The 288,358-nt window shown below is 38.4% G+C and overlaps 9 protein-coding genes and 1 long non-coding RNA gene across 15 annotated transcripts; 2 read left to right on the top strand and 8 right to left on the bottom strand.

Annotated features, from left to right (window-relative positions):
- Positions 1–16,139: 16,139 nt before the first annotated feature.
- On the bottom strand, positions 16,140–28,609 carry galr2b (galanin receptor 2b). The gene is made up of 3 exons (XM_084743974.1): positions 28,494–28,609; positions 23,354–23,736; positions 16,140–17,191 (listed from the first exon to the last, which is right to left on the bottom strand). The coding sequence occupies exons 2-3, from the start codon at positions 23,725–23,727 to the stop codon at positions 16,429–16,431; spliced, it is 1,137 nt and encodes a 378-aa protein (XP_084600100.1). The 5' UTR covers positions 23,728–23,736; positions 28,494–28,609; the 3' UTR covers positions 16,140–16,428.
- Positions 28,610–47,897: 19,288 nt separating this feature from the next.
- Positions 47,898–53,793, bottom strand: zfand2a (zinc finger, AN1-type domain 2A). 3 transcript variants are annotated; one of them, XM_084744947.1, is made up of 10 exons: positions 53,608–53,792; positions 51,818–51,912; positions 51,626–51,720; positions 51,149–51,280; positions 50,913–51,064; positions 50,698–50,829; positions 50,502–50,577; positions 50,327–50,403; positions 48,349–48,483; positions 47,898–48,209 (listed from the first exon to the last, which is right to left on the bottom strand). In XM_084744947.1, exons 2-9 carry the CDS (start codon positions 51,870–51,872, stop codon positions 48,372–48,374), a joined length of 831 nt encoding a protein of 276 aa, XP_084601073.1. In that variant the 5' UTR covers positions 51,873–51,912; positions 53,608–53,792; the 3' UTR covers positions 47,898–48,209; positions 48,349–48,371. The 3 variants fall into 3 exon arrangements, with proteins under 3 accessions (XP_084601073.1, XP_084601072.1, XP_084601074.1); XM_084744946.1 differs by having other exon boundaries at positions 48,399–48,483; XM_084744948.1 differs by lacking the exons at positions 47,898–48,209; positions 48,349–48,483 and adding an exon at positions 49,634–50,187 and having other exon boundaries at positions 53,608–53,793.
- Positions 53,794–64,568: 10,775 nt separating this feature from the next.
- On the top strand, positions 64,569–70,882 carry uncx (UNC homeobox). Its single transcript, XM_084744861.1, has 3 exons — positions 64,569–67,838; positions 68,364–68,539; positions 69,443–70,882. Exons 1-3 carry the CDS (start codon positions 67,580–67,582, stop codon positions 70,490–70,492), a joined length of 1,485 nt encoding a protein of 494 aa, XP_084600987.1. The 5' UTR covers positions 64,569–67,579; the 3' UTR covers positions 70,493–70,882.
- Positions 67,663–157,476, bottom strand: LOC146309285 (uncharacterized). Its single transcript, XR_014772485.1, has 6 exons — positions 157,428–157,476; positions 132,940–133,024; positions 85,465–85,661; positions 85,291–85,359; positions 83,639–83,728; positions 67,663–67,797 (listed from the first exon to the last, which is right to left on the bottom strand). It is a non-coding gene; the product is annotated as an uncharacterized LOC146309285 (long non-coding RNA).
- Positions 157,477–164,603: 7,127 nt separating this feature from the next.
- Positions 164,604–178,406, bottom strand: micall2a (mical-like 2a). The gene is made up of 17 exons (XM_084744921.1): positions 178,071–178,406; positions 176,789–176,837; positions 174,801–174,942; positions 174,468–174,634; positions 174,069–174,199; positions 173,473–173,982; positions 172,585–172,769; positions 171,375–171,432; positions 170,654–170,883; positions 169,825–169,932; positions 169,585–169,649; positions 169,278–169,401; positions 165,684–165,786; positions 165,213–165,286; positions 165,023–165,137; positions 164,839–164,885; positions 164,604–164,744 (listed from the first exon to the last, which is right to left on the bottom strand). Exons 1-17 carry the CDS (start codon positions 178,211–178,213, stop codon positions 164,665–164,667), a joined length of 2,331 nt encoding a protein of 776 aa, XP_084601047.1. The 5' UTR covers positions 178,214–178,406; the 3' UTR covers positions 164,604–164,664.
- Positions 178,407–182,471: 4,065 nt separating this feature from the next.
- On the bottom strand, positions 182,472–186,557 carry LOC146309283 (visual system homeobox 2). The gene is made up of 3 exons (XM_084744491.1): positions 185,570–186,557; positions 185,108–185,265; positions 182,472–183,250 (listed from the first exon to the last, which is right to left on the bottom strand). The coding sequence occupies exons 1-3, from the start codon at positions 185,802–185,804 to the stop codon at positions 182,828–182,830; spliced, it is 816 nt and encodes a 271-aa protein (XP_084600617.1). The 5' UTR covers positions 185,805–186,557; the 3' UTR covers positions 182,472–182,827.
- An 8,537-nt stretch (positions 186,558–195,094) lies between these two features.
- On the bottom strand, positions 195,095–215,982 carry ints1 (integrator complex subunit 1). Of its 4 annotated transcripts, none has more exons than XM_084743928.1 (47): positions 215,862–215,982; positions 214,832–215,122; positions 214,558–214,754; positions 214,076–214,213; positions 213,830–213,989; positions 213,623–213,728; positions 213,270–213,456; positions 212,491–212,636; positions 212,263–212,404; positions 211,936–212,112; positions 211,733–211,841; positions 211,077–211,197; positions 210,903–210,980; positions 210,662–210,819; positions 210,312–210,408; positions 210,138–210,229; positions 209,991–210,051; positions 209,706–209,903; positions 208,461–208,590; positions 207,892–208,071; positions 207,540–207,689; positions 207,273–207,452; positions 207,061–207,174; positions 206,509–206,676; positions 205,813–205,924; positions 205,573–205,731; positions 205,337–205,483; positions 205,134–205,232; positions 204,753–204,877; positions 204,285–204,539; positions 204,023–204,182; positions 203,805–203,936; positions 202,429–202,597; positions 201,742–201,868; positions 201,515–201,630; positions 201,329–201,416; positions 200,968–201,218; positions 199,344–199,473; positions 198,301–198,434; positions 197,992–198,184; positions 197,740–197,864; positions 197,307–197,416; positions 196,698–196,811; positions 196,540–196,610; positions 196,351–196,442; positions 196,071–196,180; positions 195,095–195,869 (listed from the first exon to the last, which is right to left on the bottom strand). In XM_084743928.1, exons 1-47 carry the CDS (start codon positions 215,914–215,916, stop codon positions 195,757–195,759), a joined length of 6,567 nt encoding a protein of 2,188 aa, XP_084600054.1. In that variant the 5' UTR covers positions 215,917–215,982; the 3' UTR covers positions 195,095–195,756. The 4 variants fall into 4 exon arrangements, with proteins under 4 accessions (XP_084600054.1, XP_084600055.1, XP_084600056.1 ...); XM_084743929.1 differs by having other exon boundaries at positions 201,742–201,865; XM_084743930.1 differs by having other exon boundaries at positions 207,070–207,174.
- Positions 215,983–224,466: 8,484 nt separating this feature from the next.
- On the top strand, positions 224,467–234,849 carry mafk (MAF bZIP transcription factor K). Its single transcript, XM_084744746.1, has 3 exons — positions 224,467–224,730; positions 232,210–232,288; positions 232,369–234,849. The coding sequence occupies exons 2-3, from the start codon at positions 232,244–232,246 to the stop codon at positions 232,804–232,806; spliced, it is 483 nt and encodes a 160-aa protein (XP_084600872.1). The 5' UTR covers positions 224,467–224,730; positions 232,210–232,243; the 3' UTR covers positions 232,807–234,849.
- Positions 234,850–239,012: 4,163 nt separating this feature from the next.
- Positions 239,013–262,739, bottom strand: tmem184a (transmembrane protein 184a). The gene is made up of 9 exons (XM_084744096.1): positions 262,319–262,739; positions 261,756–261,977; positions 255,220–255,385; positions 254,221–254,311; positions 250,594–250,669; positions 246,191–246,282; positions 244,125–244,294; positions 243,842–244,039; positions 239,013–241,216 (listed from the first exon to the last, which is right to left on the bottom strand). Exons 2-9 carry the CDS (start codon positions 261,975–261,977, stop codon positions 240,987–240,989), a joined length of 1,245 nt encoding a protein of 414 aa, XP_084600222.1. The 5' UTR covers positions 262,319–262,739; the 3' UTR covers positions 239,013–240,986.
- A 1,826-nt stretch (positions 262,740–264,565) lies between these two features.
- On the bottom strand, positions 264,566–268,044 carry psmg3 (proteasome (prosome, macropain) assembly chaperone 3). Its single transcript, XM_084745185.1, has 3 exons — positions 268,031–268,044; positions 266,285–266,513; positions 264,566–265,227 (listed from the first exon to the last, which is right to left on the bottom strand). Exons 2-3 carry the CDS (start codon positions 266,501–266,503, stop codon positions 265,075–265,077), a joined length of 372 nt encoding a protein of 123 aa, XP_084601311.1. The 5' UTR covers positions 266,504–266,513; positions 268,031–268,044; the 3' UTR covers positions 264,566–265,074.
- Positions 268,045–288,358: the final 20,314 nt, after the last annotated feature.

Here is a 288,358-nt window from a genome sequence, read left to right as displayed (position 1 = left end):
GTATGTATGCATGGTCATATGTATGACCATATGTATGTATGTATGTGTGTATGTATGTATGGTCATAAGAATGTATGCATGGTCATATGTATGTATGGTCATATGTATGTATGTATGTATGAATGTATGTATGTATGTATGTATGGTCATATGTATGCATGTATGGTCATAAGTATGTATGTATGTATGTATGAATGTATGTATGTATGTATGTATGGTCATATGTATGTATGCATGGTCATATGTATGTATGGTCATATGTATGTATGTATGTATGTATGTATATATGCTCGTATGTATGTATGTATGTATGTATGTATGTATGTATATATGTATGTATGTATGCTCATATGTATGTATGTATGTATGTATGTATGTATGCATGGTCATATGTATGACCATATGTATGTATGTATGAGTGTATGTATGTATGGTCATATGAATGTATGCATGGTCATATGTATGTATGTATGTATGTATGGTCATATGTATGCATGTATGGTCATAAGTATGTATGTATGTATGTATGTATGTAGGTATATATGTATGTATGTATGCTCATATGTATGTATGTATGTATGTATGCTCATATGTATGTATGTATGCATGCATGGTCACATGTATGTATGTATGTATGTATTTATGTATGTATGCATGTATGGTCACATGTATGTATGTATGTATGAATGTATGTATGGTCATATCCCTCTATGGTACACATTATGATGCCAGTGAGGGAAATGTCTTTTTATGTCTCAAAATAGACTAAATAAACATAATCTGAAGAAATTTTAATTTTATTTTTATTTTTATTTTTGGAAGTTTTTGGGGTTCGTTGCCTGTAGGCAACATTGTACCATAATGGTGCATAAGTGAAAAAGAATGTTCCTTTTCCAATTTGAACATTGTTTATTTCATAAACATATGCAAAAATATTCAATAACATCAAGAAGTCACAATTCATTTTAAATTTTAAATTAAAAAGAATTATAAAAAGAATTTATATATATATATGCATGTATATATGTATGTATGGCCATATATATGTATGTATGTATGTATGTATGTATGTGTGTATGTGTGTATGGTCATATGTATGTATGTATGCTCATATGTATGTATGCATGGTCATATGTATGTATGTATACTCATATGTATGTATGCATGGTCATATGTATGTATGTATTCTCATATGTATGTATGTATGTATGTATGTATGTATGTATGGTCATATGTATGTATGTATATATGCTCATATGTATGTATGTATGTATGTATGGTCAGATGTATGTATGTATGCATGGTCATATGTATGTATGTATGTATGTATGTATGCATGGTCATATGTATGACCATATGTATGTATGTATGTGTATATGTATGTATGGTCATATGAATGTATGCATGGTCATATGTATGTATGGTCATATGTATGCATGTATGGTCATAAGTATGTATGTATGTATGTATGTATGTATGTATGTATGGTCATATGTATGTATGTATATATACTCATATGTATGTATGTATGTATGTATGTATGTATGCATGGTCATATGTATGACCATATGTATGTATGTATGTGTATATGTATGTATGGTCATATGAATGTATGCATGGTCATATGTATGTATGGTCATATGTATGCATGTATGGTCATAAGTATGTATGTATGTATGTATGTATGTATGTATGTATGTATGGTCATATGTATGTATGTATATATACTCATATGTATGTATGGTCATATGTATGTATGTATGTATGTATGTATGTATGGTCACATGTATGTATGTATGCATGGTCATATGTATGTATGTATGTATGTATGTATGCATGGTCATATATATGACCATATGTATGTATGTATGTGTATATGTATGTATGGTCATATGAATGTATGCATGGTCATATGTATGTATGGTCATGTATGTATGCATGTATGTATGGTCATATGTATGTATGTTTGTATGCATGGTCATATGTTTGGCCATATGTATGAATGTATGCTCATATGTATGTATGCTCATTTCAATCAGGAGAGACTAAGAGTAAAAGAGAAATGGTTTATTGGAACATGCATGATATATGAAACATGAACAGTCTTTGGCGGTTAGACCCCAATGAGGTGAAACAATATGTATATATAAATGAGGGTGATGAAGCTGTAGTGAAGAGAACGAATGACGATGAGGTGCAAAGCAGAGACTGGTGAGGTGAAGTGGCTCTGGACTCCTGCTGCCTGGACCTGAAGGCTGGAGGAGAGGGCGTCAGGGAGGATCGAGGTAAACATCTTCTGCTACCTGGGTCCAGTGACTGGAGGAGGGTCGCGCGACTGACTGAATGACAACTGATGGCGCAAAGACAGAGGCGATTTAAAGATTTGGCAGCAGCAAATTGACTGGCTATCGCGACCGTGGCAAAATCTGAATGGATGCTAAAGACGAAGGTGAACGCCCACAAACAGCTGATTAGAGGGAATAGGAGGAGAGAGGCGGAGTAAAGGAAAGTTGTGAATGAAGGCAGCGTAATAGAAGGTCTTCCTGATTGAACTTACGCTGAGCTACATATGTATGTACGTATGTATGTATGTATGCTCATATGTATGTATGCTCATATGTATGTATGTATGTATGGTCATATATATGTATGTATGTATGTATGTATGTATGTATGGTCATATGTATGTATGTATGTATGTATGTATGTATGTATGCTCATATGTATGTATGCATGGTCATATGTATGTATGTATGCTCATATGTATGTATGTATGTAAGTATGTATGTATGTATGTATGCATGGTCATATGAATGACCATATGTATGTATGTATGTGTGTATGTATGTATGGTCATATGAATGTATGCATGGTCACATGTATGTATGTATGTATGTATGGTCATATGTATGCATGTATGGTCATAAGTATGTATGTATGTATGTATGGTCATATGTATGTATGTATGTATGTATGTATATATGTATGTATGTATGCTCATATGTATGTATGTATGTATGTATGTATATATGTATGTATGTATGCTCATATGTATGTATGTATGTATGTATGTATGCTCATATGTATGTATGTATGCATGGATGGTCACATGTATGTATGTATGTATGTATGTATGCATGTATGGTCATATGTATGTATGTATGTATGTATGTATGTATGTATGGTCATATCCCTCTATGGTACACATTATGATGCCAGTGAGGGAAATGTGTTTTTATGTCTCACAATAGACTAAATAAACATAATCTGAAGAAATTTAATTTTAATTTTTATTTTTATTTTTGGAAGTTTTTGGGGTTCGTTGCCTGTAGGCAACATTGTACCATAATGGTGCATAAGTGAAAAAGAATGTTCCTTTTCCAATTTGAACATTGTTTATTTCATAAACATATGCAAAAATATTCAATAACATCAAGAAGTCACAATTCATTTTAAATTTTAAATTAAAAAGAATTATAAAAAGAATTTATATATATATATGCATGTATATATGTATGTATGGTCATATATATGTATGTATGTATGTATGTATGTATGTATGTGTGTATGGTCATATGTATGTATGTATGCTCATATGTATGTATGCATGGTCATATGTATGTATGTATACTCATATGTATGTATGCATGGTCATATGTATGTATGTATTCTCATATGTATGTATGTATGTATGTATGGTCATATGTATGTATGTATATATGCTCATATGTATGTATGTATGTATGTATGGTCACATGTATGTATGTATGCATGGTCATATGTATGTATGTATGTATGTATGTATGCATGGTCAAATGTATGACCATATGTATGTATGTATGTGTATATGTATGTATGGTCATATGAATGTATGCATGGTCATATGTATGTATGGTCATATGTATGCATGTATGGTCATAAGTATGTATGTATGTATGTATGTATGTATGCTCATATGTATATATGTTTGTATGCATGGTCATATGTTTGGCCATATGTATGAATGTATGCTCATATGTATGTATGCTCATATGTATGTACGTATGTATGTATGTATGTATGCTCATATGTATGTATGTATGTATGTATGCTCATATGTATGTATGTATGTATTTATGCTCATATGTATGTATGTATGTATGTATGTATGCATGTATGGTCATATGTATGTATGTATGCATGCTCATATGTATGTATGTATGTATGTATGTATGTCTGTATGCTCATATGTATGTATGTATGCATGGTCACATGTATGTATGTATGTATGTATGTATGTATGGTCATATCCCTCTATGGTACACATTATGATGCCAGTGAGGGAAATGTGTTTTTATGTCTCAAAATACACTAAATAAACATAATCTGAAGAAATTTTATTTTTATTTTTATTTTTGGAAGTTTTTGGGGTTCGTTGCCTGTAGGCAACATTGTACCATAATAGTGCATAAGTGAAAAAGAACGTTCCTTTTCCAATTTGAACATTGTTTATTTCATAAACATATGGAAAAATATTCAATAACATGAAAAAGTCACAATTCATTTTAAATTTTAAATTTAAAAGAATTATAAAAAAGAATTTATATATATATGTATGTATGTATGTATGTATGTATGTATGTATGTATGGTCATATATATGTATGTATGTATGTATGTATGTATGCTCATATGTATGTATGTATGTATGTATGTATGCTCATATGTATGTATGCATGGTCATATGTATGTATGTATGCTCATATGTATGTATGCATGGTCATAGATATGTATGTATTCTCATATGTATGTATGTATGTATGTATGCATGTATGTATGTATGGTTATATGTATGACCATATGTATGTATGTATGTGTGTATGTATGTATGGTCATATGAATGTATGCATGGTCATATGTATGTATGGTCATATGTATGTATGTATGTATGTATGTATGTATGGTCATATGTATGCATGTATGGTCATAAGTATGTATGTATGTATGTATGTATGTATGTATGTATGGTCATATGTATGTATGTATGTATGTATGTATGTATGTATGGTCATATGTATGTATGTATGTATGTATGTATGTATGTATGTATGTATGGTAATACGTATGTATGTATGCTCATATGTATGTATGTATGCTCATATGTATGTATGCATGGTCATATGTAAGTATGTATGCTCATATGTATGTATGCATGGTCATATGTATGTATGTATTCTCATATGTATGTATGTATGTATGTATGGTCATATGTATATATGTATATATGCTCATATGTATGTATGCTCATATGTTTGTATGTATGTATGTATGGTCACATGTATGTATGTATGCATGGTCATATGTATGTATGTATGTATGTATGCATGTATGCTCATATGTATGTATTTATGTATGTATGCATGGTCATATGTATGACCATATGTATGTATGTATGTGTGTATGTATGTATGGTCATATGAATGTATGCATGGTCATATATATGTATGTATGTATGGTCATATGTATGCATGTATGGTCATAAGTATGTATGTATGTATGTATGTATGGTCATATGTATGTATGTATGCATGGTCATATGTATGTATTTATGTATGTATGGTCATATGTATGTACGTATGTATGTATGTATGCTCATATGTATGTATGCTCATATGTATGTATGTATGTATTTATGCTAATATGTATGTATGTATGTATGTATGCTCATATGTATGTATGTATGTATGCTCATATGTATGTATGTATGGTCATAAGTATGTATGTATGTATGTACGTACGTATGTATGTATGTATGTATGGTCATATGTATGTATGCATGGTCATATGTATGTATGTATGTATGTATAGTCATATGTATGCATGTATGGTCATAAGTATGTATGTATGTATGTACGTATGTATGTATGTATGCATGTATGCCCATATGTATGTATGTATGTATGTATGCTCATATGTATGTATGTGTATGTATGTATGTACGGTCATATGTATGTATGTATGTATGTATGCTCATATGTATGTATGTGTATGTATGTATGTACGGTCATATGTATGTATGTATGTATGTATGTATGTATGTATGTATGGTCATATCCCTCTATGGTACACATTATGATGCTAGTGAGGGAAATGTGTTTTTATGTCTCAAAATAGACTAAATAAACATAATCTGAAGAAATTTTATTTTTATTTTTATTTTTATTTTTGGAAGTTTTTGGGGTTCGTTGCCTGTAGGCAACATTGTACCATAATGGTGCGTAAGTGAAAAAGAATGTTCCTTTTCCAATTTGAACATTGTTTATTTCATAAACACATGCAAAAATATTCAATAACATCAAGAAGTCACAATTCATTTTAAATTTTAAATTAAAAAGAATTATAAAAAGAATTTATATATATATGTATGTATGTATGTATGTATGGTCATATGTATGTATGTATGCTCATATGTATGTATGCATAGTCATATGTATGTATGTATGCTCATATGTATGTATGCATGGTCATATGTATGTATGTATTCTCATATGTATGTATATATGCTCATATGTATGTATGCTCATATGTATGTATGTATGGTCATATGAATGTATGTATGGTCATATGTATGTATGGTCATATGTATGTATGTATGTATGTATGTATGTATGGTCATATGTATGCATGTATGGTCATAAGTATCTATGTATGTATGTATGTATGTATGCTCATATGTATGTATGTATGTATGTATGCATGGTCATATGTATGTATGGTCACATGTATGTATGTATGTATGTATGTATGTATGTATGTATGTATGTATGTATGGTCATATGTATGTATGTTTGTATGCATGGTCATATGTTTGGCCATATGTATGAATGTATGATCATATGTATGTATGCTCATATGTATGTATGTATGTATGTATTTATGCTCATATGTATGTATGTATCTATGCTCATATGTATGTATGTATGTATGCTCATATGTATGTATGTATGTATGTATGTATGTATGTATGTATGCATGTATGGTCATATGTATGTATGTATGTATTTATGTATGTATGTATGTATGTATGGTCATATCCCTCTATGGTACACATTATGATGCCAGTGAGGGAAATGTGTTTTTATGTCTCAAAATACACTAAATAAACATAATCTGAAGAAATTTTATTTTTATTTTTATTTTTGGAAGTTTTTGGGGTTCGTTGCCTGTAGGCAACATTGTACCATAATAGTGCATAAGTGAAAAAGAACGTTCCTTTTCCAATTTGAACATTGTTTATTTCATAAACACATGGAAAAATATTCAATAACATGAAGAAGTCACAATTCATTTTAAATTTTAAATTTAAAAGAATTATAAAAATAATTTATATATATATGTATGTATGTATGTATGTGTGGTCATATATATGTATGTATGTATGTATGTATTAATGGTCATATGTATGTATGTATGTATGTATGCTCATATGTATGTATGCATGGTCATATGTATGTATGTATGCTCATATGTATGTTTGCATGGTCATAGATATGTATGTATTCTCATATGTATGTATGTATGTATGTATGTATGCATGTATGTATGTATGGTCATATGTATGATCATATGTATGTATGTATGTGTGTATGTATGTATGGTCATATGAATGTATGCATGGTCATATGTATGTATGGTCATATGTATGTATGTATGTATGTATGTATGGTCATATGTATGCATGTATGGTCATAAGTATGTATGTATGTATGTATGTATGTATGGTCATATGTATGTATGTATGTATGTATGTATGTATGTATGTATGGTAATACGTATGTATGTATGCTCATATGTATATATGCATGGTCATATGTAAGTATGTATGCTCATATGTATGTATGCATGGTCATATGTATGTATGTATTCTAATATGTATGTATGTATGTATGGTCATATGTATGTATGTATATATGCTCATATGTATGTATGCATGGTCATATGTATGTATGTATTCTCATATGTATGTATGTATGTATGGTCATATGTATGTATGTATATATGCTCATATGTATGTATGCTCATATGTATGTATGTATGTATGTATGGTCACATGTATGTATGTATGCATGGTCATATGTATGTATGTATGTATGCATGTATGCTCATATGTATGTATATATGTATGTATGCATGGTCATATGTATGACCATATGTATGTATGTATGTGTGTATACATGTATGGTCATATGAATGTATGCATGGTCATATGTATGTATGTATGTATGGTCATATGTATGTATGTATATATGCTCATATGTATGTATGCTCATATGTATGTATGTATGTATGTATGGTCACATGTATGTATGTATGCATGGTCATATGTATGTATGTATGTATGCATGTATGCTCATATGTATGTATGTATGTATGGTCATATGTATGTATGTATGCATGGTCATATGTATGTATTTATGTATGTATGGTCATATGTATGTATGTTTGTATGCATGGTCATATGTTTGGCCATATGTATGTATGCTCATATGTATGTACTTATGTATGTATGTATGTATTTATGCTAATATGTATGTATGTATGTATGTATGCTCATATGTATGTATGTATGTATGTACGTATGTATGTATGTATGCATGTATGGTCATATGTATGTATGCATGGTCATATGTATGTATGTATGTATGTATGTATGTATGTATGTATGGTCATATGTATGCATGTATGGTCATAAGTATGTATGTATGTATGTACGTATGTATGTATGTATGTATGCATGTATGGCCATATGTATGTATGTATGTATGTATTTGCATTTTAAATTTTAAATTAAAAGAATTTAAAAAGTTTCTTGGCTATTATTATATTATAAGATTTGAAGAAAACTCTAAAATTTCATTCATGTCAAGTGGTTGTGTCTAGATGGTAACTGCAAACCTCCGAAAGATCTCCCAATCTTCTTCTAACTGGAGCCAAGTTTTTGTTTTCAGGATGTTAAAAGATGTTGCTGGGGTACCTGTAAAAACAACACATATTCAATGTTAATGTTAGCAAAATGCTAACTATGAAGCTAGCTAATCTACATCAGTCTTTGGCTGGCTCATTAGCTACCCTTTTCCTAACATTAGCTAACTTTATCTGATTTTATATGTCGCTTTTACAGGAAAAGGAGAAAGTGGAACTAGAACACATCGGCTACCAAGGGTAAATATTCCAAGCCAGCAGTTCCCAAACTTTATCGGGCGAGCAGGCACCACCTCCCCACAATCACTATGAGTCATTAACAGTGACTCGAGAATCAACTGATAACAAAGGATTCAAAAATTTAATTTGAAGGAAATAAAGTTCAGCATGATAGCATCAGCAAACACCTTTCTTTATTTCCCTTATATATTTCATATTCATTCAGCTTTCACTCTTTATTTCTCCCCTGTTCATCAGTGCCTCCTCTGAGCTGAGCAGATTTTTCCTTTGACTAAGAAAACCGAAATGAAAGTGAATGTAAAAAATAATATTTTCTCACTTCGATGCTGACAGACAGGCCGCTGCTCTCAGCTCCCGGCTTTTCACACTTGAGTCACATGCGCGCCTTTTTTCAACTCTACACTATTTTTAAACTTAGAGATACAACAGTTGTGTTGATGCTGTGAACCCGTCTAGACTTACTTTTTGTCCCCCATGGAATATGGATCAGGAATCAGTACGGGAACTGGATTGATTAGCAGAATTGGTATCAGTAACATCAACTCCCTTTGATTCACTCCTCCCAACAGTCTGTTTTTTTGTCTTTGTATGGCATCAACGGCCGTCTGTAAAGCAGCATCTACAGAACTCCTGCCTGTCAAACAGCTTCTTATATTGACTAATTTCAAACCCTAATTACGACAGCACGACTGTAACCTTAAGCAACCTTGAAGAGTAATTGCAAGGTGGTTTCCAGAGCAACCGCAGCACCAACACAGACCCTGTCAAGGTTGTCAGTGACGTAAGTATGAATTTCTTACAATCACTTCCAACCTGGCAGGCCTGATGTCCGCAGCAACATCACAGAAGGCATTAACGAAAAAGAAAGAACACCCACTCTAACCGCGCTTTGCAGATAAGCATTTAGCTTTAAGTGTAAGATGTGTGTTTTGGTAAAAGCTTTGATGCCTCAGCGGTAGAACATCCAGCTTCTCTGATAATTTAGATGTTGTTGGTGTGAGTCAGTGCATCTCTTTATATCATCTGGTGTCTGAACGCTGGAAGGTCAAAGAGATCATAATCACTGAAAAATAACATTGAGATTATGAATCACGGTCCTTCAAAATTTGGTCATGAATTAACCATTACAATATAAGTAGTTTAAGTTACCATTATTTCATAATCACACAAGAAAAAAAAAACACCTGATCTTACAAACTGAACATTAAACACGCTTACATCACCAGCAGTTTTTCTGAAGTAAGTAAATGTATTTATATAGCACTTTTCTAGAGGTGCATCAAAATAAAAGACAAAACAAAAGGAATACAATAGAGACACAATAAGAAGAAAGAAACAAAATATTCAAAGGAAAGCTGCTTTTTAAAGTTTTTGTCCATAGCATTTACAAGTTTAGAAGCCCTGACTTCAAAGGCACTTCAGCGAAAAAAAGAGCTTGTTGCTTTCATATAAAAATCATAAAAAGTACAAACTGTCTCAGACGTTTCAAACTGTATTACTGTATTTCTCTTCCGACTTAAACATCGAAAGTGGAGAACAGGCTGCTCATAAAGAGGGAAAACACAGACGTATGAAATTAAACGATGTGGTGATTGCCCTTAATGTTGCGAGAACTGCAAGAGCGTTTCGGAAAATAATTGAAAAAACACTTTAACTCATTAACTGATTCATTAACCACTAAAAAAAGTGTCTAATTATTCGTGAAGAGACATAATCACAGAATAATTGTCTTGACATCATTAATCATCATCTTTCAAAATCTGATCATAATTAACTTGTAATGATGACAATAATTTTGGATTACATGTATCTTTTTAAGACCCTGTTATTTTATAATTACACACACAGAAACACCTGATATTTCTGGCGGAGCATCAAACACTGTTAGATCACCGGCAGTTTTCTGTAGTAAGTACATTTATGGAAATAGCACCTTTCTCCATGGGATCCACGAGTTTAGGAGCCCTGACATCAAAAACACTTCAACAAGAAAAACAAAACATTAGTTTTTTCTCTTCCATGCAAGAATCAAAATAGAAATATCTTCAAATGACCCGGCGATGCATCGAGATTCAAACTGTATTACAACGTTTCTTTACTGACGTCAGACCAGGATAACAGCCTGCTCATAAAGAGCAGAATTGCAAAGGTATGAAATTAACAGATGTGGTGATTGCTCTTAATGTTCTGCAAAATCTGCAAGAGTGGCCTCTTGAACAGCTCGCTAGAGGCCATTAGTCTGTTGACGCTTTTAAGAAGGTCCTTCAGACCAACTTTTACTCTCCGGCTTTTAATCGTTCTTATTTATTTTGGGGACCTCTTTTAAGGTTTTAAAGTCTATTTTATTCTTTTCTTATTTGCACGATTTCTGTTACGCACATGTCCTTATGCGTACATGTAGGGGTCTTTATATGACTTTTGTGAAGCACTTTGGTGGAAAACCTGTTTACTTTTAAAAGTGCTACATAAAAGAAATAAACTTGAAACTTGAAACTGCAAGACTGTTTGAGAAAATAATTTAAAAAACACTAAATGTCACTGACTCATTAATTAAACATTAAAAAAGTGTCTAATCATTCCAGTGCTTCACTCCAGACTCCTCAGGCGTGTGGACACATTGATGGCAAAGTGTGAAACACATGAATACATGCTGCCTCCCACCTAAAAAACATCCTTTAGTTTACCATCACACTAATGAATAAGACTCATTCGAGGTGCAACTTTCCAAGTAGAGCAATACATTAGTGCAGAGTCCCCTTCTCTGGTCTTTCATTAAGGACTGTAAAGCTGCTACATCTTATAATAGATGTCTTAATTGTTATGGGCCACCATGCGCCTCTGATGTACTCACCACTTACAGATCTGTCAGATCTCTCAGGTAATCTAGTCTGTGAGTAAGGCTTGTGTATGTATGGATTGTCTGTAGGTTGGTTATTGTCCATGTGTTTGTGCAACACCTCGGCTTATTGATTATTTTCCTTCTGCCTTTCTGTGCAGACAGAAATCCATTATTAAAGAACATCTTAGTCGTTCTTTGTTTCAATATCATTATGTAATGTCAATTTAGCTCTGCTTCTATTATGACAACAGAAGTTTAATTTATTCATTAGCGTCTTCTTTTAAGTACGACATGAGCCTGAGCTGCCTCTGGCTCTGCTCTCACCTCAGAGAGAGGCGGTGATCTCTGGGGGATCTGCTCTGTTGTGCTGCGCTCGTTAATATCATCTCTTACTTCTGCAACAGAAAACAGCAGTGAGCAGCCTAAGGCAGCGAGCAAACAATGAATGCAGTATGAAATACATTTCCTGTCATATACTGTCTTTTCTGGAACATAGGTGGAACATGGTCCTGACTTTTCAGAGTTCAGAACAAGCCCCCCCAAGTTCAGCACAGCAGATTTTGGAATGATGATAAGACAGTCAATATATATAAAATTATATATGCCACCTATTATAGATCTTCTCGTGCGTGGGCTGTGTGACCGCTCCCCAAGTAAAACACCACCAGTCTTTACTGGGAATATGCTATATGGTGAACCAATTAAAACCAAATGAAGCAGCAGGGCTAAGGATCACTGCTGTCTTAAACATGTTATATCGCTGCTTTCTTTGCTTGGAGCAAATGCTATGCAGTGCTGGTCAGCAATAGATAAACATCAGTGAATCTCCACTGTGGTTAATCAATAAAGACATATCTTATCTTATCTTGTCTTGTCTTGTCTTGTCTTGTCTTATCTTATCTTATCTTATTTGTGCATGGATATAAGGTCAAAGGATTTCTTCACTAAAATAATTTTACTTTTATTTGTCCAGGTTTGGGAAATTCTCTGACCCTCCCCTGACAAGTAGGTGATGGTAATTCCATGCGGCAGCAACAGTTTTGTAAAATTATATTATAAAATAAGGCTTTTGGGAGAATGGAACAAAATCCCAAATTAAATTAAATGTACTCTTACATTGAATGGTTTTAAAAAAAACAACTGAGATATATAAGAGACACATAACATATTAACATATCATTTTAGTACAGTATGCACAGACAATCAAACAGAAATCTACATATGAGTGCAGAATCTGTAGGCAAGGGACAAGATTTCGGTATCTGAAGCATCCTGTTTTCTGTTTGTCTGTGCCGTCTGATTCTGAATAGTATTAACCAGTCATATTTTGTGTAGACTTTAGGTTGTACGCAGACAAAACGTGTGGAATACATTGACGGAAACACAATCTCAGCGTGTAGCTTTTTATTAGCTTTTTATAAAGAATTATCATATGCAAACACAAACCTGTCATATTGAAGAGGTCATCTCTAGACCCTAACACTAAGGTCATAAATTGGGGTTGTTAAGGTTAACAGCCTTGAGATTCATTGTCTAGTCGCACTAATAAGCATGGAGAAGATTTGGGAGTGGTGCTTAAAAAAACATAGACAGTCGGCAGGAAACATGAAACAAACAGTGGTCTCCAGATGTTTTGTTGACCCATTCACCCCACCTTTGTTGCTCTGATTTCCTCCTCAGAGGGCTTTCTCAGTTGAATATGTAAATGTGTTGTTTAGGATTGTCTACCTTGATGTCATAGATATTTAGATAGATAAAGAAACCTTTGTTCTTTTGGTCTAAAGCTTTAGTGCTATGCTATAAAGGTCAACATGAGATCTAAAGCATTAGGTAAATATCCGAAGCACTGAGCAAGCTGAAAATATTCAGTGAGGTAATTGGTTTTATGTTTGCTGAAATAAGCTCGACAGCACAAGCAATATTACTTTAATGAGCATGGCGAGTCCATCTCATTTCATGTGTCCTCTGGTGTCATTTATTTTATTTCTATTCACTCAGTTCATTTAGGCATATGCTGAATTGAATAAAACCTCCACTAAAATCTCACAGCAGAAAATATTTTATTTGGTCATTTACAGTGTTCTAAAACATTCTGATAAATATCTATTTAAATATATATATATATGTATGTTCTTAAAATCTACAGGATGTTACAGTTGAAAACTTGACATGATGAAACAGAACAAACAGACTGAAGTTTATGATGTAGATGAAAAGGGAAAAAAATCACAGTAGACACACTGGACAAAAATTGGTCAGTGCAAAGGAGAAAGTCCTGTTTGAAAATTATTCTCTGGAAAGGAAAATTGCATCTTACACAATCTGAACAGAGCACAGCTAAGAGGCAAGAAGATTGTTCTTTTTTACAGCTCTGAGGTAGGACACGAGCTTACAGCGTGACACAGAGAGAGAGATGCTGAGCATCTGCTGTCATTTGAAGGAGGAAACGAAACAAACCATGTATATGACGATAATCATTTCACAGCTTTTAGAAATTACACAAAATACACACATTTTAAAATACACAACGCGCAAATGCTTAAGTGCACTCAATGATAAACATATTAATTTAAATATAGAATATTTTACACCAAAGCGAAACATGCCATGAATACAATCATTGCAAAATACAAGAAAAACTCATCTTGACACCTGATTCTTGAGCTTCTTACACCAGATTCCAATACAAAATTTGAGATTTTAAATGCAGGTATGAAATGGAAATATAACAATAATAATATAATTTAATTTTTAAATGCTCTAACATATAATTCAAATATACCAGTAATTACAGTTATATCTTGACAAGACAGAACAGCATCTGCATGCAAGATACAAAAGAAACAGATCAAATCCTGGTCCACTTGGATAAACTACAACCTCAAAGGACCAGTGTGTAGGATTTAGTGGCATCTAGTGGTGAGCTTGCATTTTGCAAGCATCTTGCCTCTCCCTCCCCTTCCAAACATGTAGGAGAAACTACGGTAGCAACAAAACTCACAAAACGTGATTTTACTTCTCTAGTTGTTGTGTGTAGTGGTGTGTCCATTCTGGGCTTCTGTAGAAACATGGCACTGGAACATAGCCTCACAGTGTTTTGATCATGAAAACATACTTATGAATATTCTATTTAATTTTTGCCAATAGATGCCCCTAAATCTTACACACTGGACCTTTAATAATAGACTCACACTTTTAAAACTGGACTTTGAAGATTACACTTGTGATTATCTGATGAAAAAACCACGTAAGAGATTTAAGCAGCAACATGTTATTGGAGATACTGCAGTGTTGTGTCGACTTCACATTGGTGGATGTGAAGAAATGCTTTTCCTTCAGACTTTACGACCCTCAACCTGCATCAGGTGCTGAGTGGTGCTAACTTACATGAAACCCCAACACAGTGGTCAATCCTTGAACATCTTTGGGCATTTGAAACACTTTTGGCTTTTGAAAAGGGAAAAGGTAAAACATACTGTAACATTATGAGACACATTCTGTGCTGCTCCTAAAAAGTGCTGGAATTATGTAGATTCTCTAATACTGAAAAAAGTTAAATAAATACCAAAGTGCAGGCCATGGTTAAGGCAAATGGTGGAAACAGGAAATACTGAGTATTTTTCACTTTATTTAACACAAACCCTTCTGACTGAGCATATAGATAGTGTCTGAGTGTCTAGATAGTTTGGTGTGAGTTGCAGAGTTTTGCAGATATCGGCTGCAGAGGTGTCTGCCTTCTCTCCAGTCTAATGGGACTAAACGGCACTCATCTTGTGGTGCTCAAAGCACTAAAAAATACATCTGAAAAATTCAAAACCATTGTCTTTTTACAAAAACAAAAACCCAAGACCCAAGATAATCCACATACCTTGTTGTGAGCAGTTTCATATAAGAAATACTCCCTTCTTGCAGTAGAATCTATGTGAACAACCTAAGAATCTATCGATTTTCAACATGAAACTGCTCACGACAAGGTGTGCGGATTATCTTGAGTCACTGGGTCGTGATTTTTGGAAAGAGACAGCGGTTTTGATGTCTTTTTGTTGATGCATTTTCTTGGTGCTTTGAGCACCACAAGCTCAGTGTCATTTTTACTGGAGAGAAGGCAGACATCTCTACAGCCTGTATCTCCAAAACGTGCACCGCAAAAATTAGATGGATAAATAGCACTACAGGCCAGGGGAAAATTTTGACTTTGGGGTAAACTGTCCCTTTAGTGCTCTGTATTTATTTGTGTAATTATATTTTTTGCATGAATCCTTTTGACTCCTCTCCTGTTTGCCACCAAAAGTGTGAAAATCATGATGAGAAATTTGCACATTTTGTTAAATATTAGCTGCAATGTCTTTCACATAAGGCAATCTGTACTCAGCAAAGCTGAATCACTTGTCAAGTCTGCCGCTGAAAGGGCAAATTTAGTGTCACTGTGGCTTCTCTTGGCTCTGCAATCGGCCTGTTAATCATCTCACATTCATTCTGTCGTATGTTCTCCTCGTTCATCTGTGACACCTCGGTGGAGCCTGCTTCAAAACCAGGCACAGTGTTGGCCACATGAACAACATGAACCTTATTCCTCCCATTTTTACTGAGAATGCAGCTGAACACTTTCTTGAAGCCCTTGCGAAAGTGCTTGGACACCAGAGCATACACGATGGGGTTGACGCAGGAGTTGGCGTAGGCCATACAGTGAGAGAGAAGCCTGAAGGCATACGTGGTCTGATTGAAGGGGAAGTCTCCGTACAGGTAGCACAAGATCACCACATGGTATGGCAGCCAGCATATGCAGAACAGCACAGTGACAATGATGATCATTTTAGTGACTTTACGTTTGGCCCTCTTGGATTCCGACATGCCGTCCAGAGGGTCGACGGCTGTCCACAGGTACTTGATGGTTCGAGTGTAAGAGAGACTCACAATCAGCACGGGGATGACATAGCCAAACAGGAAGGTGCAGGTGTCCAGCACCTTCCGGTTCTGCTCCTCCCAGCCGGGGATGCACACAGTGCTGTTGGCGTAATCAATCAAGTCGTAGTAGCTGAGATAAGGACCCGCAAAGACCAGGGAAAGACCCCAGATGATCACCATGGCAACTACTGCGTTACACGGGGTCCGTAGCTCTCTGGAGCGCAGTGGGTAACGAATGGCCAGATACCTACAAAGAGACAAATGAGTACACTCACATGTGAGCCAAATCATATAAACATGATAATTAGTGGTCATGCTGAGCCACTGTGGTTCAGTATGATGATTATAGGCTGACAGAGTGTCACTCTCCTGCTATTTCACCATTAAAAGCAAACTGAAAATAAACTTCTGAACTAAAATCTAGATTTACATAATGTTTTAAATATAACTATAAAGTGAAATTATTCATTAGCCAGTGGCTGCTATTTAATCTGCTGCAGCAGATTTTTTTTTTGACTGGTGGAGGGAAAGAGCTGCTACAAAGTCCTTTAAAACCTCAAGAATCTGAACAGCAAGAGTTTGTGTAAATCATAAGATTAGATGAGATGAGATTAGATTAGATTAGATAACATAAAATAAGATGAGAGAATCAGATGTCATGCAATTAGATGAGATGAGATGAGATGATATCAGATAAAATGTGATAAAATAATAATAATAAAATAAAATGAGGTGAGAGAATGAGATGAGATTAGATGACATAAGATTAGATGATAGATTAGATGCAATAAAAGGAGATCTGATGAGATGAAATTAGATTAGATGAGATTATGAGGAGACATGAGATGTGATAATCCCTTATTATTTGCTTTATCACCGTAGCAAAAGAGTTTAACACAACACCAGAAGCATCAGCAGCTGAATTTACATGATTGCACAGAGGTCTGACTGGTTTACATGCCATATATACTACATACTTTTCTTGCACTTCTATGTACTTTTGCATATCTTTTTTTTTCTGTTTGCACATATGTTATTTATGGCTTATGTTGTTTTCTTATTGTGTTCATTTGTTGTCTGATGTCGCTGCAGGACGTTCAGAATAAGAATTTTATAGTACTGTGTGACAGACTGCTTTCTGTACATATGGCAATAAAGTCTGAAGTATTTGAAGCATTTATACATGGATATTGCAGTGAGTCTGTCTGTTAGAGTGTTTATGATCTACTAGGAGTGAAGTTGGTTGTAAAGTCTGACAGCAGCAGGATGGAAGGACCTGCAGTACTTTTCTTTCACACACTGCGGGTGAAGCTGATGAAAAGCTGAATCGCTGATTAAAATTATTCCAGGGGGTAAATATTAGCATATTAGATAAGCTTGTTTTGTTTTACTTCAGTTTGTGTTTTCAGTTAATTATTGAGTTGCTTTAAAACTCAACCAATAAAATGCTAACCACGACTGACTGAGAGATTTGAGATAAATGAAGCTGAGACTAAATGTTGAAAGTTAAATCCAGAATAAATCGTCACAACACACATCTCAGTTGTGGGTTACAATTAAACTTATACTGGTGTCAAAGATTCACCATGCGTGTTGCTGTCACATGCAGAGAGCGCTGCTGCTCAGGTGAAGATGAAATGATTTTGTTAACTTCACCTAAAATTTAATCAACCAAGGATGCTGCCACCTCCACATTCACTGTTAAGAGCATTGTGGCTCACACTGCAGGCTCTGTGTTGGATGATACTATTATTTAACATGGTTATTTGTGGGCTTTATTGAATAAAGGAGAAATGTGGCAAGCTGGCTGCAACATCCACAGAGAGGCTTTGTAGGGGTTTCAATAGGGTCTGATCTTGTATGTATTGCAAAGCCATGACAATAGCACAGAACATGCTGTGCTGTTGATGTTGGCTAGCAGGTAGGCGATAAAGGCGCAAATCCCACCACACATCATGTGGTATCATGAAAAAAGAGCTTAATATTTTTCATGGCTCAGGTCTCTTTGAATAGTCTGATACTAAACTGCTTTTCACATATGATTGCTGAAAACGTCTGCCTCCTAATCACCTGCTTTGTTTGTGTTTTAACACATACTTGCTATATTCAACATCCTGCTTTATGAGCTAATATACTCTGAGGGTGTACTTGAGGTATTGCAGCCTCTCTTGCCAAAAGCAGGGATTCTTGGTAAAGCTGCAAAACCATGTCCTCCCCGTCTACATCACAGGACACTTCACCCGGCTCTCCAGAATCAGAAGAAGCAGCCCCTTTGGTCTTTGAAACCTCACTGAAATGGGGCTTAAGACACTTATGTTGCACATCAAAGGAAAATGCAGAACCTGCTTGTCACATATGGAAGCTCAGTGGCTTGGACAACAGACATTACACGTGTGCTTGGCTGAAATTGTCTGATTTAGTAAAGAACACTGGAGGGTCTGTCGAGGCCTGACAAGATTGTTGTGTTTTTGTTCAGATTCTAAATTATGTTTTGCCAGAGCGGAGATGGATTAAAATGCAGAAAAGTAGTCTCCGAATCTGTTGAGTGAAACACAAAATCACCACACTGAGTGAAATGAGCCATGACTGAATTTCCTGCTTCACAAAGTACCGGCTCAGTACAGATGCTGTTCCAGAATTTTCTTTCTAAATGTCTGGAGATGTAACATTGATCATATCGGACTGTTGCCAAATTTATGAACTGATACTACAGCCTCGACATATGCACAGTGAAAAATATCATTTAAAAAACGTCAAATGAATTAAAGTAAATACTTTTATTCAGTGTTGTCATATGTAAATTTATCTTATCAACCAATTTTTCACAGACAGTTCCTTGGAGCCCACCAGGAGGAATTGAGAGACTAAAATGACATAAGAAAGCAACATAGTGTGCAATATTCTCCTGACCCCTGTGGGTATGTAGACAAAAAATACACTGTCTTTTAGTTCAGAGTCTTAGCTGTACAGTGTATTAATTTGTAAAAAAAAATAAAAATATGCCACAACATAAAATCTGACAAGATAAGATAATATAGATGATAAGATGATGAGAAGCAACAATTCCCAAATGTCTTGCTTTGTATGGAATCCATTTTGGATGTTTTCTCTGGCTTAAAATCAAAGTAAACGTGTGGGTAGCGTACCGCAGCAGCCTGAGACTTTGGATCAAACTGCTGTGTGAGTGTGTGTGTGCTGCTGCTCATTCAGGCCGAACTGTGATTTAATTCCTGCTGGGGATTCCTGGTCTAAAGTGTAACTATAAGCTGCTGCCTTCTCTCACTTTGTTACACAGGAACCGAGGAGGAAAACAGCAGAAATTCATTAACCTCCCAACTCAGATGTTCCTGCTCTTTTCTAGAGGGGCCAGGAAGCGTCTGGCTAGCGGGCTGAAAAATCTATTGAATCCTCTAAAGAGTAAACACAGCCAGTGTGAGCAGAGGGTGTCTGCTGCAGAGGGCAGCTGCGCACTGACGGTCCATATTGACTGAGATGACAATGTTTCCCAACAGCTATAATGATGGCTCAGGCAAGAGTTTACTCTGTGGGTGATATCATTTAAAGCCAGGGATAATGTGTGATTCTCTCATAAGATTTTCAGCTACAGATTCAGCATCTCTGGAGGGTCTAATGGTTCTTTGATTAACAGTGGTGCTGCACATGATGTGACCTAAGTTGTTTTTTTTTAATGAGAAAAATACATTTGTGATGAATTAACTGCACCTTATTGTGACACTGTGATAAACGTAGTAAATACAAGAATTCATAGCATGAACAAAGTGTGACCTTGAATACATTATTTTATGCATTGATAATTGATGTTGTCTAAGAAAATTCATACTAATTAGTAAATGTAAATATGATTCCCATCCCTGAGAATAGTTGCAAGGTTACACATTATGATAGAGGTAGAAAACATGTACTAACATAATGCATCATTTATTGGCTCATGATGATTAAGTGCAGGTTTTATCACAAATTCCTTTTTCTCGCCATTAGGAAAAGTAGGAACTAATGGTGGCCTAATTCATCATGATATACTGAGTATTGACTAATCACATACAGTAAATTGTAGTGACTACATTTTCAGACAAAGTCACAGTAGAAGAAAAAAAAGAAGCAGGAGGATATTTTTATTTAGATAATTGTATTTTTGACATTATATTTTGTGGCTATGATGGCGACACTACTACTTTTTACTACTTTTTAACACTACTACTTTTGTCCACAGGGGCCTCCAAAATCAACAAAATATGAAAGTTCATTGTAGTAGCTTTAAGAACATGTTTTCTGCAGAAGACAACCTCTATAGTGATTCTATAAAAACCTATGGGTTACATCACAGACACTCCATACACTGTATATTATACAGTGTATGGTTTTCTGTCCTTATTATAAAGTGTTGTCCTTGCGATACGTAGCAGCATCTGCATTGTATTTAAAGGTGTACTCAGTACATAATTTCTTTGAATTCCCAGATTCATAGCCTTGAAAATCTTCCCTTGAATTAATAATATGAGCCCTTGAATTATTGAATTTCTTCTTTTTCACCTCAGTTGTGGAGCAACATGCCTGCACCAGAGCAATGAAAGAGAGTTTTTTCTGAACTGCATGACATTTCATCAAAGAATAGAAAAACTCTGTTCTCTTGTAAATATGTTTGGATTTTAGAGATAATACAGTTTGATTATTAGTGCCAAAGTTCAATCCATATTAAATTTGTAATAAAAAAAACACATTAAATGAGTGTCAAGAAGGAATAAACTTTAATTTGACTGTACAATGCAACATTTATTAAAAGAAAAAATAAATAATACGAGGATGGGAATTAGGCTATGGATCCAATAACGGTTAAACAAGCTTGGTACCCAGTGGAAGGAAACTGTGGGTACTCAGTGGAAGAAAATGTTGCTAGGGGACCTGTAAAAACCACATATACCTGTTGTTGGCAAAACGCTAGCTAGCTACCTGGCTAATCTTCATCAGTTGTTTGCTAATAGTTATCTAACATTTTGCTCAACTGTTACAGGAGCACAGAGCAAAAAGGGGCAGGACTTAGGGAAGGTCAACTAATCAGTTCAAGAATATTAAAGGCATATCATGTAGGATTTTCCCAAAATAACAAGGCTCATAAAAATAATCCCTCTTAATCACCACTTCTGACCCACTCGAAGTGAGCGGTGGCGTCTGTATCTGCAGAGGTCCTGTCCTCTGTCTGTAGTATGCGTGTGCTTGAATGCGAGCTGTCATAATTAGTGCACAAAAACGTGCTTTTTATGTAACATTACTTTTGACGATGTTTAGAAAGTCATGGAGAACCTGTGCAGTTCTCAGCTGCTCCAGTAAGTGTTAACTTCATCTTTGGAAATAAAAAAGGAATACAAAATACACAAGCTTTTACTTCATGAAGAGCACCCTTGACTAAAACCGCTCACTCTACATAGATTCCCTGGGCATACAGATCAACATATTTGCCTGCAGGCAACAACAGACACGGTGTCTTGAAGGGAACCTCAGACCATGTAAGATCTTGCAAGACTTTCCCTTATGAACAAGATCAGTGGACAAAGAGAGTGACAGACACTATGATGTGGCACAGCAGTGATGAATGCCTTTCTGCAGTATGGCGGCACCGTTAGATGGCGGAACGCACAAAGCGGTCAATGGATTTGTCTGTACTTTCTCATTTTCTCAGTATTTTGCTGTGTTCAGGACTTTTGTAGGCGTCAACCTTTGAGCAGTGGTCTGCAGCCCCCACACCACTGTGTGTCTGTTTGACACACAGCTTCAGCTGCATTCACACAAAATCTGGACACCAGAACCTCTGCAGGATTGTGCAGAGGCGTGGACGTTTTTATCTGTGCTGTAGGACATAACTCCTGTGAAACAATCAGCAAATAACATTTAATTTCTCTGATTAATAGTTTGTTTCTAATATCGGTGCCTCTCTAATTAACTTTATTGTTCATTAAACCAGGATGGAGGGGCAAACTTTGAATCACTGCAATTCCTGCATATTCTACCTTTAATCATCAAAGGTTCTGACAATCAATTAATATCTGGTTCCAACTTCTCAAATATGAAAATGTTCATCTTTTTTTTTTTTTTTTGTTAATTGAATAGTCTTGGGGTTTTGGATGTTGGTCAAGCAAAACAAGCGATGCAATAAAGCAACAACCTTTAGCAACAAGAAGCAAAGGGCTTTGTGGGAAATGTGGTCTTTGAAAAGCAGTGCTAATAACACTAACAATCATCCCCCTCTTCTCTTATTTTATCACAATAATTATTTCAAGGTCATTAGATGTTTTGAATGCAACACTAGGACCCGGTGTGTGGGTGAAGATTAGCAACTGGTTTGTTGTGTAATAGGCTGCATTGTGTTTATCTGCATGCGTGATGATGAACTTACCTGTCAACAGAGACGGCAGCGAGCGTGAAGCTGCTGGCGTACATGGTGAGGTTGATGAAGAAGTGGACCACTTTGCACATAAAGGAGCCGAATACCCAGCCCTCCAGAGAGTAGATGGTGGCTTGGAAAGGGACGCAGAAGATGATGAAGAAGAAGTCAGCCACACTCAGGTTGAGTATGAACAGATTGGTGGTGTTGTACCCGACCTGCCCGCTCCGCAGAAGCACGGCGAGCACCAGGCTGTTGCCGATGGTGCCCAGCAGGAATATGAGGGAGAAGACCACCGACACGATCACACTGGTGGGGTTCAGCTGGTAGCTTTCAGACACATTTGCCTGGCCTCCCAGCTTGCTAAAATCCTCAAAGTCAGACATTTTGCAAGTCTGAAACAAGAGAAGAGAGAAGATGGACATGTCAAGAAAATTATCCCAGGGCTTTTCGCTCTTTTATGTCTCTGGGGGTGGACGTCTTATAGGGCGAATTCTGTATTTTTCATCTGGGACCCAATTTTCCCATGTTTTTGTTTATAAGTGACTCCTGGGGACAACAGTTTCTGAAATTGGTCCACTACTGAGCGAGACCGCTGAGCTGTCGGCTGCAATGTAACCCCTATGGACAATTGGTAAATGTCAAAGCATGTCCACTAAAAGTGCTTGCTTTTGGCACTGACAGGCTCAGATTGTTTTTCTGTGTCTGATAACATGATGAAAGAATTCCTACAGAGAGAGACCTTTCTGTTGAAAAGAAAGATTTTTTTGTTTAACCAGAAACAGTAATTTTATCATTGTGAAACATCCTTCATTCAAACTTTAAAGAAACAAAATAAAACACACAAAAACAAAAAAAATATCTTGGTTTCTTTCCACTGTTCCAAAAACCACCAAGTTAGATGTGAAAATGGAGGTGCGGAGAGAAGTGAGAGGGAAGTCAGTCAACAGAAAAGATGGAGGCAGAGGGGGCACAGCGTGTTGAATCCGAAGAATCATCTGTATCAATGAATGAAGGGTTTATTTCAACCACCGAGTTGGTGATTGGTGGAACAATGGAAAGGTGAACCAGGGTGGGTTTGGTGAGTTTTATTTTGTTTCTGTTGAGTTTGAATTACTATTTTTGTAAATAGAGGTGGTAGTTTTGGTGACAGCGATAAAGTTTTCTGGTTAAACAAAATGTATCTTACTCTTTAAAAAAAAACGTCTGTCACTGAAGGGAGCCTTTCCAGACAATGACAATCTCAGCCTGTCAGCAGCAAAAACAAGCACTTATAGTGGACATATCTTGACATTTTGCCCCCAAGGATTAAATTGCAGCCTGTTATATGGCTGACAGCTGCGACTGTCTCAGCTGGACCACTTTCAGTTAGTTCCATTAATCACTTAGGCACAAAAATATGGAGTCTAGGTTTAAAAATACCCAAGTTAACCCAGTCCAGTATCATCTACTTCGCTTAAAGACAGGGCACATGCACTGATGGTCAGTACTCAATATCTGAGTCTGCATGTTTTACCATGATGTCAAAGCAGAAAAAATAGTTCTTTTCAGGTTGGACAGGGTAATGTTAGGCTTTCTTAACTACACAACATTTGGATTATGGACCATTTGCAACAGTGCCACACATGGAAGAAGGCCTTACTGAAACAAAAGGATATTAAATGGCAATATAAGAGGAAACACCACAACGGTATTTAGTATTTTAGTGACAACTGACAAAATTTTTAAAAGATTTTTCCCCTAAAAAGCTTTGCTGTTGAGGCTTTCCGGGGGTCTTCCATGTCAGTCAAGGGGTCTCAAACCTCCCAGGACTCCCTGTATTTTGCATCACGACAAAGGAGCTCACTCAGAGGGGGTTTAGTGGCGAGTTAGTCTTTGCAACTTTTGAAATTATACTAAAAAAGTTGACAAGCCTGCACGCACCAGAACATTTCTTCATCCAATTAATCCTTGTTTGAGTCATGCCACAAAATAAATAAGACAAGAATGAGAGGCTGTTTTTAATTAGCTGGTGATGTTCTGTCAGATGTGTCCAGGGAATAGGGAAAGGCTGCAGTGCAGTATATTTCTAGATTTGGGTTTTAATATGAATGGAAATGTTGAAATGAAATGGTGATGCTGAATAAATCTTTTTTGAAAGGTTTACTGTCAGTCACTCAGTGAGAAAAGAGGGTAAACTTTAAAGTGAAATTTTAATGCTTGGCTGGTTTTTATTCTTGTAACACACTGCAGCGATTTGTTGGCTTCAAAGATGAACTACAAGGTTTTCAGGTAAGTGTTCAGAGTCAGGTGCAGCAGGTGACTCAGATCCTCTCCTCTCTAATCCAGGGAATCGCCTTAAACCCAGAGCTGTCGTCTGTATAGATTCAAGACCAGAAGCAATTTGATTTCAAAACACATCATCTATTCATGATGAACTGTGGTGAATCTCTGTCCATTTCTGAACAATAATAAAGCCAGAGTAGAGCTTCTGACGTGTTGCACTTCTGCAAAGTGGCTTCTCCAGTGACGCCAGCATGCGCTCTCAGGCTTTTTTTGTGTGTGAAATTATTACTAAATGGCGAGTGGCTTAAAATTGGAGCTTGAAAGTAAAGAGGGTCTCTAAATGGTGAAGTATGAGTCACCGTGAAGAGAGACACACACAAGCCTGATGTCTCCAGATGTTAAATTTGATCCCATCTATCCGTTGAAGACTTCTCTTCCAGATGAAGTGTTGACCTATACTGAATGAGCAGCTGAGACTGCAAACCATGCGTGTTTCGTTTTAACTCTTGCTGTGATTTGACAACAGTACCGCATAATCCAGTGCATCAGTGTGTTGTTTGTTAAAGGCAGAATCAGAAGGATTTGTCCAAGCTGTTCATAAATGCATCAGAAAGATACCAGGATGTCAAATACCAATGTTTGGGGTTGGTAAAGCGTCCTGAGCAAAACAGAAAAATGAGAAAAAAAGGAAATATAGATAGAGGGCAGGGTCTCTGCGGGCACAGACATCATCATCTAGTTTGTCATATGATTGAAAGAGATTTTGTTTATGAGTCTATATATTGTTTTTAAAAGCAAGTGTTAGATCCTTATTGTTTAACCAGAAACAGCCTATTTATCACTCATTTACAGAAACATTAATTTTTTTATACCCTCAAGAATTGGTTGATGTCTGGAATTGAACATTTTGTAGTGCGTAAATGCAATTTTCAGGTAACAGGTTTGTTCAATTGGATTGGATTGGACATTAAGACAGATCGAAATGATAAGTGCATTTGCCCAGCCTTCAAAATATTATTTCTCAGGATTTGAACCAGTGCATTCATGAGGGTTTAAAGAGCGGGCCTTCTTCTGTATAACTGAAGTGCCTTGGTACTCCAGAGGCTTTGGAGTACTACAGGTAATGATCAGCACCTGGATGCAGATGCACCATATTTAGTTCAAGTGTATATTTATTAGCTCTTCATGCAGATTTAAGAGGAAATTTTCATCTTTCTGCCATGCAGACTTCAAAGCACCTAAATGGGCAGTCTTCTGTAGTGAAAAAAAATTATGCTATATCACCCTCCAACATGCATATAGAAATGGCAGTTTTGTATAACCGTTTGAAGAGAAAACAGGGTTCAGCATCATAGATTTCATCGAATTATGTTATCTTTCTGATTACCACCACATGGTCTGTGTTATGCTGGCAAAGTGCAGCAATGAAAGTGACAGAAAAACAGGAAACAACCCACATACTTGGTAACACCATGCTCTGCCTCACTCAGGCTACAACCATCACAGGAAAAAAGAGAGAAAAGAAGAAGCATAAACGATTTTTCATGGGCTCACCCTAAAACAAGAAAGTGGCTTAATCTGAACTGAACAGACGAAGCAAGAATGAAGGTCACTAATTATCCCACCTAATGTAAGAGACTCGCATTTTATATGAAACCCGCATGATTAATTAAGTCTCCATATCTATGGCAGGACAAGTGGGATCATTTATAAAATTCATGGAGCTGAAATGATAAGCAGCACTGAGAAGCTCAGACTGAAACAAAGCGACTTGAAGATGCACAGATTAGATTTTAATTTGGCAGATGTCTCACCGGACATGATGAAACAATCAGTCGCAGTTCTATTGTCATTTCATGTAGAGCAAAACCACAGGGAAATAAATCTGCAAATATACACCATTAAAAACTATATAAGTCATCTTCAGGCTTTTTTGCTTCCGTTCCTCAAATCTCAGCATCTTAAAATGAATTATTAAACATTATTAAACTTTCAACATCCTTTGAGGAGAAACTGCTGGCAGTTTATCTGCATAATCAGAATCGTGACTGAGAGCGAAATGAAGAACTGATCACAGGCAAATGACACTCTAAAGTGGAGATAGTGGAGGAATATATTCTTATTAACCTGATAAAGAGGCAGGGTTATATTAGCATCAGCTGCTTCATGCTGCAGAGGAATTTTCCTCCCAGCTCTATGTCCATCCCTGACTTTAGCAGCCTCTCTCATTGTGCGGCTGATTCCCTTTTCTTCCAGCTAGGGAAGACAATCTGGACTGATATTAAATTTCTGACTGCAGTCAGAAAGCAGGGCAAAGACTTCAGCCAGCACAGAACATGTTCAAGAATCTCAGGGGGGATCAGAGAAAAAAGGGATGGACATACAGGAGCTTTATGAGCTGGTAATAGAGCGTGTGGGACCTGACAGGTTGAGGAATTTGCAGACTTTGACTGAGCTCAACCTGACCGATGTGAGGGTACAATTTAGAAACGAAACAATGAGTAATGAGAACAGCAGAGCCAGAGGGAATAAGGAGGAGGAGGAGAGGAAGGAGAAGGGTGATGTGGATGAAGGGAAAACATCTTAATTTGACAGGAGAGTCTCCAGCATAAAGAAAAGAATGGATTACATTAGCACATTTTGCACCTTTATCAATAAACAACATACAATTGCATTAAATCCTCCTCTGGCAGGTGTTATGGTGAGATTACCAACCAAACTTTAGATATCAGACAAGCAGCTTTAAAATTTCTGCATCCCGTAATCAAATTATGAAAAATAAAATGCTAATTTTGCACCAGAAATTTGAACTGCAAATGTTCTATAGATCCTTTCAAACATTTCTATTTCCATAATCAGCATGCAGATGCAGTGGGATAAAACCTACCAGGCTGGTGATGGGTGGGTGGGCAGTTGTAGTAACAGTATCCAAAGCTTCAGCGCTCAGCTCAGATTAAGAGCAACAACACGGCCAGCAGACGTGCTCTGGTAAGATGCTCATACTCTTTATACTGAAGCCTCTGTTCTCCCAGTGTACATCGCTATCTCCCTGTGTTGCTGCTATCTTACTCTCTCTCTCTCCGCCTCCCCCCCCACCCCTCCATCCCCTCCTCCACCCCAACCCCTCTCCCCCCAGTGAGGACTCCTCCTCCACATTCACTTTAATGTTCACACTTCACTGCAGAAAAGGATTGCAGGGCGAAGGTATGGAAGGGAGGCTGCAGCGCCTGGCAATGTCTTCACAATCAGTGCATAATCAGGAGGTTCCCCCGACAAATAACCTTTGAGCAACACTGATTGTCCCTCCGAAGAATCTGCATATGCACTTAAATCTTTTTAAATGAGACAGAAGCCTTTGCATTTGCATTCATCTTTAACATGGTTTATTGTGTAGTGAGTGTCTAAAAGAGAGCACGACTCAATTTAGACAATTAATTCAAGAGGGAAAAATAATACTGTCTATACAGATAATGTTAGAGGTGGGTAATATTAGTTCAGTGTCGGCTTTTCAAAATTAAAGCAGGCGGCTGACATCACTGTGGGTGCCTGGGACTTCAATATGATTGTCTCTTTAATAGTCTCTGTGTCCCAGAGGAGAAAATACTCAATCACTGGAAATTATTTTGCCTAAAAATTAGTACTGACCATACATACTGTTTCCAAACAAATGCCTTTATTTTCTTATAACCACCTAACTATCTTTTAGGACCAGATAAATCACTTCAGGGATTTGATGTATGTGTTAAAATTAATTTTCATATTTACCTGTTAGATATCAACGGTATACTGTGCTGGTTCGGGTGGCAAACATTGTGCTTTGGGTCATGTGAAAGGACCATCTTTATTTACCATAGTGTCAGTAACATGGCTATAACTGACTTGCGGTGCTCAAAGCATCAAAAAATACCTTTCAGGATAATCCACAGAAATTGTGAGCAGTTTAATGGAGGAGCTATTTTCTCTCTATGAAACTATACCTGCCAACTATATCACTAAATAGCTAAGTGGTTGTCAAGGATATCATTCAAATCTGTGTAAAGGAAATTCAGAGATTTTTCTGAACACATTATATACGTTAAAAGACAGAAAACATGAGAAATATAGAATACTGAATTGTGGAGTTAGACTGTGGAGCTGTTTTTCATTATTTCAGCGTTCAGGATTTTTTGGGTGGACCTGAAATATGGCTCAATGATACACTGGAGCTGTAACTCCCCTAACACTATATCGGCCTGACGGCATTAGCATTTAGCATTAGCAGTGCGAGTGATGAGAAGACCGGTTTCGTTCATCCGCCACAAGCAAATTGACTCAGAAATTTGTCCTACACACGCGAGTTGAATGCATGCATGTGTTCCCATCTCCTAATGCATTCATCTAATTAAGTCATGAGTCAAGCATCACACTCAATTAACATCCTCAGCTATGGCTAAATTGCCTGATTAGCAGGTGATATAGAGAGGTGAAGCCACTCCCCTTCTGTTGTGCTCCATGGGACCATAATTCAGACAAAAATATGAATGGTTGCCTAAAGCGAGAAACAAATTATTTATTCACCTTAATCCCTGTTTATTACAGTAAATATATTACAGATTTCTCCTATAAATAAACCGATAAATAAATAAAGTATTATCAAACATAATCTTTACTAGACATGCAGTAAAAAGCACTGTGTATTGACTAATTCAATCTGATGTAGTGTCTTATATTGAATAATGTACAAATAGAATTCACTCCCTTGACAAAAGCGTCTTGTCTATCTTTGTTGTCATTTGTATTTTTTCTTATTGAGGAAGAATAGCTGCCATGACACAGCCACTAATAACATATCAACAAATGATAAAAAAAATACCAGATAGTGAAATCACAGTATGTAAACACAGAGGTAAGTGAAAATGTTATAGGAGTCCGTCATTTAAGAGTGAAAAGGGGCTGAAAATGACTCATGCAACAGAGAATAGGCAGCAGGCAGGGCCCATGTCTAATTTTGTGCTATGAATCATCTAGTCATTACCATCTGCTAAAATAAAAAAAAAGCCTCTCAATGACAAATTTCTACAACAGTTTGTGTATTTGATATTTTAAACAGTACAAAGTAGCTTTTTAATGTTATTTATCACACACATTTGGAGATTTAGCCTTTTATTTGAATAACAGTAATATGAATGTGTGGATGTGTGCTTGTCACGCCCCCAGCTGCTCTTTTTAACCCAATCATTCCATCAAACTGTCAAGTGTGCATATGTCACCAGCCGGTTGCTGTTACTTATAAAGGATCTACGTGCAGGAGAGACGAGGTCCTCCTCCAGTTACGGTGAGGTCTTAATGACTTGGTGCTGAGCTCCACTTGTTAAGGGAAGGGTTGGAGTTGCACTGTCATTCACTTCATTTATTTTCAGTCGTAAAACCCAGATGAGTCATTTAAGTCTCCAGTGTGAGCAGAAAATATTTGGCAAACTCACCAGGGTCGGGCGTGGGCTACCTTTCACTTGGCTCACGATCCATTCGTGAGTCTTCAATCAAGTAACATTCAGATGCAACCTCACAACCTTCAGTCTGGCACGTATCTGCCTCCTCCTATTTTGAAGACGAAGCTTTGACAAGCTGTCTGAGCTGCTATCAGCTACCATCCATCAACAAACTGCAGGACAGCGGGTCAGACAAAACAGCAGGATGGAGCATCATGTCCACACAGCAGCCACCTGTGGAAAACAGAGACATGCTTTTTCATCCATTACTTTACGTTACTGTGATTTATACTGCTACCCGTATGTCATTTATTATTTCCCTTACAGGTTTTCCAATTTTTTTCATCCTATAATATGACAGTGACATGGCAAATCTGAAATTCATCTCACTGTTAAAGCCCATAAACAAAGGCCATGAAATACTGACATGAATTGTGTGCATCATCTCCTCAGTGCACATTCGTGTGTTGCGTCAGACAGTTAACACTGAATAACAAAGTTATCCGGGTGATTCCATTTGGGATAAAATCCAATCCTTCCACTGGTTCCTCATGCAACAGGACCACCCCGGTTTAAAACAAAGGGTGAGAAATTTGGCCCACCTCAGTTTGGCCAACGATGGATTCTGGCCTCAGCGTACGACGAATTAACATTCAGAAATACCTCTGGGTGTTGTTTCATGTGAACGTTTCCATGGCGACCACAGATGGATCACTTTGAAAGGACGGCGAAAAACACGGGATTGATTTCCACCCAGAACACAAAGAGTAGCGTGACATTTTAGTCTACACAGAAATGCAGAAAAAAAAAATAGTGAATTATTAACAGGGAGCTTCAGGCAAAGAGAGAAAGAAATATTTCTTCTGCCAACTTAAACGTCAAACATTTCCCAGTAGAATTCAACATAAAGATGGCAGACATTCTTTCACTGATTGCCAGCAGCAGGTTAATTAAATAAAACAGATCAATCTGGACTCAAACTAATGAATCCAGACATATAACAACACTCATTAGTTGTTTGTCTCCACTTAACATCTTTTTAACTTTAAGAAAGAGCATGTGTTAAGATAGCATCCCTCTATGCCTCAGTTTTTACAAAGCTTTTATTCCTGATCCATTGTCTTCAGAGAGGCTCTATCAGAGTGCAGAATATTCTGCAGTGCACCAGCGACATGCCGGTGACACGGTTTCTGAGATGATGAAAGCAGAGTGAGATGAAACTGTTGTGCATGTGTGAATAACAGCCTCGGTGTGGACGGGCAATCAAAGGGCTCCTGTATTAAAAGTGTGACAAAAATACTGATAGAATCATTAACTTCCGAGATTCAGCGGCTCTAAGAGAATGACATACTCTCAGCTCAATTACTTTGACCAGACCTGCCTTGTTAATTAGTCGTCTGCTGAGGTGTAAACACAAGCACTCGATATTGGTGTTTTACAGTAGAAATCAATTACACTGTGAGTGAATGCTTTGTATGCTGCATGTGATCTTGCTTTATTGGTCCCCTCTCGATGCAGAAGTTTAATCACGGCGATAGCCTCGGTGGAAATGAGAGGTGTATTTGAGGTGAGGCGTTAAGCTCACATTGGCTCATGATCGCTGGAGCATTTACATTAGCTGGAACCTGCTGTGCAAAGACCGGAGTGAGATAAAAAAAAAAGAAGAGCTGACACTCTGTGCTGATGGAACAATCGTGGTGGAAGATGTACTCAGATCTTTTAGTTGAAGTACTGAAAATATTTATTCATTATTAGCTCAGCATCTAACATCTATGATGAAATTTCAGTTAAGGAAATTCAAAATCAAATGTCCTATGCTGTCAACAAAAAACATGCTGCTATTCCTCTGATGGTCTTTGATTAGTTAGCAAAACATTTACAAGGTCATACCTGCCATCATAACTCACAACTCATTACCCTACATGTTTTGAAACTTTTTTTATTTTTAAAAAGTTTTAATATCTGACTTCCTCCTCTCTTTCACCTCTTGCTCTCTCATGGTTATCAGCTGTGAATAGCTGCATCTTTATGGCAGATTGCAAGCGTTGCTTTTAAGCTTTCATACTGCCATCGCCTGCTTCACCAGAGGCATTTTTGCATCTTTGAGTTGTGTTAGTGGTTCGTCTCTGCTCCTTACATATTTTTATTGGAGGGGACAAATGCACATGCTCTCAATACTGAGGGGGACGTGTCCCCTGCGTCTGCCCTGAAATCTACACCTGTGGACCTGGCCAAGATAGTTTACAGCAAAAACATAAAGTTACAGACAGAAACACAAAAGGATGATGAACAAGCATTGAGAACTCACATTACAAAAAGAAATTTCATGGAGTCTGTTGCGTAACAAAACACTGATATCATAAGGAATCTGTCTGTTTTTAAATCCAGAATGAAAGAGCATTCTGGATTTAAAAGCATTTAATGAGATTAGCTCTGCGTTTCAAGGCATTCTGCAACATATTCTCTGCTGTGGGTGCACAATACACATAAAGCCTTTTTCCTAATAAAGTCCTGAAACACAACCAGTTGTCAAATCAAGTCAATTTTAGCCCAGTATCACAAATCACAATTTATCTCAGGGAGCTTCACAATCTACACAGTGTGCGACACACCCTGTTAGACCCTCAAAAAAAAAAAAAAAAAAAAAAAAAACTTTTAACAGGGAGAAAAAAGGAAGAAACCTCAGGGAGAGATCCTAACTCCCAGGATGGACAGAGTACTGTTGTACAGTACGTCCTGTACCACACTTGTCTGGATGATGAAGACACAAGACACAAGAGACACAAGAGCTGCCTCATATACAAAGGTGTACCGATGTAAGAGCCTCTGGGTGGCCAGAGCAGGCCATCCTACTTGGGAGTAGATCTCACAGTGGTGAGTCAGAGCTCAGTTTATAATGAACCTCAAGGATGCAGGGTAAGCTGTAGCAACCGTGTGAAAACAGTGAGCAGAGGTATGCACATACGAAAGATCACCACCAAAAGCATCAAAGTTTCGTTGTACTTTTCTTTTCTGTCTTGACATTGATCAGTTTGTGTCTTAGCAGCCAGTATGGCTACAACAACACTAATTAAACAAACAACAAAGCAGGTAATTAATACTGGATGTTCAGTATACGTGGGAGTGAGTCACTCACCTCTGGCCTGGGAAAAGGCGTATTGACCAGTTTGTCCACAGCGATGCCAGCAAAGACTGAAGGAGTTTACCAGGTGCATAATCTTCTGCAGCATCACTCTGACTCAGACCGAATGTGATGTTGTGTCTGCAAAAGTCAATAAAACATAACTATAAGTCACTGTAGTCCTGCTCCATTATTTCTGAAAATGAACCACTTTCAATGACTTGCCAAAGAAAAAGAAAGAAGAGGCGCGTGAGTCACACACATTTGTGTAAAACCAAGGTTTGAATAACTTACTGCTTTCACACACATTCATTCAAATTGTGTGGGAAGCCTTCAAGGCTGCTTGCAGTGGTTGAATCACTACTCACCCATTCCATATGAATTAGATAATTCTACAAAGACTAATTACGAGTCACAGTAAATTTTTTGATCTGTCATATGTCCATCATGGATTTTGACCAAAGTAGTCTGAGAACTAGGAGCTGATAGCACACTTCATAAAAGCAAATGTCTGTGGGAAACATCTGAGAATAGGAAGAAAGGAGGCAAAATGCTTGCAGCTGAAGTATTGTGAAGTAAATATTCAGTGACTAAGATATCAGTGCTTCATAACAGATCATTAATGCTATCCTTCAGGTGTTCCCTGCACTGGATTAAGCTGTTTTTCAGATAAAGACGTGGTAAAAAATGTCTCACAAATAATACGGCTCCAGGAGGAGATGACTAGAGCACACACTCCTGCAAATTTTTGTGCTGACCTCCCTGCTGACTAAGTCATTAAATTATAATGATATAATACAGCAACAGTCAGTGCCAGAAGAGCATATCGAATTAAGAAATGATGTTTCAGACGTGTAAGAAATGTAACTGAGATCCAGAATGAAAAAGGGTTCAGTGTTTAGATATGTATTTTAATATTCAATATTTCAATATTAAAAATCAATCCGGGAATGGTACATTTTCATTGACTGTCATTGTTTCTCATTGGATGAATGCTGGAAATAAAAAGAAGACAAACTCCATCATTTGTCATTTTTTAAAAAAAGATAAAGAAATACTTTAGTTCATTAAGAAGTTATAGCGGGTAAATTTGGATGAATGCTTCATTAAGAAGCCATTCTTGCTATTTAAGACACATGCTGCGCTTTATTGCCATGCTATTTTCGGAGGGATGAAGAAATTGTTTTTACATGAGAAGAAGCAAGTGAAATGTCTCAAAAGCCGGGCTATTGGATGGATTGCCATGAAACTTGGCGCTCACATTAATCCTCCCTCCGGATGAACTGCAACCACTTTAACAATCCCCTGATTTTCCATCTAGTGCCATGTTCACATCAAATTTTTAATGTGTCCAGTATTTTGGTTTATGACCATATTTTTGCAAAGCTAATGACATTCCCATCAGCCTTTAGTGTTTGGTGCAAAATAGTGTTGGCAAGGTGAACTGATAGCATTCCCATACTACCATAGTATTTAGTATGCCAGAAAAAAGATTTAGCATGTATATACATAGCATGTCAAATGTAGCATGTCAAAAAATACCACGATGACCTACTGCATCTGATTCCATTTTGCAGTATGCAAGCCAGCATGCTTCTCTGGCTTTTCTGACCCACAATCCTTTGTGATGAATGTGTTAGCAAGAGGGTCAAAGTACAAGGCGCAGTGCTGTGAGGAAATGGTATGTCCTTACTGAGTGCATACTGCATGCAAAAGTATGTACTTTGTAGGGGCAGCTGCAGAACATACTTAAAGTAAAAACGAAAAAGTGTGATTTGGAATGCAATCATGACAAACATTAAACATCGGCATGTTAGCATTTAGCTCAAAGCAACACAAAACTGCTAGCCTGCCCGTATTCATTAAGTCTTGTTATAAAAGTTTATGGTTTAAATTACCTATTAATGTGAAAGCTAAACTAAAAAGGAGGGTTTTCATTAAGTGAGCATGGTGTTGGAGCAAATTTCTCATTAGTCGGCGGTAATATTCTGTTTTATGTCTTAGGTGTACAGTCACTGAAAGCTGTTTGAGGAGCTTTGCAGCCAGCTCTGGTCCTGTGAGTCAGAGGAGTGTCTGATGAGAAATGAAATCTAAAGCAAAACACTGATTCAGCCTCATTAGCAGACTCATCGCAGCAGAAAAATAAGGTTTGATTGCAGATTGGAAATACTATTTACAGTATTGCATTGTAAAATGCCACCACAGGTCAGTCCAGGTCCCAGCTACCTACTGTATATCATTATCCCCCGGTTGTCATAGAAACCAATGCAGATGATGTCGTGTCTGCACTTAGTGTTGACTACGACAAATTTGTCTAAGGGTGTGCTTCCACTGGGGCTTTTTTTTCAGTGTCCTTTTTTTAGTTGCAAAAAACATAGACGCATGTGAGGCTGAGCAGAGCCTCTGTAGACAGACGTCTCCTTCAAAGAGCTGTTTGCATTTCTCTGCAGCTCCTGAATGTGCCTGCTGAAGATGACAACATATCAGCTTTTCAGTATGTATGTAGTGCCACACTTTATCTTTTTAAAACTGGTAGTTCAGAGAAATTAGATGATATGGTCGCATTTTATTTTACAGTACAATAATAAGTTGTATTTTGTATCGAATTAGACAAAAACTAGAGATAAAGTGTTTTTTATCAGACAGTATTAGATCCTTATTAGACTTTATTCTAGAGCAGTTTGGCACACAGTACAACAGAACTGCACTGGAAAGTAAAGTGCAATCATGTATCTGCTACTTCCCCGTTTAAAAACAATATATAGAGGTTGATAATGTAATTTGATCATAGGCATCAGTCTGTGCTATTTTGCAAGTTGTATGGGACCAGTCAAAGACGGTGTGTAAGTTGCAGATAAACAACATATTATTTGTAGTTTTCATCTAATTTGATGCAAAATATGATTTGTTACATCTTATTAGTGTACTGATAGCTGTGTGGTGTCTAATTAGGATATAGTTGTTTGTTTAGTGTCTAATAAAGAAAATGTATTTCTACTTTTTGTCTAAGGTGATACAAAGTACAGCTTGTAACGTCTGTAAAATGAGGTGCGATGGATGATATCAAGCCACACTGAGCTCAATCTTTGGCAGTCAGCCTGAGCACTGGAGAAGGAAAATTGCCACCATCGACCTGATTTAAGGACAGCAGATTATAGTGGGCAGAGAAACTGTATGAGTATTTTGTCTCCTCAATTTAAAAAAAAAACACAAATTACCAGTTTTTATGACTTATCCTAGGAGCACACAATTATTAAGCTTGATGCAGGAAGCCATTCATGAACAAATTTCCTCCTTTTTCTCAATTTTTTCACAATTTTTCCTACGTTTTTAGTACCAATTGATTTCTATGATTCACCAGTGTTTTCTTTTTTTGTCTTCTCTTCGGTGCCAGCAGCAGTGTTACTGCTGATTAAATATTTCAAGTAAAAGCTTTCCCTTTACGCTCTGATCAGCTGGTAACAAATAGCAAAAATCTTCTGATGTCTTTTCCTTTACCACGATAACAATTATTTGATCAAATAATTTAAAACTGTATTTATTTAATGCTACATCTTACTTCTAACTCCTTTACTCACTCACTTTGGTCACTGTGCCTCTCTCTGCTGATGCACGTTTGGTGCATATTGAGTTTACTTCTCTTAGTTTTTCTATTTATAGAAAATTTAGAGAAAACAAGAGAAATTTCATAGGCTGTTTCCACATGAGGTCCAACAAACAGCCTCACATTCACGTCCACCTTTGTGTTAGCCACACTGAGTCTGATACAGTGACTCCAAAGCCATTATTCTATGGATTTTGCCGAGCCTTTCAAGAGGTCTTTATTAGACAATAGTCGGTAGTGGGCTGTTAAGTCCTGCTGTCAATATGCAATGAATGAGTTTGTTTTGACCCCGATCTATCAAGGCACACAAACAAAGACTGCTCCGCTTCATGGAGAATCCTTCAGCAAACCACACCACTGACTGACATAATTGATCGTCAGGAAAAGGAAGCATTCATTACCCTCAGAAACACCACTTCAACAATAGATGGACAGCACACATGATGTGCTGAAATGATTGCCTCTGCATAATTAAGAAAGTAGATGAAACAAGAACAAACTAAGGAAAGTTAAAGGGAATGGTAAACAGGGTTCTGCGGGATGATCAAACCACCCCCATCATCAGAGAAGAAGCTGTGCGATAGTTAAAATAATGTTCATATTAATTACGATACGGATCGTTTGAAGTTATTTTTGCTGTATAAATTAGATCTTCTCAGCCTCAGGGCTGCTTTCCCCTCACAGCTTTTTCAGACATCTGCAGCTGCCGAGAACATCATGAACCCACAGACGGCTCTGAAAACCAGTGAAGTCTGCCCTTGGACCCAGACAATAGAAGACAATTTTACTCATGCTTGAATTGTATCTATTTACACATGGGATATGTTCCAGCCCAGCACACCACAGCCTCAGCTGTTCACATGAAAGATAATTGGAAATTCGATTCATTATTAAAAGCAGAAACAAACATGTCTGAAGAAATGCTGCTTGCATTATTGCTGAAATTAAATGTTCATGAGTATAATTAGTGAAAAGAGTTGTGTACAGATGCAAGCAAGAATCATGTGATGAGCAGCACAGATGATCAGCAACTTTTCCTACAATTTTACTAGAATTTATCACAATTCCACCTGTAAAAGAGAATGAACAGGTATACAAATATAGCATGCGAAAGATTTAAACCTTTGCACTCAGGTTGCAAAAACACAACAAACAAATGTAGTGAATATCATGTTACATATTGATTTTCAAATATAAAATATGTTATGTTTTTTCTGTAGAGTGTGAATAGCAGCATCTGTTTGTCTCCACTGCGACTGACCACATTTCTGTTCACTAATGAAGGATAGTTAGTTCAGGCATAGCACTGATGTTTGACTTGTGTAGTCCCTCCCTCTCTTGGAATCTAACTTCAGAAAATATGTGATGGTAGTGAAGTGTTTTCTCCAGCGACTCATCGTGCGTTGATTAGCCAGGAGGTAACAGAAGGAGCATACAGATACGGAGGGAGCCTCCTGTCCGTACATGGTGTTCATTTTGTCCTTATTTGTGCGCATTTTCTGAAAGCTTATGAAAAAAGATGGAAGAGAGCAGAAGCTCAGGTAGTCGTAGAGGGCAGTGTAGTGATGCAGTCAATAGTTCAAGTGGTGCACAACCACAGGACACAATGAAGAAGTTCACATGTCGCGATGTATTTACTGGTCGCACAGGCCGCCATGTACACAACACTGCGTGACAGTTCAATTTGCTGCCACAGTTCCTTCCATCACCCAGACTTCCTCCTATGTGGTGTGTTATACTGCTGATTTAACCAAGATTCAATGTTCATGTATGTGCATATTAAGGGAAATTGGGTCTCTCTCAGCAGAATTATCGATGTTTGAATTCACTGAGAGCTCCCACAAAGAACAGTGCCTTTTCAGCCAAAACTAACTTCATGGCCATTTAAGTCAGTTCCTTAGCAGAAGTGTCTCTTACTGACGTTGGCTCCTTTCCTGAAAGCTAATTTTCTTCACTTGAATTCAGCTTTATGGCTGTGATGGTTTGCTGATGAATGATTTGACTGGATGTTTTCCCATGAGCCACTCCAACACACTGCAAGATTTTCTTAAGTGACTACAAGAGGAAATGAAAAGAAAAAAAAAAACACTGTTGATAGAATTTATGATGCATAAAATGAGAAGTTTGTTGGTCATTTAGCCCACTTGATATCTCAATGTACTGTTATGACATCTTGTACAGACATTTATGATACTGACTTTGGCAGTCATTTAACTTTTTCTCTTGCAACACCGGCAGTTTAATCTGTGAAATAGTTCAAACCTAACTGACAGATTGGCATTCATGGATTTCCAGAGTATGTATTATACCCACTAAACATCTGTATGCATTGTCATCGTGTGCAAGTTAGCATGTTGATGTTAGCTTTAAATTCAGACCACTGCTGTGACAAAGTACAGCCGGTAGAGTTGCTTGCTTGCCTGTAGACTCTTCCTCCTGTTTTCTGACGTGTCACCGAGAATCAGTGACTTCATAGCTGTGCATTAACACAACAGTTTCATTTTTGCTCTCTGACACCTACGAGCTGAAATGATTACTGCGGCTGGACAGAGGTCTTAATGCTCGGCTGCACCCTGCATATATGAAGGACATGCTTCACCCTTGGGTGCCACACCACTGCCTCAAGAAATCCATAGTGATGAATCCACTACAGGGCTGAACAGCTGATAAAAAGATAATATGCCACGGTATGTTAAAGCTGTTTCTTTGCAATAATAGAAAACCCACTTCTTTTTATTCTTTAAATATTTCTCTGAACATTACACATGACTTGTTGAAAACAATCAGCTCTGTGATATAAATTTTACCGTGCCCAGAAGAGCACCTCACCCTTGACTGAGCCTGTCTAGTTCCTTATTGATCACGGTGCAGAGTCAGTGCTCCCTGTGTCCTTGGGCTTGTTGAATTATGAATCTGTTGTTGGTGAAATGAGAAGCAGAGATAATTACAAGCTGGAGCGCATAGCCACAGAACAAAAAAAAAAAAGAAAAAAAAAAGAAAAAAAAAGACAATTGAATTGATGTCCATCTGTATCCTCAGACTTGACAAGTAAGAGGAATGAAGAAAGACTACCTCTGACAGATTATCTTGACTTTCAACATTTGATGTTTACAGAGAAAATTCACCACTTTTTTTATGTGGATGTTCAGTCAGCGTTCATGGTAAATGTAGTCAATCGAAGTAATAAATTCCTCAAGCTAAGTTGCAGCAGTTGGCTGCGATGCCTAGAAATGAGAAACCTGCTTTTGTGTTACTATCAGTGTTTAAAAAAGATTACTTAAACTTCTGAGTAGTAAATCTCACACAGTTATCACTCTAAAACGTGCTGTTCATGAACAGTACGCTTGACATGCAACTAGAAATGCCCCAGTCATGTTTTTTGCTGCCAATCTGGGCTGCTTATTGTATATGAGCTATATGATGATACTGAGGACACCTGGGACTATAGGCTACATACATCTGGGTGTAAATAGCCACACTGGCTATTCTAACCTGGGTGCAAATAGCATCTGCCATATACAAATCCTCTTGGGAAACTGTCAGGATTTTAGCTGAGTAGGGTGAAGATGATATCAGTGTTAGCTCCCTTTACTCATCTTTACTCACATCACTTACAAAACAAAACAAAACAAAACAAAGATATCAAATCAATCAGTCCAGTCTCATTGAAATCAAGGCTCATTTACCTGAGCACTATGCACTCTTGTGTGTATACTTCACACAAGAGCTTACACTCAGCTTCTCTGTGTCCTGTACTCTGACCTGCGTTATGCTTGTGCACCACTCATCTGTTCAGTGGCTGAACACACAACAGTGGGAAAATTACACTCAGCCGGAGCGTTTCCTGTCCGGTTTGTCCTGCTTTCATATCCCAATGAGTGTCAAGAATACTTAATGCTACTTAAAATCATCATACCTACTGAGCTTTAGAGCTCTCACTGAGAGGCTCACTGTTTAAATGGCCGTAATTACTATCTTTTTACATTGTGCTCTTATCAGGTTTTCATCCATAATAATATCAAAAGACCTAAATGTCACTATCATTGTTAGAATAAGAGCAGTGAATATTCAAAACTCTAGGTTTGATGATAATGAGAAAACGTCCTCTTGCTTACTGCTGACATATTTACTAAATAACAACATCTCAGTTCATCTGACCTTCATCCGGTATGTGGGCAGCAGCAACACATTTCCATATATATATACACATATATATATTACAAATTGGAGTAGCTTCAATTTTCCAGTCACCCAAACAGAGGACTGCTGAGGTTGATAATGGCCTGAAGATGCTCAGCACATCAGCCAGAAAATAATATGCAAAAGATACAAAAAAAACAAAACACAATGAATCTTAAACATCCATGCAACCTCAAATCCCCCCAAAATCTGAAAAACAGAAAAAGGCATCATAAATATCATCTTACATCTGTCCTCAAAAGACATTAAATAGTCACAAGACATGAATGTTTGGATAAATAAAACAGGCTAAATGTCAATACGTCTGTGAATTATTACACTAACAACCACATAGTTTAAATAGTAAAAATGTATTCTAGGCGACAGGGATAAAACAAATTCAAATTCAAAGATACATACCATTTTTTATTTTGCTAATTTCCTGGGGATTTGAGGTTGCATGGATATTTAGATTTAGATTTATTGTGTTATTTTATATCTTTTGAATGCTACGGTCTGGCTGATGAAGTGCTGAGCAGCTTTAGGAAATTATCAGCCTCAGCAGTCCTCTGATTGGGTGATTGGAAAATTGAGGCAGCTTCCATGTTTGTATATATATGGAAATATGTTGATGCTGCCTACACATGATTATGTTATTACGTGATACGTGCAGTGTGCAAGACTTTTTTTTTTTCATGTCTTCAAGTTGCAATTAGCACCAGACTTTTTTCATTAGGTTGGATAATAAAATGTTCGTACTCAATCAACGATCAAACTAGGATCACTATGAATTAAAAACAATCGAAACATGGCTGTCTCCTCCATTGTTGTTCCAGATTCAAAAAATGTGATAAAACTTTAAATATTCTATTCCTCCTTTTGTTGAGGACACCCTAAAACCTTCTCCAGGGCCCCTGTTAGTCCCTGCACCCAAGTTTGAACATCACAGGCCTGCAGCTTATGGTATTGTAGAGCTGATCAAATAACTGTTTTCTGTTTGCTGCTGATAATATAGCAGTGTATATTGTTGCTACTGTTTGCACATTACCAGATGAAGATGCCTTTTTGTTCTGGAGCTGCTGGGGAAATTATGAAGAACCAGCAGTGCCAAGTCAGCTGGCAGTGAGGACGGTGGCATCAGTGGTGTCAGCTGTGTGTGTGGTTTATGACCTATTTGTGCCAAAGCAGTCGCCCAGGTGCTTGCCAGTGCTGCTGGTGAGCTGGACATCTCAAGTAAAGATGATGCATGCTTGAGCTGATGAGTTATTCCATATTCACTCACCAGCTGGTCCGCTAAAGTGAAATCCTCACATGAACACTCTGCATTAATGAATCTGTTTCACACGTGCACATACATAGAGGTTACGTAGAGTTTTGTTACCATAGCAATCAATTCTGTAAAAACCTACTTATGAAGTAAATTTTTGCTGTTGACGTGGACATTACTTGTTTATTTATGATCTAAACAAACCCCCCCTTACCCACTCCCACCCAGACTTTTCCATTTGCACTGACACAACAGGGACACATTCTGGTCCACTCTCCTGTGTTCCTGCTGTGATGTGAAATGACACTTGTGATACCAGGAAATCGGAGCTGTGTTACAGCTCTGTGTTTTTTTCTCCTCAGCCTTCAGGTCATGAATCTCCAGCTGGGAAACATGTCTCCTCCTTTAACACCAACACCTGTTGCATCCGTGTGATCAATCTTTTTTGACCTTCACACTATACGTAATCAGGATGCATCCAATCCTGACCACAGGAAAGTAGGCTATATGGAAAGCACAAGCAAAACAAGTACAAAAGTGGTCGCTTGGTTGTTACTCTGAGGTGGGATTTTATTTTTTTATAATATTATTGGACAAACATGTTTACCTGTAGCAGGTTTGAGGATGTGTAATGTAATTGCTGCAAGGAAGGGCTGGATTCCAGATATTTCTGCGAATTGCAACAACGCATTTGCTTCTTATTTCTTCAGCTTTTGACAGTTTGCAAAAAGATCTCCCCCCATTTCTTGTTGAATCTATTCGTAGAGTCAATCACACTACAGGTCTTTCCCATTTTAGATGCGTTTAATTCTTCAGTGTTCCATGGTTAAAGGAGGGTTGGTGGTGGGGTCCTTTTCATAAAACTTTAGTTCAACTTTAGGTTAGTTCAAAATAAACATAAAAAAGAGGGGTAGATGAAAAATACAATAGGACGATGTGTAAATGTTTCATAATTAATTATATGCTAATATCAAATCAACTTGATACTTTCAAGGTACAACACCTGACCTTTGCTAAGCACTGCGGTGATAACGGTGGTAGATTTAACACTGAAACTGGGAGTAACTGTTGAAACACGAGGTCTGTGGTTCCTTAGAGAAGTGAACAAAAGCAGCCTCTCATTTCTAGCTGACAACGGTGGATTTTGTCAGCTAAAATAATGACCTGAAAGCAGATTTTATAAGAGTAGCTGGATGATGCAAGCTGGTGCTAACGCGACTTAAGTCAGCTGAGAAGTCTCCAGCTGACATTTTAATGTTTCTATCTGACACATTTTGAAATAAGAACCCTGTGCAAGTGTTTAAAATACAGCATTTGCCCAATTTAACTTGACTTTTGATAAAGTCTTCTATCTGAATACAGTAACAGATAATTCTGTTGGTTTAACTGGTACAGATAAGAGAGATATCTGTGCAGCCAACTACATAACACAGGGTTTTAGAGAATCTGGTCTAAAATTATGTTTCTACAATAAAGCAAGGAAGCCAATAAAGCCAATAAAATCCTTTTTAATTAAAATTACAGACCTTGACTTTTGCAAGCTGATATTTGTAAGAAGAATTACAGCACTTCTAACAAAACACTGCCAGCACATGGTCATATGTTGAATTGGTAACTGTGAAAATATTCACTGGATTCATGGCCACATTTCATGGCCAGCAGCGCTGAATCATTTTCTCCCCACACGCAGAATCACTGCTTTTTATTCAGAAACAGTTTGTCAATTTCTCCTCAAGTGACAAAGCAGGACCCCTTAAAATAGACAGAAATTCCCATGACATGAAGGAGATCATCATTCCCGTCACTGAGTTTAACAAGATACTTGTTAGACTCGCTAAATGGACGCCGTTATGTCACAGGGATCAGGTGAATCAAACTCATGCCTCAGCAAGCTTTGTCACGACCTTGACAAAGATCCTCGGAGACGGGAGGCAACAGAGGCGAAAAGATTCTGTCGTAAACATGTCAGAGGCTGAATGTTTTCTACACCTGGAGAAATGACCTTTTCAACAGTCACACCAAGAATTTCTATTTTTACATGTTTTCTATTTTGGTTTTCTGTCTCTATTGAAGCTTTCCACTTTGGCCTGAACATGGAGGGATGTGTGGAGGATTGGTCTGCTTTCTTGGTAATACTTGCTTAAAAAATATCACGTACTGGGACTAATGTTAAAGTTATACTGACCTCAGTTTTAACAATTTAATTGAATAACTTTGGTAATGTTATGTTATGCAGCCAATTATGAGCAAAATCAGTTTCTCTCCGCATTTCTAACACTATTTGTCATACTGAATGTGGCAGGTTTCTTTGTTTTGATAATTGCGAGGGCTGCAAGGCTTAAAGACTGTACGCCATCAGGGAAAATGTTTGACAGTGTTGTGAAAACATCTTGAAGTAAATTGGTGCTCTTCTCCTTTGTAGCTTAGAAAAGGTGTTCAGTTATAACTCAGCAATGCAGCAGGAGTCACCTCCACAGAATGAATTCACACATTTCACAGGTGTAGACTCGAGTCAGGCTCAAGTCACAAGTTTGATGTTTTCGGACTCCACAAAGTCAAAAACACCAGTGACTCGTTTCTTCTCTTGGACTTGAGCCTTTTGACTTGAAAACACTTGATACCCTCCAACAAGTCCAAAGATTTAAAAAATCTGCCTTTTAAAAAGCATGATTCCACAAATCAATTCATTCCATTTCATTTTCTGAATCATCTAATGTTAGCACTATTCATTTGCAGGAAATCGACATTTAAAGGGATAGTTCACCCAAAAATGAAAATTCTGTCATTATCTGTGCACCCTCATGCAGACTAAAGGTTTAATTTTTTTAGTCCACAAAACACTGTTGGAGTTTCACAGGAAAACAGCATTTCAGAATCTCCAGGGAATAGTGACCAGTTTTTAAATGTACAAAAACAACTGACATAAAAAACAAAACATAAAAGGCCTCCATGCTGCTCATCTGGTGTAATGCCAGTCTCCTAAATATTTTTTTACTGTGTTTTCTATGATCATTTTAACTTATGTAAAGTGTCTTTGAATATCCTCAATCAATATAGCATAATCCTAAATTATATATGTACAAATTCATGTACAAGGAGCTCAGCAAAAATGAAGTTTGCAAAATGGGTCAAAAATGACAGACAAGGAAGATAAAGGCAGTGCTCTTATCTGGGATATTTTGGTTTCATTTTTGGAGAATTCTTCTTTTATTTATGTCGGTGGTCCCACCTTAGAGACATTGTACATAAAGGGTATGAAGATGAGCTTCAAATCTGATGTAAAGCTTTCAGTACTTTAAGCAGTTAGAGAAAATTGCTTTCCTCATGAATATGCAAATGTATGCAGCAAGATGCTACAACTGATCAGATCTAATGCACAATTATCTTCAATTGTAACACTTTTACTGAACAGTATGCAGAATACTGAAGAACCAAATGCCACGTCACAATATCAGTGAGGAATACATACATATAATTATATATACAGTATTTACAACACTGGTATGTGATGATAGTAATTAGGTATTTTGTTACACATGCTAACTGCAGCAGGTTGAAGGGAGCTTGTCCAGCAGCTGTACATGCCTCAGTCGTGCTTATTAAATATGATTATGTAAATACCTTTAGTCAGTTTGTCACCATTTCAACTGCTAGAATTGTTGGTCACATCAAACAGCTCAGTGGACCTCAACAATGACATCCTCATTATGCAAATTGAAGCAAAAGCAAAAATATTGCAAAAAAAAAATCCCAGATTTTACATGACAGCTGAATCTCTGTAAGAATTATAAGTAGACAAATAACATGTCTTTTCTCACCAACAGCTGTGCAGTAAACAACAAAGCCTGCTGTCAAGATTAAATATTATCTATGAAGTCTTACTGCCCTCTGCTGTACAAAGTCTGAACGACTCACACTGTAGCAAGTACACTTTGCACAAATCTGTCAGTCTTTGTAAAATCATAGTTAATAAAAAGTTCTTGTTTATATTGTTCTTATTTTGTTGCCTCATTCATATCTTTTTTTTATTTATTGTTTTTTATTGATGCTTCTCTCTACTTTGCTATCTCTGATTGCTGTTGTAATACTCAAAATTTCTCCATTTTGGGGTTAATAAAGGATCGTCTTATCTAAAAACTGTCAGATGCTCTGTACATTTTCTTCTTATGTGAAATATACAGATTTTAAATCTTTCAAGGTTGTTACATCTTAACCCAAGTCTGACAGAAGTCCTGAGTTTGGTGTTTGGAAAACAATTATAATCTTAAATTTCTTGAACACCAGAGTGTATTTAAGACAGGGACATCCAATAGGTGCAATCTTAATTAACAATTTTTCTTCTATCTTCTGACTGTCTGAGGGCACAGCGAGTACCAGTGACTGAAAACATGTGGAAACAAGAAAGAGTTCAAGTGTCTCAGTTTTATGTGGTCATTACCCACAGATTCTATATTTTGCTATAAGAAAAAAATGCTCCATATGTATGAGAAACTGTCTGAATTCTGAGCAGTAAACTGTAACCTGTCTTGCTGAAAAGCTGAATAAATTATTTGATTATCCCACAGCTCTAATGGACTTGCTGATTTGCCCATATAGCAGGTCTCTGTGTTAAGTGCATCTTCAAAACTGAATTAATAAAGCAAAATCCAGGGTGGGTTTTTGAAATAATTTATTCAATATTCATATATGGTAATATAATGGTTTCATCATGATCAGCATATAAAATATGTACAGAGCAAATCATTAGTAAAAATGACAGATCCTGCTGGGAAAGTATGTGCTTATATTGTAGAAGGCGGTAATATCTCAGCAAACTTCCAAGAGTATTTCTTCATTGAACAATCATTGATCCTGGTTATTGATATCCCAGTTGTGCAATTTCTAGTAGATAATTAGCACATCTTGAAGTAAGTGGTGGTCGGAGATTAAGAAAGGCTGCAGTTGGACTGTTTGGAGTCTCTCCCCTAAACAAAGACAAAGTACAGTTAAAAACAACGACATCTATTTCTTATCATAATTAAAAATGTATCAGACTAATTAGTCTTTCATCTTCTGCCAATAAAGAAAGTTCAAAGAGGATAGGTTGCCATGACGACAGTGTACCTCTATTCGGTCCTGTTAGCATGCTACTGACGGCTAAGCTTTCCGGGTACCTGTTGTCTCTGCTGTTGGCGTCTGTATTCTTCTTCACTGGCAGCGAGAGCCTGAGCGAGAGCCAGATCCTCCTGCTCCTGAGGGCTGAGACACAAACAACACCACATCACACTCACACACTTCATGAGAAAAACACAAGCTGACACCTGTGAAACCTGCATTTATTTATAGTGCTTCTGTTGTATATACACTCGATTTAACTGGTGACTGTGTGTGTGTGTATGTGTATATATGTATATAAGAAAAGGGAAGGTGTCAGTGTTCAGTGTAAACATCCAACTACTTCCCACAACTTGAGATTTATGATCAAAAGCACCAGAGGAACTAATGAGTGGAGCTCATGGTGAGATTTTGTCAATCAGCACAACTCACTTATTAGTAGGATGGGTATTGCTGGGGTTTTATTCATGCAATACAACTGGTCAATACTCTTATCAATAACAACTTACATAATTTGATGCAAAAAATAAAGACATTACATGCAAAAATGTGAAGAGATTTAATAGTCTTTTAACTTGTGTAACTGGGGTTAAGGGCTGTTGTTGTCTCCTGAGCAAAGGAGAAGCAGCTTTTCACTATAATGAGAATAACTGGCCTGGTCCACCTTAAAAGTCAATCCTTCTTAAGCTAGCCTGTGTCAAAGTTGTTGCAGGTTCAGAGCTAACCCCCTTCAGCAGCATGCAAGACACAGGAACTTGGTTTGGACTCTTGGGAAGGTGAAGCACTTATTCACCGATAAATAGGCTAAACTGTCCAAAGACTGCACTTTGCTGCCAACTTCACTCTCTCTGTCACTCTCATCTAAACTGGGGGGGGATGCTGGGAAAAAATGGCAGCATGTTGCAGAAAAGTTGTGTAACTTTTAGAGAAATGCAACCCAATCTCTCTTGTTTGATTTTCCAGAACATATTTCACATCTAAGTACAAATAGCTGGATGTTTATTATGTAACTAAATTGTTTCAAAATCCAACTTTTAACATGTATGTTACATTTTGATTAATTCTGCAGATATTTTCTAAAATAATTGCAAAAGCATTATGATGGAGATGTCCAATAATTTTAAGAGTTCACAACTGGTATTCTTTTCCAATGTGGAATCCTGAGCCAACCAGGCTTTATATTATGCCAGACCTTGGAGAACTTACATCTACCCATTGTGACTTTTCAGCCCACACTCGCAGAGGAAGTGGGACAACATTCAAATGTCAAATATACCTGCCAAAAACAAAACGTCATCAAGAACCTCAAGCAAAGTTCAGTTGCCTACCATGGCTCCTAGCAAACAGCCATAAAGTTAAAGCAGTGTGTTTACTTTTCTGATAATTTCACACTGCATAACTCCCTCTGCTTGTATGCTCATTTTTTTTTAGAAATTCTGAATTTTTAATTGTTTAAAACAGAATAGAGGCAAAAGTCTGACAACAAATATTTTCCCCATACACTCTTTATGTTTTCCACACTCATCCAAACCTGAAAATTACTAAAATCAACCTATCACACATCTTTGCTCAGTATATGCTTTATTTTTTATTTTATGTTTAATGATTTACTTATATTTTACTTAAACATCGTTGCTGTTTAATGTTTTGTTGTGCAGCACCTTATAACCTACTAAAGAAAGGTGTTGTACAGGTAAACCAAAGATTATTTTTTGGATTATCTGACAGGTTCGCTTGATGAGCATCACGTTTTCCTTTTCTTCCCTGTTAAAAATCTGTACATCTTGTACTCAACATATTTTACTGATACATTGATCTGATCTTGATAGCCTTGCTGGCATCTGAGCACTGTTTGTTTATTAAGATAGAGAGAAAAACACAAAGTCCCACTCTCAACAGCAGCACACTGACACAAGTGTATTAGGAGTGATGTTGAGCTGATAATAGGATATTTCTGGGATTATGGGTATTGATGACGTTTACTCACCTAAGGGCGGGCTGAACTGTGGGCCTCGAATCAGCCAAAGACATCTCCAGAGCCCTTTGTAAAGCCTGCTCCTCTGTCTGCAATGACAGCACCACAGCAGCACACTCATGTTTACATGCGTCTCACACTGGGGAATCTGTTACCAGGTGATGCCATGTAAAAAAAATGTTCATACCATGCCGGCCTGAAAGGACGCTGATGCTGGTATTACATTCTGTGCTGAAACGGAAGTAGGGATCCGCTGGGTGGAGCTAAGAAAAGGAGAAAAGAAAATATGACAACAAAGGAGTGAATTAATATTTTAAAGATTGATTAGAATAATCTTTTTTTTTAGTACACATTTAAAATCAATGCTGTGTAGAAGTGCTTACCCACTGTTGTGGCTTCTGTTAGTTGTACTCACACCATTAGAAACTGGTCTAGTGTTTCCTGAAGATGAACTAGAACCAGAGGCGGAGGTGGAGGTGGAGGAGGCAGCGTTGGCCCTCATTGCAGCAGCATGTCTAAGACAAAACATAAAATCATTCTTTCCGTCACATTTCTTATACAAGAACATTGTCTGAAAGTATAGTGTGACTGTACCCACCCTGCTTTAGACATAGGTTTCCCATCAGTCTTACAATCATGGTCCAATGGGTGCCGGTGTTTAAGACAGTAATTTAAATGACATTGATCACAGGTCACTCGCATCATTTCCTTCTGCTTGCAGCCTCCTTTAGAACATTTATTTGTGAAAATCTGGAAAGAAGAAAGACAAATAATCTGTTATTGTTGTTTTGAGACTATCTGAATCTAAGTGCAACACCTCAGTTTTATATGAACCTTTCTCTTTCTCTGTGCAGGGTCTGATTTGCAGTCTCGATCAATGTGTTCCCCGACTTTGATGTCCGGCATCTCTCCTCTCTTGATGGGAATGGGGATGTTGCACAGAGGACATACTGGAACCTGGATATCCTACAGGAGAAATAAAATCAGACATATTTAACAAACGCAGCATTACAGACCCTCAAGAGGTTTTAATTCATCATAACATAGAACAAAACCCCCGTGAAGCTTTGGTGACCCCTGCTGGGGGTCCTTGGGACCAGTGCACTAATGCACCATGATGCAGTCAGTAATGATGCACTGCTTTCCTCCAATTTATACCAATAAAATTTTGAGCCAAGTAAACTTCTGAATTACACTGACATGCGTGCACGTTCTTGCATAAAAAGATGAACAACTAAAATGAATATATTTTCATTGACATTTTGGTAAATTAAAGTATGCTCAACACAGTAAGAAACAATTATCATTTACCTTTTTGTAGGATGACATGCATTTGTGATTTGCATAAGTTATGTGATCCTTGCAGAAGATCTCTTGACAGGCGTCACATCTCATAGGAAGAAAATCTGTGATATCAAGAAGAAGTTTTAAATGTCAGGCTCATGTCAGACTTAGCAGGGTAAAACAAGCAGGACACCGTCATTTTTTCCAAACAGTACTGACCTAAACGTTTGCAGGTTTTCTCAGAGCAGTGCTCTCCCAAATCTGGAAACTCCATTGCAGAAATATGTCTACAGCTGTGGTGAAATCTCAACAACCTGGAGGAGGGAAGAAAATATTTTGTGTTTGTGTGTTTTGACATTTTAAATAGGGATGCATGACACAGATTTTTTGCAGCTGATACCAATAACCAGTAATTACTTGCTTGTCATGGCTAACACCAACAAGATAACCGATAATTTCACATTCTTGTACTGTAAAAAGAAGTTCACATAACCTGTATTTTATGCTCACCTAAGGGTAAGAAAGGCTCAGATATAGTGAACAAAGGGGGAAAATTTAGCCTAATATTCCATGGCTCTGACAGAACAAAATGACAAGTTTTACAAGAAAAACAAAGACCAGTTCTGACTCTTCAAATATTCTATTATTGTATATTCTTTTTTCTTGTGAAGTACATCCAAAAACATCACAATTTTATTTACAGAGCATAAGATTAAACCGAATATTCACTGTAGGTGGCTCCATGTGGCCACCAAGTTTTATTGCCATACTGTTAGCCTTTGCCATACAAAGTTCCACAAACGGATCCTTTGCACTAGAAGTCCAGCTCATTTATCATCAGAAACAATGCCTTCAGGAAACACCACATGGCAACTCATGGGGAAAAGTGGAAAACAAGTGTCACATTCCAGGAAGGCCGTTGCATGAAGTTGCAAATTGAAGTTTACATTTAGGCCACCAAAAATTTACTTTGGCCACCAAATTTAGGGGCTTCATGGCCACTGCTTAAAAATATTAATGTCTACCCCTAATAGGTATTACAATGCAAGACAACACTTTGTCACTCACAGTGATGCAGACATCTCAGTTTCAATGAACATGTGACAATGCATCCTTGTTGTGTTCACATATTTGACCAAATTGTCCAAGACTACAACTAACAACATTTTATGTATATTTTTAATTTATTTTAGTTGGACGATAACTACACAAAATCGTTTCTGTTTTTCCTTTCCCATGAAATCGAGTTTTTATTTTGTTTCCAGTAACTCAAATGTTTTCTTACACTTAGTTTTGTTAACTATAATAACCTTTCTGATGAAGATCTAACTGTGTCAACACCGGAATGGGTGGACTCACTGCATGCTAACTGACGGTCACTGAGGCATTATAAGCCAAGTCATCATGACTTTTAAAAATTGTTATAGCATTGTGTCAAAAGCTTATAACAGCACGATTTTGCGTCAGCTCAGAACAGCCACTGGTTTTGGTTTTTAGGAGGTGTCTTGGCCCAGAAATCAGTGGAAAACAAAATGTTAAGAGACCATTAAAAGACACTGCTAAACATAGCTGGCGGTTAGCTACGCCAGCTAACTTAAACGATTAGGTTGGTTACATAACTACAGCTTACATTGGTCACAGTCATATGGCAGACTTACAACTTCCAAACAAATATACGTTTCTTTACATTACTGTGACCAAATCAGGAAATAACGTGTTTTTCAAAACGCCTCGGCTAATACTTATTTATGAATAACATAACTGCTAGTAGCTAGTTGAATTGTCGCTAAGACAACATCAAGTTCTCCATCTAGAAACATTATTTGAAATAAGTGGAAACAAACTGCACTTCCTCCCTCTCTAGACTAGTTATACTCCGTGATTCAACACCGTTATGACTGGCTTTCCTGTCCAGCGTTAATCAAACTGCACTATTAGCTTACTAAGCTAGGCTAACTAGCTAGATGAATCTGAAAACCAAGCTTAGCTTCTGAGTAGTTTTTACTCACCAAATCCCGTTTTCTTGTCGGTCTGTTGTGTTGTAGTAGGAGACAACAATGTTATGTCAAATTATCCCACGTACTTCTAATTTTCCCGTGCCTTTCTACCAGTTTAACCACTGATCCGAGCACCACTGCCTGCTAGCCGCTGAGCTGTCTGTTTTCATCAAGTTTTGATGTGTCACGCACGCTCCTCCCACCAGAAGTACGTCCCCTGACGTCAGGAAAAATCACGTCACTGCAGGTGTGGTTTTTATATGCGGTCTGTGGAAATGACAGGTAAAGTCTGGAGAGATCGATTAACAGCAAAGTCTAGAAAGATCTAGACTTTTTGATGTCTACACATTCTTGTCATTTAATGGACAGTCAGCCTTCACTGTACTGTCATTTTATTATGGGATCAAACTTCAGATTAACTAAATTAATTTAATTTGCCAGATTGGATTCATGGTTTGTGGAGCTGGAGTGGATATATATATATATATATATATATATATATATATATATATATATATATATATATATATATATATGTATATATGTATATATGTATATACATATATATATATATATATATATATATATATATATATATATATATATATATATATATATATATATATAAGGATATGTAAGGGAGGCCAAAAGCTCACAAGGCTTATAATGGATATCCCCAGCTGTAAATTGGAGTAATTTCTGATTATCATGTTGAGTCTAAATATTAAGTTTAAAAACCTAAACTCATTTTACATAAGTCTCACACAGAAGAATATCAAACAGTAAAAGAAGAGAAATGATACAAAACATCACTGAAAAAGTGAAAAGTGAAAAGTTTGTCCCATGTATGTACATGTATTGCGTACACAGTGTTCGATAGGGTATCAGAAACACTGCTGCCACCTTGACTGTTTTATTTTGAAAGGGTTTATTTTGAAGCGCTTTAGTTTTGACAACCTCAGTGAATACGTCATATATCCATAGTCAACACATAATGTTGACCTCTAGTGGTCACAGGCAGGTACTGCAAGAGTCTATTAAATTTGTGGCAAAAAGATGTTATGAATTTCAATATTTTGAAGAGCTCATTATCAGTATGACTGTTATGAATAACAGCAGCAGTGTCCGTGTTGGTAATAACTGTTGTAATAAGTCTTTTGATGACTGCTTTTTGGTGTGCAGGAGAGCCTACGCCTCTGTTTCCAAATCAAAACAAAGATGACAGCCCACCAAGCTGTAGGTCAGGGAACAAACTCACTACTTTGGGAACTGTTTAAAAATGTTTTGTATCACACGGACAAAATATTTTTTTTCAGCCAGATGGAAAAGCCTACTAAGTCACGTCATGCTAAATCTTTTTGAATGACCATCTGGTTTTCAAACATGCTGCTTATGCTAAACGAGGAAAAAAAACTAGGGCTTACTGCTTGTTGCTGAACATCCATGAAAGGTGAGGAAAAAAAGCTTTTACTCCGCACTTAGGAAAAAACTCTTCTTCTGCAGAATAAACATTCAGAATAAATATATAAATAGTTTTATTGTCTATTAGATGTACTACTACTACCGCTACATCTACTACTATTAATGATAATAATAATAATAATAATAATAATAATAATAATAATAATAATAATAATAATAATAATGTTGATCACCTGTTCTCAAATATCTCAGCATTGAATCCAGTAAATGACTTCCATCGTGGACGTCTCTCCTGCATAGCAACAAAATGACACTTCACATCTCTTCAGCATTTTCATTTTAAATGCAGATTACCTTTTTTTTTCCTGACTACAGATACAATCAAGACACTCCACCTGTCATGATTTTTGTTTCCAGCCTGGTCCCATTTACCCTCTCTGCCAGCTGACTGCCCTCTGAAAGATGCTTGTATTTTAATTAACTTAATCACTGTTGCTCATCCTGTCTTGTTGTCCCTCCTGGGTCACAGCGACATAAGACTGATTTCCATACATCATATTATCATTGTCATTCATCATCGCATGGAGTTTTCACAGTTGTCATTGACATGTACTAGTCTGTTGTCATGTGTGTTGATGTGTTGAGTTCAACAGTGTAGAATAAGCGGATCAGCCTCCCCTGCTTTAGTGTTAGTTTGAATGGGTAAAAGACCAGTCTGCAGATCAGAGAGTTGTTATTTTGTACGTCTTTTATGTCCTGAGGTGCAAGGCCATTTAGAGTTTTGTCTACCAATAACAGAATCTTAAAATCAATTCTCATTTTGACAGGGAGTCAGTGCAGAGACATAGGAACAAGTGAAATGTATTGGAACTTTTTGGTTCTGGTTCTGTGCAGCCACACTGTGGATTAACTGTAGTCACTCCACAGCTAGTCTACATGTTATAAATGCACATATTAGTTTCTCAGCATTCAATTTTGATCAGAAGCTCTGTAGTTTTGAGGTGCTTTTAGTTAAGAGGTAAGAGGCTGATCTTGTGAGATGATTTAAAAGGCATTAAAATTTAAATCACAGTCCATGTTTATGCACAAATTTCTTGCTTCAGATTTAATCTCCAGAAACAGAGAACCAAAATAAGCTGCATTGTGTATCTGAACCTTCACATCAAAGAAAGTATTTCTGTTTTGTGTTTGTTCAGTTGTAGAAAGTTATTCGATGCATTAATATGGTCAGTGCACTGAATTATGGAGTGTATAGGATCTAGGTTATCAGGGGATAGGGGTAAGTACGGTTGCAAATCGTCTGCATAATTGTGGCGAGTGGAAGCATGAAACCTTGATATTAAACAGCAATGGGCCAAGAATTAAACTTTGGGGTAATCCGCATATAACAGCCATTTTGTCTGAGACAAAGTCTCCAGTGGACACAAAAAAAAAACTGCCTGTCTTGTGATTAAAACCAGTTAAGAATCAGGTCAGATAGTCCAGTAAAATATCATGGTTGACACAGTCATGGTCATATCAGTGTTTGTAACACATTTTGTAAAGTAGATTTTTTGTTATTATATCCCTTTGGTGAGCAAGAGTGCCTTTTCTCACCTGCAGTGAAAGGCCAGCACAGTGGCTGGTGTCCTGTGTATGATCTCTCATGCACCTCATTAACCTCTGCTGAGGTAAATCAGTGGGTGAGTAAACCGCTTTCATTGGGGCAGCACTCCTCTGTACACATCTACGAGCTGGAGTGGAGGTGGGACTGTGGCAAAACTTATTAGATTGCAGAATAGTGTACATATTTCAAATTTAGTGTACGGGGGGTTTCTATAAATCTTTATCACTGTGGTATTGTTGGACTTCTGATATCAGACTCATGTTGACTATTAATGGGTCGCTAAGCAGCCAGACCCCTTTGTGGTGTCAGTAATTAGTGCTCCCATGGGAGAAGTGGTGGAGATCAAGGGTGGGACACATGATATGTGTGTGAGAACATATGTACCTGAGAGGCAGCTTCCCATCGAGTGGACAGCCAGACAGTAGTTTAACTGCTGAGCTGGCTGCTTAACAGAAGACCTGCTGGCAACCGCAGGCACCTGTGGGCTCCTGCTGCTTCATTCACAGTGTCTTTTCGGAGGTAAATTTTCTCACCTAACCCTGCAATTATTCTTTTTCTCATTATCATTAGCTGGACATTGTGTGAGTGTGGCATTGTGGGAGACATTTTATGCTAGTAGTTAACATTTTGTACCTGCAGTATTATAAGAGAAGTGTAATGAGGGATTGAGGGAATGTCAAGTTCCTTTAAGGGAAGATTTGATGTGAGTTTTCCACCGTCCACTGCAGACAAGGTTATAGATTGAGGAAAGGATTTGACTTGGAGTTGAGTCCGTCCTGGCTGAAATTTCATTTCAGAAATGTCCTCCCTAATCCAAAATGCCCCGATCACTGTTTAGATAGATGTCTGGAGTTCCCCATTTTAGTGTCAGCTGCCTTAGGGAATTTTTTGTTCTCGCTTTAGATAGATTTTAATTTCGTAATGATCCTACAGGAACCCAAGAGTCTCCCCTTCACAGACATGTCCACTTTATGCTAATCTCATGCAGTTTTGGACAAAAACGTGCTTTTTTTTTGTATGCAGTAAATGTGATATTTTCATCTATTCTATTTGAATATCCCTTCACACTGGGGTCCATAAACAGTGTTGTGAATGTAATAAGTTGGGTCTCACTATGAAACTTTGCGACCATGAGTATATTGACAGTAAAGACAATCCTCAAAACAGAAGTGTTTGCCATCTAATCGCCAAAAAATGCAATTCTTACAGAAAGATTCAAAAGAAGAACCGAATCACAGCATGTTTTTTTCTGTGGCTTTCCTCAAGATTTTTGTGTCTTAATGTGGTGTTTTAGAGCCATTTCATTTCATGATCTACATGTTATTTAACATATTTATCAAACATACTAATAATAGCTGGTACACTAAATAACATGAACTTTTAATAAATGTTAACAACTGATATTTTTAACAGTTAACGCTTATTATAGCACAGATTAACTGTTAGTTAATGCATATTATGGTACTATTATTTAACTGTTATTAATGTTTATTACTACACTAACTACTGTCGATTATTTTACCCTGATTGTAAAGTATTACCCATGAATCACTGTGCAAATATGAATGTAGTTCAACTACCAAAATGTAGTTAGTTAACGAGCTACCAGTTTGCAGTAATTACATGTAGTCATCTACTCTCAAATATTTATTTGCACGGCTTCCTACACAAGAGTCATGTCATATGGACTAAGTATGACTTTTGAATGTCGTCTCTTATTTATTTTAAGTTTATCTTAAATACACCGACTACCGGTATCTTTATTTTTTACTTTCTTTTAGGATTGGCCAAGTTGAGGGTTGATTTAAACTTGATAGGAGTCATAATAAATTCAATCTTGTAAGCCTGGAAATATAAGGTTCTCTCTTCAGCAGCTCTGATATAAACTGATCATTGAAGACTCAGTGTGCCAGATAGAAAAATAGTTATGTGCTTTCATCCTTTGAAATATTTAACCCCCAAAGTGTCTTTGAAAAAAGTAATATTCAGCATTCATGAAAATGTGTGTAGCTCAGTTTTATTAAAAAGTGAGATAGAGCCATATAATTCCAATATCACAATCTGACATCAATTATTTAAACTCAAGTCCAATCATCCAATCTTTTGACAATTTACAGAGAATGGTTCTTAAATTATGTTCTTGAATTTGAGTTTGGACTGTTCTCTGAGATGAGTGAGTATAATGGAGTGAAACATTGTTTTAGATGGCACACAGGCTAAATCTCCTGCAAACTGATGGTTTAAAGTGTTGATTTATCAGAGCAGAGAGCTTCTTGGTTTAATGTCGCCCGGCTGAGTGGTGTCTTTGCAGGTTTTACCAGCTGATGGCAGCAGGATTCTTCTATGAGACACTGCTCACTGAGCTGAGGAGGAACTACGAACAGAGATCCCAGAGGATTTACTGACTACGGTTCAAACAGCGTGTGTGTTTGTCTGTGCGTTTTCACGACACGGTGAAAAACTTGAAAGTGGAAATTCTCTTTAATTATTAGATTTAAGATGAAATACACAACATGTCATACACACTCTTAGAAATAAAGGTGCTAACTAGAACCATAAAAGGTTCTTTGGCTTGTCACCGTAGGAGAACCCTCATTGCTTCCTGTTAAAATCTTTTATAAAGAAACTTTTTGTATTCCACTTTTTTTTATCTGGAAGACACTCTGGGGGTTCTACTGAGAACATTTTTATATTCCAGGGGTTTTATCAAGAACACACTCAGAGGGTTCTACCGAGAACCTTTTTATATACCAAGGAATGTATCTGCAACCCACCCAGGGGGTTCTACTGAGAATCTTTTTTTATTCCATGGGATTTATAAAGAACAAACCCACTGAGAACCTGGGTCTCATCTAGCATGCATCCGGTGGGGTTCTACTGAGAACCTTTTTATATTCCGTGGGTTTTATCAAGAACGCACCCAAGAGGCTCTACCAAGAATCTCTTTATATTCCAAGGGTTGAACACAGCCAGAGGGTTCTACCAAGAACCCTTTTATATTATGGTATAAAGGACAAAGAGTTTTTCAATTATTTCAACAATCCTTGAAGAACTTTTTGTTCAAAGAAGGGTTCTTCAGAAGCAAATGGTACAGATTAAAGAACCCTTTTGGAACCCTTATTTCTAAGAGTGCAGTTAAGGTTCTGTAATACTTAACAAATGACCAAAGTGTCCATAGACTAATGAATTACAAGAATATTTAAGTAGGTTAGTCAGAACGTTTTCAGTGTTTCCATTGCTCTCCTGCACGTTCAAACAAAACTATTACGAGTGGATCAGTATAGTAACTGATTTGAATGATATTACTTGAACATATTCCTCCTTTGAGATGTTCAATATAAGGTAAGAGTCTATCATCAGGCAGTTACAGAGAGCATAAATTTCTCCTCTGTGCTGCAACACCTGCCTCATAAGCTGCTAATGCTGCGGCCAGATGGCACTACTCTGAGAACACCTGGCCCTCCACACGCGTCCCTGCAGCTTTCTCCCACGCTGTACACCCAGACCTCTGCTACAGTTGTTGTTGTTAAAGATGCAGTTTCAGATTATCAGTCATAATAACGGAGGATTACAGAATATCTCAGCAGAGCAGCTGACTACCATCTAATGCATCAAGTCTGTCCATTTGTGTTCTTTAACAGAGGAAGGAAGCGTTCTAACAAAAACAGTCCTGCACACTCACAACACGCCACAAAAGTTTTATAATGACGTTTCGACCTCACTTGGACCTTCATCAGGTCAGAACGTGTGAACCTGACAGTTCAATAAATCACATAAACACAAAAACAGTGATAACTAATAACTAAAAATTATTTTTATTTTGCATTATTGCAACCTGTATCCTAACATCCAGACTGATTTCCAGATGAAAAAAGATGCAATAAGACAAAACACAATGTAAAAGACAAAAAAAAAAAAAAAAGATGCAACGTATGAAAAACAAAAAGAAGCAGTTGTAGTTGTGGCCTAGATCCAGAGCTGTAAATCATGTCTCAGATGGCTTTAGTGTGATGTTATTTATTAATTTGTTTTGAATGTAATATCTATATTGTTTGCTGTGCGTGTGAATTGATTTGGTGGAAAATTAGTTTCCTTACCGGGGATTAAATAAAGCTTTCTAATCTAATCTAATCTAATCTTTACATTTTACCCTATTCAATTCTGAATTAAATTAATTATCTGTATGTTCTATTTCATGTGTATTATCAAGGAACCGCAACTCTAATTTTGTTGTACAATTCTGTGTTGTTTAATGATAATAAATATTCTTAAATCGTTGAGTACTTGAAATATTGATATTGATGTATTTGTTCAAAACATTGTGATACTTGTTTTTGTCCACATCACTCAGTCCTAACAGTATGCTATTTTAAAGTGAAAAAAAAAATCTAAATATGTATATTGCAGAGCTCACAAACATCAAGATTTTATTTAGGAGCCATATCACCCAGCCCTATCAACCTGCTCTGTCTGCAGATCTCAACTCAGTGAGTAAGAATATTTTTCTTTTACTCTCACAATGTGATTATAATAATAAAATACATTATTGATTGCTGTGGGGAAACAAAGAGGTCAGAGGTCAGTGACAGAGGTTAGAGGTCAGCTCTTGCCCGAGAACACTTTGGTAAACGTGTGTTGTCCCCCCCCCGCTGCATATTATTGGTCCTGATGTGGTAAACCCCTGAGACATCTGTTCATTATGTTTATGTGTGTGTGTCTGTCAACACACCTGCTTATAACACACTAAAGAGAATAAACAATGGAGAGGGAAAACAGCCACTAGAGGGCACAACAGGTCTTTTTATCCACACTGAAGCAGGTCTTCTGAGATTTTGGTTTGATGACACCCTGACATGAGGTCAAGGAGGCCTAAAGGTCTGTTATTATACTAGTGGGCTCATATTTATGAGATGTGGGCGACTGATTTCTAACAAAATACAGGCAGAAGACGGTAGAGTGCTTGAGTTGAGTGCTTGTGAAACTTCATCAGACTCACAATTATATATTTTTTTGCAGCATGCTTTTCTGTGGGAAAGAATAGTAAAACATAAGCCTCAAGTTTGTTGGACATGCATCTCTAAAGTTCACTTTAAGCTTCAATCTGTCTTTTTTGTGTCAGAACATGTTGTCTTGCTTTGCTGCAGTGTAGTTCTACAGTAAATATCTCTGGGGTTTTTGGTATTTTTTTTTTTTCTTGGTACAGCAGCAGATGGCCGGGCTGCAGAGTACAGTCACCGCTCTCTCTACCAGATCTTTGTAATGTGAGGAAGCAGCGAGGGACTGCTAGCTATCCTGCCATCACTTCCAATTTGGCTACAGCTAAAATAAACTACACAAGCCTTGCAACTAGTTAGAATTTGATGATAATAAATAGATTTCTTTCTCAGGCCTCGTCTCAACTTCATCCCCAGTTTTAATGCTCGGATTAGTCTCCAAAGTTTAGGGATGTAACTCTTGTGAAAGTATTCTTCAGTGGAGGTGCATCACAGTTTAATATAGCTGCATAATGTGCAGACAGAGGGTGACCTGTAGGAGAGTGGAGTTTATTTATTACATATATCTCTCTCTCATGTTGTTGCAGGGAGTTTTGGGCTGTCCAAGACGCTTAAAATCAAGCAAAGCCATCATCTGCAAAGTCTTTCTTATGAACACATACACAGAGTCATACATATGAGCTATAATAGCAGACACCCACAGTGACAGGGAGGCTATATTCACCTATTCATATTTCCACCCATCCAAAACCATTTGGGATTATATGGAGGATGGCTTAAAATTCGGATAGGCTACACTGTTTTTTTTTTTTTTTTTTATTCCTGTAGAGTTGAATTATTAGATTGAAGTTGAATAATAAGCACTGAGTCAAACAGCACACCCTTCATCTGCGGAGCTGTAATTAACGAGGGCAAAATGCAGGCGGTGGCGAAGGAAAAAAATGCAAATTATTCTGCACAAAGGCTCCTCACAAATTGGCGTCACCATTTCTCAAATTATATCATTACTATATTTTGAAAATGTTAATCTGTTGAGCGGATTTCCCGGGGGAGTTGAGTAAATTAGTTCTATTTCCGAGACTGCCTCTCTGCAAAGGCACGGCAGCGACAAGCACCTCTGATTTGCTGATTACAATTAGACTCCCCAGTTTGGGCTCCTTCAAGCATTGATAATTTTCGGCATATTAAGCACGTTTTAGCAAAGGTGATAAGTCAGTTTTAATTGAAATGAAATTATTATTCTAATGGAAGTTTGGTTATTATTATTAGGAGGCACTAGTCATTCTAGCTTCATTTTTAATATATAAATGCTGGGGAGTAAAAAAAGATTTTGAAGGGCATTAGGGTGTCAGGATTGAATGAGGTAATTTGAAGGGAATTACTTTCTCTTCTATCAGAAATGAACTGAATTAAAAGTCCAAATCAATCGCTTTCACTTCTCCATTCTACTTTGACAGCGGCACAATTACAGATAATTAGATGGGAGGAAACTTTTAATTGTGGGATTAGAAGGAGAGAGAATTTGTAGGATCAGAGGAAAATTTCCAGGCAGAGTTTCTTGCTTAAAATCGAATCAAAGGATTTGCGAGCTTAAAATGGCAACCAGCTTTTTTTCTACTGTTTAATTGGAATTGCATCTAGTTCATCCAAATCATCCAAAACAATTAATTTAGATTTAATTCTATAATTATCATCAAATCGAATAATGTGCAACCTAATTTAGATAGTTAAAAATTAACGTGCGTGAAGTTAATTGAGTAATTAAACTCCTAAACTGCCGCCTATTAATTTGCCCGCCTAATTAAAAATGAATTTGATTCTGTGCTGCTAAAGTAAGCATCAGTGTTGGATGGGCGTCTTGATAAGGCCTGTGTCTTATTTTGGGGCTGGGGTGAGTATCATTTGAACACCTTTATTTAGTTGGCACGCCTGTGAAATTCAGTTATCTGGTTATCTGGCGGCAGGTGAGTGAAATCCTCTTAGGAGACTAAACAGCCAAACAGACAAACAACACAAAAAGTTGGCAGCAAAGAGACTTATTTTGGAAGAGAAACGATAAAGTGCCAGTAGAGGTGTTTGAGTTGTATTTGTTTGACCCCCTAAAGAAACTTTAACGGGTAGGTGTGTGAACAGCAAGGCTGCAGGACTGGACTTTTGAACTCTTGATTAAAGTATAAATAAGTGAATAAAGTGAGTGTGGAGGGTTCATGTGTGTGTGTTTGGGGGATTTCCATGTGCTCCATCAGTGCCACTGCTGCTTTTCTGCACATTCATCACTGTAGTGAGTGGACTTAACTTAAGAGCACCACTAAGTGATTATAGTAACGTTTAAAGGTAGAACCAGCAGGATTTGTCCGATCTGTTCGTAAATGCACCGAGATAATTGATTTTTGGACGCCAAATACCGACGTTTTTGGTTGGTAAAGCGTCCTGAGCACAGCAAAATAACGAGGAAATAAGGAAATACATGCAGAGGGCTGCAGGGTCTCTGCAGATACAGACACCACCACACACTTGGGTCATACATGATGACTGAAAGGAATTAGTCTTTTTTCTTTTAAGGAAAATAATGCATATTGTGCCATTGACACCCCTCAATGATAAAATAAACATTTCAGCAATAGCAGAACACAGTAACGTGTGTCTGGCTCTATCAGTATAAAGAGGCCATAAGTCAAAAGCATCATCTCATCACAGATATAATACACCTTCAGTGTGTGTTACAGGTCATATTATCCTCCAGACGTTCTTAAAAATGTATTTAATCTGAGGAAAAGGCTGTTTTATTATCCAAACTGTGCCTGAGGTGAAAGGTTACAACTGAGGTGCAAAAAATGCCACACGTTGGAATATTGAATAGCAGCAAATGTAGGTGTTAAGTTATTTTAGAAATGTTAATAAAGTTACTTTTCTCCATAAGCTATAGGGGATTTTCCTTTATTGTGCACCTATTTGTGTATCACAAAAATAGGAACACGCTGAAGTGTGTGCATCTGTCATGTTTCCTCCTCCACCACTTATTTGTCCTGGAATTTATCTCCTTGGATGGAAACTTAATCAATTAGTCTATAGGCCACGTGCTCTTATTGATTCAGATCAACAATACATGAATGCAGTAAAGACGATGTGTCCAGCTGCAACAAACGACTCACAATTCTCAATGAAAATAAGAAAACATATTTTTTGTATTATTATTTTCTTTGCCTCTGAACAGCTGCCAAAAAGGGCCAGTTATAAAAAAAAAAAAAAAAAAAAAAGGTAACAAGGCAGGGCAGCAGCGCGGCTGAATGCTGGCCTTGTTCGCCTTATTATCGGGTTAATTAAAGCTAGAATCTGACAATGTCACCCGGTTGTAGAAAAACGGATTTAAATGCAATGTCTCTGGAGACTGTGTCAAGGGCTGCCTTTCACTGAGCTCCTGTGTGCGGCCGAGTTGTGGGGACAGCCGTGGCTATATGTGCTTGGAAATGACGAAAAGCAATTATTGAATTTTAGATGTTCAAAAAGAAATGAATGGGGAGGAATTATTCATAAGATCTTGTCCGTGTGCGTTAAAATTAAAGTTAAAATACAAAGAGGGAAACGCTTCAAAGACGAGCCCACTGCTTGGAAAGAAAAAAAAAAGGAAGATGGATAAATAGGCGAGATCATTTCTGAGGAGTTCATTAAAATGTAGGGCTACACATTGAAATACAGAGGGTTGTTATTTGGGCTTGGGGGTCAAGTGACGAGCGGATTATATACTTCCTCATAATAATATTAATTAAACAATTTGCATGCTAATAGGGTAACAATTATCGCAGCTTCTGTTGAGAGATTCAGGTTATTACAACATGCCAATCCGGGTGCCAAGGGTCAGGGAATGAGTGGGGTGCGAAATTTCAACTCTGATTAACATTATGACAGCGCCAGACTTGGGATAAATAAAGTCGAATTAATTATTTGAAAACCTAATGAGCAGATAGGATTTAGGCTAGTCACATATTGAGTGCAAAGGGGTTGCACAAGTGGAGGAGCTTTCCAATTTGGTCTTTCCTGACAGGAGATGTTGTGTGAATGGCTGTTAATGTACATATATATGAGGATGGTATTTTATTCTGTCGTTGTTCTTTTAGTAGTTCCTTTATTTGGTCATATATTTTGTTCATAACACAGCGTTGGTCGTAACTGAAGCTTTCGCCTTGTAACAGTAAAAGATTATAGTTTCACTTTGGTTTTGTGCCTTCAGCTCCCCTTTAAATACAGCCATATTTCAGCAATCACCCTATTTGTTTTACACCCTGCACATGAACCTGCCTGACTGTAAAGGTTTAATGTATTTAAAATGATGATCCATAACTAACATGGGGGTTTATCTGAACTCAGCTTCTCCCAAGGAGAGTGCCCCAAAGAAGGTTGCAGTCAACCCTGGAGAAAAAAAAAAGAATATTTTAATTCAACAATTTTTATTATTTTAGTTTTTGACCATTTTTCACCTTTTTGCTGCCTCCACAAGAGATGTACCCCTATGTAAAGAGTAAAAAATAACAATACTATACAAGAAAGATCAAAATAACAGTGGTCCATAACTAACATGGGGGTCTATCTTAACTTCCCAAAGTGGGGCTGAGGGACAGGACAGTGTCCCACAGTCCAAAGAAGGTGGCAGGCATCCTTGAGGATAGAAAGGAATATTTTAATTCAACATTTTTTATTATTGTAGTTTCTCATCAATTTTCACATGTTTTGCTTCTTGCCCAAGAGATGTACCCATTTAAAAACTACACAAAAAACATCAAAATAATAATGGTTCATAAGGATTAATCTTAACTCAGTTGTTCCCAAAGTGGAGCTCAGGGACAGGGAAGTGTCCCTAAGAAGGTTGGTATCCTTGGAAAAAAGGAATATTTTAATTAAATGTTTTTTTAATTATTATTAATGTAGTTTTTGATCTGCTTCACCTTTTTTGCTAAATCCCTGAAGTGAGATGTGCCTATCTAAAAATACAAAAAATACAACATGACTCACAAAAAAACATAAAAAACACAATGGTTCATAAGGGTTTATCTTAACTTCCCAGAATGGGGCTCAGGAACAGAAATGTGCCCCACAATGCAAAGACGGTTGCAGGCATCCCTGAAAAGGGGAATATTTTAATTCAATCACCTTTCACCTTTTTCGCTGCTCCCTGATCAAGACGTGTTCCCATATCTAATGTACATAAAATAACAACACAAAAAAGATCAAAATAATAATGGTCCATAACTAATACGGGGGTTATCTTAACTCAGTGGTTCCCAAAGAGGGGCTCAGGGACAGAAAAGTGTCCCAAAGAAGGTTGCAGGCGTCCCTGTGAAAAGGTAATATTTTAATTCAACATTTTTTATTATTGTTGATCAGCGTTCACCTTTTTTGCTTCCATCCTAAGAGGCGTGCCAATATCTAACAATGCGAGAAATAAGAATAAAATATCATAATAATAATAATAAACAGATATGGCTTTAACTTGGATAAAATACGATCATTTTTGTTGTCTAATATTCGCCCATTTGCAGGTTCTCCACTGAACAAAAAAGTCCGGGAGCCTCTGGCCTATCCTATCCGCCTGTAGCCCTTTCTTCCCGGGATTCAGAGAGCCCTTCCTCCCGGTGGGTCCCCCGTGTAGTTGCGATGTAGTTCTTATCAAAGCCCTCCTGTCTTGTTGTGACAGCTCTGATATTGTTTATTGAGGTGGATGTCAGCTTTAATTAGCAATCGATACGGGGAGCGTTTGCAGAGCGCGTCTCTGACGTCAGCGTCCATTACCGCTTCTCATTGGGTCTCATATTCCCAGAGCCTGGGCTAATTATTGGGAGGTTCATGTGGATAAAGTACAGCTCATCCCTCCCTTCACATCATGTCCCCTACTCGTTGGCCACACTCACTGCATGCTTTTTAAATTCCCATCACCGGCCTCCAGACGTCGTTTCCTTTTGCCTGCGGGATGATGGACAGCAGGATACTGGATCCACCTCACACCCAGTTCGGAGGCTCTCTCGGCGGGATGGTGGGCTTCCCGTACCATCTGAGCCACCATCACGTTTACGAATTAGCCGGGCATCAACTTCAATCTGCGTCCGCGGTTCCTTTCTCAATAGACGGATTACTTAATGGTTCCTGCACGGCTTCAGTGGGTAATTCCAACCCTCTCTTGTCTTCGGGCTGCGGGATGAATGGAGATAATCAGCACTACAAACTGTCAGGTAAGCCACATTACATACTACAAAATAACCTCTCCTCTAGGCTGGCTGGCTGCACAGAGACAAAAACAGAAAGAAACAAAGAGACAGGATATTGCGATACAAGTTATCCTCTCGGTGGTGTGTTTAAAGGGCAAGACAAACCACACACACACACAGAGACACACACACGCTCACATGAAGGCAGAGGAGTAGCCTATTCTTCGCCTCCCACTTCATTTCCATCACCGAGAGCTGAAGATGCACCGAAGCAAAAACAATGTTCCTGTCAGTCAGTAAACACTAGAGCAAGGAGATGCCTGTGTTAACACGCGGAGGTTTCCTCTTAATTCAGAAAAGGCGACAGATCTGATAGAAGCTGGCTGCATGTGCAAAAATGTGGACTGCAAAATGTCAAATGCAGCTCTAAAGTTTGCAGAATTCTTTGCATGCAAAAAACAGTCTTCTTAGAATTATGTTAAAATGTGGTAATTTAAAAAAAAATATCTATTTATCCATTGTTTACATTTATTCTCATTCTGCTGTCAGACTCGGGGGACCCAGACAAAGATAGCCCTGGTTGCAAGAGACGAAGAACTCGCACAAATTTCACTGGTTGGCAGCTGGAGGAATTAGAAAAGGCTTTTAATGAGAGTCACTATCCCGACGTTTTCATGAGGGAGGCTCTGGCTCTCCGGCTGGACTTGATAGAATCAAGGGTTCAGGTAAATATTTATTTTATTCTTTTAATTTTGTACTTTTACTTGTGATTCATTCATTAAGCCTGTGTGTGTATTTTTTTTTATAAGCCTTTGTTTATTATTCATCCAGGCTCAGCGTGTCATTTTTATGGTCCAAACTGCTGAGAACAAAATGTAGAATGAATATATAATACATACTATAAAACATATCTAGTGATATTTTTTTAAAAAACTTAACAACTACCCAATGCATTGATGTGTGTTGTTTGACATTTCAAGGCTCACGTTAGTCAGATAAATCAATTTTAACTGCACCTTTATTTTGAAAGATAAGCCTTTAATACCGGCTGATATTTTAGCGTTATTTATTTTTTTGACTTCAGTATTTTATCATAAATATTAGCATAGATATATATTTTTTCAAAAATATCTACAATCGTAGATAAACAAAGACCAAAAATATTCAGTGTGTCCTTGATTTCAAAATAAATTATTCAATTAATTAATAGGCTATACAAACTATTTTATTTTAATGTAAGAATATTTTTTGTTGATGAAAACAGCGAGTTAAAGCTAAGTTGAAGAGTAATGGCGGAGTTTACATATAGCATAAAAAATAATTAAGACATACCTGGCCTGCACTTTAAGTATTTTGTAAATGTAAAGCTTCTTTTGTCAGGTATCATCTCAACTTTTTGTTGTCGTGTCTGTTCGCAGATTGTTTTTGTTGTTGTTGTTGTTGTTGTTTTTAAATCAAAGGCCTAATTAAAGGCCTGCACAGGAAACAACACGAGCAAGACGTAACCTTACTATTTGTTTAATTATCATATTGTTGGAACACCGACCATTTCCGGCCTAATTAATTTACCCCTCGCAGTGACAGAAGTGCAAGTTACACATGTTTTTCTCCACTTTCATTCTCTGCAGGTATGGTTTCAGAACCGCAGAGCCAAGTGGAGGAAAAAGGAGAACACAAAGAAAGGTCCAGGTCGACCTGCTCACAACGCCCACCCCACCACCTGCAGCGGGGAGCCCATGGACCCGGAGGAGATCGCCCGGAGAGAGCTGGACCGGCTGGAGAAGAAGAAGCGAAAACAGGAACGACGGCTGCTCAAGTCCCAGAACAAGCTGGTGGCTGGGGATTTATTTCACACCCCGGGATCGGACAGTGACAGCGGGGTGTCGCATGTGACCGACAGTGACCACACCACGGGCACGCCTTTTGACTCTGTGGGGGGAACCCAAACGCAATCGAGCTGCGACCAAACACCTCACCCTCTGCAGACGCAAAACCACAACCAAAGACACTTGGACCAGGACGCTGGCGGATCCGAGCTGGACTCGCCCGACCCAGCCAGCAGCCACCGGTCCAGCCACATGTGCTCCAACAGCAGCAGCAGAGCCTCCGGCGTGCAGAAGCTCAACCCTTTCAGCGTCGAAAGCCTCCTCTCGGACTCCAGACCGAGACGCAACCCCGCGGCCTTACACTCCTCACGGCCTTTGATAGGGAAAGGACACTTCCTGCTCTATCCCATAACACAGCCGCTTGGATTCATTGTTCCTCAAACTGCTCTGAAGACGACGACGACGACGACGACAGCGGCAGCAAACTCTGACTGTGGAGACACCCTGGCGGACAGATCCCTGTCCAGCGTCCGATGCAGGAGCAGCTCGCCGGACTCTGCAGACACCGCAGCGGCCACGCAAAGGGGACAGGTGGGGTCATCAGAGGAAAAGACACGCTCATCATCACCGCACACCGCCGCCTTTCCCAAAAGTACTCAGACCTCTGTTATTTGCAGCGACTCGACTTTCGCCATGCACGAACACAGTCCACAAGTCATTCTTAATAAGCCTGTCGATGCAGACAGAAAAGAGCATTTAGAGAACAAGGACCACCCTGTCAACCCCGAGTCTGCCCTCAGTGACAGTCCTGCAGCAGAGACAAAGACAGACTCTAAAGAAGACTTGGAATAAATCCTTGTTGGGGGGGTAAAAACAAAACAAAACAAAACAAAACAAAAAGAAGAAGCATACTGATATAGCCTCTAAACGACACCTTTCATTAGGCCAAAGCTTAACCAGAAACTTTGCATAGGTTTCCCCACTCTGCTGATATTTTGACAATGGTGTGCTCTCTCTTTCTCTTCCTCTCCATCTCTTTCTATCTCTCTGCGAGTGTGTGTGTGTGTGTGTGTGTGTGAGGAGTCTCTAGATATCCTTTAATGTGTGATGATAATTTGTCAAAAAAAACACAAGACCACGAGACCAACAAAAATCCTCAAGAGCTGTAAAAAAAGGTATTATACTATTTATATATGTAAGTTTTTTTTCTTAAATAAATCTATTGTATACAAGCACCTCAAACCGTGTGAGACCTTAAATAGCAGCACATTACAGTGCAGGACTACAGTACAGTAGGAAGGGCTTTCTTAAGAAATCTCATGTTGTACTTTGTATATTGCCTTAACAAATTTATTCATCTATAAGCCCCCACTGAAATGAGGTTACGAGCCTGAGGCGAAAAGGACCCGCTCGACTCCTGCAGAGTTTTGATATGAAAGTAATTATTTTCCCGGTGGCTACTGCAGGGGGATTCAGTTTATTTTAGCTCAAAGGGGGTTATAATACATTACCGATTTCTAGTGATATGAAATCACATAAACTTCCAAGAATAATAGAATTAGCATGAAAAGGCCTGGGTGTCAAATTGAAATAGGAAAATAATAGCCCCGGCAGCTGGGAGTGTGTGTGTTTGTGCATATTGGATAGGAGATGGGGATTCGTGGGGAGGCATTTTCATGAGCTCCCTTATTTTTTTTCTCATCTTCTTCCTCTTCTTCTCCCTCTCTCTCCACTTTGTCAGGGCCCCTTGTAGCAGGGCTATATTAAGATAGATGTTCGATGATATCCCTCATTGTTCTGTCGCTTTACATTGATGTTTCTGTGTTATCAGCCTATTGATCATGCGTCGGCTGTAATAGGACGGGCTGAGGCAAACGTGCCTATTTACAATAGCAGAACACATTTGTTCTAATAGGGTTGGTGGTCCCCAGGGAAGCCATGCGGGATCTGGGACATCTGCTCCCTTTTGCAATATTAGCGGTGTTGACCACAATATCACGTCGACCCAAAGGAAGAAATGTCGAGGCTGCTTTATGTGGCGTGGAATAGCATTGAAAAAATGTAAGAGAAAACAAAATAATAAAAAAAAACCATGCAGTCCAGCTATAGCTGCTCATACCCTTGTTAAAATCCACAAGCCCTTTAGTGTTCTCTTTGGGTCTTGATTTGCAAATAAATTGAAAATAATCAGAGGGGTGAGCTTTACGTCTGAGCCGGCGCAAATGAATTTCTGAGCCAGTGTCCCTTTCAAAATATTTACATAAATTTCAACCCATGCAGCTGTTTGCTCTAGGAAGCAATGTCTTATTAGGTTGGTGGGGGGCAGGGGCAGACACACAGCCAACATGGCACGCACAGTGAACATGCACAAGATTAGGCCTGCATAGGCTGCGCTTTAGAGGTGTAACCTCTGTGTCTGCATGCTGCTTATAAGTGCTGAGATTACAGAAAGTGCATTGTGGTGTTTTTATTATTTTTTTTTTTAAATCAATTTATTTATCTGATCTTTCATGACATCACTATAACTTTTCGATAACATTGTGGTCACAAGTGAGCTTGCAGGGATCTCCAATTAATTTAAGTTTTGAATGACAATGATAATTTGTTTTATAAAATAAAAAATCCATTATTAAATTAGGAATATTCTGACACAATTCAAGACGTAAAATGATAAATTGAAGGGTCAAGTCTTTAAAAAATAGAAGGTTTATTTCTTCCCTAAATTGTGGGATAACCGGGTCCAATTTGCAATAACCTCAGATTCTTCGGTGTGTATTTTTCCATGCTACTCTTAGGCTATTTGGGACGTATGCCCAGTTCATCCATAATTCATTAGCACACTGAATAGGAGTATCGCTGGCTGCACATTGGTGGCCTTAAGGTGAAATTAGCGATTTGCTTAAGTAGTTAAGCTTTTCTTGCCTGAGAGCTGCACGCTGCATGATTCAAGACAAACTATCAATCGATATGCCCAGGCAGCCTCCAGGAGATGTGTCGTCCATGAATCATACTTTATGAATTCAATTTATACCCGGAGAAATTTTCAATTTGAACGCCGGATCATTATGGGAGAGTGTAAATTGTTTTTGCTCTATTATGCATCGGACGCCATCATTTTTCTTTCTAATTACGGAGGTGTCAGGTCGGGCTGTCATGCAGACGCTGATTTTCAATTTAACTGATCATCATGCATTCATTTTCCCATTTGATAAATCTGCTATCTCGAAGCTTCTCCATGCCCGGAATGCTAAAAGAGAGGCACAGATTGGCAAAGTAATAGGGGCCTGTATGCGGCAATAAGTGCAGATCAGGCAGCTAATTTAGCACCTCCTGGTATTTCCATTTCCATTTCTCATTTCCAACTCTCAAAGGAGGAAAAGCAGCCCAAAGGCAGAAAGCTGGTAGGCTTTTCACTATCGGAGAAAGACAGGGAAAAAAATCTACCAAAACGGCTTGTTTTCAACCACACATTTCCTAAATTAGGATATCAAGCTTAATTAAGGCTAATAGAGTTTTCTCAGTATGTGTTAGTTTTATTTAATAGAAACAAATTTGCACAATTAATTATGGCCATGATATTAAGGGTCTCATTTGCAGCATTCGAGCTGCAGTCGAAATCAGCGTCTTCAGAAATAAGCCTCTCATTTCCAAGCCAAATGACTAACCAAATGTTTTTATACCAGCTTCCATCACACACACACCATATCGGTTTATTCCCCATATTATATCCAAGTAAACTAATTAAGGAGATTAGACATAAACTGATCTATTTTACTGCACAGGAGGACTGAGTGTAAATATTTGCTATATATTATTACTACAGAAATTGCATTATTTTGATTTTTCCAAACATTTTTATAACCCTAACTTCATATAACAGCAAAAAGTAATGTGTTTTTTCGTGGAATTTGAGCTTTTGCATTATTGCTCTACCCACACACCTCATTCACACCAAATGAATGAATTTCCAAATAAGTGTAACAAGGAAGGATTTTGCAAGTTTCATGCTCAAATCAACTGAAATGGACAATCTGTGTTCTCGCCATAAATCCGTCTGTCTGTACAGGCTACTCTTGTGCGCTTTGTGTCGCTGTATGAGATCCTAGAGGCTTGGATAAGAAAGAACCGTGTCACTTTAAAAAGGATCCTCCATAAAATAAAATGGCACTTGACATTTGGCTTCTCCTGCAGCAACTCTGCCATGCCTTTTAGGATTATTTTACATCTACATACTCATTAATGCGCCGGTGGATTTAATCATTCTTATCTTTCCTGTGCATACCTGGGATAAGCCTGAAATTACCATCTGCATTGATTTCTGGACGATCCTTAAAATAATTTTAATTATCTCGGAGTGTTTCGCGAAAAATCCCCCTAATCAAAATTTAGTTAATAACACTTGAACATTCACAGCTCACGTTACTGTGGAATGTTAAACGCAAAACTAGGCGAATTTAAAAGATTCATCGACACTGAACATGTTTACTAAATAAGATTAACTGACAACCTTCTGCACGTTGACATTTTCTGATTCTTTAAAATTTTCCTAAAGGGACTTTTTTAAAATTATTTTCACACAATAACCAAACTCATAAAGTATTATACTATGTTTTACTCATTTGCTGCTTTTCATCATCCACTCTGGATGACACTAAAAAGTGAATTTAAAAGAACATTAAAATGTAACTTTTATTTTGCAGCAAAACACTGCTGCCATCATAAAACATAACTCCTTTCACTAATGGTTGCCATGATCTGTTTGGACTAAATAAATCTCCAAGACTTATGAAAACAATTCAGAACACATAGTGTATTACCAAAAATACATGGCATATAATATAATATGAGTCGATAAAATGAAAATGAAATAAAAGAAAAGCATGCTCTTTTATTATATATTATGTAATGCTGGTCTGCAATTTAATGTGTAAGGTGATTTCTGATTCTTTTATTAGTCTTACTATGCCAATTGTCATGACAATATAATTGTAAGCTTTCTGATAAATATGGTTTTCCAAATTAAATTAAACAAAGAGCACTCCGCACAGTTTGGACAAAAAGACAAAAATATAATGAGGCAACAACTAGAGAGAGCATTAGGTGAAGTTTTAAAGATAAATATTTGCAAAAGGACGAACATCTATCTTTAAAACTCATTTGATAGGCTTACATTCATTATTAGATGATAATATAGTTATATTCACCCAATTCCCGTATTTAAAAAATGTCTTCCTTTCCCCACACGTGGAAAATGATAAACTCTAATGTAAAAGTGAGAACTATACTACTGTAACAACACATGAAAATAATACAAATTAATGTACTGAGCGATGACCAATCAAACAAGCAGAACTGTCTTTTTAGTTTGAAGTTACACAATGCAGAAGAATAAGAAGTGCAATAACATTCATGCAATAATTCACTATTTCCCTCTTCCTTTAAAAAAAAACGTCTTCCTCATTAAATATTGCACATTTCTGCATTACGCCGGCTCCATATTGTCTTGGAATAGCTGAAGGGAAGGATTAGATATTAGACTCCTCTTCACAATAAGAGCACTTGCATCCTTGTATGATGATGTGAGAGGTGACAGGAGTCTTTTCAGAATGGTCACACCTGTTACTATCTGTCTGGCCTCATTATCTAAAGTGGCCTGTATTGTGCTTTTGGATTACAGAACCTAACAATTCACAGGACAAAGAAAATATTAGAAAAAGCCAACGGTGTGTTAAAAAAAAATGTCTTGGCAGTTTAGGGATAAGAGGGTCTTCTTATAAGGCTACTGGCAGACATGCTTGGACATTAATTTCAAAGCAAATGAACAAGTGCTTTCTGACACCTCACTGTCGTCGGTACTTAAACCCGACAGCTTCCTCCTTCCAAAAAGCCACATCGAAGTCATCATGTATCAAAATATTTGAAGTGATATTTGAGCAAGTTTGGCAACTCCTACTGTGACATTCTACTACAATATCCAAAATACTAATACCAATAGACGACCATATAAAAGTACTTCAGTTGTCTCCAAATTTTAAAACCTTTAACGGCATTTGATTTAGATTGTCATGGTGATCAAATCTGGTTCAATTTCTCTAGATGAGGTGTGCATAGTGAGTCGACTCCCAGGTGAGTTTGAAATGTAATAAATAGAAAAACAAACCAAATAAACAAAGCCAATTTAGAATGAATTTCTCTGTGTGTTGAGTAGATAATCATCCTCAGGTTCAGTTGCTATATTCTGCAGAGTGTAGGCTGCATATTTATGGTACAGTTCAGATTTTGTGGAGTGTTTTTTTTTTTTTTTTTTGTATATGAGCTGGTATAATATGATTTTGATGCATGGAGCTGGAGCTTGAAGTCTTATAGCCTGTACTTTGTGAGGCACAGTGACATATGAATGGGATCCATGGCAACTTCTCAGTCTTCTCCTGCAGACAATCAACACAGGTGGTCTTTCTTGGAAAAATCAGTAACATTATTTCTAAAGGTTTATCCAAATTTGATTACAAATTTCACAACAAAATGGCCTTTCTATGAAGCTTTATACTATTTCATGCTATTAACACATCAAATATGTGAATCATAATGTTTTGCATTGATGTATAAACACATATACTCCAAAATATCCAATCCTGCAAGACACTATCTATACATATTGTACAATAGATGTATCTATAAATGCCAATTATCACCTTCTGTGGTGGTTCTATTTATGAAAAAAAATATGGTTTAAACAATTTACAGTGAAATTCTTGGTGTACTTTTGGCTCCAGTCTTGTACATGTGTAGGCTAATTGGCAGACTAATGTGTAGATTAAGTATTTGGATCCTTCAAATATCATTTGGATGCGAATTCAGTCTTTCTGGTGCAAATGCTACATACATTTAAAAAAAAAAAAATTGATCAGACATGCTATGGTCTAGCATCCTTTTCTTAAAACATTAGTATGTCAAAATAGTTACGGGTGTGTGGTTTGCATTGTTTTAACAGCACTACCAGTGAATTAATCAAGTGACCCTTCTCTTAATAAACCAAATTATTCTGCATCAGCAAGAGAAACAAAAAACAGAAACAAAGTGCAGCCCAAAATGCTTTCTTTAAAATCAAATGTTAATTTTGATCATATAAAAATGTTAAATGTCAACATATATTCATGCTAAAAATAACTTAAGAAACAACTCTCATTGTTTTTATTTTTTGTCCAATAATATCTGCTCATGACAAATAAAGCATGATGAAGGTGCCATACTTTAATTGCGTATTGTAAGCCGGTGGATCTCAAACATTTTCACGTCAAGGATCCCTAAATTGGCGCAAATTACACCACAGACCCCCATTTGATGAGATTTTTGCTTTTAGAAGTTTTGTTACAGAAAATAAGGCATCTCTGGTGATTTGGGCAATGATTCTATTTTTGTCACATATCTGTTGTTGTCTGGGTGGTAAATGAGGTTCTAATGTTAAAAAGCTTTTAAATTATTACATAATCATTACTTTTAAAGCATCTGGACTACACTTTGTTTAGTTATAGATAACATTAAGGCTAAATTACAACACTGGCATATGAAAATTATGACTAAATAGTCATGCATTCTGACATTTTGTTACTGAATGGAACTGCACTGAAATTAAATTATTCCCCTTTTTGCTGGAGACCCCTCGGAAGAACCTCAATGACCCACGACCCCAATTTGAGAATTGGTTTGTGGGGCTTATTTGGGGGTACTGAACAAAAAATCCTGAACACAGAAATCGTACACAACAGTTCAACGGTCTAACTTCACAATTCAGTCCTATGTAGACCTCAGACTTGTTTTCAGCAACTATTTTCTAGCATGTATAATGTGCTTCGAAGAAAATTTCCCTCACACACACACACCTTCGGGTTAGGGAGATAATATGGACATGGTTAAATGCTGGGATGGGACACAACAAATGAGATAGCAATGTGTCTCTATAGAAAGTCACCCACATCCCTGGCAATAAGCTGCCACAAGGCATGCATGACATGCTTGGTGAAAGAGCTAGTGGATGAATCACACGGGAACAACTCATGGTGAGATCTAAGACCTGCCAGATCGTGAGGCAGCACATAGTCAACAGACCCTCCATGTGCTGGTGGCTTAGCCAAAGCAGAGTACAAGATGTAGGCGGAGTTAGGCTGTGAATTGGGAGTGGCTTTAACGAGAACATGAAAGCAATCCTTGAACCAAGAGGGTTAGGGTGACACTGAGAGAAAACTCCAGGCAATGACAGCAATCAGCCTTGCTTCTAAAAGGTTTGGTATAGTACGTGATGACCAGTGGCTATGATTAACCAGCTGAGGCAGGAGCTTAGGCCTTTGAAACAGCAGTTCAAGGAGGCACGAGACAAAGTGAGGGGAACTCTACTCTAGAGGACCTTCATTTCATGATGAAAAAGAACCTTTCCAACATTTAGAAGGACATCGCAAGAGGTTTGTAAGAAAGAAGAGCAAGAGAACAGGTTGGAGTGGATTCATGAAGGAGCCATTTAGGTAACAAATATGATACTTTACATGCTCAAGAAAAATCAGTGGTCACTTCCATAACACATACAGTAATGCAGGAAGAAAAGAACCTGCACTTCCTTCATATTCCCTAGACCTATTCAATGAGGACCCGCTGAAAAGATTATCTCTAGAGGGAATTCTTCAGCGCACAAGGATGGAGTTGACAGTGACCATTGGAGCTGATTAGAGATGTTCAGGAAGGTATAAAAGATGATCCACAAATAATATATATTAGTTACCATAGTAAAATTTGGTTTCTAATCATTGATTTCTTCAACTGCTATGTATAGATTGATAGATAGCACATTTGAGAACAGCACTTTTGTTTTCCATCAAAGGAAAGCTAAGACTACCTTTATTCTCTCTCTTGCTTTAGGTGCATATAGTATTATAGTTTTCAGAATAAATAGTCTACCTTTTCAATCCCAAAATCTAACATGCACAAGCAAGATCCTGGTTCCTGGTGATGAGAAGAGAGGTTTTCTGCTACTTGCAGCAGTGGGAAAATTAGTGCAGCCAGGTAACCTCAGTGCTTTAGGTCCCAGTATAGGATTTCATAGTTCAATAAGCCTGTAATTTCTTTGAATCTTTCTTGCTGGATCAATGTGAATCACAACCAGGTTGTATGTAGCTCAGAAGAGGAACCCCGGAGAACATCCTCAGCCATTGCCTGAAAGCTTTGGGGGAGTGAAACTGTCTTTTGTTCAATAACCACATCCCAAAGGTCTGCAGAAGCATCATCCAAGGCAAGACATCGCTGTGATCCAAGGAAGAAGAGGACACAGCTCCAGAGCCGAGTCCCATGTGGACTTCTCAGAACAGCACAAGGCTGGCAGTGGGTTTTTGTTGAATTAGGGGTTGCACAAATTCTGAGAGACCATCATATTGACCACTGCTGGTCAGAAAAGTTTTAAAAGGATCGTTTTTTGAAGAATCTACACAGTTGGTCAAAGTTTAGCAAGTGGTTTCCACGGAAAAGTGCCTTCAGATTGAATGTGATTTTTGTTGGATTCAGTTGATTCTCAAGTGTGTGTGTGGCATCAGGGGGCTTGAAACTTTTTTTTAAAGGTAAACTGCATGAAAGAAACATCAACATGAACAAAAGCAAGAAAACAATCTGAGCGTTAAGGTTGGGCAAAATCACTCAAGGCAGAGGTTCCCAAACTTTTTCATGCCAACTCTTCCAATAAAGCATTAGTTTATGGCTGCCTTCCCCTCTTTTCCAAGATGTCTTTAAACACCTGACATTGACTGTTTTTTCAGCCTCTGCTTGTTCCAAGTAATGCTGAGGTTTAGACCATAATGTATATGGGCTGCATCATACTTGCGAGTTTTACTTTTTTGCAGCCGAGGTCAGCTTGTCTTTTCATTTTCAATAACGTATCAATTTTTGTGAGTTCATACTAAATTTCAGGAGCAGAGCAGCTTTCTGACACTGACAGCTTATGCTGTGATAAATTATGATTTGACTGGCAAGCAGTTAGAAAGATAAACAAATAAGATTTTGATATTTTATATATCATTATAAATTATGTTTGACAATAATTCACATAATGGTAATTCAATTTTATTTTTAAAATCACTTTTTATTGCATTTTGCTGAGGCCCCCTTGGCACGCCCCGGAGGCCCCCCACTTGGAAAATTACTGACCCATGGTGCACTTGCCAGCTTTTTCCAGAAAAAGTTTGTTTAAAGCTGTTGTGAACCTCAATTTAAGATTCAGCATAAATGTTAATATAAATAGTAAGAAATACATTCACAGTTGATGCATCAGCAGTGCAGAATTTATATCCAGAGGAAACTGTCAGAAAGTGAATTTACTATCTTTGGTGCCAATGCAGGAATTAGTCAAGTGCTCTCCATACTTTTGATGCTTCGTGGGTATTTTTCACTAACAACTCCACCTTTAACTTCTTGTAGGTACTAGACCGGGCAATTTGATATAATATGATACATAAATTATTATATTGTACTGCTTTAGAAGTTTTGTTGTGCAAGATAACGCCTATTAAAAAGAACCAAAATGGGATATTGTAGTTTTTGTTTTACATTAGGAGAATTTTGTCTGATGCAAAGTGGAAAAGTGGAACACAGTTCATTGCACCAAACTGATTGTTTTGCATGCGATTTAACATATATTTTCCATGTCATAATATATATCTAAATAAGAACAAATCAATATTGTAGTTTTGTTTCAGATCAGTTAAGATGTTGTTGTCTTTAAGTATTTTATTTATTGTTTTTTGGACCAATAAAGAATCAACATAACAAAAGAGACCCTGCAATTAACACAATAAGGCTTTGGTTATTTGTCTTTGTTCTAAATATAAATACATACATAAACCTTCCCTGGCTGAATCTGTAATTGTGATTAAATTTGTTGTTTCCATGTGTATTAAAAATAAACAAAATATAATTTTGCATCGAATATCACACAGGTATGATATGAATGCTTTAAAACGTATGAAGAGTTAAAGGTGAAAAAGACAAGAATGCATTAATTGGGATACACTCTGTTCATGGCTCAGCATGTACGCCTCATATCTGCATACAGTATCAACACCCAATCCTATTTACTGTTGTATTTTACACTCTTAAAGATGAATATTGAAAAAAATTGAATATTCTGTATACATGGCTGTGTGCACAGGCATATCAATAAAGAAAAAATAATAATACATTTAGCTGGGATCCATGCAAGTGTTAGACCACTTTGTGTATGTAAACACTTGCTTTGGTAGCCGGCATATGTCAATTTAATCTGGGATACTGAGACAATAAACTTCATTTTATCACAATTATTGTTGTTTTTGCGATTAGTGCGAGCTTGGCTTTCACAGTAGTGTTTGAAATATTCTGTTTATGCACATGAACACGGATATTTGCGATCGAGACGAGAAGGTGCATATAAACAGCATTTGCTGAATCGCACCTTAACCGGAATATCAGCTATTATCTGGAATACTGTGTGCATGTAAATGTTGTCATTGGGGGTTTACCGCTTGGTGGTGATTTATATGAAAAAGACAAGCATTTTCCTTCCTTGACTTCCCAGGGAATCTGTGCCCTAGAGGTTAATGAAGTGTGAAGTGTGAAAACTTCCTGAGATGGGATGAGTTAAATAGTGTTCTCAGATGTTAAAGCAACACTGTCCAAATTTATTTGTGTGTGTCAGTTCTTTATAAGTCTTAAATCTGGCAAACATGCCCCATGGGCCATCTTCTACCACTGTTGGGGCTAATGCCATCTTGTGTGTTCCAGTCAGTCCACATAAATGGGTATAATAACAAGATCTAAGTAAGAATTTGATTTGAATTCATGGAATTTACTGACATTTGTCTTACTGTTCAATGGTTATAGTATCACATATATTGAGAAATTTCACAGACAAAGATAACAACCCCCTCTATCTTCATATACTGAATCTGAGCACAAGTTTGTAGTGACTGAGAATGATGAGTGATGAAACTGTCTGCCAGAAGTCAGTCTTAAAATCAAATAAAGCCATTTATCTTTATGGATCCGGTAGCTATAAGCGTAATTAATATGATGTCATGTAAACTGAGCAATTAGAAACTGTCACCATTGCAGTGTCACTTTTTGCCTCGCTTAGGCATGAAAATACATGTGGTCTCATTCTGAGGTAAAGTTAGCAATAATACATATGAAAGTAAAGCTTGGTGACAACCATCTTAGGTGATAGTCACAGCTAGGTTGACACAACAGAACTATTTGGTTAAGTTTAGCAAAACTTGCTAAAAAAATGGATATGAAGTGTTTATTCACCAGTTTACAGCCGCTCGACTCGAGCTAAGATCCTCTACAGTTAAAAGTCACACCTTCAAGCGGGTAGTACTGTTTTAATGGAGGTGAAAATCCCTGATGTGCTGGGCTGATGGACGAGTCAGATCACGACAAGCCAAGTAAAGTTGCAACTGGGCATCACCTGCCGGTCCATTAAGACAGAGTCACATTTTGCATTGCCTATAGGCATCAAAAGCACACGCATTCTCATACAATGTACAATGTAGCACTAAAACAGATGCAGCATCTGGTTAGACTTTCAAAATTAAAAACGGGACACAGAACTTTTACACAGGAAGCTGGGGTTTGGTTCCTGTGTGGAACCAAAAGTTGATAGCTTTAAGGAAGTAGTTATTTTGACCCAAACCATGATTTTTTTTCTTAAACTTAATCAAGTAGTTTTTAGGCCCTAAACCTGACCAAACTGCAAAAATCACCTGAAATGTTTGCTTCATTATGAAAGTCTAATCGGACACCATTTGGTTAGGTTTAAAACGGCTTGGTAAACAGTCAGCATTGACCATTGGAACCCTGGTGCCCTGTGTGCAAATCATGTGTTTTATTCATCCCCTGCCGGTACGGCACATTCACACATGCATGTGCTTTTCACACGTCGGCAAGGCAAAACATGAGGCTGACACCGTATCCTCAAGAGGATCATCAGATCCATTACATGACATATGTAACACTAAACGGTTAAATGTAACGGCTGCTTAAACTCTGTAGAAATCCTGAATTTAAATAAGAAATAAGCGGCAATAATTCTTACTGAATTTGTCAATGTGGTTGACCATTGCATAAATGATTTGCACAATCGTACAGAAATATTTGGATTGGAAAATTCTTTAACCTTTGCCATAACATAGGTTTAAGTAAGTAATGAATTTCACAACTTAACAACAACAACAACAATAATAATAATAATAATAATAATAATAATAATAATAATAATAATAATAATGATAATAATAATAATAATATACTGATAAAATCCTTGGAATGATGTACTTCAACCTAACAATATGACCTCTATAATGGATAGAATATGTGCCTAAGGGAGACTTCACTAATAGACATTTTTGGTTGCAATTAAAAATGGTTCCCATGAAAGGTCTGACATGTCCTCCAAGGCAAGAGTCTCAGACCCGGCTCTTTCCTTTCGTCATTAAAGTGGTATTGCAAATGTTCTTAGCACATCAAGGCCAAGACCTCAGATCTCACTATTACATGCACATTATTTAATCCTTGGGCTCTCTGGTAGTACTGACATGTACAATTTCTGTCATTAACGTGCCTGTAAGCTCAGGGATGGACCAGACTCAGAGATCCACTTGAGGTCCAGTTTTTCATTTAATGGCCCAGGGGAAGTAAGGTTCAACTGGGCCTGAAATGTTACTATAAAAGTGCTCTGTAGAGGAGCATGTTATGGCTCTGTAGCTGGCTCAATCGATCACATTAGGGCTAAGGAAGTGGCGAGATGTGACAGCCCAGAAACATTTCAATACTGACACAGTGTGTCTGAGAGCTTCAAGCACACTTCTGAAAATAAAAAATGCCTTGTATCAGTCCTGTAAATGGGTGTGATTAGTCATAAAGGAGCTTATTGTGCAGAGGCTGGAAGCAAATTAGAGGTGATAGTGGGACAGAATCAATGCTGTTTACCTCTTGGAGGTGTGAGCATATCCATCAGCGGTGCTGAGGATGGCCGAGGATCCCTCCTTCCCAACTCGTTATTGACAGTTTGAGGAGGACCTGAGGAAGGAGCATTTTAAGACATAACATTCATTTCTCTGCTATCGATGAGGAGACAGGGCTTTCAAAATAAGTGATTAAGAAAGGGACGAAATAATTAAAGCACCACCTGCAGGTTCTTAAGCGGGATGCAGGCAGTTTAGAGAAATGCATACATTCACCTTGTCCCTTTCTTTAAAGCCATACAGTGTGATCTATACAGCGTCTTCTCTATAGGCTTACTGTTTACAGGCTTTGATTGTTATTAGAAATATAAAAAACAGAAAATGCTACTAAGGACACTCATTAAACTATGTTATAAAGCCATGTAAAAATTGGTATCGTTTTGTGCCTTGGCACCCCTACAGTTTTAAAGTGAAATTCACTTTTACACCACTGTTATAAATACCCCACCCCTCCACCCCATAGACAGCTGAACAGGTGCTGCTAGTTAACAAGCCGAAGTACAACTTTGCCAACAGAGCCAAACATCAAGCAAGCACAAAAACACAAGACTTAGGAAGCCAGCTAATAGTTCAACAGTAAGAAGGCCAGCTTGGCATCTGTTGTACTGCCTTTCATTTCGTGAAGTGCCGCAAGACTAAAAGCCAGGCTGAACTTTAATCTTGTTCAGCCTCTTGGTCAGACAGTCCCTCTTTTTCTCTTCTTAGCTTCCCCTGTCAATGACCTCTTCTGTCTTTTTGCCTCTGCTATAATCTCAGTACTGAGAGTAAAGAGCTAGCTTCTTATCATAGCTAGCTGATGACCCATAGTTGGTTGTGCTTGGTGTAGTGCCACAAAGTGTTACAAACCTATTGCAAATTATACTGGCTCAACCCAGATTACATAGTGGAAGAAGCATGAAAACAAATAATCACAGACTTATCAACCTGATGGATGACGCATACTTACAACTGCACTCACTAAGTTACAAATTCAATCCCCAACTGCTTCATGCCTCCAGTCTTTCTTGTTGTCGGAGTCTGAGTCCTGTACATCACCGTAGTAGCAGTACTGTTTTCCCAGTCCTCAAATTGGTTTGTCAGCCTCAGAGGCTCTGTCCCAGTCTAACGCTCGCTAGCCGAGCTAACTAGCCAATGGCAGCTACAGCACAGTTAGCAGCAGTGCACCAGTTACAACAGAAACAGTCTGTGTTGCAGCAGTCCCCTAGGCCTAATGGCAACATGCAGCTCCCAAATGGAGTTTGATGTGTTTTTATTTCTTTCTGTGACTAACAAATTAATTAAAAAGTGGTTGATTTAGACTTATTATGACTAACAGTTTAGTCCTCTTTTGCTAAAATTTTAGCAAATTAGATATAGACATTTATTGTTATACAGCACAATGCTTATTGCCAGTAATTTTCAACAGGAACTGTCTACTCTGTCATTCTGTCATTAGTGGGTAAATGTTCCTTAAAGAGACCCCATATTGAATCCCAGCCACCAGACTGTCATTCTTCAGTGGAGGGACAATGATCTTAAAACAGTACTAACTACCACTAACAGCAGTGCACAGATGCTTAAACAGTTGTATGCAAAAGCAACAGTGTGTCTTAATCAGTCTGTCTGTTATAACTGTACCTGTAGCTGTTGAATCACTTGTCTGACCGCGCCACAAATGTGTGTTGGCGATTCCATCATCAGCTGCGACTGGAGAATACACCAAACAAGTCAATCACAGGGAAAGTCACACATTGGGAGGTAGACGACATTAAGGAAATAATAGTATAACTTCCAGCAAAGAGGTGAGCTGACCTAGTTCTAGCAGTAGACTCACAAGCCACACTGTGTCTCAGAGGACTTGCTTCTCCTCCAGAGGAAGGTGACTTTGTCCTTGATGGAAGGCAGTCAGTGGCCTCTCCAGCACAACACAAGTTTTTCCTTCAAACAGGCAGATATGATGCAAGGCCCATGTCGAGGGCAAGGGTTTGAAGATGCTATATAGGAATGATCTGTAAAATTAAACAGGAATATGGTCACTGCTTGTAAAATACGTTATACAGTTCTGTGATTTTCATAAAGTTTCATGACTATGAAAACTAACTCTTGTTGTGCTATTCCTCTTTCAAGCAATTGTCAAATCATAGCTTAGCAACCAGTTTCTCCACATTCGAAATGGGTACATGGACTTTACTAAGAGCGATAGAGTTTGGGTGGTGGTTTCTTTTTTTACCCTCCACAAAACCAACTATATTAAAGCAAAAGTGTAATAAATGGATTACACAGTGTAACAGTAAACAGAACTCCTGCACAGCCAGCCCGGTCTCATTCCCAACTCGTCTAATACCGATGTACTGTCACCGCCCCTTGGCAACTCATACAGACACACACAGTACCTGCTAGCGGCTGAAAGAGACACACTGGGCTTACAAATAAATTCAATGTAGACCCATGGTGGCACCCATGTAGTATAAAGGATGGCTCCATGACAAGAACACAGGACTGAAGCCCAAATGTTATAATAAGTTAAGGTACATGACATGACTCTTGTCTCATTAGTCACGTAGGTGATGAAACATAACGTAACATAACAAAATGTAGCATAATGTAGCATAATATTACGCACTTATTATAAACCAAAACACAGACTTACGCTACACCTACACAAGTATTTTTTTTTCCTAAATCTAACAAACTGCAACAGTGCCACTATGTTAATCATTTTTACCTTGTGCATCAGCATGAGACAGTGTCAGTGCCACAAATGGATTAATATTGGAGTGAACTGACAGCCAAGAGCAGCTCACACAGCCCTAAGGGGTACCTTGTGCGGCTGCTGAGGGGGCGTGACAAAACGTTGCTATTTGACGAGTATGGAAGAGGACGGATTGGCACAGCCAGTGTAAGCGATCAGGTGCTAGTGGGTCACAGGAACATCTTAGGTAAGGTAGCAAAATAAACCGCTGCACACTGAGCTGACTTTACTGTGACTTTATACAGAGCGAACAATGTGTTTTTCCTGTGACTTCTTTAGCTTCACCCAGCTGAGGCTCTTTTGTAGCTTCTAACTGAATCTCTGTGGTTTGAAGTTTAGTTTCTCTCCTGCATCGCTGTTTGCATTTCGGTATCATGTCAAGTTACTCTTATGGATAGAACAATGAAAAGCTTGACAGATGTGGAACAGTAACTTGGGACTGTTAAAGATCAGTCTTGTATAGCCAGACCTATGCAAGCAGCGGTGGTGTGCCTGCAAAATAGTGTTGGGGGAGACTCGTTTTGGTGGGACATTAAAATGACTACATCACTGCAAAAGAAAAGGTGACAGCTGCTAGCTTGTTTTCATTTGTACAACTAGCCTCCCAGGTGCTAATTTGCCATTTTCAGAATGTAGGTTGCAGTCCAGAGGTTGTCGTTGATTCCCAGTGACTTTGGAAATGCAGAGAGCAGATGCTGCAGTGCAGACTGAAACAAGTCGTCTACTGGCAGGTATATATCTGCTGAGTCAGATTATACTAACAGAATTTATGGACAGAATGTGAAGTGGTGTCATTGTTTTTTGGTAACCTCAACCTTACTGAAATGATGGGAGTATTTCTCAGAGAAAATCCATTCTAATTTGACAAATTCATCAGATTAAGCTCTAAAAGGAGTCTTGTCATGTTCCAAGCTATTTTTCAGATTTTCAGTGTTGTTTTATAGTTGAGGTACCTGCTGAGTCTTTTCTAAACAACTGTTTAGAAGCTGAATCACTTGGCAAATGTAATTTCTAAGTATCGTTAAAAGCAGCCTTTTTTTGAAATAATTGAGCAGACAACACACTGACAAAAGCCTGTTCTGTCATAGATCTTATAGCATGTCTGCAAATTCAAGATATCCTCCACTACAAAAGTGCTTTCCCATTAATGAATAGAACATGAGCTGAGGAAATTATTCCTTGAATTCTCTGGGCAGATAATGATTCTCATCTTTATCAGTGGTTTATCTTCTAAGGTCAAGATTAAAGTGAAAAGTGATGTGAACCCCCAGTGTCTCCAATTAAGAAGAGCGAGAGAGAAAGAAGGAGAGAGGGAATGAGAGAGAGCAGAGGTGGACTCTGCTACATTACTCTGCTTTCCGCTCCCTAAAGTATCCCTGAGAAATAGAAAACAACACAATTAAATTATGACACCTGACACCTAGACCTCACATCAGTGTGAATCATAATGGACTAACCGCTGAACGTGAGATCCTGTCAGACGATTAATGTGATCACACACATTAGCACCTCTCTAGCTTGACATTTTTTGATGTTTTTTTCTGTTCTTGATAAAGACCCCAGGATATATATCTATAGAAACAGTTGAAGCTTACAAGTGAAGAAAAACATACATTGTGCTGATATGTCTCCATGTGGTACCTATTAAGTCATTGTCTCAGTACAAGAACATACCCTTAGCAGGTAACCGATGCAGCAAAGCAGCCCTGTCTTCCCACTTCTGCTGTTCAGTCGCTGTTTTCAGACCAGCAAATAAAAACTCCTCTTCATGAGAAGAGTATCAAAGAGCTGAAGCTGCATTTTTCACACAGATTTCCAGTGCTTTCAGTTTTGAATTTTACATTATGCATTGTTTTACAGGAGAAATCTGTCAGAACATTTACTGTAATGAATCATAAAATGACCACATATATGTCATCAGAAATTACGGAAATATACAAAGCTGAAATCCTCTGAAATTACATTCAGGGCTGAAATGTTTTTGTTTGCCTGTTTCACGTTAATTAGAGTTCAAATTAATGCAGACTGTTTGCCAAATGATGTGCCTCTTTATAAGTCGTAAGAAATCATTAATAACCTTTTAGAAGCAGTAGTTGTTTAGTTAATTTGAGCAATATGTTAACGGGGTCTGGGAGGCAGTGACTGAACTCAAAGTGGTCTTTTGTTTTCAGGATAATGGGCTTAGTTTTACACTGACAGACAACTGACAGTTATAAACAGCTCATCAACTTAGAGTGTTGAACTTGTCATCACTTGCTGTTGTCAAAATACAATGTCGAACTCGTCTTGTGCTCCTGCGGTGATCCTGCAGCCTGCCTTAGCCTCCTCCAGTTGCGGGGGGGGGGGGGGGGGGGGGACTCACTTCAACCATAGACTGTATATTAAACATAAATTTCAACCAATTTAATAAACTGTCTATGGCTCAAACTCATTATTTGGACTGCAATACTCATTTTTGGACACACTGTGTTAAACGATCAAACAAGCACATATCTGCCCCCTGTGGTGCCAGTTACCAAAGAATATTACCCCTGACTGTAGTGGGGGTTTTTTCTCCCTCAATCAGGCTGTGGCTGTTAATGATTTTTTTTTCATGTGGGTGAAGGCAAAGAAGGTTACAAAGTTTTGCAAGCAGGGGTGCTACTAGAAATTCTGCCTCTTCTGACAGGCTGTCAGGCTGGACCCCCGTCACCCTGTATCACCTCAACTGTACCCTCCACTTCGGGGTCCTATTAAGAATGTATTTTCATGAGACCCACTACCTGTGGCCCAAATTAAGAGACTTTCATCACCAGTAAAAAATAGCTGCCTGGAGCAGCGCCTCCCTGCCGAGGGGTTGAAGGAGCTCTCAGTCAAGTGATGGAGGGGTGTTGTTACCATGTATATTTTAATGGGTAACCAATCCAGTATAAGCACCCACACTTCACTATATAATTTAATAACTTTTTGGCATAAAACTGTTACTTTCACAGAAAAAGTCTCTCATCTTACCATGACATTTTGCCAAATCACATTTTATTGTATCATTTTGCTGATCGAAATATATCAGATTTTACTATGGTGAAATCAGACCACAAATGTGTGCTTCACAGAGGAGTTCAATCTGATCAAGCTTCAACACGACGTGGTCCTGCATGTCTGTAGCTCGTGCAAGAACAGTGACACCGCCTCAATTGTTGTCCCCATCTGTGGGGGATCACAGTTGTGGCCAGAGGCATTCTGTTTTCAGGTCATCCCATTCTTGTGAAAACGATATCTCAAGAACACCTTGAGGGAATTTCTTCAAAAAGGTCAAAAGTCAAGGTCACTGTGACCTCATGTCCGCCTTGTTCTCGTGAAGGCGATATCTCAGGAGATTTCCTCAAACATGGTACAAATGTTCAATTGGACTCAAGGATGACCTGATTCAATTTTAGGACTCAAAGGTCAAGGTCATTACAACCTCACTAAATACAATGGCCATACACAAATATCTAATAGGATTAAATGATATTTAATGATGAGATATTTTATATGCAAAAAGTTAATGGTCAACTTCACTGTGATATAATGTTCAGCTCTCTATCAGTCCTCTGCACTCCTTTGTAAAAATAAAGTGGAGATACAGTGTTTCTTACTGTAAATTATTTACTGGAATCATGCATATGTAGTGAGAATTTCCATTTTGCCAAAAATACACGCAATACATTTGATTATTCATTCCTTCATTTTTTTTGACTGCTCTGTTTTACACAACCGTTGACAGCTGACTTCTCACTCTTCTTAACCAGTCACTAAGGGCCACAAGCAATCAACTGTTTCAGTTCAAAATCTTGTTTTAGCTCGGGGATCTGTTCATGCTGACAGAACTTTGCATCCTGCAGTTGTGATGGCATTGCAGTAGGTGCTTCACCATCTGTTGCCTGGCTGGGATGTGCATTTCACTCTTCTGGTTTGGTCATAATATCGCATCATACCGTATCATCTAGTTGACCCAAATGAATAGGTTTTCCTATGACGCAATCAGACTAAAATTTGCTTCAAATGTATTTCTGTGAGGAGACACACTGCAGAAATCTTACTACTTAAAATTGTGAGGTACTCCGATTTTGGAAAACTCAAACAGCTATCAGTCAACATGAATCCAGCAGATCCTTCAACAGACCCATCAGGTCAGCAGCATCCCTTTATTCGTCCTCTCACTTTCACCTTTCACCCAGTGCTCGGTCCATTTCCTCTTAAAAAACCTTTCAGCCCTTGCTGCTCTAGAAAAGGTTTTCGGTTAGTGGTTAAAATAACCCAGAATTCACTGGTGCCTGATGTTTACACCTCATGGAATTCACACATACTCACTTCACTAGTCTGTTGGCCCATGGTCCAACTAGTATTTGTCCTTTTATCTCTCTCCTAAAGTGGAGCTTCTGAAAATACATTTTTAGGGAGGTCATACTGCAGGTTTGCTTGCAGTGCAGTCATACTTGTTTTGCAGCATGTTTTTCTTCTTTCCTCCAGGCAAAACTGATCAACCAGCTGAAAACTTGCAAAATTTTGGCTAGTGTTGAAGAAAAGGCTTAAGGAATCAATCATTTATTAAGGCAGAAAAAGATATGTCCAAATTAATGGAAAATTTGTATGACATACTTGCAAATTTTGTAAATTTTGGGTCAATATTTTAAAGCTATAATATGTAACATTTTTGCATTAAAATGTCTAAAAATTCTAGACCCGTGTCATATATTTCTGAGCTGTGCATTTATAATATCCCAAATGTTTCCAGCAATTGTAAAAACCAGAGAAATCCGTAAAATATTCAATGTAGCTCCTAGCTGCTAGTTGCTATAACTTTACAGAGAGTGAGGAAGGAAGCTGGCGAATGTGACTAAACGTAACACAAATAAAATTTACCTGGTCATGTCATATAGCTTTTCATTGTTAGTGGTGAAGACAACAACTCCCATGATCCCATGCTACTTCATGATATCATCAAATCACTGTATGTCTTTTGTTATTGTTTTAATGTTACAGAGACCAGAGACCTCTAGTGGCAAAACTTACATATTATGCATTTAATGAAATAGATAAACAAAGATGGAAGAATCATCCTTGCATTGCCCTTCAGTTTGAGAGTTGCCACTATAAAGCAGGTAAAAAAAAATAGGGTTGTGTGTTACAGATTGAAAGATTATCGATTCAAAGACATGTCTCTACATTTTCAGCATTTTCAATAAATGTTGAACTTTGAGCTACGGTAGTAATTTTTTGTTTCCAAATGAGTAGAAATAATATTTCAGCACTAAAAACACACGCTCACATAACACATTACACCTACACATTATGCCCACATTATAACAGTGGGTGCTTTGTTATCAACATGAGGCTGATTCAAGCAGTAAATCCAAGTAATTCAGTGGCAGCACAAAACAAGTGCAACACATTTAATTGCTGTATGGTATGGTGTCACTATAAGAGACCAGAACAGTTTCTGTTATTTAAATAAAACCCCCTCAAAGATGAAAATATCACGGCAGCTACAGAGAATAAAAAGCAGTAAAGTTCTTGACACAATAGCACTTTATGGTGTTTAACTTTGACACTTGAAATAAATACAGACCAAGCAACTCTCCACTTTGCGATAAGAGAAAAATAACTTTTTAACAAATTATTTCTCTTTGATTTATCCGAGAATTGAAAGAATAGAAAGAGAATAGAAAGATCACCTCTGCAGCAGATAGAGGATACATTACTAATGTAGCTGTAGTGATTAAAAGAAGTTTTTGACTTAGGTAAAAGTAGGAATACCACTCCATAATAATACTCCATCATAAGCACTGCACTCACGTAAAAACACAGAAAAATTATCACCAAAATCACCTCACCAGCAAAACTCAACAACTCTTTGTGCATAACTCATTCCATTAAAAGTACAGGCCAACACATACAGTCATAAAGAGTACAATTAATTGTAAGAGACTAACTTTATTTTTAGATTATAGCTTATGTTTGGATGAACTTTTGTAATGAGTGTTAGAATATACTTGTCAGGTAATTTAGGGAAAAACCTGGAAGATATTGCAGTTGTGCTCCTCTGCTCATTCAATTTGTTGATTTCAATGCAATTAGAAACTGAAATGAAAAAGAGTGATTTCAAAATTAGCCATATTCGGGAATTATCTTGGATTCTGGTCCCATTTATGTGTCGGCCCTGTATGTGGCTACTGTTGCTCTTAGATTTATACTGTAGTCTTCTAAATTTTCTCAAATATAGGACTCCTGACCTCATGTGTCTAAAATCCTCGTTATGGCCCTGGTCCCAGAGGACAGTTTGCAAAATTTGTTCATGTTTCGCCATTGGTATTATTTTCACATTATAACCCTTCATGTCACAAATTGCGCTGAATGACAATACCAGGGATATCACTCTATTTAATGTCCACTGGAGCTGTTTCAGTGACAGAATCAAGTCAGTAAAACGCATCAGTTTAATGTGCTAAAGAGTCTCATTTTATTTTGTACAAACAATAGAAGAGACAAGGCTACGCAGGAAAAGAAAAGCAATCCTTTTGCTCCAGTGGTTCATGGCAGATAGATGATTCCTCCAGGTAGATTTTTTTAGTTCAGCTGAGCTGCATTGATTTGGCAGCATCGGGTGGATGTCACACATGCACTGAACAATGCTCAATGACTTTGCTATCCTATTCCCATTTAAATTGCCTCTACGTTTCCTTTCTGACACCTGTTTAAATCAATGCCTTCCTCTGCAGGTCATGGGCTGAATGTACTAAGGCGCACACCAGCCGCCTCTCAAATCCACTAAAATCAACACAATAATTGAAATATTTTCAAGCTGATTACACCGAAGCCCGGGGCTTGGCTGGTTGCTAAGAGTACGCTCCCTAGTTGCTAGGGGGAGTAAATCATCTTGCATTATTTGATTTTTGTTACTGATATGAAACTGCTAGTCCCTCGATTAAATGTCTCACAGTCAAACACCTAGGGGATGGACAGGAGAGAAAAAATAAAATAGTCACTGCGAACCTGTAAAATAGCATCTCTAACTTCTCTTTTCCGTGGGGCTTCAACACAAATCTATCTGCTTGTTTATGTTTGTTCCTGCTGAAATAAACAAAGCTGCCGTTCGGCTCTCATTGAGGAAAAACAGAAAGGACAGCGGAATATCCTGAAATCCCACATCACACTCAGGTTTGGTAAGATCATGAGTAATCTATTCCTGTCCCTTTTATCAAAACAGATTGCATAGTCCAAACTGTGTTTTATTTATTTATTTATTTTTTAGCAGCAATCTCAGTGCGATTTGGGCAGTAACAGTCTTATAAATAATAGTCAGGCAAATACAACAAGGGAACCATTGACTGAATAATATACTGTCATAGAAGATTTGAAGATAAATCAGCCTGGCTTAAGCAGGCGTTTCTACATGTGTCAAAACTTATGGATCTTACTCAGTATGGTCTGGAATCACATTTAGCTGCAGGGCCAGCCGCTGGCATAAACACTCTATGTGGTTTGTTTAGGGCCACAACTGTTACGGCAGACCACACAATCAGTGTGACTTTCTGTGTTGGTCATTCTGCGGCCACAGAGGCAGAAACTAGACCCGCGTTATATTCACTTGTCTCATAAAAATATAATACATAAGAACAAAATCATAACCCTTAAATAAAATTCATTATTTTTGTGGACTGCAGCTACTGGGGGGTCTTTTTTATTTAAATAAATTCTAATGTTCTTAAATGTATTTTATTTTTCATAATTTATTTTTGTGTTGTGGATGGGTTCAGGGGTCCTCACCTAATATTTAGATGATGGCTTGCTGTTTGGATTAACTTGAATAATAAATGTTACAGCGCTTGTTAGATCATTTGGGGCAAAACCTGAAAAATGCTGCAGTTGCACTCCTCGTGCTCAAATCGGTTGACAGTGAAAGTAATTCCAACCCAGTGAGACACTGAACAAAAAGAGTCATTTCATAGTTAAGACTTATCTTGTGTTGAATTCATCTATGTGTTGGTACTGACACTATTTCCTAATGAATAGGTTTATGCCACAGTCTTCAAAAGTTTCTCAAATGGGCAAGCCCCCCCCCCAAACCCCTGTATTTCTAAAATGCTGGTGACAGCCCTGCCTGGCATTTGGCCTTTTCTACACAAAAGGATAAGCGGCCTCTAAAATGATGAAATCCCAGGCCTGCTCCTCACACTTTATACAGAGTTAAGTTGCTCGATTTAATAACTCTATGTGTAGCTATGGTAACACAAGTTAGCTAGTAAGCAAATAGTAAAAAAAAAAAAAAAAAGCTTGTTGTAATAAAAAAGCTAAAATAAATAATAAAATTATTACTTTCTCACCAGCTTCCCAGGTTAAAATCATTGTGGCTATGTTCAGTTTAATTCAAAATCAAAACATTACTTTAAATGTTGCAAAAAACTATAGAAGGTAAAGTAGCAATAAAGTGTGTGTTCATTCAGTTAAGAAGGAGTGTTTTGGAGCCACAAACAAAATCCTCTTAGGGGCACTGAAATCTGAGCAGAGTCCTTTTTTAGCAACTAATTTTTGCTTTAAGTATGAGTCTGGAAGCTCCTTGATACACCTGAGCTGATTTTAACAAGCTCTAATATATTTATTTTCCTTCCTTCCTTCAGCATGAAAATATAAGGGGCCACAGTCTACCGCTCTTCAGTCTGGGATCTGATGCTCACTGATTACAACTGGACCTTCACTCTCATTCCATTTAATATTAATACTGCATTGAGGAGGATTTTCTCCAAAGACTTGTCAGACATTGAGGGCTGCTCCAGCCGGCCTTGTCAAATGAGATCAGTGCTCACCATAATGGTGAGGTCAAGTGGAGGGGCAGCCTCTCAACTCCATAACAGCCTGACAGCGAGCATTATATTCTGCTCTGTAAGTATAGATGTACGCACATTAAAAAACTACAGATGCACTTGACGCATATCCAAGGTGTGCCATATCGTTAAAAAAGTGTCAATGTAATCCTCCAAATGGGTGTCAGCTGAATTAGTTAATCTACTTATGCAACATTAGATTCTATCTTTCAAAGGACTGAACTCCTGTGAAGAGAATACAAGCCATTTAACAATATTCCTTGACCTCAGCTATGAGCCGGCCCCTGAATTTGTCGTGCTGCAGCCAACAGGAAAAAGCTGTCTGACAGCTCCACTAAAGAGAGGGTGAGTGGCGATCAGGACCTGGCTGCTAAAGAAACACCTAACCACGGACCACGGTGCCTTCATTAGACGGACGTCAGGTCTGGCTCATGGTAGTTAGATCGATAAAGCAGTGCCGCTCTTTTTTTATTTACCAAGTAGCACATTTCTTGTCGCTGAGTTGTCTTTAAACTGTGCCGCTGTTTAACTGCTTTATTCAGCCTCTGTATGAGACCATCTGGTCCCCTGTCCTGTAAGTCTCTTCTAAAGCCCGGGCCTGACAAGCAAGAGATATGTCAATGCAGTCCTCAGCACAAAGCAACATCTGCCATGCCTGACGCCCACTATTGTATGGCCATTTAATCTGTCCCCCTCCTCCCCTTAACGGCACACAACAGTTCCTGGTATTATGTTTTGCCACTCAATTAGCATTATCATCCCGCTGAAATAGAAGCCAATTTACCTTTAATGACGTGATTGTTAGATGAGTGACAGCAGTCGGCGCTGCCACTATCGCTAGATAAACGGAGGCCTGCCCCTGTTTTCCTGACTGGTCGTGCCGAGGGCTGGGAAGTCAGAGCCAGCCAATCACGATGGCCTGACTTCACCCCTTCACCACCAACATTGTTTCCTCCGGTTCATAGAGGCAGTGTGCTGGAAAATTGAGTCCAGATTCATTAGGTTTTCAGTGTGCCGCTCGAGTCAGTTAAATTGATACATTTCCTAACAAAATTGAAGTGCTTTTGTGGTGCCTGCGGATGGCTGGTGACCCCACTCGGCCCACTGAGCAGCCGAAGCAAGCTGATGGATCCATTAGACCGCTTAGACTGCTTATTCCTCTCTCTCCATCTCTGACTGACACTGTAAATCTGAACCAATTTCAGACTCTAATCACCATTACAAACCCCTTCCACTGTCCATTTGTTACTCTGCAATTCGAATACACTACCTAGATTGGTTCAGAAATACCAGTTTAGAGGGGCCCTCCTGCTTTCCCATGGTTAAATGGCTCATGACTGGTCCCTTTTCTCAGCTGAAGCAGAAAAGCAGTGGCTACTGGAGATGGGAGAGGAGGAAGAGGAGGGGGGTTGGGATAACATACAGTGAAACAAAGGGCCTTGAACAATTCCCAAAAGATAAACTGGAATTAAGAAAAATGATAGATAAATGAATAAATACGAGGAAAAAATAGGAAGTGTGAAATTCAGTGAGATGACAGACAGGCCTCAAGGCCACACTGCCGGCTGTGGTGGAAGGGTGTCCCTTGAATAACAATCACTGTTACACCTCCAAAACATTTCCTCATCCACTAGCCATTTTTACCCAAGCTTTTATCTGCTCAGTCAACCGCACAGCACTAGCGAAGCGGCTGGAGGATATTATTTCCCTGTTGGCCCCAGTCATATAACTCTGCTTAATATGCACTCTATAATTTAAGAAACTTGAATTATAACCCGAATACGCCTTGCTTTATATTATCTATCTAACCTTCAACTTTGTTCAACTTTGAATTAGTGACTCTGAACATTTTCACATAACAGGTAAAAATGCTCAAAAAGTAAAGCCTCGCATGCATTATTTATGCCCTTAAATCATAGCAGTTCAATTGAAGGGCTTATATTGAAAACCGGTGAGCTCACCCGTCAGTCTCTACATCTAATTAACTGCTGCACCTCATATCCTCTAAGTGCAGTGGAAACACATTTTAATTGATATTGAGATGTTTATGCCCTTAGAAAGTAATTAAGATTTTCAATTAATCCTGTCTTATTTCTGGACATCTTGGTTCTGTGTCCTTGAGCGTCCAGCGATTAATTCCCCAAACCTCCTCCAAATGAGGGAACTTCAATTACTTTGCACTGAATCATAACCCTGTGAGTGACCTCATCCAAGGCTGCATCATCATTTAAATTAAAGGCAATACAAACCCAATGCGATCATATAAGGCTGATGAAATCACCAGTAGCTGAACTGTTGTTTGGTATATCCCACTTAAGTAGTAAGCGGGGCTGGGAGGGTTACTTTAAAAAAAAGGTATTCCAATGCATTTACTAATCACCTGTTAAAAATGTAGTCAGTAACCTCGGTTGATGTTCTGTTCAGTTAACACTAGCGGTTGGTCTGTGTAGCTAACGTTAGCAGTTGATCTGTGCGGCTAAAATTAGTGGTTGGTCTTGCTTGTAAATTGTAAAATTATAATCCACATTTCTAATAATTGTATCTGTAATTTGATTATATTTTTTATCTGTGACTGTGATGAAATACAGTTACATTTTGTTGCATCCTAATTGCGTAATCCTGTTACATGTAATCCATTACTCCCCGAGCCTGGGTGCGAGTCAACGGGGGAATTTCCTTTATGTCTCCTGAGGGTGAGAAAACAAGCTATTATAAAACCAGCTGCTTTTAGGTTATCAATAGTCCTAGCAATCAATTAAAACAGCCTCCTCACAGAAAGTTGTGTCCCCTTTGGGATCAGAAAAGCAGAATGTGCCGTTTACGCTGACCTCTTCCCGCTCCCTTGTGTCTCCATTTGCTTGTTTACTATATTACCTCCAAACATGCACCACACTGTGCTACGAAAATGTTTGCTCACCGATAGGAAAAAGGAGACACACACTTTATCAATCAACTCCAAAAAACGTTTGTTTCCTCTTCCCAGATACACCCTCACTGATAAAGGTAAAAGGTAAGGCCTGATATGAAAACATAATCCATCTTCTACAGTATTTTTATACCTTTGGAATTACATCTCCCCAAACCTCAAATGTGTACATACAATATGACAACACTCTGACTGTCCAAACCTCTATTGTCATGCCAAGAATAAATAATAATTTCTCCTTGCTGCCCTTGCAGTGCTGTTTTGCTCACACATAGAATCACCTGCCCATCTAGGCAACAAAAAGCCTGCTTGGGGATTATGGTGACATAATCTTAGCAGTGGCCTGTGAGTCGGGGGCTGAATGGGTTTGAACCCTCTATGCCACGCTGAGATAACATTTGTCACCGGGGTTCCTAGGCGCCCTATTCATAGATTAGTGGACTGTCGCCTTTTCAGAATGTGAAATGGCTTTGGCACTGCTGCATGTTTATTTTCAAAACCTGTGCCTCCAAGGATGAGGAGAGCATCTTGTCCTTTTCTTGAGAGCACCACCGCTTGGCCTCACACGAGCACACAGAAATCAGCGGCCTCTGTTGTCTATGTGAATCTGTAAGGACGGTGGACACTGAGGAATACTGTTACATCTTCTTGTTGCTCAGCGGACCTCCTGAGATAATACATGGCATGTTTGATAGGCAAACTGTTTGTTTTTAAGAAAAACTAGCGTGGTTTCTGCCTGCATTTTTTGTTCTTAAAATCCAGAGCTATTATCATGCAAAAACAAATAATACTCATACCTCTGTTAAAGTCGACTTTTTGGGGAAAAAACACTTAATCACTTTCTCAAAGAGAGTTTGAAAAGAAGATTGATACCACACTGTACAGAAGCACAATGTGCCTCGTGTTTCGCAACACGCCAGATGCACCCTGTGTGTTTGGGGCCTAACACACATAAAAGCAAACTATGCAGGATTTTTCCCCAAAAAATGCATAGATTCATACAATTATCACCCACAACCCACCAGAAGTTTGTGATGGTGTCTCCACGGAGACCCTGCCCTCTTTCCATACCTTCTTATTTTTGGAATTTGACTTCCTCGTAATAAGACTCGTCAATTAGCAATCTTAACAATCTTTCTGGTGCATTTACAAACAGCAGCTGACAATGACTTTAAATCTTGCTTGTTTAACCTGCACATAAACGGCAATTCAGCACTTTACAGGAGTTATGTCATGGACTTTTTCTTTACTGGGAGCAGTAACTTGGTGGGGTTGCCTGGCAACCCGTTTCCTGCCAAGAAATAACCCCCTATAAAATGGCAAATTGTTATTTTTACGCATTGGTTTGCCTACAGATTAAAAAGCTGAGATATAACATGTTATTTAGTGAGCTTTAGAAGTGCTGGGAGGTGATTTTGTCACCTCTGGAGCCAGGCTAGGTGTTACCCTCTGTGTCCTGGTAAAAGTTAAACTAAATAACAGGCTTCCATCTTTGGTCTTATGTTAAAGGTACAATCAGTAGTTTGTCCGAGCTGTTCGTAAACACACCAGAAAGATAATTGTTTAGTCTCATCCCCAGGACGTCGTATACTGATGTTTTGGGTTGCTAATGCATGCTGAGCACAGCAAAATAATGAAAAAATAGGGAAATAGAGGTAAAGGACAGGGTCTGCACACATATAGACACCACCACACACTTATACTGGTTTATAAGTGGTCATCTAACACAATTCTTTATATGATTCTATAGATTTTAGCTACACTTTTTTTTTTAAAGAACTATTCCTTTAAGCAATGAACTTTGCATTTCCTTTCTGTCACAGCAGCATCACGTCAGTATGAGCCATGAGTGATTGGTTACTTACTTATTGAAATTCATTCAGAACAGAAGATTTGGGGATGTTCAGCGCTGCAACATCTCTGCTGTCCCTCTCTAAACATCCACAGTGTATTATTTGAGCACGCTTCAAGGGGTCTTTAATCAGCCCGAGCGGTCCCCACAGTTAGCATTTAAAGCGAATCTTTGCATCACAAAAGGGTGGGATGTGTAAATGAGATGTGACATTTTATTTGTGCGGGGCTATGCCGCAAATAAATAAATATCAGGCCATGACAGACAGAGACTGCTGGGAAAATCTCCTCTACAATGCACTCACTGGTTAACTGTCACACCATTAAATTGACTTTCACGTTGACATGTTGCCTTCCGATTGGTTAGCAGATGTAAAAAGAGGGAACACTTGCCAAACAGTTTCCAAGAGCATGAAATTGATATTGTGAATCATATGTGACAGTGACTCTTCTGCCCTATAATTGATCTACATTAAGGCTACAAGGCTGCAGCCTGTGATTGGAAAGCGGGGCACATCATGAGGCTCTGTGTATCCCCGGCTGGCAGCCAGAGGAGTTTATTCTCGCACTGGAAAGATTACATCTTCAATTTTACCTGGGGTGTATAGACCTCAGTGGGCCAGCAGATATCTCTCTATAAGTGGGACCTTACTTATTGCTCTTTCAAGTGGTAGATCTATCCATTCACTCTAATTAAATTGAGGTTTTTAATCTGGTTCCTCTAATCCAGAGTCAAGTGTGTTGGGACTTGGATGATGTGATTTGAAAGGGAATACTCTTGATTCACTGAAACACTGTTATCTCTTCTCCACTATTGAAATAAATTTGAAAATGAGGTTTGTGCACTTAAGCACCACACACTCAGATGGCCTGAGCTGGGTGCTTTGGCGCACAATGTATTCCAAGTAAAGTAGAAGGATATAGTGGAAAGTAAAAGCCCTCAATCAGTGCCCGCCATCTTTTTTTTTTTTAACTGAAGGGTAAAGCCAGATCTCAGCAGGGCTAAAAAATAACATTGCTTTTTATTTTTTTAGCCAAACAAACATGGCATTATCATGTTGCAGAAACCTTATCATATGTGCCAGATTGGTGAAAATGCTAAATCAAAATTCCTGGCAAACCAGTGAATTTTAGTGCCAAATCCTTTTTAGGAGAATGTTGAGAAAATAAATAAATAAACAGATAAATGAGTTGGATCTGTAAGTTGAAGATGACCTCCTCTGGCAATCCTAGCATCCATGTGGCTGAAGGTAAGCCCTCCATCTCAAAAGCAGCAAAGCATCCATCGCTTCACTATATAACCTCTCTGCTGGGGGAATTCATGCAGTTTGGTCTTTAAGATCCAGATCAGGACGCGGCTTGATAAAGCTTGTTCTAGCTGGGTATCCAGAGATAGGGGTCTTACCTATGAGTCATTTTCAGCATGATCACCCTTATCTGTGTTGAGCTGGGCTCCCCTGGCTACTCAGAGGTCTCCGTCTAACCCTGGCCCTCACATGGCTTCACCACCAAACACAAAAACCACTCGCAGCCAAAGATGCTTGTTTGTCAGGGATTAAAGGTATTTTCCCTGCCTCTGTCGCAGCATCCTTATTTGGCAACAGCAGCCCTCTAATTCAGGTCATGGTGCCATCGCTCTCATCAACAAACTGTAGGCCACTTTCCAAGTTACACTGGCTCACATAAACCTGTGCAAATCATGTTGAGCAAACATCAGAGCAGCCAACTGCCCCGGCGAGGAAAATAAAATGATAGAAATTAAAAATAAAAGTTTAATGGTAGACATTCGGTCACGATGTGTGTTAAAATCATGAGAAAATGAAAAAATCTGGGTTGAGATCAAAGCTATGGGAGAAATGTTGCGAGGATAGGACTGAAAAGAATGGGACAATGAATATATTTTAGGCAATTACCTCAGAGAGCAGAGTTCCATAATTTATGTCTGCCAAGATAAAAGTAATCCACAACACAGAAACTAAAGAGCTGATCTCATAATGGATATTTTAATCAAGTCCCTCCAAAAGAGAGAAGAGCCTATTAAATTCCAATTTTAATTTATGAATAAAGAAATGGTTTTGCACCTCAGTGAAATTACCAAAGGCATGCTGCACGATGTTGTGCAGGCTTACACATTGAACTTAAAAATACTCAAATTACTTTGTAAAATTTGTGTTTTCATGTAGTTGTTGCAATATGTTGCAAATGCGCACACAAAAACGAGTGCTGCAGCCCAAATAGATGGTAAATTATAATCCTACTCAATATATAACTTATGGTTGAATCAAGTTGTTTTCACCTGCCATATATCACAGATTTCTCCTTTAAAATAAATATTTGTTGACCCATCATCTGCTGTCACTGTTATGCAAGAAAGGAATGAAATATGAAGTGTGAGACTGTGAAGAAAAAAAAGGGTTCCAAAAAAGGGTTTTCATCAATATTTCATGGGGGTTTAAGGGACTCAATAAGACCTGCTATAGGTTGAAGTGTTGTCAACCTATGTCTCTAACAATACATCTGGTATATTTACATTTCCTCCTCATGGGAACATGCATCCATGTAGGGCCACCGTCCCCAAAAAGAATATCACAGTAAACTAATCATGAAGCTCTGACACCAGCATCTCTCACGTCTCTGCATTCCAAAGCGGAATACTCTCCTCTAGACTAATTGCCAACGTTAGCCGCGCTGTGCACATCCACTGAGACATCACTCAACATGTCTTTGCCACTTTATTAACATTTATGATAAAAAAGAATCATCATCTCAGTTTTTTTTTTGTGCACACTCATCTGGCAAAATCAACAGGGGATCTCATCTTAGGCCTTGATTTGGATAACAGACAAACACCAATCCTGCGACCCTGATTCCATCTATTTAGGGCTAACATACATTACAGCTAAAATGGCCTAAATGGATGTCTAAACGGCAGCTCGTAAACAAACAGCAGCGGGGTGGGAATGGTCTTTGCTATAGAGCAAAGCATGACACTCTGGGGGGTTGCGGATGGAATCTCCATAGTGACAGGATGTGATCAGAGACGTCCCTGCTGAAATCTATCCAGGTTACACCATACCCACAGCAAAGGAGTTGAATTTAAAAAAAAAAAAACTGTGTGGCTGTTGGTTGACCTTAAATGCATGTACCCTACAAAAACAAAAAAAAAGCAATTCTGGCAAAGATGTAACAAAGGCAAGACCTTGGAGAAAAGGAGGAAGGGGGTAGAAATAGAGGAGGGAGGGATAAGATATGTGTGTATTTGTCCATGTGAGGCCAAGAGGGAGAAATAAATGGGGAGATGGGGCTAAAAAGAAGGGAAATGACAGAAGAAGAGAAGGAAGTATTGGGGTCACAGTGATGGGCACTGAATTGTGTTGCGAATTGAATGAACTCATCTTTAAAAGACTACTGTGTATTTTCCCTTTATTGAGAGAATAGCCATATTAACATCCTGTTCTCTTTGCGAAACAAAGCCATATCCGATGATGATTGGGTTTGGGAAACACTCTGATGGAAAAATAGAGCCCATTGCATCCACATCACCATCTCACACCACATTGGCATATGCGGCTCACTGCTTCCCACTTTTGGCCAAAATTGAAGAGCTTGCACAGAGGAAAATAAATAGATGGTTGAATAGCAATGGCCTCTGCCACTGAACCTTTTATCAGTGGGAATCTAACAGCCGTGCCGTTTCAGAATTTCAGTTTAGCTTCCGATTACGGTATGTCCCGGCATTTTATTCCCTACATCTCTATGCTTCATAGCCTTCAAACACTTCTCGGTAACTGCCTATTATCCAACAGTTCCACTCCACTGACCCTGCCAATAAAACTTTTCATATCCTTATAAATGAACTCAATTGCCGCGTTCTAAACATTTACACTGCACTAACAGATCATCTCCACACCTTGGAATTGGGTAAATTCCCTTTTCCTTATGAATATATAGGAGGAGATTAGAGATATGATAGCTTTTCAGATTGCTGCACCCAGTGAAATTAGTTTAGTGAGCATTTACAGACTAAATTGGAACCATTAAATAGCGGATTGAATTGATGGCACATTCATTGTCTCTCCATCGGTATCACTGTAAAATCAATTAGCCGTCACTTTTCCATTCTCAATAAAGTATGATTGTCAGCCACGGATGAATAAAGAAGACCCTGACAGCCACTCAGACCAGAACACCATGTGAAAACAAATCTGTGTGTAGGCCAGGGGCTGGCAAATGTGACCTGTAATTGTGCAAAAAGGCACAATTGTCTTCATCAAAAGGCCGCTATGCATAGGACGGGCCATTAGTTTAAAAATGTACCACATCAAAGTGATACAGAGAACAGGCAAAGCTGCAACAATTGTTTCAGTGCAACGATAAGAATACGAATGCTTATTGAATTTTTATTATTCATGCAGAAATATTCACTATTCTTTTTACCGTCTGTAATTGTGAAGGTCATGTGTAAACATCTTAAATGTAAGCTAGCTTTAGAGCTTAAGATAGCAATACTGTGACAGATTAATTAATGAAAAATTAATGTTTGTTAACAAGTTTCCAAGACATCATGTCAGAAATGAACAAAGCAATATTGCAAATATGTATAATTTTCAGATGGATACATAACAATGTTGGCTTAGACACGCTGTAAATACATCTCATATAACACATGCCTTCTAGGGTCAAATGCCTATTACAATGGAAAGTATTACACCGTAGATGCACATAAAATATTGCACTGTGCTGGTTTTCTATCGCGTGATATTCTTGTTTTCTTTATCAATAAGGGGACTATCATTTGCTTAACCAAACGCTCTGTTTGTAAACTACATTAATTGCCAGTCAGCTGTTCAGTTTTGGTTGCAAATCAAACAGCATTATGTCTGTCAATTTGCCAGAGGCACTGCTAAGTGTCCTCTGAGATCAAGACTTTCATCTAATTTTTCCGTCTAATGAAATCAAATAGGGTCTCCCAATATCCCTCATCACAAGGCTCCACGCAATATCTGCACCGAGAGCCTCAGCTCCAACAGCTGAAGTCCCCCCTCTTTATTTTCTCTGTATAGAGTAACATATGAACATGCATATGAAAATTACCAGAGGCAGCAGCATCACATATGCTATTATGCCATGGATGGCACAATGAAACAATGCCAGTTTTTCATTAAGCCATTTTGTTGAATTGATAGAACAGCTGAAGCATTTTTTTTTTTCTGGATATGCCAACAGCCTGATGGACCGCAAACACTGTGACTTTTAAGACCTGCCAACAATTGCTAGTCAGGGCTCCAAATGCTAATACAGTGTACCAACAATATTGCGATTTCAAGATTTACTGCAAAGTTGCCACTGCTCGTCAGTTTTTGCAAATAATTTGCACATTTCAACAAATTTTATGATGTGAAAATCCATAATTCAAAAAGGGTGGCAGCAATATTTTTCAACATCGTGGAGTTAAACCCTGATCAGAGAAAATGTGTAAAAACACTTAAGATTGATTTAATCTAAGATTAGTTATAATCAGGGTTTAGCAATAGTAGGTTTTAAAATTAAACAGAGCTCTGGTGCACAGTTAAAAACTAATTCCTGTTTATTGCTGTAAACCTAAATTAAATAGAGTTTAATTGATATGGAGATGCTTGATTAGCCTAGCCAAATTGAAATAAATAAATAAATAAATAAACAAACAAATTAATAAATAAATAAACAGAATGTTATCAGGATAATGGAGGGGGCAAAACGTCCTTAACAAAATGTTATTGTCAGTTAGATGGCTAAAAAGCTAACAAAAAATTAAATTGTTAAAAAGTTACTTAGTGTTGTAGTTAGGGCTCCAAATGCTAAAGCGGTATTTCAACAATGCTCAAGTTTCAAAAGTTGCCTTTGCTCTTCAGTTCTTGCACATAATTTGCAGGTTTCAACAAATGTTACTACATGAAATTCATCAAAAAGTGTGGCAGCAATGTTGTTCAACATTGTTGAGTTAAACCTTGATCGGAGAAAATGTCAACAATACGATATTCAGTCAAAATGATCACTCCTGGAATTCACTGTAAATAAACACAGGAAAAAAAACACATTTCACCAAAACCAATGAAAAAAATGCTCTTCTCTTCAGTGTCCTGAAGGAAATGATTATACGCAGCTAAAATGCAAGCCATGCTGAGCAGATGATAAAAAAAAATAATACGTGCCATAGCATTTACAGGTATTAAATTCACTGTCGGGGCCACATTGCTGTAATTTTCTAAAAAATTAATGAATCCTCATCTCCCTGCTGCAATTACTGTGGTGTGCATTGTACTGGCAGAGGATTGGTTATCTCCACACAAAGTAAAGGGCTTTGAGATTCTCAGATGAAAGGTGAGATGGAAATGCGATCGGGTATTATTGCTTCATGTTATCAACACTTCAGCTTCCACTATATGTACTGATACATTGTAGATGCTCATCTCAGAGGTAAATACCTTGATTTCATGAATACAAATGGTTGTTCACAATAGGCAGGGTAAGAATTCAATCTATATCAATCTGATTCAGCGACTATTCCAGGCCCTTAGAGGAGAATGAAGGGATCCGGCGCCAGCCTTCAGATATGAGCTCAGTGTTTGGTTAGAGCAAAGAGGGAAGGTATAATAAACCGCCTGTGTGTTTTGCGGTCGGCCAATAGCTGCTGAGCTCTCAGGTATGGTGTGAGATTGACAATGTTTAAGGAGGCAGGCCGAGCAGCGTCGGGGTCAGAGGATGTCCCACGTAGCAGATCAACCTCAGACAAGCCTAGGAGCTCTTTAATGTCCAGGAACTTGTGGAAGGTGAGAAAAGCTTAGAGGGGGCTTTCTCATGAACCTGGCTGACCTGGGGGAGAGGCTGCAGGGGAGGCCTGGGGCTTCAGTGGAAAAATAGACAGCTGATGTTTGGTAGCAGGTGGGGCACTGCTCCGTCCACAGGTGCTGCACAGATGCCTCCAAAGCAGAGCGAGCACCGGTTATCCAGGGACACTGGGACCCGCTGGAGTCTCCTGATTCTGTCTCACCCACAGCCCTCGCATCTGCTCAGCCATTCTCTAGGAGTAATTACACATGGCACCCGGTGGGCACATGATGGATGCTGGGAAACAAGGACAGAAATCTGACATGATTTTTTTCTTTAAGGTTCAATGGTAGCAAATTAAGTGAGATCCTTTTCTCTCTCTCTTTTTTTATTTTCATCATAATTTAAATGAATGTTTTGTGCGTGGAAGTGAGGTCAGGCCCAGCTGTTCTCTTCCAAGGAGATTTTCCAAGATGTTCGGTATTTCAAAGCCATAATGGAGAATAAATGAAATGTATGAGGAAATGCTGTCCAATTGGTGTCATAATTGCTATTTGGAGGATTCATAATTACAGAGTGCAGCCATCAGATAAAGGAGTGCAGATAAAAAGGAGTTGGGCTGGTAATGGAAATCTGTTTGGAGAGGAATAGTTTCTAATAAGTAATTTTGCCTAATAAACTATAACCGATTTAATCTCCACCTTATCAGGCCAAGATTTCACCACTTTCCTTTTTAATTGGCTATTTTGTAATCCCGATTCCCAACAGAGCGGATGGTCTGTCTCCCTCTCCTGAGAGTTAGCATGAAATCAGTTTAAAACACTGTGTCAATCTCATTCTGAAGTGGCCATCTGGCCAGTGTACAGAAGCCGGGGATGGAACACTGAACCATGGGGTCTCTGTGAGGCAATCATCAGCAGATTTACACAATGTGTTAATGCAAATTTAATAGAGACTTCCTATCAGCCACTTTAATCTTCCATGTGTTCTCAGTGTCAGCCGGACCAAAACCTACACAACAACAGGAAATCACGCTCATCTCCTACAGACGACATATTCAGCTGCTGCTCGACCATGTTGCTTTTTTTTATTTACATATAATTTTCATGTATTTAATCATGAGTGGAAAGGAGCAGTCAACGGCATTTCAAGTGAAAATATGATAATAGCAAAACACCATAAAGATGAGAATTACAAAGCCTTGAAGTTTCTTATTGTGGTCCAACAACACAAAAGCTAACTAACATTGGTTAATCTACTTTATGACTTGGTTACATCAACAAAGATTAATTTAATCCAAGATTTTTAATCACAGTCTAGCAAAACTAGGTTTAAAATGAGTAAATCCGAAAATAAAAAATTAAGCATAGCTCTGTCGCACAATTAAAAACTAATCTCTGCTTAGTAAATTCAAGTATACTGATGTAAATTAAATAGAGTTTAGCGGTGAGGAGAGACTTGATTAGCCTCCCCAGATTGGGGAAAAATGTTAACTTTTGGTTCTTTTGTATTCCTTAACAAAATGCTCCATTATTAGTTAGCTAAAACATTAACAAAACATTTAACTGTTTGCTAGCTAGCTAAAATGTTAACAAAACTTTTAATTGTTTGATAGTTAAAATATTAATAAAACATTGAATTGCTTGATCCCTGGCTAAAAATTTAACAAAGCATTTAATTGTTTGATTGCTTTATTAAAATATTAACTAATTATTAACTTGTTTGATAGCTAGCTAAAAAGTTAACAAAACATTACATTGTTTGCTAGATAGCTAAAAAGTTAGGTAGCCTAGTTAGCCTTGATAGCTCAGCAGCGAAGCTCTAATTTCTCCTCTTTAAAGAAAACCTCGTTGGCTGAAATAAAGGAGCAATCTTGCTGGAAACTGTTGCCTCGTTTCGGGTTTTTAAAAGCAGTAATTTGATGGATTAAAGATGTTGATGTTAATGCCAACAAGCAAAGTGTGATCCTTCAACACGGATTTTAAATGGATTTGGTTCTTATGATTGAAAATAGTTTCCATCCACAGGACAAACAAATATCAAAATCTGAAAGTTTTAAAATGGGGGTAACAATTAAAGACCTGGCAGAGACAGATTACACTTCATTCAGTGCTGATAGTAGACTCACAGTTTGCACTAGTGCGAGAGCTTCGACTTGTTCAAGTAACTTGCCGATTCTCCTGAACTGTAATGCCCAAGACACCAAACAACATAACAAATATTTTGTCCTTTTAGACAATGAAGCTGCACTGCTCCACCAACTGACATCAAAGATTTTTCAAGTCAGTAGAGTCACATTCAATTTACCATCATCCTTTTAATGAATTTACATTTTATAGGTTAATAATTGCATCGAAAACCCAATGCTGAGCAGTAATTTCTAGGTTGGTTTACAGAAATATGTCTATTCCCTCTATTCATTAAAGCGGAATATATCATGCAGGGCCATAGCATGGAATTCTGGGATCCTTGAAAGAATATTGCTCTGGGCCCTGCTTAATTAATTCATACGCCCTACTAAGATTTTTATGGTCCCGCTCCAGCTGTGGGCCCCTAATATTATCCCCACCTTTCACTCTACTCTATTTGTATTGGCTTTTTCCCAGATACAATATTTAATTTCAATTAGGGAAATAGTCTCCATTTTGAACTTGTGCATGAAACCTATTAGAAATTATACAACTTCTTATGCTTCAAATAGCCCAAATATTGCAAAAAACATGCTGTTTTGACTATCTAATCATTTTGTGCCGTTGTCAGATAATTTGCATAATTGTACTTGAGAGAAACTAATTTTTGGAAGTTTAAGATTGTGTGATGTCTGGATGGAAATATACCAATACCAGTATCAATGATGAAAAGTGCATTCCAGCATCATGAACTCGAACATCTCTTGGACAGAAAACAAAGACGTGCCGTACAGCCTGAGGGCAGCTCAATGACTGGGACAGTTTTATTGTAGTACTGCTTTTTTTTCTCCCAAAGACCAAAGCTATAATACATAGTCTGATCACCAGAAAATTATCCTGGCTGCTCTCTCTGTGACCTTTTTGCATTTTTCCACTCCATTCTCTATGGAGGGCCACATCAGTGTGACATCACAGATTACAGGGTGTGGAAAATCTTCTCTTGTTTCACGTTATTGCAGAAATTATGGATTCGGTTCCTTGAAGTGTCCGAGGATGTACTGCAGCAATAACACATTTCAAAGCTGAATGGTGGTATAGCCTGTCGAGCATGGAGTGCTGAAAACATAGACACAGTCCTCGAACAATTTAACTTCTTGAGGGTTTTTTTTTGTTGTTGTTTGTTTCTGTTTCTGTGCTTCTTTTGCATAGTTTTTATTTCTTCTGAGTTTTTCTTTGGTCATGGTAGCTGCCTTCACCCCTTCCAAGAAGCAGAAATCAAAGTGATGACTTACTACAGTAACTCTACACATATGGCTTCAATGGATGCATCCTGTTATAAGTGATGTACCCAAATCTGCATATGTTATTCAAGAAAACACAGATGGAATAGAAAGATATTTTGTAAGTTGCATGTTAGTATTTGGGGAAAAAAAGCTGATGTCTCTGTGCACCTTTGTGTCCTCAATCCTTGAAATATTTTTTTGCTGTATATACACTAAAATGTTATTCTAAGAAATAAAAGTCCATTAACAGGGAGAGCAACTTTATGAGCAACATGTACTGGCAACTGTTCCCACAAACTTGTCTGAGTACTGTTTTCATCACATAATAGTTACCAGGAAACAACATTTAAGAGTTTTGCTCATTTATGCTGTCCAACTATTGTTTTGTATCAACAGTCAAGAACAAGTACAAAAGATTTTTTCTTGGCACATCTTTTCAAAGGGCCCAATTTCTAGCATCCATAAATCCTGACAATTTTTCAGCACAAGTGTAAAACTTGAGGAGAATGTATGTTGACCTGCAAAGAGGTATAAATGTTGCAGGCAGCTCAGCTCTAAAATGTGAAGCTTAAAAATGTGATCAGTTTACAAAAAAAAAGTCCAGAGAAATCAGAATTGGTCTGAGTGTTTCCTAAACAGCTCATATCAGGCTATGTAACATCGTAGTATTTTCCACATTATTTGGAAAAACACAAACAATGAAATGGAAACAAATATGTATTTCCAAAGACTAGTACAGTACAAGACACTCAGTAGGAGGATGTGGAGATATACTTCATAATTAATTATATGCCAATATTAATTAACTTGACACTTTAAAGGCACAATAGTTGCATTGCCAATGAATATTGGACTAGAAAATACTTGATACAGATGCAAATAATGACCTCTTGACTTGGCAACAGGTGAAGTGAAGCTCAGCCAGTGTCTTTCTGAAAGCTCCTGAATGTGATAGAGACAGATCTGTCACACAAACTATTTCTTTCTATTATTGCTATAGAAGTTGCTCCTACTTCAGTATATATGCCTTTTTTTATCAGCTTTATTTTCATTCATTAATAAGACCACCTGACCATTGTCTCTGTGTTTTCTCATTTTACTTTTCTTGCGAGTGATGAAACCGTTGAGGAAAGAGGAGTTGAAGTGGAAGATAATGGTGTTGCTCCTTAGCGAAAGGACATTTTGTGCCTTTGTTCACAGACAGTAAATAGACATTGTCTTGCCAAGTCCCTCTCTTTATTATTTGCTTTGCCCCTGTCAGACCCTTTGTTGTTTCATAATGCAGCTCACAATGCCACTACACCAGTCACATATGCATCAGTAGACTCCAGTGGGAGTATTGTTATGTAAATGCATATTAATGAACTTCCCCGTGAACAAGTGCACTGCCACTGGTGTTGGGAATGTATCAAGGCAGCAAAGGACATCATGTCCCTCCCTGTTCTTTAAATGCTGTCACTGTCATTATGTTTTTATTTATTATGTGTTTTTCACCTTCTTTTAATTGTATGCATTGTATAGATTTTCTTTTTTATCAGTGTGATGCACTCTGACTTGCCCCTGCGTATAAAATGTGAAATATAAATAAACTTGCTTGCTTGCTTGCATTCAACAAATGTCACGGAGTTCATAAGCGTCACAAATTAAAGACAGAAAGCAAGTGGAAAAGAGACTTTGACACAGATCCACGCAGTCCTGCTCACCTCTGACTTAAACTACCAAACTTTCTACAAACAATTTAATAAACCAGTAAAACTCAAAATGACAATATTTATTCTAATCAGTTAAACTATTAAATGCACTAAATTGTTTTGTTTCGACACTGCAAACATTTGGGATTTCATTTTGTTTATACTTGTTGGACCTCTTAGCTTTTAGGCAGTCTCAAATAGTTTTGGTCATGCTAAATTCTGAAGTAATTAAAACAGTCAGACACACACAGAATGGTTTTTAACAAAATGACATTGTCATATCTGCATAATACAGGGGACTGGATTTGTACGAGTGGCTAAGAACAGGTAAATAAAACCTTTGATTTCATTTCAGCTTGAGTGTTTCTTAACAAAAGAGACATGGCCAAAGAAAGAAAATGGATATCAAAATGGAAATTTCTCAGGCTGTTTAATTGGATGGCCACTTTTACTTAACTTATCTCTGCAGCCCAACTCATTCACTGGAAGTGAGCATTTCCAATTAGAGAAAATAACTATTTCTTCTCGGTTCAAAAGCATGTCTTTTACTGTTGTATCTAGTTATGATGGCGTGTACCAGTGTAAACAAATGAGACACTCAGCCATGTCCTCTCTTAACCCCGCTGTCTGTCAAATGTGCTTGTCAACACATACTGTAATATCACTTTCCCAGGTTTATAAGACACATATGTCTTTCAGAATCTCACTCATCTGAAAAAAAAATGCTCGATAACATAAAACATATACTTATTTATAGCTCAGAAAAATGATTCTGGCACAAACAGCCACCCTGGAGATCATCTCTAAGTAAGTCAATATGACATGAATCATGATGAACGACATTTTAAATGGCACACTGTTACAATCTTAACAATATTGCAAGCTGAGTTAAGAACAAATGATTTCATCCTGTATAGCCTCGGAATAATGGAAAAGGCTCCCACATTATTGCCCATTTTTTCCCTGGAAGCTGTAGAGACTGACATTAATCCCAACTGTCTGTAAAATTGAAGCAATAAAAACCACAAGCAGTGGCATCAAATTTCACCATGGCAATGCTCCTCAAAAATATAGATCCAAGAGACAAACAATGATATACTTGATTGTTTCAGTAAAGATTCCTGGACTCTCTGCATTCCCTTTGTTGTACATGAGAGAGACATTACACCAATGGTGGAATATGACCTCATTTGCTGCAAAGAGGAAATTTAATTAACAGAGCAAACAGCGTCTGCCAATATGCCTCCGTAGAGACTGCAGAGGATAAGAAATACCTTTCACAAGAACCTGCAATACTGTCTTAAGAATGGACCAACAGTTGGACACATGGCAGCACCAACCCTCAGTGAGGCTTTTAATTCTCAGCTTTAGAACACCATTAATCGAGATCAGCGAAAAGGCACACTGTACATACCATAACCGATGCACAAAAGATCATAAGGTCATTAAAGCTGCATGGATGGAGTTTGGACATCAAGAGCCAACAGAGTGCTTCTGCGCTTCAACAGCAGAGTTAAAACTCTAATATCATCGCTGGTATTATCACCCTTTTTTGTCTTAACTTGGTAAACTGCTCACTTTACTTCATCGCTGTTCTTCTTTGCTGCTTTTGTTCTGCCAAAGTAAACTGAAAATCCTCAGAGGAGCTATGTGTGTGTTTTTTAATCCAATGTAGTTCATCTTGTGGCCAAACTTACTTTAATACACATAGTAATGACAAACATATTCACACTTCACATTGGTTCTCAGAATTAAGGAGATACGGTTCATGCACATGCATTTGAGAACGGGCAAATAAAGACAGATTTCATTTCAGCTGCAGTGTTTCTTAAAGGTGCAATCCATGATCCAGATGTAAACAAAAGGACAGCCTCAAAAACAACTCAAATCACATTTAAATCTTAAATATTTTTTGGGAAAATATTACCAAATATGTGGCAAATAAAGTAGAAAAAAATCATTCCATATTTAATTTTTAAACCTTGATCAGATTTGATTTACCACAACCAAACAAGCCATCATTTGTCATCACATTGCACTTTTAATGGTGCTAAATCTTGATCGGTGCACAGAAATATCTGACATCTCCATTGTCCAAACTGTTCAAAATATTGTTTTTGTGTTGCATCCCATAAGACACTAATTGAGAAAGTTAATTTTTTGGGGGCTGAACGCTCAACAACAGCTACATCCATGATAATCCGTGATTTTTTTCTCATGCCATTAAATGCTCATTAACATCAAAAATATTTTGCAAATATAATATTAACATTTTCATATTAATTTAATTCTGATCAATTGATCAGCACACAAAATACTCATGATTAATATCATTAACTACCATCATATGTGTGAATTTAGCTCAGATATATAAACTCTAATAACACATTAATTCTTTAAAGGACCAGTGGATTCAATGGCATCTATAGGTTTGATCAAACGGTTGGTGGTAAAGGAAAAAAAGAGAAGCATTATATTTCTTTTTACACTTTTATGTAAAATATTTAACAGTGTTATTTATTAAATTAGAAATTAAGTTACATTTTATTATTTATTTTGTCCGACCAACAGTTTAAAACCCCAAAAGCAACCAATTTGTGAAGCAAGAAATAGAGTTGTTAAATTGACAACCTGGGTGAAACATCGATTTTTTAAATTATTATTATATAACTATCAATAATTTGATTATAATTATAACACATAATTATATATAAATATTTACTATTATTATACATTAAATAACATATTAAACAGAAATAAAAATTATTCATATTTTAAATTTTCTCCAAATTTCTCCTACCTAAGAGAAGAGAAAAAATAAGAAAACACTGGTAAGACCCAGAAATCAATGGTGTAAATATTGTATCATAGATACAAACAAAGGTAAGAGAAAATGTGTTCATTGGCATGAGGCCCAGTGTTTGGTTTGTCTGTTCTGGGCTACCGTAGAAACATGGCAGTGCAACATGGCAGACTTGTGTCCTCTCTACTACATACAAGATGGATCATTCAAAGGTAACAAAAACACTTACTTTCAGATTATTATATAGCAATAGAAACATACTTCTGAATATTATATTTAATTTCTACCACTTTCCGCAAATTAATCCAACTAAATCTTACACACCAGACGTATAACAGAGGAGATGTCACTCAAGAACCCCAGGATTAGACTTAAAACAGACATGTATACACACAATATGGAGCAAGGAGGTTTGATTGAATTTATGCATCACCTCTGAGCTTTGCAAATGACTCTCTGAGGTGTCTTGACCTTTTGCTGCCTTTACAATGCGCTAACATCTCACAACTTGTGTGAAAACAACACCTTCACATGCCAAGCAGCAATAGAGTTGGTGCTCTATTACCCATGTAGCCCATTCATGGTTATCATTATTATTCCTCTTTGTGCTCTGCCTGAGACTTAAAACACTTCCAGGGAGGACTAGCTTCACTGAATTGCTGGCACCCTGATGGTTGAGTGGACTGATTTGTTTGCCCTGGGAATTGTTCATGTGCTATCAAGAACAAGTAAAATACACAAAGAGCCTGGACTGTTTGGACTGGAAGCACATCATCTCCTGTCAGAATAAAAAAGAACAATAGATAGCCACAGTTAATGTCAGTATATCGAGATGTTTTTCCCTAATTCTTAATCTTTTATGCAGAAGCATAATTGGTTTCTGCGATATTAAATTCATAGCTAAAGTGAGCAGCATCCAAACTTCAGTAAACAATTTTAAGCCTAATTTGGTATGAGACATGACTGGCCCAGTGGCAGTGTGCAACTCCAATTATGATAAGGATTAAGCACATGCAATCAAAAGATAGAACAAGATAATGTGCAAAGATACATTTGGCAAGCAAGCAATTAATTGGAGAAGCATGACACCCTGCCTGCAAAAGATGAGGCAGAAGATGATGTTTCAACACTTCAACATTATTAATGGCAAAGACTACTGATTTCTCCCTGTTCCTGAGAATTGACCGCAGTCATCACAGGAAAGGCTGTCCGTATGATTTGGAGCAGCCAGACAGAGCTGTCAGGGAGTCCACTGCGTTTGGTGGTCGCTGTCCGTAACTGCTGTCTGCGCCCGGTGAACCCAGGAGACAGAAAATGACCGAGTTCACAAGTTGATTAATGAGTGTGCTGCCACCAGTTGTCAAAATCTGACACTGATTGTGAAGCTTTGAGCTTTCTTATGAGGCAAAAAAAATAAAATACTATATCGTTTGATGAATCAATTTGCTGCAGAAAATTAATTATGACTCACACAGACTGGTTGCTTCCACACATTTAAGGGGACATTTGCCGCCTACACTCTTAGAAATAAGAGTTCCAAAAGGGTTCTAAGACCAAGGGTTCCGTTAAGAACCCTTTTTCGTCCAAAGAACCTTTTCTGGAAGAAAGAATTCTTCAAAGATTCTGAGACACTCAAGAAGAATTCTTTCATCAAGGGTTCTTATACCATAATATGAAAGGGTTCTCAGTGGAACACCCCTGGTGGATTCTAGGTTAGACCCTAGAAATATGAAAAAGGTTCTCCATAGAGTCTTTCGGTGGGTTCTAGATAAAACCCCTGAAATACAAAAGGGTTCTCGGGAGAACAACTTGGGAGAGTTCGAGATTAAATCCTTTGAATGAAAAAGAGTTCTCAATTGAAGCCCTTGGGTGGGTTCAAGATAAAACAACTGGAATATAAAAGAGTTCATGGTAGAACCACCTGGGCAGGTTCCAGATAAAACCATTATAATGCAAAAGGGTTCTTGGCAGGAACCCCTGAATAGGTAGATTAAACCCTTGGAATATAGAAGGGTTCTCAGTGGAAGCCCCTGGGTGAGTTCTAGATAAAACCCTTGGAATGTAAAAGGGTTCCCTGGTAAACCCCTTGGGATGGGTTCTAAATAAAATCCTTGAAATAAACATGGGTTTTCGGTAGAACCCGCTGGGTTGATTCTAGATTCACAAAAACCCTTGGAATAATAAAGGGTTCTCAGTAGAACACCCATCAGTAGGTTCTAGTAAGTACGCATAGAAGGTGGAAAGATTCTGGATAGAACCCCCAGAGAGGGATCTGAGTGGAACCATTATACCATAGAAGGGTTGTCTGTAGAACATCTCATAGGGGGTTCTAGGTGAAACCTTTCATAGACGATTCTAGGTATAACCCTTAACGTTTGCTTCTACGTAAAAACCTCTGAAGGGGTTCCAAGTGGAAGCGTTATAAAAGGTTCTACTGTGAGCCAAAAAGGGTTCTCCTATGGGAAGAACGCCTTATGGTTCTAGTTAGCACCCGAACTCCTAAGAGTGTAGAGTCAAAAGCAAATAAAGTAGATATGGGTTTTTGCAGAATTGTCTGATGTGAACAGATCAAACTGTGATCCTGACAGGCTGACTCGGCTCCTTGAGAAAATAATAATGACAGGTCTAGTATTCACTTTGCAGGAGAAATGGTTTCAGAGTGGTAGTAGCGATGATAACATATGTTGAATGTGTTTAGCTGCTGACTGTCCAACTGTTAGGAGAGATGATGAGATTAATTAGGAGTGGGATGGCTACTGAGGGAGAGATGAAGCTGTCATTATACAGTAGGTGTTGAGTAATGATGACTGCCTTGTCTGTATCCTCGGCGAGACAGTCTCCGCCACGCTTTTAACGCTGACCCAATTAATACCCCAGGTAAACAGGCTCTTGCCGTGGTCACAGGCTTATTCCCCCTGAGATTACCAGTGAAATGAAGCTGTACATTTTATCTGTGCATCATGGTTGGAAAGTCAACTTGACAGAACACAGGGCACTTGATAAACAGTCTATCTAGGGCACACACTGTATAGCAGGTCTCTCAGGGGGGGTAGACAAAGCCCAAGACATTACAGAGAAACCCAAAGCAAATTATCCTGACATGGATGAAACAATAGCAAATTGGACAAATGATATAATTTGAGTCATATAGGCCCCAGCAGAGTCTGGTTGTTTCTTGCACTCGGAGGGATTTGGAAACAAGAATAGTGTTTGATGGTAAAGGTCAGGAAACAAAGGTGGCTCCCTGCATGGTTTCCATAGCGGGAAGACACGGCGTCCCTGTGAAACACCCCCGCCGCCAAATGTATTCATTATTTCCTTCCTGTTTTGTAATGTGCCTCATATGAGAGGAATGCTGCTTTCATTATTCAGGAGTGTTTCCTTTGCTCTTTGAGATTTAAGGGATTGTCGAAGGTGCCATCCAAGCAGGAGGCAGGGCTGTCTCATTTTCTGCACACTGTAAATCATTTTTGTATATTTCTGACACCAACGCTACTACACTCTTTCAAATAAAGGCACTAACTAGAACCATAAAGGGTTCTCCAGCTTGCCCCCATAGGACAACCCTTTATGGTTCCTGTTAGAACCTTTTGTAAAGGTTCCACTCCAAACCCTTTCACAGAGTTCTTGTCCTTTCACAGGGTTATACCTAGAACTGTGAAAGGTTTCACCCAGAACCCCCTATGAGAGGTTCTATCCAGAATCCACCTTCTAAGGGTGCCGAGGCTTCTAAGAAGAACTATTTTATATTGTAAGGGTTTCATTATGAACACAATCAAGGGAGGGTCTTCTATGAAGAACCCTTTTATATTTCAAGGGTTTTATCAAGAACACAGCCAGGTTTTTCTACAGAGAACCTTTTTATTTTCCAAGAGTTTAATCAAGAACCTACCCAGGGAGTTCCACAGAGAATCTTCAGAGTTTTATCAAACAAACGCTGAGAGGGTTCTACAGTGATAAACCCTTGAGGAAACAGCTCTTCAATCATTTCTACAAACCTTGACTAAGTCTTTCTTTCAAAAGGGTTTCTTTGGATGAAAATGGTTCTTAAAGTAAATCTTAGTCTTCCAAAGAACCATTGACAAACCCTTCCTTCAAAAAAGGGTCCTTCAGAAGCAAATGGTTCTGGGTAGCCCATCAAGAAAGACCCTTTTAGAACCCTTATTTTTAAGAGTGTATTTCATATCTTTCATCCAGAAATACACCTGCACCCGATTCTCCACTCGTTCAGCTAATTAATTGATTAACAATGAGGGAACACAGTGATGAAAAAGTGAGATTCCACTCAAAAATCAATTAGGTTTTTTTTTTTTTTTTTTTTTTTTTGTAGTCAGAGGAACAAATGTGTTAAATAAGTTCAGGGGGACAAAGGTCTCTTTGGGACTTGAAAGTCCTCAAATGGTCTATGGATGTCTCCTTGGTAAGGAGGTGGTAGGTTGGGGAAATCTTAGTCTAGACTGAGTGTGCACTTTTCAGCAGGAGGGAGCCACAGCGAGTCATTAATCACCCGCCACTGACACTGAAAACCTTCTGCCCCTCATAAGGGCAAAATAACCTCTAACAATGAGAGGAACTAAGTGGCCAGAGACAATGGGATATTGCGTGGTAGTTTATGTCCCTCTCATAAGCAGCCCAGCCAGCCTCAGAAGATGGAGCAGCCATTCGATGCAGCTCCCTGACTGTACACAGCAGCAGGGAGGGACATTACATGGTCGGCCTCAGTGAAGCGGCCTACAGATTCAAAGTGCAGCGTGTCGTTCCTCACAATGAAACTGACCCTCGATAGCATCATTACATGCACATTTGGGGCTGAAAAACTAAAAACGAGCTATCGCAACAAGAAAACTGCTGAGTTTAATGGCACGAAAAGCATAAAATATTAAACTTCAGCTAAAGTCAGTGAGCACATAACACAAGTCTTGTTTTTTACTTTTGATCTATTGCTTCAGGCAAAGATGGTATAAAGATATACAGTCGGGGACGAAGTATTCTGATTATTTACTTAAACACACAGTATGTAATTCCTGCCGCTAGGGGTATCTCAATCAAAACAATAACAAAATATGGAGTTTGGTCATGATGTAGCGTGGGCTCATGGGAGTTGTTCTCAATCAAACTTTATCTGTATAGCACCTTTCATACAAATTAGCACAGTTCAACGTGCTTAACCAACAACTGACAAATCAACAATAAAATAGAACAAGTGTTTAGCCGTAATAGAGTGAAATAAAAACTACAGATGAAATGGAGTAAAAACAAAGAATAAAACTAAAAACGAGCTATTGCAACAAGAAAAACTGCTGAGTTTAATGGCACGAAAAGCATAAAATATTAAATTTCAGCTAAGGTCAGTGAGCACATAAAAGAATTTCTTTAAACCAAAATCATCTCTGGCATCTAGTGTTTGGAGAGGGGGGGGACTAGTTTTAGTGGGGACCCTGCATTAATTTGGATTCATCCCAGCAAGAGAAAAAGTAACAGCTGTTACGTTACGTTCATACCGTTAGCATCCTAGGTGCTAATTTGCCGTTTTCAGTGTTTAGGGTTGTTATCTTGGAGGTTGTTGTTTTCCAGGGTACTTTGAAAATGCGGATATGCCAAGACGTCCACTGCAACAAGGCGTCCAATGGCAGGCTTGTACCCAAAGAGTACATCCAGTAAGTGACAGAACGCACAGCAACACTCTCTGACGGATCATCTGGCGTTTCACTGGAAGTTACAGCAACTTGAGTGCTAGCAAGTTCACCATATCAACTTAATAGACGATTATATCTGAAAGTGTGCTGACAACTTGTCTCTGCTGATCCTAAGAGTCCAAAAAAAGACATTACAGGTTTAAGCAAAAATATGCAAGCAGAAAGATATACCAAAAGTATTGACAGGAGACTAATGGTCCTTCTGACTTTTACACTTTTATATTATTATCATTCTTGATGTGGAACTAATTTTATTTATTTATTTTTTATCTATATGTTATAATCTTGTGATATGCTTTGCAGGTAAAATCTTAAATTATACAATTAATAACAGATAAATGTGGTAAAAATAGAATAATATGCCTTATATTTTCCTCTTAAATGCAGTGGACATAATATTTGCAGTGCATATTTGTGAGCATCGCTCTGGTAGGCAGATTTAGTTAGCTCTGAACAGAGCCAGGCCCGCTGCACCCCCTGTTTGCAGTATTTGTGGTCACCTGAGCTTAATTGTTGATCGCTGCAACCTTTTATTTCATGGACATAGAAAAAGTGGTGTCAATCTTCTTATCTAACTCTCCGCCAGGAAGCAAACAAGCGTATTTCCCAAAATATTGAACTATTTGTTCAAGCACAGCACTTTGTTAAATGCACTTTGTTACAATCAACCACTGGAAATGGATGGCACTTTAAGTTTTCTTTTAATCATCACACTGGATTACACACTATTATAGACAAGATTATAAGACACTATTAAAGCATTTTATTCTCATCTGACAACGGAGGTGAATGATATTGAATTTCAACACTCATATTTATCATTTCCCACACCAGTTAAGTCTGTGTTAGTGAGCGCGCACAGCTGTCACCAGAAAACAAAGGAGCTGAGCTTGTTCTGCTCCCTAAATTGTGTTGTCAGTTCATCATAGTGCACCTCTTCAGTGAGAATAAACTGGGGGGGAAATGACAAATTTGACAGAGTGAGACACCGGGATGATTTTCATGGAAGATGTTGTGCTACAGTGAAACAGAGAGAAGCTTATTTGATTATAAATCCTCAAACACACAGTTCTGTCTCCACAAGTCAATTCAATCTTTGCCAGCTATAAAACAGTAACTCATTTAAATATTTGGCCATGTTTAGTGTTTCCCAGGAAAGACTTCTTAAATTAAGATGTTCTTTTTTGTAATTGATTGTATTAGTCTCATATTTAAGCTACATGTGTGTCACAGGAATTTGGCACCTGAGGCCTGAATGATTACAACAAAAAAACCCAGAGAAACGAGACCTTCAGCTATAACGCACATTTGCATCGCAGACCTCATGAAGGCCAGGAGCTGATTGATTAATAGAGACAGAGCATGCCGAGCCATATCAGGGCCCCCTGCACAGGTTAAGTGGTGCTAAGATTGTTTTATAAAGTCTGTGATTAGAGGATGAGGAAGGAGAGTTTGATCTTTCAGACTTGTTGACCTCCTAATCACAGGGGGTCTTTCGATCCAACCTGCCCCAACAACTTCAATCAGACACACTGCAGCGAGTTTGAAACTGGCAGCAGAGAAAAGGAAACACTGACATGGAGATGAGATTTACATTGTCAGATCAGATTTAGTATAAGAGTACATGTACAGGTATTTGTTTTAAAGATCAGCGTGATGTTATTTTCATTGCAAGCTGTTAGCTAACTGATATAAAGTCTGTGTAAACCTCGAGTCAGCCAACACTAGGCTCGCATAGCCACACTATGGATGTAGTAAGTAGAGACACACGGATTGCAATTTTCTTGGTTAATTTTGACATTGAATTTTTACTTTTTTATGAAGTCTGACGCGTGGATACCAATTTTATTTCTTTCTAAGACCTACATTTGACAGCATACACAAACGTTTTAATGGAAAATTAAATTGTTCCTTTTTTTTTCCTATTGTAACACACTAATACTGTTGCATGACCCTCCACTAACGAGCCTGGCTCTTAAGCTGACTGTGTTAGGAGAGGCCCAATGTTTGAATCCCCTGTCTTCACGTTTCACCCTTTGACTCTTAGACGTGGGTGTTAACGGTGACTTCACGCTCCCCCAGTTTGGGAACCACTGCCTTAATCTTTGATGGGATATCATGGTCATTTAATGATAAATTAGTAAAATATATTACAGACTTCTCGTGCAGCTCATCTACACATTGCAAATGTTATTGGACAGAATAGATCCAGACTTATCTTCATACTGCACTTTAGCACTATGCTACAGCAGGAGATAGGCCTGGCTGAACCATCACCATTCTGGTGAAAACAAATGGCTGGTTTGTATTTCTTTAAATCACAGCACCAACAAGCCCAGGATGGAGCTACAGTGCCATTGTAGCTTGTTTACATTTGTACGGTTAGCAACCAGGTTAGAGTAGCGATCGTTTTTCTTGTTTTACGCAGTGACGAGAACTTTAAAAATGGTAAAAAGCTAATCGCTGAAGGAGAGGAAAGTGCTGACTGAAATAGTCAGAAACAGCAGGCTTATATCTGCAGCCTCTGTGAGTCAAAACACATGAACTTGTCTTCAGGGCAGGTTTTTAACAGAAAATATACTCGAACCTCTTGACATCTGAGTGATTGTGCATCAGACCTTTTCAAGTCATCACAGTTATTTAAAAAATGGTGAATTGGTGAACAGCTCAGATATCTGGAAAAATTTGATGTGATGCTGCTGAAGTCACACGCTACCTTTATTTTAGCCCCTTTTGGATATAAAAAAAATCACATTTTATATTACAACTCAGTATAGCAGTGACATAAGACATAGAACTTGCTTCTAAGATCTCTACAATCGCTCTTCAAGGAGTTATTCTGCTGGCAGTTATTATTTTCAGTTGCATTTGCACTTAAGTGTCAGCAAAATACTCTAAATCCCAGAGATGAAAACACACTTTGTGAGCAACTAAGTGATTTTAAAACCTGACAATATTACAGGACAGTGGAACACTATCAGCAAGGTCAAGAATATTGGTAAAATATTATTTGCATGGAATAGCTGACCAATAAATACAAAGGTTTTTCTGTAATTTGCCCAGTGCAAAAACTCTCTCCGGAGTGCAACATAATTATCTACATCATCAAAAGCAATTATGGATGCATAAATTGAATGCATGTCGACATCCCCATTGTCCCTTGCATATTTGTCCCTTGCACAGATAACACAGCATTAACATCACAATGGAGGGGGAATAATGGAGTTGCCCAGCTGGGGTTAAAGGGACATGACAATAAGTGTGACAAGCCTCAGTCAGATGCTGGACACACAAAAAAGGAAAAAAAACAAAACAAAACAACTTTTCATCCCATTCAAATGTGGGCGTGTAGAGTCAAATGAATCACAGACATCACGGCTTCAGAGATGAGCTGCCATGTTTAACTTAAACTTTGCATCATATACTCATAAACTTAATGTCAGAATTCAATTGCACTTTTCTGCTTATTTAGAAACCCATAAGCCGTAATAATTAAAACTAAAAACTTCAGGCACTTGTATTAACTCTCGCAATTTTTGATGACATCGAGCTGGAGGCTGATTGCACTTATTGTACTATTTGTGCTTTGGACAGATGAATCTGTCACATGAATGTAAACTAATAAGCAAGGAAGGAAGTGCAAACATACTACAATATTAATGAGCTTATAGGCTAATATGCTTTAGTGTTATTACATGAATAAACCTCCAGCAAAACTACCAGCTACCTAACATTTCTGTTTGAGCAACGACTAATCTATTACTGCTCACATTTGATTTATGCACTGCCCATTCCCCTTTAGCATCAGAGTACAGATTTTTAAGACATGCATCTTGTAGTCATGATGTTCACTTTCACCCCAAATGCTCAGAATTGTGGACACTGGAGTCTCATGAAAAATCACAGCATCAGTCATTTCAGCAAACGCCCCAAAATGACATGTGTTTGTGTTAAAGACGAAAAAGCCCTGTAGGGGCTGTGTGAATTATGGCTCTTGTGTGTCAGGAGCAAAGAAAGAAATAGTGTGAAGTTGTTTTCAGTCATTCCCAAACCCTAACCAAATAATTATTTTGCAAAACAAACCTTAACCAAGGCACAGTAAGATTTAAAAAAAAAACATTTCCTTTTCACAGCAATGATTTGTATCAGTTTTGGAAGACACTGATAAAGGCTCTTGTCCTGTCAAAAGAGGTGTCAGGTTGTCTCGCTCTGGAGGTTGATCGCATGAACGCATCCTGCCTGCATGGTTTCTTTTAACCCTAACCATGATCTTTTCCTGCAGCTCAAGTAGTTTTGGTGCCTAAACTTAATCAGAAATAATAGTTTTGTTTAACCCATGTGACAGAAAACTGAAAATTAAAGAAACAGTTATAAAACCATCTTAAATGAGCCAACAAAGTCGAAAAGTCCCTCACATGGGACACAAACCCTGGTTTCTCACGTGTTTGACACAGTCATCCACCACCACCTGCTCCCCAAAAGGACTCTGCTTTTTAAACTACATCACCTGACTGCAGGGTTTCTGGCAGAAAGCCCTGAAAACTAACTTCTCCCAATACCACAACTGTGCCCTTCAAATTAGGCCAGACACCATGATGAAGTGACAGAGGGGGCTTTTTTTTTCATAAAATAAAATTCATCAATTTAACAATGCAATCAAGTTAGAAAGGCTACTGTGTCAAAAAGAATATTTCTTTTTAATGAGAACACTCATATAAGAATATTTTCTGATCTTATGAATCTGATTTTCAAAGCATTAACCCTGGCAGTCAGAGTCAGTCTCAAATCTTCACTCTCCAACCAGAACCGCAATTAACGGTGCAAACTACTGTTGATGATGTTAGTCTGAAATCTGATTTCAACATCTCTGGAAACACTTGTGAGTACGTTGGCAGATTCTCTAGGATTTTTTTTCTACTTCTGTGTTTAGAATAACTCCTCTGTCATTATATGGAACAAGCACCACACGTCAGTAAGACGGGCTCATTTGTTATTCTCTATGAGGAACACAAACAGTTCTTAAGTCTGTTTACTTTGGTATACAGGCAGGCACATACTGCAGTTATTTTGCACGGCAGGGACAGAAATATGCCAAACACAGCTACTGCTCACAAGAAAATGAACAACATATTCAATATTTTGATAACAGTGAAGGAACACTAACTGTTTGCTATTAAATTAATAATTTTTAAGCCTCTTGAGAATCTCAGAAATTATTTTTCTCTTCTTTTATCAGAGGAACAAATTTCTCCATGGACCCTTAAAATAAAGAGCCCCAAACCGACTATTTTCAGACTAACTACAAATGATTTGGATGTAAATATTCAGACATGCTCCAGTGACTTCAAGTCAACTGTCTAATTATTTGTCAGAAGAAAACTCCAGGCTGAACAGAATCAACGCTTTATTTTTCCTTCCCGAGTCTGCACAGATAAAAAGCGAAACGATCAACTGAACAAAAAATATTGTTTTGGAAATGTTTAATATTTGAGCTCGTCATTCAGGAGGCGGTATTTGTCAGACAGAGAGGAGAACTCGTGAAATGATGGATTGTCAAACATCAATTCATCCCTTCATCTAACATCCTTATCCTCAATCAACAGGAAGTGATAAACGTCTCCAAACGCCTGATCCACATTATTATCACAGCCGGCTGCAGTGACTCATTTTCGGCCTTTTTCCTGAGCTGCAGTCGGCACACCAGGCCCTCTCCTCCTCAGCTGAGACACTCTGAGAATCCCTGGCAGCTCATATATCAAGGGAGATCCTCACAGCAGCACTCCTCTTCCTTTTTCAATGCACAGGGTAAGTATTTTAATTAGTTGGCTAATTGTCTAAGTAATTGGAAGACAACTTAGCTCAAAGAGTAATCAATCTCTACAGGGCTGTGTTCTATCACATCAAAGGATCTGTAATTAACACTGCAAACCATGGGATGGTCTTTGACTGAGCTCGATAGCGTGGGGGCGTATGATCACAGATAACACTGAGGTTGAGGAGACGGATCTGGGAGGCCTCCAATGAGCATGGAGAGGTGTTATCATTCAGACACAAGCAGAGTCAGACCCAAACACTTTAAAGGCAGAGGCAGTCAGACCTTTATATGCCGGCTGTGATGCAAGAGTTGCACTCTCTAAACAAAGGACAGATAAAGCCAATGCTTATTAAATACTGTGTGTCAGAGTGGGTGCATGTGTGTTCGGGTTACACACATCTGAGCAGGTTTTATTCTCTTAAATTCTGGGAAAAAATCATTCTTTTATTGTCAATAAAACAAATTCAGTATGAATGTCTTACTGCAAAGCTTGAATGTCCAAATGTGCATCCTCCCCCTTAAATTTCCCCACAGAATATCTGTTAGCTTGATTTTGACAACAGAATTGGCAATTCATTAAATGTTTTCATATACCGAGTATCAATTTCACTTTGCAGCAAAGCTCACGCCAGGCATTAAAAAAATTATACATTTGGGATGAACAAGACTAATCATGTCTCGGATTCATCCATTTGAGGCCCCTTAATTTCCCCATTGTAGAAAACAAGACGTATAATGAACAATTATACATAAAGTCAATTTCAGTGTTGTGCAGAAGACTTAATTAAAATTACTAATGAAAAAAAGGACTGCTTACAGTGTGGAAGTTTACTCATCAATTTCAAAATGAGTAAATGCTTTGTCTTCATGGATTGTAATGAAAATGACCTAAATGGCAATGTACTCCATATTTTTTTTTGTTTACAAACAATCATTATGAATAAAATTAGTGACTAAAACATCTTGTTATTCATTCTGAAAAGAATTTGGCATAATTGGCCAAATTGTGGAAGGAAGCAGCAGTTAAAAATCAATACCATTACATTATTCTGGGACGACGTATCATATTATCAATTAGCAAATGTATTCAAAATGCAGAAATGAATGTCATGCTTGTGGCAGCAGCCTAAAATGGATAATTATGATGAAACATCCAGAGGAGAGCAGTCATTGGAAGACATGATATTCCCTGAAGTGATCCCCTCCCCCCTCCGGCCCCACGCTCCCCGCCGCAAGGCACAATCCGCACAGTGGCACTGACAGATTGACAAATAAGGTTAATAAGTACTTTCCACCTCTCCTAAAGGCTAATCAAATATTAATCCTTGAGGTGTGGTCAGCAGAAAAAAAACAACAAACAATTGGTAGAGGGGAATTGATCGAATTGATTCTCTCTCGTAATGCTCGGGGCTGGGTAGAAGAAGAAGGAGAAGAAGAAGAAGAAGAAGAGGAGGAGGAGGAGGAGGAGGAGGCGGTGGTGGGAGAATGGGGCGGTGTTGAGTTGGAACTGTAGGAATTCATTTCAGGCTGAGAATGGACAAATATTTGGATATAAGCGCTTAAAGCAATTTCAATTTTTAATCCATCTCCACATTCTGGTGGCTTCTGGTGAGTGCAGTTTATTCACCACATGCTCACAGTGTTTGTGGGTGTGAATCTGGCTCATGACCCCCACCCACCCACACCTACCCCTTCCCTCCGCACACACACCCACCCACACACACCCACAAAAACAATATTTTTAATGTCGTTCTCCACTGCGCACTATAAACCTTTAGACACACTTTGTTTTACAGTACAAGATGTAACAAGCCGTACTTTATATCACATTAGATAAACACTAGGAATAATATGTTCCTTATTAGATAGTATTAGACCCATTATTACACAGTTATTAGACTTTAAACAAGCTAATTAGGGTAACATTACATCAGAACTGTACTGTAAATGAAAGTATATTATTTTCCACTCTCAGATCATAATTAGCTGGTGTTGCAATGTTTTGGGGAGGGGGGGTTGTATAATTTGTAAAAACTGAAGGCAACTTGTTCCAGGAGAATAAAAACACACCCTGTTCCATACTTTATGAAAACGCTCAGAATCACAAAAAATTCTAACAAAATCCACTTTTTTTTTTTCTGTAAATGAAGAAGTGTACCTGGGGGATTTTCCTTGTGAAAAGCAAAATCTTTCTGGAACTCAAACTCAGTCAAAATAGCATAAAAGAATAAAATATAAAAGTGTACGTAGCATTAATAAACGTCCATAACAATGACAACTGAGTTGGTTCATTGTGATGTAAATGTACGATGTTTGTTTGTGGAACTGCTTTGATTGGTGGAACTCGCAGGAAGATACGATGATTAGTCAAATTTGCGGAGAACTTACAGTGATTGGACAAGAATGCAGAATTCATGCAGACTGGTTGAATTTGCATGAATTTATGCATTTGTGACATTTCATAGAGATCAACTGCGAACACATTACAACAGAACTGTACTGTAAACTAAAGTGAAATCAATTATCCCCATTTAAAAACAAAATGTTATACTGTAGGCAGATAATGTGATTTGATCAAAGAACAAGGCATCGGTTTTGGCTACTTGGCCACTTGTACGGGACCAGTCGAATAAAGTGAATCAAATAGCAAACGTGTCACTCTAGTTTACAGTACAGTTCTGTTGTGATGTATCCCTTATTACCCTCTAAGAAATATTAATAAGGGTCTAATAAAAGGCCCAATACTGTCTAATAAAAAAAGCACATTATTTCAAGTTTTTGTCTAATTTGATGCAAAGTACACCATGTGAAAAAAACATGAAAAAGACCAAATAAATCAATAAAGGTGAGCAGAGAGTTTAGTCAGTAAAACGTGACAACATAAAAATAAATATACATATGAATAAATGCCACCTTCTGCACACTGGGGTAAGCATCAAAAATGGGACCCTTAAAAAACATACTATTGGTGACAAATTTGAATTTTACACAAATCTCTTTTCCCCCCCTCGAACAGTTTTCACTAATCGGAAGCCTCGGGACATCTCGAGGCCTAGTGGACCATGTGAGCAGAGCCATGTACTGATAGGGCAAAATTGGATCCAGTGAGAATGCAAAGAAGCTTATCAACCAACACTTCCAGGCAGTGCTCTCTGCAAGAGCATATGTCAACATCATTTATTAGATGTGGCCAGGGACTAAATTATGTATGATCACAAAACGGGAAAAAAGGGGGGAAAAATAGGATCACACGCAGCAGGTGGATAGAATAATATTTGGAGAGAATATGAAATTATTAATAGAGGCCCTTAAGGGAGAATATTTGTTAACATTAACCGGCGAGTCATTTGTAATGCTTTGAGTCTATAATTAATCATATTGGACATTTCAGAAGCACATATAGAGTTAAGTGAATGTTTTATTTGCTCTGCTGTTTTGAGAGGAGCGATCCATATTATTACTGTCACATATAATTCTATATTAAAGTGTACGGACGCAACAAGAGGCAAATCAAACATTTTCAAATTGCATCCAGTAAATGTGGAATTTAAAAACCTGTTAAGTGTATTTCGTTCACTCCAGCCAAACATATACTAAGTAGCTTTAATATTGCCAGATGAGCAATCTCTCAAGCAAAATACTCTTCAGAGATACTATGTAATTGACTCCACATCTAACAGTATGGAACAAATCCCACTAGCAGAGGGAGTTGACAAATTGCATTAAAAACACTCAATTGGGCCAGGATTGGATAGAAGCTCATGTTCCTCCTTATCCCATTAAACATGAAACAGTTTAATCTCTAAAACTTGCTGACATACGAGGAAACGCTTAAGCGTGCAGCCTCTATTTGATTTGTAGAAGAAAATCAAGGCACAACAACATGGCCTCTGAACTGCTGTGCGCCTCTGTGTGCGCGTAACACGTGTAGACAAGAGCAGAATTTACACTCTGCTCAACATAGAAGTAGCATTATTTTAATCAACGTCAATTACAACATCGTTTAATAGCAGACGTAGCCGTAGACGTGCATATCATTTGTTTCAGCCTGCTCAAAGTGGGCAATATTAAAGAGACTCAAACTGTCAAATCATCCAAGTTTCTTCTTCAATAGCTTACCCGATTTGAACATGTTCCGCTTCTTTTCATGACATGTAAACAGGTTTTGACATGGGTCTAGTTAAATGTGTAAGACATGCTGAAAAAAAGGAAAGGGAAATGCCTGTGCGAAAAAAAAAAAAACCAAACCTGTCAACACACAGTACCTGCTTTAAATCTGTTCCCCATTTCAGGCAATCTGTGGGAACCAGGCCTGTGGAGTCTAATCCTGTTTTCATCCGTACCCCCCCTACACACCCCTCATCTGTATCACACTTTCAATTCCACTTGCTGGTGCCTTTGTGTGATTTTCATTTGATCTCGCTTTTAAAATTCAAAATCTATTCAAGGTTTTTTTAGGTGGATTCACGCTGTTGCCGTGAAGCCCTATTTATGTTCTAGATTTGGAATTGCAAATCAAGAGTGTGTGATTTAGGGGGGAATGGAAGTCCAAAATTCCCCGGCATCACCTTTTATGATTCTGTAGGTTTAAAATGTTAACAAGGGTGTTTTAGCAAGCTGATTTGTGCAGTATCAGCCCGTCTGTGGCTCTGTGTGCAGAGGACTCTTTCTGATTGTGTCAGACAATAATCATGGTAAACTTACTCTTATTTACTGAGTCTGGTCGTCTGTGGCACAGAAGCACTACAGTGTTTTTAATTCTGAGGTCTAGACACAACCTGTGATCTAAATCCAAAAAACTATGAAGCACATACCAAGCACACTAATGCTGACAATGCTCTATTTTAGCACTTTGAAAATATAATTAATTTTCTGTCACTGCACCTATATACTATATTATTTAAACTCTGAAAACTTTATGGGGAAAAAAATAATAGAAAGTATTTATTTTTTTTTCAAGGATTTGTTGGTTTGTTTCTTTCTTATAGTCCTGTCACAAAAGCCACTTATTCCCACTTAAAAAAGCTCTTATTTAGCTTTGCATAGCTTCTACACTTTGTATCTTACAGCAAAATCATTCATGCTGGCATTTTTATCCACTGTGTCATTTTTTCCAGTAGAAAACCCATCAAACAACTGATTGAATATGGAATCTCAATTACAAGTAAAACAACTGGTGTTGAAAAAATACTTGAGTAAGAGTACAGAGTATTCTCCTCAAAAACTACTCAGAGTATAAGTGCTGATTTTTAATGCATTATCAACAGAAAACATTCACTCGAAAGGGGTTCTGTTTCTCCAACACTTCAGTCTGAATTGCGCTTAACTCCTGTTCTACTCATGGTCACCACTTCAATATACTTAATTTTGTGAGTTTTTCCAATGTGAAGCCATGCAGTTATGACACAGGACAGTTCTTAATGCAGCATCTCTTTGGATGGTTTAACCAATCATGCCATTACATGCCACAGTGCAGTACAGATCCTGTATCAGCTACTGATTTACTGGGAATCTTCACTGAGATGATCTACACCCATACCCCTGATCACTGCAGTCTCCGAGCTGCAGGATTTGCAAAACCGAGTGACAAAAATGAAACAAAAGCACTAAGATGACTAAAAACACATGATATGTCATGATGATGACTGCTGAGAAATATCCTTTTCATTTGAAACAGTGCTGCCAAATGTCAGCATGATATTGCATTGAGTTGCAAAGAGAAACATCTGCATGCACTGTAGAATAACCTTGGATACTTTGATCAAAAGTATAAGAAGCCTTTATCTACATCTATATGCAATTTCCCTGCTACAGTAGAACAGTATGGTTTGAGAAAGCATCACAAAAGCATTAGCATCCAAGACAGCATGCACTCTGGATTGATTTTCCCTGAGACTTAACTCAGCCGTTATAGTGATATCAATGGGACAATATCAATATCGACCAAATTAATAACTTCCCCACTGTGAAAGATCTCTAGAACGCTGTGCTGTACCTGAGTCCATAAGAAATAGTGAGAAAACAAACTTTGGCTCTATTGAATAAATTCCTATGAGCATTTTATGCAAAGAAATTTAATATTGCTTCTGACTCTCATCGGCTGTGCAAATAAATGGTTACTTGTGCACTCAGATATGACTCTAAAGAGCACATCATAGAGAATCCACATTTGGCCGATTCATATTCCTGAATCACGGACGTTAACATTCAAAAAAGATACACTTGGCTGTTTTTCAAATGTCAGGGTATAATAAACAATGAATATTTTGTGTGTGCGTGTTTCAGCTCAGCAGCATGTGGTGTATCTAAAGCATGAGCTTAACTAAGTGTATGTGAGCCTTTGATGATCATTCTTGTTTGTTTTGGAATAAGTTAGAAGTGATAATCATATTATGAGAAAACAGTATATCTGCTTATCAGGGAATATTGCTGCCCTACTTGATGCCCAGTGAGGGATTTAGGTGAGCATTATGAACTCAGCCGTAACAAGCCCCACTTCCTGTGATTATCTGACACAAGGTGCTGACAGACTCTCACTGTTGACATTTCTGTTGATATTGGCAGTGAAAAGGACAGCAGCAGCAGAGTCTTACACCGCTTACAGGACTTACATAGATGTATTTTTCTCTTTGTTGGCCTGTGTTGTGGGACTCAGCGTATCATCGGCAGTTGAATGAGCTGTGGTACTGACCTGTCGTGACAGACCGGGATCATACATCGGGGCTGTTTTCTCTTTGTCATCACAGTTGTGTGGTCAGGCCTGACACCTGGAACAGCTGAAACATCACAAATGCAAAATGTAAAAGCCTCATTGTAGAGCAGCATGTCAAAAAGTAGTATGTGTAATGGATAGAGGGTCACGGTGTCGCTGTTTTTTACGTTGCAGTCTGATCCTAACCTGATTGGTTTCTGTTAGAAGTTATTATTAGAATAACACAGACCCTACTTACCATAAAATAACAGGTGAGGTTAATGGCAAATGATTTGTTGCATTAAAACCACCGTTTTTGCATCTCCCTCACTTTTTTTGCCCTAATGGATTTTATTTTACTGAATATTCTCTGAAAGCATACATAATTCTGTGTGAAAGCAAATCTATTTTTCATGAATACAAAGCAATATTAAAAGCACGACTTAAGAGACTATGAATTAATAATTTTGCATTACCGAACATGAAAAATGCACAATTAAGAACATTTTTTCACACCCTCCTGTGTGGTGGCATAGATGATATACTGTATTATATTATACTCTGTAACTAATCTAGTTGTTTGGGTCTTGTTGCACAGGCCTCACAAATATGTGACATTGAGTTTGTGCACAAAAGTAATTCCACAGGCGTGAGTTTCATATATGAGAGTGACAATTTGAAGATAAACATTCCCAGCTCAAATTCAAATGATAGTCAAGTCAAATCTACTGCTGATCAATGCAAAACAATTATATTTGAGTTGTTTCAAGCGCATGACACCTCTAGAGGATTTGGGTAAATTCTGGAGTCCAGTGAGAACTTCAGACTAATTACACCCAATTACATCTAGAAGTAAGATCTTCTGTGAATGACTTTTTGTCAGTGGAGTCCGGTGGCTTTGGAGAGTTTTTGGAGAGTTTCCCTGAGTTTCTGACAGCAGGGTTAAGCTGTGAAAATATTCTAAATACAGCAATTAAGCTGATATTAGGTGGATACAATACAATTTGCTGATGACCCTGACAACAGCAGTACAATGCTAAGCTTCCTACTCCTGTACTTTGACAGCTTTTACAAAATGGGGCGTGCATCTACTGTGGATAATAACTCAGACAAGCAACTATTCTGCTACAACAACAAATACATATACAAACATATGAATGCCAGAGAACATGACTGTGGTTATTGGATCAGAGTGCAGACATGCCTTATCGCCGATACTGATACCAGCATTTTAGGCAGTATAGGAACTACACTGCATAGTGCAGGTAATGTTCTTTAAACAACCCTACAAGTAACCCCACTTTAAAACACCAGGACTATCCCTTTAATACTTTACAACTTCTTCGCATTGTCTGTAACTAGTTGCATGGAGGCCATCTGGTTCTACTGAACATGTGCAACGTTAAAAATGAATATATACTTTAATTTTCTAAAAAAAAAAAGGCTCAGTAGAGGTGGACATTGTAGGTTTTAAAAAAGTTACTCAAACATGAGTAAAGAGTTTGGAACTATTTTCAGCTGCAAATATGATGCACTAGTGAATATTTACAGCAGCAGGACTGTGCATGTGGGACTGAGTCCAAATAAAATACAGGGCCCATGTTCATCAGTATATAAAAAAAAAACATTAGACAGTGCAAAAATGTGTTTTTAATCATTTTTGGACAACAATGAAGGTCCATTGCACAGAGGAATTAGCCACATCAAGCTTTGGCTATACAAACAACACCTGTTAGCAAGATCAATTTAACATTTGTTTTGGTATTTTCATGGGATTCCTCAGCAACGAGGAAAATATAGAATATGTGTTTTTTTAAACCTACACTTCACTTCCAGCATCACCAATATCACATTTGGCTTTCACCAACCCACTACGGCATCCCCGAAGTGCACTAACTGGATGAATGATCAGAGGCTTGAGAATTGATGGGTCTTGGTTGCAACAGAAGGCGGAACCTTCAGCAAAGTCTGCACCAGCACTGTGGATGAATGGCACGTCACATCTGCTACCAAAGCCTTGCCTGTCTTTTGGTAATGCTGTATCTTAATCATGCAATGCATTTTTAAGTATATATAAAAGCCCTGCAGATATACTACATGCACACTTTTATGTCTGTCCTATATACAGTATATGTCCAGTATAGTCTGTCACCAAGCTTTTCGCACCTGAAGTACATACAGTAATAGCTGTGGCACCGGCTTTTCCCATGACATTTGGAGGTTAATTTGCACTGGTTTCATGGTCATTTATTGATGGAGGGCTCAGAAATTAGCATTCACCACGCTTTTTATTGACAGAAGTGTTTAATAACCCATCAAATCAAACAGGATGGCCAGCCAGGAAGTGCTTCTGTGCACAGAAAATACACTCAACGTTTTCAGTTCAAAGCATACTGTGTGATGATTGAACCCATGATGCTAAAGCCCGAAAGTTTCCGTGAATTAATTTGAGTAAATCATGCCAAGCATCGTGACAGATTTATGCCAGGGAAGCTTTGTTGTAAATATTCTGTAGGAAGCGATGCCTGATGTTGGGCTAATGTGTGTGGAGGGATTTGCACATGACAAACCTGCATGAGCTGCTTTGATCCAGATGGACCTGGTCAGTGTAGTGGAGACAGATGAGGGAAGAGGAAGGAGAGGGTTCTTGTTCTCACCACAGGTTTCCCTTCATTTTGACATATTTACAGCCTCGCTCAATCTGTTATATCTTTTTTCACCTATACAGCATGTTCTGCCCGGCACACTGCGTGAGATTTACAGTGTTTCACATCCCTATTCCCCCACTTGGTCACATTCCTTTTAGCATGAGTGAAATTGTTTACTTTTATGGTTGAATGAAAGATGATTTTCTTTCTGAGAGGCTGCAGAGGAAGCATTGTAGGCACTGGAAAAACATACCACGTTCACAAACATGTACCGCATTTGGAGAGAACTTATACATCAGACAAAGTGCCCGTATTAGCAGCAAAAGCTGAGAAAAATCACATGCATTTTTGTCTAGGAAATTAGCTCAAACCCATAAAATACATTGCACATACTTTTTTGTGATCTTCTTTATAATTCCCAGCTTCCTCCTCCACGCTTATCTTCCTCTAACCACTGTTGTGCTGGAATATGTATAATTTCACATGCACAGATTCACACGGCATGTCACCAACTCAGAGTGAAATATACTTATGTTCAAAGGAGTCCTAATGTGGAGTGATGGGTGGGCCTACAGTAGCCTCGGAGCCGTTGACACACAGCTGTCTTTGCTATAAATCTTGTAAATCCACAAAAAAAAAAAATCTCTCTCGTGAGACTTCTCTGAGTGGTAAATTGCTTCAGCTCTTAAAGTGTATAAGAATCGTCCTGTATTGAGCAAATCATTGAAGTCCAATGGAGAAAAGCAGTCACAGCTGCAACTGCAGTTCTAATAACACGCAGCAACTCTTTTAGATTATGTGTGTGTGTGTGTGTGACCAAATGTAAATAAGTAAACAAATCTGACTTCTAACGTATAGTTACTGGACAAGGTTAATCCTGCAGGTTAATAAATACAATGCATCCCCCTCTTAATAGCACGCATGGCCTTGTCAGAGTTCCTTTATCTACAGGCTTTGTCTGTGAGGCTATTATATAATTATATCACTGCATTTGTCATTTGCGTTCACCCTTGGGGTGAAGAACAAATTAAAGCACTGAGTATGTTAGCTTTATAAGCAGAATGTCTGCAACACAAACCATAACAAAAGTTCATATTTTCTGTGTAATGAATGTTACATTATTTATACTATGAATTATGGATGAACTTGTGCAGACCTGCGCAGCCCTGAATGGGATGGCTTGTAATCAATCCTTGTCTGATGGACCTCTCCAACAAACAGTTATTAGTGGTTACTCTGTCTCAAGTCTTCTTGGAAAAACCTACAGAGCGATAATATGAGCTATTATTACCTGCACTCAAGGTGTAAATTACACTATTCACAGAAAATTCATTGCCAGAAATTGGGAATAAATATTAAGATATTGTAACTGTGATGATTTAAAGATTGTGGCAACAGAGATTAAGCAGTCCACTGATTTAGTGACATTGAAAGGCTTATTGAAGCGAATTGTTAATGCTTTTCACAAAATACTAAAGAGAATGCACATTAACTGACAGCATCCTTTGAATTAATACACTTTGTAACTTCGCAGGCAGTGGCATAAGCACTGAGCCGAGATAGGGAGGAAACATTATTCATGGTGTTTTTCATCCTAACTCTACTTTATTAGCTTATTTGATTCCCCATTCTCCTCATAGTTGATTCAATACATTTCCTATTTGCATAAAACTGTCCGGTAAGATTATCTTCACTTATTCGATCTATCCTAAGAGTCACCTTGTTCAGGATCTTATATGAATAATGAGATTTTAAATTGGAAGACACTCACACAGAGAATGAGGCATTTACAGTTAATTCATCTCATTGAGTTACATTGCTTAGAGGTATTGGAGGGTTTAGATTTTCATTCAAGCATCATATTTAACAGTGTCTGCTTCCCCCACTTTACTGCCATTGAAATTTAAATGGCCTGAGCCTGACAGATCCAATATTGCAACCCACTGTTGCTATTTTCCTGGGAGCAAATATATTGTCAAAATCCGTATATTCAGAGAATGAGAAGGCAAAAAAAAAAAAAAAAAGAGAGAGAGAGATCACATGGAGCCCCCTCGCCATTGTGGATTCCCCCTTTTTACAAATATTTCAATAGCGCCAAACTCCATTTTTTATTTACCTATTTGTAGAAACCGATACACATCTGAATGTTGCAGGAGCGATTTCCTCAAGAATTCGCTGTCAAAAATGACTTCAATTAGTCAGTGTTTTATGTAACAAAACACATTTCTATAATAGCATCACATACTCCAATTTCTGTCACACATGCACACACACATTCACAGTGGTTTGACAGAGAGAAAGAGACAGAGAATGAGAGAGTGGGAAAGAGAGAGAGAGAGGGGGGAGGGGGTTAATTGGCTTTTTATGACTCCAATTAAATAACATTATGCATATACTGGCTTAACGGCTTATATGTGGCCTCCATTAACAATGTCCTCTTGATTGGTTCTTGGGCTTAAGGTCTCCTCCAACTCAGGCAGCGCTTGTCATAGTGTTTAAACCCATATGTGGAGAAAAAGCTGGTGACAGTAAGAGATTTTTATACGTGTGTGAATAATTTAAAAGGAAAACTACAAATCTCAAAAAGATCAATGACCCTCGCTTTACCAACACAACCTGCAACAAGACCAGCTGAAACGTTATCTGTCTGAGATGACAATTGAATAAAATAAATCTCATCATTAAGACCTTAGTGCGTTATCTTGAAAGCAAAAGAGAGAGAAAGAAAACAAGCATGTGCCTGTCCTGAAGCGGAGCTCCTGAGGTGTTAACTAATCTCTAGTGGCCAGTCTATGCACTGCCTCCTCTAATTGCTCCCTGTATTTCAGTCTGGTGTGAGAGCAGCCATTGTAGCGAGCGCCCAGTCAGCCCCCAGAGGTCTCACACCTTCATTATCACTCTTTATTGCAGAACCTTATACGGGCACTCGGCACCAAACAGCCTGCCCGTTAAAAATAGAGCCTTCTCCTCTCCTCTCCTTTTGGTGGTTTCAGTTTTAATTACTAACACAGAGCCAAAGCCAGAGTCCTCAGCAGGCCTGGCGTTTTTTTGTTCACTAATTAAAGCGAGGATGGAGTTTATTGAAGGGACCCTGACTCTGCTCTCTCATCTATTATTAAGAGGGCAGGACAAATCATTTTCAAATTTATATGCTGAAACCTGTCCAGGGACAGGCACGGGGCGGTAAAGGTTGGGGGAAGGTGGGGTGAAATGGTGCTGAACACAAGGGAAAGTAGTTGAGACACTGTATACGCGCAGAGTGGAGGAGATCCTAAAGAAGAAGAAGGATAAACGCGGAAAACCAACTGTTATATAACGCAACACATAGGAAGGAAAGTGCAGGAGATTAATGCTAAGTGCTGTACATGTGCAAAAGTTACTGTGATGCAGCACACCTTAATTTTGATCATTAACGGATGAGAGTCTGCTAGATCTGCAGCAGTGGTATTAGCAAAGATAATGGCATTGATTGGAGGACCCCCTCTGTGTGCTCTGTGTAAACAGTGGGCATAAATACCAAAACAGCAGGGTGGTAATGTGAGAGCACAATGTCCAGCCAGATTGATGTTCTTGGTGATTCACTAACCCCCTCCGTCTAACATTCTTAATTGTCTAAACAGCCGCGACCCTGACAGCTGCACAGGTACCTCAGCGACAGAACAAAAAGACAAGCCTCTTACTGGAGACATGGGAAGGGACAAGGCAGCTGGCAGCAAAACATCAAGTAGAGCAGAGGAAACTATAGAAATGAGTCTTTACACGTGTACTTTTACATCACGCAGATACTCTAAGACTGGGTTGAACAAAGTTGAATCTAAACTGAATTCAAATTGAGCAAAACTAAGTTTAAAATGACTAAATCCAGATTTAAGTTAGCAGAGCTCTGTTGCACAATCTGCACAATTTTCAAAATTCAAAAATTAGAGATGTTAACCAAATTTAAAAAAAAAAAAAAAGTTTAATTAGTGTATTTTAAACAGTATATACTTGTTTTTCCAAATTAAAATAAAGCCCCAACAAAACAAAACAAAATAAAATACCTTAGATTGTTTGCTAGCATTATTGCTTGCTAGCTAGCTAAAAGGTTAGTTAGCCTAGTTAGCCTACTTATGATGGCTCAGTAGAGACTCATTTCATCAAAAATGTAAAGTCAATAATGGATGACTGAGTTTCATGTTTTGGTGCAGCAGAATCCAATTTAATCTAGTTCTGAGGTTTAAAAAGAGGTCTAAATTTAATACTTCTTCATTTTGAGCTGGTTTAACAGTTTGGTGAAACATAAATTAAAGTTAAACCATGATTTAATCAAGTTTTAAAAATAATCCTTGTTGGTGTAATCCCAGTTTGCACATGATGTTTGATTTTGAGCAAAAATATGCCAAAGTCAAATATAAAACATGAAGATGAAGTTAAGGATGGTTTGTTTTTCACAAAAGAATCATGATAGGTAATATCAATGGAAATCTTGGGAAGCCTATAATTTTTTAACATTGGTATATGGTATATATGTAAAAAAGTTTATATGTAAGCAAATCCAGATCTTTTAATTGCATATAGCCTGTGCCAGCACAATGCAATTATTAACAAAGGAAAGGGGAGTGGGTCTTCGGAGCCCAAGAGAAAACTAAGAGGCTGGTTACTGATAGACATAAATTCTAATACATAACCAATATTATCTAGCATTATTTTGAAAATCCTGCAACAACAATTTTGCCACAAAAGTAAACCTATGTGTAACATAAAAAACTTCAAACGAGTCAACTCAAAAATAAAACAACCTTGACTCTCATACCTTTAATACGGTCGCAGTATGGTGAGATAACGGTGCTGAAAAACACAACTGGGAGCAAGTCCACATGGAAAATTAGCAACATACAATTAGAGGAGGAAAATCTTCATATCTGGTTTCTAACCTTTATAAGATGAGGTAGAGTGAATTGAAAAGGAAAAATAATTAATTTAGCCGGGTGAAGAGCAAGAGAATCCTCCCTTTGCCTAACAAGCAGCTCGCATCCTCAGGGCAATTAGTCACTGTCATATGAGGGCAAATGTAGAACCCTTTGCATGCTTGTTAAGTAAAAACTTACACAGAGGTCACTGACATGTAAGAGAAATGCAGTGTAACCACTGAGCTAGAGAAGATATCCACAGTAAAAATAAGCCAGACAAAACTCCAATACTTACAATAAATCTACATTCGTGTGAAAATATTAACTACAATCTAACTTATTCTTATTAATCACAAGCACAGTGAGAAATCGCAATGGGCTTCTGGTGCTGATTGACTGATATTGATTACCTCTGTCATATCTGACACATTTAATGGCGCTGGCCAGACCACTAACGCGTCCAGACCTACACAATACAAATTCAGGTTTTTTTTGTCTTTTTTCCAACACTATCTGCATGAAAATATAGGACTGCAACTGGTGATTATTTTTATTATTATTGTTCATCATTTTCCTGATTAATCGAATGAGTGTTTGGTCCATAAAATTCAGAAAACGTCACAAAATGAAGAAATATGTTGATTACTATTTCCAAAAGCCCAAGATGACATTGCCAAACATCTTGTTTAGTCCACAATTCAAACACATAAAGTTTACTGTCATAGAGAGGGAAAGAAACCAGAAAATACTCACATTTGAGAAGCTAAAATCAGAGAATTTTAACATTTTTTCTTTAAAAAAAAAAGACTCAAAACAATTAATTCAAAATATTTGACAATTAATCAACTAATCATTGCAGCTCTAATATTACACATAGCCTTGTTCACTTTATAATAAGGAATTTTGGATTATTTACAAGACATTTAGCAGATAGTGCAGAAAAAACAGCATTCTGGCATATTACAGAGTCTGGACGTGACTGGTTTCATAATATTACGTTTCATTCCATGTTTGTGTGTGATTTCTCTGATTTTCACTAAACCCTTCATATACTGCATGTGCCTGATATATTCCCATCTAGACAATTTGGCCCAATTCTTCACCCAGCAAACACCAAACAAATCCTCCATGCGCAGCAAAATACAGAATAAAGTGAATTCCACAGCCGTGCAATGTGCGATTGTTTAATTTTCACCATTTCTATGCATTATAAATGTACATTTCTTTCAGGGTGGATTTTTCCAATACATACAGGGAGGGATATATAGGTCAGAGACCCCGGTGCCTTATCAGTAATTCGCCATTGCCTGGTTATTAAGGACAGCTTAGGTGGAGAGGGCTGGAGTACCAGGAGGGGTTAAGGTGAATTGATTGCCTGTGGACATGTTAAACATGACCCTGTCAGGCCTCCACTCCACTCCTAAAATGCACCAACCTGTGCACCTCACTCCAAGTAATCAGCTGTAGAGGCTTTAATAAAATTCAGAAAGCCCCGAGAACTTCCCCCCAGGGACTGCACCAAGTTGGAAATAATCGAAACCCGCGGCAAGAGACATTTGCACTGTGTTACCGTAGGAAGCATAACAAAATGCCTGGTGCTCTGAACCCTTAAAAAATGCTTTCAGGGGAAAAAAAAAAAAGTTGTGGTTTATGAGCGTAATGGAAGCACATAGGTTGTTGTTGTTCACTGTTAAACAGATTGGAAAGTAATCACCAAAGTGTCTGTTCCTCTGCTGACTGGGTTCAGACGCAGCAGCTTGCAGCAGAGGGGCAGTGGCAGGGTAATTACGGGGTAACTTGGGCTCAATCTGTCTGTAGACGCCCTCCCTCTTGGAAGGGGGTGTTTCCCTTGATTAGCCCGACTCAGGGTGAAGCCCCCTCTGCAAACGGCAGATTGAAGTTCATCACAGGGGTCTCAGCTGCCAGTATGTTGCAATGAATTGCTTGCTGTAAGAAGGTGTTGACAGGAGCAGCTGGACATCAGAGAGTGATGAAAAGAAAGGGAAATTCATGGAGAACCCAGACAGAACGGTCCACTGGGGAAAAGACAGAGAATTGGTCATCTGCTGGCGGAGAGCAGAACTGCAGCCATTGTGGTCTGGCCTCAGGGTTTGTGCGCGTACAAGTCATATTTGTTTATGTGTGGCCCTCATTGAGGAGGAAGCCTGCATCTGAGAGTTAAGAACACTGAAGTGTATGAAGTTCAGTCACGCTGATTGATTGGATCACCGCAGCCTCGGGCGATTACTCAAATGAAAACCTCCCTGAAATAGATATTTAAGTTAAATGATAATGTGAACCATTCAAAAAAAATTACGATATGCCTGCAGCGTGTTGATAAAATGACAATAACGGTGAGAATACATGATAAATATTTCTATTTTCTTTATGTCATGTCTTGGCAGGCAGAGTGTACAGTGGCAGAACAAGTTGCTGTTTAAGACACAGATCACATCGAACCTTGTTTAGCATCCAAATTATAAATAATGACATTGGACGGGCCTTTCAGGGTGGCTGACAGCGACTGTAGGACATTACACACACATATGTGTCTATTGTCTCACAAGTGCTGCTCCTTAGCTCAGCAATGGTGACTAATGTTAGTGAAAATGAGAAATGTGTGTGTGTGTTTTGATGAATAGAGATGGTGCCCTAAGGTGAGGACAGACTATATTGGTGTGATTCTACCATTCACTATATTAATGAACTGCCTAAAGGTGCAAATTACGTTTTAATGGGTGTTACTTTACTAGCTTGGTTCTACCACACACAAAGCCCTTTCACTCAATGTTCCTCCTGCACCTTTTTTTGGAAGAAAAAAAAAAGCAATTACAATTTGAGTCATTTCAGTAATGCCAAAATAAAATACAAACATTAGCAGCTCAACTTCTCCAGAAAAAAATGCTTATTCATTTTGTTATGACACTATGTTCTGACTCTTCCCTCCACACTTGAAATGCCTCAACTCATACTGCCAAATTTTGTCTTCCACCAGCTTACTGTGAACAAAGCCAAACCATTTTGCATGCCTGCGTGTTTGAACCCTTCATGCTGTATAATTTAACGCTCTTTATTTTGCAGCAGGAGAATTTGGAAAGAGGAAATGTGGATTGCTACATTTCAAAGAAATAGGTGGAGGGGAAAAAAAAGAAGTTTAGGGAGGAAAGACTCAGAGAACAAATGCCTTTTAAGTCAGTGGTTTGAGAGAGCAGCTCCCTGCCTAACATGGTCTCTTAGTATACTTGACACCAGCCACTACTTAATTAGCTGCCATCATCTCTGAGCCCTGGAGAAAGAGGGACAGGCTTAATGATTAATGATAAAAATGCCTGAAAAAAAAAAACCTTTGACAAAACACAACATGTCATCCTGTGTCCTCCTTGAAGCCTGTGAAGATCATTTATACTCACAAACCTGATTAAACTCAGATTTGTTTCTTGCTTTTCTGAACACAGACGGGATTTTAGGACACTGTTTGCGTTTGTAAATGATGCCATTTCCCCCCGCGATCAGTAATTCATGAGGTATTTTTGACACACATAACGGCTGACAGTGCAAAGTCTACAGGGAAATCTGAAGAGTCATGTTTATGTCTGCGTGTAACGGTCAGGTTGTATTGCATTTTTCATACGTTAACTCTGAGCATACTGCAAAATCAATTGCTTTATTGATCTATAACTAATTAGGGGAAGATAAATGCTTCAACTAAACAAATACAGGCTCTATAATGAGCCGATACAGTGCAAGACATATTAATTGAGTTCTGCATAATACGAGGCTATTCTTCTATATCAGACCTTGCATGGTGTTCAGCAGGAACTAATGTGACCGATGTTCCACAGATACCTGCAGCCGTTTTTATATCTATGTTTTAGCTAGATGTCTAATCTCCACATCAAGGTATTTCTTTTGCACTTACACCAGTGTAGCAACCAGATCCCCTGGTAAAAAACCACGTCTCCGGTGTGACTCGTGTTGTGTGCAGTCACCAGCGATCAAAGGCTAATTAGTTTCAGCTGACACGGGGTATGGCCCTCAGGTCAAAGATCATGACTGATGTTATGGAGATGATGGTGGAGAGAGGGCGAAGCAGGGGGAGAGCCCAGGGATCCGAATCCTCATTAATGAGAAATTGTTGCGCCTACATCAAATCCCAGCCTAAACTTAAACCGAACACATTTCCTATTCTAATCACTTGTATTACACTTTGAAAAGATGTGAACTTTGGGCCGTTTGTGTGCACAGCTCGTCCCTTGGTGTGTGTTTTAGCTGAAACAGAAAGAGAGATCAGATTCCATAGATTTGCTGCATGTTTCCCCAAAGGCTATTTAAAAATCCACAAAAATATACAGTTTACATTAGTGCCAGTGTAGTTCATGGACAGACTCATAACCAGGGGCTCCCTCTACAGGCCGACTCTTACCTCCAACAGCTCTGTCTCTTACTGACAACATGCTCTCTTGCAATGCTTCATTTGTCATAGCAGATGTTCAAAACTATTTTCCCTGGAAGCCTAAAATCTGAAGAAGTAAATTAATATCCCCTCCCCTCCCGTTTTAAGTCCCTCAGACTCAGTTCATAGCCTGCACTAAGTGCCCTTGTTGACTCAATTGGATTAGCACTAATATGTAAACACAGGAGGTAAGAGGAGTAATCCTCTAATAAGAGGAGAAAAAGTGAAATAAATAAGTTGAAATGCCATGCCTTGCCTTTAACGGAGGCATCTGTCAGGTAAGCTGGATATGTGTAGATTGAAAGCAGGTATTAAATGAGGACCAGGGGATATTCTGAGGTAAACTGTTGTGACCATTCAGTGACAGCGTAATTACTCGTTTGTAACTTAGTTGGATAATAGGAATACAGCCTCCAGGGGATAAGACAAAGACTTGTTAATTATTAAAGCTTACATCAGCCAGGCACTAGAGAGTTGCAATTATTAATGTTGTTGTTCTTGTTTGTGCTTAAACACTACCTCTGCTGTTAATATGCTCATTAACCAAAATGAGTGATTTTATTACTGTTGATTTGGTTTGGGGTTTGTTAAACGTATCAGGGCTCAGCTGTCGTTGTTTACTGAGGGAGAAACACTTGTGGACAGGTGATGAGAGAAACATCCCACTCATTCTTGTTTTCTCCAATGAATTCTAAAAATATACAGATTTATATATTATAAAATTCAGACCATAAACTTTTGGCTCATCAGCAGAAGTGCTCCATATGAGGTGCAGTTAACCACATTCCTTGTACGAAAACATATTTTAATTTAGTTTAATCACACAGGCTGTCTCCAGTTTAATGTCACTTATCGTACTGCAAAGAATCACTCCCAATTTAAACATAATATTGCACTGTGCACAAAATTAAACAAGTTGTGTCTAATTAAGCAAATGTTCTCGCTCAAATTGTCCCGTGCCATCTGAAGTATTCATTGAAATGGTGCACTGCTATAACATAACGCCTTCTTGTAAATGAAAAATTGCTCTATTAATATCTGTTGCATAAATTATCACGGCTCAAAATGTGAATGAGTTACAGCACTACAATCAACGAATGTAATTCTGTAATAAAACATTACTTTATTTTTATATCTCATATGTCCTCTAAAAAAAATGTGGCATAATCTAAATAAAAGGAGAATTTGTGATTATAGAGCTTTTTGTCTTTTAAAATCACAGCAGTTCCACAAAGGTTTTGTTGGTAAAAGTCGTACCAATAAAAGCTCCTCTCACATCTTCTGCCAATAGTGATTTCAGGTGTCCACACTGTTGTTGCTGCTCGTGAAGACTCTTTAATTGGAGCTGTCAGTTGGTCGAGGAAAGAAAAACGGATCTAAACACTGGATGTCACTTAAAGTCAGCATTGATAGCAACAGATTACATGTAATTGGGATTACATAATGAGATTACAAAAGAAATAGATAAAATAAATAAAAAATATCTATAATCAGCTCTTGAAAATGTGTAATTTGATTATAGCTAGAAATTTCCAAGGGTTGCTTGATTGCATTTTTGATTACATCTTTAAAGGTAGAGTCAGATTTGTCCGAGATGTCCCTAAATGCATCAAGACATCAAATACCAACAATTTGACCTGCTGAAATGTCCCCTGCACAGCAAAACAATGAGGAAAAATAAGGAATTACAGGCAGAGTCTCTGCAGATAGAGTCACCACCACATACTTCTATTCTAGTGGGTCATGAATGAGGAGAAAAATCCTGCAGATTATACATTTAATTTTTTTTTCTTGATAACAAATGCTCAATCGTGTGACATGTGAGGATTCTTAGAAAAATACTCCACAAAAAAAAAAGAAGTAGAAAAAATACTTTTTATTTGCCTTAAAAATGTTTTGAAATTTTTAAAAAGCAAAAACCATATTTGTGGAACTCGTCCGTTTTTTTTTGTTTTTTTTTAGCATAAGGTGCAATATTTTCAGTGTTTCATTTTGAGGTAATCCAAAAGTATTCAGATTAGACAACTCTTTTGTAATCCAGTGGATTATGTTACTGATTACAAAAAATGTCATGTAATTTGTATTTGGTAACTGAATACATTTTAAAGTAAACCTGTTTATAGCACAGCTGTGAGTCTGGGCACTAACATATGACTGTGACTTATTATGATAAACAATAATTAGTTTACTAAAAGTTAGATACATCTGTCTACAGTACAAGAATAATTAGTTTTATTGAAGTTTGGCATTTATATTTACTCAACTTTTATCCATTGTTCTTTATTTCAAGAGACAGAGAGCTGTAACTGTTCCACTTCTTTATGTAGCCTTTTGTCCAATTTGGAAAAAAAATATTAGATGAACATATTCTTGAAACACACAAACAGCAAAAAAAAAAAAATGTTAAAGCAAACAAGCAATTATATTTGTTCACTCTCCATTGTGAGTTAAAACCATATGCAGCTTTAAAGGGTGTTCCTCCTCCTAATGGGCCCCGTGGGGACGAAGGGGTTAATTGATGCAGATGTTGATCGCTTTTACACACGATGCAGGGAGCATCTCCCCGGTGGCTCCTATTAGAGGCAGTTTTAATGAAGTGCTAAACAGAAGGCTTTCCTACAGTGTGGCCTGTCCTCAGGAAGACTCCGGCAAAGAAAAGCACTTCACAGGAAAACTAGGTCCCCTATTGATCCGCACGCCAAATAACTGAATCCTTTCCCAATCAATGCTTATTTCTCAACTTATGGAAGCTAATAGAAGACAACGTGAGAGAAAGTCAATCAGAGAGGCATTATATTGCTTAGGGCGCATGACTGAGTGTGTGGTTGTCATGTGGAGAAAAACCACTGCAGTTTTTAACCTCTTCATGGTAATGAGTCTAATAATTCAGCTGTAATTTCACTGACAGGCAGCAGTTTAATGGTTTAATATCATATAGGGTCAGTTCTGAGGCTAGTTAATATTGTTGAGATTGTTTTATAGAAAATCAGCATTTTATTATGTTAAAGGTTGTTTTGTTTACTTTTTTCTGCATATTTGCTCTTGCTGTTTTATGAATGTTTACATTTGTTGATTTGATTGAGTTGGCTTGGTTAAAAATAGGGTAAAAAACTGGAATAATCGAGCATTTCAGAAAGTGTGAAGAAATATAAAAAAATGGGGTAGGGCTTATTACTTCTTCCCACTCCTTTTAGGACATTAATTATTTATGTCTGCTGAACGTTTGCTGTTAAATTAATCTATTACTCTTGTTTATGTTTTTTTCTTTCTTGTATATTTTTAATATTTTTAAATCTAAACTATAAGAAATGAGACAATTATAAATTTACAATAGAGAGAGTACATTTGCCACACAGAAAAAAAAAGATTTAGCATATGAACTGCAGGAATTTAATTCCAAATTTTATTTCTAAAATTATAGAAAAAGAAAAAAATCATACTACGTAATACATACTAGTGAGTGAAGCTTGGTTAAAGTGATGGTAATGTAATGGGGCTTCTCACGCAGCGTTACCAGCCCATAGTCACTAAATTCTGCTCATTAAAATGACAAACCCAAACACACAGTTACTCAGGCGTGATCTTCAGCTGTGTATGGCATCTGGCCCTGACGCACCTCCGCCCCCAGCTCCCTAGAGCATCACAGACAAATACACACACACACACACACACATGCATGCACGCACTCATGTGTGCGCACACACACACACAGAGTAACCCCAATCAAATTTTAAAACAATCAGCATTCCTTTCATTTCCAATTTAGTCACCTGCCACAGCCTCCTATTAGTGTCCACTATGATACAATATTAGAGGTTTATAAATGAGGACGGTGTCTTCCTCCCCTCTAGTCTGAAGGAGTTTTCTACAATTTCCCCAGTCAGCCTCTCACTCCATCCGTCAGCCTCTTCCATCCTGATTATCAGGAGACACCAATTTCAAAGAGACATCTTAATAGTGATGTCAACGTATTAATTAGAAGTGTTAATGAGCTAAAAGCAACCCAAATTAAATTAATGCAGCAATAGACAGAGAGCGAAATTAGCTTCAATTTCTGTAAATGATTCTGAAGTGTGCACAACGTATCAGCCTGTCTGAACATTCCCATCCCCCAAAGCTAATCAAGAGCTACATTGCAATTAGCTGCTTAATTAAAGCAACACTCTGCTCGGAAAATCCGGCACAATTAAGTAATGGCTGTTATAGCATGAAGACAGACTGTATTTTTCTTCTGGAGGAAAAAAAATAGAAAACAACATATTCTATCCCTAATGGCCTGCAGGGGATTGAGCCAGCCAAGATGTGCCAAGATGGAGAGGTTTCTATCTCACGCTTCAATGGGGATCTTTGCTCCAGCTGGAAGCCTTGTGAATCAATGACAGCAAGGCAGATCAAACTGCCGTGCCCAGGGTAGCTAAGACATCTGAATTGGCACCGACTGGGGTGACTGTGTCCTAATCACCAGTTCTGTTTTAGCAGCTCAATGGCTTCCAGTTGGACAGAGGAGCTCCAGACTATTGACACTTTGCACATATTTCAGCAGTGGACCTGTTACTGATCCCCGTGGCTGTGGACACTGTTGTCCTTCAGTCCCTGCTGGTCTGGCTGGAATTTACCAGCAATGAGGGATAAACAGTCTCCGAGCCAGAGGAAAATGTGGCTGCAGCTTTATCGCAGCATTTAGTTTAGATATCCAGAAATTTGATTTACCACAAAAAAAAAAAAGTAAAAATTTAGCCAACACAAAGTGGTTGTCTAATTAGAATACTACAAGACAGTCAGTGCCTGAAATAGAAATTTCCTTTGAATAGAAGACAAAAAAATTGTTTGTGGGGGGTCTAATAAGAGGAGAGTACAGGTAAGTTCATTTAAATGGCTCATTTATTCAGTCCCTCCAAGAAGTTGTGATGCTGTTACGCATCAGTTCAGGCAGATTCAACCAACTAATCTCTGAATTCTGCACGACCTGATTTTGTCCAATCACTGCAACCTTTCTGCAAATATGACCAACTGTCATGGCTTCCTTGCAAGTTCTTCCAATCTCAATGAACCGACTCAGTGTTTTAATATTTGCACTTTTATATTCTTACTTTACTTCTTCTTACTTACTTTACTGTTATATTTTCTCTCTCTGAATAGAGAGAGAAAAAAAAGTATTTTAGTTTTTGGGGTGATCTGTCCCTTTAATATTTTGCAGCTCCTCCATTTCCTTTATGCATTGCATTGAGGGACAGTAGTGTCCATCAAAGACAGATCTAACAGTCTAATATGTTTATTATGCACACTCTTTTGTGTAATCTTTATTTTGCCACTTTGTTTGTGTGGTCCAATGTTATTATAGTGAACTAAACTAAAAACTAAAATGAGGTGTGAAAAAAACATTTTAGTTGACTGAAATTAAAATTAAAGATTAGACTTTAGAAAGAAAAACTACTGAACTGTATTGACAACAAAACTTAAATATGAAATAAAAATGAAAACAAATGAAAAATGCAAATCCATTGTAACTCTGCCTGTTCAGTTTTTGTGTGTTGGTACACAGCTCATGTTTCATCAGCATTGTATTTTTCCTGGATGTTGTCAGAGGGATTAACAAATGCAAAAACACAGGCGTGTCCCGATGTCTGATATTTTTAACAGCTCCTAAATGATGTAACCACGATACCAACAGAACACGCAATCTTATTTTTGACTAACAAAAAAGAACAATGCTGAGTTCAAGCGAGGATCCCTCGGCTACTCGGTTATTTTCTGTTTTCAAAAGTGCCTGAATGAGTGGTGAGCTGTGATTAACAGCCTTCTCGGAGGTGGAGTCCAGGGACTATGGTGTAAACGCCATCCTTCAGCAGGTGTAGGCCACAGCAGAGCATATGCCGTCAGGTAACCAGGCTGGTTTGCTCTATAGAGACTCCACTGTGATCATATCCCTGGGCCTGCTTCTGCTGGGAACCGGTGTCACTCACAAACACCATCTGCCAGAAAACAGGCCTGCCTGCTTAGAGCATTTATCGGCGGGTCAAGGAGTGGTGCCTTCCTCTCCACACACCTGCTGAAGGAAACAAAGGGATAAAGTGCTCTGCACTGCTTTTATAGCTCCTAATTTCTTCTTTAGGAGTCAGCCATGTAAACATAAAACAGTAAAAGCACGAGGCACAAGAGATGGCTCAGACCCCACAGTGCTCCAGGATACCTTTCCCTTTGCTGAAGAGAGGGGAAAAGACACCTGAAGTGTTTGACGCTAAATTAGCTTTTCAAAGACAATAATTAGACTTCTCCCCCTAAAGGTAAATTACCTGCTAACCAACTGAACTGTGTTCTAATTATAGGATCTTGCCTCTGAGCCATTGCCAAGGATCCTTGTTCCTTGCAAGAAGATGTAAAACACATAAAAAAAAAAAAAAAAATACACGTTGAAGTGGTAAAGCCTACAGAATACACAGTGGAAACGTGTTCCCATTGCTCTGTAACACAGAGATGAAAAACTGAAGGATCACTTGCCTAACTGCAATAACCTTTAGAGGATTTAAACAAGATAATTTCATACAGCAACCAGATGGCAGCCATTGTTCCTTATGTGCATTTTGACAGAGGAGGTTGACTGAGCAACACTGGATGGGTGACAACTAGGTACTTATCTGTGCTTTGCATATTTTGCGGTTGATGTCGTGACACTGCAAATTGATTTGTAAGACACACAGTCAGTGAAAAGATATTGAATATTTACACTCGCCATGTAATAAAACCTGTCTGTGATGAGGGAGGGAGGGTTTGCTTGGCCTTTAGGTCTAGGTAATTTCTCATTGTTCTGCTGGGTGGAATGCTGAGCCTCCCGCAAGGCGGCACTGTGGCGGTGGATCGCTGCAGAGCCACAGCGAAGGGGCCACACATCTGAATTCATCAGCCGTGCTGATAGCCTGCCACTAATTAATATGTAAATTTAACATTGTTTGTTTGCTGCTGTGTCAAACTTTGATGTGCAGAGCGCCTTCCAGGTTAACAGAGATTTAGTGTAGATTGAGGGCTGGAGACCTGCCACATATCCCGAACCAGCCTGTAATCTAATATTTTATTTAAATACATCGACTAATACTGTACGTCTCCACAGCTTAGAACCTGGGAGACAGGCTAATGATATTTTATTAAGCCAGAGTAATTGAGGATCCCATCAAAATATGTAATTAAACACTTAAGCATAATTATCCAACACAGTAGGAACCCGAATGAATTAATTAAAAAAACGTCAATACATCAATTTATTTGAATTCCTTTGTCCCTTTTCTACTTGTAATAATTAACATTTTAATTGCCTTAATTTGTGATGAGTAAAAGAAATTCACACTTTATTCGACACCCGCAATAAAGCAAGAAATGTGAGCTCACAGGAATGATGATGAATGTTAGCCTCATTGCAGCTGAGAGAAGGAAAAACTGTTTAAATGTTTTTTTTTTTTTTTATTTTGTGTGTGTGTGTGTGTGCAGTAAAAGTGGGGGCTGTGACGGGGTGTGTTTCCATCTGTGTGTGTGTATGTGTGTGTCTTTGCTTGCTCGCTTGCCTGGGTATATGTTCATTATCAGCAGGCTGCCTGGGTTTGATGCATACCTGGAGAGCAACTTAATATCCTCGGGCCACTACTACATGTCAGGCCATGAGAAAGATACACACACAAGACAGAGGAACATCTCTGGCCCCGGTGGAGCCATTTACCTTTCTCCAAGTAGGTTCAAGATATTAATTAAGATAAATCTACCTCAATTCACACATTCTGCCATCTGCCTATTTATCAGAATTATGTTAATCATTTCTGTAGGGCAGAAGAATTATTACCCATTTTGTACGTAATTCGTATTAACATTCAGAACTAAATGATTTTGCATTCTGTTCCATATGGACTCCTTACACCATGACATCTTTTCAGCAGTGGTAAAATAAGTGACACACTCACAACACATACAGAGCGCGTGGCAGTGCTTTCCCTCTGGTGCTCACACAAACAATATGGAAATGTATCCATTCTAATCATGCACAGCCTCTCAGGATTTATCCGTCATGATGCACCTCGTGCGTCTGAACAGCTTTAAACAAAACAATAATCTTACGATGATCCGTTCTGTCTCAGCGGCTGTGATTTGAAGTGATTCGAGGCTGCTTTTTTTTTTTTCTCTCTTTTTCTTTCGGCCAATAGATGAGCTAGTTAATTAAACTCTGAGGAGATAATTAAGATGAGACGGCTGCTTGAATCACTCCGGTCATTCTGTCATTATGTGGGGCAGGCCGACAGGTGGCACAGGCCTGCATCAGGTGACAGCTCAGCCAACAGATCGCACCATATGATGGTATGGGCACATTTCATAGCATCCCCCTGGTGCAAGACACTCCTCCAGACCCACATGTCACGCAAATCTACTGTATATCCGCAGAGTTGCTGGACTTGATCTCAGCTTTGAGTTTGTGAGTGCGTGGACGCTGCCGGCTGATGGCGAGTCTGGGTCAGAGTCGGGGGCTGGGAGGAGAGTGCCAGGGCTAAAACAGGGCAGATCATACTCCTGCACAAGCCAAGGACTAATGAGGGTGAGGACCGGGCCAGGCGATGCTATGTGATTAAATTTAGATCTGGAGGGAGATCTTGACCCATGGTGGCCTACGTCTAAGTGACATTTACCCAAGAGAAACACACTGCAGCTGAGGCTTATTAACCTTTTATAGATCTAAGCACTGCCGCCTGTCTTAATTGGCAATTGGATTATTAAATAGACCAAATTCTGAGTGATTTGATCCAACAAGGTCCACAGTGTGGAGGCTATTTTGAAAGGTCCGGTCTGTGACAATGTGTGCATCCGATCCATGTAAGAGGTTCAATCATCTAAAGTTAATTCTCTGGGAAGATTCTCAGTCAATTATAGGATTGCAACAAGCACTATTGGAGGTATGTCATTAGGTTAACTGTGAATTACACCATCAATAGTACAGAGCTTGAATCAGTTCCTAAGAAATATGAGGAAGAGTAAAAATCTATGTTATAAGAGAAGAATGCAGACAAATAATGGAAAATGTGTTGACCACTTACAACTGGATCTGCAGGAAGGGTTTTCTTTGCAGGGTTAGTGCAACATCAACTAATTCCTCACTCTTCTAAAAAAAAACATCTTGTTTATTATTCAGTCTTTTCCCCATTTAAGATCATATACAGTGATGTAGACAATGTAAAGAATAACACTTGAATCAACTTAATAATATAAAGGATGGAAATGTCTTCTTATAGTTTAATTTAATTCAGAATTGTTTACACATGAAAACAAATATTCAGTTTATTTAATATACTTGATGTTCTGAATTCATTCATGTAAATAATAAATAAATAATAATAAAGGGCCCTTATTTTTCATAAAAAAAAACATGAATCAGTTATGAGTTGATTATTAAATTGAATGCAAACTATTTTTGATCGTCTAGAAATTGGTTTGAGTCATTTTTGGGGAAGAAATTCTCTAACTTCAAGTTCTTCAATGCAAATATTTTCTGTTTTTTTTTTATTATTCCTCTGTGACAGCTAATGAAATGTATTTGGGTTGTGGGGAAAACAAGATGACAATGAGGACATCAACTTGGGATTTGGGAAACACTGACATTTTTCACCATTTTCTGACACTTATAACAAACAGCTGACTGATTAATCAAAAACGTATCAACAGATTAATCGACAATGAGAAGAGCGTTAGTTGCAGCTGTTGTGGAGAGAAAAAATGTTGTCTCTTATCTTATTGAGACTTTCATATTAATTACGTGTTTAGATTTTATACAACTCTGTTTGCATTTACATTATTTTGTGTCTGAATCGTATTTTACTTTTATTAAACTTTAAAATTTCATTATGAGAATTTGGTTTGCCTTTTTTAAAAAAATGTCACATTGCATATATTTTACCATGTACATATTTTATTTCAACAAAAGGATTCATTTTATTATAAGGAAGGGACAGTTTCTCTGCAGTATTATCTTCATGTAAAATAAATTAATCCAAAAGTTTTCAGATTTGAAAACAATTCTCATAGTATGATCCATGTTTGTTTAACTCCTGAACAAAGGATATAAGTCTCATAAATTGATACATTACTTTTTAAAGTCACATATATTGCATTATTTGACTCTGTATCATATTACATGCTTTGCAGCACCAGTGTTTGATGAGCAGATTATAACTCCATGTAAAAAACGCCATGGAAGAGTAAATTATTCAATATTTAGACTTAAAACCCATGAAAACCCAACAAAGCTCTGCACTCATCTTGTGTTGCAGGTGGAAAACTTGGTCCATGATGCAGCTTAGAGGTTTTAATCGTCAGTTTAACTGTGATTATTATTTGTTGATACACACTTTATCACGCGGCTGAGCCAAATATCATCAATACAACAGATTTTCCCAGCTGCTGTAAAACTTGTGTCTGTCTTGTAGTGTTGATTCAGATATTCATGCGGAACAAGACGGCCACTTTTATGGACTTCTTACAGTCAGTTAAGATGACCGACAAGCACTGGGAACATTAGTTCTGTGCCACAAGTCCCATACATCAACTGTCTTGTGACGAGTAAGGGAGGGGATCAACATATTCTAAATGAGTAGACATAATCCCACTGAATGTGGAGTTAAGCCATTTCATAATTAGTAGATTTTCTAATGTATGCCAGGCTTTAATGACCTTTGCAAATGAGAATGGTTGTTTGAATTTCCATCCTTCACATCGTTTTATCCCTGCCATATCTGCCTGATAGAATGAGTGCACCAGTTGATGATACGCATAAGCTTAATGAACAAGTGCACACACTTCTGAATGGAAACTGATGGGCTCAAGCCAGGGAGATTGGAAATGCATTTCCACACCTTGCATATCATCATCATGGCCATAAGTGGTGCCTCTCTGACCCGTTAACAATGCATTTCAAGCCTTTTCCTTCAATTAGGTACACTTCTCACTCAGATTTCCCTCATCAAAATGCTATTAGCATACTATAGAATAAAAATATACTGGACTTCTATAGCATCACAACCTCTTAACTATTGTAAATGATGAAATTATTATTCGTTCAACAATGCAGATGACAATCAGGTAGAGAAGAATGTTGCCTTCATCGCCGATTAATATGATGTTTTCTTCTGTTGAATAGATACAATATATAACCTGAAACAAACATTTAAATACATGTAGCTTTAAAGCAGTTGTAATCAATGATTTTATAATGACAGTGGATAACAGTACTACATGTGATGTGAAAGCAGTTGCTTGTAGAGAAGAGCCCACAGAAAATCATCATCAGAGGAGTTTTCTCTCAGTTCAACAGAGATTTCCAGCAGCAGTTGTTAAAGAAAAAACTGATAAACTTTCAGCACACAACCCGCCCAAAGTGCAGCACAAAACAGCTAAAAGGTCAGATAGTTCAAACGTTGGTGGAAACAAACAAACAAACCAAAAAAAACAGAGCTAAATTAACAATGAATGTCAGTCTAAAGTCAGACTACTACAGGAGTTTTAAAATCCTGACCAGCTCTGAAATCGGGTTGCATCACGTACACAAGGACAAATTTCGCAGATTCTCCAGTCTCAAACACACACTACAAGATTTGAAAAGAACTGTGCATCACACACTACAGGATATTATTACGATTATCGTGCAGGAAGGAGCACAATGGAGAAGCAGAAGTAAACAAAAATGGAGTCTGATGTAGTGCAACAACTTCTTGTGGTAATGCTTTGCAGTGAAAACAAAATCAAGAGACTAAACAAATTTGGACGAGAAAAGGTTTGGGGAAACTATATTTAGTTCAGTTTAGTTTAGTCAGCTCATTCCAGTGTATTTGTCAATACAAATTTTACAAAAACAGATCAGTGCACGCTAACACAAACTACTTAAACACATTTCATGATAGAAAAAGGAGCTGGAGGAGCAGGAGGAAGAAATATCTAATAATCCTCCTTTCTTAATAATAATAACATAAATACAGATAGCCTTTTTCCATTTTCACAGACCACAAGTACAGTTACTTAAAGGATATTTTTGACAAAATGTTACATTACTGTTTCGGTAGTGACAAATGTTAATGAGTGTTATATTTCAAACATGGTCACATCACAGAATTTTAACTGACATGGAGTTTAAACTACTTTTGATTTACAAAACTATGCCAAAAAATCGTTTATTTATTCCAAATAAAGGATCAAATGTTTCCTTTGGTCACTACCAAAACAATCACTGTAATTTCATCGAGTTTTCGGCTGTGATTGTTTAAGCAGCAACAACTTTAGATCACTTTGAGCCTGTTTCAAAGATGCTAGTGAGCACATGGTTAGCTAGCAGTTCTGAACAGCTGAACACACATAAACCTTCTGCAATAACAGCCAAAAACACTTTTAATTATGTTTACTGGTGACATTCCTTAAGGTTATACCCTAATTTTCAGACTTTTGAACACATTTACGTCAAAATAAGGGGACTTATCTACTCACCATGCAGCCATGAGAGGGAGAAGGACACAGTCTTACTTCCTGATCAAAAGGTGGGGGCGTGGCTAAAATCAGTGCCAGCCCAGAGAGTCAAACTTAAACTGTTTTGGTAGTAACATGAAAATGTCACCTTTTTTAACTTAAAAATTCATGATTTACAAAGAAAACACAAAATAAATGTTTGTTTGTTTTTTTCTTCACTTTTAAAAGACAAACAAAAAGATCTTTTAAAAACAAGAATGGAAAAAAGTTTTGTTTTGTTTTGTTTTGTTTTTCATTTTTATAAAGTGAAATTTAAAGGTTAGGGTTTGGGACAGCTGCCTCCAAATTTAAAGTACCCCACGTTTGTTTTTTTTTAATATTCAGGGCACACAGTTGGGTGGGGATGATATGGACGTGTCCCTGACAATATCCAGGGACTACTGAAATCTCCCAATAATTTTGATAAAAAATTTAAATATAACCACTATTGTCTGTCAGTGTATAGTCAGTGTAAGTTAGTGAGATTCAGTGTTTATCAGTTTAGATGCAAAACAACATGTTTGAAAGATTGTGTGCTCCCCCTCATTATGTCCCACAGTAGTTTGGTCCACAGAGACACTTTAATGGTTTTTAAATTTGTTGTTTGGTGGTGGGACAGCAGGTTGCACTAATTTGGGAGAATGGCCCATAAATGCTAAAACAAGGCTGTGTGGTAGAAATTCATGCATTTTTTTTTTCAGTCTGGAAATTTGGGAAACACAGAACAACTCAAGATGCACAATCAGCGAATGTATCAGGAAGTGTTGGCCCACAGTAACAGTTTAAGGATATTTAACCAACAAAAAATAAAGTTGCATCAAAGTACACCACTGATGTATTTTATGTTCCCCGGTCGTGCTGCCTGACTGTGCCTTCGTCAGACGACTGGTAAGAAGCCACGTGCTGGGCTCTGCTGAAAGCCACCAACATTCATCATGGCTTTAACGCTATCAAACTCTAATCTGTCTGGGATTTCATGTGTGTTAACACAGCTACAAATGCAGAGAGCAAACACTTCAACAGCACTACATAAATGTCTCAATATATTAACAAGACAATAAACAACCTATTCAATTCCAGGGATTTGCATGAGAAACGTGAGCATTAGTGCACAGAGACAAGTCTCCTGGCTTTCTGCTGAGGGAGAGGATGACTTCAAACATGATCCTTTGTCAGACGGGATGGGAGACACAGACACACAAGCCTCTTGGTTTTGGCAGATCTGGGCTCATAATGCCATAGATTAGTAACAGCCTGACCACAGAGCTGAAATAAGCTAATTGCTTAATTAACTGACCCAATTCTATAAGCTTCTTTTAGCATATTAACAAGAGCTATGTAACAAATAGTTGTGTTTCACAGAGGTGGTGTTTGTTTATGGAATTACAATAATGAGGATCAAATACAAAACATACGGTCAATGGCACTCCTTTTATGGAATCTCTGCTTTGGAAAATCAAAGCATTATTTGATTTCAGCAACACTGGGGTGCTTTTATACATGCAAAACTCAATTCAGCCTTTGTCTGATCCACATGCAAATGATCCCGGTGCTTATTTGTAATTGACATCAATTTTACATCTGCTATCCTCCTATGTTTTTGTGTTGTTTTTTTCCCCACATTTTTTTTTTTTTTTTACGTTAAACAATTAAGCTGCTTCGGGGGAACAGTTTGACCGCCCTCTCAATATTTCTGGACATTTGAGCAACGAGGGACAAACGTGAGAGGGGAGAAAAAAAAATCTTATTAGATTGAATGATGATTGAAATGGATTAATTTACATTTTCTGCATGCATACTTTACATACATGATCTTTGCTCAGCACAGGGAGTTCTGGGCAAAAGAGCACTATTTGTATGAGATGAACTCATCTATATGCTAATTCATTGGCATGTAGACCTGCTTCATTTCTTCCATTCAGGACTGTTTACCTATTAGCTCTTATAGATGCAAAGGGAATTGGAATATTAAAACCAAAAAGCTAAGGAATACAGAGCATTAGCACTACATCACCTGTTATTATATTTATATTATGGTGGCATTTCTGCCCTTTGTTTAAGTTGGAACCACGAGCCAGCTTCCAAGACACTTATTACAAATAAAATAAGCCAACTCTGTCACTTAAGTGAGACTTGTTGCCCCTGACAAAGGCGCAGTGGGTTTCCAGAGGTCCTTCAAAGGGCTAGAGCAGACTACACCCCGCTGGAAACCATATGAGGAAAGATCTAACGCTCAAAGACGCAAAACGACTTTGACTGTTTAGCATTTCACAATGTTTTTTGTGCCTGAGTGTGCAATTCATAACATTACAGAGCACAAAACATGACTTAAATGTTGCATAGAAACACAAACTTGGCCTTATAAGGAGATGTTTGACAGATCAAGTTACAAGTGATGCCTAAATGCTAATGTAATTTCATATGAACCAGGCTGAAAGAGATGCAATCAACCATTCCTGATTCAGACGACTGTTGTGTTTAAGAGGATGACAACCCCCTTTCTTATTGTCTATGTAATTCACCAAAATTGCCACTTACAGCCGCTAAGAGCAGGACGTTTCATCTCCAAGCTTCCTCTGGTCTTTGCTACTCATCCCATTTCTACTTCCTCCAAAAGTGCCACCACTTCATTAACCTTGCCAGGCATGAGATAAGAGAGGCAGTGCATCAAAGCTGCCTGCCCACAGAGAGAACAGAGCCCTGCATGTCTCCACTACACAGCAGCCTTCACACACACTGGCAGATACACAGTCCACAAACCATCCAACATGCAGAAAAAGACCTTTTGTGTTCCAAACTGTCATTCAGAAATGTTTTTCCTCTTTGTGAGCTGGACATCATCATGTTTTAAATATAATTCTGAAAAGGGTGAAAACATTTGCTTGTTCCAAAGGTTTTAAGGGACTTTGATTGGGGAGGAATGCAGAATAATTGGTCGAGGGTCAGACTCCTCATTGCCTGCAGACACTTATTTAAGGTGTCTTATAGCACTGTTCAGGTACACAGCACTGTCATCACTATGACCTATACACTCAAAACCTCGAAAATGAGAAAATTAAACAAGAAAAGCATCAAAGCCAACTTCAGCCCGATGAGTAACAACTCCTGACTTCCTCAAAGCATGAAAGTAAGATGGTAGGAAAATGTATTAACTGAGTCACAATATTGTTTTACTTGCACCACATACAAATCTCTCTGGTGCATTTAATCCCTCTACCCACAGTTTCTCAGAAAGGAGGATATAAATTATTTTCCTTTGGTGGAAACTGCAAATCCCTGTCTGGATTCTGTTAAAAGGCTTAAAATGTCACTAAATGCCAAGGCTGAGACTCCTGCTAACACGTAGGTCTTTAAGACAAGATGTTAAAGCGTTGAAAGTTACCTGAAATTGATGAGGTTAATATTCTTATCGCTAACTGAGGCTTCTGTGAAAGTGGATATTGAAAATAGCCAGGTAACCCTTCATATTAGAGGCTATCACAAGGATTAGCAGCATAAACACCAATTACACATTTAATTGTTTATTGTCAGCCGTATTTAGACAACATGCCACAGTGCATAAATTAAAAGGATTGGGATGCAGAGGGGGGAATTTGCCACAATATAGTATCGTCATAAGTATGTATTTCAGTGAAGAAGACTAAATGTTCTCAAAATAACAAGTCAAACTGCTGAATGCTGGGCTGTAAATGAGTAATTTACCATGAATATCCTCCTCTATCCCTTTACGGCCATATGAATTTCCAAACCACGTTATACTAGCATGGAAGGGCCTGTCACTGAAATTTGAAATAGAGGACAAAGGGCCACCGAGCAAATAGGTTTTTTAGACACCATCCTCTGAGTTCTCTGCCAATGTGAATCAGAGGTAAAATACAGTGCATTAAGTCGACCTCTGAGGCAGCACAGAGGAGGGTAGAGTGAGACATTCTGCTATCTATTAAGACTTGCGTTATGTATATATTGTGTTTTGAAGGAATTTTACTGATCCACAAAACCAGCAGGAAAGGATAAGAGTGAGTCCCTAAGACCATGTGGTAAGCAACTGCAGTGCAGAATCTCAGGCAAGTTGAAAGTTGCTGTGCCGTTAAGGAGAAAGTCTGGCAGAATCCTGCATGCCCGCTGATAACATGGTTGGATTAAGGATGTTTAAGGGAAGTGAAAATTATTCATTTGAGATGGATGAAAGCTGCACTTGTCAAGTCTACCAGTCATGCACTTTATACATTTCATTTCCACTAGCCAGCATGCATAATTTCCCCTCAATGCAAATTTCTACACACTGAAAATTGTGAGCATATTTACCCCGCTCCCTTAACACATTCTCTGACACAGAAAATGGATCATCTCTATTGAACAGGGAACAAAACAATGCAATTTTGTTTGCAGAGGTTTGAGAATCTAATTTTGTGCAGGAAGATAAAGTCACAAGACTCTGTAGAATACAAACAATAGCTTTCATTTGAAATCATGCCTGAATCAAAAAGAGACAATGTTGTGTTGCCCCGCTCGTCAGAATGACTTGTGTCGAAATTATTTTAGCACACGCCCAATTATCCAAACAGACTTCATGTTTTGAGTGTAATTACTGGTTTTAGGTGACAAAAGTCTCGGCCTCAGTGTTGGTCTAGGAGCTTTTGTAACTGAGTATATGTACTGTATATCTGTCTCTCTATACAAATATTATGATCTCTCTGATGAGAATTAAGTCTCCAGCCTGGATGGCCAATAAATTAGAGGCACGCTTCTCGTTTACTCATCAGAGCTAATGAGCCTGATAAAATTACCTCGAGGATCATAATTACAGGCTAGTGGCAGAGACTCTGGCAGGGACTGGAATAAGACGACACACACACGCACGCACACACACACACACACACACACATGCAGAATTCAGATTGTGTTGCAAGTGGCAGTGTACAGCTACAGCTAACCTAAAACACCACAAAGCACTCATGTCTTATTAATAGAATAAAATATCAGCGTGCACAAGCAAATATTACATATTTTCATTGAGGACGCCCAAATAGATTCAGCTAATGAGACATATAGAAACCTATAGTGTTTGACATGATCATGTTTAAAAAAAAATGTGCAGGATTACCATAATGTAAGGTGCTGAACAATATTACAATTTCCACCTTTCTGTCAGAACAGTTCAAACAGATTTTTACCACCCTTTCATAAAGATTAAGCACTTCATGGGTAATGGCATATTTTAATGAACGATGGCAGCCTGGACACAAGAGCTCACCTCAGAGGATTCCATTTCATCACACATTCACAGGATGAATTGTTTTACTTATGAATATTAATGTCCCTCTAATTTGAGGCTGTTGTTAATGCTTGTCGCTAGGAGCTTGGCAAATCAGGTCCCATTCCTGTTAAAACCATGTATTAGACACCCCCCTGACACTAAGCCCTCGCCTTTGATTCTTAATTGCAGAAGTGCAAGCATTTGCAGTAGATGGGGCGCAAAGCTTTAATTAACTCTAATATCACACATTCAGTCTCGACTGTCAGCCACATCACGCATGGCATTTTGTACCAATATCATCCCCAACTCTGCTCAGCTAGAAAGATTGTGTTCCAACTTCATGATCACAATTTCATGCATCTCAAAATGAGCGATATGTAGTTTATAAGTAGCTGCAATATATTGACGCCAGTGAATTATCTCGATGCCATCCTTAAAAAAAGAGACTTATTAAAAAGCATACATTGATGCAGCTCTGTGATTACTGTAAGGAGTCGCAGCATTGTTGGTTTCTTACTGAAAGCACCGTCTCATCTTGGCAGTCGTTGAATCAACAGCCACTGGTGAAGCTGAGTGATCAAAAGTTCAGGGATGTGTTTAAATAGAAAGAAATGTGCCAAAGAAAGCTGTTATTAAGTAAATAATTCATCCTCTCATGCACGCTAATCTTCAAAGGATTTATTGGACAACAGATTTCAAGTTTAAAAATATTATAAGGAGTACAAGTACATACCATTCAGTAACACTCAAAATGCAACGTTACAGTACAGCACATTCCTTACAAACACTGAATGCCATTTTCACACATGAGAGACTCCACACGTTTGAACATTTTAATAGCTCAGGTACGGAGCATTTCTGATGCAGATATTAGTAAAGAGTAATGTTTAATTAAACCCGGTTTGAAGATAAAGAGCTCAATACAACCTATAGTTTATAAGCCTTCCCCGGCCATAAGCTACTGCTCTACCTAATCCTCTTTCACATAACATTATTGCATCAGCACAGCTGAACATTTTTGCAGCATTTATAAAATTAGCAAAGAAATTAACTGTCCGTACTGTGGCAAATTGGATTTCCAAGTTCTCGCCTTGTGATACAGCATACCCAGGCTGCCACCTACAGTACACTGTGAGAGAGGAACTGCAGTCTGCAACAAGGCAGTTCAACATGTGTGGCTCTCCATTTTACACTCCACAGCCATTCAAAACTTAATTGTCAAGGCTTTTTCTCCTGCTAATATCCTTACAGGAAATTTGTTAAAATCCATTATTAAATAAATACTGAAATAATTTCATTTTGGATTAAGACTGTTGAAGGATTACACATTTATTCTGCTCATTCCTATTTGCATGTGTAACAGCCAGTGTTCCCTCTGTAATTTGTAAATCATGATATTCAGTTTTTAACTCCCAACATCATCTGAATTTTCTTTGACCCAGTGCAAGTCGATTTGTTGAAATTAATAATTACATACATGCTACAATAAGTATATGGTATCTTTACATGACAAACATATCGGTGAATGATGGCTTTTTTCCTTGTGACACTCATCCACAGTGGTCTTATCAATACAAAGGAAATGCTCACATATGCCACATGATTAAGCACCACCATCTTTTTGAAAAACAATTGTGAAAAAACATGACACCTCTTGTGAAATAAAGAAAAGACTAATTTAGAAATAGATTCACTTCACACAACAGCAAACAGAATACTGGAGGTGAATGTTGTACAAAAAGAACATTTTAAACTGAACCTTTATTTTGAAATATTGTGAATAAACTAAAAACACAACACAACTTAATCCATTAGATCTCCTGCTATCTCTTCATTTGCCTTCTAATTAGCACACTATGTACTGCAGTACTTAAATATATAAAAAAAACTTTAAAATAATAATAATAAGACAAAAATAACTTTCCCTTCTGTATGAAAGTTAAGTAAAAACTGCCTTCAGGATCATTCCACTCGTCTTTTACTTCTTCGCCTGAACAGTTTTGAGATGGAGGATTTCCTTTTACTTTTGGCTTTCTTTACTCCTATTCACCGAGAAAAAAAAATAGTGCATATGAGAATGATGCATTCAAGTGGGAAAATCTCATCTAGAATAAAAGCTTTTTATACAATACTTACCAAGATTTTTCATCATTTCATTCAACTGCTGATCCTCCTCTACTTCCCTGAAATTGATAAAAAAAAAATCTCTATTTAAGCATTTTGGCTTGTTTGCATAATGAGTTGTTATATTAGCAGTACTGCTCTGCATTAGTGATCACTCCTGTAATGTAACCATTAATTAAAAGATGCACCGTGTTACCTCCTCCTGTCTTCATCCAGACCCTCCACAATCGCATTCCTGCCGTCCACAATCTCCATTAGTCTCTGCATCAACTTCTTCTCCCGCTGTCGCTCCTCTCTGGACTTTAAATGATCTGCAAAACAAAGTTGACACATGTCAGCGTTGGAAAAAGAAAAGTTAACAGAGCCGAGAGCCTGTGATCTCTTACCTGGCTTCTCCAGCAGCCTGCGAAGTTCCCCCTCCACACCTGGCTGCTGCTGCTCCAGCTCCTGAGTCCTGGCTCTGAGACAACCAGTCAGAATATTTCTTTTAAAAAGGGCTAAATCAGACTTATTATGCATTTAACATCTTTTGAATAACTGTAAGCAATTTCGATCATAAACATTTGACTTAATGCTTAGCATGTTTGAATTCTTCCTGGTGTCAAATAATAGGAATGATGACAACAGGTTTCATTCTTTGAGAGGAATACTACTGGAAAATATTTCAAGGTACAGAGTTTTTATTATAATTTAAACTAAAAATAGCTTTTATGGCATTAAGTAAAACACAGTACTAGAAGCCTTTCTGTGGTAAAGAATTACAACCAAAACTAACAAATTAGTTCAGATAGTAACGGATAACAGGTCATTTAACAATCTGACTGCACATCTTCAGCTATAAAACAAGAAGTACTCACATGTATACTAGCTCTGATTCCTTTCTAACGTACATCTGCTTTTTTCGAATGAGGTTGAACCAGTCAACCATCAGTGGGTCCATCAGTATGTCCCCCTCTCCTCCTGAAAGACACAACACCACATTTTAAACAGGGCTCCTGCACATTTCCCACTTTAAAACTCCACACTTTTCCAGACTCTTTGGTAGATTTTTCAGACTATGTTTGACGTCTGAGTTTATGTAACTAAATGTTTTTAAAATCTGTTGACATGTATGTAACATTCTGACTATTCATGTTATTGTGTTGCCAAATAATTGCAAGAAGATTAACAATTTTATACAAAGTTTGCAGTTAGTATTATTTTCCCATTTGGAACCTTGAGCCAACCAGGCTTTACTGTATATTAAACCAGCCCTCGGAAAACCCATTTACCCATTGTGGCAGTTCAGTCTCTTATAAATAAGAAAATGAGTGGAACAAAGGTAAATAATTAAATTTTCACAGCGTCTGCACATCCTTGTTTATTCACTGAATCCATGGAAACGATGATGGCCACAGCTGGTTTCCTTGCTCAGAAAAGACAGTCTGTTTATTTTTCTGATAATTAAATCACTGCAAAATCATAAACGTTCAGACAGACTAAATATTTTGGTTATTATTATTATTATTACAAGTAAAGATTCAAGAGACTCTGCATGTATGATCAAGTGTATTTTTAGAAATTATTTTACAATAGGAACAATAGTCTTGAAACACATATTTTTCCATGCTCTCTTTTCATACTAATCCAGAACTGAAAATGACTCAAATCAAATTCTATACTTTTCCATACTATGAAGGCAACCTGTTTGAAGATATCTTTGTAATACACAAGACAATATTACTGAGATATGGGACAATAATCTTCAATAAAAAGGTCACGGTGTATTTTATTAGCACTGATGTGGACAAACTGGGTAAATGTTCATGAAATCAATCATGATAGATTGATTTAAAGTTTTCAACGATACCTATAATGTCTAAAGACAGTCTTTAAATTTCTTTAAAATTTACATTTATTATCTGTTCTGGTTAACTTGTGCAGTTTAACGCAGGTAAATGTTTTTGACTTGTGAGTAAATAAAATCCTGTGGGGACAAATTAAGCTTGTGGTGACTGAGATTAAAGAGCTGCAGAATAATACTATTTTCACATTATATATTTAGATATATTTTTTAGTTATTTTAAATGACAGACATTTCACATCATCTTATTTAATATAACTATCAAAAGCCTCTCCTCAGCCAGAATCGTGGCTCGTTTTATTTTCAACAGATGAACTCTTTTGTTTTCATTTGACCATATTAGTTACACAATAATACAATTAAGGGCGATAAGAAATTAGGATTTTTGGGAACATTTGGCTGGTATGCAGCAGCAGTTTGTTGAGATGGAGGCTGACTCACCTCCTGGGACCATGTCAACACTTCACTCAAGGGACTGTAGCAGCAAATAACACAGAGCTCTGCAGAGTGGGTGTAGGTTATCTTAAATTAGACACTTAAAACTTGTAAAGATTATCGTCGCGAGCTGCAGAAATTTGTTTCAATCAGAATGTTCAGAGGGTGGGAGTGGAGGGGTGTGTGGAGTAGTTTCAGCCTGTCCTCACCAGAAAATATAGGTTGTCTGTGCAAGCAGCTTAATGATGTTTACTGTAAGACGGCGACTTCTAGCGGCAAAATAAATATGACGAGAGCAGCAAAGAGTGACGAGTCAAACACAGGACTTTCACCCCGGAGACCGGGGAGGGTCCTGTGTGAAACCAAAAGTCAGTGTAAATTTTAGGTTTCGTAAGTGATGTCATTTACAAAAAGTAACATAATGTTTTTTTCAAAAACCTAACCAAGTAGTTTTTTGTGCCTAAACCTACCATACTGCGACTGTTGCGCATCATTAACATTAACATAATCATTAAAAAGGGATATTTGACTTGAGAATAAAATTACATATTCAATATTGTATTTGAATCATCTCAAGTAAACAAATATAAGCTCTTAAGGTTACAGGTTACAGCTGTTTATTGTTTTTTGCCAAGAAAAACACAATTCACAAAATACTTAAAAGGTAATTAAACTCATATTTGAAATACATTTAATTAAAATACCGCCTTTCTCTGAGTTTTCAAGAGAAATTTCAAACATTCTGTTATTTTTTCAAATATCAAAGTATTGTTGGTGGCACAACCATTTTAACTGTAACTAAGGAAGTTAAAAATGAGCATTTTATGTTTAAAAACACAATTTGATTAAATTGTCAGATTAATTAATAGTGAAATAATAATTAGTTGCAGTCTTACAGTAAATACAGACCCCAGCAATGTCATCCAGAATATAATTCATTATCTAAAAGCTATCCCCAAACAAACTGTCTTGATATGCAAGTTTTAACATGCAAGACATGTAGAGCAACACAGAGGGAATACATGATGACGCACAGATTTGTCTTCATTACTAATTTAATAATGATTTAGCAAAACCCAGTAGGGATTAGATTTATTTATTTATTTATTTAAAAAAGAAATATGGATTTGAATCTAAAAGGATCACACTAAAAAAGTCCTTGCCAAATACTGCACACCAGCGTCGACAAAGACAGTGATTAATATATAAATCTAAATAGTTAAAGGCTGTTAAAATATTTTTCTAAAGCAGTATCCTCGTGGCTTAGGGATTCCTTTGCTGTATTCCACTGCAGTGTTATGATATGCACTGCAACACAGCTTGGATTTTCTGCTTCCCCAAGTCCGACCGGATTACCTGAGCATGTGGATCAATAGATTTTCGGAATGAATATTTGAACTGATCGGGACAGGGACTGAGTACAAGACAGTCCACATCCTGCCATCACCAGAACAAACATGATTTTATTCTGAATTGAACCGGAGTGCCGGGGTTTAGTTTTTACAACGACAAATTCCAGTTGAGAAGTTGATGATCTCCTAGGTGGGTGTGCAATTGATGTCAAATTCTGGCCAAGCGATTGCATGCTCAGGCTTCCTGGGTGGCGCGCAGGAACGAAGGCACGCAATCGACCAGAATATATATTACTATGCCCAAGTCATGTTGACCTTGAGCAAAGCAATCAGGCCCCCTACTCCCACTACCTCAAAAGAGAAGCAACATCCCTGTGGGCTGCCTGTGCCTCTCACCTCATTTGGCTGCAGAAACAGTAATAGAAATGGCAGGTAAATCCCCCGAATACACACAGACACACACACACACACCGAGCTCCAGCTGACGGTGAGTGTGTGCGTCCCGTGTGAAGCAACCAGGACACAACTCTGCACCGGAGATACTCTCACCGAAGCCGCAGTGGGATTCAGCAGTTTGCACAAATACAATAAAATATCAAAGTTTGAGTCAATGTTATTCACTGCATGAGAGCAAAACTGACCGGTGCATTGATGTCTTCCGCCTCACAGTAAGTTGTAGGGGGACTGTTTATTTTCAGCTTTGCGCAGATTGTTTCTGACATGTCAACATTCAATTTTATTTGCACGTCTAAACAAGGAAAAGGAAGGAAGTGGGAAAATTTTGTTGCGGGGGGTGGGGGAGAGTGACAGGAAAAAAGTACCTTCCTCACAGCTGCGGAGTTTCTTTTCCAGCTCCACACCCTCCCTCTCCAGCTGAGCCAAGTTTGTCTCAATATCGTTCAGCTCCTTCTCAATCTGCTCCACTGGAAGATGATAAGACCTCACCTGATATAAAACAAAAGAACTTAAGAGTCACAGTCAAGTGTAGATAACTTTAATTTGAAAATTCTGACTTTGGCCACTTAAACGTAAAGAAGGTCGTCCATTTTTTCTTACTGGGAATGTAATGAAAGCATATTTGTAGAGCTGTTAATTAATCTCTTAAGAGACTTAATGGAGGGAACTTACAGAGGGTGACCTCATTTCAGTCCTGGAGGCGTTGGTGGGTGACAAATACTTTCCCTTTTTAGCGCCTAAGAGGTAGATAAAATAGGATTAGATAGTCCTTTCATGGCAGCTTTTCAGAAAAGCATTGTCACATATGACTTCACCTGATTTATTTTCAGTGAAAAATGGCTGCTCATATGAAATCAACAAGATGGCTGAGGCCATGTACGTGTGGCTTTGATGATGATATTTTTAATCAACCTGACGGATTTCCGTGATTGGCTGGAGCAGTCGTTGAAGTGCTAATAGATTCCACAGCTGGCCGTCTGGGTGGGGATTTCACAGACGAGTGACTCCCGTGTTTAAAGCCTAAAATAAAATAAGGATGAGAAGGTTCACATGCTGCACATCTGCAAAAAGTTAAATCTGCTCATGTCTCTTTCAAGAATCTCAAAATACAGGCAGCATGTCTTTTTGGGAATCAGTGTGTGTGAATTTCGCTCTGTGAATTTTTAGCCATTCTAGTGTTCTGGCATGTCTGTCCAGTCTGAAATTTCTCAACTCCTGAATGGATTGCCATCAAACTTTGCACAAACAGTCTCCAGCAGCTGAAGCCAAATGACTTTGGAGATATTCAGCTCATTGTTTATCTATCTGGGCCACAACTTTAAAGTTTTTCTTCACTCTCACTGCTCTCATAGTGTCGTCGGCTAAAGCACGCAGCTGTTTTTGGTAAAAAATCTCTTAAACCCACTGTACACTTCCTGCTCAGCACCAAACAGCAGACAGGCCAAGTTAGAGAGGAGCAGTAGGGCTGGGCGGTATGGCATGCGAATAATAGATATTTTTAGGCTAGTTCACGATACACGCTATATATTTTCTCTAAAATAGCACACCATAAATCCTCAAATAGTGCAAAATTGATGATCTTGATCTACAGCAATTACAGCTTCACACACTGGAGCTTTAAGACTCATACATGAGACTGTAATGGTAAAAGAAATTGTTATAATTACTATATTCTACATCAATCAACCAATACAAACTGGTAGACAAATGTCTCTTGTTATGATGAGCAGAAATCACTCACCCAGGCTTCCAGGGCCAAGCTTGGGTTTCTGGGGAGAGACTTCCCTCAAGTTTACAGGATTAAACAGAGGAAAGCTAACTGGAGGTACTGCAGGTGCTGGAGCTGAGGGAGGATTTGTTGTTCTGATGGAGTGATTAGAGACAGTCGTGGACATCATGGAGACATTAGAGGAAGTCGTGGACGTGAATCCAGGCTTATGCTCCTCAGTAAAGGCTTCAGCTTCAGCATCTCTGTCAGAGAGACACAATGACACAAGCCTTTAAGTATACCACCATTTAAAAAAAGGGTGTAAACATACAGCATTTATATGAGTATATAATACACCTACAGGCTGAACACGAAGAAGGAAAATAAAAGAAAAGCCCTCACCTTTTATTTTTGTACTCATAAACTTGGTGAAAACAATGGAGGAATCATCAGCAGGGATTAGAAATGAGAGAGTCGAGTGTTAGAGCAGGAAAGGTTCAGGCGTGGCACTCTGCAGGGCTTGTTAGGATGGGGGACAGAGCTAGAGGCTGCACTCTGAGCCAGTCAACATTAACAGAGATGGATGAAGCTCGACGACTCTGCATTCTGGAGAGCGAATAAGCTGAATGGTCAGGGATGTTGAAAGACAAAAGATTTCAAGACGTTTTTTTTTTTTGTCCACCCATGCGACCTTCCCACCTCCACCTAAGCAAGTTATGAGGTAACAGTGATTATTAAGATGACTGATACTTACTTTAGACTGAACTCAGTTTTCAAAGGTTTGAGCTCTGGTTGCCACTCACAGACTGGATCTGCAGACAGATAACGCTGAGTGAAAGACTGATGAAAATAACAGCACGATGGCAAAGGAAAGCTTATCGCTCTTTCATCTGACACATCTGGTGAAACCAGGGACACATTATCACTTTGACTTGACTTTTATTTGACATCTGCCTCAGTGATGACGTGTGCAGTCAAAGTACTTCACATTCTTGTACACAATAAACAAAAGACTCCCCTGACTTGCCTCTGTCTCACACTCCCCTGAACAGCTGATAATGAGTGCCAATATGATCGCATGGGATAGAGCAGAAATAGCACGCCGCTTTTAAGGACGTTTCATGTGTCACGTCTACACATTTTAATCTTTTCACGTGTCATTTAACGCAGTTTAATCCAGAGCATTTTATGAGTTTTGGATGTTGTAACAATGGTCAGCTGTAGGGCTAAGTATCGTTCAAAAAATTTTAATTCTCAAAGTGATACCTTGACTTTTTAACAAAATAAACCGTTTGTTAACATTTCAGATCCCTTTTTCACACTCAAAATAGTATATACTTTTGTGGCTGTGCACCTGAAATGCATTGAGGCTGGAAGTTGGTAATTTCAAGTGCAAAATTCTGACCTAAAGCGCGGTTTCTGATGCAGCATCAATGGACCCCAGACCGTTAAGTCGGTATTTAAGACTGGAATGGATAAACTCGTGAAATTTGACAAGAAGTGATCTTAATTTCCAAGACAAGTTGCAGTAATGTCCACGGTCGATGTGTTCTCCATATTAGCAGGCAACATAATTACTTTCCACGATATGGAGACCTGTATTAAAGATAATAATTTCATGACTATTTATATTAAATGCTGCAATTGTGTCTCTGTTTGAAAAGCTGCTGACTGTCAGGATGCTGCACCAATGCATGCACGTCCATCCAAAGAGAATGACAGCTCAGCTATGAAAGTTCATTACAAGTGAGAGAGAAATTAAAATGTCAGTATCCAACACTGAGCCACCATCATGCTAATGCACTGGCTGTTTAAATAGGGCAAAAATGACAAAAGGGCTTTGTTTTCTGTGAATGCATTCTGAGACAGACAGAGACAATGAGGGGGGTGGTGGGAGGGTTGGATATTGGCTAGATGTCAAATAATGGATCAAGAACAACTGAAATAAATTTAGTCGCGCCTGCCTTTGGCGGTTGTGTGTACAGTTGTTGGCCTTGTGTTGTCTTTGCTGATGGCCTTCAGACGTGGCGATTCCTTATTGTTTGTCTGGCTGGTGGAGGGCTGTCCTGCCCAGTTTCCTGCTGGGCCTTGGCTGCATTTATCCTTTCTCAAACTGGGGCTGTCAGCTGAACTTGGCTCATCTCCAAACCTGCAGAGAGAGGAAGCCCTCACCATCAGCCTTAATAACAAAACTCATTACAAAACCATCAGAGGTGGGAAGTAACTAAGTACAAATACTCTGTTACAACTGTACTACTACTTACTTCACTTGAGTTGTTAGGTATCTGTACTTCACCTGAGTATTTATTTTTCGGACAACCTAACTCTAAAAGATGTAATAAGATGAAACAGACAGAGAGGGAGACTTGACTGTGGAGAAAAGTGAGGGATGAACCCATACTAAAAACTGAATGAAAGAGGTTACAAGATGTAAAAGACAAGAGACGTAACAAGACAAAAAAGATGTAACAAGATAAAAGTGACGTAACAGATGAAAAAGTCGTAACAAATCCAAACATTACATAGCAAGACGAAAAAGACACAACAAGATGAAAAACAATGTAAAAGACACAAGACACAAAATGTAAAAGGACGGAAAATTTTGTAACAAAAAGAAAAAGATGCAACACAACAAAAAAACATGAAACAAGATGAAAAGACAAGATGAAAAATGAAAAGGAAAAAGTAAGACGCTGAATCAGGACTTCTACTTTTACACAAGTATCTATATTTATACTTGAGTAAAGAATGTGCATACTTTTGCCACCTCTGAAAACCATAGAGAAATATCCAAAAATTGCAAAGGAGAATGTATTCATGGCCTCGAACAGAATACAGAGCGCCACACTCACCGTCTCTCTGCTGGTCGGATGGTGAACGGGCGTTTGTTGTTGTTGTTGCAGTTTTCCTCAGCCAGTTTCTTTCCAATGTTTGTTCTGGCTCTGCTCTTCTCGTTATCAGGACTTGGTGGAACCTTAGGCCTTCCTAGAACACTTAAGCCCTCTGTGGACTTCCTGTTACCTGTTGAGGCCTCCTTGACCGGTGGCGGAGTCTGGAAAAACCTCTGCCGGGCTGACTGCGTCTTCTGGGCTGAGGCTGTCCAGGACTTGGAAGGCGGAATTGGACTGACTGGCTTCACGACAATATTCAGCGGGGCCGACAGCACAGAAGAGGGGCGTGGAGCAGGCTGGGTCTGGCTGGCACCGTTTAGTCGCCCAGCCGAACTGGCCGATCCGTTTTTGATCCCAAACTCAGAGGAGGAAGGTTCGCAACTGTTATGGTGGGCACTGCAGATAAAAGTGTCTGGAGTCTTCCCAGGTTTGTAGCCTCCCGCGTGAAGCACGCTGGAGCATTCGCTGCATCTGGTGGAAGTTTATTAACATGAAATTATGAATGCAGGTGCAGTGCATGACAGGAAAGTGTCAATGAATATAGATTAAATACTTACTTGAAACAGCTTCTGTGATAGAGCTTGCCTTCCACAAAGTGCCTCTGAACCAGATGAACGTGACTCTTGCATGCAACACATTTGCTATTGAGAGTCCCATTTTTGTTGGCGTTTTCTGCCAGAACTGCCTTCTGCAAAAGAAAAGTAATATCAAGATAACGCTCCGTCCGAAAAGGTATTAGATTTCCTTTATTAACGCAATAGTGTTTGGATTATTTTAACCGTAGTTGTATGAAGTATTTTTAAATAGTCAGTGTATTAACTAAAGTAAATGGTCATCACATCCCTAGTTTGGGGATAATAATTTGAAAAAAGTTACAGAGTAAGACAACAAAGATGTATTTTAAACACATCCATAATTTCAAGTATGTTGTGATCAGTTCTAACACGACCTCTGACCTGAACAGCAGCTCTGGCCAGCTTGGGTGACGTCTGAGCAGCGAGAGTGGAAGGTGAACGATTCTCAATGGCCGTTTTAGACACGAAGGTTTTGGCAACCACTGGGAGATTTTTCTTCTCTGATGGCTCCTCCTTGGAGCCCTCTGCTGGCCTCTTTACACCTCCCACTGAGGAAATGAGAAACACTGTTAGTGTTAAGCGCAAGAGAGAAAGAATATGCCACAACTTAAACCTAAATCTGTAAGAAAAAGCTCTGCTTTAAAGAACATCATTTGGTTAGGAGGATCTTAGCTGTACAGTTTCTACGGATATGTGAACCAGACATGTTCTCACTGGGAGGCCGCCCTTTAAAGTAGTTGTAGTACTGGGAGACGTAGGTAAGAATGCTCAGCCTGTCTGGGATCCTCAGAGCCACCATGTCTTCTGCATCCAACAACGCTGGGATCCCCAACTTGTCCTCTGCAACCTGGAAAGCCTTGACAGACCAAAAAAAATACACCGTTTAACCAACAGCCATCAACTCCTGCCAAGGCAACATTTAATGGTAGTGTATGATGGATGGAGTAAACAAATCCAAAGCATTTTTGCCCCATAAAAACAGGGTATTCACTGGGCACAGTAGCTCCTACAATTACAGCATGTGTAAAAATGTCAGACAATACAATCTCCTTTAAATAGACAAGCAGCAGCCTGTGGCTCGGCCCAGAGAGGTCTGAAAAGGGCTTTATAATGAATAGCGCGCTTCCTGTGAGCTTGTAAGGATAAGAAAAAGGATGGAGGGAGAAGGAGCATTGTTTAGGATCAGGCTGGATATGCTCATTAAATTTAAAGCAAAGCCTTACTGAATACCAAGTCTGTTGATGAAAACTACAGTTGGCTTTTCGACAAGCACACAGACAATTTCTTATTTAAAGCTACTACAAGGATCGTTTCAACTTTGTTGATTTTGGAAGCTCCTGTGGACAAATGCGTAGCGTTTCCGCCACCATAATCATAGAATATAACGCCAAAAACAAAATTATCTAAATAAAAAATTTCTCTTGCTTCATTTTAACTGGCTAACATACTATACTCACTGTAACTTTGCCTGGGAAAATGTTGAGGCCTCTCCCAAACAGTTCAATCAACTCTGAGTATTTTCACTTAAATGCGAGCCTGAAAGGCATCATCAATTGTGATTCACCATGGCAACGAGTAAATAAAAGGCAGAGCTTCCATTTAAAGCTAGGAAAGGAATGTGTGCCATGAGATTTACTGTAAAAAAAAACATAAGTGGAGAAAGGAGTCAAGAAGGGAACACCATTATGATTTATTCAGCGTAGTTCAGTCAGTCATTTACCAGACATGAATTTGTTTAATGGATGATAAAAGTGCTGAGTTTTCTTTATCTCAGGCTTAACAAACTCACTAAACCCTGAATCTGACCTGGTGGCAGCCATTAAGAATAATTACATACTCATTTCTCCCATCTTGTTTACTTATGTAGGTTATAAAGAGGCATCAGTAATAAAATGGGACTGTTTTATAATCAATTAAAAACTCCTTGTAGTAGCCAACTCATAGAATAACTACTTGTAAGAAAGGTGACACTCTTCATGAAATATAGAAGGGTGTGAATTACAGTACTAGTCACCTTCTCATGTTTCTGCACAGGGAGCATCTTCAACAGCTGATCAAAACTAAAACCTGATCAAAACCACTATCCTCTGGCCACACATGTGGTTTAAAGTGCTTCTTCTTGTGTAACGTTCAAGACGTTATACAACAACGGCGGCTTCGAGTGGATCGTCATCACGAGGATCGAGTGGCAGATGACAGCAAGCCTCATTCAAAATGAATAGAGAGCCTCTCCCCTGAGCTCGGGTTTGTTGCTGACACTGCCAGGATGATCCAACACAGTGAGGAAAGTGGTGCAGAGTGCATACTGTAGCACTCTGCAGGGCCTGTAATCCTCAGAGGAAGCTGGTAAAAATGGAAGAAGACTAAATAATGGAGAGGTCCCGGCTGCGCTGCTCAGGTCATGGAGGGGTTAACAAAATAAATGAGGTCAAGTGGACAGAGGCAGAGAAAAGAATCTGAAATTTTAAGTTCGAGATGAGCTTCTGTTTAAAACTGCTGTGCTGCTGAAATGTTGAAACAGCTACATACTGAACCAATGCGCTGCATCACTACCAGGGCGAGAACAAATAGTGTGTGTTGCTGTATTTGTCTGGGGGTTAATGAAGTTAAGTGGATGTTTTATGCTACATCAGATTGTGCAGCTCGAGTTTGAGGTCACTTCCACTCGATGTGACACAAGGTTCAACAAGTTGACGTCTTACCAGTCTGTTGTTCTCAAACACATCCTCCTTTCTGAGTGAGTCATAGTCTCTGGACAAACAAAAACACAATGAACAGAAGGAGAAGTTAACCATGTAGGTGAAAACCCTCATCTAACTTTGACTGGGAGATTCTGACAAGTTCAACAAGGCTACAAAATAAAGTTAGATTAATGAAAGCAACTTTCTTTACACACGACGGGTTTCCTTAAAAACAGACTTTATAACAGCAGAACTAAACTAAAAGGGCTACTGAATAAACAAAACTAGATAAAACAAATCATTAAGTCAATACTGAATACAAAACATATAGAAGACCCTTCATTTATTTCACATTATAATGAGAAACTTTCTCAAAATTACAATATCGATACATTGGCCGATATTCTTTATACAGAATATATAATATATACATAAATACACATAATTTGCAGTAATCCCTCCAATATGGTTAGCAATTATGAAAGAACATTTTACAGTTTAACAATAAATATCATTGTCCAAAATGATATCAGGACACTGAAACAGTAAACTCTCACTGGTATTTTTTTTTATAATTATAAATTACTAAATAATTATAAACAACACAAAGAGCAAAATATAGTATATATTAAAAATGAATGAAAGATACACAGAATGCTGCCTATATATATATATATGTATATATATATATATATATATATATATACATATACATATATATATGTATATATATATATATATATATGTAAAACAAGCTGCATTTTACTCTATTAAAAAGTTTTCATATAGGCACATATCGGATAACATATACTGAATGCCAGTACAACTACACAGATATATCTATATCAGCCGATAATATCAGTTGACCGATACATTGGTTAGACTCTACTATTATCAGCTTAGACTCTACTTGAAATATTATGTTAGTATGTAAAATAATGACTTACTTATCTCGAAATAATGACTTAGTATTTCAAAATAATGACTTTTTAAATAATGAAAAACTTCTAAGTTCCTAAAGTTCCTTAAAAGTAATGAGGTAGTATGTCAAAGTAATCAAACTTTCTCAAAATAAAGCCTTAATATCTCAAAATAATGGGAACCTATTTTGATAAAGTTTCTCACCATTCTGAGGTATATATTTAGAGAAAGTTTTGTCATTAAAATGACTTTACAGATCTTTTTTTAAATGAAATTGACGGAAATGGGCTTCCATACAAAAACACACATAATTCGAAAATAACAATTGCAATTCCAAGTATTCAGTGAAACCCAGGCACATTATAACAAGTTAAATACTCACATCAGGTCCGGTCTGTATTTGTGTATAAGCGCACAAAAAGCCAGTCCGTCCCTGAATGAAGTCGTCATGTTGTTGATGGCCACATCTCGGTAGCCCTCACAGTGGATTTTACACCACTGCTCCAGAGCCTTGATGGCAGCCATTCTCCCCGAGACGAAGCGTGCAACAGGCGGAGGTTTCGGTGCGGAGGAGCCGGAGGAAAGACAGATAAAGACGAAAGTGTGTGCTGAGGATTTGACCGTGAAGTGCCGCGCTGCAGCTGCGTCCGGTTTCCTCCTTTTTTAACCAACCTGAGTGACTCGCCGAGTCTCCGGAGGACGAGCTGCTGCTGCTGGAGGTGGAGGTGGTGCGTGTTTCTGTGCTCATTACTCTAATTGACACCGACTGCTGATTCGCCATTCACTACAGTTGAATAAAACTCAACCAGGAAGGTAAAAAAAAGGCTTGGTAAGGCTAAGTACATTTTGTGAACTGAATTAGTGCATAATGCTGGCAGAGATCCCAATCAATTATATATTTTGATCCTGGATTACACTGTTTTCAAATTAAACATGTTTATTCTTCCTTCAGCTCCCAGTATTTAAGGTAAAAGTCCATTCAGTCCAGCCCGTACTTAATCCTGCTGACAGTAGGGGAGACTGGGGACAATTGTAACTTTTTTCACATTTTCATTCATAACTCAGATGTGAGACACATATGTTGGTGTACTAATTGGTAATATACTTTCATTAATAAGGACAAGATTAATATTTAATTTAATGCAAGAGATCAGACTGAAAAGGTAAGTCATATTAACTAGAGGTATAACAATTCTTCAGATCCATGCTTCAATATGACTTTCTATTTTAAGGTCGCGATTTGATTCAACTGCTTGATTTAAACTTTCTGGTTATGTCATTGTCAGATTATCAGGTTTTGTCAGTAGTTGATGTGTGACATCATGGCTGGGAAGTGATGCTGTCTTTTTTTTTTTCTCCAGACACCAAAAGATAACGCAAGTAGGCAGGGATGGGGAAAAAAATATCGGGAGAATCGCAGATTCTGCCTTTCAATGCAGTGCAGTATCTAATAATGTTACTTAAGATTTTTTGTATGGTTCAAATTATTTTGATGTCAGGCATTGTATGCTATTTCCATTTTTGCAGAAGCAGCAATTAAACTAAAGTAACTAGACCGACTACCTAGATTTGAATTACTTGAATTGAGTTCAAAGTAATTTTACATTTAAAGTTTGTGAAATATTTTTTATTTTCTGACAGAAAAGTATGTCAACACAAACAATGTAACACAGCCGATCTTGCAGCCATGATAAAATCCTGTATACTAGCTAGAAACACCTATATAAGCATAGTTTGTTCATGTGAATTTTTAACCAGCAACTTAGAGGTAAAATTGGTGCAAGTTTAAATTTGTGGTCATCTAAAAATTCTTTGGGTGTGTAAATATAAGAAAAAAAATGTACATTCAAAAAGTTTCAAAAAGTTTTTTTAATTGTTGAAAACATCTGCTGAGGTGAAATGATCCTGTTCCTGTTCCACAGGCAGGGAGAGGATCCCACTGAGCACTTTAGCTTGTTTCTGCATGGAGGAACTCGGTGTGTTACAATTGCCCCGTTACAGCAGTCCCTGGTCTCCCCTACCACAAATGAGTGACAAAATCTGGGTCTGTCATTCAGAGATGTCACTATGAAATGTTAAATGTTGTTCATAGAGAGCGCTTCATGTTGAAAACAACCCTCAAATGTGACCTAAAGTGTTACACTTTTTGCTTTTAATTGCTTTTTAATTGCTTACATATTAATTCTGATCTCCCAGTCTGGAGTAGCCATCTGGCTTTTTGGGAAATATTAAATGCAAGCTGCAGTATCCATATGGTTTGAGTCAAAGTGAAAAGGAATAAATGTCTCTCTACACTTAATTTTATTTTGGTGGGGCTGTATTTTACTGCCACACTGCATTATAATCTGACAAAGAATGCTGTTGTGCATATTTATTTTTGTTGGAATCTCTGTGTTGGACAAAAGCTTCAGCTGCATTTAGGTTATATGGACATTTACAAAAATATTTTCATTTAATGGCTCATGAAATTCATCTTTTTGGGTATGTGCTGCAGGATTTCTGAAGTAATTAAACAGCAGACTTGCTATCACAGGCAGCATATCAGGGTCAGTGTGCAGTATGAGAACCAGGAACAGTGCAGTTTTTTCTCCTCAGTCATCTTTGTGTGGGGCCTAATTGGGGACTAATTGAGGCCAACTATTGTCATATAAGGATTCTGACCTAATTAGCCCATATTATGGTGTCCCACAAAATTTTAAGGAAAAGTTGTAACTTGATTTCTCAGCAACTTTCACGTAGTACACTGATCATGAAGAATTGCACTTTGTGAGAAAGTTTAAAGAGTCATTCCGCCTAAACAGAAAACAAAATAACTAACCTTCCAACGTGCCTCTCTGACCTGATTTGTAAAGAAGTTTTGAATTCGACCCAGAGACCCCATCACTCAGCGCTGACATGGGAAATGTGATTAGTGTGAGAGCAGAGTTCAACTTGAGTCTTTGAAATGCGAGCGAACCAGTGACCTCATCCACTGTAAGACATAAATAGTTTATTTGTCCCAACAACAGGGTCTCCAACCAAATTAAGCAATTAACTCAGCTTTAAAAGTTTCACTATAGTCCACACAGCAAATTAGAGATGTGTGACTGCAGCAAAAAGGAAATATATGCATTATTTTGATTTTAAGAACCCATACTGCATGTTGCTTTGTCTGAACTATCTATCTTATCAATCCTGACTTAGGACATCTTCATGCCCAGAAGGGGGCAGCGTCACACTGCACTGTTAGAGGATGGTCTCACCACTTCAAACTTGCGGTCAAATACAGAAACAGTGCATGCAACTAGCTACAATTTCCATGCAGAAGTTATTGCAAAACCTTATATAGACTTTCAACAGACACACATCAAATTATGACACACTATCAAATAGTGATGCACAATATTGTCGATATTTTCCAACTCATTTTGGCCCACTGCCGGTGCCAATATATGAACCGTTTTTCCACCTAATTGCAGAGAACATCAAGTTTCTCCTGTAAAGGAATGAGCATACTATAATCAGTATTCTTACCTTGATGGCTCACTGGCAGATGAAGACATAAAATGCAAGGTTTTTCAAAACGGACACATTCACTGGACAAAATAAGACAACCACTGCTAAGAGTTTTTTTTTTTTTGCTGGTGCCTGTTTCTCTTTGTTCCTCACAAATTTGTCGTAATGATCAGAATGACGGCTTTAAAAGGGGGAAGTTTAATTCATAGTGTTGAGAGAATGTGACTTGTACGAACACTGATCAATATTGCGAACAGCAACTTTGCTGTCCATTTAGGACACTGCTAAAAACGTACACACTGTAGACATCATGCATTGTTGTGCTTGCAGAATTAAAGTGTCATCTTGCCGGCCTGTCATATTGGCAGAAATGTTCATTTCAGACCAGCACGATATTTATTTTATTTATTGGCCAATAGCGATGATGTGCAGATATTATTGTACATCCCTACGTCCAAACTCAATGCTGTGTTTGATTAAAGGAGAAATCTGTAATATATTTACTGTTGTAAATCATAAAAAGACCATGATATGTCATCAGAAATGAAGGAAACATGGTAAGCTGACATATTAGCTGCTGTGACAACAATGCTACAGTCACAGTATCCTTTGAAACTCTTTGATGCACTTTCTGGAATCTGTATCACTATCGATGAAAAACAAAAAAATTTGTGTACTATGTCTTTAAAGTATAAACTTGTTTAAAACATAGACATTCATCATATATATGGACTCACTCATCATGATTTCATTTTTCAGCTATTTCCATTGTTTCCTGTGAGGACGTGTGGCTGCATGCAGACATCCTGTCTGTCTGTGAAGGTAACCCGAGAGGTCAGGGATGAGTCGTCATTAGTGAAATCATGTAGAAATTATTTTACTGTATCCCATTTCAGCTGTGCCCCGATGGTCTGATAACGCAGCAGCATTCGTCATTTGTCACTGTTATCTGTTAAAGGCCCGGAAAACAGCCGTTTAGAGCCGACAACTTAAACAATGTGATGGAAATCTTGTTCAGAATGTAAAAGAGACATAAAGAGCACATGCATGTGATGTTAAAGGCATAATATGCAACCTTTTCTTGAATAAAAACAATGTATACTCTCACAAACCTAATCCCTTTCAATCATCACTTATGCCTGTATGTCTGTATTTCTCAGTATTTGCTGTGCTCGGGAAACTTTATCAACCCAAAACGCCCCTATTTGTCATCCTGGGAATGACACGCAACGATAAACCTTTCTGGTGCATTTATGAACAGCTTCGACAAATCCTACTGTCCTACAGACAGTTTTTACACTTCTACATTTTTTAACAAAATAGACAAAACAGTGTTACAGTGTACATGTTAACCACCCAAACTTTAAAAGAACTTTTAAAATTTTGTTTAAATAAAAACATTTAGAAGATGCCAAAAACATCCTTGTTGGAATGTACCATGAAGGTGAAGTTTAAAATGGTTGTACTTGTTTATAATTTTACAGAAAATTAGTAACATTTTATACGGCAAGAAATATTTAATAATAGCTAAATAATGAAGCTCCTCATCCCAAAAAGGTTCAGAAAGTATGTTCCGGCACAGCGATGTTACACACAGTTTTTTCTGGTTATGATTATCTGTACAAACAAGAGGCAGGAAAATGATCAATCTTTGTGCCTGGCATCAACTTCCTGTGTTTGTGACTGCGCGTCGCCTCCTGACATGTTTACAGTGCTGTGGATCTCGGCCTCATGTTCTCTGGCTTTGGCCCTCAGCTTGGCGATGCTGCAGGAACGGAGCTCCTCTGAACTCGGCCCCTCCGGCCTCTCCCACTTCCCCGACCTCTGGGTCGCGGGCTGCACACGCACGCTCAGCGCAGCACCGGCAGTTTTTGTCCATGGACAGATTTCTCCTCCTTCCTGTCGTCTCTTGCAGTGCTCGCCGTCGGAGCTTTCCCTCTGCTGCCTCAAACTCCTGCTCGCTTTCTCAGATGTTTCATCATTGTCTCTGTTTACGTAAGGCCCTGCAAGCTGGCCCTGGAGCTTCAGCTGTCGTCTCATCTTGGCTCTGCGGTTTTGAAACCAAACCTGCAAACAAATGAAGGGATAGTGAATATAAATGCAAATAATTTTATTACAAATTGCTGACAAGATAGCTTGCTAAAATTGTTCTAAATTTAGAGAAAAAGTTGGATAGAAAATTTCTTTCCACACTATTTTAAAAGGTAAATTCTGACTGTCCTTTTTCAGCACTTCATTAAAGGATACACATTTTTGTGAAGTTTACTCACATGTGTCTTTCTGCGCACTGAATGAGGTATAAGCTGCTGTGTCATTACATCTGTCCATGCAGGCCTTGTAACCACACCAAAAATTTAGCATTAAAATAGATAATTAGATATCAGAAGATATGAGACTGCTGAGGCCTCATATTGGTTTTAGCTGAACCTTTGAATGCAGTTTTGAATGGAATGAGTTCTGTTGTTTTTGACCCCTATCTCTTGCAGTATAGACATGTCAGTAAGCAACCTGTTTAACAGGAGGAGCAAGTACAGGAACCAGTGACTGTACAAATGATCTGATACCATTTATTTTTCCTTCCAGATGCTGATTCCGATACCTGAACTTTAAATATTAGCCAATACAGAGTACAGATCCAATACCCTAGTATTGAGACCATTTCAGGGTTTTCTCATACATCACAGCATATAGAGGAAACATTTAAAACTACGGTAATTCTATATATTTTCAAACTTAACTCCGATGCCTCGCAGTAACCTGTGTGTTTCTGCTGCTGCATCCGTTTACTGTGTGGACACTGAAATCATGACGGGAAAAAGAAAGCAACTTTCTCTCAATGAAAAACTTATGACAAGCTGCCAAAGAGATGCAGCAGTGTAACTAAAGTGTGCTAATATTTTACACAGTACTGGACTGTATAATATGTGTGTATTTGAATTACACACAGTACAGTAATTTGTACTGTACTGTACAGAACAGACTTACTGTATTTTCAAACAGTCATCCACTTACAGTGGTCAGTTTAACCCAGAGGTTTTCACTGTATTGTTTTTAACAGCTTGTGATGTACTTTCTATTATTGTTGTATGGCGCGGCTCAGGCCAAAGTCTTTGTAAAACATTCACAGAACCAGAGGACTTTATTTTATTATCCAATTTGACAATTAATGATATCTGAAAAAAAAAAACACAAATAAATAAATCTATAATTAAATAACAATTCTTTTATAAGTAAAGTAAAGTAAAATAAAAGACATTTAAAATTTTGAATAGTACAATAACAGTATAAAACAGTAAAGCAACAGCAATTTAAATCAGGACTCTGCTGGGAAGTAGCAGGTCCAGTTTTCGGGATAATAAACTACATGATATTGGATTGGTGCATAGACTCTCATACTTGCTGATCCCTGATCACACATTTACTACAAATCTTCTTCTCTAGATGTAAGAAAACATGTTTGTTTTGTCACATCTTAATAGTTTTTTTTTCGGTGAAAATGAAATTGGTGATGCAAATGCAATTACTCCCACTAATTGTGAATCAAATCACATTCACAACATCTGTCAAAATAATCACAGTATGATTGTTTTTTACCATATTGTGCAGCCCTAACTTAAACTTATCTGAGCTGTAGTACATTTATATTGATAGAAATATTGATTGCTGTACCAAAATAATGCATGTCCACAGAATTGATTATAACATTTTTGGAACTGTTTCAAACGTGATTCTTGAATAGAACTGAATAAATAAATAGGTCTCTGGACTTAAATAATATTTGTCAGCACAAACTGGGAGTGATGGTCCTGCACAAGTGTCTAGATTATTAAAAACAGATTATTTTGCACACAGTACAGTAAAATGAATACGAGTTGAATGAGTAAGAAGTGAATATTTCCAGGAGGAGTTGAGTGTGCCAATTACCTGGACTCTGGCCTCGATGAGGTCCAGTCTGACGGCCAGGGCCTCCCTCATGAAGATGTCTGGGTAGTGGGTGGTCTCGAAGGCCTTCTCCAGCTCCTCCAGCTGCCAGCTGCTGTAGTTGGCTCGTGCGCGACGCTGCTTCACTGGCCTCTGTTCATCTGGAAAGCACAGCGCAAGCACCAATTACACAATCGCCAACGGGTGACAACGAACTAATGGCTCTAGATTGGATAATTAGCGCAGCAATCATTAGGCCCACTTTAACACTGCTTGATAATTGATTGTTAGTTACGAGCTGTTAGCTAATCTTTTGTAAACATTTACACTGCAATCAGATGGTGCTCACTGTCTGTCTTAGAGACTGTGGTCAGACAGTGCCAGTTTGGCTGTGCACTATCTGCACAAGTCCTGCATTGTACAATAAATCCCTTTTTGGCTACAGCAGTCAGGGTTTGAACTCACCTATGCCCTCTGTGAGTGGCCCCATCCCAACCGCCTGTGTGGCCAGGAGCAAAGCCTCCTTGCATGGCTCTGGCTGCAGATAATTTCTGAAGGATTCATAGCTGATAAAAGGCCCCGGGATCAGGATCTGAGGTTGAGAGCCCAGTCTGGTTGGGAATGCGGGGAAAAAGTGAGCTGCCGGTGAATGGAAAACTGCAGGCAGGAGGGTAGATACCAGCTGCCTTGGGCCAAACATGTCCAAGCTATTAAGAGTCCAATATTAAGTGTCAGTCCAGTGAAAAGGGTCAGGTTGACTCCTACAGGGATGCTGGCGGGTTGTTGAAATGCATCCCAACGTCCAGTTGAAAAAAGAATAGAAAATAAAACAGATGCACCAGATGTGTCCAGTTGGTTGTTAGAGCTGCTGTACAGGTATAAGGTGTTGCCTGAAGAGTAAAAGGTAAGACTCAAGTAGTGGAGGTGGTCTCACCTTAGCTTTCTGCTCTTCTCCTCCAGTCCTCTCCCCCTCCTTTCCTGGTCACATGACCTCCAAACAGACGGCAGGGCTTGGCTTATAGGACAGAGGTGAAAATCCAACCTGTGATTCATCTCTCGGTGGATTATCGGTATTACTACATCAGTGTTTGCTGTGTTCGTCATTACTTTCCCAACCACACATGTCCTACAATCTATTTCTTACATTATAGTGATAGGATATGTTTTCCCTGATTTTTTCTCTCAGCCAACCTGGGACAAGTTGCAACATCTTTGGCTTCTGAAATTTCAATCAGTGAGATGGACAGGAGCTCAGTGAGTGTGAAAACTCAGCTGTGGGGACGTGTACGTTCATTTACAGCTCTTATCTAAGTGGTTTAATAGTTGTTGAATATAATAAGAGCAGATTATGGGAAAGGAGACATAATGAAAACCCAAGTTGTTCGGTCCTGTGGGATGAAAACAAGCACAAAAGCAGCAGACCTTGAACAGCAGGTTCCAGGATAAACACACTCCTGACAACAAAGTGACAAACCTAAGAGCTCATTTCCTTAATGTTTTTAATCCCTCCGGGCAAACCTGTGTTTACTCTCTATTGTTTCTTTTATTTTTTTGTGTTTTCTAAAGTTGTGATGTTTTATTTTATACGTCAAAAAAACAAGATTTGGAAAATGATCAAGTCTGTCAGCTTTCATAACAGTACACTGTACATACGCAAATCCCTGCCTTTCAATTAATCCACTGATAAAAAATTAAATTAAGCCAGAAAGAGTAACAAACAACTAAATTATACAAATGTGCATTTTGCATTTGTTTAATCCTTATAAGACTTGTAACCCTAAATATTTTTATAATCTTTATATCTGAAACTTTGACAGCACACACTCTGCAGCAGTCCCTGATGTATGGATTTCTTAATCAGGCATACTTTTGATTTATATTGATTTTAATGTATTGTTGTTATCATCAGATAGCTGAATAATGTTTACAGTGTTGGAACACATGGTGTAATCATCTGTAAAGTGTAACGGTGACATCCCTAATAATTATCGGTGATATATTCTTACAGTTGTTGTAAAGCATGTAGACAGTTGTCAGTGTTGTCTTGCAGGATTTTTCCATCTCAGATCAAAGCGTACACATCAACACATTAACAGGAAGACAGGAAGATTATTAACACTCTTTTTTCTTTGAGCAAGGCAGCTGTAGCTTAGTGTTGATGGATCTCTGATGAGATGATCGCCTGCACCGTCTATGTGAATTAAACACAGGTGTGTCAATTAATCCGAAGATACATATCACCTAACAACACATCTCGCTAACCGCTCGTCAGCTCAGACAGCGGCGAAAAACATCCAGCTGTCAGTGTTGTCACCGCTGAACTGGCGGGCTGAGGCGGCTTTGATCAGCCCAGGGCCCTGTGCAGGAGGCAGCTGGTCAGAGCTGAGGTGAGTCACAGGATGGTCATTCCTCCGCAGGCGGCGAGGACTGCAACTCCCTCACCTGTGGCCCTTTCATCTGCACCTGTTCAAACACTAAATTAATGCCTTAGTGGAGGCAATAAGAAGGTCAGTATGTGGGTTTGACCAATCTGGATTCTTTTAAATCTCATATTGAGACTGAAAGCTGATGTTTAGTTAAATGTGCATCTTTTTACTTTATGATTCCTAGTACTGTGAAAAAAATGAAATGGCACAAAGAACATCATGGCACAAGTTGCCTAACAAAACATATAATTACTTCGAAATGAGTAACACAGGTTGAGAAGTTTTTGCAGATCATTGCATCATGTTTTTAACTGTTTTCACAATGTCCCAACCTTTTTGGAACTGGTTGGTTGTGTGATAATTCAGGCTCTCTAACCACCCGATTAAAACCAACTTTTAGCACCTCAGTCTGTTTGTCTGTCTGCATGTGTGTGTGGGTGACGGAAGGAACGGACAGACAGAGATTGAAAGAAATCATTTCTTGGGTTTGCAAGTTCTGCGGGGAAAAGCAAAATAGATTAAAAGTGTCTAGTCTGAGCTGTGGCTAAATAAACACTGCGTGTGGTGGGGCTGATGACTGAATAGCCATCTCCGTTTGTCCCTGGCACACAGGTAGTTAAGGGGATTTCTGATCTGTTTGAAAGTAGACCCCCTTCTCCCACCCCCCCAAACTACTGTGTTTGTCTTCGCCTGGGTCCTTTAATGCCCATTGATCCAGATAATCAGGGACAAAATTGGTTAAAAACCGGTGGGGGAGGTTCTGACAGTAGTTGCTCAAAAGAGCTGCTCGAGGATAATTGAAGGAGGCATTAAGACAACAATAGTAATGGCTAACACCAGGCCTTATTGGTCTCTCAGGTATTTCGAGCTCCCTGGATGACAAGGCAACAGTGGAGATGCACAGTTAAAATGGCAATCATGGTGTCATTAACAGACCCTCAGCAGCAGGGACAGAATGTGCCTTATCCTCAGGTTTAACAAGCCACCAATGGGATGCCCTTCAGATGGCTTTGAAATGGACTTGTTTGAGCTTGCACTCATTCATTGCAAAGCAGAAGGAAAGGGACATCTGAAATCCCCGTCACATGTGTGTTTTTGGATTTCAGATCATGTAATGATTCTCAAATCTGAGTCGCCTCCCCTACAATAAGAAAAAGTTTTTTCATTTTGAAGTTTGGCCTTCACTCTGCAGAATGGTGGAGGCAAAAGTGCTGAGTGGAGACAAAGTTTCTCTGTGCTTAAATGTTGAAGTTTAAGATGTGTACAGACGAGCGTGATTGGCAGAGCTCTTGCTCCGTGTACCAAGGCTGTGTGTGCTGTGCAGCGGCTGTGGGTTCGACTCCCGCCTATGGCCCTTTGCTGCTTTGCTCTTTAGCTGCTGAATGCTCCCCTGTGTTCACCGGTCAGTCGCTAACTGTCCATCTGCTGTTTGGTGCTGAGTAGATAGTGTACAATAGGTTTTTTTTTTTTTACTTTTTCACTGAAAACAGCTGCCCGCTGCAGCCAAAAACAAGGCTATGAGAGTGGTGACAGTGAACCAAAACAGTAAAATTGTGGTCCTGAAAACCAAAATGATCGATAACAACCTCTTAAAAAAGAAAACAAGTTAAATAATGACCATACTACTTAAGAAAAATAGGTTTATCTATTTTGCATAAGATCTCCATGTGTAATATTATACTAGGTGTATTCCCTGATTTAGAAATATTTCTGTCTCATGGAATTTGTTGTAGAAAAACACTTAAAATGACGGGAAATTTGAATTAAATGATGCAGGCTATTTGCCCCCCGTTTTTTCTTAAAAGACATGGCTGAAGTGGATTAACTATCACACACTGTGCCCTCTGTGTGATAAGATATGATCTAACATAATGGGGACCGTGAACACTGCACATTATTATTCTTTCTCATCCACTACAATGGCACTTTAGCTCATAAAACAAGAGTTCTGCCAAATGTCATGCGAAGATGGATGATTATCGTCATATCCACTGTCATGGGAATATATCTATCTGGTATAATTTGCAGGCTGGAACAGCAATGAGCACAGATAAGATCAATATTTAATGAAAGTGTAAGTGAAGCTTAAGGGTTGTCACTTATGCCTCTGCTGTTAATGACATGTCACATTATCATACTTATCAGATTGGGTCAATCTTAACTGCAATTACTGGCCTCATTTCTTTTTAATTCATTACAAATGTTGAATCATTTCAGTCGTCCACTTCTGTGCAAACACACCGGGAATGTATTCTCTGGCTGCTTGCATATGTATCTTGGTGTCAACCGCCTGCACAAACTTCAAACTAAAATCTATTAATGGGAGCGTGGATTGGTATAATTCAATCAACACACCTAAAATGTGTTTGTAACTTGGAAGAAAAGTGTATTTCATGGCTGAGGAAGCCCCTATGCTTGGTGCCTCACTCTCCCTGGTAATAGTATCCCACAGTGAGCAGGCTGATTGTTTTAGTCCTGGATCACTGGCCATGGGATAAACCTGAGAGCCCAGCCTGCTTTTCATGTCAAAACCTTCAAGGGAAAGCGGCCACAATCCAAGAGCAATCACACTTGAGACATCAAAGTGCCAGCGAGAAGAGAGGCGAGAGACGGTCCACATTTTTTCCACGCAAGCCAAGTGCAACTCAAGCGTGGAGGAAGAGGAGATGATCTAAGGCGAGGGTGCCATTGAGAGGAAGACGGAGAGCAGACAGATGTGCATGGGCAGGTAGCGGCAGATCGGGGCCCCTCCTGTAGCTGAGAGAGACACCGAGAAGCCTCCGCTGGCCACATTCCTGCTTGCAGCTCGTTCACTGTCCACTTTCACATGAGCAGGAAGACCCAGTGACCATGTCCTTGCATTTTTAAACAACAATTGAAAATCTACAAATGTCACTTCAAAAACACTTGGCAGTAAACACAGTTAGTCACTGGATCAACAAATGCAAGTTAAGACTCTACCATGCAAAGTGAAAGCCACATATCAATAACATCCAGAAACGACGCCGATCTTTCTCTGGAGATGCAAAGTTGAAAAGTGTGTTGTCGTCTGACGAGTCCACATTTCTGATTGTTTCTGGAAGTCATGGATGCCATGTCCTCTGGACTAAAGAGGAAAAAGACCATCCAGACTGTTACCAGCAGTAACTTTAAAAGCCAGCATCTGTGATAGCATGGGGGATGTTAGTGCCCATGGCATCATGGGTAACTGTCACATCTGTGAAGACCTCATTACTGCTGAAAAGTACATGTAGGGTTTTGGACATATGCTGCCATCCAGACAATGTCTTTTTCCAGAGACATCCCTGCTTATTTCAGCAAGACAATGCCAAGACACATTCTGCATGTGTTACAACAAAGTGGTTTTGTAGTTAAAAGAGTTCTGGTACCAGACTGACCTGCCTGCAGTCCAGACCTGTCTCACACTTAAAATGTGTAGTGCATTATGAAGCGTAAAGTATGACAACAGAGACCCTGGACTGTTGAGCAGTCATATATCAGGCAAGAACGGGAAGGAATTTCACTTTAAAAACTTCAACAATTACTGTCCTCAGTTCCAAAATGGTTACAGAGTGTTAAAAGAAAATGTGATGTAACACAGTGTGAAACAAGACCCTGTCCCAACCTTTTTGGAACTTGTGTAGGCATCTAATTCAGAATGAGTGTATAAACAATTAAGTTAATTACGCTGACCATTAAATATCTATTTGATATTATATTAACTCATCTGAGAATTCTTTGTTGGAAGTAGATGGTAAAAACTAAGGTTGTTAAAAGTATCAAAGTATTGATACTTTTTCCAATACCAAGCATTTAAAAACAACACAATACCAACATTTGATGGCACGAAAGGACCAAATATATAAAAAGAATGATTTAAGTGCTCATTCAAGACCTCAGTTCAGCTCGGTCTTTATTGTCCTGCTTAAAATTTGGCTCGCAGTGAAACCAAACAGTTCAGTGACTTTTTCTGTCCCAGCACTGTGAGCAGATTCTCATATTGTGACAAGTCTAGTAAAAACACAGACATCTGAAACATGACAAGAAGCCCCAACTAGACACTACTTTTTATAAGGGATGATAAGAACAGAAGATTGCAAATTTTGTGCATTTTCTTTAAATGATAGTTGAAAACGCTAACAATTGATTTTCACTTTTTTTCTATTTTGTCTCTCATTTTTTCTGTTGTTTCCTAATTTCAAGCTTAATTTTAAGTTTCCTTATTCAGCAAACACTGCCATTTCTGGATAATCGATTAATTATTGATTAATACAGTTTTAATTGTTTAAGTTCTTAGTGGTGATTAATTATTTCTCATCCCTTGTTGGGAACCACAGCGTCAATCTTTGACAATGTGCTGATTTTTATTATTAAGATTAATTGCTTTTTTTTTTTTTTTTTTTTTTTTAATTTAACAAGTAACTAAATATGTCAAATTAATGTAGAGGAGTAAAACAGAATATTTCCCTCTGAAATTTAGTGGTATTACTTTTCTTACAAGCTACTACAAGTTTTCATATTGTGTTTATTTTGGAGACCCCTGTGGACAAGAGTTTCCACCGTAACAACTATAAAATATAACATAAAAAATGAAATTATCAAAAGAAAATTCTCCTCTTGCTTCTTTTGAATTGGCTAATGTACTGTAACTTTGGCTGGGAAAATGTAAACACTGGCTTGTTTCATCTGATTTCAAAGAGAATCCGACCGAGTGGCAGCAACTCAGAACAACTACAGAGAACTAGCCGATCTTCTCGTGGACGGTCTGGTTAACTTATGTAGTTCATACAGGGGCATCAGTAATATATTGAGACTGTTTCATAACCAAATCCTTGTAGCAGCTTTAAGTAAAGTACAAATAACTCGAAACTGTACTTGAGTAAATGTTACTTCCCCCCACCGCTCAATGGTTTTTTCCATAAATGTCTACTATGATGATATTTTATTACCAATAAGCAGCATGTCCAAATGAGCGGTTAGCTCATAGCAGCTGCATTTGAGGGCATCCATCCTGGTATGATGAATACAGGCAGAGGTTGTTAACTTGTCAGTGGTCCGTCAGACTATTCAGCAACAGGCCAGCCACCCCCCCGCCCCTCCCACCACTTCCTCGTTAGCTGTCATTCATCTCTGTTCTGCCTCACTGCTTCCCAGCCAATAGGATGCTGGCGCCTGACCAAGAGCCCAGGCTGCAAAGACTTGTGTTGTAAGTTGATTGATAACCATAAACAGAGCTTTCAGCCAGTTATAGGACACCATACAGGTGCAATTAACACATCAGACAGAGCCAGCAGTGAGAGATCAGCAGGTATGAGGCTTGATGGGTGGGACATGATTGGGTTTACATATGAACAAGTTAATTATAGGGATGGATGTGTGAATACATATTCATTAAAGGGGATTTGGAGGCTTCATGAGGGTTCACAAGACAAAGGCACATATATAATGAATTCACAATGCCTTTGTTTTGAAATCTATACATGAGCGAGACAATTTTTACTCGCCCCTGTGCAAACTGGCCTTTTTATTAGCAGCCATCAAATGACAACAAAAGCTAAAGTCTATGAAATGTCAGAAAACAGTAAAAAAAAATCTCCTTTCCAGTTTTTCAAAGTTCAAGGTGATGTCTTAAAAGGTCTTGTTTTGTCAATCCATAACCGAAGATATTCCGTTTAAAATGATAATAAGGGGCGAAAAGTGTAAATCTCCATATTTGAGAGGCTGGACACATCTTTTCTGTCATTTTTGCATGAAACGATTCATCAGTAATCAAAATAGTTTACTAGTTGAATTCTTTTTTTACCATTTTAGTGGTCGCTGCGGGCAAGCACACAATCCATGTTGTTGAGTCCTGTATTTATAGGTTTTATTGTCCAAATTGGTACAATAAACATAATTAAATAAAGCTGCTTACGTAATACTATTTTATTGTGTTTATTGTGTGACCTCTAGTAGGGATGCACAATATCAGCACACAAAGGCTCTAAAATTAAATATTGTTATCAGCCTGAAATAAATATTTCCACCAGAATAACAGGCCAATAGATGACAGTTTAATAATGCGCACACAACGCAAGTATGTCTGTAGTGTGGAAGTTTTTGTCCAAAGTGTCCGAATGGATAGTAAAATAGCTATTTCCAATGGTTGCTTAACCGTCAAATCACATTCCTTCAACGCTACAAATTTATTACTCACCTTCAAAGCCGTCATCCCGATCACTACAACAAACATTTGAAAAGAATTGTATTTTATGTCTGCATTTACCAGTGGGCCATCACAGAGAAATATAAAGAGAAACGTGCAGATCAGTCAAAATGAGTTAAATTTTCAGAATAAAGGATATCAGCAAAAATCCAATATCATGCATCCCTAATCTCTTGTCTTAGTTAATGTGTTCACTTTTTGAACAAAGGTGCATTAATGTAGTGCGAGACAACCCGCTTTCAGCCCGTGTATCTTATTGAACGCCTGTTATTTCTGAATGACAGATTCCACTGACCCACCAGTGTGGGCATGTCTCACCCTCACTGAGGATCCTTAAGCATGGCTTCATCTTCAGGTCCTCCTCCTATGTAACAAAACACCAGCAGCAGTCTGTGCTGCAAGATGGCCTACCCACATCACGTCTTCAAAGCACCCTTTGGTCTGGGTGATTGAACAATTACCGCCATGGTTAATTTACTACCAATGGGAACGTCCACTTTCCTAGTTTACCGGCATGCCCACGTTGTTTAACTTATCCCTTTGACTCCATCAAGAGGTTTTCAGATGAAGTCAGTGGCACTGGGCAAAACAACTCACACTTTCATGGCAAAATGGTTTCCATCACAGCATGTGCATCACGCCTTTAATTTGTCTGTTACACGCCAGTGAAGAGCGAGCGTACCTATGACAGCTGTTTCCAGTTTTATCAGGATCCAAGAATTATTGGAATGAAATGAAAAGTACCAAACCTTCCACCATTTATTTTTTTTCCTATTCCCATCTTGTTTGAGGTGCTAAAATATTATTATGAAAGGTAATAATTGGTTCTTGGGAAATTTGTGTTCTTACTATTTCAACATTAAACTGCTTTCCAATTAAACAGTGGTAAAATGTCTCCATTGAATTCCTGAACTACAGTTTTTAACCGCTGAAATACTATTATTATACTATTCACTCTGTCCGATAAAGGTGAATGGAAAAAAAAGCAGGCATATTCCAAAAAGTATTTTATTCAGTTCACATCGTGGCAGCTCACAGATGGCGTTCAGCTAACAGAAAAACATTGTGACTTCAAAAGAAGCAACCGGCTATTTAAAGACTCCCCGTTTAATATGGTATTCAGACAATGACAGTTTGCATTTAGGCTTCTTAGGTTTAAGAATTTGAGAGTATAGTGACAAAAAGTTTGGTGATTGACAGTTGTACGGGATAAATAGCTGCTAAATCACAGCTTATGTAGGCTAACACACTGAGGAGAATTACATGATTCTACTGACTTAAAGATTTTGGACACTCAAAATTTAGAGTAAGTAATGTTTTGGTATTTTTTGAGGCACACAATCTGCATTATAATTGGAAATTTATGCCGATATTTCACATTCAAACTAATAAAAGAATGGTGCCGCAAAATCCTGCCAAGTTCTACAAACACATTGAGCTCTGAAGTTGCAGAAGTGCAAAAACTCCCTCTACGATGTCTGAAAATGCAATAAAATGTTTTAATTCAATTTAATTAAAAAGTTTTAAAATGAATTGCGATCTTATATGTGTTATATTATAATTAAAGTACTGTTGACTATGACTCCAATTTCATATATTCTGTGTTGTCCTTAAAAGACTGTATAATATTATCACCTAATAATATTCCAATTTGTTTTATCTTTTTTCCATATTGGTTAATGTATTATTACATCATCGGTTAAAAATAATTTACATCCTTTATGAACTAATAAATGCACTAATTGTGGCATTATTAAAATACCAGCAATTTTGCAGTTTTAATTATCACACTTTCAAGTCATTAGAGGGAATTTTAACACATTCTTTGAAGTCACTAAATTATCCAGAAATTATTACAACAGCAGGATCCTTTAATCTGAAACACTGAAGAGCAACAGAGTTTGTTAATCTGTCGACATCAAATTAGAGCAATGTTTGAACAAAAGTCAGTAAGAAAATAATCTTGCTCTGGAATGCAGAAAATGAATGACTGTTTTCAGTCGGAGTTGTATGCTTTGTTGTTATGTTGCTTCCATGTGAAGGACCTTCATAGACTCTGCGATCATTGAACTGGTGTCAATTTGTCCGTAGATACCCACTAAAAACGCCTTGTGGAGCAAGATGTCTGCGTGCTCTGTGAGGGGAAAAGGCACATTACAACATGCAGCTATGAATGCGTGACTCCGACAAGTATTTTGGTGCATGCTTCATTAAATCTTTTTTTGTTTTTTTTGTTTGCTTTGTTGTTTTAATGTGACTGTAAGACAGGACAGGAATGGGAGTGACTCTTCCTTACCAGATTGCTGTCAACAAGAACTAATGAGTATCATCTTACCTTGACAGAGAAGCACGTATTCTGGAAGATTCCTGAGAGAAGTCTGCACCACGTCGAAGTTGCCGCTGCCCATACAGTACATGAATGTGGGCAGGAAGTCTGTTGCCAGGCTGCAGAAGAAAAAACATACACAGTAAACGGACTGCAGATTGATTGACAGACAGATAGATATCACTAAAGCATTATTCTGTTTTAATATTTATACTGTTTATTTCCTTTTTCTTCACATGTTGCTGCATGCTTTGTGTAGATGGTTTGGCCTGAAATGCTTTTAACTTACCAGGGATTATTCTGGATGCAGCGCAGGGCCAGACTGAAGGCCATGTTCCGACACAGCTCCTCAGTGGACGCCATGAGTCTCTGCAGATCGTTCTACAAACAGTGACACATGGTGGTGACTGACGTGTTACACACTGACTGTTGATGCTACACTTGACCTTTTGTTTTGTCTCTGTTGTTTCTGACTCACAATGAAGTACTGGATGATCTCTGGGCTCCTCCTTGATTTCTCATCCACCTCTGTCAACACTTCCAACACATCTGTAGCAGATGGAAAAAAAACATCAAGTTAGTCATTATGATGCAGGATTTATATATGTGAAATGGCTGCAGCAGTGTGTTAGTTACCCTCGACTGCCTCTCCTCTCGACATCTTTTTCAGGTACATCGTCATGTCAGCTGCACTCAGTGAAACCGAGGCAGATATGTTGACAAGGGGCAGGGAACCAGCGGACAAGTCGTCTGGTGAAGAGCAAAAACAATTATTTCGCAAGAAGAATGCAACAGTGGCTCTTCAGACTTAACACATAAAAAGTCACCATGTATCAAGACACACGCTTCATGAGATCAGATTTTAGTGTGAAAAAACTACAGATGGCAGCTGAAATAGCGCGCCCTTTTCTCTGTGGATTGTGCAACAATATGACTATGCAAAGGTAATCAGAAGGCTGGTTTCTCAAATATATAACTTTATTTAAGAATATTTGAGTTAAAAATGCTTTAGCATGTCAAGATAATATAACATATTCACTGTCAATCAATTACAGAAATGAACACTCAGTAAATCAGGGGTGGGTTGTAATACAGGCATTTACACCTGCCATGGAGCTCCTCTTGTCGTCATAAATGTTCCCCATTGTGCTAAATCTCTAGGCCCATGCTGGCTGGTAATATTGGTTGACCAATATAGCGGTCAGGCTCTAATTTTAAATGCTCAGAAGATCTTCCTGTGCTCACCATCTCTCTCTTCTGGCGCAACCTCTGCCGAAGAACTTTTCACTGGCAAAGTGAGTCCGGCCAGCAGAGATTTCAGTTGAACCAGGTCCGGGTTTTCTGCACACAGGGACCTGGCAGGCAAAAAAGCAAAACAAAATCTCTAATAAGGAGGACAAATGTCAACTATTTCCAGAATTCTGATTGTCTGATAACAATCTTGGTGTTTCTAATAAAGTAAAAAATCTTTTTTTCATGACTTTTTATTGTGATTATTATCTTGTAATTTATTATATGTTGTGTCCTGTTTGTTTTATCTGGACCTTAAGTCTGGAAAAAAGTTTGAACTGAACTAAAAAACAAAGACATTCTTGCTGTAAATACAGTAAACTCATGGTCTGCCATTTAACAGTCACATATTCATATTCAAAATATGTTTTTGCTATGATATACTTACTGCAAGATGTCTGAGTGCTTCTGTAAATAGGGAATGGCGGCTGCTGCATCGTGGGTGATGTACTTCTGTGTGAACTGCAAAAACTTATTGATGAAGACCAACGGAGAACGGGACCTCTGAAAGTTCTACAAGAACAAAGATGCAAACACGTATGAACATTATAAAACTTCGATTTATAGCTCATTAAAACAAGCAGTTGCATCCATCTTAAATCCTATGTTTAAGATGTGACAGTTTGTGTGAGCTGCCCACCTGAAGGACCTTCATGAAGGACAGAAGGCAGTCTTGAAGCGCCCTCTGGTGGTCGCTGTGGAAAACAAGTGGCTGCAGCAGCTCCAGGATGGCGAGCACATTGCTGAAGAACGTCATGTGGTTTTGCTGGCGAAACTCCTGCATGTTTAAGTGAATGCGGCCGTGTAAGAGTCCTGCAATCATGGGCAGGTGTCTGCAAAAAACAAAACAAAAAAAAAAACAGGAAAAACAGTCAACAGGTTGAGTCCCGTCCAACAGAAAATCAAGCATTTGTAGACTAAATCCAAAAATACTACTGCATTTTTTCACCTGAGCAGAAGAACAGGGTGTGACACTGCCAGCTTCCTACATGCAAGGTTGGCATCAGACACACGGCCCTCGGCAGACTTTGAGTCTCCAATGTCAGCAAGCAGCGTGACCAGACGATGGACCAGGACATCAAGCTGAGAAAAATACATGAAATAAGTACAGATAATATTGTGAAACATCATGCTAAATTCACTGTGTAAGTCATTAAAACAATATTATTCAATCCAAAAACCAAAAACTTTTTTCTACAAGCTGTTGTTGTCAAAATATTTTTTTATGAATACCAGAAGATGGTCATTACATCAGATCCCAATTTCAGGATTATGATCATTTTGTATAGAAGACTGTAAGGCGACCTGTGACACACTTTGTGAAAAGCAATATATCAGTGTATTTGTCACTGTTGCTTGTCCTGTTGGGCTTAATTGTAATATCTAAATGTAAAATCCAAATATATTTAGTTCCTACTATATCTGACCAGATATTTCACTTAATATGAAGACCCTCTAGGCCAGGGATTCCCAGTGTGGGCTGGGACCCACACTGGGAATCCCTGGGCCTTGAGAGATAATTAAAAAAAAAATAAGTTTCAATTTTCTAAGTTTAAAATCACCATAAAACATTTCTGATTCATTTTAAGAGGTAATCAGAACAATAAAACAAATAAAGTTGATTTACATTCTGTGTTATTCCTATTTCTTCTAACCTAGTTTAAAAGCTGTTATACAGGTGTTTGGTGACCAGTCACATTTACACTGGAATGTATCTTATATCTCGTCACTGATGGGATTAGTCTTCTGTGTTGATCAGAGTTTGATGGGCTGCAGAAGATGTACTGATTTCAAATTGCCATGGGCATTCTTGAGTTTGAGAATGGCAGCTCTAGTCTAATAACAGTATGATGTCTCTATAATATTCACAAAAATTAACAAACATTATACAATGGTATCAAGACATCGAAATTCAAATGTCACAACAAAATCACTAACATTTAGACAGTAAGGAGAACTGTGAGGTCTATGAGACAGGGAAGACATGTTTACCTTGCAGCTGCTGCCGTATGCAGCCCCCCCGCTGCTGAAGGTGCCTTCAGGCAGGGTAACGTGCTGGATGACCTCAGGGAAGTGCAGATAGATCTGCAGCAGCAAATTCTGGCACCTCTTACTCATTGCACTGAAAGAAGAAAAGGGTACAGAACACAGCATGTTATGGTTTAGAGGAAATGGGATGTACAGAACATGTTATGGTTTAGAGGCAAGGCTCCAACTAGAGAAATATGCCATTCACTTTATAGAAAATACTTTTATTTATTAGCATTATTGGCTTAGTACAGTTCAGCTGTCCATGGTAAAGCTAGAAGCTTAGTGACAAAATAATCAGGACTGTAATCCCTGATGTTATTGAGTTCTGTAGCTTGAAGCTATCTAATTGACAGCAACTGGCTGACCAATTTTGTGCAGCTATAGAAAGTTTGTCAGAGCTTTTCAGCTCAAGTGAGCTTTACTCTATAGCAGGACTAACATTATGAAGCAAACAATGTTCCCAGTTCCACCTAGATATTACCCTGGGTTTTGTCAAATTCACTTTCTGCATCTCTTTCAAAAGATTATCAACAGAGCTGATGTGAGATCACAGATTAGGGAGCACAACAAAGCACTTCTCTATTGTTTCTGTCTACAAGCAACAATAATTAATGTACATTAATACAAGCTAGGCACATGAATAGCGTAATGTAATTCTGCGGTATTTGCCTTCAAGTCACAGTGGTTTCATAAAATCCTCTAAGGCTCTTGCACTCTCTGTTAACTGAAGAGTTTATAACAGCTATGAATTAAGCAAATCAGAGCGACCTTGACCAAGAGTAAAGAGTCCGCTCCTTGTTCAATGGTTGGTGTGTAATTGGAATAAACACCAGCTTATCTGACAGCGAGGTTTCACAAGAAGAATGCTCAACATACAATCAAGTGTTTATTCAACACAAGGCCAAAACCCTTTACTTTCAACATGTTTTTATCCTGCCATATTTTCACTAGCAACCATTTTACCAGACAGCTTAGCTGTACTTAAAATACTGTAATTCGGAAGCTAATTTTGCTTGACCTTGGCCAAAGTTTCCTCATTAAAGTGGTTTAATAACCAGAGACATATTCATGAAAGGAGGGTTTGCCTCCACAAAGAGTTGCACCCTGATCTCTGACAGCTAAGTCAGAGCAGGAATTCACAACACAGGCAAGTTTAGAGCTTCAGCCTTAATCCTCTTGGCTTCATTATAATACACTGAGCTTTTAAAGAGATCACAGTACAGACGACTTCTGCTGGTTTTAATTTCACACCAATAGACCTAATTATCGAGTTTTCCCTGGTCCACAGCATTGTGGCTGACAGAGGAAGTCTAAAAAGTTCATCTGCACTGAGAAGGAAAATCTAGTGCGATTTACCCCAAGTTTATCAGCACGCCATAACAGGGAAAAAAATGACTTTCCGTATTTGGGCTAATTAGAAAGAACAATACAATGTGTCAAAATGGATGGGCTGAGCACTTTGGTGAACCTTGTATGATAAAATGTGATGAGCATATGTATCTTTTAATATGGAGAGATAAGATAGAGGAAAGAGAGTAAAACGAGAGTGTTGAAACAATAAATATACGAGAACTACTATCTTTACCTGTCCTCCCATTTCTTTGTGCAGTTGATGAGGTACTCTGAGACTTTCTTGATGTTTTCTAGATCGCCGTTGCAGTAGGAGTGAAGGAGGGGCAGCCTGGACTGGATGAGGGAGCAGGAGACCTGGTCCAAGCTGCTTTTTTCATCGTGGGGTGCATCACGACTGTTGAGCTCTGACTCTGACAAGATCAGGTCCACCAGACTGATGAGCTCATCCGAGCTGAGTCGGAGCACAAACTTCTCTGTTTTCTTCTGCACAGACAAAAAGAAAAGCCATGTGATTCCGGTCCAATAAAAAAGTAAAAAGTAAAAAAATAAAACGGAAAAAAAGGGTGACTTTGATTTTGGTCTTTTGATCTTACTTGAGAGATCTTCTGGTCACGTCCTTGCCAGATACGCGGGATGTGGCTGCATGCCCACAGGAAATCCAGGGCTGATGATGGGTCAAGTCTGAAAAATGTTACACAGAAAGTTAACATAATCTCTAACTGTAAGAAACATCATACAAAAGTCACACAAAAGTGCAAAAAAAGAAAAAAAAGGTGTACTTGTAGTCTCTGCGCTTGCCCAGAAGGGCACTGATACACTGCAGCAGGGTGGACCAGTTTGACTGATGTGTAAGCAAGGCCAGAAGATAGGGTCTGTAGGCAGGGGTTCCCCGTGCCTGAAACAAGAGAAATAGTGAGAAAGGCTGCATCGGGAACACCAAGCAAACACTTACTCCACTGCGATAACACAAGGGGAGAACATTATCTGCAGGCAGTGCTTATCTTACCTTGTTGAGGGTGAATAGCAGTTTCTGTTGAAGGTCTGGACACACTGAAGTGACCTCGGGGTCAAGATGCTCCAGCCAATCAACCAGCAGCCCAGAGCTCAGTCCCGACTTTGTCACCTCAGAGCTGCTGGCAAAGGTGAAACTGAAAGGTTACATCTATGGAGATGTGACTGAACGTCTATTCAATTCCTATGCCCTTAATCATGACCTCCAAAAGATAAAATGCAATACATCCACAATGGAGACAGAGTGCAACGCGTCACTCTCTGAAAACCATGCTGGAGGGGAAAACAATCACGGCCACAAAATGCCTGTTGCCAGCTTAAGACGAGATTTCAGCATCTCAAGGGATAATTTTAGCAAAATGACTCCTTGGACCAGACCTTGCATGTATCACTGAGCCACCTTGCAGAATGTACCTGCCTCTCTGGCAGTGCAACATGAACATGAAGATTCTGTAAAATTTTCTGACTTTCACAGCAAGGGAATCTGTGAAGCCAAGGTGAAGCTGCAAAACCAATTAAACCTTTCCAAATCAAATCCAATAGCAGTTTCCGTGTACAAGGCCACAGACAGCAAGTGAAGCTTTGCTATTTTTGTCACAGGAAGCCGTGTTTGTCATTTGTTCCTGTCAAATATAAATGTTTCTTGCATGACTTGAGAAGGAAATAGAATTGCAGTGCTCACTTGTTAGAATCCACTTCCTTTTTCACAGCTCGCTCCTCACTTTCCTGAAGCAGCAAGGAAATCACCATGGCAACAGGGCCAGCTGTCCCGTTCTGTGTACCAACAGTCATCAACAGAGACAGTAGCTCCTCCAAATACGGCGACCTCACCTCCATCAGCCCTTGTAACACTGGAATATAATAAAAACAGCATGCTTATTAACAGGCTTTGGACTGCTATGATGCATCCTTATGGAACAAAACAAAATATTAAATGTGGTGTAAATATGGGTGTAACGATAGATTGTATTACATGAATCTTTCAGTAGGAGGCTTTTGAATTAGTTCACATGGTTTTGTTTTCCTTTTATTTCAAAGTACTTTGTGCCCTGTTACATATGCTGCTGTGACAAATCCATTGTTTCACTTTAAAGTGTCAAGATGTACACTTAAATTAAAATAAAGTCCCTTTTACACTGGACAAAAAAACCCCAAAAACATTAACAACCACTAACATCTGGCTTTCGTCTGCAACTTTCCAACTTTCTCCCCTTTTTGGGGCAAATGTTTGTCCCCTATGCCAGTAACTACAACCTCTCTTTTGCTCCTTTTTCATACAACTTTGCTGCTTGGCTTGACTCAGTTAGACATGGTGCTGCAGCAGAGTGTGCACCAGCTTGAAAGCTGTATTTAGTAATGAAGCGCTTGTATTTAGTCATACAGCTGAATGGTGCACAAACATTTTATATGCATTTTATATACATTGTTATAAATGCTTCACTACAAAACTATTTTGTTATCTAAAAGCTTTGATTATGAAGCTGCAAAATCAGGAAAAGCTGGATTTTCATAACTTAACACAATTCATATCCACCTAAAAGCATAGCCGAATGTACATAAGGCACATACCAGACAGTACAAACACAGAGGAGGAGATAAAATAAACTTAAAAGCACAAACATCTTTCTCTCTGGTCTCCTGCACACAAAAGTTGAGTCTTGGCTCTCCAGCACATATCAGAAAAAAGAGAGAGCCAAACAGGTACACTGATAACAGCAAAAGGGTCAGTCGCCTATTTTTAGTGGGTTTATTTGCATTTTAAAACCCTGTATATACATGCTAATTTTGTTTTAAAACATTATTGTGGTAAAAACTGTACTGAAAATATTCCAAACCTTGTACATTGTAATGACAATAGTGGATAGATCTCACTTAAGAGTTTTTTCCCTGTAAATGCTAAAAAGAACTGTTGGAACTGTACTAAACAGAGAGTGTTTGTGCTTGGCGAATGAAAAGCATGATTAAATAAATAAACTCAGTGTCAAGACTGTAATAATAAACTGATGCTCAGTTCTACCAAAATAATCTACATTCACATTGACGCAATGACTTTAATACCTTTTCCAATGAGCTCTGCTTCAGCGTTACATCTGTCTCCAGCTTTCAGCATTGCAATGATGGCTCTCAGTGGCACTTCAGTATCTCTGTGATACGCCAAAGCCTCAGCCAGGTGAAGGAAACCTGTACGCACTGCAGGGCAGAGAGACACTTGTCATTCACTGTTTATATGAAACGTATTAGTTTAAAGGATAAAGAGTTAAAGTTGAGGTGCTCACCATCATTGTGCCTGTGTTTGTGAGAGTTCTGACCAGCGAAGGATTTGAGAAGAGTCTTTAGTGGTCCTCCCTCCACAGTCGGATTGTCTAACCAGATTAACATCTCAACAATGACCTTGAGGAATAGCGAGGAGAAAGCAATGTCCTGGGACACGAGACGCTGGAAGAAAAATCGAGCAGGAGAAATGAGAAAACAATTCCTATATTCCATTGTTTCATGAATCAGCATGGAAAATTTAGACTGACTGTCAGCAAGCCTTACCTGGTAGAGGTGAAGTTGGCGCATAAGTGGACAGGAGAGAGCATGGCTGCGGTGCATTGACATGACAATGGGGCCCGCGTGAGCAGAGGTGAGCAGGGCTGTTATGGCCTGTAGAAGCCGGAATGCCAACCCACCCTGCTGAATCTGACCCTGCTTGGCCCGCATCAGCTCTTTAGCCAAGGCCTGCTGCAAGGCCAGAGAGATTTGGCTGGGAGGGGGGCCGTGCCACCGAGGGTCCACCTTTAAGGGGAATATCTGTAGGAGAAAGGAAACACAAACGAGTCAGTCTGACAAAGATGTGACTAAACAACAGCTTGAAATAAATAGAGAAGAACTTTTTTGTTTGGAGATGAAACCGTTTGTAATCAACAACTGACAAGAATTGTCTTTCCACCTTGTGTTATCAGAAAAAGTTAAAATGGAAAAAACAACCACAAAGAAATGAGACAAAGAACTAATAAATCCTACCTGAAGCAACATGCCAGTCAGATCATCATCAGGCCCGACTGCAGGAAGCTGACTGGCTGCTCTCATCTTCACAGAGCTGTGAGGCGTTTCCACTGTAACTTTGGCCTTACTTGTTTCAGCAATATCTGTCATGAGGGATGTCGTCAGGACACAGACTTATTTAGATATATTATTGATTTATTCCTAATAATCAAAGCTTTTGTGTAAGTATAAATAAATCTTCATATTACTGAACACATCTACAACATTCTGAGTAATCAAAAAACTTTTTAATGTGAGTTCTCTCATTTAATAAAGAGAAAGACATAAATGACTTAAACTGTTATATAACATAAGATGAAATTGCACATAAACAACCATTTGCAAGCTAAAACCACCGACCTCTGTCTGGAGGAAGAGAGGAGCTCAGTAATGCATGGAAAGTGTGCCCCCCAGTGGCTCCTCGCTCATGCTGCACTTCAACCAGGTGTGCCATGTAGTCTATTGCAGGAAAACAAAATGAGATAAATCCTCAATATTTTAACACTATAAAATATCAGAATCTTTAACCATCTCAAAAGTGCAGAGATCTGCAGCACTCTTACGCTTGTCCATTATGTTCTGTTCCAGCGTCTGTGGATCATGGGAAACGGCCTGGTCCAAGTACTGCAGCAGTTTACTCATGCTGGACACTGGAATACCAAAGGACTGCACAAACAGCAGCAGCTGCTGAGGCTCCAGGTCTTGCAAAGCTGGGGGAAACACATATATTGTTTCGTTAAAAAGTGAAAAAGCATTTACACGGTGAGCAACACACATTTTCATGGACTATGACAAGTACCTGCATCAACCAATCGAGAAACCTCTGATCGAATCATCCTCAGTTTCAACCAATCAGGCAGCAGAAGGGCCTCCTCTGAGGTGTCAACCAGAAAGGCAGTGGGTAGAGGTTTCTTGTCAGGAAACCAAATGTCCAAAAGAGCGTAGAAATCACTCTCTCCTGTAAGGATACACATGGCAAACATGTTCTTACAGCCCTTTTAGCATTGCAAAACTTGAACTGTTGAGTGAACAGGATTACCTTTGGGTGGCCCCAGAGTCAGCAGTATAACCATGGCGTGGACTACAAGAATGTGCATCGTAGCAGTCTCTCCTGTGGTCCAACGCAGAAACACCTGGTCCTGAGATTCAGACTGAAAAAAATAATATTGCCAGATCACTATACCCAAAACTTTGCACTTAATTTTGAAAAAAAAAAAAAGTTTTAAGAATGTATACCATGTCACAACTAAACATGATTGTCCAACTATTGTATAACAGCAGATGCTTTCTGTCCTCACTGAATCTGTTAAATATGCACTTCTGTCATGTCATCAAACCAAGTACCTATCAGCTGTGCACTTGAGATCAGATTGGAGACATAAGCACTTGAGTAAAAGGTGGTTGAGTACTTGTCATTTTTCTATTTTTGCAATTTTAAACAGAAGGATCAGTAATAAATAGAAACAGAGGATCAGCTCATAACAGCGGGCCATGGCATGTGCGACACTCACGACCAGTTGGCACATTCCCACAGAAAACAATGCAATCAAATTGATTTTCTCCCTAATGGTCACTTGCTTAACATTCATCTTTGTCAGGGGATGTGGAACTTATGGAGCAGCTTATTTTTAAATGCTGCACTTACTTTGAGTGAGTAAGAAGATCAATAAAAAGTTATCCATAGCGTAAATGGTGATGTAGTTCAATCAGTGATACAATCTTTGCCAGTTCTCACCCAGCTGTAAAGATCCTCTCCCTCTTTGGTCTTCCTCATCCTCCTGATGTATGTTGAGAAGATGGTGAGGAAAGCAGTGAGCACGGCATCAGACTCAGGTCTGCAGGAATGTTTGGAGAACAGGTTGTTCATGATGGTGGAACGCTCGACGATCAGCCTGGCGATGTCCTGCAGGGGGTGATTGAGGATTCATGTCAGCACTGCTCCATGAAAACAGTGAAGTGAATTCAATATAATGTAATTTAAACAAATTCAGCACATTTCCGGTGGTTGTCCATGTAAGGAAGAACTACAGGCTATTTCAACTTGGATTTCTAGTCTCTACCTCTGGGTAGGGAATGTGATATATGAATATTTTTGTCACCTAACGCTAAGCTTTGGCTAACAAAGTAATAGCTAGTGGCTAAGGTGGTGGCTTGCAATGCATCCTGGTACATAAACTTTTCTTGGTCAATAGAGCACACACAGGAATTTTACTTCAACTGACATTAACCTTCAATGCTGACCGATATCCACATGAAAAGTGATTAATTTTCCCTTTGAACAACTCACTGTAATTACCAGAGCCAAGTCATTATGAGAAGCCTGCTCCTCCACTGGTGCATGCTGGGATAGGTAGATGAGATAGGCGCTGATCGTCTGTGGATCTGTCTCCATGTGAATAGCCTTCAAGAGAGCAGAAAGACAAGACAAACCCTTCAAATTCCTGCCAAGAGGTTTATACTGCAGTTACTGACGGTTAACTGGTTGAGTCAGACACTGACCTGCTGCAGAGCAGTGGACGTCATGCCTCTGACGCTGTCAAACAAGGGGAGCTTTGGGAGGTCTTGTAGCAGCCACTGGTACCCTGGCAAGAGCTCGGCATCTGCAGAGTCTTCCTCCATGGGCTGGTCACGCTCCTCTCCATCTTTCAGACCCCCCTCACTCAGCACCAATGACAAACCCTACACACATAATCATAACGCAAAAGAAATCATTCAACCGTATCAAAGTGCTAGTAGAGATCAACCTTCCTCCTTCCGGCGCAGTACCTTCATGGCTAGGACTCGTGACGCCACTTGAGAAGAGCTGAGACGACGCAGAAAGTAGTCAAGCACTTCACATGTTGTCTGTTCATCAGCCTTGGGACCTAACAAAAGATCCTGAAGCCGTCCAAGTAGCTGCCTTTGCTTTTGCTGTCTCTAAAAGGAGGATAGGCAGTTATTCTGGATTAGTTGAGATTCATACCAAATAAGTGCATGTATAAATTTTACATGTTAATTTGAGACCAATGACAGAACAAATACCTCTCATTAAGAGTAATCTTAAAAACAATGTCAAACCAGGACCATTTCAGTAATTGCTGACTGCCAAGAGTCAGATATGGTATTATAATCAACATACTTGTCTCTTCTTGGCTTTCTGCTCTTTACTCTCTCCCTCGTCGTCATCCTCTATTGGCAGGCTGTCGTCCGCAGCGTCATGCAGAAGGAATTCACACAGGCACTGCACTGGCAGCACATCCAAGGACCCCTCACTGGACTGGACCAAATCAGCCAACCATGGCATGGACTGAGAGGAAGCCTGTGAGGAATTGAAAATGCACCACAGTTATATGACACAAATTGAAGACAAAACTCTTAAGAATACTTTAATTTCTTTCTCTTTAGGTCAGCCTCAATTCATGATTGGCCAAGGTTTTGGTGCCAGTAAATTACTCATTTCAAGCAGGTTTTCTCCAGTTTAAAGTCTGCTTTGCTGGAAAAGCACAAGTTCACTATACCAGAGACTCTGGCTTCTAATCCAAAGCAAGTCCAGTACAGCACTAACAGCTTAAACTAACAACTTACATAAAATGCTTGTTGAGATACAATCCTTAATCAGTGAAGTCTCAGTGCAATGAGCAGTAGAAAAATGCAACAGTAAGTTTTGGGCAGTTGTGTGGTGTGTAGTAGCATGCACATAGCCATTACCTGTCTCTGAATGATGTTGAGGAGGAAGTCAGGGTTGCGGCTGCGGCAGAGGAGGTGTCCCAGACGAAGAGACTGGTTGAGGCTTTTTACCTGCTCCTGGACCTGAGGAGGAGGTCGACGAGGAGGACCCCTGAACACAAACAAACACTATGAGTCCATCTTTCATCAAACAGCAACTGTAAGAATACCTTTGTAATTTTTTTAAAAGTTCAAGTGCTAATGTCGATGCCTCTTACACAATGAACTGACAATGATTGTCTATGAGACTGAACTGCTGCATGGATGGACAGTGATGACAACAGTATACTCATTTTATACTCCAGCAGAAGTCAAGATAACAGTAAAAAGAAAACACTAAAACACACACTGTGACTAAAAATACAAGTAATATTTTAACATCTTTCCTCAAATAAAAGTAAATGCTCTGATTTGTGCTAGAAGACTAAAACCGACTGATTACATTTCTACCAGCTGTTTATGTGCAAAGCTAACTGAACCTCAAGTCATACTAACATAATTCAAAGATTATTAACCCACTGTAACCTAAAAACAAACAAACTAACAATATACTGAACATAATACACATTAACGTTGCATCAACTAACAAAATATTTTGTTCAACCACAGCAGAGGCTTCTTCTCAAAGTTTTCTGAATCAAGGTGCACCATATTGGGTCTAAAAATCAGTCCTACGGTGCTAAAAATCCTCTCACAGGCAGCTGACACATTCACTAGACACCTCTCTATTTCTGCTCATCATTTTTTAGTGCTGTTTTTGTCTTGTTACATCTGGCATGAGTGATATGCACAGATGGATACACCAAGGAATCATCATGTCCCATCCATTTAAGTTGAAATCTGTCTTTTGCAATGATGCAAAATAAATAAATTCCCTTCAAATGCATTAAATCAAAGTAAAGAGCCTGCTTTGAAAATCAAGGGACTAGAAAGGGCAAAAAAAGTAAAAAATTGCCATAAAAATAAATACTCAAGTAAAGCACAAACAAACTCTACTTGAATACAGTAACAAAGAATTAGTAGTTAGTCACTTTCCTCCTCTCGGAGTAAGTTTACTGTCCTCACTCAAATCTAAAGAAAGTGGAGAATTTGACTTCTATGGTCATATGAAGTTGTCTCAAAGTCCAATATGAGTAACTTTTCACCCTTAAAAGGGGCATTTTATTTGAGAATACAATCAATCAACTAGGTGCATGGTGCATGAGGTAATTCGTCTTGGTGTCTTACTGTGGATCCAGACTGGTAAGCTGAGACAACAGCAAGCTGTTGCTCTCTGTGATGGTCTGTTTGGTGGAGGCTGCTGCCAAGTGGCTCTCAAAGGCCAGGATCTCTTGTTTCTCTCTCTGGGAGATCTGCAGCTCCCTGTTAATCATTTCTGTCTTTGTGTCCTCATCCGCAACAGTGCATGGAGGGTAGGTATAGTTACTGTGGAGGCACAGAGGGAGGTGTGTTACGTTATTCAGCATTTTTATCTTGAAACTCTTTTCATTTTAAATGATAACTTTCACCTACTTTGTCATGACCATCTCCATGAGCATTTTCAGCGTAGGATAGCCATCCCAGGCAGCCATGCCTAAAGGAAAATATGACAGTTAACAGAGAATATTTGATATCTTTGAATATATGTGTGTATGCAATAGAGAAAACTGAGTGCTGTACCTATTTTCTGAGGATTAAATGCTGCCACCACAAGCAGCAGCAGCCATGCCTTCCAGTACAGTGTGGATATTGCCAAATTTGGCGGTTGGTACCTTGAACATGAAGAGCCATTTGTTACTTAAGACTGTAAACTGTATGACCTGAAAATGTCTTAAAAGCCAGTAAAGGCTGTACCCTGCAGGCAGCTGAATGTTCTCTGGGTGGTGGTATGTACACAGATTGAGCACTGCGTCAATGAGTTGGATCCTTTCCACTTTCAGGACCTCCAGATCTGAAAAAGAAACAGTCAGTCAGCTCAACTCATTCAAGCTAACAAAAATCAATGAAACAACAATATTTCCTTTGATCATACTTTCCTACCATACTAGCTAAAGATGCGAATAAGCAGTTGTCCCTTGAAAGACTGCTCACTAAACCCGAGGCACATGTGTTTACCAAATGTCCAAATATTCTGCCAGACAGTAATATATATGACCGTTAACTGTGATAATAAACAGTTACAGCCTCAGTGGATCTTCACACACCATCAGACTGAACTCCAGCAGCCCTCTTAACCAGGTGATCTGCGAGCTCCATGGCATCAGCTGGGCCCAGGGGCAAATCACGTGACAGCCCAATGACCAGAATGCGCATCAGTGTGTCCTCCAACAGAGGCACCTCGGAGCAGAGGCGAAGGAAGAAACTGAAGAATAAAAAACAAACAGCTTAGCAAGGTGACAGTGCTCAGAAAAACAAGATTATTTTGAAGAATGGAGGAAAACTCACTTTCTGTCACTCTCTGGAGGCCAGTTGTCCCACTTGTAATATGTCTCCGGTTGCTCTGTGAAAAGCACTTTGTGAAGGCTGCGGACATGAGAGAGATTCATATATAAAGTAGCTGCAAACAGGATTAGCTTGTGCAGTCTGAACAATTAACACATTAGATGTGCAGTTACGGACCAGTGAACATAGTCTTTTGCGCCAACTTTACTGATGGTAGGAACAACGGTGTGAAGCCACCACACAGCGTCTCTCTGGATGGCAGCTATCTGATTCTGAAATGACCTCAGGACCTCCAGATCTGAAACAAACCAGACTAGTGTTAGTCAGTGAATTAACTAAGGTAGATGGCGGTCGGCATGTTTGGAGATGCAGCATATATTTTTGCCGCTTTATCTTGTCTATTCTGACGAGAAACTGTCATTATACAAGCTCACTCTAAAGCAACCACAGTCCTTATGAAAAAAGTCATTTTACTTTGCAGAACACAGGTGATCCCTGTTTACCGCTGCCTCAATATTATTATGCGACTTCAGTGTTTCACGAGGTTATTTCGGATTCACTGAAGTCACATAATAACACAAACAAACTAACAAATCAAGGCAACGGTAGAAAAGCAACTCCTGTGTACTGCAAAGGTGATGTTTTGCTTATGTAACAGAGGTTTCCCATCAGAAAAGGCTGTCTGATGGCAAAGTGAAGCTGTGAAAATATTCTAAAAATAGCGTACACTTCAACAGATATTGCTTTTTTTTTTAACTATCCCTTTAAGGCAATGCTTATCATGGATATTATGATTAATAAAAACATCAGTAGAGGAGAAACACAGCACTCACTCTTCTTCTCTCCTTTGTCCCATGCAATGCCGGCTTCTTTGACCTGAGCAGTGATGCCCAACATCATGGAGACGGTCAGTAAATCTGTCACCTGGATAACAAAGCGCTCCTATGGGGAAAGATGAAGATAAACAACTCAAATTCAAGTGTAAACACATGAAGATTAAAGCTGAAATGACTGAGGGATTTTTGTACACACTTACTTTGAACTCCATGTCAACATAGCTGGACTCCTTTCTCTCCTGCATTAAGCCGAAGCAGAAGGACTGGAAGTTAATCTCATGCTTGGTCTGTTTGATGATTTCTCTCAGCAGAGCTCGGGAGGCACGGAGGTAATCGTCCTTATTGGTTAGCAGGTCCTGGAACACCATCGCCAAGAACTGCAGACACAATGGAAGACAGGGAGGATGTTGATTGTGAGACACAATAGAATTCAGATTTCATAAGCCAATAAAAATGAGAACAGAAACTAACAACTGATGAAAACAGTAACATAATTTTCTAAACAATTCAAAAATCCGTAGTTTCACCTTTGGAGCCTGCTCTGGGCTGTGCTGCAGCACCGTGTGGAGGACCTGCATGTTGTTTGGATTTCTGGCATTGGAGAGCTCATTGAAGATCACCAGTTTCACCATAGTGCCCAGGTTGTCTCTGTGTGCGTTGAGCAGCTCCCTGGAGAATCAAGAGACAAAGCGCTAATCAGTGTAAGTCACTGCACTGAACAACAAGCTGGAGGTAAAACAAGAGACTCCACAGACCTGACACACAGCATATAGTGGTTGAGGAGGACTTTGGGTTTGAGTCGGATCTTGATCAGGTTGGAGATCACCTCCATGTCGTCTGCTCCGTGGGAGTTGCAGTTCATACACAAAGACATGAGGAGGTCTTGAGCTGGTCGAGTCAACTGTGCAAACACACAAAAACAAAGAAAGTTCATTAATAATCATTAATTACCATAATCAGCATCCATATTCATGATGATTTCACATTAACTAAAAATTGTGACCATCAGAAAAATATCATTAGTATATTGTTGCGTGTCTTGCATTTAATGTTCTTTCTGATTTTGTTCTTTGATACTATAAGCTTCAGTTCATTAAGCCTTATATTTATATATATATATATATATATTCTCTGATTCCAGATTCTTAAATGTGAATATTTTCTAGGTTTCTTTACTCTCATGTGAAAGTAAACTGTCATAGAGGAATAGTTTTGTGTTGTGGACAATCGTCCAAATGTCATCTTGAGCTTTTGGAAGCACTGATCAAAATTTTTCATAATTTTCTGGACCAAACAACTAATCAATAAATCATGACAACAATCGAGATTAATCAGGTATGAAAATAATCATTAGCTGGAACCCTAGTTTCATTTACACAGATATTGTGACAAACTATCTGTTACTGCAGGGCTGCTGCTACTATCACTCTGCTATTCACTCATCAAATTCAGTATTTCACTACTGGCTGCAGACAGAAACTACTGCCATTGTGATACTGGGAAACTGCGGGATCCCAGGATATTTCTCACTCACCTTTGGGTTCTGGAGCCACATCTCCAGCCTCTGCACAGCCATGAGCCGTGCCTCTTTGTAGCCACATGTGGCTGTGAGCAGACGCAGCAGGTTTCGGGACACGTTGTCCATCGGCTGCCTGCGGTTCAACTGATCCCTGAGGACATCAAGCACGTAGTCCTCCACGCTCTCTGCCAGTTCATCATACCTACAGCACACCACAGGGTGAGAAAAAGGGCAAAATGGTTCAGGTCTAAATAATTTAATAGTGACAAATTAATAAAATGTTGAAATTATCTAGAATAAAAAATGTAAACCATAAACACAAATTATATTATATGGGTTTTTATGGGTCTACATGGAAGTTTTCACACCTTGGCATGACCTGCCCTTCATCCTCAGGGCTGAGTTTCTCTTCAGCTATCAGCAATTCAGTCTGGCTGTCATCCTCATCAGGGGTTGAAGGATGAGGGCTGCTACCTAAAAACAAAACAAACACAGCATTAATCAATCAGCACTTGTTTCCTGCAGCAGAACTCTAACACCCAACAAGCCTGTGTGTTTTCTCAGTGCGGCCGTACCTGCACTGAGATCTCCACCAGTACGGCCGGTGTCAGCCTGCAGCAGCATACTCTTTGGGGGCATCTTTGTCCCGAAAGCAGTCTGGATGTTGTCAACGAAATTCTTGCAGTGAGAACTGTCCACCCAGATTCTTTCCCCCAGAGAGTCCTCAATGTACACCTGAAAATACATTTTAGATTGAAAAACAGTTCCTTCATGGCTAAAATAAAGTACACTTTAAAAAAAGGAATTCAGGAGATTCTCACTTTGACAAAGATCTCGGGCCAATTCTCATCCTCCTCATAGGCTGCCATCAGCAGATTGCAAGCAAGAACAGACACGAGGCTGTTCCCCTTTGCTTTGAAGTTGATTGAAGCATCCCGACGCAAGAGGCTGCACAAGGCCTGGATAGTAATAAAACTCCAGTCAAATCCTGTTTTTTACTTTGGGGAAGATTTCTTTGCATAGCTAACAATAACTACTCGATATCAAAAGTTTTTCTAACAAGCTCTTCAGTTAGGTAAACCAAACCAGACTCGTCAAGATATCTTTTAAAGATGATTCATGAATATACAAACATGAAAACTTGAACTCATACACCAAAACTACCCATTACTTTATTATTTTGCAACTGAAAAACAAGTCAAGGCTATCAAAACATGTGCACAGCAACATAACACTTGTCATAATCATCATCACCACGATGCAACATTATGGTATTAGAGGATCACTTAATTGGAAATCTTACCTCAATAATTCCTTCAGTAGCAAAAACATTAGGCTTGATTTTGGCCAGGAACATGAGACTGAGGTACAGCGTTATGTCAGGCTTGGCTCGGTTCATCTTGAGTTGTTTGACTGCTCCACACAGCAGTCCCTCAATGCGATCATCATTTCCTTCAGACTCTGCAGCTTCAATCTCATCCAGCAGCACGACCGGTGACACTGCAATAAAGTCAGACATTTGTAGCTGTTTCTATGTTAACTTTCAAAAAAAAAAAGGCACAAAGCCCCTGATTTACCTTCAATAGGAACAACTGAAGGCTCCTTTATTGAGGGGGATATTGCTCTCTTGTCTACAGCTGCGACATCAGCAAGCCGTCCCAGCGCACTGACTGGAGGGGTGGTGGATAGTTTGGGCCGCTTGGCGAGGCTGGAGAGTCCCGATGAGGAGGGCAGAGTGGAGGAAGTCTCTCTCTTACGGTCAGCAGGTAAACCTGTAGTCGCTGGTTTCAGGAGGACTGCGGGGGCTTTGGGCTCGCCAGCCTGACTTTTTGACCCAAGAGCAATGAAATCTCCTGGTGGGGGGTGACCTGAGGAAAGGAGAGGTTACAGTAAGATATGATTTGCTTCTGAGGAAACAACACTAGAGCTACAGTCACACTGTAAACCTTACTGCTAAAGTTGGATTTACTGCTCAAATCTGTTTTTTTTTTGTTTTTTTGCTTGGCTGTTCACATCATTTTTTAAATGTGTCAGCAACAGTGAATTCTTGTAACTTCTAACCTTACATGTTTTCAGCAACTATGTTCTAACATGTATCATGTGTTTGGAAGAAAAACTCCCTTTTCTCCATGGACTTTAATAAATTGGTGTGCAGCTGAATCCAGCCAATTCATGAGCAAAAAGATGGGGATGGGGAGTGAGAGAGACAAATTTCTATTCTGTTTAATTTACACTGTTTTATATATGAGAGTATTTTCTTTAATTATGGCTGTTTGTGGAGCAATGGTTACTACTTTTGTACAGTGGTGTTGCAGAACAGAGCAAGGAGTGGTGGAACTGTGATGTGTGTGGCTTCGCACAAACAGATTTCATTCAAAATTTCAGGATGTCTGCCAACAAGACACTTCAGGCGAGTGAAGTTGCACAAAAAATCAGATCTGTATCTGATTTAGGACCACATATGAAAGAGACCTAAATGATACCTGAGAAGATCAAATTCCCTGCGATTTCACAGTTCACACTGTCATGAAAAATCAGTTTTGGGCTACTTTTGCCTGCAGTGTGAAAGTAACCTAAACTGACACAGGGGTTGACTTTAGATGTTACCTGATGGCTTTGCAGCACTGGGGCGCCTGAGAGTTGTTGGCTTTGGACGATTCATGTTGACCAAGTCAAAGGCCCAATAAACAGCAGGTTAAGATGGTGACATTACCTGGCTGACAATGGTCTCTGTGAGAGGAAAAACACAGAGGAACACAAAATTAGCAAACATAAAGTACACAAAGTTAGTGACGTTAGATCATCATTCCCAAAGACTGTAGACCTACAGGAGATTGCATGTGGGTCCCCCAAGAAATAAGAGATTATAGAAAAAATTCTGCAAGTTGAAAAGTTATATTTGCAGTACACCTTTTAGGATTTATAGTGTTTAACATGTGTTTTCAAAAACACACGTCCAGATAAAAGACGAGTATTATTAACTGATAAGACCTATTGTGAATTCGGTCGCAATGGTTTGTAATTTTTAAAAAGTGGGTCCCTATTCAAAAAAAAAGCTAAGGAAACACTGCCTTAGTTAATGTGATTTATCGGCTGAAGCTAACATGAACTAACACTTGCTATTTAACTGATCATTTGGCAAGGATTAAAACATTAGCGTTGAAAACCAGACGTAGCGAAAAAGCTGCTTTCAGTCACCGCTAACAGCCTGTGTGTTGTTGATTATATGTGTACTAACTTGTAAATTTAACAAAAAAATTGTTAACATTGCGCTAACGACAACAAACACGGCTAAGGCTATGTGGCTGCTAGCAACTTCAGTTAGCTTAGCGGTGTTAAACGTAGCACAGACAGTGAATGATAGCGTTAACTGACCATCAAATTATCAACTTTAAATTAAAAAGGACTCACTGATTTTATTTGGCTTCATAAAACTGATCGTGGTTAATCTGCACAATTCGCTTTAAGCACAAAATTTACGTTTGCCGACATAAAGCTATCTGTGTGAGACAGTCTGAGCCGTGACGGCTTCTTCTTCTCTGAATCACACAGTTCGCTAACAAACATAACAGCGCACACCGCCACCTAGTGCCAGGCGATGTTGCTCCACTGAAAGCAGTGGATTCATCACAGATAGACCTTTTCAAAGCAGAAGTAAGATGTATGCTTCGCTTCACAATGCCAGAATGTCACGAGTCTCCCCTACTTCTGATAGCGCTGACTATATCAATATTCCGTTACACCTATTTATATTAAAACGTTTTACCTAGGAATCCTTCACCGGAAGTGTAAGTATGCCATCGTATCTAACTTGACGCTAGCGACTTATAGCTGTAGCTACTCGTTTTGACCAACAGGGAGCATTGGAAGAAATTAGATGGTATGTTTCTGCTGTCTGGTGGCCACTGTGTGTAACTACGACTGCAATATCAAGTTGGACACAATAGCATAATATAACTTCCGGTAGCGACTTTCAAAGTAAAACTTTCAAAATAATAGCTGTGGTTATGACCAGTGGAGGGCACTGTTTTCGTGTCTTTTTTTCTTTTATACTGCCTCACATTTAACACGATACAAACAAAACTGCTCATACAAGGGGTATAATTACAGAGTATTCAAAGTAATTAAAAACAGTTGCTTTGTAGAATATGAATTTTATTGAAGAAAACTGATGTCAGTAGTGAGTTTGTTTATAATTTGACTTCCAGGTTCTTCAAAAGTTGTTGCATTTCATCTATGTGTACAAAACAATATCAGGAATTGTTCAGCAGATGTCGCCATTTTGACTGGATCATATGGTTCAAAACAATGAATCATTTTAAGGACTATAATTGGTTTAATGTGGTACAGTCGGTGCTTGAGAAAGCATTTTTTCCCAACGCTAGTGTCAGCAGATATTTTACCATCTCATAATGATAATCAGGAATCCATGGGATGTTATACATGCACAATTAATCTATTTTTCTTATTACATTTTAGATATAATGCTAATACAAGCAAATTACAAGTTACTTTCACTAAAATAACATCTGAAGACAATAAAATAACAGGTTTGGGAGTTGAATGTTGCTTTATTAAGAACTGGGATAACCCCATGAATTAATATTATAATCACTACAAGAGAAAAGAATGACTCAGTATTCCTGGAAAACAGCACAAATAGTTTATGACATTTTATTTTTATAATAATTAATGATGATGTAATGATGAGTCATCAGCTGTTTTTCCTCCTGGAAAAAATAAAAGTACAAAAATAAGAGACAGATTATTCTACATGATGACAAGATTTCTTTTTTTGTATTTAAATTGTTCTTTTTCCATTTCAGTGCACTACACTACATAAACTGTCTTGTCTCGAAAAGCCAAGCAGACAACTTTACGCTTACATGCCTCATTTAAATAGCCCAAATTTAACACAAGGTGGCAGCAGTCTCCATTCCACTGCATTAAATTAGTAGCATTTGTTCAATGTGGGAGGTTTCCACCTTATCAGAACAGGACTTTATCATTTGTGTAAATGCATGAACGTTTCTGAAAATCTAATGAGACAAGACTTTAATCTAAACAGACTAATCAACCATGATAAAATAAAGACATTTTGTGAAGGACCACACACCTGAAAAAGAGCAGCACCAAGACAACATAAGAGCAACTTTATTATAACTGTATTTTAAATACAGGAAACACAGAAGACTGAATCCCATTTATCAGCCCAGCAGCCACAAAATAAACCATCAGACTGAATCCAAAAGGAAACAAGATGCAGATTTTTTCAGTCTTAATTCATCACAAAGTCTCATGACAGTGAGTCACACATTAAATCAGTGTAGATGCAAGATGCTGAGAAATTACAGTATGCAATTTTTCATCCTGACATTATGTCCAGGAAATGTCGAAGAAAACAAAATCAGACCATCAAAGCTTTACCACCTTAATGATGTCAATATTTAGTCCCGCCCATCGTCAGAGCAGTGATTTGTTCATTCCTTAAACATTGCTAAGCACCGTCAAGATGATCAAATACAGAAAAAGGTACCTCTCCGCTTCTCTGTTAACAAGCTGCTGTTATGAAAAACTTTAATTTTGCTCATCAAACAGCTTTCAGTGCGATGAAGCCGTGAGAGAACCTTAACAGAACCATCACAGTCCACCATGGCCCGCTCCAGCTGCTGCCACCACTACTACTGTAACCTCACCATGTTCGTTTCCATGCAGCTCCAACCTGCCAGCTGGTTACGTAAAGTGTTTTCATATGAAACACATTTTGGTGAAGTCAGTGGAATGTCCAGTCAATGTTCCAAATTAAATCTTGTGTCATATGGGAAGTCTACAAATCTGCAAAAACAATTCTCTTTTACTTCTGAAATTACGTGCGGCCCGAACTGTGCCAGAGGCAGCTGTCTCATGTGTCAGGCATCCTCGGTTAGATATTCCTGAACAATGTGAAAACACTTGGAGGGAGAGAGTGATTTTATCCAGTGTGATTTATTCGACTCAATACTTAAGCTTTTAAAAAACTCTGCATGGTCAATATCAGCCCTTTACTCACTAATAATTTGGAGCATTTGGAAGAAAGAAGTGATCCCCTTACAACAGGGGGCCTCTTTGTGCCAGATCAGATTTCTGGGTTCAACAGTCTGAGTCAGAAAGAAGTAAGATTAGTGACTCGGTGTTACTTCCTGTAATCCAAAACGGCCTGTAAGAACCTGGACCCCACAGCACGCTGATCTAACGAAAACCCCGTCAAGTCTGCCGCACATGTTCTGCTGTTTTTGTTGTGTTAGACACGATGGGTGTATTTCAGGTCATCTGTGGACAGTGTTAGCAGATGGACAGTAATTGGCTTGTGTGGCACAGACTGAGCAGCTGGATGTCAGACTGATGTAGAATATCAGAGGTGATCCTGCAGAGACTTTGTCTCACCAATTTTTATTTGCCTTTGTCAAGAAACTGTCAGATGCTGCAGGAAACAGACAAAATCAGACATTATACCACGACTACAGTCTTTCTATTTCATTGTTTGTGTCTATATTATATTTTATGCACAGTAACATTTGATTTCTTCTAACTCTGATCTACTTTAATGTAATCTCATCTCTAATTTAATATAATGTAAATTAATCTCAGCCATCTCATGTCTAATCTAACATAATCTGGTCTCATTTACTCATTATATTTCATTTTATCTCTAAGGTATTATAGAGTTATGTAATACAATCTACTTTCATCAGATCTCACCTAATGTAAAAAAAAATCCCATCCTGTTTCTTTTTATTTGTCTCTTATCTAGCGCAATTTAATGTAAAGTAATCCCATCCTATTACTTTTTGTAATCCACTACTGTGTTTCAACTCTACTGTAATTTTATATAATCAAATTCAATTCCATCTCATCTTGTGACATTTTTAATCTCATATAATCCAGTCACATCATATCACATCTCTGGTGTAATTTAATGTAATGTAATATAATCCCATCTCATCCAATCTTCTCTAAAATATACTCTAGTCTAATTTAATCCCATTTCATTCTACGTCAAATCATCACATTTAATATCATCACATCTATAATGTAATGGAGTGTAATCTAATCTAATCACATTTATTCTCACCTGTGTTCTAACATGAGGTAATACAGGTTTATTTCATTTAATCTCATTACATCTCATTTCCATTTGACACTAGTATAATATAATCCCATTTTATTCCACCTCATTTAATACAAATTGCACCTGTAATCTAAGTTTATCTAATCTTTATCTAATACTGTTTTATTCTCTATTTTTCTCATTTCATGTCTAATGTAACCAGGGCTGGAAGAAGTATTACCACAGTGCAGAAATACAAGTAAAATGCATGCATTTAAAATCTTACTTACCTCCAAGTACATAAGTATTAGCATCAAAATATAAATACCAAAAGTAAATGTGCGAAATGGCCCTTTTCAGAAATGTATATTTTATTTTACTGGACCCATGTATTAATGTGTGAGCATCACTAATACTGCAGCTGGTAAACGTGGATCTGATCATAAATACTTTATACTCTTCTGGGTAATTTAATCCCTGTTACAAATGCATTGATTTTGTAATTACATGTAACTAGTTACATGTAAGTAGTTACTCTTCAGCACTGTCTGTGTGAAAATTTGTTTTATTCAGTGTATAGCCTCTTGAGTCATGGCCATGTTTGTGTTGTGAGGTCACAGTGGCCTCGAGTCCAGGACCACCAAGTGTTTGTACCAAACCTGAAGAAATAAGAAATAGAAAAAGAGTTTGCAAGGTTTTTCAGCAGACGTCCTTCAGCATACAGTCATGAATGTACACTACATAAAAGTAGACTGATGGGTAGAGTAGTATGCAAGATTAGCTGCAGACAAGCTTCAGGTCTGTTGGTCACTCATCTGAAAGCTATCAAATAAATGCAGTGGAGTAAAAAGTCCAATATCTGCTTCTAAAATGTAGCAGAGTAGAAATATAAAGTGTCATTAAATGGAAATACACTAGCATGTACTTGAAAATCTTCAGTACAGTATTGAGTGAATGCACTTAGATATTGTCTAAATGTACCACTGACTCTAATGTAATCTCATCCATCTCTTTACATCTGCTCTTGACAAAGCTGTTTCATTTCATCTAGAAAATACGGGAGCAGAGCAGAACTGGTTCACCAAATGATGCTTGCGTTTAACTTATTACAGGAAGGCTACACAAAGGAAATAGTGTGCTGTTGCTTGTGGTCAACACGACGGTGACGCAAGCCAACCAGAACACAAAGCTGGTTTCTCATCTGATGGAGTTTATTTGCTTTTTATTTGAAACATGCTCCGGTGCAGATGAAAGAATCAGGTCCACCATCATCTCTAGTAAGAAATTGCTTCCACGTGGGATTCGGAGGAAGAACTTGAACTGTTGAGTCACTAGCCGTAAACTATGACAGTGTCCTAAATCTACACCAGTCAGGGTACCTGGCACGAAGCCTGAAAGAGAAGATTCTTGGGAGTTTAGTCAGTTTTGCCGGGAGTGGGGAGTGATTTGTATAAAAGAGAATTCCACTTAATATTTAATGGTTTTTTTTCTTTTTTGTCTAGCATCAGTGCTTTGGAAAAACAGCAAAAGTGCTGAGCCTCCAGACAATAGAGAGGTGTCTATACAGTAAATGTTTTAAGTTTCAGTTTTATGGGTGGGTGGGCTAAAAAAGTCACACAGGTGAAATTTAACCCAGCCTTTAACATTTATTTACTATTCATCATCTGCTAGTCACACCTCACCTAAAGGTCAAAATTGCATCACACATTAGAGGTATTGTGTCTCTCTGTATTTCCTCTTTTGTCTTTCCAGTGGCTAAATATATCACCAATAAGCATCATGGAACAAAAATGATTCAGTAATAAAGCTGCTTTTGGCCTGAAATGGGCAATTAAAAAGCTTGACTCTTAAACCACAAGTCATTCACTGACGGAGTTAAAGCTAATGTTTGTTTATGTAGTGTAAACAGACCAGTGCCGTTTATTATGATGGCAATTTTCTGTCCTTTTATACTTTTTAAACAGTTAACATTTAATTTGTCTGTATAAACCTGCTGACGTGAATAAATTAACTGTATAGCCAATATTAATGCTAAATTTGATCTGATTTGGACATGGCTCCTCATAAAAATAACCAGACTCATTCCTGCCACATAGACTCTGGATCCACATTTCCCTTTCCCTTCATGCTTTGTAAATACAGGATATTGTTTTGATTTAACGATTCTGGTTCTTACTGATTCTTGATTCAGATTCTTTGAGTGCCCTGTGTGAATTGCAGCTAATGCTAAGTACTACAGATACATGCTACTGGCGGAAAAATTGAGCTAAGCTAATGTTAGCTAGATAAAGTAACGACAGTGGTCTCTTCTCTGGTTTCTTGAATATTTTGGGGTTTACTCCTACTTTACTGTAACGATAGCATATCCCATCTTTCTAAGCATTTTGTACAATAGCATTTGCTAAATTGAGGTGATTGTTACAAGACTCAACTTTGTGCTTTTCACTGCTGGTCAAGCACAACAGCTGAAGGGGTTTACTGAGAATAATGCTGGACTCACGATTTAATAAGACGAATTTAGGGGACGAAAAATGGCATCTAGCAGCGAGCTAGCAGATTTCAAACACAGTATTTCTGAGGCACTTAGGGGTTTCTGGCAAACTTCACCTGCTTCCAAAGGGCACAGAGAAGAGGAGAACGAGCTCTTTAAACACAATATCTCCCCCAGGAGAAATAAGAGAAACAAGAGAGCAAATGTTTATTACGTGGCCAGAAACATGTCTCCAAATGAAAGACAATGTTGCTGTGTAGCTGCCTGAAGCGTAAATAAGCAAATGTTTCTCAATAGGAGTCCCCTGTTATGTAAGTGAAATATAGCTCTCTCCAAACCAGCCAAGCTCCATGGGTGAAATCAGTCATTTTGCCTTGCAGAACACAAGAGATGCTGGTTTACCACTGCCTCAGTCTGTTAGTTTGTTTTTGCGATCGTGTGACTTTGGTGAGTCTGAACTAACCTTCTGAATAACAGAAGTCATGTAATAACACATTTAGGCAGTGGTAGGCCAGCAACTTAGTTTGGTTGGTTTGGAGAGAGCAATATTTGGCTCATTTAATGGCAGTTTCCCGTCGGAAAAGGCTGTCTGACAGCAAAATATTGGTGGTGGTGGTGGTGGGGGTGGTGGTGAAAATATTCTAAATATAGTGTACACTTGAGCTGATATTGTTTTTTTAGTGGCTGAAAAACCTTTCGTTGTTGACCCCAACCCCAGCAGTACTTTGCTTCGCTTCCTACATGGTTCTCCAAACTGGGGGCATGTCAACTAGCATCTCCTGTAGGTAATACAGATTAATTTTTTCCAAACTATCCCTTTAACTGCAAATCAAGACTCAGTCAAAAGCCAATGATTCACGTTTACCAGACAGTATATCCTGCAAAAAAAAAAAAAAAAAAAACAACTTGTGGGTATCTCACAGGGTAAATTTAGTCTGAAAATTTGCTCCAGGCCATGTTGATCCAGTCAGCAGAAAAAAATGGGAAAGTGCATTTTCCTGCTCTGTTTTAGCCTTGTTTGAACTGTGTAGCCCACAGTGTTTATAGTGTAAACACACAGGCACCATAACAGGCACCATCGTCTGAAGCTACCTCAAAGCGGAGGGCTTCTTATATCAGATAAATGAAGAGGGAAACCCATCAGTTTGTAGGCCTTAAAAGGCTACTGACTTGACATATTTGCATTGAGTACTTAATTACCCAGAATAACCTGTGACGTTGCTGGCAGCCGTGCAGTTAAAATAAGAGAAATCCTGTGACTGCTGGGCTACTACACCACATACTTTCCTCAGGAATGGAATGCTACTGCTGCTCCCAAGACAGACAGAGGGAGGAGGTCGCTGTTTTCTCTCAGTCAGTCAGTTAATGCACATTTTTGAAAAGCCTGTAGTGTAGACTTGACCATAAAAGAGTCCACTTATAGGACGAGGGGGGGCAAGGGAGCAACAAGTCGAGGACTTCCTTTTGAGACTTAAAGTGAGTTTTTCTTTGAGAACTCTTGGCTAATATTGGCAACATGAGCTGACTTTGTACAGATTAGTTTTGTAAAGTAAGCAAAAGCAGCCGCCAGCAGTATCTATCTTCTATTTATGGCCTCCCCCCGGCCCCCCTTCCCACACTGACGTCAGCACAAAGTTATTTTCATGAATGGAGGGGGCGGTCACGAGGAATCGGTGACGTGAGTGCTTGCGGAAGCAGAGCGTGAAATGTTGGTACATTGTTGTTGTTTTGTAGTTAATTTAGTACGAGGATACACCGCTGCCCGTCCGTCCGTCCGTCCGACTCCTGCCGGAGGATTTCTTTATACCAGCTGTGTCAAGTTACTACGTCGCCTGGATCGGGAACCTACTCCGCCTGATTTTACGCATTCCGCTCCACAGATATCCGCGTCCACAGAGGTGAGGTTGTTGTTTTCTTTTTTTTTTTTTTTTTTTTTGGAAAGATGTTTTGACATTCCTTTTAAAATAGCTGAAGTTGTCACGGTGGCACACTGGCGCACGCAGACAGGTTTACGTTGGCCACGCATGACCGCCATGTAGGATAAGTTTTAATCCCGGTTATGAAAGTTGATGTTGACTTTGCGGATTGTTTCAGTTGCGTGGACACGTGTTGTGTTGGAGTAACATAACACAATGCCCAAAAAGTGTCTCAGAGCTCGGTTCGGTCGGGAAAATATGCAAAAATAGTTAACAATAATTTTTGCAATAATTTCGAATAACTGCTTGTTTTGTTTATACTTTTTATAGGCTTTTGTGGCGGAATTTCAACCTGGTAATTTTAAGAATTAATTTAAGTGGCTTAATTGTGTCAATGAGTGAAATCTTCTAGGCTACTACTTTAAAAATGTCTGTAAAATTTAACAAGTCTATTAAAACGCGAACACATGCGTATTAAGCACTTTTAATTAATAAATATGCTATTTTGCCGAAGTAGATTAAAGTTAAAGTTACGGTTGTAATGCTACTTAATGTTGTTAAAGTTACACCATAAATAACGTACTTACGTATTTATTACTGAGCGCCACAGACCTATTATTATGAGTTATGAGCTGCTATTTTGCCGAATTAGATTAAAGTTACGGTTATAATGCAATTTTATGTTGTTAAAGTTCATGTTCCAACAAATATATTTCTTACCGATTTATTCTGAGCGCAACAGAACCACTGTTATGACTTATTATAAGATTAAGAAATAGTGATTTTTGTTTGTCGGAGTTTATTTATAGCCCACTTTCTGTCACTGAAATGAGCTTTTTTGGGGAAACTGGAAGTGAAATAAACTCAGTCACTGCCCAGGTTTAACTAATCCATCTAAATACTTTCACATCCACTTAATTCTGGCACTCTTGTTCGTTTCAGCGCGGGATTTATTAAAAGACTGCTATAATGCAAAATACCAGCCTACTTTTGACATTGGAAACAACACGTGGTCTGCATTTTAGACATGTGGGACAAAGGGCACGATGTGAAGTCAGACCACCAGGGCTGACTGGCCTACGCAGGAGAAACAAACAGTCACTAAACAGCAGGAGGAGCGCATATTTCCACAAACTATAAATCACCCTCTGTGAAGAAAAGGCTTTATATCTTATCATTCTGATTATTTCTGGTCTACATAAATCTTTATGGCTTGTGAAAAGATAAGGAAACTGTGTCCTGAAAGTACAAGTTTTTTTTTGATAATTACTTAATTTTAACAACACCTGGGAAATAATACTATATGCCCACATATTAATTTTCCCTTTGTTTTTTATTTAGTAACTTGGATTGGTGACCTTTTAAGGCCACTGTGATTAATATTTGGAAAATATTTGTCTCTTGTTTCACTTCAGTGGTCGCAGATTTGTGCCGGGAGGGTTTTCTGATTCACTGTTGTTTCTGGTGGGTGCACGCTGTCTGCTGCTTTCAGAGAGGCGGTGGGAGTGGGTGCACTCCTCTGTCATGAGGTTAACATGTGGTTCAATCACCAAACTGATGATGTCTTCATTGGATGGAGAAGTATCAAGCAGCTGACTCATTTCACCACCAGCACAGCCTGTGACAGTGACAAGGCACATGGGGAGAAATTCCCCAGAAAACTCAGGATAGAGTATAATTGTCACCAGATATGTACTATTTCTCGTTTTGCTGGTCGGTGGTGATGGATGAAAGCGACACAGAATGCAGAGCGTTTTTGTGGTGGGGTATTGTGAAAGTAAAATAGCTGTGGTTGGTGATGCGATGACTCACGTTCGCTATGATGTGTTTTGCTCCTCTTACTGGAAAAAAGATGTCGAGTTTTGATTATTGACTTTGGAAGACAGGGATTTTATCCACAGCTGAACATGCCAAACAGAGGAGCGTATACAGGCAATAACAGACCAATGTGTGAACAGGCCTGTGGTGCATCCGTCCAAAGTGACTCCCTGACAGTTATATAGCATTTGAGACTGCTCACTCTGCCACCCACAGTCATTTGCATCCTGCTTATTTTCCCCCTGTCAGAATGACCGAGTCCTAACCAGCTGCTTTCAGCCCATTATGGTCAGAGGTGTGGCAAGTTTACTCATTTATTTATTTTGTGGGATTGTGTTATTGGGAATTCCTTGTCAGTTCTCAGTGGGGCTGACTTGCTGATTCAAGTGCTGATCTTTTTCCTTGGCAACTTCCTGATTCCATCGTGACTCAAATTGCATGTTTGCAGTGACACAAACAAACACTCCGACGCTCCACAGCATTCAAGATATATGCTCTGCTGCCACAATGTGTCTGCCCTTATACCAGTGGCTCAGCAGCCTGTTTTGAAGGAGAAGCACTGGATTATTATTAACTAGAGCTGGAATGATTCATTAAATGCCAATTAATTTATCTCTTTTGATAATAAGTCATTTTTAATTGAAAAAAAGTTCAAAATTCTCTGATTTCAGCACCCTAAATGTGAATATTTTCTGGTTCCTTTACTCCTCTGTGACAGTAAACAGAATATTTTATGTCTTGTTGTATTATGGACACAACAAGACATTTGAGGACATCATCTTTGGCTTTGGGAAGCACTGATCAACATTTAATGGAAACAACCAGTTGATTAATTGAAGAAATGATCAACAGGTTAATGCATAATGAAAATAATCGTCAGTTGCAGTTCTATTACTAACATTATTCACAACTAGAGAGCTTTGAATTGTTTTGCTATGGCTTGTTTGAAAATGGAAGAAGTGATGTCATTAATGCTTTGGGAGAAATATAATCTATTTATATTATTATTCACATATAAGTGGTTCCTTGGTAGTTAAAAGTGGGATAGGTATGTCCTTGTTTTTCTTTGCATTCTTGACATTTCTTAGAATCCCTGCGTCCCTGGTTGGGATAATATCTTTGCTCAGATATTCGGCAAGTTCTCCTCCTTTTCCGCACAAAAGTTCCGGTGGTCATGCCAACCATTTCCAAGGTTTCTCTGTACTTTTCCTTCCTCCCTGCGAAACAACGGGATTTTCCAGGAAACGTCAGATCGGGAGGGTGTGATTCCCTGCCGCTGGTCGTCGCTTTTACCAGTAAACAGCATGACTCACCGCTCAGCTATGCTCTCCATTTCCTTCACATAATATCCCACCAAATGTGCTGCGCTGGAGAAAGAGCAGAGTGCCGGGCGCACCAGTCTGTAGAGAAATCTCTCCACCTCCCTGAGAAAAATGCAAGAAAAGCAAGAGCTTTCTCAGAGGAGGATATCAGGCTGTCAAGGGCAGCAACAAGTCCGCTTTACCGACTCTTAAACTGAAACAAAAACAGAAGAAAAACAAAGAGTCCAGACAAGCCAACTCTGCATTTATCACTGCTGGAGCATGAGCACATAAGTCTTTGATATGCTGTTTATTTTAGGAGAAGACTGGGCCCCACAGTTACCTGCTGTAACTGAAGTGCAGCCTTGAACTTGACCAGATGACTTTAAAAACATAAACATTTGGCATCAGTGAACAAATGGCAAACAGGTTTATTTAATAGACTTTGTCTCAAATATAGACTTGTATTAGAGCTGTTTAAAGCTGCTACAGTGAGTTTTTAACTGGTCGTCTCCATTTGATACTGATGCCTCTAAATAACAATGTTAAACAAGACCATCTGCAAGAAGAAGCATGAGGAGATTTCCACTTAGGTAGTTTTATTTTTGATGTTATATTTTGTAGTTACGACCATGGAAACACAACCTCTTCTGTCCACAGGGGTCTCCAAAATCAACACTATATTAAAAGTTCTTGTAGTAGCTTTAACTCAGGCTGTTTTGCACCCACGTAAAAATGAGTCTGCCTGGTTTTCTGTTTTTTAGGCATTGTCAAAAATAGTCTTAAAAGGGTCTGCTCATCTTCAAAGCAAAGTGTACACCCAAAGAACAAAGTAGCAGGTTTACCAGAAAATATTTTCCTCTCCACATCAAATAAGACACTGGCTTAACAAACAACCATAGGCATGAAATGTGTGTGTAGCGTTTGTAATGGACTGTTAGATGAGGAGTTATTCTCCCTTTGCTCTAATCTGCATTGTTGTGACTCTTTGTCATAAATTAGTGATAATATTGTTGCAGAGTTTTTGGTTATCAGTCCTCAGAGGATCATCTTGAGGAATGAATGTTATATATTATCTGTTGTGTGAGAAAGTAACATGAAAGATAGACCTTTTTCTTGAGGTTGTGTGGCACAGAAGAAGGTAGCGGACTCTTGACTTCCACACATGTGCACACAGGCTGCCTTCGATTTGTTTGGGCAAGTGAAAGATGTGAGACACTTCTGAATTCCAGACATTTTGTGAATTTCGCAGCCGTTGTTTTACAAGTGGGATTGTCTGAACTCCACCCCCATAGCTGAGTGCATCGCAGGACATATTCAGACTGAATGTTCCCTCTCCAGTAAAGATCTGCCCGTGTTGTGCATGTGAGGGTTTGCACATGTGTGTTCACTCAGGAATGTGGTTTTTGTTCTTTACCCGCCATCTGTGGCTTTTCTTTGAGGTATTTTCTTACTGTTATGAAAACCCTAATATGAGTTGTTTTCTTGGCTATGGCGAGGAGCCATGATCTGTTGTGAAATACGTCTCGTCTGTGGGGCAAAATCATAAAGAGTGGATTTGGCTATGTGATATAATGGCTGTTTTTTCCTCGGAGGAAACTTCGGCGTCTTGATCAGGAAAACTTGTCCCTTTGCGAGCTGAAAAACATAAGCACATGCCTAAAGAATTTTGGGGAAACAACCTGGCCTCTTGGTTCAAGCTGGAGGCCACTTGTATGAAGAGAGGGAGGCCCCACACCACTTTTCCATGATCTTTGCAAGGAATATACCCAGGGACCCCCTCTGACGCAATAATACTTAAATTAGGCTGTTTAGGCCCACTTGCTGTCGAGGAATCTTGTGTTTCAGTTCTTCATTTTTATTTGATGCATCTGAAATCTCAATTATTCAGTTATTTTCTACATGTTTTGCAAAACTAAAGGACCTCAGAGGGCAGCAGCTGTTCTTTGAATCTCTAAACAGGAGTTAATGTGGCTCTGGGTTTAGCTGTTTGGTTGGTACATGTATTTTTCATCTGTTTATTTTCCAAGTCTGGATTCTTTGAGGTTTGCTTTTGACAAAAACACAAAAGCACATTTTGCAGACAGTGATGCTGCTATTATAAGAACAATGACTAAGGTTCAGGTCCCATCAAAAACAGACAGTAACAAAGTTGTTTTTCATGTGGACTGCACCATATTGTGCAGTCAGCAACAATAAATCAACAGTTGCAAAATCCTGTATTAGCAGTATAGCCTTAGCATGTGAAAATGTGATAAACATCCCAAAAAGAACAGCCACACCCAGACTATTTTCCTCCATGAAAGCTGCAGCTAACAGGACTGCAGAGAATATTTGCCCTCTTACTGAGGTATCACTTATCACACGCTCACTTAAATTGTTTAGTTGGCAGAAATTTGTGTCAGCACTGTGAGCTAAATATATCTGCCAGAGTTAAATAAGGGCATGGAGCAGCTCAGGAAAGCCCAGTGTAAGAGGATCCAACCAGCGAGACACACAGCTCTAAATCGATAGACTACATTGTCTCACAGCAAAAATACATCAGTGACTATAAAGGAAACTATTTCTCTGTGACACTCTATCTCCAGGAATTTTCCACATGCGTATCTACTGCCCTGTAAAGTTCAGCATAACTGTAAATGTTATGCTGATGTGATGATCTGTTTTAATGTCTGATGAGGAGGCAGAGTGGACAGACTGTGTCCCAGTGAACACAGAGACACCGGATCAGGTCAATCAACGATCCACACAAGATTGGTCTTGAGGGTAGTAACACAGGAAGCCTTTAAGTTATCAGCACAAGTTGGTGCTTCTGATTTGTCCTATGTATAGGCCGTGTTGCGGTTATGAATGAGACTTGTTTACCCTTTTGGTGACCATGTGACTCACACTCCCACGCCCATTTGCAGGGCGTTTCCATGGTAGCAGTCGAGCATGGAACAGTGCACTCGTAGTCAGGCTGGTCTGCAGGTCCTGAAATGGAGCCTTGGGGGATGTGTGCCTCTCACAGGATCACAGCTCAGCGCTCTCGCTTTTTTTGGCCATGGCAGCAGTCTGGAAAGCATGTGCCTCACTGTAATGAGAACAGACAAGCTTTTCTCAAAAGAGGGGCAGAGAGCAGAGAGCTTCAACGCAAACGTCTATGAGGAGAGAGGGAGAGTGGTTGCCTGTTTCTAATCTTGCTTGGTCTAGTGAACTACATTGTCAAGGCCCTCCTTCCCTAACAAGTAAATACAGGCGCGTGTTTAATGGTGTCATGCTGCCCTCTGCTGGCATGCGTGGCTCTAAAATGCAAACACAAATATTGACACATGACGTAAGCCTGGAATGTTGTTGTGATGTCTTTAAAGTGGATTTATGGGGAGGCGTGCCAATATTATGTTGTTATATTATATCAGTACCTGCAACATACACAAATATGCAGTAGTTGCAGAAGTATTCAGATCTGTTAAGTAAAAGCACTAAATACCACAATTTAAATAGGGATGACCCACATCCAAATATGTTATTCAGGAAAGCACAAATAATGCAAAGGAAACAGATATTTCCTCTATCTGAAATTGCTCATAATTGTTTGCAAGTCAGTTCCATGATTACTTTAGCATAGTTAAAAAGGTCATATGTACTTTAATCAATCACTGATAATACGCTAAGATGATTCCCACAATTGAAGAATATAATATATTGAGAAATAAAAAGAGAAAGAGAGAGAGATGAAAAGTACATCATGAGGACATACATTTTTTTTTGTTTTTTTCAAATCAATATTAGGTTAGAAAATAAAACATTTGCTTGATTTAACTTGTCCTTTTACAGTGGCCAGTCCAAAACACACCTGTCATGTGCATGGATTTTATGTTAATTAGAGTTCAAATTAATGACCATTAAATCTTTTAGAGGAAGTAGATGTTTATAACGGTTAAATTGAGCAGTATGTTAATATAGTCTGACAGTCAGTAAGGTATGCAATCACTGAACTCCAACTCCAGAGTGTGTATTTTCACAGCAGACAACTGACAGTTTGTCAATTTATGATGTGCTCATCTTGTGCTCCTGCAGGGTTCCTGCAGCCTGCCTGAGTTTCCTCAACTCTGGGGAGGAGGGGGCAGGGAGAAACAACTTGCTTCAACCATAGACTGTATATTAAATAGGATTTCAACCTATTTAATATACAGTCCATGGCTCAAACTCATTATTTGGATTGTAGTACTCATTTTTGGACACATTATTGTTATATATTGCTTCTTCTTCAGTAAAATACTTGAATAAAGGTATTTTGTTACTTAGTTATTTTCACTTAATTTAAGTGAGCCACTATTTATTTTGTCTTTTTACTTTTCAGTGTGTCTTCTGTGAGATTCAGGCCAGTTGTCTGCATGCAGGGAATGACGACTCATTTTAAGACGAGCAAAGCTTTAAAGGTAAGTGTAAAAAGTTTTATGTGTTTTATTGATCTTATATCCAGACTTGCTGTTCTTCACTCACTGCTTATGTCCTGCAGGTCAAGAGGGAGGCTGGCGAGAATGCCCCGGCGCTCAGCGATGATGAGTTGGTGGCCATGTCTGTGCGGGAGCTCAACCAGCACCTGCGTGGGTTGACCAAGGAAGATGTTGTCCGGTTGAAGCAGCGGCGACGGACCCTGAAAAACCGGGGCTATGCCGCCAGCTGCCGCATCAAACGCGTCACCCAGAAGGAGGAGCTGGAGAGACAAAAGATAGAGCTGCAGCAGGAGGTCGACAAGCTGGCCCGCGAGAACGCCAGCATGAGGTTGGAGCTGGATGCCCTACGAGCGAAGTATGAGGCCCTGCAGTGTTTCGCCCGGACTGTGACCCGCGGACCCCTCTCACCGGGCAAAGTGGCCACCACCAGCGTCATTACCATCGTCAAGTCTACCAACCACAACAACTCCAGCCCGACCCCGTTCTCTGCCCCCTCCTAGTGTTGACAGGACTGGGCTCTCCGTCTCCTGCCTGGTCCTTCCGGTTCTGACCCAGCCTGAACCCACACATCCTGTACTGAGAGGACGCTCAGTAGTTAGACTGAGGGATGGAATGGGGTGGCAAGCTCTATGTGATGTTATGCTGCATTCACAACTCTGTCTCCCTCCTTCTGTTTCTCTTACACAATCTATGTTGTCTGTGCACTGTGTAAACGCCCCCCCTCCCCGACCCCCAGCACCGGCAGGGTATTTGAACTCTGTGACCCTTCCTCCATGACTGATAGCAGATTTGCTTTTACTCCAGTGTGAGAAAGTATTTTACATGCCTTACTGTGGCAGCACTGGCCTAGGACAGCTCTTACACTTAATGCTATTTAGCATAAAACAAGAGATTGAAGTATGTGACAGTAAAGCTATTGATAAAGCCTATGCCAAATAACATTTAACTAACACAAATGTCGTAAATCGAGCATTTGAAGCTGTTGCCTTAAAAGGATCAGTGAGTGATCTATATAAATTATTATCTAGTGATACATGTAGTTTAACACAAAGAGGATAAACCGTTACAGCTTTAAGGTTACCACTGCTCTCCAACCAGTTGCCTTTAGGTGCTAGCCAAACACAACAACAGATGTTTTGACTGATTGGTACCTCTTCTCTTTTGGAAGGTGCTAAGCAGCAAAAATCACCTGTTGAAGTGTTTGGTTGGAGTGAAAAGCTGCCGACACGTGGCTCTCTATGGCCTGTTTGGAGAGCACTGCATTATGCAGTTTGATGACTGACCAATGTTTAGCTAAAGGGCTCTACTCGTGAAGCGCAATTTTTAATTTTGTCATGGTTATGCAAAGTTTTACCCAGTGGTCAGTCATGCTAAATAGCTTATTTAGTATTTAGAAAGTAATACTAGAGAACAGCACTCGAGTAAAGGCTTCCATACATATGATGGTGGTCTGATTTTGCAGTTTTGAAGTAACATTTTTCATTTGTGAAAAGTTTAAAACGTAACCATTTGAACCAGAATTTGAATGAAAGCCTTTGCTGGACTTTATTGACTCCCCTTGTAAAAAAAAAAAAAAAAATTAAAGATGGCAATGTGTGCCTTTTTCTCTCCTTTCAGCAACTCATCCACAGAACGCTTGACACGTGCTACTATTTTAGTAGAGAAAGGATTGAATTTGTCAGTGGTGCTGACATTTAGTCATGTTGTTAGTGACATTGGAGGGGGTTGTGCAGGTGCTGCATGTGATCCTGTGTGTTTTTATGTGGCCCTTTGAATAGAGAAATTACTTAAAATTGATTATTCTAATATTTTGAAATAACAAAGAGGTGAATCCTTGATTAATACAGATATTTGATTGAACAGGCAGATTTGGAAAGACTAAAATGTAAAACTGGAAAGTGATTTAGGAACATTTAGGGTCAGATTTGTTTGGATTCAGAAGATTTGACATTGCCCAGTGCCTATCGTCATATAGCACTTAAAAGGAAACTGTGAAAATACAGTCTAAAAGAAAATAATTCACAGGGCAACTGATTCCTACAATTTGAGAAGATAACAGAAACCATTTCATTTCTGAAGTTACTAGGGCTTAATTGCATGATGATTAAACGTGGTGTGACCACCTAGTGCAAGGTCAAGCCTAATATAAGTAAGGATGGTCTACTCTCTGATATGTACGTCACAGCACTGATTGGCTGATGTTTTGCCTCTTTCTTATAAATGCCACTCTTTGGTAGGTAATCCATATTGGATATAGTGATAATGAGAGAGGTCCGTAGAAGTGAAATGCAATTCAACTTACTTCCTGTATATTACAGAAATAACAAAGCTCCCACTGCCTCCGTTGGCACTCTACATCGAAAACTCCGTCCAAATAGAAATCATTCCTACTGCTGGGTCACGACAAGTGCTGCTGCTGGTGTTGGTCACTCTGAAACAGTAGCTATTTACTTTGCTTTTGACACACTCTTCTGCAAGAGAACTCCTGACACCCATCTCTAGAAACAGTGGTGTCATGACAACTAAATGCAGTAAAAAAAATAGATTAAAAAAACACCTTCCTCCTGTTGTACGTTTTGAGATATTTAAATATGAAACTCACTTGAAATCAAGCCGTTCTTACTGAGGATCCATTCCTAATTTGGAGTGAAGTCAATAGAGATTGTTCATGTCAGGATTTTCTCTTGGCTAAGAGGACATGACTGTTCTTCCCCTGTTCCATAGCTGCAAAGAACAGTATGGGGAACTTTGCTGCTGTACAACCTGCTGTGATTTTTAAGCAGGGGCATTGCTGTGTTCTTACTCTCATTTTGTATTTTCACTTGGTTTCTATGTTGATACATCCTATGTTCTCTTTCTGATACTTAGTTTTATATGCATATACAGTATATAAATATATATATAGTATATATATATTACATATTTTTCTATATTTATGTCTTTTACTATCCTGGGAGTGGTGTGATTATGTAATCATTCTTTGAAGTCTAATTATGTTGATGCTGACCTTTCTCTGAAAAAGTTGTATTCACATTTACAACGAGAAAACTATTCTCATAACTTAAGTCTTCTTTGTGAGTATTTATGCCCCATGAATAGTTCTTCTCAGCACATTTACTATTTGTCTAATTCACAAATTGGACAGGCCGTGACGAGGGTTACATACAGGCTGCAGCTAATTATCTGCAACAGTCGAGCATCAACCGTTTAAAAACAGGGAAATTACATTCTGTGACTGCAAGTTCACACTGTTAGTAAAGAACACGTGCATCTATCATGTTTTACTTCATAACTCGTAAATCTCGTATAACATTTGAGTGTCACAACAAATTAAAATGTAATTAGGTCAGGGATTGGAATTCAAACATGACAAATTCTGCATAATGGCTGGAAATTTATGCCAAACACTTACTTTAGCACTGATCACAAATATTTAAAACAATTGTACATAATTCAACATGAGAGCACATTGGTCTGATGTGATCAGACTTAAAAAATGCCCAATATTGATTAAACGTTAAGTTCTTAGTTGGGCTCCATTTGTTTAAGAATAAATGAGAATATTTCATTTAGAACAAGATGCTCTTATTTTGTAATGAGTATTAACCTACATGTGAACTTAGGTCAGTCAGGTTTACGTCCAGAACAACTGACTAATATTTTTCTAAAGATGCCAACTGATTTAGTCGACAGTTTCAAATGCCGAGGTTGGTAATGCTTCTGTAACCACGAGGAAACCATACCAGAAAATAATTCCAAAGCTGCTAAAGACTGTCCACCCAGACCTCTTATGTTTAAGGTCTGTTTCAAGTCAAGATTGAGTCAGAGAAATATACACTCACCACTTCATTGGGTTCATCTGTGCAGTGTGATGCAATTCAATACAGCAGCTCTGCTATGAATTCTACTTTTACAAAGCTTTTAATTTTTTCAGTTTTCATTGAAACTGTCAGTGTGGCAATAAATCTGCTTGTTTATTCATGGTTGTTGGTGGTGTTGTACTGGAGTGCATTGTATTGACGTGTTTCTAATATTCTGCCCCTCTAATGTATGTAAATGAGGTGGACAAAATATTAGAAACACTTCAGTGTAATACAGTAAAAGTTGAGAAAAATCATAATTTCAAGGCAACTAGTGTCACTAACGTGGTGACACCTATATTGTTATGTTGAGATTTTTTTTTTTTTAACTCTTCACTCTTTTTTTCTAAACTTGAACCCCCCTACCAAAAATTCTGTATTTCAAAAACTGTTCACATGAGCTCTAAACACAATTTATCATTATTTGTGTGCTTGGAAATGACTGTAATTGAAAATAATACATTTTTTAACCATGATTCACTTTCATTTTATTGAATTTTTGTAATTCAGATTTTTTTTTTGAGTTTCTAAAACTCAAAAAATTCTTTTTTGTTGTTTTTTTTTTTTGTTTTGTTTTCCAAGAAAAATAAATCATCTTAACAAGAGATTAGAGGTTGGGAACCTTTTTTTTTTTTTTTTTTTTAACTCTATTTCAAAACTTAAGAGTTTGAGTTTGATTCAAAACTCAAATATTTGGTTACAGTTGCCTTAAAATTATTCAATATTGTTTCTCTCTCTCTGTCTCTTTTTAAACAGTTTTACATAAATACCTTGAGTGTCAGTCAAAACTGAACATAATTAATGTTGTAAAGGCAGAAGTGTTGTATAAGATACCAGAGTACCTAATGAAGTGTTTGGTGAGTGTATAGAGACATATGACATGTTTACATAAGTCACTTTTTAGTATCTTATCGTACAAGACAATTCTATCTGAAGCATTTTCTGACAAACATTACAGTGACCTCTTGTGGTAAAGTTTCAAAATACAGTTCTGTGGGCACTTAAGAGCTCAGTCTAGACCTGCTCTATATGAAAAGTTCCCGGAGATGACTTCTGTTATGATTTGGCGCTACATGAATAAAACTGACTTGTTTAATTTTAGCACTTATTGCTGTATTTGGATGTGAGGTGGATGCTTTTTCGCAGCACACCTAAAAAAAATAAATAAATAAATCTTGTTTCTGTACTGTGCCATAATAAAAGACAAACCTCTCTCCAGGTGAATTAACTTTTAACTGTTGTTAATCCTACATCCAGTGTGACCAAGCAGAGGTCAACTATGCTCTAAAACACGTGTTGCTCTTAGCTACTTTACCACAAGCAAACATTTGCCAGACAAAATAATTTATAGTTTCTTTGAGTCATTTTTTATGCATAAAAAAAAAATCAGTTTATCCATATTGTTTTAGGGAGCGTTGTACGCAAAACTTGAAACGTTTATGGGTGACAATAGGCATAAACATTACCTACCATTGATGTTTACTAAACTTGGTCCCAACAGCCTTCTTCTTTCCCACAGTTGATGTGACTGAAGCTTGACATTATACCAAGGAGCTGTAATGGAACTGTTTAAGATAGTGGTTATTTTACATTTTTATATGAACCATAACAATGCAAATGTATATAGAGAGATGAGGTTGCTCGTATATCTTGATTAGATATTAAAGATTGTTAATTTAAAATTTCTTCCTGAAAACATGTCCTTGATCAAATAAGCTTCCACACCAAGCTTTGCCAGTCCTACAAGCTACAGTATTTAATTTTAGCCATGTGGAAAAGTTAATTTTAGTATAGTAGATCGAAAAGGTTTGGACTTTAAATTCAGAAAAAGCTCCATAAATAGAAAGAATTGAGCATGTGTATGGATGATATGGTTGCGGGTGAAATACTTTGTTAGTTTAATGGCAGTGGTTTCTATGTTAAGGTTGTATTTTAGAGATAAATGGATGTCCTTGTTCCAGTCTGGAGGCTTTATGAGTGACTGTAAACGAGGACAGTAATAAGGCAGCGAAAACTGTTTATGTACCCTTCACAACTTGTCATTACTCTGCTCATATATATTTTGTATTTATTTCATTGAACTGTGTAATTTTATTAAAAAAAACACCTAAATTATTTTTATTTTACATTCATTTATTTACATGTTTTCTCAATGAACTACCCTCATGTACAAATAAAATCTGTATTTGTTTCTGCTCTGATTTAAAGTATGGTAAATTATTCCTAATAAATAGGTCTGCTGTGTCTGTTTTTGTACTTTCAAATAAAGCTTTTTCCTCAGTTGTTCAGATTTCAGTGGTCAGATTTACTCAGTTCAACAAGTGCATTACACAAACAAAAACAATTGCTACACAGGACTAAGACACACTAGTCAACCATTATGGATATTTTCAGATATTACTTTGCACCCAAATGTTAATTATTTCTGCTTTCCCAGAAAGACAGCTAGCATTGGCACAAGAGTGTATCAAAATTAAAACAACCTATACTTAAATACAAAATCGGTCTCAGATAACAAATGTACTTAGAAAGCCGTACATCTCCCATGTGGAGATACACAGATCATAACATTTCAAAGGAAAGAACATGGGCAGAAATATACGTCACTGGAAACTGAACTTGAATCTGTAGCAGCAATAATTAGCCAATGATGAATGGATTCTTAAATTAATTGCTAACTATTTTGATAATTGATTAATCGATGATTGATTAATTTGAGTAATTTTTAAAGAAAACAAAAGTCCAAATTGTCTGATTTCAGCTTCTTAAATGTGAATACATTCTGGTTTCTTTATGCCTTCGTGACAGTAAACTTAGTATTGTTGGGCTGTAGAAAGAGCAAGAGATTTAAATCGAGAAAATAATCAACAGATTACTCGATAATGAAAATAATCGTTTGTTATAGCCGTAATGAATCATTTATATTTCAGTTGCTCAACTTGAATAACTGCTTTAAAAAAGAGAATTTGGATGGCATAAATTAAAGTTGAATTTATTAGGTAGCGTATTAGTTTGGAACTGAATTCCGGCAAACTTGAAACCGAATGAAAATATTATGAAATTTAATTCATTTGCTCTGAATTGTTATTTGATTCTCGCTGAAAATCTCTCTGCACATACACATTCAGTTCTCACAGTTCAAATTCAGTCCAGTTGAGTGTTTGCCGAATGAGCAAGTGTGTGTTTATGAGTCCAAACAAATCAGCACACGAAGGAGTAGATGATTATTATGTGATAAGTTAAATCTGAGTCTGGCAGGCAGTAAGACAGACAGTCAGCTCCAGAGTGTGTATTTTCAGACCAGTGCGCTGGTGTTTTCAGGATAACAGGCTTCACTTTACATTGACGGGACAACTGACAGTTATAAACAGCTGATCAGCTTACAGCGTAGGACTTGTCGCTTGTTATTGTCACTTTACAATGTTGTCTTGAGCTCCTGCAGTGTTCCTGCGGCCTGTCTGAGCTCCCTCAAGTCTGGGGAGGAGGGCGCAGAGAAAACCTCTTCATCAAACTGTAGACTGTATATTAAAAAGAATTTCAACCTGTTTAATATACTGTACAATCTATGGCTTCAACTCACAATTTGGACTGCAATATTCAAGTTTGGACGCGCAATAGTTATATATTGCCCATTTAAACAGCACAAATTCAAATTATGTGATTTGAATTCAGTTTCTAATGACACATATTTTTGCACATGAAACAAAGTGGGAGAAAAAACTAAGAAGTCTCTTAAATCACATATTTCTATCAGTTTCTCCTTTCCCCACACAGATATTAGTTATTATTATTATACTGAACTACACACATTAAATACATTAAGATCTGCCAATTCATAATCCAAACATTAAACGCAGGACTTATCAAACACCACAATTTACACCAATCAAATTCTGTACATATTTGATAATCTCTGGAACATAGAATTAAAACAAATAATGATATGAACACGTCAAACATAAAAAGGCTCAGCCAAAAGTATTTAAAAAGCATTTACGGGAGCTGCACAAAGACTAGTTGTTAGCAACTGTTGAATGGCTGGCTAGTTGCACTGAATTACACTCTTTAGCAAGCTGGTAAAATTAATGAGAATAATACAACTCCCACTTTGTAGGAGACAGGTTTATCCAATTTGTCCATGCAGTGGTAGATACAAAGGATTGCGAAGTGCTATAGTGTGCAGTTTGAAGTGCCTGCTCCAAAACGAATGTGCCTTTGAACGAATATTTCCATTTGTCAGGAAACCATGCAGAGGAATGCTCAGCAAATACTTCAAACAAGCAGATGCGAGAGACAGTCCATGAAGTGTCATTCCCAGCCATCGCTGGCTTCCCTGCTCCCCACCTGGAGTCACATATTAATCATCTCCTCTTTGAAAGCGACATGAATCAGAGGGAACACACTTCAGACGGCCAGAGACCGAGCACTGACATAATGACAGCAACAGAACCAGGATCAGGGACACTGCTGAACAACCAGCAGCTTGATTTACAGAAAAATGCATAGCTCCAGACTTCTCTGATACAGTGCAGGTGATATGTCGTGTTCCTGTGATTGTTACTGCTGAGACGGAGGCAGATCAGTTCTCTGGTCATTGAGCTATCAGTTCTAAAACCTATTAATTTCATCCTCCTCTTGGTGCTTAAATTATTCATTAAAACAGGACACGAGCAAGCAGTCTGTCTTAAATACTGGGATAATGAAAATTAAACACCTAGATTCAATCCAGCTCTGCGCGAGATGTGATACAGCTGTTTCCACGGGGGGTCAGAAATAGGGGCGGCAAGGACACAAACACCTGGATCTTGCTGGAAAAATGCCTAGAACTCATCATCAGAGGTAATCAGCATGATTTTATCAGACTTGCGGGAGCTCATGTTGCCTGTGGCCACTTTTCCGTTTGAGCTGGGCTGCACCACCTCCTGTGTGGACTGCTGGGTGTACTGCTGGTAGGCTGGGGAGAAGTTGTGGATGGCATCCTGAACCATGTCTCCAGGGTTTATGGTCTCCTTCAGACCGCTGGAGATGCTCTGCATAGGAGGGATGTTCTCTGTAGGAACAATATAGGACATCAAAAGATTAACAATCATGAGTTTAACTGCAACATTACAGCTTTAAAGGAAGACAGTGACTTCCTGGGGCCAGTATTTCAAAACCTTACATCTAGATCAGAATTATCCTGATTTTGTAATGCCCTTTTTTTGTTACATCCCAGATAAAACTGATCTTGTACGTTTTGTCCTGGTTTTTCGAAGAATGTTCAGCCAGGATCAAGATACCACAGGATCAGGATTAGAGAATATAAACTGAAACAGATCTGGATGAAAAAGTTAGAAACTTATCTGCATTAACACAATACATGGGCCAGAATTGCAGAATTTGCGTTTAACTGTTAAATTTAAAATGGAGATTGTTCTGTCCCACCATGTTTCACCTTGAATCCATGCTGAAGCAGCCCCTCCAGCAGGATCAGGATTATCCTGATCTCCCCCTTAGAGTTTTTAAATACCCAAGGATCAGAATCACTTCTATCGGTTCTGAAATACCCAGTATTGAAATTTAATCCTATCTGGATAATTCTGGTCTAGATCAAAGGTTTTGAAATGCTGGCCCGTGGAATCTCTTTAGCAACCTGAGTTATTTGAACAAATCGAACAAATATATCAATATAACATATATTAATTGGTGAGATTTAGAAGTGCTGATAGGTGGATATCGTAATTTTTTAAGAGATACCCATCTCAATATTGCTTGTTTTGTCCAAAAACACAGAAACTATTTAGTTATTTAGTTTACAATCATATAGTCATAAATGCAGCAAATTGTTATATTTCAGAGGCTGAAACAACAAAAGGTTTTAAATTTTTGCTGGATAAATCGCTTCATGGCTTATCAAACTCATTTTATCTATTGACTAATTACCTACTTGTTAGTGCTACTATAAACTATCCAATATGAGACACGATAGCAGTAATATTTAACAATCAGTTGGGGAAAAAAAATCACTAAATAGGCCTGATTTATTTCTTTCACTGTGGCTTTTTTTCAGGCTGCAGTCTATAAATGGACTGAACAGTATTCAGTCACAGCCACAGTCTCCACTGATTGTCCCTTAGCTCCCAGCTGTGAGCCAGATTGAATTTAACCCAGAACTAAAAAGGTGTCCAAGGAGGAAAAAAAAAAAAAGGAGAGTCGACAGACATCCACAGCCTTCTCTTTCAGGGTCACTGACACTGCTGTCTGGATCGACTTCTGGCGGTGGCAAAGAGAAGGGCAAGGTGGGGTGTGGGTACGAAACAGTTGGGCACAGTCTGTTGAGTTTCTTGTTCGAGTCTGCCTGCCGTCCACAGGGCTGAAGCAGAGGAATGCTAAACCAGGGATGTGGCAACCTCTGCAATCACCTGAGGGTGGGGGTGCAGCAGCAGAACTACAGTGTCAACGCTAACGCCTAAAAGTTCGGTTATACGAGGGCTGAGGCACTAAAACAAAACACAAAAAGAATGTAATTATCAGCTGCCAAATACTGGAACAACACTATTATTATATTTTCACTGGACAGAAAGATGAATACAGGATTTTGTTCCATATGGACAGGAAGAATGGGTGATGATGAGAACCAATAATTTCATGCAATTATCTTCTTTGATTTTCTTCTTGAATAAGCAAATAAAGGGTCATATCAAGTTGATACAGAAACGTTTCAACTTTTATCATCACTTCCAGTTCTTCTTGCATGTTAAGCAGCTCAGGGGGACAGAGAGGTCTCCTATAGCAAGAAAAAAAATGGCACCATGATTGATATTACTGCAGAAGGCTTTTCCCATGGCTTCCATTTGTCTTTTACTTGCAAGCAGCGCTGACGTCAAAGGGGTGCCGCTCGCTCACAGCTAGTTACTATTCTATTGCTTTGAACTCCTCTTCATCTTCCTCTATATGGCTTTACTGGCAACGACTGGCTACGACTAATAATGTCTGCCTTTAGGATGACGAAAGCTTCTGCTGACTTCCAACCAGACTGACACTACATTTACAGGTGCAAATCTGTATATCACCTGTTCTTGAGAAGTGGGACAAATTGCTATTACTAATGCTGTAATTCCAGTGTTTTAATGAAAAGTGATTCCTTGTCACAAGAATTCACAACTTTACCCAAATAAAAAATGTTAAAAAGCCTTCAAAATGTGGGACTAACAGTACCTACAGATAGTTTAGGTGATAAAAATGGACTATCATAATTGTCTTCATTTTAAAATATATTTTTTAGCAATTTAATAAAAAATTCAATCACTTGGAGATTAGCCGTTACAAAGTTTAATAGCCAAGAGCTTCATCTCTTAAAATATATTTTCCCATCATCATGGAAGAGCAAAAATCATATCCCCCCTCAAAATACATTTTTGTCCCAAAACCAGCTTTTATATCACTTAAAATAGAAGGATTCGAATGTGAAATCTAGCTTTAAAAGTCAGCCTGACTGGACTTAATGGCTGCAAAAAGCACAGAACAGTGCAATTACGGTTCCTGCTATTACTTTCAAGCCTGCGTCAGTCTTAATTCTGTTAGAGAGAAGGGCAATTAGCCTCGGAACATGTCGACGTATTTTCAAGGCGAGGGCAAGAGGTAATGATCGGTTCAACAGCTTTAGCCTGTTCTCTGTATGGACTACAGCTCTCACCTGGCACTTCATTTTTTTTCTCCTGGTAGACGGTGCAGGTGAAGGCATATCGGAGGGCGATGGCGGCAAAGAACATTTCAATGCAGATGATGAAGTTCTGCCAGCCTGCTGCCACAGTGCCAGCGCCGACCTCTTGTCCGTCGATGAAGAGCGCGTTGGGTATGACGCCGCAGCGCTCCAGGATGGCGAGGACCATTCCTACAAAGCAGCAATGTTTTCCTCAGCAATTTATGCTTTTATGTTCATGCACTGATACAAAAAAAGGGTAGAGAGCTGAACTTACCTTGCCAGAAGGATAGGAAGATGACAGATTTGATTGTGAGGAATTTGAGCACGGGTTCATACGGTCTGAGCAGGTCACTTGTTGCAAAGAAGAAGAGGAAGAGAGCGTAGAGAGCCAGACTGACTGAAAAGTTGTAGATGATTGTGATATATAGGTATCCTCCATTTATGCTGCACAGAAACAGAGAAGGAAGAGCCCCATAGTTAGTACAAATACTTCATTATTATACTAAAGTAGATTTTTCAGGAGCAATTTTTTTTCTAACAGAATTTCACTTTTGCTCCCAACAATTTAACATGGCTCGTTACTTTAGTTTTAATGCATTTGAGGAGAATTATTATTATTGATTATTTTTACTTTGCATCATTGCGCGCCAACATCAAGACTGATTTCAGCCGAAACTGATGGAACTAAAGCAAATAGGAATTCCTTGTTCAATGAATCAATGCATATCCCTCGCAACAAATGCAATATGGTGAAAACAACATAAAAGATGTAAAAAAGATGAAACAGACAGAGCAGAAGATTCAACTGCAGAGAAAAAGTGAGGTTCGGTTAGTTTTGTACAGAAGCAGCCCGTATATATGTCCTTCAGACGGCTACATTTTACTTAAATACTTTGAGTAGACTTCAGAGCCTGTACTTTTTTCACTTCTACTCGAGTAAAGAAGTATAATCAGTACTTTTACTTTTTTGACTTTACAGAAGTAGCTGTGTGTGTGCTGTATGTATTTTTGCCATCTCTGATTTTTCCATCCATGGTCATATGACAAGTTGTGCAGCCACGCACAAAGTTTCTCAATTTCTTCATCTTTTGAATCCATTTATTACTTTGGGCTGAATGAAAAGACTGGCAGCTTAAATTTGATCACATTTTCAGCCATATTGCAAAAGCAGCTGGAAATACAGAGTTTTGGTCCTCTTCCTTGAAGCAGTTAATAAAGCTTGTTTGCACATGGCCTTCTTGTTTCAGGATGCATCGGATACAAACAGGCAGATTTGTCTATATTTCATTGTCAGGCTGCCTTTCTACCCTCTTTGCATTCCAGAGAGCCTCTCTGAGGACTCAGCTGTGACTACACTAATTACTCCCATGCAGTATAGAGTGCACGGTTGGCTGAGAGCATTTGAGTAAACAATCTGTGAATCATCATGGTCTTGCTACAGCGCTTTAAGAAAGACATGGGGAAAAAAAGACAGTCGTTGCTGCCTGCTAATTTTGCTGTTGAAGTATATGGAGAAATAAGCAGGAAGAATTTAATCATATCTATCTTTTAAGAGGGAGATGATATGAAGCTGATTGGAAACTTCTGTCTCAAGCCCTTGTTGAACTCTGTGCTTCTTCTAAGTAGTTTAGAAACAAGTGTTGTCACAGCTGAATCTTCAGAAAGAGACGCTGAGCTGAGAGGCGGAGAAGCTGCAGATTTTATAGCTTTTGATCACACGCAAAAGACAATTTTATTGAATGTATTACCCTCTCTATATTCCGTTGAGAGCCTTATTGGCTCATCTGGTACAACTGAAAATAAACTAAAATTACATTTGGCAGTCTGCAATTTATCCCTGTCTTTGTATCATTTGACATCCAAAGTTAGAGTATGAAATGAAACAATGCACCTCCCTTTATAACACTGTGCTTCACTGAGTGGAACGCACAATAAGAATTAAGGGTCTTCATTTCAGAACACTTGCCACATTTCAGGAAAACTTAATATAAAGAGATTTAATTTCTTTAGTCCATATTTCAAAAAGCTTTCAATTATTCTTTGCAATACCAACAATACTCAAGAGGCTGTGATTATGGCAAGGATAGTGACACAACTGGGACAACAAGCTGTAGAGTGCCTGCACTCTTTTACAGAAAAGTTTCAACCCAGTACTTTTTGCTTGAAATGAAACATTTTAATTCTAAATGTTTTCATTGTGCCAACTGTGACGAGGTGATATAATTATCTCCATTTGCAAATTGTTTCCATGTGCACATAAACAGCAAAACAAGCCTGCTGGCAATGACATGGATGCGTAAGATACACAAAGAATGAAATGGAAAGAGTGGTGCTGCTCACTTAAAATCTCCATCATGATATTTGCCAAAGGCCTGCAGGATGATGGTGATGACTGCCATGATGGGTTTGACAACGCAGAACTGGAGAGTCGCCTGGAGAACACATTACAATGCAGAATGAGACACCGAAACAAGCAAGGATGCCATGAAGAAAGAGGGGGGATGAGGGATGAGGAGGACGAAAGATCTGTTACTGCTTACTGACAACAAGCAGGTGTCCATGTCTCTAAATCCCTTTCACCCATCCGGTGACCATTCCTCATCTTAAATGAGGCTGTTGGTAACAGAGAAAGCTGAACTTTGTGTGATGGCATTTCAGGCTGTGCAAAGTGCAATAAGATCTGACAATGAGCTACGCAGGAATGAAGATAATCATGATTTCATAAATGTGTATTTTATACTAAAATAGCTTGAATATGCTCTCCATTCTGTCCCTCTTAGGAGCACTTGATGATTTATGCTTATGAATCATTCCAACATTTCAGTGGTAGCATGATGAAAGAGGTTCCAGCTATGTTTAGTCTTATATAAAGTCTTTCAAATGTCACCAAAGTTGCTGTATGCAGTAAAATATCGCATTAATCTGTCAATTAAATAATATTTTACGTGGTAAGAAAGGCAGCAGAGCCCACCGGCTGACATATGAATTACATTGTGCTTGTTTTGGCCAACAGAGAGGGATATAGCAGCTTTGTGTCACTTTTCCTCCTCTACTGACTTAATAATTCTAGTTTTACAGAGAAAAAAAGAATAAAACCACAATATTACAACTAATGTATTTAACTACACAATTATATCAGTTGCACTACACCAAAGTTTATTACGGTACAGAGAATGCCATGGTCGAAACACATAAAAACTGGTAACCTAACCCTTTTTATTTCATAGATAATAACACTGAGTTACAAATGCCTTCAGCTTTCATTTCAGAAATGTGGTCACCTCATACTGTGACCTTACATAAAACGGACAGATATGGGAGTGATATTGATCGTCTCATCTAACTCCTGGAAAGAAAGGAAATAGGAGTATTTCCTAAAATGTCAAAGTATTACTTTAATTAAAATATCTTAAAACATAAGGTAATAAAAAAAACATGCAACAGATCCTTTGTTAAGGTTGTCTTTCCTTCAGTCCTGGTAAGTAAAATAGCTGATGCTGATGTCTTAATGCTGATGTGGATAGGGATTGGCTGGGACAACAGAGGGTGCAGGGGGATGTAGACCTGCATGCAATATAAGGAGGACAGGTGTCCGCTCCGTTGTGAATTGAAGCCTGAACCAACCAATTTGACAGAGGCTGCTCAAAACTTCTATCACCGCCGCAGCACTTGAAAGCAACAGACCAGGGGTGTTCAACTTGATTAGCCAGAGGAAGGCTTTTTAGAATGGCTGGAGTCGGCGGTGAGCTTGACAAAATGACATCAATGATCATTTATATTACTGATTTACTTTGAAGCTTTCGGTAGCGACAGCCTCTGCTCGCCCTGCGCCTGTTCGAGTGCCAGCTTGTCATTCTGAATATTCTCAAAGCGAAGAATTTTGCATGACACTTCCTGACACGCTTGATATTAATAACACAATGCACGTTCATAATGCTGGGTGATTAACAGTCAACCGTGATTTCTGGCTCAAATTAGTTATCAACAGCATCCGTGCAGAGAGACTCGATACAGACCTATTATAAACTTCAATACTAAGCTACATGTTAATGTCTGTATACACTCCAAAATACAAATGTAAGGTATATTAATTCTACATACTTGAGGCATGAATAATAGCCCTATTACAAACAGCTGCATAAATAAAGGGTTATATGAATTTCTGATAATGATATTCCTCACATTTGACTTTTTTATCTTTTGTTAGCAGCATTTTCCATTAAATTATTAAATGATAATTCACAGGGAATTCACAGTTTGAAATGACCCAAAGCTTTTTTCTTTCAACCACTTCAAAGTTCACCACAGTGTTTAGTGCAATATATTATTTGTGGCAACTAATGACAGAATTGATTTTTAAATTTCCCCAGATTCCTAATTAACAGCAACACCTCTCTACTTTGTGTATTACAATACAGACCTTTAAAGTTGATCTTTCTGAATCAATAACAGTTTAATCATGAAATCTTTGCATTACATTCTTGTCCCAGCCTCTGTGCTGCCTGTTGTCCACTCTTGCATGTTTAATTTCCGCAAGGAAACTCTCAAAGGCCTTCCTGTTAAAACCTCTGCTTGGCATCATTTTTATATCAGCTGCTTGTGTATTCTTGCCGCCGTTTTTCCCTTTCAGAAAAAAAAATATAAGAAAACAAAACTATCATAAAAAAGAAAAAAAACCACCACTGCCACTGCTAAATGATTACATTTGGGTAATGAAAGAATCTAGAAAAGCCAGATTTATTAACAGTCTTATTACTGTGCTGGAGCTGCAGCATAAACACAGAACAAATTTGTCAGATAACACCCTTTTTTTTTTTTTTTTTTTGCGATGCCCTTGGCTCTGTATTTTATATAAAAAAGAACAAATAAGGTAACAGATATTAACAGATTATTGTAGTTGTTGCCTCATTATTATAAGACTAATATAACATGAATGTTCAAAGCATTTATTATTAATGAATAATGTATGGAATATTTGTATTCTGGGGCTTCATGGTGACGCACAGAGAACTTTTTTCTTGCCAAAGACATTGTCGCCTCTCTGCACCATGTCTTTTTAATGTGCCTGCTGGGTTTGAACGTTACCTATTATATTCAAAAGACGGCACACATCTTTACGCCGATATCTCAAAAACTCTGCAACTCACACCAAAACAATCTAAATGGAAAAACAGCACTAAGGGGCCAGTGGAAAAATACATATTTTTTTTTATTTTGGGGTGAACTGTCCCTTCAAGATCAAGTCCACCTGCTGATTCTGATCTCTTCCTACCGATAATGTAGTTTAGGTATAATAGCAGAATAATGTAAGTATATGAATAATGTAATCTGAGCTGTAGCACCTGCTTTTTGCCAACAAAATTGCAAAAATTTGTTGGTCACAGCCACATGCACGTAACAATTTATTGTTAATTTGTTTGTTTACCCAACGGCCCTTACCAGTGCAACAGCTGCCCTGGGGTTCACAGGATTACACTTTTGCCCAATTTCAGAAAAATAAGACCCTTTAGTGTCCTACAGTATGATAAAGGACTTAAAACTGAAATGTGAAAAAATGGTTTAGGACGCAAGAGCAGCTTATCCTCTAACCTTATCTCTAAGAAGCACCATAACTCCAGGCTGCTTTTCCATATCAGTGATTCATTTGTTAACCTCTCTTCTAATCACAAACTGAAGCTTCCTCAAAATGTGCAAAGAATTTTGATGTTTTCTTAAAACAGTGCTCTCCCTGGATCCTATCTGCTTAGCTTCTCGATCCAGGATGAGATGCCTCACCTCAAGTTTTCTACCAAAGACAACATTATATGATATAATCGAGTTCTTTGGTAATCTAAATTAATATGTAAGACAGTTGTTCATCATTATTTTGTACCCAGTTAGTCACTTGCTCTGTGGGAGTTGATCTTTAAAACAGCATTTAATCATATCTGAAATTTTCTGTTGGATGAATGCTAATGAGGATGACCTATTTTACATCACCTTTATTTAACTGGGAAGTTACACTAAGATGAGACCTCTTGTACAAGTGAGACCTAGATTTTAAAAGCAGAAAACTAAGACCTCGCACAAGGCCAACACTCCAACTGCACTCAACCTAACAAAACTAATAGTAGTTTGAGCGCAATGCTACAACATACAACGCTCTTTTTAAAATCTATTGCGCTGATCTTCAATTGTCCTCACACAGAGATATATCCTTTAACCTTCCAGATTTTTTTTTCTCCAGAGAGAACTGCTAAGGTTTTCTGTTTAAAAACACTTCACGTAGGATTCCTGCGGCGGCACACTGAGTGTTTATCACTTGCCGCTTATTAAAAAAAAACAAAAAACGCTCATTTCAACATGTATTCTGTTTTGAAGACATAACTCTCACTTCCAATTTCCATCAGTGTTAGACTGGGAGCTCGTGCAGCATCCCAAGACACTGGGAGGAAGCTCTGCGCTGACAGCTCATATCATCTCTCTGTGTTTATTATCAAGCTGCTTTCACCTGGCATCAATTGCTTTTGTTTTCCCTTTTTTTTTTAAACCAGTGGATGTTATCCTCTGAAAAGCACACAGCCAATTATAACAGCTGTCATTTTTAAGCAGTCTGGAAATCTGGACAGAATGGTAATTTACAGCACAGAATTGTTTTCTAAGACAATTTGATGAATTCTAATTTTCAATATGGGTATTTTTTTTTTTCCTGTGGTCAGAAGGAGCATCTCCAGAGCGGAGATACGGAGATGATTAAAGCTCACCTGTTTGCAGAATCTTAAAAAGCCGATGGAGTAGCTCATTCCAACGAGGCAGCAGGTACCATACAGACAACTTGATCTGTGAAGACAACAACACATGATGAGCTGTAACATCCTATATTATATATAAGGTGAACAGTCCCCTATGTAGTCTCTCCTATGTGTGTTTGATGTTTGTATTCTCTACCTGTTATGAACCGTAACTGATCTGATGCTGGTGATAATGTTGATGAATCAGAAAGCGGTTGTTCTGAGGATTGTGGTAATGTTGGTATTCATGAATATGTTAAAGCTGATGTTACATACATCCACTAACCGTACACCAGTACAGTTCCATTGATGGTTGCTTTACGTGATTATGCTGCTGTGCGCTCCACTTATCTTGTACTGCCTTTGAGATGTGTAATTTTTTTACATGCCTGTTGTCAGTCCTACATGAATGGTGACATTCAGTTGCAGCCCTCATGTATAGAATACAAAGTATATGCATTAAGTGAGGAGTAAAACACAAATACAATGTAATCCAACAGCCATAAACAGCACTAGCTTGCTTGGTTAAGTTGTTTGTGGACTCAAGCGCTAATAACTATTAGTTGATTAATCAATTACTCAAACCAGAGCAAATTAATGTCCTGTTTTGATCATTTATTTATCCTTTACCATTTGCTTCTTCTAGTTTCTCTAATGTCAGCAATGATTTGCTGTGTTCTCACTGTGTTATTTAATTGTAAATTGAATATCTTTGAGTTTTGGACGGTTGGTTGGACAAAACAAGACATCTGAAGACATCACCTTGGTGCTCTAAGAAACTTAAAAGAGCATTTCTTCTTATTTTCTTACTTCTACAAGACAAAAAAAACTACTTTAACAATCAAGAAAATAATCGTCAGATCATCCGATTTGCTTGGTGGTGCTGTGTCTGACTGGAATGTGTAAAGGTGTTCCCAATATTTGGATCATAACATTTACTTATGTGTGAGCAAAACTATGAAAAGACACAATTTATGGGGGTTAAAAATAGTCAGGAATTGGTGCTGACAATTGCCAAAAAAGAAATTGAGACTACACTGTTCATGCAAAGCTGCCTACAGGACTAAATCCCAAATGGGAGTTATTTCGAGCTATACAAAAGCCAGTCATGTAACTGAAAGACAAGCTGCTTACACTGCATTGTGTGTCGTTACTGAAAATTCCTGATGCACATACAATAAAATTAATTTTGATTTTTTTGTAATTGGGAATACTGGTATTTGGAGCATTACTGAAAAAGAGAAATATTGCTGTTATTTAACATGTCTATGGAATAATTTATGTAACATGTAGAGCAGGTCATGCTGTCATATGAGACAGCGGATTTAAAGGCTTCTTGGTCTCATGACGTCTTTGGCACATTAACTAAATGGCTTCAGGCTAAAACAGCAGCATCAACAACAAACGAAGGAGTTCTGGTTTCATGTAGTGACATTTTTGGAGCTACTCTTTGTTTATTGTGTTATTACTCTCAGTCAGCAGTGTGTTGGAGGCAGTTCAGGGGACTTGCAGATGGAATAAAAGAACTCGTGTTAAAGATTTGATACTGCTGTGGGACTGAACCTGAAGGCAGAAGACAGGGAGATTAGGACTAAACCCAGACTCATCCTAAATAACAGCTCACAATCAGTCTGATGCAGCTACAGAGTACCTTCAGCCTCACAACCCTAAGATGCACTTAAGGTGTTTTTCATGCCCTTAACCATCAGACTGTACAAAGTATCATCTCATTTTTAATGGTTTTAATTTGCCTATCCTTTTCTTCTTTCAAATACAGACAACTTCTAGACACAGATACAAGTTACTGGGTGCTCAGATACTCAAATAAATCATCATCACTTGCAAATAAGACCATGGATACTCAGTCAATTTGAATTTGACAGACAACGTGAGATTTGCCTGCAGAGTGAAAAAAAGTTCTTTCTATTGTTCTTTGTGTTGTTTGCTTCCCACAGAACATGTGTACATCTGAGGTGTATTATTTAAACAGTTCAGACGTCTAATCTAGTTTATCAATGAAAATATGACATATTAAAATTAATCTAATATTAATATGCAAGATTAATAGAATAGGAATAAGATTAATGTCCTACTAAAATGCTGTAACCATGTTTCTAACATGTGGATCGTGAGCATGGTGAGGGCGTATATACATACACTATGTGATCCAATTAACTGGCCATGCTGCTGCTCTACTTGAACTTTAATAGTGAGTTATGCTCTTACTTCAATTAACTCACAACCTGCTTTCTGGGGAGAACTTAAGATCATTAGCTGGAAATCTGGAGTTCTCACTGATTTAAAGGGACAAATCACCCAAAAATCCAAAATATCTGTAGTCCTTTTCATAAGTTTTGGTGATGTCTGCCGTCTCTCTAATATAACAACAAACAAAAAACAATAATCTGCAAATTATTTGGACAACAGTGGTTACAAGGAGCGGCCATATTTATTTGATATACTTGAGAAAAGGTCTGGCATTTGGTTTTCCAATTATTCCAGTTTTGCACATTGAATATTTTTAAAACACCTCTATACTATGTGAAATATATCAGTAATACAGTTGAGAATATAGTAACAGCTGATATTCAGTATCAGTGCTTTATCCCTTCAGAAGCATTTATATTAAAAATTTAATAAAAACAAATGCATGGTGATATATACAGTTACCATTCAGGCTTCATATTATACATATATATAAATTTTAGCCACCCAGCCTTAAGATGTACATTGCCTTCTGCGCAGTGACATGGTTAGTTGTTGCAAGCAGTTTCCTGTAGAAAACTTCCAAACTACACCCAAAGGAAGTGTGTATCTACTTCATGTGTATATGCTGGTATAATTCAGTAGAAAGAAAATAGTTTGTCCTTGAAACTGCTCACAACAAGGTCTGTGAATTATTTTGAGTAACCAGGTCATGATTTATAGAAAATGCTGTTGAGTTTTTCAAAATATATTTTTTGGCACTTTGCCAAGTTGCCTAGTTCCATTATATTCAAGAGAAGGTAGATATCTCTTCAGAAAAAAAACTCCTAAACTCTGCAACTCACACCAAAGCAATCTAGATGGAGAAAATGGCCCAGCAGGCAAGAGAAAAATATATATTTTAGATTACAGGGTGAACTGCCCCTTTAAGAAAGAAAACACTGGGTGTCTATGGAAGTCCTATAGGATGTGTAAAAGTGAGGCACCGCAGTAATATTTCAAAAACAAGATGTAGAATTTATGCCTTGTTTCCAGTGGCTGGTGTTAAGCAATGGCATCATTTATCAGGGCTCAACATTAGTGTCTCCACTGTCTTAAGAAGCTGGCAAAGAGTTGCTGCCCTGCGGCTGAGTCAGCCATAAAACAGTGCCTATCTAAGGCTGGTCAAAAGCTCTGTGATAAAGGATAACTGTCACATATTAACAAATGCCCTTTTTTATTGCCTGCTTTTCCGCTGTCGTTCAAACTAAATGCCAATTCAAAGGCAGCAAGATGCACATTGCACTTTGTGTGATTGTAAACATACCCCTGTCGACCTGAAGAAAATGTGACGCAAATTAAACATCTACGATGTGTTTACTACATCTGTCAACTTATGGGAATGAGAGCACTCACTGTATGGGCTTCCCTCGAATCTCTGACATGATGGCACTCTCTCCGCCCAGGTACTCGAAGGACAGGCTCAGGAAATTGTAAATGACAAATGCTGCAACAGAAAAAAAAGAGTTGCTTCTTTACTGCACCATACATGTATTCATGGCGAGATTTTAACCGTGGAATAACTTCTCATAACCTTCCAGTATAACTTCATTTTAAAAAAGGTCAAATCATTTTAGAGCAGAAAACTCCACATGATAAAAATAATTAGTCCTACATTTTGGAACAATAAATGTTTCAGTCCTTACATTAAGAAGCTTCCAAGGGTTCTGTGTCTTGGAAATCCCTTCCTAATCCTTTGTTGCTATTTAAGGAGGGATTAAATGAAGCTAATGCAGATGGTGTCCAGTCAAGAGAAGGTTCATTATGTTTTAGCCGTAGCCGCTGGTGGTATTCTAGTCTCACTGCTTTCTGATGCGCTGCACTATCAATCAGCCACAAAATTGGCCTGCAAACTGGAAACTAATCTCCTGAATAATGTATTTCCTACTTTTCCCTTTCTCAAATTACTTGTAATCCATTTTGCATATGATTCACCTTTGCCATTGGTGAAGTGCTTTGGTTGTAAAACTTCAGTACATAATTACAGTTAGATAAAGGCAGTTAAAGTACAATCTACAGCACATGATTTATATAATATCTGAATATTGACAATCAATGCAGAATTACATATATTTTATTTTATGTTTAAAAAATATCCTGCCTCATTTTTCACTTGAAAACACTATTAACCAGTGCACAAAAAAGGATGCTCCTAAAATGACACCTCCTAGAAATGCAACACCTCCAATAATGAGGTCTACCAACATGACAACAATGACTGGTGTGAAAAACTAGTTTGGCCAGTTCCTCATCTTTCCTTCGCTGGCAGCCGTCTAAACAATGAGTGCAGTGCACAGCCGTCTACAAAGTATGTCATCTGGCAGATAATTTGAAGGGGATGCTTGTGGTGCTTACCTTCATAGCAGTCTCGAACAGAATCAAAGTAGACGTAGTACTGGTCGTTGCTGATGAACAGCAGGCTGAGCCAAGAATCAAAGGCATAAACTGGCACGATGAACAGGATGCGGATGATGTAGCGCTGCTCGTTGGGAACAGTGTAGGATCGAAGGTGTGTATAGATCTTCAATAAAAATACAAACAAAGCATATGAAAAACATTAGTGAACAAGAAAATGCTAAATCCCTTACCTTGGAGAGCACTGTTGCAGATTCACTGAATAGACTTAGGAATTAAATAACTAGGAAGATTAATTCTGCTCATGATGTATGAAATTAAAATATAAATACTGTAGCCAACATGTGAAAATCCCTTCAAATGTAGGCTACATTTCTTATAGGCATCGCCATGGAAAACATATCCTGCTGTTACTGAAAGCAACGGTTGTCAAAAGTGAAATACACTACACCTACACACACTACACCTAATGGGTATCTGTATTATTGTTAAATCTCGTGTTTTGTCTAAGGCCCATTTTAATTCCTCATAGCTAAATGTGACACCATTTTTTTTTTTTAAATCTGAGCAACAATCCAAAACCAAGATAATATTTGTCACTTTGCCTGAATGATTATATTCATTTTTAATCATCAAAATCAAAATCTACTAATAAGTATCGACATTTGCGGTTTATCAGACAGCCTAGTTAAAAGACGGAAAAAATAACAAATAAGTCAGTTGTTTTTCTATAGTATTGACAATCAATCAAACATGTTCTTTGCCAGGATGATAATTACTTATAAGTTCATTTTATCTTACATCGACTTCTCAATCTGTGTTACAATGTGCCACAGTGAAATGCAGCAGCAGGTTTGGCTAAAATAAAGAAAAATAAGACAACTGTAATTTTAATTAGGACTGTGCCATCCAATACTCAGTATAGACATCAGTCGGCCAGATACTGGCAAAAATCACTGGATAGGAAAAAATCTAATCTGATACAACCCATTAGCCTAAACTATCATATGAATGCTTGACTAAACTTTGAGCAACATGTCATAAAGAGAGATCTGTCACAAATAACACGGAGGTGTCACGTGATCGGCAGCTATAACATGAGTGACACCTGTCACCAGCTCTGTCATCATGCCAGCTGTGTGGAGTTATTTTAAGATTGAAGAAGAAAAAAAGCAAAACATGCAATTTATTTAAATTTCACGTTGAATGTATCAATGGTGCTGACCAATCAACAATGCTGCTAAAATGTCTGGGTGTGAAAATGTTTCCCCATCATTGTGTTCCCCCTAACTTTACTCTGCTACGTTCAACCATAAGCTACTTCTCAGCCACGGAGGACACTGCTACAGGGCACACTATCTAATGGGGGAAGACACTTTGACACAACATCAGATCAGTGTCTGTTTCCTCTGAGTCAGAGCCTAGCTCCACGAAGAAATGATAAACACCACTTTGGAAATTCATGGGAAAGAAGACAGCAGCATTTTCACTGAAGAGGAACACTGAAATTTTGTACTGAATATGTGAACAGACATAACCTATTGTAATGATATGTATTTCAAAGTTATATCATTGCTTTGCACCAACAGAGGTTGGCGTTGGGGTGGAGGGGGGAGTAACGTTACAAGAAAAGATCAAGAGAAAAGGGGTGAATTTGTTCATTAATTTAGTGTATAATGGAGACATCATTTTCCCAGGAAAAATTGCGCCCGGGGGCAGACAGATGAAAGCAAGGCTTACAGGGAACCAGTCTAAATGCAGATGGTGTCATTATTCTATAGCCATTACACTATGCAATCAACATTTACTTCATAATGTCAAAGGAAAAACATTGTCTATGTCCACATTAAGAGAGGGGAAAAAGACAATATTGGATTGGCATCAACAGATACTCAAGACTGCGAAATCACATCGGACATGAAAAGTGGTGTCTAGTCATCCTTTTTTAACAACCTGGTTAACTGTGTGTTGCATGGCTTGTGTGTTAGTGCGCATGATCATTTTACCAGCCCATAACTGCATCTATTAACATTTTATCAAGATCATCGTAATTGTTATTTATGTCTACTGTCTATGGTTGCTCTGCATGTCTGCATGGAGTGCTTAGCTGTGTGTTGCTGCTTTGTGTTGCTTGCATGGCCATTTGTGCTGAAATTGTATTTATTGCTTGTTGTTGCTGTGTTATTGTTATTACACTGATGTACTGATGCTTCTTAATGCTCTGCATGACTTGTGTGCTGTCTTGAGAGTTCTTCTTTTCTTGCTGTTGCTGTCTTTACGGTATCCTGCTGTCTTTGTTCTGTAAATTTTATCATTTCTAGGTTTCAAAAACATCTTGCCTGCAGGACTGCAGTTGAAAATAACCCAGCTGACTAACACTGATATGTACTGTCCCTATAAAAAAATTTAATGAAAAAAATAAACGACCTTCCAAAAAAATTCCAGCTTTAGTGTCACATTAAAGACTTTTTTCACTGAGCTAAACTTTTAGTTTTTACACACAAATGTACAACTCTCCCACATGGCCCCACATGGCCTCCATAAAGGTAATGCAGTGCAGCTGACAGCATTTATTGGAACGCACACGGCATATGGCAGACAATGTAATTATCATTATTTTCAGTGGCCTTTAGTTTTTAAGGCAGGGCTTCAAGCTAAAACCTGATATCACACTTTGTACCCCCATGAGTCACATCCAAGTTATGAATTGGAGTCGTTGAGCCCCCTCTGAAATGTACAATTTGCCAATGCAGTGAGGCTCAGGTAAGGACTGGCTTATCCATCTGATCTCAAGCAAATACAGCACGGTATGATCTGTATGTCAACAGAGGGAGATATGATTTCAACTGCATAAGTAAAGTACAGTTAAATCTCAGGTAATGCCTGCAGATGACTGCAGGTTAGCCAATTTCAGCAATGTTAACAAATCAAGCTGTTGCAACACAAAGCTGTGAAGAAACTGCCATAACCTGGCAAGATCTCCAGTCCCACAAAGAATATGGATTTGATATATGTCAATAGTTTATGATATTACAAATTTAATTTACTCTCAGATAAATTAATTCTGTTTTGGCTACTAATGCTCATAGGATCTCTCCAACTAGCCAAAACAATTAGCGGATTTAATGGGAAAATCTGTCAAATTGTTTCTGCAGTATTATTGTTCCTCTGCAGATGAGGGAATATTATTGTGATGCCACAGGCGTGACAATCGTGTTCTTGTAATGAATGATGACTCATTTTTCATAAAAAGACCATTTTAAAAAATGAGTCGACCAAGATGCTTATGACCCATTAGTGAACTAATTGAGTACAAAGGGGCAATCCAAGTAATCACGCCAAGCTCAAGTCACTGCTGACTAAACAGAAGCAAAAGAAACACATCACTACCATATTCATGTGTTAGCTCATTAGACAATCAACTCGGTGCTGAAAAATGTGTTTTTTCACATTTTTCCAACATTTTATCAATACTGATGAATTGAAAAACATAATCGGCAGATTGATGTCATGAAATTTATCATTAGTTGCAGCCTAAATTTCAATTTCAGCAAGGATACCTACTCAGGCAGCCAATCCTGAGGACTTTCTTCATATATCCTTAACATCTTGCAAATAACAAGGAATAAAAGATGCATCCTCTTTGTTCTTTTAATCATAAATGTATGCATATCACTTTTACTGTATTCTTCAGCTGTGAGAAATAGGAAGTGACAACTTTTATTACTTTAATACTTGTGAAAATTCACCAATTAAAGCCAGCAGTCCAAAACCCCAAAATACTAAAAGATACTAAAAAATACTAAAAAATACACTTTTTCCAAATAGTTTTTTTAATTTTTGCTTAAAAAATTACTAAAACAATGAATTGATTATCAAAAATAGTGGCCAATTACTTGTTTGTAATCTACAATCATTGCAGCTCTTCATTTTGTACTATTCTTTCTTAAGATGTACCATCCGTGGGTCTGAACATTTTTAAGTTTTAAAAACCTCCATTCGTAGGAGCGAGCTAAACAACATCCAGAGTCTCACTCTGCTTGATGCATTCAGCTTGATTAAATGCCCATTAGAGACTGCACATTAAAGCCTGATTACTGTGAGGGTGCTGGTGTGATTCATTTGGCCATCTCAACATGTGAAGGGAAGCCAGCTGTAGACTGATGTCCTCCATTTGCCTGAAAAGACAGAAAAGCCTACAGTATGTCTTTCCTGGCTCCATAACCTGGACCTGACAGTAATTCATAGTTGTATGCTAAGTAATGGCTTCAAGCCCAAAAAAACTCAGAGGCTTTTCTGTGATTTGTGCCAACAATTCTGAAGACACATTGCACAAATTAGAGATGGGACTGATCTCATGCAATATTAGTATTGGGGTGCAAGATTGACATGAGAATTCATCAGATATCTGACTCACAACCACTGATCATCATTCTGATCTAACTTCAACAGAACCACATATTTTCTATGTGCTAAGCAGTGTGGAATGACCAGCAGCTTTTATTTCTAGTCCGCAACTGAATGTAACATGAGGTGAAAACATGAAAATACCTGTAGAACGATAAAACTGGACTGAAGAAATCCACTAGCCACCTCACTCATGGTGGACCGATATATTGGCACAAAAATGCGAATTACGAACGTAAGCCATCACAAACCAACAGGTTCTGAACAAACACATTACAAACACAAACCGTAAGATTTGCACTTTTGGACCATAAAATTGCAAACTTAAATTCTCGGGAATGCATTATGGGAAATTATGCAAATGAGGGCCATCTCTCTGCCTATCAGCTGAAAATGTGAGTGTCATGAGCCAAAAACCTGCAGTGCTCCACAATGGTTGAAGGACAAAATTACACAGGCTACAGTGCACAAACTACAAAAGCTTTCAAGACTGAAGTTCAGTTTCAGGCCCATGTAATCTTACTGCTATTACTCTACTAAAACTACTATTATTAATAATGATAATAATCATTATTCAAGAAAAAAAGAGCATCAGTATGGCAATAATATAATCATATGTTGTAGTCGGATTGGAAGTGAAAAGAAGTGGATGAGTACATCTGCACAAATTATACCTTAATGAGAGGTACATATGCAAGATGCGTCAAACAAGACACAGCATACAGCTTTACGATAAGTGCAGTTTGAGACTCTTAATCTCAAATGCATCAAGTTGCAAGGCTTACTGGTCATAAGCCCACCAAGAAAAATGAGCCACACTCCACCGATTACCAGTCGGAAAAGCATTGGCGACTTTACAGCACAGAGGATCTAAGGTCATTGTCTATCTGTGTTTAGTATTCAGAATGTGAGTTTAACAGTCTATAGCAATCCTCTGGAGCCAAGTCAGATGAAACACCACCAGCATTGCAACACTAGTCCTGCAGACTGTTCTACTCTCCCTGTGTGACAGAAGGGATGCCAGTTGCAAACCTGCTCCTTTCTCCCTGTGGTACACTTGCTATTTATTTGTTCAATTAAAATGTCTTGCTGGCAAATGTTTAGCCAAACAAGTACCATATTAAAAAGATAGAAACCAATTTGCTGGATATTGAGTCACAAATCCCTAAACAAGGACTGTATTTGGATCACAGGATGCAGCATGTTGATGTTTTATGAGCAAAAGCTTAGAAAGCCACCCAAATAATAACAGCACTTTAATTAATTACACCAAAATAACAGATACAGTTCTGACCATATGCGTGTTAACATGAATATGATCCAGCCTCAAGCTCGAGGATGCTGAATGCCTCAGGATGTTTTTAAAGCACAAGGATGTTGGATGGATACATATACAAACAACTAAATCTGGCAGCTATTACAGCTGCACAACATTAACACAAAAGCAAACAAGAAAACAACACCCTCATCCTTTATAACACTGTAAATATTATCTCAATATCAATTGATTTCCCTGCTGATAATACACTGCACCCTACCGCATTCTCTGCAAATGATAAAACCATAATGATAAGCTATCATCTGCGCACAGTGGGTAACTCACCCACACAATAGGGAACGCTCATTTACAGCAGCAATGAAATGTATTCTGGGTAAAGGTGGGCTGTGCCGAGCCATTTCCTCCTGACCAGTTCTTTCCCCCACGTAGAGGGAGCTCGACGTGTATCCATTGTCCTTTAATCAGCTAAAAGATTTTCATCCATTTTAATCTCGTAGTCACCATCAGTAGGAAAGTAAACAAAACATGCCCACAATGCAGTGGGGACAGTGCAAGCACAGAGTAGAAAGAATAATACTTGCTACGAAGAAAGAAATACTTTATGACTTGATAAGACAAAGCGTCACTTTGAATACTGTAAGGTAATAATCCTTGGTGGATATAAGAGCTTGTTTCTGTCCTCTGGCAAGGGAGGTGCAATCTGTCATTCTCTAACCACATCACTGAGTGTGCAACGCTTTGAAGCTGCATTACTCACTAGTGCTAGGTGGTGCAGTGATTTAAGTTTCCTCACACGTGGGTATTTAGGAATATTCTTGTCTGGGACTTCTGCGAAATGATACAGACTCACCTGGTGGCATGTTATGAGCAAGGCGGACCAGACAAAAATCCCAGAGAGGGCCTGAGCGGCGACAGTGTTTAAAAACATCTGGTCCTCTATAACTGACCCATTCCCCGTTCGAATAATGGTCATATTGGAGATGTCTGACTTGGCTGGGAGAATCGGTGCAGCCAGGTGAACAACAGAATTATTTTCGGCTGATGAATCCATGTCTTCGAGAGAAATGTTCATCTGAAACAGATTAAAAAAAAAACAAAAACACAAAAAGTCAGTGTACAAGTACTGTGGCTTTAATGCTGCCAACCGGGCAAATAAAATCTAGATTTCTGGGGTAAAGATTGACCTTTGACACTTTGATATTAGATATCTAGAGATTTAGAAGTAAAAACAATTGAAAACAAAAAGAAAGTCAGTGGTGCTGCCTACTAGGCAAACTAGATTTTACTGTTATTATAAAAGAATAATAGATGATACAATATTGTACTGTATAGGAGAGTGACAAGCTGTCCTACTGTTGTTCAAATAATCAGTGTCTTTATAAGCACCCTTCATACCGTCAACAAACAGCTCACCTTATGCCGGGGGAAGGTAGAAGCAGCTTTGTCCCGTTCAGATTGCAGCCTTCTGTCCACAAGCCAACGTTACAGGATCAACATCGAGAATAAAACCACCTGTCAGAAGAGCTAACAGAGCTCATTTGCCAGGCCTAACCATTTACAAATGGCCCGTCGTCTTCATCAATGAGGCGTTCAAAGGACTGGACTTCCTTGTTTGAAACAGGTGCCTGCCCGAGGGCTGAAGTCCACACAGTCTGCGAGTCAAAACTCAAACAAAACCTTTGACAAAAAATTAACATACAAATACTTCGGTAGCCCGAAGCGTTTATTCTGCGAGAACAAATCAGTTAAAAGACAAATTTTCTGTGTAAACGACGAGGATTTGAGCTTAACCCTGAGCGACGAGTGAGAGGAGCAGCACAGATAAACAGGTTGGGCACAGGTGAACAGGTCACGTGTCCTCTGCTACACGTACAACACGTCATCACGTTGCCTCTACGTTGGAAAGTGTTAAAAAAATGCAGGGTGGAAAGACCTTTGTTATATTATATGTAAAATAGCACATGCGATTATCAGTGAAGAGAAAGACATTTACAATTTATTATGAATGCAAGGACAACCACCTATGAAATTTTATTAATCTTTTTATGTTATGAGGGATCTTTCATATTCATAGATCTAGATTCCTTAACTCAACACCATGCTTTCAATTACTTCAAATTAAAATCGAAAGCTATTTTCTGTCTCTTGAATTTGTGACAAACAAACATCTCTCACCAGAGGAAAGAATATCTTTTCCGTTTAATTTTTTTTTAGAAAAATATTTATTTACTTACTTTTTTGTTTATTTATTTGTTTATGGATGGTGTGACTATCATTTCCCTCGTTTATTGTCATTTGGACTGTTATGACTGATTGTATATATTGACAATAAAGAAAAAAGATGGTGTTTTAGAAAAAAAAAGATAATATTTAAGCCAGATATAGAGAATGACTAACATTAAAGTATTGTATTATCAAATATTTAAACATTAATGTCATTTAACAGCATTTAATAGGCATTTATAGGCTACTGCATTCCAATATAATCAAACACAAAATTAGAAATAACAGAAAGTCAGCCATAAAAATCAGTGGTAGAATGTAACTAAGTACATTTACTCAATTAAAATACAATTTTGAGGTACTTGTTTTTTGAGTATTTCCATTTTATACTTTTTACTTCTACTCCGCTACTTTTCAGAGGGAAATATGCTACTTTTTACTCCACTAAATTTATTTTAAAGTCTTTGTTACTTACAGTTTCAGATGGTTAATACAAAACATAATCAATGAATAAATTCTGAGGTACTATTATAGATAAAGCTGTGTAATGTTACAATCAGTCTCACTTTTATCAGCTTCAACATTAAAGTTATGGTAGATTAATGTATTAATGATCATAATTCAATAATATAATATGATGCTGAAATAGACCATTCTGCATAATGAGCACTTTTGGTTCTTCAAGTATATTTTGATCCTAATATTTATGTACTTTTACTCGAGTCAAATTTTTAATTCATGACTTTTACTTGAAAAATAGTAGCCTACTTCTACACTGTAGTTTTACTGCTTTTACTTCAAAGATCTGAATATTTCTCCCAGCTCTGAATAAAGTTGAATCAATACCTCTCTGACACAAACATCCAATGTAAGCCTCATAATAGGTATATTTAAGTGAGCTGTACCATATATACATGCTTTAATACCTTGCTGTTACAAGAACAAATGAGACACTAAATCTGCTTTACAAAGTTAAGACCATTATTATAACCAGACTCATAAATCATTTCAAATGAGTCCCACATATTGCAAATTAATTCAATTTATTTACAGGATAACAACATTCTGAGGATGTATAAAACATTATTCACAACAGCTGAATATCTGACATAACAGTGCAACTTTTAAAAAGTATATTTGCTGTAGTATCCTGCTGTTCACCCAATGATCTGCAGTAAATCAGTGGCACCACAGAAAGCATCTCTATGAAATGTTGAAAAGGATACCAGATTATGCTCAGCTGCATTTTTGACAGTGTAACACTGCTATAATTGATTTAAAAAGAATGAAAAGATTAGAAAAGGCCTATCCCAATTTTCTAGTTTGATGGGGATATTTGTGATGCTTAAAATATTCATTGAGTGCAAACCCTAAATTACCCCTCACTGGGGCTGAGATGATTGAGTTGCGATGGTTTCAAAGACAAAAAAAGACAAGTTTAAGACCTAGCCAGTTTTATTTCTAAATTCTCTTCATCAAACGATTTAGAATATTTGCATTCCAAAATACAAAAAGATAGACAGTATAAAGTGTAACAAATTACAAAACAAGTACAGATGGGTCAATATGTATTTGTATAATAACAAAACTGGAGCTATTGGCCATCATTTTGCAAGTTTTAACTTATTCAGTCCATATTCTTCAATTTTGAGAGCACAGTGGCTTACAGAAAATCACTCTTTACAACCAGATAAAGTTTAAATTGTGTTTTCCAGAAGACATTATTTACTGTCAACAAATCAAAGGGATCTGAGTAAAAGAAATTGGATTTCTATATTTCTGTCATGGAGCACAAACCTCAGGAGTTTTTAATCACAGACTGTCATTTAGTAAAAAAAAGAAATCCTCTCACTTTAAAAAGATAAAGAAAAGAGGTAAAATTGCGGGCATCCATTTGGCCTTTATTTCATCAAGCCTTTTGGCGTCATGTCCATTTTGCTGTCTTCCTACCAGACTTGGCAACTTTTGATGATCTCTTTCATTTGCTTTATTGCATCTATGGAAGAATCCTTGAGTGCCAGTCCCAGTAAAACTGGCCTGTTGCTGGCTTCCTGCGACACAAACGTTGCCAGGTTTTTGGCACAGACATGTGTCAGTGGCTGAAAACAGAAACACAAATTTAGGCGTTAGATTATTACATGCTGATATGCTGCAATGTAACATGTTTGTGTCAGAGGAAAATTAATGGCCTGGCACGTGCAACCTGCCAGTCTGCTACAATAAAGAAACAATCCTTTTCTTCCTGTTTGATATTAGGTATATCAATAATCTTTTTATCTAACACACAAACCAGTTTTCCCTTTTTCTTTAGGTGGTTAGCACATACTTTTCCACATCTTCAAACTGTGAGGTTTTACAGGTGTCAGCTCACCATCATCATATTACAGTCACACTGGGAACAAGTTGGACAGAATACAATACTCTTACAATCAAACTGTGCAGTTGCCATCCCATATGTAGTAAATAGTTATTACTTGACTTTACTGCCATGCGGCATTATTGATTGTGCAATGCTCCCCGCATATCAAGAGAAAAGTTTTTCATTTTTGTGAAGTTCTCCCAAAAGGAAGCAGCGTTTGCCGGTCTTACAATATGACTTGATTCTGTTTTAATGAAACCCTGATGTGGTTATGTGGCTTCTGTGTAATCCAGTTAACTTGACAATAACAGAGATGAAGACTCTGCTGTTGACATAATGCTTAATTACATTACATAACAGTATTCAATCATGGTCATTTATTCAGTTGCTATGATGATGCTTCAAAACTGCATCCCCTCCGACTTGAAAAACACACACTGTAAAGTATTGTCTTTTTAAAATGACTGGTAGAGTGAAAAACAAACAAAATCTGTGTGGATTATCAACCTCGCAAGCAAAGATAAATGTGATTCATTTCTCTATTGATCATCCATGTCTAGCACTGTATGCCAGTTAGAAAATGACATGCTAATGCAGGGCTGAAATAGGCTTTTCATGTAAACTTTAACAGACTTTAGTTCCCCCCATCTCCCACAGCAGCAGTTCAGAGCAAATCTCATCTGCCCTTTCACAGCATGAAATGAGTTGCACTGTGTTGCAACAAGTCTTTCTGATGTCCTGTGAACAAGTCTATATCACTGATACAATATTTATTTGAACAATTTCATCCATCGTACCTCGTCTTTGCCCAGCAGTACTTTAGTGGAGAATGTTGGGGTGCTGATATCATTAGATCTGGAGTCAGGCGTGACAGATATCAATGTTCCAATTTTGCCGTACTGTGTGAGAACCACGAATATGTAATTGCTGAACTCTGTACAGACGACCTGTGTTGAAATTCCATTGACTTCTCTCTCTGTCTGTCTCGATCTGATAATGGGCTCAGGAGCAGACATTTCGTCAATCCTGAGAAAAAAGAAGAAACAGGAAATGATACATGAAGATTATCTGTAGGCAAAGTGGAAAAAATTAGCTGGTGAATGTTCAGATTTTACCAGTCATTCAATAGATTACCACTGTTTTTTTTGTTTTTGCTGATGAGTGAAGCAAATCTACCAACCACTTGCATATTTTACTAGCAGTTGGCTGGTGGCTGACTACAAAACTTCACAGGTGTGTTGCCGAGATCAAAATGAAGATCAAGTTTGAAGATGGGTGTGGTCCGAGCAAGGGCACCATAAGAGAGCAAGGAAACATTCATTTAAGGTCATGGATCGCGACATAACCATTTCAGCTAGAGACCTTTTTTGCGATGTGATGACACCAGCTACAACCTTCAACATGCTGACTCCCATGAGTGCTCAGTAGTCATTACTATATTATTACAGGAGTACTCAGCACTCAGTAGGAGGTCTATTTCAACATGATAATATCACAACTGTGCAAGATGCAGTCGTCATCTTGACTGTGGTGATCTTATATATAAATATGTATATATATTTATCCCACGTTTATTGAGAGCTCAGATACCCACCCAGAGTTTAGAAAATAAATAAAAACCAACCCTTAACACAATCCCTTCTCATTCCTATATCTTCCAAAAATATATTTTTTGTATAGTTTTGTACAGTAAAGACATGTGTCATGATCGATTTTTGTTATTTTCTGTCTGTCTGATTAATTGTCTGATTAATGATTTTGTAAAATAGTGAGAACAATTTCCCTGGACCTCATGTGACAACCAAATCCCCCAAATTTTCTATCATTCTATCTATCATTATTATGATAAGACAAAGAAATGCATCAAAAATGCCCATTTAAGAAGGTGGAACAGCATATGTACTTTTCTTGTAAAGTCACTAATGTAACTTCCTTTCTACTCGAATAAGATAATTTCGACCACTGACTGACATATTTGTTTTCTCTAAGTGGAAATAATGACACTATAATGGAGTCGTTATCTTTACTTATCTTTACTTTACTGCAAATGAAAAACCTCTGCCGTCAGCTAATTTTCAATGTTAAGAGACTGCACTGTGCTGCATCCTTCAGATTAGTTAATGTAGTTGTTAAATTTACAGATTTTACTTGTAATACCTTCCTCATTTGCAAAATACGTGGAAATAATCTTCATAGATGACCTATGATTCAAACAAATTAGAATCTAATGGGATTTTCACACTCTCATACAGCACATTGTAAAATCAAAATAAAAAGCCAACACCAGAAGCATTTGAGAGTTGCATCCTCCATATCCAACCATCGGCAGAGAGATTTTTAATATCTTTTATTTTCTTATTTTCCAACTGGCTAACGTGACTGAAAGCAAAGCTCCAGAGAGTGATGCTCGGCTACGGAAAGGGACTGACATGGATGCTAACGTTAGCTAACCAGCTACTGTTAGCTCCAGCTCTAGTCTTCACAGATGACATTACAATGAGCAGATTATTCAGCGCCTGTGTAAAATAAAAAATACGTCTCACCCTGTTTCTTCGTCTTATCAGCTTCTGCAGAGAGAGAGATCACTTTAGGCAACTTCAGCAGAGCTCTGTTATTCACCCTCCACCGAAAACAAACGTGCCTCGTTTGGTTGAGCGTCAGCGCAGCGTGATGACGTAGATGATATCACGCCTCACTTCCGGGTTTGTTTTGTCCCGATGTTCCATTCAAGAATAAAAGTATATATAAACATATAAAATAATAAGAAAATAGAAGAGAAATTATATGTGGACGTAATGCAGGTAATGTCTAACTGGATGAAACTGAATGAAAAAAAAAACAAAAAAACCCAAATACCATTAATATTTTCACTGTAATCTATACTGAAAGTATAGTAGCCTACAAATTTGTGTCACGAATATTGGATAGAGACCCTGGAGCAGAGTGGAAAGGTCTGCGTTGAAAAACAGTGATGCTTAAAGCTATATTTGCATGTGGTATTTTTTCTGTAATATGTTTATTTTTTTGTCCTTGGCTCAGACATTTCCACAGCAGTAATACTAATTATTTGAAATTTCTGCTCTTGTGTTGTGTCTTGTATTGAGATGCACTTTGTGTTTCTCTTAGTTTTTCTAATAGATAACATTCAAGGTTGCAACGTTGTCCATGATGCCTGTCTTTTACTCAACTTAACTGAACTTTTATGTATATTACCAAGAGTGAATTTCTTTAAGTTTCAAAATAAGCCGATCCTCTGCCCTGGTACATTTCAATCAATATTAAGTAAAAGAAACTACTCTTCCAAAGCAAGAAACCAGAGAAGCAAGAGGTTTTTAATTAGCTGTAAATGGAGCTTTAATTTCAGGAGCAGATAAAGTCTTACTTTTTATTCGTATTCTTTATTTTACTTTGTTAAATAGTGGCACCCTTTGTTTACCTCAAAAGATGTAAAATGTGCATGGCGCTGTGACATTATGAGGGAGAAATAATAGATAGGGAGGACAGCATACATTTTTCTTGACTGCTTCCATCTGGCAGTGCAAAGACTAAAGATTGCCAACTGTAATGGAGATTAAATAGCCCATAAATTTAATTTTTAGCACATTTGATGAAAACCAATTGAAAAAAAACATTTTCAGAGCCAGCCATGTGGAATGCATTCAAATACTGTAGGCTATGCAAGGACAGTTTAGTAAGACTTAACATTTTGGCCACACTTTGGCCAGCTACAGCACTCCAGTCTGCTTTTACAGCTACAGGAGAGTTGGGCAATTGAGGAATTTTCCCTGTTTGCAAAAGTGCTTGCATGACATTTTTTTCCCAGGTGGATGTGAGGCTCCACTGAAGTCTGCGAATGCTGCATCAGGCTGATCCAAAAGGAGCCATCCTTATGAACATGACACATCCACAATGTCAAATAGAGCCGGCTCAGCGGAATTGTTATGCACTCTGAGTAGGCAGCAGTAGGTATGAAATTGGTTGGACCGCTCCCTATACTCTCTGGCTGACCATCTGTGTCCTTGACTGATCATTTTGATCTAAACAAAACTGTGATGCAAATATCAATATACAATATTTCAGCCTTGCTTATAATGCATTGTAATGCATATACCATGACAGAATCTGTGAGTCAAAGAGGAAAGGTGCGGAAATCTTTTAAAGCACTACATTCAAAATTCCCAATTTAATATAAAAATCAATATTACGGGTGAAGAAATTCAGATTGTATATTTCATACATTTCATCACTGTCTGTCATCTTCCTGAGTGTCCTGATGTCTGTTCAAGTTCATGGTCAACAGGGGTTTTATTTTATCTTTCACAAAGAGTGTTTTTGTTTAGTTCTGTCATTCATTACACAGCAAGACGACACCTCTGTTGGAACGCTCTGTCAGAAATCCTTTCATGCTCTTCTCTTTAATTAAAGGTCAAGCTTTATATTTTCAGAGGTGAATTTTCAGATTTCTGGAAATGACAAGAGTACGGCAGAAAACATGGCCATGTCAACAGGCAAAGAAGAAAAATGTTTTTGAAATAAGGCCACAGCAATTGACAATGTTTAGTTCATAATGATATTACAATACTCCTTGCAGTGAATATGCATCACTACTACACAAAATGTTATTCTTTAGAGGGTAAAAACTGGCAAACAACAAAATGCTTCTATTGGTACTTTTTATCATAGTTACAAAACACACCATGAAAGCTCATGAAAACATGACATGTTCATCAGTTTGAATCAAATTTCATGAAAACACAGACATGTGTTGTGAAGTTGTTTGGTCAGTGTATCTTTTGGTCACTAGATGTTTTTTAGGAAATGTGTATCCAAAACAAAAACTAATTGTACTGTTCAGTTCAAGAAATAATGAATGAACAGTAAAATAACTTCATTTTCTGTGAATATGAGCACAGCTTTTCGTTTCTGTTTTCCAGTAATTTTATATTTGGTAGTAGAAAAGTAGAAAAACGAATGTGGCTTATCTCTTTTTAACCACGAAAAAGAAAAGCACCTTGTATTTCAATTTTAATTTTTGTATTCTGAAATGAAAAAGAAAAACACTTGTTTGTGTGATTTTTAAAACACATTTCTGAAGGGGAAATCCAATGTCCAAAAGATATACTGACCTTGTTTCTAACATGTTGTATATTGTTTTCTCTTATTTTCCATATCATCTGTATTTATATTGTTTGAGACATAGTTCATCTAAAAAAATCAGAAGTACATATCTTTCCTTTGACCTGTATTGCTACATATATATGTATATATATATATATATATATATATATATATATATATATATATATATATATATATATATATATATATATATATATATATATATATATACCTTCCCTTTAATATAATATCAGTAAAATAGCACTCAACTTGTGGTGCTCAAAGCACTAAAAAATTACATTTGAAAAATTGAACACCAGTGTTTCTTTCTAGATATACCATGACCCTGATTATTCAAGATAATCCACAGACCTTGTTGTGAGTAGGTACTATTTTCTGCCCCATAGCAAGACTAGATAGTTCTGGTAAATTCTACTGCAGAAAGAAAGTAGTTTCTGGTGAAAAAGCAGGAAAGTAGTTCCTACATCAAACTGCTCACAGCAAGGTCTGTAGATTATCTTAGTAACAGGTCATGATTTCTGGAAAGAGACACTGAGTTTTTCAGATGTATTTTTGGGCGGTTGGGGCAACACAAGCTGAGTGCCATCTAGTTACATTATATTGGATAGAAGGCAGATATCTCTATAGCCGATATCTCAAAACTCAGAAACGTACACCAAAACAATCTAGGCAAATAAATAGCAGTTTAAACCAGAGGAAAAATATGTATTTTTGATTGGGGGGGGGGGTGTGTCCTTGTTCTTTAACTAAGAATAAAAGCACATATCAGGTTTATCCAGCGGACCATGGGTAGGCTTTTATGGTAGAAAACACCTCTGAGACTTTGTAATGAGTTCTACTTTCATATTACTCATTCCATGTAATATTTCTTGGTGAATTACTGAGGCCTTGCTTTGCATAATGAATTACAGTAGAGCCACACTAATGGTTACAGTGGCTGTTTCAGGGGTTCAAGGGTCCTTGAGCTGTTTCCAGGAAAAATGAGGAGTAGTTTAATTCATTATAATGTGATTCATGCAAGGATAATACTGGTTGGGAATAATTATATGATTTTCTTCTGATCAGATGTTTTTTTTCCATTCTTACTTGCTACTCCACACTTTTCCAAATCATGTTCACAATAGCAGCCTTGCAGCTGCTGGTGTGTCAATACATTAACACTCATCAACACGCACTCTGGATGACACTTTGACTCGTCAAATTTAACCAGATGCACTTTTAAACTGTCTTGGAAGGCTTACTTGAAAGGTATTGTTTCATGATCTTTCTCCGGGCAATAAAAATGCTACAAACGCCAGCTGGATCCCAAAAGTTGAGGCGTTGGCGTCACACAGAGAAAAAGAAAGTTCGACTGTCACACAATTCCAAAAGAGTTGATGGTGCTTAAGGGTTCTCAATTTTACAAACACATCTCATCTCTGTCTGTATGACTAGTCAAGCATTTTCTCTGTCTCTGTCTGTCTGTCTCACATGCAGACTCTATGTCAAAATGTCATCCCAGATAAAAATATCTTATTCGTTGGATGAGGCAGTTCCTGCCCATCACCGCCCTGCATTTCATCTTCACATTCAAAGTTGCTGCATTGCTGTGTGTGTCTGTTTGGTACAGACTGAATACTTATCTTTTTCTCTCTTTTTGAATAATGACTGTCATAATATTAAGTCATCAATGATTTCAATAAATCCGCCAAAGAGGAAACATTTTCCTCACACCTGCTTTGTAAAATCAGAGAAGCTCACAGGGGTAGATGGGGGCAAAAAGTCACCTTCATGCTTCAGTCTACCCCATAGTCACAAATCTCACACTCACACACATACACACACACACACACACACACACACACACACACACATACACACACACACACACACACACACACACACACACACACACACACACGCAATTATTACCCTTGTGGCCACTAGAGTGCTGTGCTGTATTACAGATAGAGCTCAAAAGCGACTTTACCATGACATTTGAAACTTGCACTCATGCCATGTGGGATTAACCACTGAGGCTAGTTTCCATTTAGTATTTTTAAAATGCAGGCAAAGACAAACCAAAGGGGAAAAAAAACAGCATGTTCAGGGCATTTGTTAAACAGCCTTCAAAGACTGTGATTTACCTTCTCTGCCTGCAAACCACCCAATTACTCTGATTTTGGTTTTAGTATGGCTTTATGGGTTCCTTTTGTTTGGTTTATATCATCTAGTCTATTTTTTCAGATAAAAAATCAAAATCAAAATCAAAATCAAAACGAATAAGACTAATCAAAGGGGCAAACTTTCAGCTTTATATTATTCAGAAGATGGTCATTATCTAGTAGAGGCTGTAATTAATAGCTGATGATTACTTCACTTTCCTTCTATGCAGCAAAAAAATCTCTGCCTGTTGAAATCTCATGCTCAACCATTCTCCCATTTTGCTTTCCAACTGAGGATATTGTAGCAAGCGTTGAGCAATGCAAGATATTTCATTCTTGAGCCCAAAAAGGACACAATAATGCTATTTTATTCCAGTGTAGTGCAGCATGAAAGAGGTGACCAATTTCTTACATTTTACAGTCAAAGGCCCAGTGTTTCTATAGTTCGCCTGTTGGGTTGAATAGGCTGTGAGTGACAGAAGGAAGATCCAAATATTTTGGAGAGAAAAACAGAAATCAGAGAGGCAGCAAAGACACCTCCCACCCTGTCTCATCTCAGCTCTTCACAGTGTTCCAGAAATGCACACATTACATCGTGACTGGAACATCTTTTAGTCAGTTTCTGGCATAATGTTTGCTTTGTTAATTTAATCCTTGCTCCTCAAATCATGTAACACAAAGGAGCGTCAGAGGGGACATAAGAAATTTGTGGTAAAATACATATAACTAATGGAAAATATTCCCAAGAACTGAATAATACCATTTATCATGGCTGATTCAAATTCCTTTGCAATGTTGACATTCATGTTTAACACACTAGTTTGAAATTGAGAATGTTAGAGTGAGAAATTTTAGCTGTTTCATTTTCATTCTGTCTTTATAATAGATGAAGATCCTCTGCACAGCTTTTTTTTATGAGTGGCGGTGAGCAGTGGCCCTGCACTTATGCATGTACAAACCAGTAACCAGCTTGTAAAATCTTCCCCCAAAGCTGATGCAGAGGCAGCCTTTAATACTTCAAGGTGTAATAAAGTTAATACTTTGGAAGGAACAAATGCAGCATGCTGAGGTAATCTTTTAATCCAACTATGATCCGATTAGCTATCTGTCAGATAACATAACTTTCAGCTGAAAGTTTCTCTACCTAACTCACAAGTCAGCATCACAGAGGAAATATTTTCCATCAGTGAAAATAAAATCTGTTACCAAACATGAAAAAAGTTACCAATTATGAAATATAATGTAAGACCAAACATGAAACAGAAATCATAATGACTGAAAAAACTTACAAAGATCCATTTAACATCGAAAATGTTAACCTGTTGTCTAATGGCTAAAAGGCTCTTGAGGTATAACCAGCACCAAAGTACAAAATCTTTTCTGCGAACCTTCATGTGAATGAACAATTACATAACAGTTCCCTTTCACTCTTAACTTCTATATACCGTATGCATCCAAAGCCTAGTAGCAAACCACTTCAACCACTTCCATGTCTGCTACACAAAGCAGGAGATTGTGACTGGTTGGCATCACAGGGATAAAGGAACAGCAATGGGATGCTCCCTCTCCCCCTTCCTTTGCAGCATCCAAGATCATCCTAAGACAGATGGTCAGAGGAGACAGATCGCAGTCAGGTCAGCATCTCCTGGACCCATATGGAGCTACGTGGATCACGTTGTCTCCCTCCTTCACACGGCCGCATGCACCTCCAGACTCCTGAGGAGGCTTGAAGACATGCTAACGTGGGCCTTGATAAAAATAAAATCAACCGGGTCCTGAAATAATCCATTTAAATGTCTGACAATGTCAAGGTCTTACCACTTCACCTCAAAAACAGCTCTCAAGATGGACTTCCTTCCTTGAGCCTTCCTTCATGTCTTTCCAACATGGCACTGCTACAGACAGGAGAAGAAGATGTTTGTGTTTGAGCAAGACACTCAGCTGACTTGTCTGTCAGAACAGTACGTAAGTGGAATTTGATGCGGACAGTAGGCCAAGCCATCAACTGAATAAAACACCAGGAGATTTTGGATTGGTGTGGTTTTGGATGGGGAACAGCACTCAAGATGTGGTCCAAAGCCACAAAGAAGGAGAGAGAAGACTATGCTATCTTTGAGGGCTGTAAGATAAAAGTGGTGAGCCAACAGCAACAAGGGAGATGGACGACCTGAGAGGCTGTGATCAATGTGGCCGTTAATTGGGCAGATATGCGGAGTATGCCCCAAGCAAGGCAGAGCCTCCTGATCAGGGCCACGTATAAATACCCTTCCCACTTCTTGGAACCTACACCTCCAGTTCAGCTTGGGGGAGACCTGCCAACTCTGCGACTCCCAGAACCCGCGCTCGCAGCACATTGTTTCTGGCTTCAAGGCAGCATTGATGCAGGGCCAGTACAGATGGTGCCATGACTGGGTCTTGCATAAACTAGCTCAAAATCCACAGTAGCTGATCCAGTTTGTCAATCTCAGAAAAGCAGCATGAGGGAGTTGTCTCTCCTGTGACCTGGAGGCAAGGGGAACATGAGAGCTGACCTCAACCGCCAGTTGAAGTTCCCACAAGAGATCACCATAACCTCCCTACAGTCAGATGTTATGGTCCACCTCTACTTGGACAATAATTGAGGGTGAACTGACTGTTCCATAGAAAAAGGGAATGGAGGCTGCCTTTGAAAGAAAGAAGGGAAAGTACACAGAGCTGGCAGCTGTGTGCTCACAAGCAGGGTGGAGGGTGTTCACCTTTCCACTGGAAACTGGCTGCAGAAGTTATACTGGAACATCCACTCAGTGGTTCCTAAAGTTTCTTCGGATTACAGGCTCCAAGCTGAGGAAGACTCTCAAAGACCTAGCAGAGGAGGCAGAACAAGAGCTTCTGGCTGTGGCTCCAAAAAATAAGGCGTGAGGAAAGCAAGGATCCTATAAGTCTGCCTGCAGGAGGCACAAGAGGGACATCCCTCACGCTTCACCACCTTGAGATGTTCCAGGATTAAAGGTGTTAAACATTAATGAAAGGTGGCTCCAGGCTGATACCCTGCAGCTGGCACAAAGGCACCGATGGAGGTACAGCAGACAGAAATGCCCTGCAGGTAGACCCTCCTCTACTTACACTGGAGGAAAGAGACTAGGGGTCTCAAACTGCTGCCCCCTTCCCCCTCCTTCCAGCCAGCAACATTATGTCAGAAATATAATGCAATCCAGCCTGCATTATGTAATTATTTTTCCTAGTTGTTTCATACCAATTTAATATACACCAACTTGAACATTTAACCAAGCCAGTTTGAGTTTGAGCTTCTTGTATTAGACCTGTAAAATAAAATAAAAGATATCACATTACTTTCAATTATATATTGCAGTTAGGTAGTGAGTAGCTATATGTCTGTTTAATGTAAATGTAATTTACACAATAATATAGAAGAAATGTTAGCTATCTTAAACAACTTTAAAATTTTCAGGTCAGAGTAATGAAAACATACATGAATATTATAATTTCATACCTGCCATATTCTGCCTATAGAGCCCCCTAAACCCTACACACCAGTCCCTTAACATGAATGTCAACTGTTTGTGTGAATCAGATTCTTAAGTATCTGCATCAAAAGGATCAGTGGAACATATCCGTAGACGGAGGAGGAGGAGGAAACGCTGCACTATTAATATTTCCATCATGTTGAAAGTGAAACCTCGTCCTTTGGTTGCAAGTTGCAGGTGTTATATAACCGGTAACCCTTCAGCACCTTCAGATTCCTCAGTATTCAGGTCAGCAGGAGATGTGTACTTTGCTTGTCCTTGTTTGTAGATTACAACGAGGAGACATCCTTGTTCGTCTGCAATATTTTGCCAGTGTTTTTATACCTGGAGTGGAAAGACCCCTATCTCCACCTTTTGAGCCAGAGTATCTGAATAATTAGTAGCAAAGAAGACTTGCTTTAAACAAATTGCTCTCATTCTCAGGGGTACTTAAGATAGTCAGTGCTTCACATTTTCATTGTTCTCACACATTAAGCAGCAGTATTTGATCCTCAATCTTGTATTTGTGCTCATCAATCATTACTAACGACCTTCATTAGGTCCAAACTATGTCCATGCATGTTTGCTGGGCAGAATATCATAGTTAATACAAGATGGAGTTCATGTCATCAGAGTCAGGAGATATTGATGGGTTTCACGGACACCGTCTAAGTAGTTGAGCACGTTTGGTTGATGAGTTCATTAATGGTAATCAGTTTCAACTGCCTCTTGACACAGGCATGAATGAAATGAAACATAAGTAGCGTGCCCTTTAGTGTTGTTTAAAATTTCACACGAATGTATCACCTGATTAATTCAAATAACTTTGTTAATTTGTGCCACTGATTATCTGCCTGGTCTGTGATGCAGCACCTCATTAGATCAGAATGGCCAGAAGGCATTCATAGCAGTCTAGCTGAGAAATTAATTATTCCAAACAATTAATATTGATATTCAGCAGCATGATGTGCAGCAATATAATTCCTAATTGAATTATTAAATGTACACTGAAACATATTTGGAACTTCCGTACATTTCTTGAATGGAAAATTCAATGTATAAATTTAAATCAGAAATGCACTCCGGTCATCACAGCTGAAATATTGAAGCACACTATATTTATTCTGGAGGACAACAGAAAAATTGCAGAGGAGAAACTATAAAAAGTACACCCCGTGTTTTTTCACAGATGGTAATGGGGAAGAGTAATTTTTTTTCTTGACGCCTCAGGAACTGGACTCAAATGGCATCCATTATTTTTCTACACTGTCGCCGAGTTGTCCCACAGAGAATTCACCTCACACCTTCGAACTCCATCGATACCTGGACACTCGCGGCCTCCCGGGAAAATTCACGGTGGCAACAATGGAGTACACCTTCCACATCACATCTGCGGTTTTAAAAAACAAACTCTGCCTGTGAAAAAGTGTGCACTCCTGCAAACTCACCACAACTTGCATCAGGTAGGGCCTGATGTAAATATTTATTTATAGGATCGTTGAGAGGCAGCGGCTCTAAGGCATGTGTGGAACATGAGCAATAATTATCTTATAAGGTTACTTCACTCAGTAGGTGTTCGCTCCATTAATATTATAATTGGAATGAGTAATGAGTTGTGTGTGTTAAAGAAAATTACATCCACTGATACTTTTTCATACTTAGATATTAGTATGTCAGTGTATATATTCAAAAGGTTATTTTCTGATTAAATGTTTCACTTTTTTCGGCGTTCCCACTCAGATTCCCTCCTCTCACTAAATTTTTTTCATTTCCCAGGATGACTTCCAACAGCCCTCAGGGGGACGGACAAAAAGGGATTACTTTACGTGGGTGTCTGTTCATGTAAATACAGCTGGTCAATCCACTAGCTTGTAAAAATCTGAGCAAGTCTACTGTACGTGACTGTTGGATAAACATAGTTTTGTGTGGCTGCAAGCTAAGGCGGCTGCTGGTGCTCTAGCTCCTCTACAATGGACTTTCTTCTGTATAACTGCATTCTGTTTGACGCCAGCAAACTGACATTTTGCACATCATGCCAGTAAATGTCTGTAGTGGTACCAAACTTTTGAATGTGTGTGTTTGCGTGTTACATTGTGCTTTGTATGTAGCTATATACTTTGGCAATGTTGGAAAACAACGGCCACAATTTGGGGAGAAAAGTTGCTTTTAAACGTTTTGTCACTATCGATGGAGGTCGTTCGCACATTTCAGAACGCGCTGTGCCTTCATCACCAGGTTTTCTACCGTGTTTGAATGCCTGGAGCAGTGGAGACTGAAATACAACTTTTCATAACTTTATTCAGAATAGTTTTATATTCTTGCTGCTTTCTTACGCTATATAAAACAACTGCTAATCTTTTGTTGAGATAATTAATTATAAACTTGAATCTTTGAGTTTTAGAAATGAAAAAAAATACTGAGTAAACTTATTGAAGTGAAAGTGAATAACGATAATTGTTTTAATATTTTCAATTAAAATTATTATTTAATTTTTTAATTTGAGCTATCTCAACTTTCTTTTACAGCGTAGAATCATCCTTCAGGTATGACTGACTATTATGATGTCCTAATTGTTCTGCATAAGTATATATGCGTTAATTTTATTATTTTTTGCAAAAATATATTTTATAAGCTGGACATTTAAAGAACTATGTGTGTTGATTTGGATACTGAAACACCAGGTGAATCTACAGCTCAGTATGGAGCAGTACAAAGGTGACTAAGTATTTAGCGCTGAGACAAATCCCTAAAGAGGCAGGAAATGATGAGCTTTAAAATGTGAAGCAGAATGAAACAGAATGAAATAGTAGAAAGGATAATTTACTGTGATTAACTCACTTAACACCCTGCAAACAAACAGACAGAAAAAAATCAGAATTATGCAGGTTAATGAAGTACATAATACTGCAGCTTGTAAGATCTCACTTATCCAGGCAGGGGAAGGGGTGGTAAATCATGCTGGATCAAAACATACATGGTATGCATATTTTAGAGAGCTGAGAGTTCTCACCCATGCATTACTGTGGAGAGGCGATTCACATCTGAATACTTCACGCAAAAAGTGATCCCATTTGTGAGTCCGCTGCACATTTGGCTTGACGAAGCCCAAGGTTCAGCCAGCATGAGTTGAACCTCCAAACAATCAATGCATAAAACAACACATGCAACTTCTGTAAGAATGGGCGATTTTAATTTCTCTGTCCAGATCGGCCTCTGCACAGTGCTCAGTTTTTCAGTCGATGAGTATTGCTGCCTGGGAGGAGGCTTGTCACAGGGAGCTCTGTTGTCTGTTGCCTGTCTTTGTGTATGATGGGAGAGCAACTGAGGAAGGTTTTGTCAGCAGACAAAGAAACCTTTTAATCACAGATGTGGTCTCAAAAGAGAGTCGTAGCAGCGGGTTCATAGCATTTGGGTCGCTGCAGGTCCTCATCTAATATTCTTAAAGGAGGAAAACATTGTGAATAGATTTTGGGCTGAGCAAGGGAAATTAAATCTGTAATCTACGAGCAGTCTCAACAAGCATTGTTCATTGTAGCACAGACCTTTTTTTTTGAGAGCTGGTTTCCATTTATGCAGTTGTGGTTGATGGTTCACTGCTGCCATTGTGTGTCATTTTGCATGATTTATCACCAGTGCGATGAGTGCTCACACACACTGAGAATGGTGTCAGGATCTGAGTGAAAACATGCAAAAGAAAAATGAACTGAAATGGGCTTACTTCTTCAACATATGACATTTATGCTAATTTGAAATAAAGATCCTCATTTTGAAACACCAGCCTTTACTAAACCGTTTACATTTTGCCCACCATTGTAGATTTCAGTGGCAGTATCAATCTCACATTTGGCTGGTATTCAGTTTGTTGTCTGATGAATACATGAGACCATTTGGGCGTTGTTTTTCATGAGACATAATGGGCACAATATTTTACAGTGACATGGCAATGTCTTTGTAGGCGGACCGCCCTAAATTCATTCATCAATCTGGGTGCCTGTGTTTGATGACTGGCTGGCATTTTGTTGAGACCGAGTGCAGGTATGGTGGCAGGTCTGAGATTCTGCCTTGGCATTATTTAGAACAGTGGGAGGCACACAAATGCATTTCACACACCTGAGAAAAGGTCACAGAGAAAAATGGAGAACAGCAGCAAATTGCCTCCCCATCCCATTACTGGTCTTGGTTACTACAATATGTTACCCAGTCTGGAGGGCTGATGTGGACTGTGGGCTCTGACTTAAGAGGAGAACTTTTATGGTGTTACATTAATCTGGTCTGGGTGTTTTCCACTTGCTGATGAATTCTTTGTTTTACCTCCTCAGGGGAATAATAGAAGGTCCATGATATTACTTATTACCACCTTTGATTAGGTGGTAACATAACAACAAGGTTCAAATTGTAATTCTGGATGTTTTGTACTAAGAGACAAATAATTGTGTCTATATTTGATTGGTTTTACTTTAGAATAATAAAGTGGATTAAGTCCTTGACGAAAGAAGGGTCACACTATTTTACACTACTCTACTAACATGTAACAAGCAGTACTTTGTATAAAATTAGATAAAAATGAGAAATGATAGTTAATAGTTAGTTAAGCACAAGCACAACTATACCCTAATTCAGGGGTCAGCAACCTTTACTCTCAAAGGGGACATTTTTGACCAAAAAAGAGCAAAAAATCTGTCTGGAGCTGCTTTCCTTCGACACTTTTTAATTTTTTGTATTTGGCTTCAACGTAGACTCAAAACATTTTTTACTACTCGATGTATAGGCTCTACATTTTTACAGTTAAAGAATGCAAGAATCACTGTAGGAATACAAATATGACAGAAACAATTCAAATGTTAAAAAAAAATATTTATTTGCATATAATGTTTTTTGTCAATGCCACAGGGAGCCACTAAAGAGGGGCAAAAGAGCTGCATGTGCCCCTGGAGCCGCAGGCTGCTGACCCCAGCTCCAATTAGACACCGTACACCTATCAGTATACTAATGAGACGTCACAGCCGTACTTTGCTTCCACTCACAATGAAAATCGTCAATCAAAGTCAAAGGGCTTTGCCGGTCTCTGAACACTCTCTCATGGTCCACACGTTGAGCTCCATGGTGCCGTCAATTAGTGGCTGACCTGTCATCTCGAACATAATCTGCTTTGTAGCAGGTATAGTGTGCTATTGCATAAGTTACCATGGCGGTGTACCACGGGAAGAAGTGAACCACTGTTGTAACCCCGAGAACCCAGGGTTAAACCAGAAGTTGCCTCGCTAACTGAAAACCCTGCTTTGTACAGACCTAAGGGTTCACATCTGTCTGTAGTTAGGTGCTGCCAACAAAGGCACTTTCGTTAAGATTAGGAAAAGATGCTGGAAAAGTTGCTGTAGTTGTTACAGTTGATTGTTCTGTAAGTAGGGCTATAATTAAGATTTTTTCCACTATCAATTCCTCTCCTGATTATTTTCATGATCAGTAGATTATAATTCTGTTTTATTATTATCTGTATTACAAATTTGTTGTGATTGTTAAATGGTGCAATATAAAGTATGGTATTTTTTTGGTCCCTACCTCAGAGGAACTTTTTAAAAATACTTTTTAGGAGCCTTTATGTGTTTAATGTGATAGGACAGCTGAAGATATGACAGGAAAGGGCAAGAGAGAATCGGGCAATGCGATGCAGCACTGGTGGATGAACCCACACCCACTGCAGCGAACTCATAGCCTCAGTACCAACTGAGGAACATTTACAGTGTGCTCAGGTTTCATAAGTTAGTTGAATAACTAATGGCACAGTAATGATTTTCACAGGATAAAACCATTTCCTGCTTTTTAAAAACACCTTTCAGTTATTGCTGCCCTTTGGACTTTTGAGATGCTCCACACTCCTTTTCAATACTCCAAGGTTGAGGACTACTGAGTGTCCCTTTTAATTTTCATCTAAAATGCTGAAGGTTTTACTGTATATGCAACAGTTATGCAATAAAATACAATTACATGTTAACACAGCAAGTCTTTGGCACATTTCCATTCACGAACGTCTTGAATAAGCACTAACCTACATTTAAGACACCCTTCAGGATGCTGTGATTTCATGTTACTCAGCAAATCAAGCTTCCCACCAGCCTGATTTGAATTCTGCTTTAGCGCTCCACTAAATTAACAACATGGCAGGAGCAATTCAGAGTGGGTGTGCGCTGCCTGTCATCATTCACAAAGGCATCAGAGCATCAATGGAACACTGTGTCTGTGCCTCTGTGTGTGTGTGTGTGTGTGTGTGTGTGTGTGTGTGTGTGTGTGTGTGTGTGTGTGTGTGTGTGGAGGTGTAGCGGCTGATGAGGTTAGGGAGGTGTGTTCCTCTGAGGGTCTCTGTGCTGTTTGCTTTGGTTTACAATCTGTTTGGAAAAGACTCCCAGCAAAGCCTCAGATGTTCATGGCTGTTTCTTCGAGTGTACCCAGTGTCCAGACCGGGGCTCGTGAGGCACACAGAGCAAAAAATCTGCCAGCTTAATGTGCTCACTGAACAGGAACATTGTGTTTGACTTTGGCTGTTCTTATCTGCCCCTTGGTGGTATCCTTCTCACATTCTAATTTACTTTCCACTGAAAGGCATTTTTGTTATTAAATTATTCAAATGAAGACTGCCACAGTATATGAAATAAACTTAAAGAGGATGGGTTAAGATTCCACTTTAGGCGATAGTGGTTTAATTTTTTTTTAACCAATAGCCCTCAAACCATGAAAGAGACAAAAAAAAACAAAAAAAAAAACAACACAAAACAAAACAATCAGACCCATTCTGTCGTCATGCGGGTACTTTTCCACGAAACAGAACTGATGACTTAAAACTTTCGGCCCTACAAAAACAGCATTGAACCTCAGTAGGAAACTGAGATAATTCTTGTGTAAATTATTGTAACAACACAGTATTTGGCTATTGTGTTGAATCCAGGTACAAACTGGGGTGAAACTGATCAGTTATGCCACAAACACAAACTGGCCAGCAAAAAAAGACAACTCAAATGTTCATTGAGAGAAACAGTTCATCACAAATACGACCCAGGAATAAGGTGACCAATTTTCTGGAATGAAAACCAGGGACATTTATCATTAAATTATCCAATGTCATTGTCTAAAAACTAAAAAAAAGTTGAATATTCCAGTCCTATGTAATTTGGCCATGGTAACTATACTATAATAAACTCTGATGCAGGCTGACTGATAAAATTTGGTACCAAGTGGTAACTTTGTAAACCATATCAGAAAGTTTAAAGTGGTGAAGCTATGTTTTAACAATGGAACAGTGGAATTTTAAAGATAGAAACTTTCTATACACAAGTGAGGCATTGATATTCACCATAAAGTGCAGCAAAATAATAATTTTAATGAGAATTTGTCAAGCAGGCAGGAATGTGTTTGTCTCTTTGGGCATGTTGTGGATGATATTTTGAAAGCGAATGGCAGCAAGCCACAGAATTTCGCTATGTTCCCCTTTGTTTCAGGATACTCCCTGCCCAATTTCATACTTTGACGACTGTTTATGCGATTGCAGCACCTCATTATTTGCATTTTGCCAGAAACATGTACCGAAAAGGAGGTTTTAGGCCCCCTGAGACCAAACCGAGACTGAGCTGGGTTGCTCGTTATCAACTTGTGATGACCCAACGTGTACACTAACAGGGAATAACAGTGGGAAAAAAAGGTAGCAGAAAACATCCTGAGGGCTGGACTTGGCTCCCAGCCTATGAGTAGTTAGTAGAAGAAGAGTGATATTAAGCTGCTGTAGAGGACATTGGGGACGTTTCCAGGGACAGCTCCAGCTGGGGACAGGACACAGAAATGGGGACTGTACCCAGAAAGCAGTCTGTTTTATACCCTACCCAGGAATTCCAGTTTATTCCAAAGGCCAAAACACTGCACAATGGTTTGTAATACTACGACACATGATTTATACAACATTGCCATGGTTGTACTGGACCTTATGGTTGCTACACATGTGGATGGACAACGGGGAAGTTTCTAAATTAGCCTGTTAATATTTTTCTTTCTTTGAAACTAATTTATTACCATTTATGTACGTTGTGACTGACGCAATCTTTCAAGCCTGCGTAAGGCCAGGATGTGATACTAAAATCACTTTAAGGAACATTTGATGTTGTCCTTTTATTTCCTTTGAGGACAGTTTCATCTTTCATTACATCTGCTTCAACAAAAATGTTTGGGTTGCCTGACACTAGCTGCTGAGCTGGGCCAGCTGATTGAATTTTAGTCCTTTGTAGAAAACAACATGACAGATCATCACATCATATGATTTGTAGGTTTTTGAACAGTTACCTGTTGCTGTCATTCGGATCTGTGAAGTTATCTGGTGTTGTGAGCCAAAAAACATAAAAGTGCCACAACAAAGCTGACATTTTGACAAGTTATTGAAAAATCTGTGCTGTGCAAAAAGACAAAAAAAAAAAAGCATATTTTAGTGGTCAGACTGATGAAACAATCCTAATGAAGTTATTGGATCTGAATTAAAAAGGAAAATCCTTCACCCCAGCCAGGGGGCTTAAAGGTAGAGTCAGATTGTTTGTCAGAACTGTTCCTAAGTGCATCAGGACATTAAATAACAATGTTTTGGGTTTGTGAAATGTCCCAAGCACAACAAAACAATGAGAAAAAATGAGGAAATACAGGCAGGCAGGTACAGCCACCACCACACACTACTGGGTCATAAGTGATGATCAAAAGGGAGTATGTTATATGAGTCTATACATCTCAGGAAAATGTTGCAGATTACAACTTTAAAGAGACAATTCATCCCAAAATCAAAACTACATCATTTTACCTGTAATGCTATTTATCCTCTGGGTTATGATCTCTAGAAAAGACACAGTGTAGAGTGTTTTCAAATGTATTGTTTTGGCGCTTTAAGTACAACAAGTTAACTGCCATTAAGTTCCATTATACTGGAGAGAAGGCAGACATCTCTATGGCAGATATCTCCAGGACCCTGCAGCTCTCAGCAGAACTATCTAAATGGATAAAGGTAGGTTTGATTTTTTGGTTTATGCACATATGAGGGTAAGAAAGTTAAGGTGTATGGAAAAAAGATGGATGGTTTCCTTCCACAGCTCTGACCAAACCAAATCTAAAAAGAGCAAAAACATTGAACAGTTCTGACTCTTCAAATGTTCATTTAGTTTTTCTAGTAAAGTTCAAAAAACTTCACAAACACACTTTGGCTTTTACAGAGCATTTTACCAAAGAATTGAGATGAAATGCTTTATGAATCTGTCTGTCTGTCAAATTAGATATTATTAAAGAATAGAATAAATGATGAAGAGGGGAGTGAATATGAATGAAGACTTATTGTCATCATCACTATTCTGTTATTCTGACTAGAAATACTCTACACAATGCTGAGGATTTTACCTATTAGAGGTCTCTTCTGAATACCTCCATTAAAATGGCTTTAGAATCACCAAAGGCAAATGCCAACAATTTCTGTAGCTCATTTTTACATCACTTCATCCCCGGGAAGCTGTAGAAAAATGTTAACTTTGCTCCAGCTGAAAGTGAGTTCAGGCCCCGGAGCTCTTCAACAATTAATTAGAGATTTCTAATGATGGAGCCGTAGTTATGAATAATCCATGTCTCAAACCACAGGAGTTAGCGTAGCCTTGAGGGAGATCAACAAGCAGGCTTATTGTAATTATTATCATTCTTATTTTGTTTATTTATTTTGCAGCCAGCACATATTAACCTTTGCTACCAAGCGTCTGATAAAATCTGTTTGTGTTTTTATGATTTCAAGGCTCAAGACACATAAATAAACAGTTTAGGCAACTTTTTTTTTTTTTTTTCCATTAGCAATCAGTGAGAAATGATTTTTCTCTCCTTTCATTTCTTGTTTCTTGAACTCTCTTAATTGGTGAATAATTATCCAAACATCTACATCTTTTGCATCTGCACATTCATTTAGTATCACAACAGAGTCAATGAAACATTGAATAGTACAATCGCTACCAGGAGTTGCACCTTCCTTATTTTTTATCCATTTTATTTTTCACATTAAGCGCTCTTTCATAGCATCATGGAGTGTTTTCATATTAACATCACAGGAAGGATTACTGTTGTGGATTAGAGGGACTGAGTCATGTGTGGGTAGAACAGGTAAGCAGAAGCAGAAGTGTTGCTATGGTGTTGGACTTGAAAGTACTCTTTATGTTTCAAGATATCAGACTTGCGTGGGCAAAGTCTGTGCAGTTGTCATCCATCCGACCTCCAAGCTCAAGTCACATTTCTCCGTGCAGTATTTGATCTCAAATGTAATGTCTCAAGAGAAATCAGTGTTTTCAGCAACAAAACAAGGAAAACAGGTCTAGAATCGATGTTCCTCTCCTACAGAAAAAGGTACAGTAACAAGTTATCTTTGTTTATTTTGCTAATGATAGACATCTTAATGCAAAGAATGGAGCTCTGTGTGTTTCGCTTTCAGAAAAAGCAATAAAAACAGAAAAAAGAAAATTAAAGAACCACGAGTTAACATCAGTAAAATGACCTTCAAGCTGCGGAAATCTGTTTCAGAAACTTTTATTGTCTTTCATTAAATGTTCATGTAACCTCTTCCACTCCACCACGGAGCAGCATTTTTGTCATTTTTAGGGGGAGGGGACAGGGGATCTTGAGGGTGGAAGCAGGTCAACAGTGTATAAAGAAGCTTAAGGTTAATTTGAGATGCAGCTCAGTAGTTTGTGTCAGTTTTTTCTAGTCATATATCAGAAATACACATTGCATTTTCTTTAGGCCATTTTTGAAGGTTTTGAGTGTATAAGGGCTTTGGACATTATGATAAAAGCATATGATGGTGGTGGTGGTGTGCGCTAGTTTGTGGTTGTGAAGTTTAATGGGGTTCTGATTGCACAGTGTTATAATGTCTAATTTTGTTTTGTTTTACATTACATTGTTATAACTGCCATCTTTGACAATCATGTCTCACATAAACGATAACCAAGTCTTATTGAACTTAGTCATTTTACTGTAGAACAGAAAAACTGCAGAATATGATCAATTCCAGTTTAGTTTTTGAACATGACATGCAATGTGGATATCACAAGTAAGCAAGTAAACAATTGATGAGGAGATCAAAACGTTGCCACATACCTTTTACCTTGCAGAATCTGAGTAAAACCCGACATCTGAATTCAAAGCTGAAGCTGCAACCGGGAAGATTTTCTACTAAAATATACCCATGAGGCTTTCAAGACTAAGATCAGGAAAATCAGAGTAAAGGGATGCAGAAATGGTAACAAAAACACATTCTGCCAAAAATAAAAAGATCTTTTTGTGTCGTTTATTAATTCAGGAAGCATATCATTGCTGAAGTGAATATGTTGTATTACTTTCTGACAACAGACGCAGTGAGCAACACAACCCCCATAGTTTAGCTTTGGCAAGCAAAAGCAAAGGCTACAACAGACACACACACACAAATACAAACAGCATGAGTACACCACACTAACAGTTCAGCTTCCCTTGTTTTCTTCAGAAAGGCAACCTGGTGGGTTGAATATACTGGCTGATATACAGCATGTGTACAAAAAAGTCCCATCCAAACAACTTTCAAAGCAAAATATGAACCAACCCAGTTCACAAATTGTTTGCCCTCTCTGCCTCGAAACTCTGTGTACTTTCAAATAATATTTTTAAGAGCCGGTACCTGAGAATCTGCCCACCAGATATCTGGACTCAGTCAACTCTTCTGACAACCCCTGTCAGTCTCTGACTGGATTCAGTAGTTTGGTTGATGCAAAGCAGAGGCTCCAGAAATCGTGTGATAAAACAACATGTATGCAAGCTGTAAATAAGAGTTAAGGAAAAGGCAGTGGTCTACTGTAAAGTGATGAAAATGATTTGAGGATTTGCTCTTTGACTAAATAAACGGTACTATCTTTTTGGGCTCTGCATTCAAACCCCCAGCCGACAGCAGCTTTTGGTGACTGGAGGCAGGGCCTTTCTGTGTGTGTGTGGGTTGGTTCTCTCTGGGTGCTCCAGCTTCCTCCTACACTCCATGGACACCCAGGTTAATAGATTAATTGGTAACTCT

The sequence above is a fragment of the Lutjanus erythropterus genome, chromosome 19 (assembly GCF_056507025.1).
Source record: "Lutjanus erythropterus isolate fLutEry1 chromosome 19, fLutEry1.hap2, whole genome shotgun sequence".
NCBI lineage: Eukaryota > Metazoa > Chordata > Actinopteri > Lutjaniformes > Lutjanidae > Lutjanus > Lutjanus erythropterus.
The sequence above is the reverse complement of the archived record's forward strand: the minus strand, read 5'-3'. Positions and strand labels throughout refer to the sequence as shown.

Coding starts and splice junctions, on each gene's coding strand:
- micall2a (XM_084744921.1), bottom strand. CDS start 178,213: ATGGCTGCCATCAAGGCTCTGGAGCAGTGGTGTAAAATCCACTGTGAG. Junction 172,770..173,472: donor ATCCGACCAGCAGAGAGACG/GTGAGTGTGGCG, acceptor CTCTCTCTGCAG/GTTTGGAGATGAGCCAAGTT. Junction 170,884..171,374: donor AAAACTGAGTTCAGTCTAAA/GTAAGTATCAGT, acceptor TCTCTCTGACAG/AGATGCTGAAGCTGAAGCCT.
- uncx (XM_084744861.1), top strand. CDS start 67,580: ATGATGGACAGCAGGATACTGGATCCACCTCACACCCAGTTCGGAGGC. Junction 67,839..68,363: donor TCAGCACTACAAACTGTCAG/GTAAGCCACATT, acceptor TTCTGCTGTCAG/ACTCGGGGGACCCAGACAAA. Junction 68,540..69,442: donor TGATAGAATCAAGGGTTCAG/GTAAATATTTAT, acceptor CATTCTCTGCAG/GTATGGTTTCAGAACCGCAG.
- LOC146309283 (XM_084744491.1), bottom strand. CDS start 185,804: ATGTTTGGCCCAAGGCAGCTGGTATCTACCCTCCTGCCTGCAGTTTTC. Junction 185,266..185,569: donor GCCACTCACAGAGGGCATAG/GTGAGTTCAAAC, acceptor TGTGCTTTCCAG/ATGAACAGAGGCCAGTGAAG. Junction 183,251..185,107: donor TCATCGAGGCCAGAGTCCAG/GTAATTGGCACA, acceptor ATTTGTTTGCAG/GTTTGGTTTCAAAACCGCAG.
- mafk (XM_084744746.1), top strand. CDS start 232,244: ATGCAGGGAATGACGACTCATTTTAAGACGAGCAAAGCTTTAAAG. Junction 232,289..232,368: donor AGACGAGCAAAGCTTTAAAG/GTAAGTGTAAAA, acceptor TATGTCCTGCAG/GTCAAGAGGGAGGCTGGCGA.
- tmem184a (XM_084744096.1), bottom strand. CDS start 261,977: ATGAACATTTCTCTCGAAGACATGGATTCATCAGCCGAAAATAATTCT. Junction 254,312..255,219: donor TGTTCGAGACTGCTATGAAG/GTAAGCACCACA, acceptor TTTCTGTTGCAG/CATTTGTCATTTACAATTTC. Junction 244,040..244,124: donor CTTCCTATCCTTCTGGCAAG/GTAAGTTCAGCT, acceptor GCTGCTTTGTAG/GAATGGTCCTCGCCATCCTG.
- zfand2a (XM_084744946.1), bottom strand. CDS start 51,872: ATGGAGTTTCCAGATTTGGGAGAGCACTGCTCTGAGAAAACCTGCAAA. Junction 51,721..51,817: donor GAAAACCTGCAAACGTTTAG/GTCAGTACTGTT, acceptor TTGATATCACAG/ATTTTCTTCCTATGAGATGT. Junction 48,484..50,326: donor ACAGTTCAGCCCGCCCTTAG/GTGAGTAAACGT, acceptor TTTGTGTCTCAG/CCCTCAGGAGCAGGAGGATC.
- galr2b (XM_084743974.1), bottom strand. CDS start 23,727: ATGTCTGACTTTGAGGATTTTAGCAAGCTGGGAGGCCAGGCAAATGTG. Junction 17,192..23,353: donor GCTGCCGTCTCTGTTGACAG/GTAAGTTCATCA, acceptor GTCTCTTTGTAG/GTATCTGGCCATTCGTTACC.
- psmg3 (XM_084745185.1), bottom strand. CDS start 266,503: ATGTCTGCTCCTGAGCCCATTATCAGATCGAGACAGACAGAGAGAGAA. Junction 265,228..266,284: donor TACTGCTGGGCAAAGACGAG/GTACGATGGATG, acceptor TTCTGTTTTCAG/CCACTGACACATGTCTGTGC.
- ints1 (XM_084743928.1), bottom strand. CDS start 215,916: ATGAATCGTCCAAAGCCAACAACTCTCAGGCGCCCCAGTGCTGCAAAG. Junction 201,417..201,514: donor GGCAAGCGCAGAGACTACAA/GTACACCTTTTT, acceptor AACATTTTTCAG/ACTTGACCCATCATCAGCCC. Junction 197,417..197,739: donor AAGCACTCAGACATCTTGCA/GTAAGTATATCA, acceptor TTTGCCTGCCAG/GTCCCTGTGTGCAGAAAACC.